Here is a 286,519-nt window from a genome sequence, read left to right on the forward strand (position 1 = left end):
CAGCTGATACTGCATCAGTGATGACTGGAATTCATATAGGAATTGCGTTCTATATTTTGAAAAAATGACTCCATCATTGTTTATATCAAGTTGTGTCTGTCATATGATGTACCATGCTGAAGGAAAGGCTGCTGATAAATTAGGAGAACTCCTGAAGTATCAAGTTGGCACTCTACCTGACAATGTACTTCATGCGGACAGAGTTGATTTGTTTACATCTTATTTCCCAGCTAAAAGACCCAATAACTGGAAGATATAAAATACCTCTTGTTTGTCAGTTTATGAAAGGAATATTGGTTCTTTACCATTATAATGCTGACAGAGAGATTGTTCAGTATTGTTAACAAAAGTAAAACTGAATTCAGATCCAGGCTCTGTAACCCAGCACTTTGTGCTTTACTGGTGTGCAAAACATTCATAGTCTCAGCTGTTACAAAATGTTTTGAAATGCAATATGAGAGTCTTGCATTTTAAAGCTCAGAGTGTTATATATGAAAGCTTGAAGCAATAATAGAAGTTAAAAGTCCAGAGGGATAAATAAATCATTTTGTACCTATGTGTTATTGAATTTTTATCATGTTATATGTGGATTACTCTTTTTCTGCTCGGATTACTATTTTTGTCCACTTGGAATACACTTTTTCCTCACCAGGGTTTGGCATATATGCTAATTAGTGATACAGTTGATAATGTTACTAATTAGTGATACAGTTGATAATGTTACTAATTAGTGATTGAGTTCTCGAAAAGGATGATCAATAAGTGTGTGTATATATATAAGATGTGGGTTGCTTTGTAACAAAAATGCTTTGTCAGTGCAAGGATCATTGACCATTAAACCTATCAAACCTCCACCACCCCATAGATTAGGAGCTGCTACTGCCAACGTGTAGTGCAGATGCAGAAACTGGTTGTTTTAACAGTGGAATCAAATCAGATTGAATGTCAATGAAATACATAATGAATGCAGATCAAATGCAGAATGAATGTGAATGAAAGCAAATAATGAATGAATGCAAATAAAATGCAGAATGATTGCAAACAAAAAGTAGAAGAAATATAGATGAATACATAATGAATGCAAATGAAATAAAGAGTAATTGCAAATGAAATGCAGAATGAATACAGAATGAATGCAACTGGAATGAAGATGACATACAGAATGCAGATGAAATGCAGAATGCAGATGTAATACAGAACACAGCTGAAATGGATAATGCAAATGCAGATTGTAGAACAATGAACATATTAATCATAAACAAGAAACAAAACTAAAGAAACAAAAGTATTTAATGCATTTACATGTATTTAAAAATGTAATTATCTGTATTTTAGACTGACACCAAATTTTCAGCTGGAAGTTTTTTTCCATGATCAGATTCTTTACATGGACAACTTGTCAATATTTGCAAGTCATGAAATTTTTCCTAGAATTACCATTTGTGCAATAACATCATCACTGTATTGGTTTCATTTAAGAAAATGAAAAAACCCTTGCGGACAAATATTCTACAGCTTTATTGTGTCATTTACTGCAGTTGTGATTATATTTTTGTATATCAGAAATGTATTGTTTTGGATCTTGAATATTATTCTTTGATTACTATATTTTAGGTTTCTTTTAGCAAGACAAGATACAAAAACATTAGTTCTTCCAATGTATTACTATTGAAAGCATAAATGTAGACTTATGAAAATGTACAGAAATAAAAGGTAACAATAAATTGAAGTGATATAAGATAAGATAAGAGCAGAGAAGCAAATTTGAACTGAATGTAAATGAAATTCAGACCGAATATGAAGTGCAAGAGAAAATATAGACTTGGTAAAATGACTTATTTAAGGGTCAGTATACCATGGAGAAAGTTTACTTTCAATCCACCAATTAAGCTGACCTGTCTTATTAATAGCAAGATAAATTATGTATGGCAGTTGTGGCAACTTAAAGACCACTTATTTTGACAAACTGCTGTTCAAGTTGTAAGCATTACCTAGTTTAGTAGCGAAAGCATTTACAAAAAGATTTTTTAAAACCAACTAATATACAGACTGCAAAGATTTTGATTGAAAAGTGCTAATTGGCCATCAGAAAAGATATATTTTAATTGGCCGATCAAAGAAAGATTTGAATTGGCCAATCAAAGAAACAAAAAAGCAACCACTCTGGCCCTAACTCAAGCTGTAAATTTTCAGACAGTTTTCGGTGTAACTATTTTTGTTGTCCTTCAGTTATGGGACTCCAAAAAATATAATCACATTTGGCACCCGAAGACCTTGAGGGAAGACAGTAAACATAATTCTGTTTATGAACAGTACAAATGATCACCATGAATACAACTAAGGTGCCAAATCTTAATTATAAAATATTATGATAAAATAGAATAATTAATTATTTCTGGAATTTTTTATAATGAGTAAGTTACAGTCGCATCCATCATCGTTTTTATGCTCTGAGCTATCTTTTCATAAATTTTGTTAAAATATAGTAAACGTTGTATGGACAGTACTTTCATTCATCTCCATTGCCAGATAGTTATATATCTAAGTTTCTATCTGTATCAGTGATTATTCTTTCCTCTCAATGTCAAACAATATAATCTGTAATTGCCACCCTGCCTACTTTGCTCTTTATTAGTATTGTGTTAAATCTGATTTGAAATCGTGATTTCTGGTGTAAATTATTAAATTTCTGGATATCATATTTTGATAATTAACCCAAAGTTGCACAGCTTTAGATGAAACTTAGTTTTGTGAAAATAGTGTATACTCCACGCCCATCCCACAATACTGGTGTAAGAAGAAAAGTTTTTAATGGTATGTCTATATATAGTCTTTCTACTGATACCACTGTTCATGATTAATTCAAATGGGTTGAAAAGGTGAGTCCAGATTTTTGTATAGGAGTGCCCTGACACCACCTCTACCACCCCACCTCATGTCATTCAAATCACATCAGAATGCAGATTCGATCCTAAAATGCCATGTGATGATAAATGTTCATTTGGTCCTCTAGCGTAACTGTATCATGATCCTAGCTTTCCTCATTGACAGTGCTTTATGATTTATGGAGTTTTGTGCTTAAGTATCACTCAATTGCCAGATTACTAGTTTGAGCTAAGAATTCTACTGTGGGTCTGCAGGATGGATTCTTATATTGTCTTAATTATTGAGCTCAAGGTAATAGCTTTGTAGTTCATAAGATGTTCCTGGCTCTTCATCGTCTTCAGAAGAATTCTTGTTTGTGGCATGCATTATATCTTTTGCATTAAAAGATGTTATCCAGAATCCTTTGAAGGTATTTCTATGAGTTGCCTACCTGGTTCAAGATTATCTACTGTCAAACACAGGTGTACCCCAGCTATGTTGTTCCCAAATTTGGCAATAGTTCTGTTTGGAGCTGTTCGTGTCTGACTAGAATGGGATAAGTGGCAGGGTGGGATAGCGGAATCTTTGAGAGTTAATTAATTGTTAAAATCTGGCTTTGGTAGGAAAGTATCTTTGCAATGTGCCTATGATATTACAAAGAATCTTCACATTTAGAATTATACTCAACTTAAGATTCTTTCATCTCAATTGATGCTGAAATGATTACCCCATCAGACATCAGAATACTATGTTTAGGGTGAATTTGAGTATGACTTGATTAAAATTGTGTTACTGCATGCTTCAGATCTTTTCAAGTAGCTTCTTTATCTCATTAGTATGTCTTCAGTAAATACTACCAGTAATTTGTTATTTAAGCAGAACATCTTTGCATTTGCTAGATCCTCTGCCTATTGACCAAATTATATGGTTGCTATCATACTATCCATTTTCACTGATTTCTTACCTTCCATGTGTGAAAGTTAAATTTGATGATTTGGTCCAAGATAATTGATTTTTGGACTTTAAAAAGCAATTGTCAGATTCACTTCATTTTTTTCACACATGTTTTGATTGTTTTCAGGAAACTGGTATCTGTGGTGTTAGAAATGTGATGTTGCAAGAATGTCATCAATCCATAACATCTCAACGAATATTGAAGATATATTCTTTCAGGGTTGGAATCCAATCATAGAAGATGTAATCTCATTTGCACAAATTGGCTAGTTGTCCCTTTACAACTTCATATCCTTGCTTTAATCAAGATCCTCGTAAATGCTTAATATTCAACTAAAAGGAAAATATCAAATAATATAGTTTACATTTGCTGTTTGATAATTTTGAATTTTGTTATGGTGTTGAACTTTATTGTGCAGGTTATTTAGCCTTGCTCGGCTACCGTACTCATGAGTTCCCAAAGTCTACTCTTATGACTGTATCGTCTTAAACTGTGTCACAGGAAAGAGTCTACGCTTATGACTGTATCGTCTTAAACTGTGTAACAGAAAAGAGTGAAAATCAACAAGTTTTGAAAAATTCAACAAATAATTTATTTCTCAAGAATACAAAGTGCAAATTTTAAAACAAATTTACAGTATTGTGAATTAAATCCTAAATAATCCTGAAAGTTATATCATAAACCCAAATATATGAATTTCCAATATAATTCCAGTAATGTTCTAAATAAATTACAATATTGAATGTGTTGTGTCTGTAGCCTCAGATTTACTTTTGTTCCAATGGCATGGAATGGGGCACTGTATTGGCAATCTTTTGATGTATCACAATGATATAATCCAATATGTCCTTGACTGAATTCACTAAAATGCCAAAAAAAATGATATAATCCAAGAAATATTAATGATCGCTTTGTAATTCCAGTAAATAATTTAAATAAATCCGCCCAGATTAAAAACGCTACACAACAATAAGAATGGTTATATTTCAGATGTTAAGGCAGGAATGAGTTATTTTTAAAGTCAAACAACATTGAAATAAAAAGCTAAGATGTGATAACCCGTCTCTAAATCATGCAATATCGTCAGAATTTTAGAAATTTGCAAACGAAAAACTCAGACAGAAGCAAGCATGTTTTCCCCCATTAATAAAGATCTGAATTTAGAATTTATAATTAGAGAGAAATATTAGCTTTTTTATGTTGTTTGCAACATAAATGTCACCAGTCATTTACACCATTAACTTGATTTTGAACAAATTTCAGGTGCAGCATACAGATGTACAAAAAATATAATCGTTGAGAAAGGTCAGCAAGCAATACAAATTAAATATACGTAACATTACTTAACAATGCTTCGATTTATATTGTCACACATGGATACCGATACAATTTTTTTGTGAGAGACCAAATATAATCTGCATGGATAATTTTTTTGGTATTGTCGATAGAGGTTAGTGTCTAACAATTGCCAGCTGCAGCCTTTCATACACGCCACAGTTAGAGGTCGCAGCGCATATGACCCAAGACAACTTTCAATTCCAAACAAGTATATTATCACATTATATGCAATGGTATTTGGTCACGCCGCATCCTGGTCAAGTCGAACACTAATATTGTTATGTTGCACCGAACGATAATGTCATGTACCATCCGATGCTAAAGTTATGTTAATTCAGTAAGCAAGACGTACATAAACCATTTTTAACTAAAAATATAAATGGAAAGAAACCAGTCACTGTGACCTACGTTTGCTCATAGCTAGTGGAGCCATCAATAATAAATCTATCCATCAATGTATGAGACATGTACTTGGTAAGTTGATCGGATTCAGTAATTATAATGCTGCGTTGACGGCAATAAGGTCAAATTTTCATAAAATTAAGACGAATATTATCATAAAGTCTGGACTTTGTAATTTTGATGATATGTGATATTGCTGTGATGAGATCAATACATTCGCGTTAGGACATAACATTTATGATGTTGACTTTAGCAGGGTGGATTTTTCTTCTGAAACAGTAGTTTAAATAATCCACTCTGAAGCAATGTCGCCTTCATATAAACCAGCCGCAGTATTAAGATTATGGCATGAACATCTAAAAATAAAATGAGCCAAGCAGAAAGGAAACAGACAATCCTCTGCATAGATATCATTCAACATTATGTAATGGCATGTATATAATAAAAATATTTCGTTCACTGATTTACCTTTTTGATGCCAATTTTGACAAGTACAATCATTTGTAATGTGGGGAGAAGTTGATGTACCAAAAGATTTAATCGAGCTTATTTTTTTCACCACATGAAACTATGTAATGTTCCGAATCCCTACACCATTGGCTGTATTAATTACGTGTCTTAAGATTTGTTGTGACTATTCGACATACACCAGTGTTGGAAATAATCGTTTTTGAGATTTCCACCAATAATTTATTTAGATTTCGATTTCACCTTCCAGTACTATACTTAAAATTAATGTACAATGAAATGAACGAAGAAACAGGTAGGTCCATATCAGTAAATAAGTAAAAGAGTCGGTGTAAGAAGTTTTTTACGAAGGAATGAAGAATTTTACCAAATGCTACATAAAATAGATCAAGATGAGAATTGCGAAATAAAAGACGCAAATTAAGACAACGAGTGGAGGTTACTATTTAATGGGTATTTTATTTAATGTTTTCCGGATGACACTATTAATGGACTTGTTTACCTTTATAAGGTTTATCAAGGCCGATCTTCTCACATTGCCTCCAAATCACTCGAGTCAATTTAAAGACAACCTTTTATCTGAACTTCTGGGAAAAATTGACAACACTCCCTTGCATATTGCAGCTTCAAAGTTTGCTATCACTATTTGCATCTTTCGTTCAAAGGGAATCGTATTTTAATATCTTTTAGCACTTTCTGTCAGTCCCCCCCCCCCCCGACATCAATGCAAAATCCAGGAAAATAATTGGGTAAATGGTGGTTTAACCATGTGGGAAGTGGCATCTACAGACATTGTTTTGCCATTTGTAAGATTTCCAGCATCTGGTTTTAATAAAACGTAAATCGTGTCGACCTGTGCACTTAATGTCTTTTACAAAAGATAGTTACGGTGCGTGCACAAGCTGTCGATCAAATTCTGGATCGGTATGCCCAAGAGGACGTATTTTTTGACACAATGTAATGGCTGCTCTAGCTAAATAATCATTCTTAGGAACGACTTCGTTAAAGGTAGTAATTCTATAGCATATTCGTCTACAGCACGTTTGTTTTACTCCAGAATTTATTTTATGCAATGATGTCAAAAACGTTTTATAGGATGACAAGGTCTTTATGTTCATGGCGCAAAATTACCAATACTGCTCTCTACAACTGTTGCTTTACATTGTATAAAAAGCCTTTACTTTCGACTAACTTTATCTTTCATACTTTCTGACGATTAAGCTATAATTTTATAACTTACTACATCATCGCCAGCAGCATCCAGATAGAAGGTTCCAATGGACATTCTTGTATCTAAATATCAGGTTTCATCCTCCTCTAGGTCCATTAGTTGGTCATATTTAACCTCAACAACTAGACCAATGGTGTCTTGAAGTGGATCATTATATGTAGCATCATGTCAGTTTCCAAATCATCACCGTTTTCTGTTTTGTTTTCAAATTTGCTACTTCCTAATAAGTGCTCAACAATTTCAGATGCGCTCAAATCTACAGAATTATAATTATTGCATGTCCAGTGTAAATGGAGTTGTCCTCTTACAGCAAATCTGTAGTCTTATAACGAGATCCCAGAAGGACGAGTTCTTTCTTGCCATTTATTGCATCCCTCACATTGGATGCGTGATGTCGATATGACTTCTTTTACACAATGTAAGCAGATATTATTACAAGCCATTTTGGAAAGCAATGATTGAGTTGAGTAAAAATGTATCAGTTCTATACCTAGTTACCCAATATAATCGTGGTATAATATCCACTAATCAGACACGAAACTGGTCAGTCGAATCTAAATGTCATTAAATGTCGACGGCAAGCCTAGGTCCAACTCGATGAATTACGTTTTTTGGAATAGTTTATGTCGACAAATTACCACTTCAGTACCCTGTTTTGTTCTTTAATGCCTTTGATGTTGCTGTCGCATTAAACACGTGCCGATCTGAATTCGTTTTGGCTTGGTTTGCGCCCTACTACGACCATTGGGAAGCTAACATGCTTCAATGATGCGTACACCATTCATCAAACTGGAATGAAAGCTTTTAGCAATGCACCTATCATTTAATACATTTTGCAGCCTATGTTAAATTAGCTTTTAAAGCCTGAGAGCCGCAACTTCTTAAGCCTTGTGCAAACACAAATCTTCTTGCTCAGTCGCTGTAAAAAACAACTTACCAATGATAAGCTACAGGACATTGTTAATATAATAAAGAAGACACACACATCTGATTAAACCATTTTTAAGTTAAAAATAGAAAAAGAGAACTAAAATAGCCACCATGACTTACATTTGCTCATAACTAGTGGATCCATCAATAATAAATGCATCCAATCACGTTTCATGACCACATACACAAGTGTCAGATAAACTTAGCTCAATGCAAAATCTCGGTGTAATCAGTGGAATGTAAAATGTATGACACTATGGTCTATTTTGGCCCTATTAGATGATTACCAAAATGTAACTTGTAAATTGATAAGTCCAATGCATTAGAAAACATAAAGTAGCCACAATCATTTTCATATATGATATATTACAGTTGGGTGAGACTTCACTATTTATTTGGGTGCGGCATAACTTGACCAGTGAGCGACTTAGCGTGTACGAGATGACTAATTCATATACAATAGAAGGAAAACCTGCATTTTATCACGCAATTTGTCCATAAGGCAAATAAGACATAGACATACACACATAATTGATGGGAAAGACAAAAGATGTGAAAATCATGTCAATTCCTCTACTTTATTATGCATTAAAATTGTTTTGTATGAGTGCCGGTAATATCTACTTCAAAGATATATTTCCAGTTGTCCCTTTTGACGGTCACGCTGTTTAAATCAGCATTTCTACGTCGGTTTAGTTTTGCGTATATATTGATCTCCCAGCTCTGTTGAACATACCAAAGATCATATTTCAAAAACATTGTCAGACTGCGATTTCTACCATCAATACTCTCGCTGATTGTTTATTTTAAACCATTATACGCTTTTAAGACAACCATCAAATGTATTGGACGAAACAATCTTTGCTTTCAATTACTCAGATTTAAAAGAACAATGGAAGAAACGTATTCATCGAGTATCAGATTAAAAAGAATTTTATTGTAAAACCATTGTTGTGCCTGATGTCAAGATTATGTTCCTGTAACAACAAACTCGACCTTAGTAGTCTTTTTTCTCTTCATCTTACCGATGAAATTAAGGGGTTGTGGTCATTAAACACGATAATCGAAGAAGGAGCTGAATTAAGGTAAACTTCGAAATGTTGAATACTTTCTTTGGTGCTTATTTAATTTTTTAGAAATATAACAGCCTGGTAGATCAATACCAATTTCGTTTTTCTTGAATCAAAGCTGCTCCAACGCCAGTACTTAGAGTACTTCGATCAGAGCACACCTCCCCGCTGCTCTGTACCCTACATTGGCTACCCATTCGATCAAGAATTAAACACAAAATTTGTTCTCTGTGCTACGTTTCAATGTCGGACTCTAGTCCAACATATCTATCCGACCTCATCCATGTGTACACACCAGCCAGATACTTACGCTCCTCTTCTAACAATCGTATACTCATTATTTCTACTATGAAAATAAAGTCATATGGACAGCGTTCTTTTGCATACCAGGGCCCAGCAACGTGGAATGAATTGCCCACTGAACTTAGACACAAAGACACAGTGATCACATTCAAGAGGGCTCTCAAAACTCACTTATTTCGAATGCAAGAACAAACGTAAAGACCTAATAATGTTTTCTACCTTAAGTATTCTCAGCATATTTTTTTTAAATAATGTTTTCTAATTTCATGTTGTTTGTTTTTGTAATCATATAATTATGTTTCGTATCTTATAGGTGTTGTATAATGTTGTAAAGCTCTTCGAGCTTCTAAAGATTAGGCGCTATACAGAGTCCTCATTTTTATTATATTATTATCAGCACTTGCATCAACAGACAGTTTAAATTATTGGCTGAAATTTGGAGTTGTAATACCTGGCGCGATTTTAAGTATGACATTTAACTTGTCAAAAGTTTCCTGACATTTTTCAGTGCAAAGGAACGTGATTTGCTTACTCAGTACATTTATCAGGGGTTCAGCAATTATAATAAACTGGAACAATTTATGTTGATAGTATCCATACATGCACCAAAAATAGCATCAGTTGCTTTTTATTAACAGGCACGGGAAATTCAGAGATATCCCTGACTTTAGCATCTATAGGTTTTAACCTGTCCGTGTCCACGAGATGTCCTAGAAAAGTTACACTAGCACGCTAGAACTCATTTTCAGATAACCTATTTGTCAAACATGCATCTGCGAGGTCTGTCACAGAATTTCTGAATTGTTTCTAAATGTTCTTTCCAGGAGTCATTGTAGATGATGACATAATTGATGTAGGCACCACAACTGTCCAGACCAGAGATAACATATTCATGAGACGTTGAAATGTACTTGGCGACCCTTTCATCCCGAACGGCATTACTTTATACAGGTAAAGTCTATCTGGAGTCACGAATGCCGAAAATTCCTTTGCTCTTTCCATTGGTGGAATTTGCCAAAATCCTTTCAGAATGTCAAAGTCGGTGACATACTTGGCATTCCAGATCTTATCAATACAGTCATTGATTCTTGGTAATGAGAATTAATCTGTTTTTGTCACATTATTCACCTTCCTATTATCAGTATACATACGGAAAGTTTTATGTGGTTTTAGAACAAGTATGCAAGGTGAACTCCAGTCACTATAAAATCATTATTCCAACAAATATTTCCTTTTTTCAGGCATTCCTGTTTGAGAGGGTTCATCCTGTACAGATTGTGTTTCACGTGTATGGAATTTAGAATTTCAACGTCATGAAAAATTGTATTCGTTCTTGTATGAACATTATGAAATAATTGCTCATATTCAAAAAAATGACCGTTTAAATTCATTTCTTTCTTGCCCTTGTAAATGTGAAAGTTAATGGTCCAGATCTTTCATAATTTCTGAATTCCGAAGATTTGTCAATCCAAAATAAATATATTTCGATGATATTCCTTCACTTTAATGAGTGGGACAGGTACAACTAAAGTAATTGCATGTTTAACCTGGCTATGTCTTTCAAATGCTCTTTTAGCATGTTTATGTGACAGAAATGTTTTTGTTTACGCTTCCCAGGAGTATTTATGATGTAATTTAAATCATTTTTTTTCTGTCAACTATGTAGGGACCATAATACCTGGCCTCAAGAGGACTTTGTGGTATGGACACAGAGAGCTAGGAATTTATCACCAGACATAAAGCTCCTTTCCCTCGAGTTTTTATCATAGCTTAACTTCATTTTGGATTGAGTAGAGTACAGATTTGCTATTGAGATCTCCCAAGCCTTTGACAATTTATACTTAAATTCGGAAACATAATCAAGAAGATTAACTTCAGAATCTTCATTAGAAAGAAGTTTCTCATTCAATAACTTGAATGGTCCACGCACAGTGTGTCAGAAAACGAGTTCAAAGGAACTGAAACATAAAGATTCTCGAACAGATTCTCTAACAGCAAACAATATTAAATGAATTCCTTCATTCCAATCTGTACGCGTATCAAATATGATCGAATCATAGTTTTCAAAGTCAGATGGAATCTTTATAATACCCCTTGGCTCTCAGAATGGTAGGTAGAATATTTAAATTGGTGGATTTGTACATAAATTGCTGGACAATTTCAGACATGAAATTTGAGCCTTGATCATACTGGACAGACGTGGGAAGGCCACACTGAGTAAAACTTTCTTTTTTTATCAAAGCTTTTACTATTGTTTAAGATTTAATATTCATCAAAGTAATTGCCTCTGGAAACTTTATTGACGCACACATAATGGTCAACAGTTATTGGTTACTTGACTTGGTTTTAGGTAAAGGACCGTGTTGATAATGGTGATGAAACATTTAGTAGAACTATGGAAGAATGTGTTATTCTACCATAGTTCTACTAAATGTTTCGTCAAAGGAAGGAATAGGTTGTAGATGAGCCTTAGGGATTTTCTGATTGGGTTTACATATCATTTGACATGTACGACAAGATCAACATTATTTACTAACATCAACTTTGATTTTTGGCCAATGGAAGTGAGTCAAGATCTTGTGACAAGTTTTATTAATCCCTAAATGACTAGCCAATGGCGTGTCATGGACCAGACTAAATATTTCCTGCTTGTAAGATTTTGGAACTACAACTTGTTAGTTCACTGACCACTCATCACCAGCAACTACCTCCGGAGGTCCCCATTTTCTCATAAGAATTCCATTTTTAATGAAATAACAAACAGGAACTTCAGTAGCTTCAATTTCATTAATGGCGCTCTGAAACAAACATGAAATTTCAGGATCTTTTTCATAAGTAATTGCCGTTTATCACCCTGATTAGAAAAAAGAAAATGAGTCGTTAAAAGAGGATCACTGTGATCAATACTTTCTGACTGATCCAAATAAGGAGTGAAAGTGACCTCATCAAAAGCCTGACCAATACATCTATAAGCTAAATAAATAATTTCCTTATCAACATCATTTTCTGGAGCTTTCGTTACCATCGCAATGGTAACTGCAAAAGCTGGAAATAAATCAGGGAATTCGTTTTCAATCGGATCAACTTTCTGATCCAAGTAGACTACTCTGTTACAAGTGAATTAACAACAAACTTGTCTCCAGCTAGGTCGTTGCCTAGTAATAAATGAATGCCCTCAATGGGTAAAACAGAGACTGTGCCGAATGTCACGGGTCCTGAGACTAAGTCTGATGAGAAATGTACACAGTGACGAGATACATTAAAATAGTCACAGTTTACTCCATGAATAAGAACACTCTCATTAGAAGAAGACTTCTCAGAAAAGGGCAACGTACCTGACAATAAAACATTCCGAGAAGCGCATGTGTCCCTTAAAATATTAATAGGGATAGGATTGGCCGAATCACCCAAGAGTGATATAGAACCTTTCGATATTAATGGTTCATAATTCTCCATGATAAAATCAGACGAGGGTTTATTAGACACAACACATGTATTGCTTTCAATACATGACCATCACCTTGACCTCTTAGAAATGAACATTTGGAATAGGTCTGTCTTGATGTTGATGCCTATTTTTCAATTTGTAGCAATGAGAAATAACTTGCCCTTTTCTCCTTGCAATAGGTACACGTAGGAAAAGACAAGGATCTTGCATCAAGCTTATCAGAAGCTTGATTTGTAGAAGTTGTGCCAGTTTGAGTTTTAGAAAGGCTTGTATTAGGCTGAAATACTTTTCTGTCAGAAGACCTTTGAGCAGAAGTCTTATTTATAATATGAACTTTATGAGGTAAAGAATATTCATCAGAAGCTCGAGCAGCATTTTTCAAGGTTTCAATCTGATGCTCGTCAAGATAAGACTTAATGTCACTATGGACACAGTGTTTGAGCACTTCAAACAATATAAGTTGCTTGAGACTTTCATAGTCTTGTTCAACTTTCCTGGCTAAGCACCATCTCTCCAATAACTGATCTTTTGGATACAGTAACCTATTATATGCAATTTTTTCTTTCTCATTTGTACATACAACTACAACCCATTTTTCAAAAGTGTAACTGACATAGGTTCCAAGGGAAGGAAGGCACAGGAAGGATTTGTTGTTGTTGTTGTTGTTGTAAGGTTTAAAGCCATTTTTCAGCACACGATATGCTATACACGGCCGTCAGTATTAATGGTGGAGGAAGAACCCGGAAAACCCCGGGAAGAACCACCGACTCACGAGAAGCTGCTGACAAGCTTTCTCACATACCCACATTAGCCGAATCCGAGACTCAAACCCACGCAGACAGATGTGAGATGGCAGAATCCGTGACGGAGAGCGCTTTAGACCACTCAGTCACTCGGGAACCCTAGGTACAGGAAGGAGAGTAAAGCAAATACACAAATGAACGTATAAGAGAGTGAACAGACCACTTGCTGGAACGTCCATTTTTGAAAAGTAAAGTTTTCTACGAAAACGAAAAAATAAATAATTAAGGCCAATAACGTCAAACCGAACCCTCTAACTTACCTAGAGTTTATTTAATTGGGTTAGTTTATTTTGCTATTTTATTTTTGTCGTTCGTGTTTTTCAAAATTTTATTTACCCACCGTGACTCTTATTTGTGGTTGCACCCTCTTTGCTGCATAAATTTGTGAGTAATTAAGTCATTATTATGTCAATCTCTCAAACCAAATATTTTATTAACACCTATACGATATAGCGATCGAGGACCACGTACATTTATCGTTATAAATCTTTGTGAAAAGAAGCTTTTGAACTTAATCATGTCCATATCTCCACTACACCAAGTCTGATGAACAGTTCGCAGAGTATGTATATCGACTCCATTAAACACAACTAAAATATTGGATTAATCTCTGATGACTTTAGGTATTTGTTTTATATTAAACAATCGCATTATATCGTGTTGATTGAGGAATATATCTATCTATCTATCTATCTACCTACCTATCTGTTTATCTATCTATCTATCTATCTATCTATCTATCTATCTATCTATCTACATACCTACCTACCTATATATATATATATATATATATATATATATATATATATATATATTATTTCCACAATTAAAAATGATGTTATAAACATTCAGCTTGATTCAGAAAAAAATAATTGTGCATTTGAATTATTACAGGCACATACATTTGAAGATAGATATACACTACCAGCAGAATATAGATCTATAAAGAAGATCCAACAGTGGATATTCCAATCTTTGGCTACTGTGAAAAATACAGAAGTTAAAACTCGGTATCTCTCTCAAGAGGGATTGAAAAAAATTAAATCAGAATACGTTTAGATGAACAAAACGAAAAAAATGATTAACACGCGCATGAGACAGTTGAAAACGTTCATGTCAGATAACAGTGATAAAGTTATTAGTGAAAGTGAAATTGATAAATATGACGTTGAAAGTGAAAGTAATGAAAATGTTACTGAGGAAAGTGAAAATTATGGCAACTGTGGTCGTGGTTAATTATCCTTAGACTTTATTCTGCCTGTGAAATACACAAATAATTTGTCTTGTGGAATTAGTTTTCGATAATTTGAATATACCCATGAAATCGTTAAGATTTTAGTAGGGATTAATATTCAGATTTGTTACAAATCAATTAAAAGTCCGGTCAGATCAGTAAGTTTGAAATTTGTTCTTATTAATAATGAATTATGACGACGTAGCTAAACAGGATGAATAGGCTGTAGTACGATCAGATATCCTTGAGGTACTTGAGGTGTAATTGTATATAAACTATATCTTTTCTGAGCCTGACTAGAATTTTCAAGATTTATTAGTTGCCATCAACTGCATCACATCCAAGATTGACTGCGAATGTTGATGTTATATTAACAATTCCTGGTGAAATATGTCTGCTGCCACCGTACTGATCATTGTTATGTTTGAGAATATTTTATGGCGGGGTTATTTTTCTCCATGACTCAACGATTTGTGGAAAATGTTCATTGATAATATTGTTAACCCGTATAGGTAATTCGTGCGTTTCAAATCCTGGTAATCTAAAACTTAGTAAAATTGCTTCAGCGATTTTATAATGATTGGCAGATAGTTGCTTAATATATATTCTCTCCTCCCCGTCGTCGCTAACAGAACACTACCAACATTTACATGCCCAATAATAATTCAATTAGCATAATCAAGGTCTGATACAATTTGATTTAAATATTGTATTGTTTCAATGATTTTCCTTTCTAGATCGTTATTAGGATACTAAAAATATAATTTTTAAATAATTGTACTAATTTCGTGAACATACTTATATGTTCATGTTTAATTGTATTGGTCAGTGATCTAAATTCATGATTCCATGGCCACATATTTCGATATTCTGGAAGATTTAAAATTCTTTCCGTTAATAGAGAAATCACCTCGTTGAGGTTCTGGCGGTCCTATATACTCTGGTGCTAATTAAGGCCATCCTACCACTGATTTGATTGATGATTGATAAATATCCACAACATAATCTTGGGAGTTTATTTCTATCACATCTGATAAAGTTGTTTCGTGAACCGTAATAGCGATTTATGATTTTCATCGAATTTTCGATTTAATTCTGCGCTATAATTCGTTATTGATTTGTTCAGTCTGATAAATACCTGTGGGAATTCGGATAACTTGCCACTCGGGAGTTCCATCATCGTTACTTTTATTTACAAATACAAGTGAACTATTTGCTGGTATTCCACCACATGATTTTGATTTGATATTTGTCCAGCTGTCATATACTCGCAATTATGCTAGCGCTTTTTCTTTCGCTGGAATTGCAGTTGGAAAGTTCATACTAAATTCCACATTAGTTCAGAGCACTGATATCAGCGTAGGTTTTGACGGTGTTTGATTAACGACAATCTACAGAAGTAGCTTTGTAAATTTTAATCATCTCATTGAACTCAAAAGCTGATATTTTCCACCCCTAAGGCTTGATAATAATAACGATGATAATTTAGAGTATGCTAGCATCGCTGTTTGTTATTTTATTATATAATCATGTAATTTTGTATTTGTGCATGTACATATTTTTGCGATGCTATTAAGAAGACCAGCAATTGTTGTTGTACCTGAAACACAAATTGTTACAACTGCTGGTGACGTCATTGTTATTGTTGATGATAATATGTCGGTTGGAGCAATAACAGCAGACGCCAAATATACAATTATGTCAATGACAAATACAGCGACATTTCTTTTACTTTTACTGTATATTCGTCGAAGATAATTTTTAGTTTTGTTTGTTAATCACTTGCTTGATTGTGTCTAAAACTTTGAACGTTGATTGGGGAGATTATTATATTTTAAGTAGGTGGTAATTTAGCAACTAATTCAGGACAACAATAATACAACACGGGGTTACCTTTATCTTCTTGTTCCACCATGAATATTCCTTCATCGTTTTGATCGAAAATCAATAGCATATATAAAGAGGATCTAGCTAGTGGAAAATGCCGTGAAACTATAGTGGATATTGTATATGTTGTAGTGTCGAGTATTGAAAATCTATATATAGTACTAGCCTCAGTACAATGTTTAATGGATTTATTGAGTAGTGACAATAATGCTGATCCAGATGTTACCGTAATACTACACCATCGGTGATCGTTTCGGTGGCATGGTGGTTAGAGCGTCCTCCTCCTATGCGTGCGGTTGTGGGTGCGATTCCCGGCTGAGTCATATCAAAGACTTGCAAAAATGGTACTATCAGTTCCCTCGCTTGGCGCTCAGCATTAAGAGGTTAGTGTTAGGACTGGTGGGCCTGATGTCAGGATAATATGACTGGGTGTGACATTATGCTACATGTTTGCAGCATGATGCCCAAGTGCTTGACATCACTATAAACTGTAACACTTCAGACATCGTAGCGATATGACTGAACAATTGTTAAAGCTACGTTAAAAATCCAAATTCACACAAACACACATATGATCGGTAACTGTTTGTATATCAAAGAGCTTAATGTCTGTGTCTGGTGAATTTCCAAGAAATTCATTAACGGCTCTATTTATGTTTCTACGAAAATTTATAAACGTTTGTACATGCTTGGAATATTCAGATCTAAATGTGGTTATTCAATCGTCGATTGTCATTACGAGTTCATCATCGGAAAGTTGCTATCATCGACATGATGTTTTTCGTTTCTGCGTCATCGCTTGATTCTGGTTCTCCAAGACCAGTACTCTTATTATTAGTCATATTGAGAGAGACAGTCTTTGTATCGCCTGAGGTTAATAAACAATCATTGATCTCAGTTCTGATCATGTTGTTGTTGCTGTCTGCATATCTGTTTGTTACCTCATCATCATCCTATTTTGGTGTTCTCACATTAATAATTGTGTTTTTACTCATATTGAGATCGCCGTGCATACTAACTCCAATTGCTCCGATACGTACAACAATTTCTCTCATGATTAATATAATTGTTATTTTCTGTTGCATATGGAACCCGCAGAATAATATATGTCTTCGGGATATTTCTCGTCTTTAATCAACCTTGTTTATCCTGAAAGCAACTATTTCATTTTGGTCCATATTTGCAAGACTCAAAAGATTAGCGAGTTCATCCTTGACCTCATCAAGCGATGCATATTCAGATACGTCGCCTTGCTGATTCTTACTCGGACGAGAAGATCTTCCGTAAATATGTACCACTATACTTTAAAATCTGTTTAGAACAACGCGTCTGTTTGTATACACGAGCACGACTTTATCAGGTGGAAATGTTGATAATGACACGGCGTCAAGTACAGCAATTACTTCACGGCCATATATTGGTTGATCTGTTTTTGTTTGTGATGGTAATGTTGAATCGCAAACTGGAGTTTTTGTTGTCTTTACGTAATTTATAAATTCCTTTGGTTGAGATAACCTATGCAAATCAAAATAAATAATTCCATGTGGATCAATTGCGCAAGCCACCCAGTGAGTACAAGGACCATAACTATTATCGAGATTAATGATACCTGTTTCAATATTGTTTGGTTCTTTTGTCAATTGATCAGACATAAAAACACCTCTGAAAGTTTGCATGGTTTTTTTTTAGCAACATCAAGTAAACCAAAATTTGACAATGAAATATTGACGAAGTGTTCCTGGAAGTATCAGACCGTTTATGTATATATAAAGAGTTCCTAGTAATCTTAGACCCCTCTCTCATATGTCAAATCATTGTCTTGTTGCGTTATTTAATACCATCCCAGAAGCAGTTCCAACAGCACCAAGTGCAGATATTTTTGCAACAGCTGGGGCTCTAGCGGCTATTAACGCTAGTACAGCTGCAGTAAGTGGAAATATACATCTTGTTTTGTTTGAGTCTTTTACTGCACCAGCAGAAAGATTGATTTTAACGCCTTTTTTTTGTTGCTTGCACTACTGAAATGTCTGAGTTGACGTTCTGACAATGATAATTTATTTTCACCACCTGTGATCTGATCTATTTTTAGATACTTTTATTCAACAGTTTTTCGCTGAATTTGGTTAAAGCTTTTAATCTGACCAGGAGTTAGACTGAAACTAACATGATAATATGACATTATAAATATCGTGAGCGATTTAATTACATGTTTTCTACTGGAGCATCAATACCTTTCATTCGTCCACCAACACATTCAAGAAGCATTGTTATGTCTGAGAGAATGACAGTGACTTCTCTGTAACCACCAACAGGCAGTCGAGCCACATGGGCTGGAAAATGTATATCGACGCCAGATTGCCTGAATAAATCTAAATGTTTCAATGAAAAGTAATATATTGGATATAATATTGTGAAAGCCCGCTGAGACATCTGCAAACCAGTGTCAAAGCTTTGATCACGTCCCATAAATGTCATCAACCGATGATGATAAGCACGTGCATCATGATTTTGATCAAAATTTAGCAAAACATCTTCAGAAGGTTCTTGATGTCTATTTATCCTCATAGCACCTTCAGAAACTCCAACTGTGTCAAATGCCATTAGACTTCGTTCCTGTTAATATATTCAAGAATTTTCCTGAAAAGCAATAAATACATGTCTTGGGGCAGAAACTCTGTGTTGCCATGTAAATAAACCAGCTGCATTACTTTGAACGCTATCTGTATTCAGTGTCAACCATGACAATAATGATTTACCAACTGCATTCACAAACGTAAGTACTTTCACTTCTTCAGCAAGCAATGGAGTCATTACCGGCATCCGCAGTGACAGTTTTGTTAATATTACTTTACCAGCATCGACTGCGTTGGGTCGCCAGACTACATCATTGTGAGTGGCTTTTCTTTTTACAAGCACCACAGTGTGTTTAGTTCTAAATATAACTGTTCTAAAATGTGTACAAAATCCAAATATATGTGATAATAAAATCACACATGAAAAATATTCTTCTCCATTTCACATTGATGTACGTACAGTAAATCCTAAGTTAAAATTTTCGTTCATCGATGTAACCGTGTCCCCAGCTGCATTTATCTCACGTTGCTACTCTCGGGGTGATCAGTGCTATCCTTTCAGACATCATTGACGGACCAGCTGACCTCGAATAATCATCGCTGTATCTTGCGAGACCCAATATCGTAGTAGCAATATCAACATTTTCGATACACGCGTATATCACTGTTAAACAATGCCATGACACCATTATTGACAAAACAAGGTCGATCTAAAAGTCGGTACACTGTATTATTTGTTTTTAAATGTCTCCCTTCTACTTCTATTAATACTTCAGCAGGTAAAAGAATATATGCTTGCATCTTGAACGTGTAATTCGATTCGACCACGCTGATCTGGTACGCTTGGTACTACTGATAATCGTGTATAGACATTTCTAAGAACTGGATCGTCCATATCAAACCATAGATCGGATATACCCTTAAATATTTTATTATAATTATTATCGTCTAACACGAAAAACACTTCTGCTATTAAACTTGATCTTTCTTCTTTTTCTGACTGGGGTATATTAGCCAACTCTTTAGTTTTTTTATTTGCAGCTTGATTTATTATTTTACTGATATTTGCAGGCATAATAGCAGTACTGGGTAATTTTACTGGTTGTGATTTTCTTCGTACTACTCGAGCTAATCTTTCTTTGATGTCTGCAAATGCCTTACTGACAACATTAACAACAGCCTAGTGGTTAGAGCGTCCGCCTCGGATGCGGGAGGTCGTGGGGTCGATCCCCGGCCGAGTCATACCAAAGACTTACAAAAAAGGTACTAACAGCTGAACCGGGAACATTTCGCGCGCTGATTCATGAATTTGTTAAAGACACCTGTGTTTCATACAATGAACACACCGTTGATAAGTTCTGATGCACTTTAAAAAAAGAGACATGAATGTTGCAGTCCGGGGTGTCGCTGCAAACACAATCCTTAGCATCACCTCAATGATTAAAGTCTCGTCAACGATACAAAAATTATTTGTTACTAAACCAATTACTGCAAATATATCCCACACATTTGAAAGTGCAATAGTGACGTTGCGCGTGCATTATAGTTGGCTCAATAGTCGATCATTACCGTTTGGTATTCTTCCCGCCAAAATTTCACTGTTGTTTTCTTCAAACCATGTAGCCACCTGGAATAATACTGAACTTTTCGCGGGTGTTTTCAATACAGAATCAGTCAATGAAGAGATTCAACGGAGAATTTTGTTTGACACTGACGAAGATTCAAACATGTTTATGCGTAAATATGAGTACACAGTTAACTATGACATTTCAATAGAATGTTCATCGTACCTGCTTGGTATGATACGGGCGTCACAAAGAGCAATTCTTGGTTGGCCTGAATAATTTCGTGTCAGATATTGTCAGGACTTTTTAAAGAATTAAAATAAATTTAACCGGTTACACAATCATCTTCACTTACGAACTTTTAGTTTCTACAACGCTAGTATCGCAGGTTTACATACTGTTTATATTTTCACTCAGTGTGTGACCAGGTAAATATTAATTACTCCTGCGTCATGTATGTATCTCCCATGCCACAATATCCGCTTGCAAAAACTTCATTTTACTCTTATGGACAATGATAGGCACATAATAGATCTTCGTAGGAAAACTTTGACAATATAAATGTACATTAACGATCGTCATAATTTTTATAAAATAACAACCGTACTTAGTCGTTTAATATCGATGTACGTTTTTAGCACCCCAAACCCTGTTTACGAGGCATGTTGCAAAAATGGTCTTGGCGATTTACAGGGATAAGATACAGGTGCACCAAAGATAGTTGTGTCCTTGTCTTCGCAAGCTGCACCAATCACTAAAATGTTGCAATATGAGTCGCTGATAGTATCAAAAATATTGTTACGGATCCGACGTAAAATGTGGCATTACGAGAGGTTCATTTGATTCCAGATCGACTATTCCGATTATTGATTCGACAGTTACACTACCAACTACAACAATGGCTGCGACGGTCAGAAAAATTATTAATTAAACTGTGGAACATCATTTCGTTACTTCAATGATTGAAAATCTGGAAATGGGAAGTGGATTATAGTTTCCTCGCCAACGATATTAGACAAAATAGAAAAAACAATGGTTCAGTTTAAAGATATATATCATCCTGCCTTGGCATGGACTCACCCGTGTTGTAGGATCGAAGCAAGCGAAATTAACAATACTAATCGTACGAGGCTAAAAGGTTCCAGATAAGCAAAGATCACAACAATGTCAGGTTCTTGATGCATCTTGGTATTTTCTTCCTTTCAAAGCATTCTTGGAAGTCCAATTAAACGATAGAGATCTTGGAACTCAATGGGTTGCATAAGCTATGACTCACAATCATCTATTGTATTTAGATTCATATGGGTTTGCAAGACGACTTGAAAATGATTTTTTATCCACAGGAAGACAACAAATACCGTTTTGTTCTACTTTTCTGTCATAAACTCGAATGGATGAATCAATATGTAAATATCTTGTTCTTCAGGCATCATGTATATGCGAATATCCTTTTACTAAGATTTATGAACGTTACTCAGCCCGACGCGACGCTAATGTGGATTTGATCAAGTATGCCACCAAAGAGTATTTGGATCAGTTTACAAATAGATTTGTTACTGGCATTGGCCCCGATGATCTGTTAATTTTCCAAGATCAATCTGCTTAAAACGTGTAGCGGAATCAGGCTGCAATCAATGAAATCTAGAGAGTTGACGATTCTCGTCCATCAGTTATCTTTTCAAAGACTACGTCGACGTGAACACCCCTCCAACTAAATGTTAAAGAGTCTAGCGATAAAATGAGCGGAAACTTTATTATGAATGAACTCAACTGGTTCAAAAGCCCCTTTTTAATGGTGTTGCTATGAAAAAGTACAATGGCTGGCTTGTTTTAGAAACCCATGAATCTAATGTTGATACCCTAAACGTCACATCATAAATGTACGCGAATCTGGACAATACGTATGTTTCATAACTGGACATAATACAGGGTGATGACAAATAGTGATGTTCATAAATGATCAGCTGTATCATTGGTTGACGCCAGTAATGTCACGTATCGACAAAACCGATGATAGTATTCACTACGAACTTGTCATATTTACATTGTCATGACCATTAATCGCCAGAGACGAAGTTTGGTTCAAAAGAATTAACGTCATTCCGGGTGGGTTCGTAGTTATCTTTGACGATTGCGTTTAAGATTAGATTTATCATTACGTATAAGTGATTTATTCTGACTGTGGGGATGAAGTTGCTGAATTTGCCGACGCAGTTTAGATGGAGCAGACACCGGGACGCTAACATTAATAGCAATCTTGTCCTAATTGTCCATTCATATCTGCTTCAAAATGATGTAAACAAACCATCGTATTCTACTAAAAATGATCTGGTTTAAGATCAAATAGAAATCGATAGTTTATAGCATTGTTATATACCAGAGTACAGCTTGTCGTTATAGCATTAGCAACCAGAAGTGAAATCACCCAGGGAATGTTTCAACAATGCAGAAGTGTCATTCTCCGACAGATTTACTTGGCTGCATTACCCTTCGATTATACTGCACTAACTGATCCAAGATAATACCAGTTTCGACTATCATTCATCAACGACACACTTGTTCGGGTAACATTGTGTGAATGAAGACAAGAAGAATCGTTTTAGACACCATTAAATCCTGGTATGGATTGTTTTCTATATGAAAGTGAATTCGGCCCCCAGAATGCACATTCGTTAGTGATTTGAATATTTCACAGAGTTTTGTATGCTTACAAAACAGCAAAAATATTAATTGGTTTTAATCGTAAGTCGTATTGTCTATGCAAGTGATGAGTCTGGACAGTCATCACATTACCAATACAGGAACTGTGATAGGCCCTCATTATTACCAACGCAAGAAAAAGGAGTATCAAAGGCGAGATCAAAATCACCAAAAAAAAACCGCACCACTCATTAAATACAAACGCCTGTTTGTGGTCACATAAGCTATTTGTGGAGTTGCGGTAGTTGTCATCGTAGGTTTAGGTGTAGCGGGAATCTCAACTAAATTAGCTATGATAGGCACACAAATCGGTACCTTTGTTGGAGCCATATCAGTAGTAACCGATGTGACTGGTAATGCTCATTAACTAGTCTCATCACGTTTGCATTCATGAGTACGTGTCTATTCAGAACTGTATGCGGCGGATCAAAACAGTCACAGCACAATTAATACACTCTACTCGATAGTAGTAGTGAATAATATTATTAGCATGGCTGACTTCAAAACTAATGGGAGTAAACAGAAAACCAGCGGCGATTCATAGCACAGATATGGACCTGATTTACAAGTCACTGAAAATAGAGTAAATGTTTGCCAGTGTACTTTGATAGTACGATAATGGCGGTTTTGTTATTTACTCATCTAGGTTACAGCCTTCTACCCCCATGACTTTCCTTTTGATTATGTTATAACAGTACAGTCAGCATCATATTAAGAATATGTATGCACGCACTAAATTTATACTATTAGCAGGCGCCACCATTTCAAAGGGCGGCAACCAGATTATCATGCATACATACACAAAATGTTCTCCGAGATGTTTTTACGATCACATAAACTTCGATGAAAATCCTTGGAAGGAGGATTCTGTAATCATCTGCTACCTAAGCTTTTGAAACTTAGCTTGCATTGGTAAACAAGGACAACAGACAATTTATGAGACTAGGATTGATATCATATGTACCAGAAAGAAAAAAAATACCGCTTTTCAAATCCTTTCATTGTGATAGGCATGTGGTTTCAAATAGTTATTATATCCAGTAAATATAATATAATAATGAAGATTGATAACATACGCCACTGATACATAAAAAGTAAAAAGTATTATCTACCCTTTACATTTTACCAAGGAAAATCTCTTGATGTCCTTAGCAGTCAATGGCTCAGCTTTGCACTTTTACTGTACAGTTTGGTTCTATAAATTTAATAAGGTAAAGATTTTTAAAGGTTTGGCTACACCTTACGGCGTCATTTTTGGTTGGACAATTTTACATTCTGAATTATTTAATCCAGTCTGTTCAAAGAGGAAGGAAATAACACAGACAGAATAGCCCTAACGGTTTCGTACCTACCTAAATTAAACAATATTTGAAATAAAATATGGGTATTTTCGTCAATCTTCGTTTTCGTCCCTCTTCTTTCATTTCATCATGTGTTCCTCTGAGTAACAAACTGTAGGTAGATTTAAGTACAACATTGATGTCGAACAAAAGTGATGTGAACATGTTGTCTTTTCATCTGCAATTTGGTTTAGGCAACCTCCAATTAGAGACATATCCATGTTGATGTCTAGGTAGCCTCCACTTAGAAACCTATCCCTGTCGATGTCTAGGTAACCTTCAATTAGAGACCTATCTCTGTTGATGTCTAGGTAACCTCCGCTTAGAGACATATCCCTTTTGATGTCTATGTTACTTCCACGTATATATATATATCTTTTGATGTCTAGGTAACTTCCACCTGGATATTTATCCCTGTTGATGTCTAGGTAACCTCCACCTACAGATCCATCCCAGTTGATGTCTAAGTAACTTTCACTTAGAGACTTATCTCTGTTTATGTCTAGGTAAATTCCACTTAGAAACTTATCCCTGTTGATGTCTAGGTATCCTCCACTTAGAGACCTACCCCTATTGTTTCTAGGTAACCCCCCACTTAGAGATTTATCACCATTTTTTCATTTTGGTGGTCGTGCTGTCTAAATCAGCATTTTGCAGACATTTGATATCTTCATGGAAACTGGTTCCCAATTCTGTCGCACATATCAAAAGATCATATTCTAAAATAAACTGCGGACTGCGATTTTAGCCATCAACAATCCGGTTTAATTTCTCTGCTACTAAATGGGCTTTAGACACACCATTACATGTATGTGATAACAATCTTTGCGTTCAATCATGAAATTTAAAAGAACGATGAAAGGAAAATATTCATCGATTACTACATTCAAAGGAATTTGATTATTGATATAAAAGGCATGATTCTCTCTCCATCTTTCTCTCTCTCTTTAAATATATATATATATATATATATATATATATATATATATATATATATATATATATATATATATATATATATATATATATATATATATATATATATATATATATATATATATGTGTGTGTGTGTGTGTGTGTGTGTGTGTGTGTGTAGGTAGTCGATGATTGCTCCGACGTGTGTGTTGTTAAATATTTTATTTTACAATCAAACTTTGCGATAGTTTATGCAAATATATATATTTTTAGTCATGCAATTAACAGTGTAATAATCTATGCATCCGTATTTGTATTTTTACATCATATATATGTATAATCGCCACAGCCCGTCTCATTAAGTCTGTTTATATATATATATATATATATATATATATATATATATATATATATATATATATATATATATATATATATATATATATATATAAATATATTCCTTCTTTCGTCCATTGATCCCCTCTATCAATTGCAAGACTCACCGGGTTATGTATGTCTCATTATGGGTCATTAACTAGAAATTATACTCTTGCATGACTAGACTATTATTATACGGTTGGTGTGTATCAATGCCCACTTGTGTTGGAGATATTATTAAATGGATTTTTCAATTTCATAGTTAGATCAAGGTCTAAATTCTTTTAAAACTAGGAAGTGGTGCCAGTTTGAGCAATCATCGGCTACCTGTTATCTGTTGAGTGTTCGGGCCTTTCTTTGAAGGGTTACGTTTCGACGTTTCATGCCTGAGTAATGCATAACCGTCAGCAAATAACTTCTCACATAACATTTTCCAGTGCGGCGCTCCTCAAACTTTAGATAAGATACCAACATATATGTATGCACAACTGTACCTGATTGTACTGTGGAATATAGCAATGAATCATTTGGGGTTCTCAAAAGGCACAGAAGAGACATGTGTCGAGTAGAAAAAAAAAAGATATGCCTTCTTGCCCTGATATGTCCCATTCAATTAGAATGATTGAAATAACGATCCACGCAAAGTTGACTTTTAAATGCGTCTATTTACAGATACCGGTGTATAGACTCATACTGCGTATACCTCAAAATGCGTTTCATATATATATATATATATATATATATATATATATATATATATATATATATATATATACTTTTACGCATTTACCTGCCAAATAGTTGGCAGTTGCTTTATTCCTCAGATATGATTGATATCAAACCAAAAGAGTGACAAAAGTGATCATGTCTCTCAATGTAATGGGTACAATATTAAGTGGATATATCAAAGACAATGTTGGAAAATGCAAATGTAATTCAAGCGTGCGAGGTTAGCTACAGTAACCGAATATATGCAAGGTTGTCTTACTAGTTTTACATGCGACTACAATGTAATTTTCGTAAGTGTAGCTGACATCGTGTCCAAGACTGGAGGGTACAACGAACAGGCAAATGAACACACACACATATGAACAATGTAGACAATTTTACGCTGTTTATTGTTATGAATTCAGTCATTTTGAGAACTTAGAAATAAATGGATTGCACACATCGAATAAACAAAGAATGAAATGTTCCTAAAGGTAATGAAACAACCTACATGGAATATTTTTCGAAGAAATATATTGTATTATTGGCATCTATTTGTCTGTCCACTTTCTCTCATTTCATCATTTATTCGTCTACTTATCAATATTAAATATAAAACATACGTACGTAAGAGATGGCGAACATATGCGATTTGAAAACTTGGTCATTTCGTCTGCTTTATTGGGAATCGATCCCCTACTGTCGGCGTAGTTGTAGATTTCACTTAGTGATTATTCTTTTTGACAGCCATTTCTCAGACTTTTAATATCATCATGGATACTGACACACAACTCTGTTGCAAATGTCAAAACATATATTCCAAAAGAAATTGTCAGACTACGATTTCCCCATCAGTAATCTAGATGGCGTTCTCTATAACGTTACGGGTTTAAGAGAAACCATTAAATATATTGGAAATTGTATTTGCTTTTAGTTCGTAAATTTAAAAGAACGATGAAAGATAAATATTTATAGGTTACTATAGTTAAGAAACTTTCGTTACTAAACAACTGTCAACTAATATAAGGTACCAACCTTCTTTCTCCCTCCCCTTTCTACATTTAACCAAAAATGTTTGCACATTTTCTCGTTGTTGGAATTTGCAATTCAGTGAAAACGTTCTTGGTTTGGTTCTTTTTTCTCCTTCGGATCAATCGTCAACTACGACAAAACTTACTTAAACAAAAGCATGGACCAATTTTCAACTAATGGAATCCGGACATGTCTAGGATGTCAATGTTCTACTAATGGAATTCGGACATGTCTAGGATTTCAGTGTTCTACTAATGAAATCCGGATATATCTAGGATTTCAACGTTCTTTAACATCAACCTTTTTGTATTTTAGTACTCTCGAGCATTAGAACTTTGCCTACTCTCCGGACTACATCGCTGTCAAGTTTGTTTGTCTGTTTGTTGATATATTTATGTACCAATCTACTCATCTGCCTAGATACCTACTGTCATCGATCTCTATCTAGCTAATGCGAGATTATGAATTCCGTTTCTCATTACAGTTATTAACTAGAAACTGACAGTTTTCATGTCCAGAATATCCTATGGCTAGTGTGTACTGAGGCTTACTTGAGTTGGTAACGTTAGGTTTAGATTATGGTCAACAGGTTTTTAAACGTGGAAAGTGTCACTTGCTTGAGTCATTAATAGTCAACGGCCTGAAATTTGTTGATCCTTGATTTTCACTGAAAGGGGACCCCATGGCTTTACATGGATGAATAATGATCATCGTCAACTTATAGTTTCACTGTCATTTAATATCTGCAACACTCCTCAGACCATCAGCAACATGCAACAAACTATGTATTCAGACCGCTACCAAATATTACTCTAGAAGATAGCATTTCAGCGATAATAATAGTGATACTTTACAAATTAGTATTATTTTCCGGATTAACACCCTACTTGAAAAAATAATGAACAGTGACGTTTCAATAATTAATTAAATACCCGTGCGTTCAATTTTGAAGGTATTTCATAAAAATTGCTTAGAATTAAATCATTTCAGAGCCTAAGACTTGTGGCCACATCGCTGGTAGTGGTCGCACGTCATTGTGATTTTATTGAAGTCATTATGATTAAATAACAACCATTGGCTTGAGTACATTGAAAATGACTTTTATTTATGTCTAGGAATTTTTCAAACCATTTTCATGCGTTCAGATTAGATTAATGTTACGTTATCGTCGATGTACTGGCTGTGGGTATTTTTATAGTGAAGTTCGTACAGAAAATAGGGTCAATATGTCTGTGTCTATATATGTATTTAGTACAGCACAATCTTATTGCGAATTACTTTTCTAATCACAGCATTGACTGGCAAGTAAAATCCTAGTTTCCACAATATTGTATCATTAGTATGACGCAAGTCTTTCACTAATGTAAAATAATATTGGACCTTTACATTACGGTCACTATGTGTCTTTTACTGTTTTTTGATGTTGGGGGATGTGTTTAAAACTAGAAAATATGATGTTTTTCTGAGACAGCATATTTAAATTAAACACGTACATTAATTTCATGGACCAATACGTACAAATTAACTATTCAAATTATTATTAACCTAATGATTTAATTTTCATTGAAGGGATCCACGATTACCTAGCCTACACAGGTAGCATACCACAATAGTTACCCTAAGAACTGATTTCTTTAATTCACGCTACTATTTATATATTTGTTACTGAACTCGCCTGCTATGAATTTTGTTTATCGCCTAATCGTTGACAAAACGCTAAGGCATTACAAGTTCCAAATATTTTGTCATTAGAGTGCTGCAAGGCAATCATGAGTATAAAATGCTATCAAGAAACGAAGAAGCATTGGAATTTAAAGGATGGTCAACATTCTTCTCAGCCAGAATTTGTGACGTTTATTTGCGTTATCAATCGTGTACAGGCTTGTATAGAGCAAACAATAATCATCATGAAACAGTAAAAACTATATCTATGCAAAGTGCAGTTAAGCTACCGATTTATTTTTACACAGGGGTTCCGGACTTCCTTGCGTGCATGAGTATTTCATTACCATTGACAAATAGTTTCCTTGATAAATTTCCTAGGTGCGGCACTCTTCTAACCTTCAGAGAAATACAATAGAATATGCATTTATACTTCTGCTCATACTGACCGAATCCCATAGATGTTCGTCTTGCTCAGTTGGTGAAGTATTTTGAAGCAAACACTTTAAAACAACGCTAATCTTTGATGAGTCGGAACAACAATATATATTCACCGAATTAGTGCATAAGATTTTGTTTCATATGCAGTTTCGAATCAGTAGAAATGTATATCAGGATGTGGAACAGAGACGGTATTTAAATTGTATACAATAGTTGCAGACGAACTTGTAATTACAACTTGTCAGAGGAGCAAATTTGTAATTTTTATAGAAAAAAACACGTTCACAGACTTCAATAGATGTTGGTTAGATCTTTGGTCTAAAGATTGGATTATAAGATTTTTTTATTATATTATTTTAGTACCATTTTAGGACCATGTTGTTATTGTCTTCGTGCCATTACGCTCTTGCAATTAAATATCAGTTCCATTTAATACGCACTAAATGTTTAATTTATTACAAGAAGAGATAAAAGAATAGAGGATTTACTTGTCGACCAGAATTGTGTTCAATCAACTAAAACATACACTGAACTTTACTATGCCATCATAAATTATAATTCGTATATAAATCTTCAAACATGATTTATCAATTTCATTACAAGATGCAAATTCCACGCATTATTTGCTACTAAATAGTATATTCCACGAAGGACATTCTTATTTATCAAAGAGACAGAGGCAGTTATATAAACAAACAAAAATCTAGAATGTTTCAAGATTATTTTTAAAATACCACAAAAAACTTAGCAAAATATGGATGATTTCTACTAAGATCTATGAGACATATTGCTCAAGGATAAAACCCTAAATCCCAATGTCGCGCAGACTGAAGAAAACAAATTTTGTTAACAATATACATTAACAGCGTGTATGCACCTATATGCCCTCTAACAAACAATGCAAAGCATTTGAGAAAGCGGTAAAAAAAACAAAACAAAAAAAAAACGGTGAAACTAGTTAGATAATATTGAACATAGTCCTGGTAAATAGTCTTTATCCATTCTTTCTGTTCTTTTCATTCAGATCGATCAGTTAGAAAACTATATCATTTATCTTAAGCTGACTTTTCAATGACTCTGCATTTTCTTCAGACCATGACACTTTTCCCCATGGGAGTAAATCTCACACTTAGATTTAAAACTTCCTTCTACGTCAGAATTCACGTGATATCATCGATGGTGATAAGCAGTCACATGGTATACCCTACGAACGTTCGCATGTTTAAACTTTGATCCCTATGGAAACGAGTTAAGAAAAACCGTTTAACTAGGCAATAAAGGTTTAGAATTTAGTTCATCGGCGTAGCTGAAGTGCAAATGAAGGTCCCAGGTGTAAGCATTATCATAAATTTTGTGTGCCTTGGAATTTTTCACTTAAGGGTGGCAAATTCAAACCAATATTTAGTAAAATGCAATAGAGAGAAGACGAAATGCTTAAGCGACATATCAAGTAAAGGATTTATTGCAAAAGAGGTAAGCATTCAGAATCCTGCTTTGTAAAACGGCTTTAAATATCGCAGCCGTTTGATTCTCTTTTCACATCTTATTGATTTCACCTCTTGATTATATTTACCAATATTTCTCTTCTTTTCGATTTCCTTCTACTTCATGTTTTAACAGGTTTCGAAAAATTAATTTGTACACTGCATTTATACTATGGTGATATGTGAAAGACAAGTTCCATAAATGTCATATACTATTACTCAGCTAAAGCATATAATTGAAGCCACCTTTTGCATCAACCATGCGATATATTCACTTTATATGTGCTATGTTTCCGAATGAATACGTCGAACATTTACGCATTACATGATACATAGTTCAACAATGAGGAAGGCATGCATAGATGCATGTTTTTGTTTTGTGTTGAAATATATGGAATACAACGTTATACAATCATATAAAACAAACTAAACAAAATAGAGGAAACAGGTAATCCTTATTTTACTACATTACTAAAGTAACGAAGATTAAAAACGATTACACGATTCATTAAAAGGAGCCACTTATGCACAATATGTAATCGATTTTCAAGCCAATTGACTTCAGGAATCTTTTAAAACCTAAAATTAGTTTCTTGTCTTTAGAAGTAGCTATAAAATCAATAACACATCTCGAGAAATGAATAATAAAGCTTTAATCGGAATATTGTTTATAAATATCAAGGTACAAACGACGACTGTAGTTCATTTTTGGTGTCATTAACTAATAACTTCAAGTGTTCTGTGTTACATGATGTGATATTAGCCAATCGAAATGCTGGCTGATAGTGATTTAATCAATATAAATGCTAGTTGCAAATGCTTGGTAAAATGTTGTAATTATTCCCTATAAATATTTCTTGTTGAAATTCCAACTGTAGCTTTTTTAAGCACACGTGACTTCTATGGTTACTTAATAGACAAGCAAGAACTGGTGAACTTTTATTTGACTGTTAAAATTTTATTCCGTGTATTTTCGTACTCTGATCCTTCTTTCAGTCTTGAAATTTTTGTCGTAATTAATAAACATATTCGGTTAAGAAAGAAAGGATTACTAAAATGAGATAAATTATTTTACTGAAGACTTTCGGATGTAAATCATAAATTACTACAAAATATTTTCACCGAAAGAAAATATCGAGAATATATTGTCTACTTCTGATTATTATAAAGGTAATATTGTTAAGGTGATGCTTGGTTTTTCTTTACTACAAAAGTTCGAGGTATAATGACCTTTGTTAATTAAAAAAATTTACTACTGCGTTTCAAATCGTTGGGTAAATAGTATCGTAGACTGAAGACTTTCACATAGTGATGCAAGATGTATCTTTCGTTACAGACCAATGTGCCAGGTTTCTACAGTGCAGAGGATCCAAAATCACCACTGAATACAACGGATGAAAAGCTGGTAGGTAATGACAATACGTTTCATCAATATGTAGGTTTTGTCAACAACCAGTTATATATATATATATGTGTGTGTGTGTGTGTGTGTGTGTGTCTGTGTCTGTGTCTGTGTGTAGCAGCGTAGCATTTACGCTGTATCAATGATTTACCACGCCACGTATAGATTTTTAATTAAAAGGAAACGAGGTTTGCCGAGTTTCCTTTTAATGAAAAATTTATACGCGTGGTACATTACTGATATAACGTACATACTTTACATATATATTATTTATATCAAATATAAATATACATATTTACCCTTTGAACGGTGTTGATATACACTACGGACAACTGTGTATTAACCAAGTGAATGAACTCCTCACATCCCTGCGAATGTGTTCGCTACAACATGTAGTACCATATCTTTCTTGTTGTTCACAATCACATTTGCAAATTGATATGTTGATTGTTTTCCCTTTAAGTTTCTATTTTAATTCACATTTGTTAAATCAATTTAAGACACACTTATTATTTAAACATGAAATATTATGTTTATGAAGAAAGTAGAGCACTACGAACACGTTAGCTTCTTCTACAAACTGAACGCTTAGGCATACAGTAATTCAAGTACTTTCGAATGGAAATTAGCGTGGAATAAAAACTAAGCGAAATGATGAACCAATTGAAGGTGTTGAAACTATTTTGATATATTTACAGTTGATATAAGTTATTATTCTGTTTTAATTAACATTACGACTGACCACAAACATACGTTTGTCTCTCTCTGTCAACTTTTCCTTTGGACGGTTTGACTTTACTATCATTCATACGTTCCCCAACTTTTGGTCGGTTTTACTTAACTTTTACCATAATTCATAAGTCCATAGACATGGTTGGATGACACAATCGTAACATCCTCTACGATAGCCTTTTCATAGATTTTACCCCGTATCTTGCTACAAACAATGGTCCAGAGAGAGAGAGAGAGAGAGAGAGAGAGAGAGCAGCTTTTGGACATTTTCATATTTAATTCTTAATAATCGATTATTAGAACATAACAGTGTGTTTCAGAAACAATACCAAAACATTACATACATCACATTATGTGTAGTATGTAACCGATACATTTGCAGAATAATGTAGACATTGTTTACAACTTTGTATCATTGATAAACACTATAGATAAATCCCACGAAAAGTGCAAACATGTCGTTACGACGAACCATATTATTATAGGTTAACTGGTGTAATTTCTATTTGAAGGTCTTAATCCAGCCCAAAATCCTTTTTTCTCTCAACTCTACATTTTTGCTTAGCTTGTTCGTTATGCACGAGAGGGGAGAGGGAACAGAAAGCAGAAAGGATTGTGGTGATTGTGTACCATTTTAAATTCATTTAGAAAACGGGGATTATTAATACTTTTTATCGTTATTTTGATACGTCGCAAATGATTATTATGTGGAAATTGATCATTGATCTAAAATCAACTGCAGACCGTCGCGAGAATGTTTATATATGTGTATTATTGCGCCATGGGCTGATCGGTATTTGCTATACCAGTAGTATTGGTATATTAAATTTCTTTAAACCAACACTGTAAATGCCATGCTATTTTAGTGTAAGTATTTGTCTTTTGAACGGAGTTAAGATACACTTCGGGCAACTGCGAGTGTGTTCGCTACAAAATGTAGTTCCATGCCCTTTCTTGATGTTCAGAATCACATTATCAAATTGATAAGTTGATTGTTTTCTATTTAAGTTTATATTTTGATTCACACTGGTTAAATCAATATAAGACACACTTATGAGTATATATCCTTGTAACTCCAATGAATAATTTAACTACATTAATCCTCTCAAATAAAATTGAACGCAACTAAAATTGATTTCCCTAAAGACTGATGCTAGGGTAGAAAGGATTAATTCTATATATCAATACCCTTAAATAAAAAGGCTAAAACTCAATAACAAAACAAGGATTAGAGTCATTTTCCCCATCAAAATATTTGTTTATGATCTCTTTTAAAATCATCCAAGGTTAGAAAGGCCGGGTAAAAATGTCTGCTTACAAGTGACAATTATCACAGCAGACAATCACATAGAAATGTTAGCGGTGTAATATGTTGTTTACACAAAAGTAATTAATCAATTATGGGCAAATGGCAATTACACAAAATAAATTAAATATACACAGAATATAATCATGGACAAAAGCGAATACATGATACAAATTAAATGTACATAACACAGGCATGGGTTAGTAGAAGCGTTGTTGTAAGACGAACCTTATTTTAGCCACCACGTTTTCTGCTCGTTCGAATAAAATATTTAGGGAACGTTGACTTCATTGGACTCATGGTTTTATATCTGCATCTATGTTGCTGAATTCATCATAAGCCTCCCATAATCTCTTCTGTTGTTGTGTCTCACATTTCTATTATTATTATTATTATTAATTTTTATTACTATTGTTATTATTATTATTATCATTAGTAGTAGTAGTATTAGTAGTAGTAGTAGTATCATTAGTAGCAGTAGTACTAGTAGCAGTTTTGACGGTCTAAAATGTACTATCTTTGATTTTTAATTTTCTTATTTACTGCAGTGTTATATCGTCATCGTGTCTCTTAACTTCCCATTGTACTTTCTTGTGAAAACAAATCCTCCAGCCAATAGATCTCACTATTTAGTAAATGAACAAGAAGTGAAGAACGATTTAGTGATTGTTATACTAGCAGGCTATATGTTTCGTACCCGAATCATTTCAAATCATAAAGCTTTAGCCGTAATGAATAAATATGCTCGAGAAAATGCAAGTACTACCAATAGGTGAATATTATTTTATTCAGGTTTTCATTTTACAAAGCGAATCTTTATGAATAACAAACAAATCACGCTGAAAGCTTCTCAGTAGATTCTCGTGGTTCGGTGGTTCTTTCCGGGGTTTTCCAGGTTTCTTTCTCTATCATTTATGCTGCCCACCATGCATATTATATCTTGTGCTGAAAAATGGCGTTAAACCCCACAACAACAACATATATATTATTATGCTAACGATTTCCCTTGGTGATGCCATTTGCCTCTTTCTTTTCAGACCAGTCAGACAGGCATTTCCAATGTAGAAGACCCATATTCGCCATTCAACATAACAGACAACGCTCTGGTTGGTAGCGATAAAACTAGTAGATAAGAACAGTGTCTATTTAGATTTTTGTTTTATCACAAACAGACATCACGAAAATATCTCATTTAACGACCTTGGATGTTATCATTCAGCACATTTGCACATACGAAGCTCTGATTCTCTAACTGTCCGTATATGGACACTTCTTTTCTCATGGATTCCTGAGATGTACCGCGCTCCACTAATTTCCCAACGTTAATAATAAGAAAAACCGGTTGCACGTTGCCTCTAAATTATGGCAATTGAACGTACCCATGGTAAATAAACGTAAGCGTCCTTTTTATAAAGGTGAGATTTTCAATTTTTAGTCCAGTCTAAGTTAGTCCTAAAATGTGAATTGTCTTTTTTATCGCTACAACAGTATACAAAATTGCTAATCAGAATTGTTTCCAAGACATATCTTTGTGTATATGCCATCTGGTCTGTAATTAGCTCCTGGTCCAAATAATGGTCGCATATATCGATTAAACGTTTAATGCCCTGACATACTTTCTTGGCAATAGTGAAGTCATCGATAGTGATCAAGTTGCGACTTAGTGGCAAAATACAGAGAGTTGGGAAACAGTTTAGCACAGATGTGAATAATACCATTTTGACCTTTTTCATTCCGAGCAACTACATGAATAAATGCTCAGAAGGTGAGATTTTCATTAGTTTATATACTAATTGGGATCTAAATCAAATGAGTAGTGACAGTCTCCAGGACAAATGCTGGCCACACCTATCAATTCATTATGAAATCAGAGTATTTGCAGTTTTCATTGACCTTTACCGACATGCATACGCTTGAATGAAACAATAAGGTGCTAATTTTTATTGCACTTTACATATATTATAATTGCATACCAAAATGTGAACAGTTCTATCTTTCCAATTTCCTCCAAATATGCTCCTGTATGTTAAGTTCCTCAGATGATGATTATAATGTTATTTAAAATGTCAGTAATAATTAATCATATAATTTCTTCCCCAACACGTTTGTATCTGAAATTAGTCATACAAATGAGACGATTCTCAGCATATCATTTAAAAGGTTAATGAAAAGGATGGAAGAGCCAGACTGTATACCCTGTTAAACTAACCAGACGACCTTTTAAACTGATTCCAAACTGAAGAAGTAGAGTAGTATAATGGAATACCCTAGGGACAAAGGGACTTTAATGTTAAACTAAGGGATTTGTACCCTGCAGAATTTAACATATGGAATTTTAGCTTGGGTAGAACTATAAGGAGACAAAAGAGTATTGCGACTGTCTATAGACAATAGGAATGGAACAGGTGAGGTGACATCACGGAACTCACTATTGAAACAATGTATCAAGGGGCTCACCTCAATCGGTCCAAAGAGCGGGAACAAAATCTAAATGCTTGGAGGGACATATGCATTTATAACACATTCACCATGCATAATACAAACACAAACAACTATACAACCTACTACAACAACAAAAATTAGACAAGAAAGCAAATCTTTTCTAGGTATATGAGGCCCTGAATAGTGCCTTTTTTGCTAATGTAATTCCGTTAACATAGAGGGCAACGCATAGGTCTTCTTATCTTCATCAAAGGTCTTCTGACTTCTGGACCGTTTCATGAGAACACTTCCAGTAGCCTTGTCTCGCGACATCGATTCTTCTTTTCCAAACACTCGTATCGGTGATCCTGATAATTGTCCATGATGATCTGACCTACATGGATGAGTCAGTACAGAGCAGCATCGATGATGCGAGGGCAGATGATTCTACGTTTGTCTACATCTTGTGACGAGAACAGGTAAAGGGAATAAACTGAACGGTGTTATATATAGTAGAAGAGCGGATTGAAACGGATTGAGCTTATTCACCAATCCAAAGACACGTTACAAAATAAAGTCACAACACGGAGTCTGTCTTCCAATCCGAAGAGAGCGGTCCGGTACATCACATTCCTATATAGATGCGCTAGCTTCTGTGCGCAGTGAATCCATTTTACAGAATTTTCAAACATGACGGAACCTAATACGATGCTTGGGGTGCACAGGTCGTAGAGACGGGAAGAGATGGAATAGCAGTGGCTACCAAAGTCAACACAGTCTTACTTCCAGAAGAAGTCGATTTTAATTGGAATTTAGTCGATTCTCTTTCTTCTTCGCAAGAAATTGTTCCGGTATCAGTACCTTCGCCATCTTCACCTTCTCTACCACACATCGATGATTTTAAACAGAGACAGCAAGAAGAATTGGATAAATGTTTACATCGGCAGAAAGGAGCAGATCAAGATGTTCTCCTTCAACAGCAACAGCGAGAACAAGAAGAGGCAAAAATGAAACGACGCGAAGAAGCAGCAGAGAAGAAAAAGGTCTAGGAGAGAAGGAGAATAGTGAAAGTCAAACGGTGACGGTACTCTTAAACATTTTAGCAGAGTTAAGGAGTCTCAAGCAAATATATCAGACGTCTTTATTATGACCCAAGAGAAAAAGACCTTCTCAAGCAAAACAGTCCAACCATGCTACTACGCCTGAGATACCACTCCTAGTGATGTCTACCAAATCATCATTATCGATAGGATACAGTCAAGACGTAGACCTTGGCCGTGGCAAATGTTTAAGGCAGTTAAAGCTGCTGATGTCCCGATCTTCAGTTATTGAAACAAATACCCAACTGTACCTTTCTGGGCCACCCACGTCTCTCGAAATGAGATATCATTTCAATTGCCAAAATCAATTAAAACTCAAAATCACTGTTTTGCACACGATGTACGCGTGTGAATGCGTGACTGTAGGTCCTAATTCTAAAGCATCAAAACCAAGAGACACTTACGTTTTTTATCTTGTCTATTCTGTTACAAATTTTGCAATCCAATTCGCAACACAACAAAACACCTTAAAAAGTTCATAGACGTCATCTGTGCCTTTGTCCACTGTCGTTTCTTTTTCTTCTTCAGTTTCACAGATTTTACTTATCTTCTTCCTCTTTCTCCTCGTCTTCTTTTTTTTTTTTTCTTTTTTTCTCTTTCTGTACGTGTCTGAGTTCTTCCATTGGGGAGGATACCTCTTCTTCCTGTTTGTAACCCCTCTCTTCCAATTGATCCTGTTGTTTCTTAGGGAATGCTGAAGACCGATGTCTTTTTTTTTCTTGATATTCTCTTGACAATGATAACAGGTATCTTGACTTTTGTCTCTTCTGATACTTGTCTTGCTTTTGTTTAACGTTCTGGACACTTTGTAGTCCAATGACCTTTCTTCTTACAGATATCGCAAGTGTCTTGGCTTTGATCCCGAAAGGATGGAGAGTAGTCCGTCGGCTTATCTGAAGAAAACGTTAATATGACATCTCGCAAAGCTCTGATCAAAAGTTCGATCTGTGTGGGTTCTTCCATCGTTTTGGTTCCGGTTAAACTTTGTGACTAACTTATGGCAATTAAACGTACATATGGTTATAAACCTAAGCATCCTCGGTTTGATAGTGAAATGAATACTAGGAGTGAAGACACATACCCTTATATAGCAAAGGTCTAGGTCTGATATGGTTATAGTGATGAAACAATCGCACAATGTCGTGGAGAAAATAGAAGAAAGTAAGAAGCAGAAACGTGATTTATCGCCTCGGACAATAGCTGAAGTCTTGGCCCAAATTCATGCCAGTGATTTTGAAGATGACTCAGACCCAGACAGTCTACACCCAACCAAAGTTCACCACCATTAACCCCTGAAAAGTACTACCACATTCGAGAGATGGAAAAGCGGTCCTCTATAAACTTTAGAACCATTTCTTGCATTTAACGGTGAAGTTTAAAGATTTCATGTCCAACGTACTGCTGGAGAAAGCAGAATAGTTCATCACCGAGGTGTGGAATTATTTGTTAATCAAACTGAAACAATAATGTGAAGCCAAAGAAGACGATCCCTTGAGACCTTCCATTCACTTTAAAGTGCCCCGTTTGGATCGAGATTAGCAGTCTGGCAGAATCAACACCATCCAAAGTCGTCGACAAGATTCAACACGTGCACTAATACAACGACAAGTTTCACATTACCGATGGAAAAGCGACATTGTTTATGACCCAAGTGTCTCTTCCCCAAGGGATCGGATGCAAAAAGATCTTCTTGGAGGACGACCTTTGTAGCACCAAAAGGATCCTCTTCCGAATTAACAACAATCAATACCAGATGTATTTAGCCCGCGATGTCGTGGTGGGATGAAGGTATGCTTGCAAGAACGACACGGCAGAATGGAAAAAGAGCCTAGGAGGACTTTCGAAAATTGAACGGAGCCAAATAACAAAGAGAAGCAGATCTCATGTTACAGCAAGCAGGGCTATCAAAAGACACACCCTGTGTGTGGCATTCTTGCAATGCAAAAATTGCATGTTGTCTTAGCTCCACGTTAGACCGTGAAAGTACACCCTCAACAACTGCGCGGATCTCTATTGTTTTGAGGCAAAGCTTTCAAAGACGGAAAATACATTCACGTCTATTATCACGATGAACATTTCGATGCTATCACCAGTATCACGGGATTACTAGGATACAGTTATTACTGTGAGAAATGTGACTATGGCTATAACAATTGAGAGCAACACAAGCATTGTGGCTCAAAATGCTCAGGATGTTTGACCTCTCAACCCTGTCTAGACGAAGGACAAGAACAAGTGAATTGCACTTCATGTCATCGAACTTTTGTCAGCCCTGCCTGCTACCAACAACATCTGAAGATGCAAGGTTCACAGACGAAAACTGCCTGTCAACTCCTTGTGCCCTACTTGTGGACAAGGTATACGTCCCAATAATACCAAGGCACACGTATGTCCAGGAACGAAACGATGTCACATTTGTCACCAAATCGTGGATGGACACTAATGCTACATTAACAAATAACAGCCACAACAAGATGAAGATGACCAAAGAAAGGCAATTTCATCTTTTCGGATTTCTAATTCATACAAGAGACTGGCATTCACATTCCTAATTTCTGCGTGGCTCATCGTGCGTGCAAGTAGTGCACACAAAAGCCTATCTTTAGTCATATCCCTCACTGCATGAAGATTCCTGGAGGACGTGAAAAATATTTCGAGGACCGAACACGCTAGCCCATTTCGCCCAATGGATCTTAAACATCGATGAGACGTGAAGTCAAGAGGACATCTAACGTTACGGAGATTGTCATCCCAATGCCATGGCGATGACTTGCAATTTCTCGGGATGAGATGGACAGTTTTTTATAGCTACAATACGGTCACCGAACGTGCTATAGTGACTTCGAACGGATCCAAAATCATTTCCATGCAAGTGGGTCAAGTGCAGTATAAATATTCGATGAGTTACTTGGCCATGTCTTTGAGTCGTCTGCCTAAAACGTTTAGAATGATGGAAATGGCCAAAGGTTATTTTCCGCACTTTTTCTATACCGAAGCCAATCATCATGCCGTTCTACCCCATTTGCATGAGGCTCACGACTACGACCCTGACAATATGCATACCGAAGAATAAAAAACTTTATAAGCTTGGTCCCAGACTCATGCCTCGGACTCCTTCGACTTTCAGTAACAAATTTTAAAGTATTGCCATTCTGACGTGAACATTTTATGGCGTTGCTGTGGAAAATTTCGGGAACTGTTCATGGAACACGGAATGGTCAATCCTTTGAAAGACACCTGCACCATTTCTTCAATGCGCGTTTATTAGTGTACCCTCAACGATTCATGTCCGAAAACACTCTGGATGTCATCAGCCTTCAATAGACTAACTTTGTCAAACATCAGTACTCGGTCTAAGCCCTCCGCTGGCTACATTACTTGTGCGACAAGAAAGACAAATGGATTCAACATGATCGTAACGGATGAGGCGAAAAGACCATCGGAATGTATTGGGTGGATGACTTTGACTTAGAAACCCCAAGATCGTGTACGAGTTTAGCGGTTGCTTATGTCACGGTTGTCCCATCTGCTATCCTGACCGTGACACACAAACTCAGTTTTTACAAGATACTATGGATGACTTGTTCCATGCCACACGTCGCCGGCACTTGAAGTTAAAACAGCATGGATGCCAAGTGGTGGAAATGTGGGAACACGAGTACGATCACCGTTTGAAAACCGATCTCGAGTTTAAGCGCTTTCGTGTAAAGTTATAAGCTGTTGGACCAACTGAACCCGAGGAGTTTGTTTTTATGGAGGATGGACAAATGCCACTTGTCTGCTGTACCAAACCGACGAGGAGAAAGGAGAAGAAATCAAATACTTGGTCGTGTGTTCCCTCTATCCTTACGTGTGCAGATAGTGTCGCTTTCCTGCATTGCACGCGTAATTGCTGATGGAACACATCGACCTGGACAACATTCGACAATACAAAGGATTGATCAAGTGCAATGTCTTGGCTCCCACGGACTGGTATCATCCCGTTTTACCTCACCATTGCCATGTCAGCACACCCATGAAGAACGCGCCTAGACGGGAACGTGGGTCAGCGTGGGATTGTTCAAAGCTTTGTACATGGAATACCAACTGTTAGAAGTATACTAAATTTACCACTTTCCCAAGATAGAATAGTAACAAAAGGACGATGAGACTCAGAAAGGCATTTCTGCAGACTAAGTGGATGTCGTTTTGAAACTTAAAACATAAACCAGCGGTGCTACACTCCCGTAGACGAAATTAAATTCAAATAGAAATACTGGGAGAAGGAAGGCATCACTTTAGACCACGTAGAGAAAAACGAAGGAAGGCGATCGTTTGCCAAAGTGCTTCTGGGACAAATTGGCGAAATGACACAAGGACCGTGTTTACCTAAGACAAATTATATGACAGAACCTTCCCAGTACTTCCAGATGATTCAAGACAAAACTAAATACACGAAACACGTGGCCGTCGTTCGAGAGGCTATCATCTTAGTCAATTATGAAGAAGAACTGGACTTTGTCGAAGCCGACGAATATGAAAATGTCATCATTGCGACTTACCCATCCTAGGTTAAAATTGTGCGAAGCTTTGGAACTGTTAGGAGATCGCGTCCTATACTTTGACACGGACAGTTGCATATACATCCATTGCCTGGGTCAACGTCGTTTTAGGTTTTATCCCACTCTTTGGTCCGATTGAGGTCAGTTCCTTGCAACATTGTTACCCATCTCCAGTACCGTGACATCACCTCACGTGTTCCTTTCCTATTGTCCCTAGACAGTACCAATACTTTTTCGTCCTTCTTTAGTTACACTCATGTTAAAATTCCCCATGATAAATTCCCATTGTCCCAATGGTACAACCACCCTAGTTTAACATTAAAGTCACATTGTCCCTAGGGTATCCCACTATGCTACTAAGGAGGGCCTTTACGTCATGTTTAGTACGTTTGAACTAAAACCTATCGGGTATCTGTGTCGAACGCAAACTTTCAAAATAGTAAGATTGATTTATTGTCAATCTTTAAAGATCTAGTGACTAATGTTATTTCTGTAAATCTAATATGCACTATGTGTGTTCTGCTCAGTACTGCCTTTGGTAAGGTATAATACCTCTTTCTTTACAGAACAATGTGTCAGGTCATTCCATTGCAGATGACCCAAGTGCACCATTGAACGTAACAGATGATATCTTGGTTGGTAGTATCAGCACTATTTATTGACATGTCTGTTATTTCAAATACAAGGGGTATTTGAAAGGTTCTGAATATTTTTTTATGACGTTTCTGTTTCTTGAGTAGGTCAATAAGTTTAATGTCAGTCGATATATAAAACAATGTTCTAATCAATGAACTGCAGCTATACATACAAAATGCCGGAAATATGCAATTATATACGCGTGACGTAATATAGCTAACTGACAGTAATGTAAAAATGAAAGACAAGGAGAATCAATTCTGAAAGATATAGAAACATGCTGAGAATACAGACGCTCTTAGCTTACTTTGTGACTGATATCAATTGCGAGTTTTATAAAGTTTATAGGTGTAATTCCTTCCGATATTTTATATTTTGGAAGCTGTTTCTTCGTTGTTAAGATCACTAAGAATCCATGGAAGATGGCCCACTGATTGGAAGACCGCTGTCATCGGTTGGAGAGAAGGTAGTGGCTGCTATCAAGGGGGCAATTGACTAAGCTGGTCGATAAAGGTGGAATATATAATTCGTCAGTAGTTGTTAAAGTGATGAAACATTATTTCAGACTCAGAAAGGTTTGTGAAATATCATCCTGCATGATGAAAACCCGACTAGGATCGAAATCGCCAAACGAATACTCGCTAACATATGAAAAGAGTGACCATATACGTTTTGTCAGATTGTCTCAGTTGATGAAACAGTATTTCGACATTCTTAAACATACTCAGGAGAAAATAATCTAGTTTGAATCAGATAAAACGTACAGCAACCGACAATAGGTAGGATGTAGTCGGACTGTTAAGAATGTTTTATGCTTATTATTATCCAGTAAAAAAGACCCTATCACCCGGTACCTGTCCCTGTGACTAGTGTTACAGCTTCAATTATTGCATGACAAGTGTTTAAAAAAGTTCAGTCCTATATACGTGTATATGTATTATAGTCTGAATGTGCGTTCTAACAATATCACGCTTCTTTGAAACTGCTTGGATACAAATTCGTTTCGAAGTGCATCCCTTCATTAATGTCAAACATCACAACTTGCAATTTATTTCGGTGGAACTATTTCACATATTACTGCACTTCATGTGTACGATTCAGCTTCGGTTCCTATACAACAGCTATTGTGCCACAAACAGATCGTTTTCAAAAAGTTGAACCATAATAACAATTTCAAATACCATTGCGCCATCTAGTGAGAGACAAAATGGATAAATAGCTGCATTATATTTTTTTCTTGCAAATAGTCCTAAGCCAATGTTTGCTTGCTTTAAAAATGTAGGTAATAGATGATAAAAAATACCATCTAATCGTAATAGAAAGATGAATAATAAAAGTATTCCGATTTCTGTGGAAATATTGTTATCTATTTTCAAATTAAAAGAGCTGAAAATCTAATTTGACAACATTGTAATATACTTTACATTAATATTGCAGGAAAATAGAATACCAGTATATGAGACAAAAGACTACGTGTATCCCAAAAGGAACAAGTTCTCAAAAATCGCATCGAAGAGCGAAGCAAAGCTGAAGGCCATTGAAGGGGTCTGCGAACAAATCATGCATTTATTATCACTGCATTTTAATAATATTCATTATTTTCAGAGATGTCAGGGTATTTGCAACTTGAACATTAACAAATTCCTACTATTGAATAGACAAAATAAATTGTTCATTTTCTTGACATGATTCATGCAATATATTATACGTTTACAAAATTACAGGCCAAAATTTACTGTTTTAGTTCCATAATGTCTTGAAAGTATCATACTGAGAGCTGGGCCATTGACAAGTTGGCTTATGACCTAGAGCATTAAAATTTGTTCCGAACTTCGATTACTAATTTAATTTCTTCCCCAAAACGATTGTATCTTGTATTAGCCAGACTTAGGAATGCTTACCATTTCTTACAAACTGTAAAATAAATCATACTGACACATTTTCTTTCTTAAGATAGCTTGCCTTATATTGGTTTAGGTCCCTTGTGAGTAAAACCTTGAAGACCCACTATGTGGTAATAGCAACTCTTCGTGGAAGATACATGTTGGAATCTTATATCCAAATGTATCCAAATATAACGCTTTTATTCGTAACCTATCTTGGTTGATATAATAATTTGTATTATCCCATCTAGTTCAAGATTTATTTAATGAGGTATTGTCATGTGAAACTTTTTCTCCTCAGCACATTGTTTGCATTTCAGAAAGATTAATTACTGATCATCAACAGAGACTTTAATTGTCTGGGATTTTGATAGTCTTTCTCCTTCCCTGGAGTAAAGCATTCTTGTTTAATTAATTAGAAACCCGTTTACAGTCTCTGTTTCTTATGAGTTTCACACGATTATTATTATCATTATTATTATTATTAGTATTTGCCTATTTCTCTCTCATCTTCCCGTGGTTACGGATTTTTAGTCTTAAGCTAAGTTTCAGCAAATAGCGAAATCCAAGAGGATTTATAAAATTCAACAAAATAATTTTCCCTTGAATGCCAAATGAAAATTTCGAAAGAAATTACATTATTGTAAGTCAAATCCCTAATAGTCCTAAATGTTTTACCAAGGGGTACATGTCCAACTGAATTTCAAGAGATTATAAATTAAGTTGATTGTAATCAAGAATGTGCTAACGTGCTAGTTGTCTTGGCTGTTGCGATATGCCATAAGTCTTTTGATGTATAGCAATAATATAATCCAAAATGTTCTTTCTGAATTCACAATAATTCAAAATTAATGTTCCAGTCCAAGAATATTTATGCGTATTTTGTACTTCCAACGAATACTAATTTGAATAAATAAATACACCTAAGCAAAAACCTTAACATAACAATAACACTGATTCTGATGCAAGATGTTACGGCAAGAATGCGTAATTTTTAGATAAGCAACATTCTGTTGCCATAAACTTGGTCTATGTCGCAATTATCATTTTCTGAAAATGCTGTCACTTAATGGAAACTTCCATTCATGAGGTTTCTAGGGTCAGAATCAAGACTATATTCTTTAACTCCAGTTCAGATCAACTTGTTTACATTAATAATGATCTGAATATTTAACCCACAATCACAGAGAAAAATAGCTATGTATTATGTTGTTTATAAAAATAAATTCTCCTGGTTAGGTACACAATGACCATGTTTTTGGACAAGGTCAAGTACAAATTAAAAATGTTTCTATAATATAATCATTAAGAAAACCAAGCGCACGATACAAACCAAACAGAAATAACTCCTTGGAGTAAAACGTTCACTTCATCCAACACTGATTTAAATTCTGCTAGTACTGATGTGGCTACGATATACGTTCCTTCCTCCTTGTTCACAAACAAAAAATATCTAGCCGTTTGTGATCTTGAAATGGCTCGGAACAAATGTTTAAGTCCAATAAAACTTGTGTTCTGTTGCGTATATCTAATAGCCGAATAAACCGCTGACGTTTATAGCTGTGACTGATTAGGTACGTTAAATTCCAGTACAAATATTTTCTTAATTTTGTTAGTAATATTGGCGCCTGAATTTGTCTTTTGAGGTACACTGAGGCTGATTTTAATATTGCCGTTATATTTATGCGCCACTGTGTTGTTTCGTTTTCAACAGATCGTTGCTCATGCCAATAAAACGTAGTACAGTTTCTACCGGAAATGAGATAATCTATGCATACAGGTTCCAATACTGTGTATGTTAGCTTTGCACAGCCCGACTTTAATATTGCTATTTTCCTTATTGTCTGTTGGTGTTTTTGACATCTTCATTGACAATTGACATTGTTTCTTGACTCCATTGGTTCCTTAGACCAAACGTACAGCTCTTTTCGAATGTGTCATTGTTACATGTTCTAATCTTACTGTCTTACTAGGGGCCACGGGTGGCCTTTAACGATCACTGCAATCTCACCTCTGTCCACGTGGTTTCAAGTATCGGTCTCGGCCAATGTGGATATGTGAGAAAGCTTGTCAGTAGCTTCCGGTGAGTCACTGGTGATTAACAGAATGATCCCTGGTTTTCTCTCCAACAGTTTTACTGGCCGCTAGTATAGTCCATCGTTTCTGAAAATGGCGTTAAACCTACTACATCATAAATTGTCTTACTGCTTCCTACACCAATTCAAATTTGAGTTGTATGTCTGTTTACGGCATGCGAGAACCCCCCTTTCTGTCTGAGATACATGCATATTTCACTGCTAGCCTCTCCATTCAAACCTACTTTTAATTTAGGTACTTTTGCGCATGCACATTCCACTCGACCCCATGATCTTTTCTATCCACCAAATTACCACCACCTATTATTATTATTATTATTATTATTATTATTATTATTATTAAGGTTGAAATGGTTGAAGAGCAGATATACGAAAAACGAGTGACGAAAACTAGGGATACTAATTGGAATGACATGTGGGCTGTGGTATGTACCGAACGTGAAACACGTCAGCACATCTGTCTGTACTTCTCACAATTCTGAGTGTTATCAATTGTCTTTCATCGCTAAATTAGTTACTGTTGAGAAAATTTAAACTTTACGGGGACAATACTATTAGTGATGTTCGCATGCGACAGAGATGGTAAAAAAATATGGTATGATATCAAGGGCGATCCGAACTATTTTGCATTCGGCAAATGGCGCTATACGCATGTCTGCACTCGAATGAGACCTGATTATAAATATTTTGAATGTAACCTAGCGCTTATCTTTGTTAAATGGAAACTAACGCGGAACGTCATCGGTTGCATTTCATATTTCTATCACCGTTTATGGATAATGTATTTTGTCATTATTCTATGAACGTTGCTTATTTTACTTTAGCTGAACAAATTCTACCAATTTGCACTAACGCTCTTTAGATGGCTCAAATGTTATTTTGTTTTAATCTTTTATCGTGGATATATCAGTTAATCAAATGAATTAATTCGTTTTTCCTTCAATCGCATGTACGCATGTGTTTATCAATATAGGTATATTACCATGTCATTGCTTTTATCTCTGATCCATGCTTTGATTTAATGAAGAATAAGTTAATCATAGTACTATATTTATCTCATTCATAGAACGGATACGTGGTTCCTTCAATGAAAGTGATGGAGGCATGGAATCTTGGATATTCCGGTCGTGGGATTTATGTTGCAGTTGTAGACGATGGAGCTGACATCTCACATATAGATCTCTTTGCGAACACGGTAAATTGCAAGCGACATTGTATCATGAGGAAAGCAATGACGATAACGCATTACCAGTACGAACAATTGAATGAATATTAGAGCGAGATTAAAATTCAATAAAAACAAACATCATATCGAAGGAAGAAACCATAATTATGTATTACAAAATGGTCATGTGTTGCCATCAATGAAAGTAAAACATAATTCATGATCTCTAGTAAATGTGAGGTGCTTATCACATATTGTCATACGTCTCTCCGATGCTGATTGGACATAAAGCAAGTGAGCCTCACTTACAACACTTTCAAATTGTAATATCGTGTTCGAGACATCGAGAATATTATAAAATATATAATTATTTTTATATTGTCTGAAACATTTTAGTCATTTACTTGTACTTTATTCCTAAGCCTACTAATTATGTTGTGCAACCTTTTTTCACATGCGCCGCAAGTCGAAGTTCTGGGGACTGCGTCGAATGCAAACTGGGGAGGGGGCATTTGCACGTGGGGGAGGCTCCACGGGTACGGTGATAGGGGTAGGCGGGGGCACCCAATACAGATTTCACACAGAGCGCCATTTATCTTTAGGGCAGGGAGAGAGATGGGTGATGAGAATGATAATATGTATATATGTATGTATGTATGTATGTATGTATGTATGTATGTATGTATGTATGTATGTATGTATGCATGCATGCATGCATGTATGCATGTATGTATGAATGTATGTATGTATGTATGTATGTATGTATGTATGTATGTATGTATGTATGTATGTATGTATGAGCAGCAGAGAGGGAGAACATCCTCTAATTGACTTATCCGCGAATCGCAAAAATAAGCCATCCTCTGAAAATCGCCAAAACTCTAATTGACCCACCATCGAATTGCAAAAATAGCCTTCCTGGAAATCGCAAAAAGATCGCGGCGGTGACTGTGGTACCAAGACAGCGCCCTCGTTGCTTGCAATTATCCGAAATTTTTATCAAGACCTATACGATAACGCGATCGTGGGTCATGTAATTTTATTGTTAAAAATCCATGCTGGGTTGATTGATCCTGACTTAATAAATTTGTTGACGCTCATGTCATCTCGTGTGTGTGGTTTCCAAATCATTTGAAATACCCAGAACACTCTCCGTAACCAAGAAAACTTCCGGGATAATACGAGACAATATCAACCGAGATAACGTCACTGCGGTCATATTCAGTATTCCACAATCCACAGTGACCGTATTCACAGCAACTTAATTTCACGTCTTCGAGAAATTCAATTCGTGTTGGCTTCCATGAATTTTTCTCTCTTGCAAAGTGAGAAGCAACTGACGAACCGGTGCAACAATTATTTAGTAAATGTTCAGTATTCTCTTTTGAAAATATCTGCGCAAGAGTTTTCATTTCTTAATGAAGAGATTCTTTACGATATATTTCGCCGTTACGTCGTACAAACGGATAATATTTGTCATCATCTGAACTCTTAAATAGCCATACTGATACATGATCATTTTTACTTTTTTCGTGAATAAAATCAAACATATTTCCCAAGGAGCCTGAGTAAAATCTTACGGTTCGATCTCGTGGAAATATTATTACTGCGCTAGTCCACGCGTGTTATTATCATCAATAATTTCAACTGGAGCTCCCTTCGGCTCGTTCTTTGATTCGTATAAAATCTCTCTGGTTATCGTTTTTATTTTTTGGAAAATTTTTATTTACTTCCTAACTCGGTGACATCATTTATTGTAGCTCCGGTATCCTTAACTAATTCAGCTAATTTGTTTTTGTTTCCCCACGTCGTTGATTAGTTAACTGATTGCCACGCATCGCGTTTGTAAAATCTTCGATTACTCGTTCGGCTACACAATTTAGTCTTGACAAAGTCAACGATGACAATCTCATTGGCGCAAGATCTTTAATGTTGGGGATATCATTTAGCTGTATATTCCATAAATATCCGCGGTCATAGGATACGCTTGAGCCTAATATGGTCTCTTAATACCATTCAACATTCTTGGTTTGTAATTTTTACTTAGCACAGCGGTTTCCCATTAGCAAGGACAGGGTCACGTTTCTCACGGATAATCCACTCAGCGGAATCTGTTTCTGCTAGCACAATACATTTTATTCTGAAAAAATATCTTTGATCGTTGAGATAATTAATAATCTTTTCCGCCCGCTCATCGTTCATTATAGCATCGTCACCTTTGTCGATGACTTTATCATTGCGTATAATTTTGAATGTTGACCATACGTAATATGCCCCATTGTCGCGAAATTCTCTTTTAGCATCTCGAATACTATAAACAGATTATTCGTCGAACCAGCCAGAGCTCGCCTCAGCAAGTCAGGGTTTCTTCTGTCAAGATCGAATCTGGATTCAGGAAACGAAATTGTCCAGGGCTCGATTGTAGCTAATCACTCAAATTATTCCATATTATATTTTAGACAAATATTTAAATAAACAATATTGTATATACAATAACTCAAACAAAGAACCAATGCAATTAGCTGATGATAAGGTCTTCAACTCCTTGTAACAAATCTTGAGATAATTAATTATTCGGACAACATTTGCAAAGTGTAAGAAGAGGGAGTCTTAATCCAAAACCGTGTTAACGGTGTGGTGATGGACTAAGATGGAAAACGCAGTTGTGTGTGGAATGTGGTGCTAACAAATATAGAGAACTAAAACGATATTATGATATAAAAATAACAACATGACGTTGTAAAGGACGTTGATAAAAAATCAGGGGGATAAAAATCTACACGATAAGGTTATTAAAAAAACCTGAAGATTATATATCTAGAGTTGTAAAGAAAAATTATAATTTAGACAAATAATATTATAAAATGGAACAAAATGAATTTGTCAGACATCATATCATCAAGAATTATGAAGCATCTCGTGATGGTGTAGTCAGACACTGTCAGCTGAAAAAAGTTGGTGTTGTTAATAATACTGGTTATCTAATGTCCGCCGCTGGGGTGAAGAGGAATTACTGTCATAGGTTTGTATATGAGACTTTTCACGGGGTGATCAAAGACGGTCTTGTGATCGATCATATTACGCATAAAAGCTCAATAACTCTTTAGATAACCTTCGAAATATTAAACAGAGCGAGATGTGGTAATACTGGAAGGTATAAAACAGTTGCAAGGAGGGCAGTTAAATCCATAAATACTGCGACCGGTGAAGAAATAATATTTCAATCAATAAACGCGGCTGGAAAGTATTTCGGTATTAACCCGCGTGCGGTGCAAAATGTTGCATATAAAATATAAAAAAATCTACGTTTTCGCAGAAGATTGACCAATGGATTTCATTTTGCTATGTTCCAATAGTGTCAGATACAGACAACGTCCTTGACAACTGTCAAAAGAGATAGATTTCACAATAATATTGGCTTCTAAATAAATATTTTTTGTGTGGTTAATTCTCCCTCCGAAGTGTCTCTCCGAGTCTCTGGGGTATATTCCTAAAAATCACAGTTAACGGTTGGAAGAAACGAAAGATTCGGTGAAACACCTATTACTGTAATATTAATTCGACAAGCCAAAATTGAGCGAGGAAGTAAATAACTACGATTCAATAAGCCGAAATTGAGCTGGGAAGTAAATAACTATGGTCTTAAGAGAGCGGCTTAATCAGCCTATGTTACAACAACGGAATTATATTTAAATGAAGTACAAATAATATTATTTATTTCAAGCGCAGACATTGTTTTATAACATTATTTCCCCCTTGATTTTATCTCGTTTGTTACTGAGTAATTATTTTTAATGTCATAGTAGCCGCCGCATTATTACAATGTAAATGTCTAGGTGATAATTAACAGAAAATATTTCACCTACCTCTGCTGCCTTGCGTTTCAGTCTGACTGAGACAGAAAAATTATCCGTCTTTATATTTATAAACAAGTGTTTCAAGTGAATCATATGAATTCCCAAAATGACTCATCATGTACGTTCCCAAAATATATCATCGCCTGAGTTCCCCCAAAAATAACTTATCGTGTACGTTCCCAAAATAACTTATCGCGTGAATTTCCAAAATAATTCATTATGTAAGTGCTTAAAATAACTCATCGTGTAAATCACTGGAAACATCTGTATATAATAGACGGACATTTTTTTCTATCGGTCTGGACTGAAGTGAAAGCAGCAGAGGTAAGTGAAATATTTTCTTCAGTAATCTAGAGGTTGTGTCTTACACAATTGTATTATATCACATGGTTGAGAAATATAATTTAAAGATATATTATATACTGTATAATGAACTATGACAATATCAAAGATATTATTTCTTCTATTAAGAAATTAGAACATGATGGCATAAACATATCTGATAAACTAAATCCTGAAAAAATTATTTCTCATTTTGAAACATTACAAGACCGTAAATACGAAGGTGGGTAGACACTACTATCAGAATACAAGTTTGTGAAGCGAATTCAGATGGCTATGTTTCAATCGTTGGCCACAGTAAAATAAATTGAAGTGGGGGAATTCGTCTCTCTCTCTCGCGCGCGCAAAAGAAAAAAATTAGATCAGAACTGTCTCGTCAATACGAAGCAAAAAAGACAATTAACACTCATATAAGACAATTAAGAAAAATTATGTCAGGAACTGTCAGTGATTGTACTAATGAAAATAAAAGTTAGAGTCATTTCATGAAAATGATAGTGAAAGTGTGTCAGATCAGTTAAAAAAAGATCGTCAGTGAATACTAACCGTCTTTTTTCCGTTGAATTGACAGATCCACTTGAAAATCAAGGAGGGGGATTATTTTTTTCACTCCTGTTTTCAATGCATCTATCACGCGTCAGTGGTATTTTTCAAGTGTCGTATGATTGGAAATCCTTAGGATTTTACATATAGATTCAGAATTAAAACCTATCCACGAAGGTCAAGCAAATTATTGCTCTGGTCAGTTAGTTTAAAATCTATTCTTGATAATAGCGGATTATAACATCGTAGATAGACCGGATTGATCGGCTCTTGTACAATCAGATATTCGGGTGCCACTTGTGTTGTAAAAGTATACAGAATATATCCTTGCTGCGCCTGATTTGATATATCAGTATTTGTCTGATAACTTCCATCAATTACATCACATATAAGATTGACCGCGATCACTGAGGATATATTTACAATTCCCGGAGAAAGATGACGGCCTTGTCAGTGCGGGTCATCATTGTGCCTGAGAATGTTATCCTGCTGTGGATTTAATTTTTTCCATTTTTCAATTATTTTAGGAAACAATTCATCAATGATATCAACTGATTTTTTTAAAACTTGGCTTGGTTATATTATAAAAAATTAAATGTCGGAAGATCTGCCTCTGTTATCGAATGTTGATTAAGAAAAAATCTTATATGTTCACCTGATCCTTCAATAACCAAATTAATAAGTCTATTATGAAAAAAATTCGATATCATCAATAATCTGATTTAGTATTTCTATTTGTGTCATGATTTCAATTTTTGTAGATGTCACGTCGAAAAGATACTCGTTAAATCTCTGGCGTAATTATTTCTGTTGATTCTCGTGTTCATGTTCCATCAACCTAAGATGAGATACAATTCCCAACTCCGGAAATCAACGTGGTTGGTTATTGCTGTCATATAACAACCAAATGTCTTATCATTTTCAAGTACAAATATATCCCGCCCATTCCAATATCTGCTATGTAGTTTCAACAACAAATTGTCATTACATTCTCGACTAGTTCCATGGTACGAACGACCCGTCGACGTAAAATCAGACCGTGTTGGTTCAGGTGGTATTGGATGTACTGGTGGTGCAACTTCAGGCAGACTAAAATACTTCTGATCGATGACTTTTAAATGTCCACGGCGTAATCGGGTGAATTGATTTATTTCACGGCTGATAATTTCGGTTCGTGTGCGGTTATGGCATTCTTGGATTTTATCTGCGCTGAAATTCATCATTGATCTGTTCTATTTGATAACTCGCCGTGGATATTCCGACAACCTGCCAGTCAGGCGTTACATCTGGCTTATTTTTATTTGCAAATACCAACGAAGTATTTGACTGCAGTCCGCCGAATGATTTTGATCTAATATTGAGCCAACTGTAGTATATTCGCAACTACGCCAGAGCTATTTCTTTTACTGGAATCGCGGTTGGAAAATTAATATTGAACTAATGGAGTTTACTGATATCATCGTGGTTTTCAGCGAGGTTGTATTTGAGACTACGTGCTGAAGTAGTTCTGTCATTATTTAAATCATGGTTTTCGAAATCAATTACCTCATTGTAGATCTTACGTATTGTGTCAAATCAGAATCTAATACCGTTACGTCATTGAGGCTTGATGATATTAGCGACGACAATTTAGTATACGCGCGTGTTGCCGTGCATAATCATGCAATTTTTTACTCGTTCACGTGGATATATATTTTGGCGATAATATTAAAAACCACAGCGACGGTTGCCGATCAGGAAACACATATTGTCATTGATACTGCTGCGGTTACTGGTGTTAACGCTGATAATACTACGCCGATGAGAACTGCTCGTCTTCAATATTTTTTTTTATAACTTCCGTTGTATAATCATCCACGATGGATTTTAGCGCTTTGTGCTATTAACGTGCTTGATCATATCAGCATTTTTGAACACTTAACTGTGTTAAGGCCATTGTATTTTATGCAGTAACCAATTGAAGTGTTTCAGCAACAAATTCAAGACACCACCAGGAAGATGATGCAGTTAATTTCTTATCAGCTGCTTCCATTATAAATGTTTCTTTCGCCTCCGCTATTTAACCAATAGACACAACTCCGAAAAACTTATCAGTTGAATGCCGCCAGGGATATGTAGTATATATAATAAATTTTGCAGTGCTTAACACAGACAGTTTGTACACACCAGTGACTTCCGGGGTATGTTTGATAGCATAATTTTGCTGTGACCATGTTGAGAATCCTGATGACACTGTATATACTATATTGACAATCTGTTTGTGGGGGTTTAATCAGATTAATTTTGTTAAAGATATCAGGAATTCCACTTATGACCTCTTCTAGTGTTTGTTTTTTAAAATCATTTCAATGCTCGTCTTGATATCAAAGAGTTTCACGTCAGCAGTCAATGGAGTGCCCAAAAAATCGTCTGCGATTTTATTGAGTTTTTGAAAATTTCTATGGGTGTTCATAAACATATTTACGTGAACATCATACTCGCTCGCACCGTAGATAATTCATGTATGTATGTATGTATGTATGTATGTATGTATGTATGTATGCATGTATGCATGAAGGGGAAAAAGAAAGACAGAAAACAATAGCTTGGATGGGACTTCAATTATATTTTACATTTATTGTCATTGTTTGGGTTGTATATGAAGATTTGTTCACCCAAGAGAGGTCATATTCCAAGAGCTCAGAACTTCATATCTTCCAACAAACTAAGGGCTGGGAAACATGATCGCGTGCAGGAGACAATATTGTTTGACATTTTGTGCGTCAATCGTTGACATAGTTACTGTTAGTTAGAAAAATGTAGATTACAAGGGTGTAGTTGGACACCGCCACCAGCCTAATTTCTGCTTTAATAATAAGAGATCACGGAACGTGCATTGCTAGGTTTAGGGAATAACATAGTCAATGTAGACCGCTCCAGTGGTCAGAGCGTCCGCCTTGGATACAGGAGGTCGTGGGTTCGATCCCCGGCCGAGTCATACCAAAGACTTACAAAAATGGTACTAACAGTTGCCTCGCTTGGCGTTAAGAGGTTAGTGTTAGGACTAGTCGGGCCGATGTCAGGATAATATGACGGACGGGACATCATGCTACATTGCAACCATAAAAATATGCGTATTGATAGACACAGTGTTGATGTATCAATTTGCATTGTATCAACACCTCCAAATGTAAGTCGTGTAGTTTGAAAATATAAGAAAACAATATCGAGTCAGTCATCTATTCAAATCATTACTGAATTCGTGCTGGATAATGCCCTGGAGGACTTGAATGATAAAACTGTGGACTGAAATATGTTGTTGTCGCAAGGTCTACCCAGCTTGCTTTTGGAAGACAACTAAAACGGATCCAAGAATTATCCCCTAAACATATCTGCAAAGCCAAATACTAAATCTGATATTTCATTTAAACCCGTCAAAAGCTTATACTGTATTTGATCCAATGATAGTTGTCCTTGTTACTGCAACAAATGACAGATAACAGTACACCGTAAGTCATGGGCTCGGGTTGGTCATGTCTTCAAAGGTGCTTGCCTTTACAGATCAGTGATATCTAACCAGTCCGTGTGAGTTCGAATCTCGGCTCAGACATCGTGGCTATGTTAAAAAGAATTCTAGGTTTTTCCCATGGGTAGGTGGCAATTTACGGTAGTTTCCCTGTTGTTTCCTCCACCAAATATACTAGCCGCCATGTATAGTTTGTTATATGCTGAAAGATGGCTTTTAATCTACAAAAAGACAACCCAATCCAAACACAACATAAAGAGTTCGTTTTTTTACTCTTAGAATCGCGAAAATGCAAATCTATTTCAGCGGTCGGACTATCATTATGACTATGTCATAGATGTGCCGGATCCATCACCAGTGTCAGGGCATACGTGAGTAGAGTTTTCCACAAGCTTGTTCTCTCTCTCTCTCTCTCTCTCTCTCTCTCTCAATGCAAAGCTATTCTCATTCAATAATGGTGAGTCTGGTAACATTTTTACAATAAATAATCAACTGTGTCATTCTCAGTGTGCATTTCATCTATTGAGGGTGGCAGAGCGAAATTAAAGTAAATCAAAGTGAGAGAGACTTACTCGCAATATTGATTTTATGTTACATATTATATCGTTCCATTCTGGTTTACTCATGCAAATACATACAGTTAGAAGTACCTCATATTTTCTTACCTACTTTCTTGTCAATGCAGGATGAAAGACATTAAGGGACATTGCGCAATGGTTTGTTTTTCAAACATTTCTTTTTAAAGCTGGACTACGGATTTCTAAGCATGGTCATGATGTGATTAGAATAAAAATATACTTATCAGTAAGTAAATCTGACTGGAAAAGAACTAAAATGTAGTCTTATCGTTTTGACATTTTCTGATCCACAGTCACATTATTTGTAAATTGTCGAAAGTGGAAAATGTCATTTGAAAAAGGTGATTGCTAACAACAATGCTCCTTAACACGAAATACGACGCTTTATTTCATAGGTTACTCAAAATAAGTGGAAAGGAAATTACAATGAACTTATATCGATACTTGCCAAATCTCCGTTTATGTTATAGATCTTGATTCTAATTATATTGACATGGTTCAAAATTCGATGCGGACATGTCCTTAGAGGCCACACGGTTCTCACTTGCCTTGGTGTTTTGTCTATAGTACAAAACCATTAAAAGATGATTATGTTCCCAAGCTTGTCAAGTCACATATTTATTTATTTATTTATTTCACATTTCTTATGACGTTATCCGTCTATCAGCCTTCTATCTTACATACTAATGGCGGCTGACGGACTATATTTGTTTTCTTTTTATGGCATTTTTCGTTACGATCAGGCATGGGACAAACTGCGCTGGTCTGATTGGAGCTGAGAGGGACAATAACGAATGCATAGCAGGAATTGCATACAAAGCAAACATTGTGGGTAAATACGAACAAACATAATTCACAGCTTTTTTCCAGTCTCTAGCTGTTAACATTAAACAAATAATGTTTTTAATAAACTTATTAAATCTAAGTGCTATGTTCTGGCTGTGAGACTGCTTGTACCGCTTTTAACTCTTGTCTTTGATCGGCCAATTTAGCCATCTTGGATGCGTTCGTGTAAGGTTATTGATCCTACCTAAGTTCATACTCGGTTTGAAAGAAGCAAGATGGCGGAGAAATAGTATTACCAAATTTTGCCCTTCCTTACGTGCCCAAAGCAACATGGCAGAAAGGTAGTCGTCGTCTGTGTCCTTGTATAGGTGATTATAGATTGCTAATTCTCTGTCGGAATCGACACTTTTGGGCAGACCGCAACATTTTGGGAATATGTCTACTGGCTGCCTTAGGACGATGATGATGATGATGATGATGATGATAATGATGATGATGTTGATGACTATGTTTAATAGTAATAATATATATAATAGTATAGGTAATAGTAATAACAAGGGTAGTAATAGTATCGACAAATTAAAACTTTTACTTTAAATCTTTCTTAGGAATCCGTTTGCTCGGGTCAAGAACGACCGATTTGATGGAAGGAAACTCCCTGTCCCACGAGTTCTCCAAGATCGATATTTATTCAAACAGCTGGGGGCCAGACGATGGATATGGTTTTTCACCAATGAGGACATTAACGTCAGCTGCAATTGAAAATGGGATTAAATATGTTCGTATGATAAGTTGTGCTCTTACGGCTAATACAATATTATGTTTATTTGCTTATTTATCTCATTACATTTTCAGATTTCGTTATTGGCGAAAACATTATCAAAAAATGCACAAGTGTATTAGATCAAATAACAACTGTATCGCACAAGAAACATGCTGCCAAACGCAAATATGCGCTGGAAAATGTGACTAACATGGTAGTTACTTAAGGAACAAAAGTCAAATCGTAAGGTAATCAGTAAAGTGATATTCATTACACCCTGTAACAAATTGTGAAGTACTCGGTAAAGTGATATTCATTACACCCTGTAACAAATCGTACGGTACTCAGTAAAGCGATATTCATTACACCCTGTAGCAAATCGTAAGGTACTCAGTAAAGTGATATTCATTACACCCTGTAACAAATTGCAAGGTACACGGTAAAGTGATATTCATTACACCCTGTAACAAATCGTAAGGTACTCGGTAAAGTGATATTGACACCCTGTAACAAATTGCAAGGTACTCGGTAAAGTGACATTCATTACACCCTGTAACAAATCGTAAGGTACTCGGTAAAGTGATATTCATTACACCCTGTAACAAATTGCAAGGTACCCGGTAAAGTGATATTCATTACACCCTGTAACAAATTGTAAGGTTCTCAGTAAAGTGATAGTCGTGTGGTAACAATTAGGATCATCACCGGTCTTGTCTTGAATCAATACAAATCAAATGGTTTATCGCCACTATGTTCAAGACTTTGTTAGTAGTAAGGTGGGATACATTAGCGTCAATGGGAATTAGCATTACAGAGACCCCTGGGACAGATTAGCGTCAAGGGAAATTTAACATGGAGAAAAATCGTGGGTCAGATTAGCGACAAGGGAAATTAACATGGAGAAAAATCGTGGGACGGTTTAGCGTCAAAGGAATTTAAACAGGGTGGGACTTTATAGCGTCAAGGGGAATTGAATATGGGATTTTTTTTTTTAAATTTTTTTAAAAAGGGGTAGGCAATGGAAAGGCTATCTCTTTTCGAGAAATATGGCTGGCCCTGAAAAGGGCCTTTGGGTTTTCTTCTTCTTCTGCTTCTAATTTCTTCTTTTTCTCCACCAAGTTCTTATTTTATCTCCAACACTCTTTCTCTTCTTCTCTTTCTTTTTCTCCTGCTCTTCTTTCTTCTTCTCTTCCTCCTCTTCTTTCTTCCTCTTCTCATTTTCTTCTTCTTTTTCAATCTTTTTGTTCCATTTGCTTATTCTTATTCTTTCCTCTTCATCCTCCTTCTCCTCCTTTATCTCTTTCATGACACCACTAATCTTGTCCTTTACCTTTTTTAAGTTATTAATTTCCATCTTTACACGATGGGGACTATAGGAATAATGGTCTTCAACCAGTCTTATCAACATCTGCTCCATCATTCCTAAGTTGTCTAAAACGTCTTGTAATGTTTGTATTTTGTCCATTTGGTTAGAAGCCATCTTCTTTTTTTATTCTTTGCAGAATGGTTTGAACGACGAATACTGTGGGTTCTTATACTTAAAGCGCGTACGTGAAGGAAAACATCCCCCTAAAACGTAAAATTGATCTTACCTAGATCATGACCAAACAACGCGCGGACGTGAAGGAAAACATCCCCTACTTTTTCATTTCATATAATAAAACCCAAACTATACTTTCTCATTTCATATAATAAAAACCCAAACTATACTCTCCACATACGCTAAGAAACAATAAACAAAATCCATAATCTACTATCCTCACAATCGTACGTGAGCGCTTACAAAACCCAAACTATACTCTCCACATACGCTAAGAAACAATAAACAAATCCATAATCTACTATCCACACAATCGTACGTGAGCGGGTACAAACACAAACACACAAACACAAACACACAAACACATACGCTAAGAAACAATAAACAAAATCCATAATCTACTATCCTCACAATCGTACGTGAGCGCTTACAAAACCCAAACTATACTCTCCACATACGCTAAGAAACAATAAACAAATCCATAATCTACTATCCACACAATCGTACGTGAGCGGTTACAAAACCCAAACTATACTCTCCACATACGCTAAGAACAATAAACAAATCCATAATCTACTATCCACACAATCGTACGTGAGCGCTTACAAAACCCTAACTATACTCTCCACATACGCTAAGAAACAATAAACAAAATCCATAATCTACTATCCACACAATCGTACGTGAGCGCTTACAGAACCCTAACTATACTCTTCACCTACGCTAAGAAACAATAAAGAAACCCATAATCTACTATTCCCACAAACATACCTTAGCTCTTACAAGCACCAACACACAAACACATACCCTCACACTATCTTAAAAAAGAGTTAGTGTTTATATTCACACTACTCTACCTACACATTGGCAAATTGATGGTTATTTCTTTTCTAGAGTATTGGGTAGCCCTGAAAAGGGCTGGTTTTTTTGTTTGGAACTTCATGGACACCTGGTTAATGGTGGCACCTTCCAGGCCTGGCGCCGCATACACATCTTGTCCCCCAGTTACTTTTTACCTTTTTGGGGGAGAGAGCAGAGGCAGGATATGTCGCTTCAGAATCCCAATTTTCGCTCTCTGGGATTCTGAAATTTCTTCTTCTTCTCTCCTTTTCCTCCTCCTCCTCTTCTTTGTATCTTCTCTCCACCTCTTTGTATCTTCTTTCCTCTTCTTCTTTATATCTTCTCTCCTCCTCTTCTTTGTTTCTTCTTTCCTCCTCCTCTCTTATCCTTCCCTCCTCCACAATGGCTTCCGCGGCCAGTTCATTTAATATGCGCCTGGCATATTCCAGATGCACATGAAGTTCCAACAGTTTCTCCAGTCTCGTGTTCATTTTTGGTGTTGATCAATCAACAAGGGTAGCTGGACTGCCGAACGAGTTTCAATTTATAGTGAAAGCGCGGACGTGATGGAAAACATCCCCTAAAAACATAAAATTGATCTTACCTAGATCATAACCAAAAAAAAAAACAACAACGCGCGGACCTAAAAGAAACACTCACTCACTTTTTTATGCTACCCATCACTATTTTAAAATTTTTTATAAATCACTTCAGTAGACTATCCACATACCCTCACATTTTTTTTAAAAAAAGAGTTAGTGTTTATTTTCACACTACTCTACCTACACACATTGGCAAATCGATTGTTATTTCTTTTCTAGAGTATTGGGTAGCCCTGAAAAGGGCTGGTTTTTTTGTTTTGCTATGGCATTCCTTTTAGTTTCTAAGAATGCGATGTCCTCTGAGGATAGACTTTCTGGCGATAGGTCTGCTTCTTCGGAAAGAGAAGAAGAACTCTTTGGTGTCGATACGACAATCGACAAAGCCTCTGTCAGTTTCAGGTTGCTGCTGCTGCTCTTGTTGTTGTTGTTGTTGCTGCTGTCTCTGAAGTCTGTACTTCTCTGTCCATTCTTCTTTTTCCCTGTTCATTTCTTCTCTGAAGAGCTCTTCTATCAGGTCTTCAGTGATTTTTAACATTCTCACATTCTCTATTTCTTCTGGCTTCGGTATCAGACTGTGTCTGACCCTATGCAAATTCAAGTAGGCTTCGTTGAGTTTAGCTAGTTTGGAGCACATCTTCTTAGGAGGATGAGTCGACAATGGATGGTTAGACTGGAAACAACCCGGTTCTTAAAGTCAAAGCGCGGACGTGAAGGAAAACATCCCCCACACGGTTTTTGAGTCGCAAGTTTAGTGAGTGTCATGAGAGGGATAGTAAGAAATGAAAGAGCATCAATCCAACATTCTTATAGCTAAACAAAAGACAAAGGCATTTTTTTAAAACACAACAATTTTTATTCAAAAATCATTTAACACTAAACAACAACTCTAACATTTTTTAACAATAATCCAACAATATAACATCAAACAAATTTTTCAAAACACAACATTTTTTATTCAAAAATCACTTAACACTAAACAACAACTCTAACATTTTTAACAACAATGCAACACTAAAAGTTTCTCCACTAGGTAAAGAGGGATAACAGTCTTCCATGGTTTCTAGTAATCTAGGATGACTTCTCTCAAACTGTTGATTTCTATGGTATTATCGAATTCTGCATACAGGATGACGTTCACCGTTTCATCAGGGTCTCGGTCTTTAAACTGAATTTCCACACGAATCTGGCCGGATTTTATAGGGTGGAAATGTTCCTCGTCGCTGCCTTGGTCTGGAGTGAAATCGAAAGCCCACAAAGCGTAGCCTCCTGCATAATCCTCGTACGTAATACCGTGACTGGTATTGGTTCCTAACTGTCCGGTGGCTTCGTACATGGACAAGTACGATCTCAAGTAATTCTTCTTGGCAAAGTCAGGTTCGAAAGGTCGGGTACACAAGGTCTTGCCATCGCGACTGACTTCGATTTTGGACACGCCAAAGTGTTGAAAGTAGAAAGGATTTTTTTCGGCAGCTCCGTTGAAGGCTGTATTCTCGACGATACCAACGATCAAACGTTTGGGTAACTGTCCTTGGAACAGATGATCTTCGATCATGGATCGCTGTCCCTTGGGAATGGTGAAGGTTTTCACTTCCACGCGTCGTATGGGATACTTGGCAGTCGTTCTGCTCAACGTCTGACTGATGTCGTTTCCCACTTTAGGTAACACTTCCACACGGCGTACGTAGAGTCTGGCTTCTAGGATTTTGGTTTTGTAACTGTCACTATCAGCCATCAAATGGAAAGCGGCACTGCTACGATTCAGTCTCAGGCGGACATCCACCCCGTTCAGCAAATACTTTTCTTGCAACCACATGTCCAAATGCAAACGATCCATCAGTTCTAAACTTGTGTCGGCTCCCGTGATTCTCTTTCTTCGTTCTACAAATCCATCATTGTTGTCTTTCTTTTCATCAGTTTCCAATATTTCAAACTTGGTAGGTTCGTCAGCTTCCCATACCACACAGGCATTGAGATGAGTGTTCTTGGCATCTATTCCGTACGTCAAGAGATTTTCCAGGTAGGCACGATAGGGTAAGTATCCATGCTGCTACTGACCAGTTTGTTATTAAAGTACAAGTCCACTCCACTGAACAAGGAATGCATGAAATTGTTGACGGGAGCTACTGCTTCATCGTCTATAGCACCTCCAGTCTTATCTAGAATTTTGACTTTCAGGTAAAAGTAACTGCTATTCAGATCGATGTAATCTTCATGCTGTCCTTTGATTTCAAACTCGATGGGAGCGGAATCGGTCAGTGAGGAGACGGGGTGAAATTCCACCCACTGGGATTCTTGCATCGTCATCATCGTGGGGGGCATGGCAAACAGATCCAGTTCCGTCTTGGAACAAGCGCAAGATTCTCGGTGCATCATTTTTTTGTCTCTTTTTTCTCAATAATCGAAAACGTCTAAGTCTCGAACGGTTCTTCTTTTCTTGGCCTTTCTCGCTTGAAGTCTGGTGAAAGGGTGTTTTCTTCGTCGTCTCTTTCTGCCTTGTCCTTGCTGAATGCCTGACTCGGTAGCGTGCAGGGCATTTATAGGTGTTTCTCGTTGGCCTAAAATGTCTTTGCCCGTTTGCAGCAAGACATTTTTGCCTGCCCTCATGAAGGCTTCTTTAGGGTTTTGTTTGTCGATGATGACATTTTGGAGAAATTCTTTGCCTTGCGTCAGTGCCGCATCTTTCAAGGCGTGCAATCCGCGTGTCACCATCGGTTTCAACACCGGGGCCACCGAACGAAAGGCCGATTTTAACATGTCTCCTAAGCCGTGTCCTCGCTGTCGAGCAACCCCTCGGTACACTGGATACATGACTTAATTACGAGTCGTGAGAGAACCGTTTTCGAAAATGGAGTTTCACCGTGACTTTTCCTTTGGTGAATGGAATATTTTGTCCCAGATCTCCTTTTATAGCAATGTTGACCGTGTCCAAATACGACTTACTGACAGGCAAATAGTGGGGATGTACAAATTCGCGGTGGACGTGGTAAGTGTTTCCACCTTCCTCGTCAGTGTTCGTGGCAGAATCCACTTTGAAAGGAATGACACGCAGTAACGGTACGGAGGTGTGTCCCACCACGTTGTACTCCACCACATCGGAATACACGAACATCAAATTCAGTCCTTGGTTCAGTTCTACTGGGGCACGAAATAACTTGCTAAAAGACTCGTTGTCGTAAACGATGGGTAATTCGTTTTTCTTGAGCATGGCCTTTCTCATGTCCATGTCTCCGCCCAACATGTCAAACAATTCAGGACAAAATAAAATGGACACGATTTTACTTCGTTCAAATTTCATCAAGAAGCGACGAGCTGCTTTGTGGTACTCCATGGTAACACTTTTGTTGACATGCTCCAAAGCTTTCAGAAACACGACATTAAACCTGGAGGCTATGGTGCTGACCAAATGTTGACCACTAAAATAATAGCCTGGGGGAATGAACAAGTGATAGGTGGTGTACTTTTGTGTACGGGTTTTCTTGTCATATTTGACATTGCTATCCATCCACTGTTGCATTTGCTCGTCATGAACTTCCACATCAAAAAAATTTTGATTGGGAAGGACATTGAGGACTTGGGTCGGGTGAATCATTTCTACTAAAGCTACTTCCCAATGGGCTTCGTGATCTAACTGGATGGCCTGAGGTAATTTGGCCGTGTAACAGCACAACGTGTTCTTGGGAAACACCTCCATGGAACTGTCACTGGGTAAAGTTAAGTAAAATTGGTTTTGGTGACTCATAATTCCAGAGTTCTGTGGCTGTCCGAGGGGATATTACTGGACATCAGAGGCGTGTCTCCGTCTAAAATGGGGTTCTGATTGTGGTTGAAGTGGTGACTGGCACTGGCACTGGACACAAGGTTCCCGGGGTTCCCGTTCGAGGTGAATTTCAGGGAGGGATTAGGAAGCAGGTAACCGATGCAACTGCTCAATAAAATGGTCCACAATTGTTTGTCTCCTTGTTGCAAACTCAAATTGGCAATGTCTGCCCCGATGACACAATACACCACGAAGATTTGGCAGAAAAAGACGATTTGCGTTTTAGGCACACGTTCTCCACACCACACCCACAAGGGTTGTTTTTGTAAATCTTGCACAGAAGAACTAGGTGAAGGAGGAGTGGTCGACGTAGCTGCGTCTGCTGTGTGAAGGGGCATGATGGTCACTCCTTTTTATAGTCGATGACTTGCGAAGCGTCGATCCAAGAATCAAAACTGGGTGGATATCCTTTCCAACGTACTTTGACTTCTTTGACACGTCGTTTGCCCACTTTACGGGTTCTGCGTTCGAGAATGCTTTCGATGTCGTACACGTCGTCTTCTTTTTTGGTGACACGTTGTAACTCGGGTAAGTAAAACGTTCCTTTGAGCACTTCTCCGTTCATGTCTTCCAATTTATAGACGGCAGGATGACGGCCATGCACTCGTCCAGTGACGCGAAACAATTCGGTCGTCCAATTAGGTAAGTAACCTTTGTCGAAAGTGCGTTTGGTTTTGCCAATGCGCACCCAATCTCCTACGGCCAACATTCCACTTTTCTCGGGGACAGCCCTCGTCGGGACGTACCAAACAGACGCTCAAACACCAACACTTCGTTGTCGGGAGTCACGTCTTGCGGGGCACGTCCGATGCTTCGATGGTAAGATTGGTTGTACGCTTGCACCAGGTGCGGTAAGATGTCGATGTACTTCAGAGTGTGGTGATGCGTAAAATATTTCCACATGCGTTCTTTCAAAGTGCGTTGAAAACGTTCCACGATGCTGGCTTTGGTTTCAGGATTCTCGGTGGTAAAAAAATGAATGTCACGTTTCTTTAATTCTTTTTGGAAAGCTTGGTTCAGAAATTCGGTGCCTTTGTCTGTTTGCCATCGAAGAGGGTGACGACCGCTTTGTTTCAACACCCGTTGCAGGGCTCGCACTAACTCGCTGCTCGATTTGGAAGTCAAGGGCACGACCCAGGCAAATTTGGAAAAGACGTCGATGACACAAAACAAATACCTGTAGCCACGATTGTAGCTGGCCAAATGAGAGACATCGGCTAAATCGGCTTGCCATTGATGATCGATGCCTTCCACTCGGGTGCGACTTCTGGCAAACTTGCGTCGAATGGGTTTGTGTAAAGTGTAGGTAGCTTGTTCTTGTAACCATCGTTGCACTTGAGGTAAACGGAGACTTTTCAGTCGCGTTTTGGCAGCACGATACAATTTTTGAACTCCTGCGTAACCTGCAGGATGGGAGCGATCGTAGTAAATGCTGGCTAAGACTTTTTCCATTTTTTTTTGTGTTAATAAGACACCCACTCTTGGAGGATGCTACTCTTTTTCTCTTGGGGTATTTTCATGGATTGCAATGCTTTGCGTGTGCGGCCAGCAATAGGTGTCGAAGAGGAGAAGGATGTCTGAGCGGGGGATATCGGTTCTTGTTTCACTTCTGTCTTCACTTCTGTCTTCACTTTCTTTTTCTCTTGTGAGGAAGAAGGGGTGACCATCATCTTTTTAATCCATCCAATTCTGGAGGTAGGTGGTGTTGTTAACTTGCGTACTTTTTCTAGTGGAGTTTGAAACCCTTCCTCTTCTTCTCCATTTTCTGTTTTGGTCACGGGTACTGGTGGTACTGGTACTGGTACTGGTACTGGTGATGGTGCTGGACTTTTCATCAAGGTCTTAAAATCTTTCAGAGTGGGTAGAGCTGTTTCGTCTAAAGCTTTCTGGTGAAAGAGTTGCGGTCGTTGCAAGAGTTGACCGTACTTTTGCGATTTTTCTGTTTCGGACAAATCTTGGCGATCCATCAAGGACTGCAATTCGTGTTGTAACTGGGACATCTCGCTCAAATTGGGATTGGGAGGTAAATGCGGGGTGTATTGTTCTTGCCACCGATGGTATTCCATCCATCGTTTGTAAGGCACTAAAGCTAGTTTTCGTCCTTCCATGGGGTTGTCAGGGGTCAATTCTGAGATCTTGGAACTTCCGAGGCCTTTTTATCTTGCTCCCACCAGTCCTCCCAACATGGTTCCCAAGACTCCTTTCAGTATGGGGCCTAACAAGAGAGGTAAAATATCTCCACGTTGCACTAACATCTTCTTTTTTTGACGAATGGGAATTTTCTTTTGAACCATTTGGCGAAGAACGTGACGATGTTTGCCTAAGCATTGTTTCTGGTGTTTGGACAAAGGGATCGTGCCTTTCAAAACGTTCAAACAACATTCGCACACGGTATCGATGACCTCTTTGGAGGCTGTTTGAATGAGTTTTTTTCATAGGGGTGGAGAAGCTTTGGACAGGACAGATAACATGTCCCCATGTTTGGCTAAACGTGGTGGCAGTCCTTTCCTTTTCTTTCCTTGGGGTTTTCTGGAGGGTGACATCTTTGAGTCTTCAGGAGCACCAAAAAACACTGATACCCGACTTGGTCACAGGCCTTTTTTATACTGGAACGCGTCGCCACTGATTGTCTTTACGTCGTATTAGTTTGAGGACAGGCATCACACGTCGTGCAGGGGTACGTAACGGACTAAATCGAGCCAGTTCTTGCTTGGACAAATCCAGTAAACTTTGTAACATGCCCGATCTTTCTTGAACTTTGATTTTGGGAGAAGGTACTTTGTGAGCAGCAGCCACTGCCACTAAATTGGAAGGTCCTGCCACTGGGGAAGTTCTTTTGGGGGTCATCAACGGAGAAGTTCTTGGTGTGATCAACGTCTCCAAGTACTCTTCAGTTCTGGGTGTCATTAACGGAGAAGTGGACAAACGTGAAGCTGCCGGAGACGCAGTCACCGCCGTGGCAGGTCGTGGTTTGCGAGTGTAAGGTTGCGTCCTGGCCGCAGTGCCTCTCTTGCGACTAGTTTTCTGTGGACTTTTCTTTTTCTGAGGGTTTCTTTTCTTTTTCCGGGGTGGTGGTGGTGTCTGGTCAGAGGAGGGTCCTGCCACTGGAGAAGTTCTCCTTGGGGACCTGGTCTTTTTCTTCTTGGGGCTTTGTTGGACTTTTGTCTTGGGTATAACTTTGGGGGCATTAGGATCCCATCTTAAGAGTGAGCGAATGATGACCCCTCCTAGAGTACCGCTCCCTCCAGGTTTCAAAATGATTTGTTTTTTGGTTTGAGTGTCGATGCGGGGATCGGCCAGTTGGACCAAAGCGACTTTGTTTCGATCAAAAAAGCGTTTGGTTTGATGAGGAATCTGAATGATTCATTGGAGTAATTGACGTGCCGTCACCGTGAACCATCGTAAGACTTCTTTGAGACTAGCTTCTAAGACACGAGCTCGTGTTTGTGGAATTTTTTCTCGACTGATGCCATACAAGGCACGAATCAATTTGACGGGAAGATGCGACTGAAGGGACGTCATGTTCGCACTGTGTGAGACAGACGAAAAAGGGTCTGAGGTTTTTATAGATTTTTTATGGGGAGTGAAATGAAGTCGAGGACGGAGACGTGTACAGGACAGGCCCTCCGTCTTGGCACCAGTGGTGAAACAAGTGGGTACGAAATCGCAAATCCTCGGGAGTCGTAGGTTTCAAATCGACGAGTAAATAGGCGTGTGGCGTTTGAGTGGCATCGTCGTACGCCTGAGTCAGCCAAGGTGTTCCTAACTGTTTGGCTAAGACTTGCACTTGCGATTTATCTCGAGGGCTTTTAAACAAGACCACGTAATGCGCATTGAGACTGATGGTGCGATGGGCTTTACTTTGTTGAAACAAATTTTGGGTGATGTAAACGACACTGGCATTACGGTGATGCCCTTTGCGCGTGAACCACAGTTTAATTTCTTCTTCGTCTTCTCCTAACACGTCGTCGAAAATGACCAAATGGGTTTGACGGGAGTCAGAGACGATGCCGTCGTCTTCTTTAGGAATGCCTTCCACAAACACGATGGAATCGCCTTGACTTTCTCGCAAGAGGCTGTACGCTGATTGCCACTCTTTGTAACACCACACGATCCGTTGAGGGGGTCGATCGATCAAATGATGTTTATGTTCGATCAAACGTTTGACGAATTCGGTTTTGCCAGAACCGCTAGGTCCAGCAATGAGCATGTTAAAGGGATGGCGAAGATACAAAGCCTCCCAACTGGCACGATCTAAGTGTTCGTCGATGACTTTGACAGTAGAGGAAGAGGGAGCAGAGACAGTAGAGGTAGCCATGGTGTGAGGAATGGCACTTGTGACACGAAAAAACAAACAAGACAAGAGTTTATATACTTTTTCAGAACACGTTTATTGAATGTTTTTTTCAAACATGAATACGAAAGACAAAAATACATAAAAGCCAAAGGCTTAAGTACAAGAATAAAAGGCACATGAACGTGGAATAAAAAACAAGTGTCTGTACAACAACCACATGTTTTGGGTAAAGTTCTAACCAGTTCTATAGTAGGGGGTAAGGTCACACAAGTGTCCTCCCGAAAGGGTCTTTCAGGCCTGTCCACGACAGTCCTGTCCTGGGTGACGGGTTCTTCTGGCACCGTCACTAACACAGGTTGAAAAGTAACTTTTTCCTTGAATAACTCTCGTGCATACTGGGCCACCTCTTGTGTCCAAGCCTCAAAACCCTGGTCTCGGTGATGTCCAACATTTGACTCCTAACCAATCTGGTTTCTTCTTCGTCAACGACATGGTAAGTTACTTCAATGAACAATGAACTATTGGTCTTGGACGTTGTCCCTTTTTATATGCTGACCAATATCGATGTGACCGTACGGCAACGTAAAGTGATTGGGAAGTCTCACTCGCTTCTGGTACACGATTTAATAGATTTTTTCCAGGGGCCGACTGACGATGTGGTGAGTGGGTAAACGTACAATCTTGTTCGGTTGATAAGTGGTCACTTTAAAGTTTCCATCCTCTCCCGATTGCAAGGCTTCTTTCAATACCCCAAAGTTCACCACTCGACTGGTACGATGATTCAGAGTCAGTCCTTTCACTTTGCACGTCGTGTGCACTTCTCCTTGTTTGTCCCGGTATTCGTAGCCGTAATTTTTGGGACCACCACTGACGAAACTTAGAATCTTGTCGTCGGGATGCTCGTCTGTCCAGGCTCCTAAACGGTCTCCTTCGATGTCAGGGTGCTGTTGAATCGGGTGATGGATGTAAATGCAACTGTCCGTGTCAAAGTACAGGACGCGTTCTTCTAACAGTTCTAAAGCTTCGTACAATTTTAAGCCAGCATGAGCTGTCACGTAAGCCGCAATGATGACATTTCCAAAGGGGTCGTCTTGTACAAAGTCCAGATCTTCTTCGTAATTGACCAAGATCAAATCCTCTCGAACGACGTCCACGTGTTTCATGTATTTGGTTTTGTCGTGAATCATCTGGAAGTAGCGGGAAGGTTCTGTCAAATATTCCGTCTTGGGTAAACACGGTCGTTGTGCCATTTTACCTCACAAGCAATTTAACATCACTTTGGCAAACGATCGCCTGCCTTCGTTTTTTTCGATGTGGTCTAAAGAGATGCCTTCTTGTTCGTAGTATTTCTCTTTGAATTGTATTTGGTCTTCGAGAGTGTGACACCAGGAAGGATAGCCGCTGGCTTCTTGTTTCAGTTTCAAAAAGGCATCCACGTAGTCGGCGAAAATGCCTTTCTGAGTACTGTCACCCTTGTGGTACTGTTGTATCTTGGGAAAGTGGCAAATTTCGTACACTTCTAACAGTTGGTATCCCATGTCCAGAGCTTTGAACAATTCCACGCTGACCCAGGTTCCCGTCAAGGCACGTTCTTCCTGGCTGTGATGGCAAGGTTGGTCCTGGTTGCACGTTTCGGCACAAGTACGGCACAAGGGAAACATCAGTTTGCCTTGACAATGGTGAGGTAAGACGGGATGGTATAGGTTCGTGGGAGGTAAAACTTTGCACTTGATCAAGCCTTCGTATTGTCGAATGTTTTTCAGGTCGATGTGTTCCGTCAGCAATTGCGGGTGCCCTACAGGAAAGCGACAATATTTGCACACGTAGGGATACAGCGAACACACGTCCAAGTATTTGATTTCTTCTCCTTTCTCTTCGTCGGCTTGGTACAGCAAACAGGTGGCATTGGTCCTTCCTCCGTACAAACTATCCCTCGGGTTCAGCGGGTCCATGAACTGGTAACTTTCCACGAGGCGTTTAAACTCGGGATCGGTTTTCATACGGTGATCGTACTCGTGTTCCCACATTTCCACCACTTGGTATCCTTCCTGTTCTAACTTTAGGCGTCGCTGACAAGTGTCCTGGTACAGGTCTTCCATGGTCCGTTGTAAAAACTGATTTTTAGTGTCACGGTCAGGGTAGCAGACGGGACATCCGTGAAATAAGCAACCGTTAAACTCGTACACGATCTTGGGGTTTTCTAAGTCCCAGCCATCGACCGAATACGTTCCGATGGTCTTTTCGCCTCCTCCGTTGCGGGCATGCTGAATCCATTTGTCTTCCTTGTCGCACAAGTAATGTAACCAGCGTAGGGCTTTGACCGAGTACTGACGTTTGACAAAGTGGGTCGTTTGAGGACTGATGACAGCCACGGTGTTTTCAGGCATGAATCGTTGGCGGTACACTAAGGAACACGCTTTGGCAATGGTGCAAGCTTCTTTCAAAGGATCGACCCCTCCGTGTTCCATGAACAGTTCTCGAAATTTTCCACAGCAACGTCGTAAAATGTCCACGTCGGAACGACAATACTTTAACATTTCTTCCTGAAAGTCGAAGGGGTCCGAGGCGTGAGCCTGGTACCAAGCGTAGAAAGCTTCTCGTTGTTCGGTACGCATGTTGTCGGGGTCGTAATAGTGAGCCTCAGGCAAATGGGATAGAACGGCATGTTGATTGGCTTCCGTATTGAAAAAGTGTGGAAAGTACCCTTTAGCCATTTCTGTCATTCCAAACGTTTTAGGCATTCGGCTCAAAGGCATGGCCAAGTAACTCATCGAATCTTTAAACTGTACTTGTCCCACTTGCATGAAAATGATTTTGGCTCCGTTCAAAGTCACTTTAGGACGTTCGGTGCCTTGTTCCGTATAGTATCTGAGAAGAAACTGTCCATCGTATCCGGAGAAATTGTGAGCCATCACCGTGGCATGACGATGACAATCTCCGTAACGTTCGATGTCCTCTTGGCTCCACGTCTTGTCGATGGGGTCTAAGACCCATTGGGCAAAATCGGCTAATGTGTTTGGTCCCCGAAAGATTTTTTCACGTCCTCCAGGAATCTTGCTGCAGTGAGGGCAATGACTGAAGATAGGTTCTTGAATGCACTTCTCGCACGCTCGATGAGCCACGCAGAAATTAGGAATGTGAATGCCGGTCTCTTGCATGCATTCGAAATCGAAAAAGATGAAATTGCCTTTCTTCTTGTGACCGTCCTCTTTCTCTGGTGGGGGTTGGTATTTTTGCACGTAGCATTGGTGTTCCAAGTCCACGATGTGGTGACAAATGTGACATTTTTTCTTTCCTCGACATACGTGTGCCTTGGCATTATTGGTAAGTATGCCTTGTCCACAGGTAGGGCACAATCTCAGGAGTTGACAAGCACATTTCTTCTGTGAACCTTGTGTTTTCAAATGTTGTTGGTGACAGGTAGGACTGACAAACGTGCGCAAACAAGTCGAACAAAGGCACTGGTCCTTCGCTCAGACAGGGTGGAGAGGCCAAACATCCTGGGCATTTCATTCCACAATGCTTGTGTTGCTCTCGATTGTTATAACCATAGTCACATTTCTCACAATAATAACCGTATCCCAGGAATCCAGTGATACTGGTAATGGTATCGAAATGATCATCGTGATGATAGACATGAATGTATTTTCCGTCCTTAAAATCTTGGCCTCGAAACAACAGAGTTCCACGCATTTCTTGAGGGTGCACTTTCAAGGTGTAGCGTGGAGCTAGGGCATCTTGCAATTTTTGCATCTCAGGAATGCCACAGGGTGTGTCTTTGGACAGTTCGGCTTGTTGTAACAGGAGTTCTGCTTCATTTCGTTGTTTGGTTCGGTCGGATTGTTGAATAGTTTTCCAGGTTCTTTTCCATTCTCTCGTGTCGTTCTTGTTGGCATTGGTTCGTCCCACCACGATGGCACGGGCTAAACACATTTGGTCTTGAGGGTTGTTAATTCGGACGAGACCCTTTTTGGTGTTGCGAAGGTCGTCCACCAATAACATCTTTTTGCGTCCAGTCCCTTGAGGAGGAGAGACGTGGGCCATTTTCAGTGTGGCTTTACCATCGGTGATGTCAAACTGGTCATTAGATTGTTGCACCTGTTGTATCTTGTCCATGACTTTGGAAGGGGTCAGTTCTGCGGGTCTGCTAAACTCGATCCAAACAGGGGATTTCAAACCGTCGTGATCTATGGATAGTGTCAAGCGATCGTCTTCTTTGGCTTGACATTGTCGCTTGAGTGCGGTGAGCAAAGAATCCCACATCTCGGTGATAAACCCTTCTGCTTTCTCCAAGGGTACGTCGGCCTTGAAATCTTTAAACTTCACCGTGTAGGTGTAAGCCGTGGTTCTAAATTTTCTAGAGGAGCGCTTTTCCGTCTCTCGAATGGAATAGTACTTTTCAGGGTTGACTAAGGGTGGTGAACTTGGTTTAGAGGGTTCGGATTCTGGTTCACTCATGTCCTCTTCAAAATCACTGGCATGAATTTGTGCCAAGATTTCAGCCCTGGTACGAGGCGATAGATCACGTTTCTGCCTCTTACTTTCTTCTTCTTCTTCTTTCTTCTCGAATGAATGGGATCGTTTCATCTTGAGTGCAAAACGTCAAATGACTCAAGTTCAAACACCATAGACTAATTTATAGTCATGGCAAACCAGCGTATATAAAAAGGGTGTGTCTTGTCCTTTCACTATTCATTTCACTCTCAAACCGAGGAGAACGATGGAAGAGACTACCCAGATGGAACGTTTCGTCAGAGCTTTGCGAGGGGTCATTAGAAAATTCTCTTCAGACCAGCCGACGGACTACTCTCCTTCCTTTCGAGATAAGAGTCAGGATACTTGCTATATCTGTCAGAAGAAAGGGCATTGGTCTTCAGAGTGTCCAGACCGTCAAAAAAGAAAAAAAAACAGGGGCTAAAAAAGACAAAAGTCAAGATACCTGTTATTATTGTAAAGAAAAAGGACATTGGTCTCCAGATTGCCCAAAAAAGAAACAAGAGGAGTCAGAAGAAAAGAAGGATTCTTCAGAAGAAGAGAGGGATTCTTCGGAAGAAGAGAGGGATTCTTCGAAAGAAGAGAGGGATTCTTCAGAGGAAGAAGAGGAAGAAAGAAGACAATTCTATTTAAAAGAAGCAAAGAAACAGGAGAAGAAAAGAAGAAGGGAAGAAAATGAAGAAAAAACGGTGAAGAAATTCAAAAAACAGAGAGACTAAACAGGAGAAAGAAGAAGTCAATGAACTTTTAATTAAAGTGTTCTGTGGTGAATTGTGGATTGGATTGTAAAAAATGGATAAAAGAATACATGAATGATATAAGGTAAGTGTCTTTGAGTTTTGATTTTAAAATAAGAAGCTACACTCACGCACTCATACACAGACACGTACTATAAGGGTAAAATGGGTGGGGTTTATTTTTGAGTTATTGGCAAATTGAAATTGTATTTCTTTTCGAGAAATGTGGGTGGCCCTGAAAAGGGCCTTTTTATTTTGGTGTAGGGGTGAGTTTAACCAATCAACTTTAACTGCCTTAAGCCTTTGCCACGGCCAAGGCCTACTTCTGATGATTGGGTTGAAATCACTAAGGGTGGTACGACAGGCTTAGTCACAGGGTTGGCGTGTTTAGCTCGGGAAGGTCGTATTCTCTTCGGTCGTGATAAAGAAGTCTGATACATTTGTTTCAGACTTCTTAACTCCGCTAAAATGTCCGCTAGATTAGACAGGAATAGTTCACCTATGTACTCATAAGATTAAGACCCGTCGACCCATGAACTATTTCCGGTGATGCCCTTCAGGTCTGGTGATGTTTCGTTCGACAATGACATATTGCAGAAAAATGAAAATATTTTGACACTGAAGATACAAATAAATACTAATTATTTTTTTGACAGCATGCATGAGAGATTTTGACTGAGGCAGTGAGGTTAATTCCTTATACAACTGGTGGCTTTTATACTGAATCAACACTGCCACCAACCCATCTTTATAAATTGCTTTTTGACATCAAAAAGCTATTTGTAATATTTTCCTGTGACAAGGCGACTAAAAGAATCAGCATGTGCCTTTTGCAGGAATAAAGTTCACTAGTACTATAACAAATTAGCAGACTTTTCATTACCCCTCAACCATCTCGACTTTTAGATATTTATCTCTGTAGCAGACATACGTAAATACCTAAGCCAAATCAGCTGTTCATTTGCAGCCCAAGTTACGCATTTGATCTCCAATGCTAGTTTAACTGTGACAGGCAGTCACTAACGAAACCAACCCATTTACAGGCCTAACTGAGTAAACCTAAACCACATTACATATTTAGCTTCTGTGTGAATTTATCAATACTAGGCTTATGGTAATTAGGTTCATGCCTTCTAACTTAAAAATTAGAGAGGTGTCAAAATACGAAACTACCCAGTGAGACCTCATTTTAAATTGTGTTGGACAAAAACTTAAAGTTCAAACCAAGATCGAAACGTCCAAAAAAAATCGTCTATGGAACATCTACATTGGAAATATTACCTATCAGTTCTACAGAGTAAAGAAGTGAAAATCATAATAAAATGTTGGAGAACTTAGTCATATGCATAATTAATACAGGTTAACAGTACTATATTAAAACACGTGAATTACGCTAACTAATTATTCGCACAATTTAAGCAGAAGAAGAGTTTATACTAAGTTCAAACTTCAACAGAGAAACTAGGTAATGATTTGGTTAAGGTGAAATCTCACTGATCGATAATTACATCACATCGATCTTGGGCTACCTTCGTTCCATTGTTAGCTTATGTAACGAATCAATTATATGTTAAGGATATAATTGGTCCGCTTCGGTAACTAGGTGGTAGAGCGCTCTCCTAACATTAATGATATCCCAGGATTCGAGCCAGGTTTGGTCGTACATTTACTTCCTGCTATATTTGGCGCTGCGGGCAAGATTCTACACCTGTACTTCCTACCCATCTCAGGAGGATGTAGTTTAGTAGAATTTGAATGTTGAAAGCAGATACGCGTTTCTAACATATAAGGATACAGTGTTACAGGTAGGACTGGGTGCGTTGGCTGGGGTAACTAAAGTTGGTAAGCTAGAGTCCCGACTTCGTGCGCGAACCCGGCCCCACATTTTCATGGTTACATTTGGTGAAGCGAGCAGAATTTTACATCGATATCTCCATTCGGGCTAGTTAAGTGAAGCGGAACGTCAATACGCAATAAAACAGGGAGAAACTATTATGGACATGGTTCGGGTAGCTCACTTAGTACAGCTGCGAACTAAATTTAGATAGAGAAGTCTCGGATTTGAGTTCCAATCAGGCCATTATTTTCCCACCATGTTTTCATTGTCATGGTGAAAATCGTTGGGTGCTTTCAATATGCTGCACAAATATGATAACCTTATAAACTAATTCTTTATGCATATCAATAAAACGAATCCATCTCAATTGTTTAACATAAATGAACTTGTCTCCCCTTGTCTTTTAAGTTGAATATATTTATTGGCAACAACTGACAACCACTAGCCATGACTTGCCTCGGAATCACGTGCTTCTATTTTATTATAATGTTCAACTGCAGGGTCGCAATGGCAAAGGGACTATCTACGTCTGGGCTGCTGGAAACGGCGGACTGAATGATAACTGTAACGCAGATGGATACGTCAAGAGTATATATACTATATCTATATCGAGTATAAATTCCTACAAAGAAAGTGCGACTTATGCAGAAGTGTGTACACCCGTTTTGGCGATGACGTATGGGGGTGGAGGTGGATCTAATAGATACTTGGTGAGGTCACAACAGATTTCATTACTGTACGTACTCTCTCTCTCTCTCTCTGAGATTGTTTAACATCGTAGACTTATACTGCATCATCTCATATTGTATAAAAGCTTGTAGAAAATCAGTTGCAATGTTCTCAGTATTATTAAATAAGCTATATTAAACGACCGTGGAGTGTGTGCGTGTTTGTGTTTGTGTGTGATTCGGATTTTTAACGTAGCTTCAACAATTTCCAGTCATATTGCTACGATGTATGCAGTGTGTCAGACTCGGCCGGGGATCGAACCCACGACCTCCCGCATCAGAGGCGAATGCTCTAACCACTAGGCCACTGGAGCGGTGTAACGACTGATGAAGAAACACACTAATTCACGTCCAGACAGCATATTCTTCTTCAAAGATTAATCAGCAAAATCGAGAAATGGAAGTGGATACGCACTTGTTTGTGGAGTAGACTATTAGATGTATGATTGTTTTTACTTTTTAAACAAAATGATTATTGCTACGTTAATCAAAACTAGATATGCTTAATGATATCTGCTTCTCATAAATTGTTAGATAATAAATGATTAGTGAATAGATAAAACTTTATTTTAAGAGATAACTATTCTTTATGAATAAAATATTTAAAGCATAAATCTACAGGATCTTCGGGGCCCCGAGTGGCCGAGTGGTCTAAAGCGCTCTCCATTATGGAACACTGCCATCTCACTTCTGTCTCCGGAGGTTCTAGTATCGATTCGGCCCTCGTGGGTTTGTGAGAAAGCCTGCCAGTAGCTTCTCGAGGGTCGGTGGTTCTTTCCGGGGATTTCCCGGGTTTTGCCTCCACCATTATTACTGGCCGCCATGTATAATCTATCGTGTGCTGAAAAACGGCGTTATACCCTACACCAAAAAAACAGGGTCTTCTATTTATTCATATATATTGCTAATATATTAAACGTAAACGTTTCAATTGCAGTGTAAAGTACTATGCTGAAAAAGTATATTATGTCAGGTATGTTATACCCAGTCAGTAGGATGAGAACTATATCCTGTCCGTGTCAAATAATGTAAAAAGTTAGTTTGTAGTGACCAATTATAGGCTTAGTTCCTTACAAGTATTCGATTTCGTTTCAACACTATTATTGTCTGTATGTTTAGATGAGTAACAAAACTGACTTTTTGCCGCATGTCAAGGCCATGTCGTTACAGCTGTATGTCAGGCCGCCCAGTGAGAGGTGTCACTAAATAAGCACTGATAGAAACTACATACAAAAACAAAATAAAACATACAATAAATATTGAAACAACAAAACGGAGACAAAGAAGAAGAAGAGGAAGAAAAGGGCCGATAAATAAGAATGAAGGAACATTTATAAAAGAAATCAATGAAAACACCACCATCTGTCGGAATAAATTTATTAAGAAAATAATGAATCGCAGCTGCACGTGGTTATCACCTGAACATCTATTTATTTATAATAGAATCGTTAGCTGTTGTGAAAATAACACTTACTTGGAAATGAAATAAAGAGATATGTAGTTATTATTGAAACAATATGAAAACTAAACCGCAGTCTTCACAATGATTATGTACATACAAATCTGTATAAAGTGTACGATAATCATATTCATTAAAAGCTAAAATTATTTGCATTCAATTTTTTCATGCACATGTCGGTGTACATTTCATATACTTACCGGTATTTTGCGCGGCTGTGGAGCTACCGTCGGCTGAAGTGTTCTTTCAAGGACATGTACATTTTATTTCCAGAGCAAAATCCTACGTTTGGTTACTTTTAAATCCACGTGGAACAGCAAAACCATATGGACATAGAACACAATTAAATTTAGTTTTGCCTTGACTGATAATAAAAAGTACAGCACCGAATAACGTTATTTCAGTTAATTCTACCCCAGATTATACAAACACAGAAATACCAATGTTTTTACGAAAGATGCCAAAATAAACAATAAATGGTCAGTCATCAGTAGCAAGAAATAACTGATGTTATTTGTTCTCTAAGCACGCATAGACAATTAGAAATAACCATATAAATCACAATATAATGATATATCGTATTCATTATGTTTACTACTCAATGTACCCTTGGAACTAAAATGTGTTTGTATCATGGAAATATCCTGACCTATGTAATTATAGTTCCACATCGTTACCCAGTGTCCTGGGTAAAGTATTTGAAGCACTTATATTCAGATATATCTATTATCATTTACGTTTTAATAACATCATCTATAAATACGGTTTGGTGTTTTCCTGGGCAATTATAAAGTCCATCAACTAACAGAAAATTATCATGTACTTTTTACTCCTATTGATAATATAGAAATGACAGGGATAGTCTACTGTGATATTTCAACAACTGTTTTGACACGAGCTGGGCTTTAAGGTCATCTGAATAAGTCAAAAACATATCGTATACAAACGATTTTGCTTGATTGGTCTTCCAACTATCTACAATGACGACAGCAAAGAGTATTTGTACATGATACTTTTTCTGATTCTAATTTAATATTTGCTGGTGTTCCACAATTTGTCTGTGATAGGACCACTTTCTTTTCTGATTATATTAATGATAGTGTTGACACTTTAAAATTGCGTAAGTTGCTGCTAATACCTCACTTAGTTACAGTAATGATTATATTGCTGAAATTTAGAACAAAAATGACCTTGATTTGTGCTATCTTCCCGATCCGTGAAAAGCTCACACCATCTGCCTCTACCTTTGTTTGAAGCAGTTGACAACCAGTGACAACTCTGCCTTGATACAATGTATTGATAGTTATTTAGGAGCTATTTTAAATTCAAGCCATAAGTGGTAAGAGTACACTGGTAACTTGTTAAAATCAGCTACCACATGAATGACAATGTTTTGGATCTCTGTAGCTTTTTTATTCGGCGTACATAATAATACACATTTAGAGTTTGGAATAAACATACAACCTATAATCCTGACGAAATTGCCGAAGTACAACTTGATGCCGCGAGTAACAAAATGATCTGTGTATGCAAATTGAGATATGTTGTGTTTTGGGATATAATATAGATCTATTATATTCACTGAAAATCCGCAAATTATGTGTATTGTACTTAATTAAGCATAATTTGGTTCTCCACCAATTTACGGTATGTATTACACTCAACTGTCACGGGCAAAATATAATTAAAATTGTTTAAAGGAATCACGGCAGCAACACTGATATACAATGCACGATTTACTCTTCATCACTTTTCATTCTTTCCTTGTACAATACAACTATACAGTGCTCTCATTCTTCAAACTTGATTCACTTTAATCTTTATCGGGTAAATGTTTCAATCAACTGAGACTGATCTTGTTGAAACGACTTTGAAAAAGCAACATACTTTTCAATGAGTGTCCTAAGTGCAATCCAGCTAGAGAAAGAATAATTTTGTCAATAGGACCGTTACTCACTACTGATGCTGATACAATACTAAAAAGAAGATTAATCTGTCTCACAAGGACAATCAATATGTATTCACACAGTGGCAGAATCATTAACTCATTTATCCATGGAGCCACTTTTGTGAGACATACGGTAGCACCATACTTGCAAACACTTATGCGTCAAGGTCATTTAAGACAAACTAAAATGGGAGATATTTCAGAAACGTAGACAGAGGTAGCTCTACAAGGATACAAAATAATATGGACTTTCTACTCGCATTACAAAATACAGAGCGAAAAACTTGTTTTTTTTTAGACCCAAGTTTTTTTGTACACCAAAAATTACCCATCATCGGGATCGGATTTTGTGTCCAGGGTTTAGAATTTTTAGCCTCAGTTCTTAAACAGACCGATCTAAACTATACAGACAGGCGAACCATGCAAAATGTAGGATAAGTTGGGGATTTCAAGTCAAAATTGATCAAGACACGAAAATGATGGGTCCAATGAGTAAATAAAAAAATCCAACTTTTACCCTTCTGCACATGCGCTAGCAAAATAACCAATGAAGAAACGACCTTTCTAACACAACTAGCTATAAGGCCGAACGGAAATCACGTATACGCAGATTTTTTGGGATGTATTCAGAAACTGTCCCCAAAATATGTTTTCTACTCCTATTTCAGGCGAACATTAAAAAAATCTCCAGTGGTTAATGAGTTAAAGAATCAGGCAGATTTGCTAAATGACAGTTATAACAATACAAATTGTAACCTCTCTCTCTCGGGCCACGAGCATCCGAGGGGTCTAAAGCGCTTTCCGTTACGGATCACTGCTATTTCACCTCTGTCTACGTGGGTTCGAGTCTCGGATTCGGCCAATGTGGGTATGTGAGAAAGTTTGCCAGTAGCTTCTCGTGGGTCGGTGGTTCTTTCCGGGGTTTTCCCGGGATTTTCCTCCACCATTAATACCAGCCGCCATGTATAGCCTATCGTGTGCAGAAAAATGGCGTTAAACCCTACAACAACAGCAACCTCTTTCTTTCTTTCCCTCTCTCTCTCTCTCTCTCTCTCTCTCTCTCTCTCTCTCTCTCATATTTACACTCGTCTCCCGTAATTATCATTATTTTGTTAACCGAACCGCATGCATTACATTCTGTTTGTAGTATTGTAGTAAATTTAGCTTTCATATTTGTGTTGTGGCCTGCGTGATCAAATGGTCTAAGGCTATTGCCTTTACAGTCGATTGACATCTCATACTAGTACGCGTAGGCTTGGGTCTCGACCTCAGACAACGTAGATATGCGAGAAAGCTTGCCAGTTGCTTCCCTTATATCGCTGGTTATTCCCGCGGTTTTGCCGGGTTCTTACTCTACACCAAATATATTGGCCCCATGTATAGCCTATCAGGAGTTGAAAAATGACTTTGAAACCACAACTGCTGAACCTTTCTCTACTGAGAAAGAAGAGGACCCTGCATAAAGTAAATACAACGTATGGTCCAATAAAAATGTCATATTGTAAATGACGGTATAATATATTTTAACCTGACTCTGAGATATCCAACAAATATTTGAACGAAAGGTTTGGTAATGTTTATGAATCGATTGTATTGGTACATAATGCATTTTAGAGGAACCCTTGCATCTATGTTCCTTCATTTCATTCTGTATTTCTTTAGATATCTACTTTGTTCCGCTATTTTGACAAGAAACAAGGCGTATACAGTCTTTCTCTCTTTGTTATATCAGTATTCCACAAGTCCTGGGAATATGTGCACGGGGCATCATGAAGGAACCTCTTTCTCTGCTCCCCAAGCAGCGGCAATGATTGCATTGGTGTTGGAAGCAAAGTATGTATCTTGTTATTATTCTTATGTGTTGATGGCATTACTTAATCTGGTTCTCATTTGGATTTTTCTTTCCTACAACTCCATCAAAAACAAAAAAGCGCCCCATCACAAACTAACAACATAAAAACAGAAACAAAACAACACACATTCATGATCAACTCCTCGTATCTCTGCTTGTCTCATATGACTATATATATATATATCTAAGTGACTGAAATCCAGATCGGGATTTATTTATGATACGTGAGTGTGTGTGATTTGTCTTTTGAATGTACCTTTAACAATTTTGTAGTCATTTCGCTACTATGTCTGTAGTGTGATGTATAGCACTGGGGCATCATGCCGCAGACATATAGCATGATGTCCCACCCAGTCACATTATCCCAACACCAGGCCGACCAGTCCTAACATTAACTTCTTAATGCTGAGCGCCTAACGAGGCAGCTATTAGTAACAATTTTTAAGTCTTTGGTAAACCCGCGACCTCCCGCATCCGACGTTGTAACCATTAGGCCACCGGAACGATCGATTTATTTATGATAAGAACCATGCTTTTTTCATAGACCTAAATAACAACAAAAGACCATAATGATCTTACGAGCTATATGATTTATACGACTAAGTCACAGCAACAATATTTTAAGCATTCTTGAAGTGCATACTGTATATAGACCCCTACAAACTAGATGTTCACATACCAGGTATAGGTCGAATGCTAACAATGATCCGTACACTGATATAGTTTCCCTTCGTTAGTGTGAGATATATTAATCGAGTTATTGTTTTTTCTTTTGGTTCATACCACATATGTCCACCACGAAGAGTATTAAATATAAATCATGGGCAAAACAGAACGAAATGTGGCAACAATTTTTATGGCAGACGTTGTCAAGAACCTACTTCCATATCGGACGCAAAATTATTACATAGATGTGGATAACTTGAATATTCATATTGACTGCCTTATAACTATCAGTCTTATCCAGGAAAAATATTTCTCCACATTCCAATTTTTGATAGACACCTTTTGAGGTTGTTTACTTCCGATCTCACATCATGTATCGTACGGGCATAGCATTCCATACTATGATGTGTTTACTATCAGGTAATATAAAATAAAGTCTAATATGGACCATAATAAGACGGCAGACAATCAAGAAGACGATTTGGATATCAAATACACATTTTCTCATGCCAAGTAAGTCTGAGAATAAAGTTGGATCACCACCCCAATAGGCAATGGCATATTTGCTTCTGCTAATAATTGCACACTGTACGAAATAGCACACAACGTTGGTGTTTAAAAGGAACGAACAGGTGCGCTAGTATTAAAGTGCAAGAAAAATAATATTATCATAAAAACGAATTTTATTATATATGTCCGGCTGCTCGGTTTTGATGTACTTCTGAAAAAGGGGAAGGTACAGATAACAGTTGTTGCTTCTGCATATCTCAAATGTAGAGAACGATAACATATACACATATCAAGTGTTGGGGTTGACAGTTTTAATTTCTATTAAGAATGTTATGTTCGGTATGAGGGCGGCAACTTATGAAGATGACTGCTTCTGTGTAGTTAGAATCTATACCTAAAATGGCGCAAATCACGATAACTTTAGCGTTCTTAAAATACAGAAGTAAATTTGGACATTGTAGGCATACATATTGACTGCACTTGCACTTAATTTGTTTAAAACATATCAAGAAAACCAATATAAAAGTTTGACAGCTCGTTCTTTGGATTTACCTTTGATGTTCAGGATGTGAATAATGACCATGTAAAGCAACATTCTTTTTGAGAGATGCACATCAGAACTATTAATACAAATTGACCATTACTATTCAGTTATCAAAAACAAAAACATGGAAAAGGTGGGTTCTTTACCTACTTCTGAAACTATAAGTTCTTTTTATAATTAGGATTACCAGTAGGAAACATGTGGTGAAAAATATTCTTTCAGAAGATTTCACCCTGCACAAAAGTGATAACGGAATCTTAATATAGATAGGCCATGGTAGAACATAATGTAAACAATGGTATTACGCTACCATTCCTATTCTTTTTATCTCAGAAAAGGGAAAATGGTCGGTACTGACGAATTTAGAGACATTTACCAGAAAGTAATGAATCACCATACCAGCTATGATACTCGCTTACACACAAGAAACGATAGAAATTTCCTTTTGATACACTTCATTTCAGAATACAATCATTGGCATATATGTAAATACACATGGAAAAACATCCCATCCTGTGAATGGAGTTTTGGGGAGACAAATGATAAAAAGAACACGAAATATGCAACTTGGGTGTCTATCTGGTTTTGTTCATGAATATATATATATATATATATATATATATATATATATATATATATATATATATATATATATATATATATATATATATATATATATATATATTCCATAAATTCATGATTTTAAAGTGTCTATGAGAAACATAAGTAACTTACTATTTAATCTCTTACATTTTTTTATTATGGGTTTCAGTCATTTTAGTGCCAAAATAATTGCCGGTAAAGATTTGGTGACATTATTTTCTAAAGCACATTCACATCGTACACCGCCTTCCTATTTGCTTCGATTAGTACATTATCTCCCTAATTTAGTATATTAACTTATTCGGTACTCTATCTTACACCATTTCGTGCAGGACTCTAATTACAGCAATAGTTACACAATGAAACTATTTAAAGTTTTAAAAGAAAGTAATGAAAAGAATAGACGTGCAGATGAACGATTTAGTTGTTACCAGAGAGAGAGAGAGAGAGAGAGAGAGAGAGAGAGAGAGAGAGAGAGAGAGAGAAAACACGTTAGAGGGAGATTGAAATAATCAACCATAGTTTGCTAAATTATCCAGTATTTATTTATATCTCGCATATTTGGATATAAATAAAGATTAGCCTTTAACTTATGATGTATCCTTTAAGTTTGGATTTGTTGATGTGATTCAGTGATTATTGTGCGTTACAAAAACAGTCGAATATATCATCTGAACATTTTGATCATTACAAAACTTGCCAGATTTTATATAATGTTCAAATTGAATTTAGTCGGCAATTGACAAATATTTCTTATTCATGTTGATTTTTCTTGAAGAAATTATTATTCCAATTTTCGGTGAATTTTATACTTCGTTAGAAGTCTTTGAAAAGCGTACTACGAGTGACTCTGCTCCTACTCTCTTATGCAGCCTTGTACCATGTTTGAATGTGGAATCAGTTAAATAGCAAAATAATATTAAAAAACAACAAGATGACCACTTATGATTATATGAGTACAATTAGAAAGTTCTGAAGTGACTAATTAGTGACTAATTAGTCAAACCTCAGCAAGTTAGACTACATACATTCGCCTAGTGTTAATGGTGCTGATTATAATGTGAAGATAATAACACACACACACACACACACACACACACATATCAGGAGAGAGATTGTGTGTGACACAACAATATTTTGTTCTTTTCGTATAATTCAGTCCAGACCTAACATGGAGGGACGTTCAACACATTATTGTTCGTACGTCGCAAAGACACGATCTGCGAGATGGAACTTACAACTGGCAAATCAACGGTGCAAATAGATCGGGTAACATTAACTCATAAAGTTAAGATTGGCTGTATACGGTTTTTAAAATGCTTAATTAGAACGTCTGCATTTTGTGTAATGGCTATCAGAATTGTAATATTTTCAGTATATTGCAAGAGGACAAAACTCTGCCCATGACGTCAAAGCAATTTTAATTCATTATTTTTAATCATTAGGCCTCGAGTTGCAACTGTCATTGTTATATTATTGGCCATTAACATCCGTTGAGATTCGCTTGTTCCATTACGAATATGAACTAAGAAAAATCAGTAAATGTTTGTAACGTTCATTATTGATTCTTTTCGTTTATTACCTTTCAAGGGCTTATTTACTCTTAACAATCTCCACTCTGGAACAATGCTATACACATGCAGGAAAACGCGATCGAGACCAATGCTTTACCTATTTCAGATTAATTATAATCAGAAAACAAGTGTTTGACTAATAGAGTTGTCAAATATAAAATTACAGTCCACCCTGTTCTTGGCTTTGGGCTCATGGATGCGGAGGCGATGGTGAAAACAGCCTACTCATGGAGAAGTGTACCGGATCAGAGAAAATATACAACTCTAACACGTTATCCGTATAGGTATGAATAGTACTATCCGTTATCTCTGTAATATATACACTCTTCTAAATAAAGAGATATCAACACTGTGTTCAACGATTCAAGGATGTTAGTAGAAAGTTTAATGTCGCAAACTGAGTTTTACTCACTTCGCTGACTGGTCGCTAATGAAACGGATATTACAACGATAAACTAAATTACGTCTTTAAGGTCGCAAAACAAAAAGAAGTTATCCTGTTTATAACACATATTTGAACCTTTTTTCCAAGATAAGCAGTCTTAGTGACACAACCATACGATAACAGCCGTGATGTCACAATGTCATAAACTTTTCTGACAGTTTATCATAGACTGGATTCTTGCCATTCTTGTTACACTGTGCAAACTGTTACATTGACAGCAACAGTAGGGGCATGCTTATTTTGAGTGAGGAATTTACCGCCAAGTAATGGAGATTACACAGGTTTTTCATAGTGGACAATATGTATGTTTTATTGTGATGATGACAAACTACGACCGATGAGGTAAACATCCAGTCCTAGGTATTAATGTGACTGCATTTATTAAATCTGATTAAAAGGAAAAAAAATATTTTTAAATTCAAATAATGATATTCTTTTGCTGTTGTTTATAGTCTCCTTCATATGGGTTAGTTTTTAATTTTTTATTTCTCTGATGGGTTTTTGAACTTTTACTGTTGCTTTTTAAGTGCGACATTAGCTTAGAACTTCAGTCAGCTGAGTCTTTCATAGCAATCCTTTTACAAAAATTGAAGCTGACACAAATCTTAGGTTTTCAGAACAACGTTTCTTCGCCTCTCTTCATAAAATTCCATAAATTTAATTCGAATGGAATTTATCGCAAATTTACAAACATGAGATTTAAGGAATAGGACATTTGCAAAGACATAAACTCTCTCGATATAAAATATGTAGTGGTCAGAGTACGGGTATATGTGCTAATACATGCAAAGCATAATGAAAAGCCTTTATAAAAACCGAAAAAATTATTATATGAATTAGAAGGGGTTCCTTTTCAGTCAACCACAGTACCCTAATAACGACTCATTCAATGACCTCAGCAACGTCGGTCCCGAATCATTTTAAAATAAAACTTTAGGGTCATAACTCTGCCTTAGATTTACAAATACATTCAGATGATCTAGATATTGCATACAACAATCCGCTGAAGTGAGCTGAAAACATCTAAGTTAGTTTCCACGTTTGTTCTGTTTGTTGTAAATGAAACCATAAATCCATATTTCATTGAATTGATCCTTCATTTGTGTACGTATTTCTTTCAATCCCAGAAAATAATTTGACTGTTTGGTGAACAAATTAGTCGATGCTTCTTGATGATTTATTTATTATCACGGTTTGATGATTTATTTATTATCACGGTTTGATGAGTTATTTATTATCACCTTTTTGTAGTTTTAAAATAAACAACTCACAATCATGTATCTGTTTACATGATATATCATCAACTGTTTATACCGATCGTTGCCGATGTAAACAATACTTAATCACTTTATCTTCCAATGAAATGTAACACAGGTGTTCAGCCAAGTTTCAATAATATCCAAAAGACACTCAATCAAACGTTTCTTTTTATTTGTCTTTAGAGCATGGAATAAATATTATTTTATGTATATTTTCAAATTTTTCTTAAATTTGCTAACAATATTCTGATTTAAAATATTCATGTGCAAAGAGAGAAATAAAGAAATTATAATGCTTTGTGAAATGTACAGGGCTTACTAATTTTCATCTGTCCCTTTTGATGTTTCGTTTATCAGTCATTATGATTCTATCATACCAGTTTCTTTTTTGGTAATGCTCTGACATCCTTTGGAAAAAACAGACAAATATTACTTGCATCGAACTTTAGGTGTCCTTGGTTTAGGGCCCCTGATGGCCGGGTCGTCTAAAGTGCTCGCTTTGCTGATCACTGCAATCTCACCTATGTCAGCATGGTTTCGAGTCTCTGTCTCGGCCAATGTCGTTATGTGGGAAAACTGCCGGTAGCTTCTCACGGGTCAGTGGTGGTTACCAGGATTTTACCCGAGTCTTTCCTCCACCAAGTTATACTGGCCGTCATATGTAGCTACCCTGCTCTTAGTAATGGCGTTGAACACAAAAGCTACAAATGTGCATGTTTTCGCAAAACAACGACAAGGAACCGGTCGACAGTTGACTGTGGCTTTCGCTGCCGTAATATTTAACGTTGGGCAAATTAGAAATCTTGTTACATAATTTAGTGTGTTACAATGAATGTTAATTTGAAATAAAATTTATGAAATATGTCAAATTTAGGGATACGCGAACTTGCAGTTGGGATATGAGGACACACATGGTAGTTGTAATAGAAGAGTCATGACGCCACAATGGCATCAACATCTCTGACTGTTTATCGTCGAAGTATTTGGACCTTCGATGAATCGGAACACGCGTAATAACATACTAGCGTGTTGGAGCTAGAGTTCGTGTTATTAGATTGAGTTTAGATAGTTATTTGTTGATGGTTTATAGTCGTGTTACTTTAATAAACTGAGTTTTACCCCCGTGCCAGTCTAGCATGTAAAGGGAATTATTATAACAGGAAAATCACCATTGACCAATGACCTCATTCTAACATCCTATTGAAAATCTTCTTGAAAAATAACAAAATATGAAATGAACGTTGCAATTAAAGTCATGACGTCAGAGTGGTGTGTGTCATACTTTCTGGCAATTATTCGTCTCAATGTTTGACATTCTACTTATAAGAAACATGGAGAGATGATGGTGCGTACGAATATTGCTATTAAATTTGATTTTAGAATTTCGTAAATTCGTATCAAATGGGCACATATATTTTATCTTATTTATCACATCGCCAGTCTGACTGAATCTGCTCAAAATCGTGTAGTAAAACATTCTGATAACGCACACCTAATGACTTTGTTTATATGACGTTATGAGATAATTTGTGACATTACTGTGTTTTTGTAGGTGTGTATAATATATATAAAGTATGATATATATTTCCTTATCTAAATAACGCGTTACCCATGTGATAAATACAAAACAGGGATTGACGAACATAAAGCTGTACCTACACATATCGCATAACGTCACAGATAGAACAACACATGTTGCTATCATCCAGTACATATATCTGTTTTCATCTCGTTGTTTGTAAATCTGTAGGCATGGAATTACGCAACTTTTTATGCGGTGAATATTCAAAGTGCATTACAATTTAATTTCGATCAAATATATGACAATGAGAGAGAGAGAGAGAGAGAGAGAGAGAGAGAGAGATATGGGGGGGGGGGGCGTGAGGAAGAGAAAGACTCTTTGTAGATTATTGTATTCCTAAAAAGAATAACTTTAAAAAAAAAACAAGAAAATCAAAACCCAACAAAAATGTTATATTTGGTCTCATTTGTATTGGATTTGAGGTGTAGCTGTTTAATATTTGTTATCGAATGTACGTTAACTAGTGTTGTGCATGCCATGTTATAATAACCCATACATAAATTACAATAACCAAACTTGTTTCTAAGAAACACATTAACACAGTTACCGTGTAGTAAAATAACGATTTGGTTTCTTTTGAAGCTTAATATCTGCATGGAACATATACAATGGTGTCACAAGTCAGATCACAATCCAAAATTATGACACAAGCATTCGTTATTTGGAACATGTTATTGTTTCGGTAAGTATTGTGTACATTTACCTTTTAGCACTATATATTGAGGTCTTAACATAAAGATTTTTCATGTCCTCTTCTTTAAATTGGGTTTTAAAATTTGCTTGAAACTTGTACGTAAATATATAATTTATGCAACCAGTAGCTGATAATCAACGAAAGTGTTCCTGTTGTAACTTAACACATATCTGCCATAGCCAACGCTTTTAAAAATCTCGTTGTGAATACATTTAATTGAAATGGTTATGTACTGGCATGCGTTGCCACGAAATAATTCTCGTAAGACATAATGGGTCAGTCGACAGGAGGTCTGCGTCCCTTTTCCATCAACTGGCATACGTCATTATAGCTTACTCTTCCCTGTCCACTGTTGTGAAGTTTTATGCGATGACACTTGCCCTGCACATATAATTTTCGATCTGTTTTGTCCTACGCATGAATAAATCTGACTGGGGATATATTTGCCAAGTCGGTTACTCCAAAAACTATGTCGCTGCTTCTCCCTAACAAAAAGAATGATAACGAAATTGAAAGACATGATATTCCTGCATATTACGACCGCTGAATAATGAATGAGGTTGCCAGGGATTTAAGGTTGAAGAAAACGTTAAAGCTACTGGTCCTTGATGTTAATTGTACGACGATAATATTAAAATAAAATATGGTCGGTTATTGGCGACAACACTGCAAAACTGTCATGGTATATCAACTGACACCCTTTTCATCTGATATACCACTTAATTGATGTGACAGGTGTCATTCTGAGAATAAATATTTTATAGCAATATCAATCCTTTCATTTTAATGCTGATAATAGCTCCATTATTTTCGAACCTTTTTGGGCAAATTATTCCAACCTTAACTGAACATGACATTTCTGTATCTTTCATTTGAATCAGGTTTCAACCCTATGCTATCCAGGATTATGTACTTTTTTATGCTTCTGTTATCGCATTAAGATTCAAGAATATCAATATGCCATGAAAATCAGTCTAGTTTGTGGGATTTGAGATTCAGCGTAAATTTTACACAAAAACGTGTAGGGGAGACTAGCTAGTTCTGTCAGTCAAGCGACTACTTTTGATTATTAGCTGACCCAGTAGTCACGAAACTGAGAACAGTTCCAAAGTGACAATATTCAACAACTCGAAACGGAAAATTCAAAACGTAGGGACTCTCACTATGTTTGCAAAGATTTAGGCATGTATGTAGAGATATTACCAATTCTATAAAGTCCTATTTTTTGTATTCAAAATTTCCTTGGAAAATATAAACACCACATGTAAATGAACAATAACAACTTGATAAAACATCATTTAACTCGGAATAATCGCAGAAACAAATTCTGATACTCACCATTGTCATTGAACTTGACACAATCTTTTCTCATACCAAAAATTCTAAGACACACAGTAAACTTTTTATTTCTAAATTTGATGTTCATCCATAGGTTTATTTCAAAAGCAACAGCATCGGTGACACTGAACTCCACCTTACGTCTCCGGACGAAACGACGAGCTACCTTCTTACATCCAGACCTCTAGAAGCTGGTCATGCAGCATCGGTAGACTGGACGTATATGACAGTCCATCATTGGGGAGAGTCACCTGTTGGCACATGGACGCTTACAATGCTCGTCTCAAGTGCTTATTATAGTGGTAAATTTATAATAGACTCATTTATGCAATATAAGCCACGAGTTCAAGTTACGCACACACACGCACACACACAAGGTACAATCAAAATTTATATCTTGGCATGGAAAAACGATGCAATCGTTTATTATTCTTGGCGTGTTCCTCTTCGTGTGTGTGAGAGATTGTGTCTGTGTGTGTTCTTTAGTTGTCTCTGAATTAGACCTTTTATGAAATTTTGTTTTTATCCCGTCGTGGTTTTCTAAGTCCTGCGCCGTATAGGTGCACTTGGTTTGCATCCCTATTTTCCCTTTGGCGACATATTGGTGAATCTTGTCCCTAACAAAGCCTAGCGTATATATGTTGAGCTGATGGCAGCATAACATACATATATCGTTGACTCGTTTTAATAACCTTTAATTAATTTTGTCTTTATTCATCTGTGGAACATGTAAGAGTCATGAATTTCTCCCTGCTTTTGTGCTCATGACTTTCTGAGGGACGTAAACTGTATGTGGTTGGAAAGAGGATACTATTTTGTATATGCGCCATGATAACGTATAAATTTGCGCGTATATATATATATATATATATATATATATATATATATATATATATATATATATATATATAAAGAGAGAGATTTGTTCATTATAAGAGGAGATAACTAGACGAATATTAATGTATAGAGACCTGTCTATGTAAAATAACTATTTCCTTAGATATGATTTATGTTCTAGCAACGTATGTACTCTTACTATTTCTTCTTCTAATTTGAAGCAAAATGAAAAGAGGATTTTGCAGCATTACATTTCAACCACTGAAGACTCGAAGGGGAAATTAACAAAGTTTACCTGTAGAGATTCTATGCTGTTAAAGAGAAGAATAAAAATTATATTCTTGGTTGACTGAAACATAGGAATAAACGTTTAATATCGCAAAATCAACGGTTAGCAACTTTGTCACTTTGAAAGGAACACTATAAATGTAAGTCTCTATTAATTCATCATATTACGAACAAAAGAAACAATTTTTCTGTCTTAACAATTAATCAAAAGGCGAGAAGGGCAGTGATATGGTAGGATGAAAATCGCATATATGCATAATATATATCATTCGTACCTGCAACAAAAATAACTAATTAATGGGGCATGGAGAGTAGGGTATGTATTATTTAAAATACACATTTGCAACGTAATACTCAAACACTAACAAACTTATAAGGGCAAAGGGGATGGGGAAGGGGAAATATGATATTTTCCATGCAATCTTCGAAACTTAAACACATAAAAAGCATAATTAATGTATTGTATCACTTCTTAGTGGAACATGGATGGTCCCGAAAAGATCCGTTGGTTTGGAAAGTGCATGTTAAGGAAGACCACACGTATTGACTCTGTACTGACTTAAATGTTTTTTATGACTTTGGAGGTATGACAATGTCCAATGACATTATTATAACAGGAAAACCACCATTGACATATGACCTCATTCTAACATCCTATTGAAAATCTTCTTGAAAAATAACAAAATATAACCAGGAACAGGGATTAGGACTACCCGGCCTTTTCATGTGGATAAAACTCTAATGACAATCAGACTACGCTTAGCAATATGCAGTCTCTGTTCGTGTTTCTCCGAACCAAACGTTATTATTTTCTCTTTAGTAAGGTTCATAAAGTTAAAATTTGGTCCCTTCGACAAACGCATTGAAAGGCATAGGGTCACTCTTTACATATTTATATGTGTGGTATTCAGCCTTCAACAAATGCTGGGCCTCATCTTGTCCAACCCATTTCTGAGGTTCAAAGGATTATTCAATATATTAACAACAGCGTACAACGAATAAATAAATATCCAGTAATAATATAAATATATTTCACTATGTATGAAGCATCATCGTCAAACCCAACATTTTCAGCAGCCACTTCTTGATCGCAAGACAGCGTTCTTCCGGAACGTAGATTATCTTCCATGGATTCGCTACCACCTTTAAACCGTCAAAACCACCTCAAAATTAATGGATTTGACAGAGAATTACATTTGTTAACTATATCCATGTCGGCCTTGTTATCAATCAGACAGTGACTTAAATTGAGAACTGTAATATATTGGATCGAATAATATATTGCATTATCATTTAGATGACTGAATCTCGCATTTTGGAACAGTTTCCGAATCTCCTGGGGTATGGAATTTCGATAGGTGGCAACCTGATTATTCTTGGAGATTTCAACTTTCATTTTGACTGTCCCAGAAACCCAAACACATAAAAGCTCCTAGATTCCATCAATGTTTTCAACCTCAAACAGTCTGTTAACCAACCCACTCATAAACATGGTCACATTCTTCATAGACCTTGTGATACCATTCTACGGCCCTCCCTGGTATCCCATGAACTTGCATCAGATCACCTCTGCATTATATGCCATCTTGACGTATCAGTCCCTAGCCATCCACCTCTATCTGCTATTAAGAGAAACCTCCGTATGATAAATAGAACCAAACTAATGCATGACATCCAAACAGACCTAACAACTTGCTTGCCTCCTACAGCAGAACAAGTCGATAAATGCATGCGTTCATTGCTCGACAAACATGCCCCAGCTACCAAGCGCAGAGTATCAATTCAAAAGTGTTCTCCATGGTATAGCAGTGTTAGGGATCAGCTTCGCACTGCTAAAAGAGATCGCCGTAAAGCTGAGAGGCTTTGGCTTTCCACCAGACTCACTATTCATTAGCAAATCTATAAAGCCGCTTAGAAGAATGTCACAAATATAGTCCATGCAGCAAAATCAGCCCACTACACTACTAAGATCATGGAAAGTTCCAACTGCTAAGAGATCTTCGAGATTACTAACAAGCTAATGTCAAGGAACAAATCTACACCATTTCCAACTACCTTCTCTGCAGCTGACATTCCGGACATGTTTGCAAATTTCTTCCGTGACAAAGTACAAACCATTAGAGATACGATTGACACCACAATTTCAATTGACTCATCGTCACCATACAGTTGGGATACAGAATTTGAGCGGCAACCATTAGCAACATTTGAACCTGTCTCTATGGATTTCGTATGTACAAGCCCGATGAAGATTGCACCAAAGTCATGTGAACTTAATCCAATTCCAACATCATTGCTACTTGAGTGTTTAGATCCAGTATTGCCTTCACTAACTGATGTTATTAATACCTTTCTCTCATCAGGGGAATTCGAATCATGTTTCAAAACTGCCATTGTAAAGTCTCTGCTGAAGAAACCATGCTAGACCATAACGATGTAAAGAACTACCGTCCAGTTTCTAATCTCCCATTCATATAAAAAATCTTACAAAAGGTTGTTCTATCCCAGCTTGTATCTCATTTGAATTCAAACAGTCTTTTTACAATCTGCATATCGCCCTTGCCACAGTACTGAAACTACTCTTCTAAAAGTAGTTAATAACATTCTCTCTGCGTTGGATAGCGAAAAGATTACAGTCCTCACCCTCCTTGATTTGTATGCAGCACTTGACACAATAGACCATGCTATATTACTTCACCGTCTCCAGCATATATTTAGAATTCATGATACAGCCCTACTGTAGTTCAAGTCCTACTTGATCAACAGGACATAAATTGTGTCTGCAAATTAATACACTCCATCCCAGTTTATCTATGTTGTGGTGTTCCACGGGTGTGTGTTCTTGGACCTGTTCTCTTGATTATATACACTCAGTCGCTCTCAAGTGTCATAGATCACCATCCAGTGTCTCACCAATTGTACGCTGATGACAGCCAAACATACAAATCTAGCCACCTAACTGAAGCTGATCCAAGGTGTAGAGAAGTGCATTTTTGATGTGAAATCATGGATGATATGTAACAAGCTGCAGATGAATGCTGATAAACTGAGGCCATTCTGATCAGAACAGAAAGACTTTCTCATTCACATCCTTTACCTCAAACAGTAAATATCAGCAACGCCAACATTAAATTCACACAATCAGTACGAAACCTAGGTGTTACTCTGGACAGTACTCTCACATTGCGCCAACATGTCACTAAAACACTTGTGTGTTCATTAGTACTTTCAGGACTGGACTATTGTAACTCAATTCCGTCTGGTTCATCTCAATATTTACTCCAAAAACTTCAAAACGTTCAAAACCAAGCTGCTCGGATCATACTTAGAGTACAGCGATCAGAGCACACCTCCCTGCTGCTCTGTACCCTACACTGGCTATCCATTCCATCCAGAATCAAACACAAAATTTGTTCTCTGTGCTACGTTTCACTGACGGACTCTAGTACAATATGCCTATCTGACCTCACCAATGTGTGCACACCAGCAAGATACTTACGTTCCTCTTCTAACAATCGTATACTCATTATTCCCACTATGAAAACAAAGTCATATGGACAGCGTTCTTTTGCATACCAGGGCCCAGCAACGTGGAATGAATTGCCCACTGAACTTAGACACAAAGACACAGTGATCCCATTCAAGAGTGCTCTCAAAACTCACCTATCTTGACTGCAAGAACAAACTTAAAGACCTAATAATGTTTCCTACCTTAAATATTCTCAGCATGTTTTTTATTCTTCTAATTTTATGGTGTTTGTTTTTGTAATCATATCATTATATATGTTCTTTTATGTTATAAGTGTTGTCTAATGATGTAAGGCGCTTTGAGCTTCTAAAGATTAGGCACTATACAAAGTCCTCATTATTATTATTATTAGTAGTAGCATTATCATTTAAACAAAGTTATACATTGCAAATCCCAAGACGCTGACCGATTTTGTAAGCGATATATTGACTAGAATATTTTTTCTTCGTTGATGTTTGCAAATTAGTCATATAAAATATCTTTGTTTTTAACAGGTATGCTGTATTCTTGGCAAATAACCTTTTATGGTACATCACAGGACCCTGTTCATGGTAAGTATTTGTAGATGAATACGGATGTCAATCTCTGTTCTTTAACTGATCTGTATATAGCAAGACCTTAACTAATTCAACATATTCATTAGCACAGGAGAGTCAATATATAAACTTCTTTATCTTCTACTTCAAACGGAGCGAACGTATGCGTTCAATCCAAAAGAATCGTCTGCCATCGCGATATTAGTAGGCTTGAAGTCGAAATTGGGTTTGTTTTTTGCTTTTTAAAAGGCAAGGCTTCACAATACGAACCAAAGATCTGATTTAATTTTAAATGATTTAGAAGTTTATACATCTTTATCATGCTTCAAAAGGAACCTATCATGATTGCATCCAAAAGGGCCCTATCATGATTGCATCCAAAAGGGCCCTATCATGATTGCATCCAAAATGGACCTATAATGATTGCATCCAAAAAGGCCCAATCATGATTTCATCCAAAAGGGCCCTAGCATGATTGCATCCAAAAGGGACCTATCATGATTGCATCCAAAATGGACCTATAATGATTGCATCCAAAAAGGGCCCAATCATGATTGCATCCAAAAGGGATCTATCATGATTGCATCCAAAAGGGACCTATCATGATTGCATCCAATATGGACCTATAATGATTGCATCCAAAAGGGACTTATCATGATTGCATCCAAAAGGGACCTATCATGATTGCATCCAAAATGGACCTATAATGATTGCATCCAAAAGGGACCTATCATGATTGCATCCAAAAGGGACCTATCGTGATTGCATCCAAAAGGGACCTATCATGATCATAAAACTGCATCCAAATATAGACTGTAAGATCCTTAATGTTAGAACCAGTCATAATCACAAACCTTGTCAAATTGAAGAACTTGCTTAATGTAAAGGCTACAATATTTAAACCATGTATTATGACCATGATGTGAAATACGAATTTATATTTGTACTGATTACTATGGAATTATCACAGATGGCGTGTTCAACGACCTAGGACCGATCATAAATCCACTTTTCGGTATCTACTAAACACAACTCTTGTACAGAGGGAATTACAAAAGAGATATGATGCTATACATGTATGATTTTCTTTTTCTAAAACTACTCCATATTTCAACAGTACAAAGAACCTCACATTCTAACTTCTGTCTCTAAAGTTGTAAGCAAATGGTCATGTTTAGATTAGCAGAAACCGATGCGATTCAATGAAATCTGCTAAATTACATAAGCACAAATAGAGGATTTTCATTTTGGTTATGTGAGACACAGGGAGAAGCTAATCTCTTTCTCAGGCTTGCATGTTAGATTTACAATATGCATATATCTTTTTCATCATTGTCATCTTTCTGTTTGATTGATGTTGTATATGTCGACAAGAGGCAAGATGTATTCTTCAAACTACATTAGGATTTCTCTTACTTCAATAAATTGATTGATAGAGAAAATGGAATGAATTGCAGTTTAGCAATTCTTACTAAAGTCGTGAGTGAATAAACTCCTTTATAATGCATTCCTAGATAAATATATTACAGTTTGAGTTCTACTGTGTGTGCATTGTGTTTTTGAAAATCTGGTGGTATATTTGCTATTGCAACTGAGACACAAATCGATATTAAAGGGCAAAAGAATGTTTACGCCGAATTATATTGCTTATAGAAGATGAAAGCGCGAACAATACAATTTTATGAAACCTGGGTTTCGCTTATGGGACTAAATGTGACTAAATGTTTTTGACTTGCTATCGTGACAGATATAGTTCAAGCAAAACTACAAGTTTACTTTTGAATGTTTCATTGCAAGTGGTAAGTGGTCGCTGTAGTTCAGTTACTATTACTAACGTTCATATTTGAAACAAAATACCATTATCTATAACCTCAATTACAATTCAAAACAAAATGTATGTGTTAAAAATCGAATTGAAATGGAATAAATAAAATAAAAGTAAACTTGTTAGAATAAAAATAAAACAAACCCTTGTATTATTATACATTAATGAATAAATATTAAAATGATTAGTACTTTAAAAGAAATTTCCAAACGTCACAAAGGAAAGCCACTGATATAATCATGGGCCAAATTTTCTGGTCCAAGGAGTTTCTTCATTCATTAGTATCGGACTATAGTACTAATTACTGACCTGCCTAGTCAGTCGTATGATCCATGATTAGTTTCCTGATTAATTGGCAGCTTCTCACCGTACCTAACAATATTTCATAACAGACGAAGAAATGTTGAGCATCGTATTCACTGTCAATACAGAATTTGGACAGATACAGGTTTCATGAAAGTGCTACACAGTTTAAGGCATTTAATGTCATACCAAAACACTAATATGTATCCACATTTCTTGTGAACGTCAGCTCACCTACAAGATTACACCAGCGTCTTTGAGGAAATATAAAGTGGAGAAGAGTTATAACCTTTATATATATAGCGAACAAGGATAGAATAAACACTATTTTATAGAGAAAACAAAGAAAAAGAAATCAATGTACTTGTTAAGTTCATCAAACGTTTAAATCTAGTTTCCGTGGCATAAAATATATATATGATTAGAGGAGTTCGATAAATAAAACCACTCAAATCTATTTTCCGAGCGATTAGCGATATATGGCTCTATGTTACCTGTTCATTAAAATTTGCAATTTCGCTGCACTCAAACCTTTTCGTAAAAAGACTGCGTACACGTTAGACACATATCGGTAATTGGTAACATTTATATCTAGCGCAAGATTCAAAATGGCCACTGGACAGATTGTTGTCATATTCCACGCGGATTTACAAGTTACTAAACATAGGATTTACACCGGAAATATAATGTACATGTTACCAAAAGAACCCTTTAGCCGACGGTAGCTCCACTGCCGCAAGAAATACCGGTGTGTAAAATGTACACCGATGTGTGAAGCCAAAATAGGCTGCAGATATTTGCATGTTTTAATGAATAGGTGATATCAGTCCCTAAACCGCCAATCAATATCTTAATGGGTACGGGGTTGATTTATCGGCCTACGATTAAAGACAAGATCCAAGTTCTGCAATGATTGTGATTGTGCTGAATCGGAATAAACATTTATATTGCTTACTATCCTTTAGTGGATAATACGTTATGCAAGGTGGGATATAGACTGTCTATGTAAAATTAACAGGGTATTCATTTTCATTGCCTTGTTGCTTTGTGATTACTCAAGCCATGTTACAGAACATTTTGCAAGACTAGCTATACACTGATAAAGAGAGAGAGAGAGAGAGAGAGTGACAGAGACAGAGATGCACAGTTTATTCTTTTACATGTCACTCTGCATGGAACGAGAATCTGAACACTTCAACAGTGACACATGTTTATGGCAGCCGTTTGGCTCCAACGGAGAAAATGAGCATTGGTTCATACAGTTCAGTGTCCAAGAGTGAATGAGTCAGTGCGTGAACAAGTTAACATATGTATGTATATCCTGATATATGTAATGTTTACTCGCTTATTCATTTCAGACAATCGATCAGATACAAGTTATCGCACAAAATCCAATGGTGAAGTTCCTATTCGTTCCACTATGTCCTATGGCACAGCCGCTGTTCATTCCACAAAGCCATATGATACAGTTTCTATTCATTCCACAAGATACTATGATACAGTTACTGCCCATACCACAAAGTCCTATGATGGAGCTCCTTTACACTCCAACACCAATGATGACTCAACTCGAAATCTACTAGGAATAATCGCCAGCTCAGTTTGTGGTGGATTTGCTCTGATTACCATTGTTATCTTTTAAATTAAAGTGTTGTTCCATTACTTCTGTAGACTTCTAGTCAACTGATGAAAACTACCATCTTAGACTGGTCAACCTCATAATAATGGGGAGTTGATACAATTTAAAGGAGTCATTACTTTATGTCACCTAGAGAAAGAAGTAATTCAAATTGAACTTGTTCGCAAAAGAGCAGGCCATCCATAACATGGGTTTTCTTTTCGGAAAAAGTTGAGCTGGCTAATCCTTTCTGTTATATTTGCTACAGAAAAATGCCATCTTACGAATATTATATGAAATATGGAACAGTGGACAGAAATGCTAACATTTTATTATATCGATGTATTGATTTGTATAAATAAATAATAACCTTATACAAACTGGAAACTATTTATGTAACAGATATGGATCATAGAGCAATTGTTTTAGGGATGTTTAAAACTGCTCGCTGAACCATACTTCTTCGAATATTTTCTAAATCGTGTATTTCTTCTGGCGTTCCACTAAAATTAACCAATTATTGTCGAGTATATAACTTTCATCCTGTGAGAGAGAAGGTTTTTGTAACTCTAAAAGAAATCGGTTAAATTAAACGTTTTACCTTTGTTGTAAGAATTTTAATATTTATCTTTTAATTTATGTATCTGTTTAAAAACATAATAAATATCTACCTTGTACATATAGTATATAGTGAGAAAATATATATTTTACTGGGAACGTGGTTTTTATTCTAAATTTTAGCTAATATTTACCTTTACATTTTTACAACCATTGTTTAACTTAGCAAAATATCACCAGAATGGTGCTGATATGCCATTACATCCTGTACAAACAACGATATCTACCTACCCCCCACACATACATACATACATACATACATACATACATACATACATACACATTTTTATCAGACTTTTGGGTTGACACCTATACTAGCTCTAGGACAATATATGAAACGAATTATGAAACTAAAATAGATAGGCTCTGTGATCAATCTCACGAAACGAAATGATGACACGCCCAAATAAAACTAACGTAACAATGGCAGGTACTTCTAAAAACATAAAAATAAAAATACATAATTTATAAGCACACTTAAGCATATTTTAACGTGTTATGTTTTCAATAAAATATACAATTTATTATGCAACAATATTCCAAGTTATGTTTATTTTGATGGTTGTTACATCATTTGTTTGCGACCCCTCTCGTAGTTTGTGCTGTCATTTAAGATGCAACATTTGAGATAACTCTACGTCGATAGAAGACAAACTAGATGGAACCAGAGAAGAACATTTCCGGATGCATTCATTTCAACCATAAACGGGTATATATTTAAGCCATATTCTTACGCAGTTGAGTTCATAATCCCTATGATACCTATGCATTTATATTTCATTCACCAGCCTCCGTCCCCGTTGACATGTTAGGATTTAAGACCAGACCACCTCCAAACCAACATTATTTTCGGGATGTTATAACAGTGTTATTGTACTTTTCCGAGCCATCTTTTAATATTATTAGTGCTAACATATTAATATCCACAGAAGACTGAGACAAACAGTACTTTTCTACTTTCGTGAAATTGAACATTGAAAACAACCAATCGTCTTCTATTCGATAGAAATGTAAACGTGTTCACTACAGGAATGCAATGGTCAAATGCTAATCATTTATATTTCTGATACACAATTTATGTCAATACTTATTACATTCTTTAAACCTTCTTCAATCTTAAAATATCAGGTGAGACTCCATTTATTATGAAATTATTGGACATTGGCGATTTAACTAACTTCTTCTCAGATCATTGTGTAACTTTGACACTATCTTACGAAACGAAATGCATGTATTAAACTACGTCATCATTAAGGAAAATAAACGATGCATACAATCCTATTATAAGCACTGCAATTATCGTGTAAAAAGTCACAAAGATTTATTATTATTTAAGATGTATTTTTCTTCTAAAATTGAAATGTTATAAATGAAGTTAAGTTTTCAACTATCCATTGCCACATAGATAGAGCGACCTCTATTACTGTCATTAAGTTATTTAAAAGTGTGTTGGAAGCATAAATACAATTTGAAAGACATACATTAAAAATGTATTATTATTTGATATCTAACAAAACGAACATCGTTAAATTCACGCTTTGCACAGCATGCCAAATTCTGCAATGTTTATATCAATTCAGCAACGTTGCCGGATTTGTTCTTTTCCGCAACTGAAAAAGATCTATTGCATTTTATTAGTAATGTGGGCTGATATGGGCACTAACGAGTCAGTGTATATACAAGGCAAAATGTAATGTTTAGAAAGCCGATATATTTTAAGAAAGGAATGTGAAATGCTAACAACAACCATAGGTTTAACATAACGGGTCGCAATGAGTACAAGGGGAGATATAATGTGAAAATCATATACACCGTTAAGAGTGACCAATTGATATCCATCAAATAACAGCACAAAGTAGACGTTGAAAGAGTTTAAAATAGAATTTAGGGTACAAAATGGTATTTTAAATTCCTTATAAACAAATTCTTCGATAACGTATTAAAAAAAACTACTGTCCTCAGCAGTCCGTATAGTCATTATCATTCCAGCAACTAAGTGTAATGGGGATAACAAACAACGTAGGAATATACACACAAATAGCAGTATTATCACACACAAGGGTACGAATGTTCACCTATGTCAATGGAACATAGAACAAAGTGGGATTAACAATTAAGAATACGGTTTTCTCCTAGATTTAGTTCACTCACTAAACGTCTTAAAAAGGATGCTTATTAAATACTGGCAGAACGTTTTTGTGTGTGTGTGTGGCAGAAATACGCTGATTTGGTTATTAGTTTGTTATGAATTTACGGTTTTCTTTCTTCCACCATATATTTCATGCACTCACCTTAACGTTGCTTATCAAAATTCAGTTCACTGCGTTACAGCTATGTTTGTAGTCCTAGATTTAATATGATGAGTGAAATGTTACCAATGTGCTGTTAGAGGAGACACGGGAAAAATGCGTCAGAATTTTGGTGTGTAGTTAAGTAACTGCTTTGGTACTGTAAGGTGTTGACATTTTCGTCTTGTGTTTATGAATGACAAAATATTTAAGAACATTTATGTTGTGTATCGTACATGTAGAGTTTTTACTGTTTAAGAAAAAATGTTTTGCTTGTAGAAATGTTGAGTGACTGTAATCTTATGGAAATAAAATAAAATAATGCTTAAGATTTGTTTACTTTTCAACTTTGCAATACTGAAACGTAATAAATTAAACTATTTTTTCTTGGACGATCTTATCGAAGTAATTATTTAGCTCAGCCATTTGATTTGCAGCATGATTTCCATGAAATGTGACGTTCATTCCTAAATTTAGGATACGCTTTATTTTGTCAAACCTGTTAGCTATCTCTAACTGTCAGTATCGACAGTTGCTGCACCACTACTGTATCAGTTGTAGATCTTGGATATGGATAAAGTTTCGACATTTACAGATAATGTTAACAAGCCCATAGTTCAAAACCTAGTAAATGTCATTGAGAGGAGTGTGATCTGTTATGTTTGTTCTATCTTCACAGATTGTTGTTGTTGTTATTGTTGTGGGGTTTAACGCCATTTTTCAGCACACGATAGGCTATACATGGCGGCCAGTATTAATGGTGGAGGAAGAACCCTGGAAAACCCCGGAAAGAACCACCGACCCACGAGAAGCTACTGGCAAGCTTTCTCACATACCCCAATTGGCTGAATCTGAGACTCGAACCGGCGCAGATAGAGGTGAGATAGCAGTGATCCGTAACGGAGAGCGCTTTAGACCACTCGGCCACTCGCGGCCCCTTCACAGATTGTAACACATAACATGTAGAACGACGGCTTGCACTGAGACGATCAAATTTAAAGAGTACACGTCTTAAGTCCCGGCAGAGAATCATCTGTTTTCATTATGGACTTATTAGAGACTAAGTTAGAGCCAATATAACGATAGTGCCAATCGAAAGAGAAAGATCTTTGGCGACTATCCCAACCTCACGACCGTGTGAAATTTCTTGTTGAGATAAAGCTCAACGTACCTGATGAATATCCTTCGAAACCTTTTGACCAAATTCAACAAGTTCAATGACCGAATTATGAGAATTACATGACCAATGGAAAAGCCACTAATGTAACATACGTCTCGCCTCCTTCAGGCACCGTTGGAGGACATTAGACGTTATCAATGGATCAAGTTTTTCAGTACAAATGAAGTATCATCGAATATAATAACCATGCATTTCAGATGTGTTTAGTCTATCCCAGTTTTCGCTCAAACTGATCCAGATAACGATGCTTCAGGATGGAAACAATCATTAGAGAGAATTAGAATAATAGCCAGTAATTTTGAAAGGGACCGTGTGCAGGTCATGAAATGCAAATAACAACTTCATGTCGTGTTCGCTCCTCGTTAGATGCCAAAATGATACCCATCTCAAGTCCATCGTGAAGATCTCTTTGTCCGAGGATCAAATGTTCCAGATGACAATTATACTCATACCTATCAAAGTTAAAATCAGTTCGATGTTGGATCAGTTGATTTCTCGTATGTTGATACTATCGTCACAAATATGATCAAGGACTTAACAGTTGGGAGACCCATGTTCATTGTGGCGATATTTATCTTGATTGTTTATCTTCCAAGCCTTGTGTTCCTGAATGACAGGACATGATTCAATGCTTTTTCTTGCAGATGAACATTAGTCAGTCCAGCATGTTACTTGCAACACATGAAACAAATTTAAAAAACACAAGCGTGCTTGCTAAATATCGAGTTTGTTCTACTTGTGGACACCGTTTTCGAACCACAAATAAACATCTCACGTTTGTACAGGATTATTAACGTTATATTCAAACATAAGACAGCAAATCCGAGTAATTTCTGAATGACAGATAGATTAGGAAAAATGAAACTGGGCCATACTGTCGATTTGTTTTCGTTTTGACTTTCGATGTTCTCAAGAATCTTTGAATTACGTTATTAAAGTTTGAGCTGCTTATTGTGCTTTCAATTAAAATATTCAGGAACGTTCGTTTTGCACTGTTGAAATTGCAGTGTGATTCCAGGGGAACGCTATAAACATTTCGCGACTCTTACGCTTTCAGGTTTTACAGAGCTGATTTTAGACGGCACCGATGAAATGTCAGAATGCCAAGGACAACATCATTTAAAAATGTTATTCAGAACAATTAACATAGTTTTGAAAAGTCACTATGAACGGAGACAAAATAAATTCATATGTAAAAATACACTTGACATATTCCAATGAATATTTTGCATGTGCTGTTGAGCTTAATTCCTAAAACGATTGGAATGACAGAAATGGCTAAAGACTATTTTCCATAAATTTTCAATATCCAAGCAAATCAACATATCGTGCTCCCGCATTTACCTGAAGCCCATTACTAAGACCACAACTGTATGCAAACCGAACCACATGAGGCATTCTGCACTTGATTTATTTCTCTTTTGATTTTCAAATGGGGATGCTAAAAAGAGTGCTGATCTGCTATGTAAATCTTACAAAAATGTTTTGAAAAATGTTAACAGTTATTTTGGATCACGGAGTTATAAATCGCACGAGGGTAGCTTCTGCCTTTACTAAAGCGTATGTATTAATATATCGAAAGAGGTTCATGTCCCGGAACAAACTAACTATTAAAGCACCATAGTCGTACCAATCTGGCACCGGTTTATATTCAAGCTTATCGTTGCGCTAGTTACATTATCATATGCTCAGAAGAAGTGGATACAATATGATAGAAACGATGGGGTACTAACCTTTTTACTTACTCCGTGTATAGCCGTGGTTTAGAAATTCCACACATCGTGTACGAATGTCCGGGATTTTTATTTCTTGGATGCCACATCTACTTTCCCCACCGAGACCTAAAAATTCCTCTGTCGGTGTCGCCCATGCTGTCATGGTCAGCCATATTTTCGAATCCTGTTTTTCAACAGACTGTACCAATTTGAAGATATCCGTTTTATTAACGAATCATAAGTAGTGAAGTGGGACGGTCTAGGGACTAGGGGACTCTCATGTTAAAAAGGCAATATCCACTCTGGGGACTATGTAAATTTAACATGGGAAGCAATATCCACTCTAGGGACTATGTAAATTTAACATGGGAGAAAAATATCCATTCTAGGGACAAGGGGAATTTAACATGGGAGAAAGAAATATCCATTCTAGGGACAAGGGGAATTGAACATGGGAATAAATCGTGGGACTGTCTAGGGACTAGGGGAAATGGAACAGGGTCGGGACCCTATTTTAATAGGGTCCCGACCTGATGGGTCTATGGAAATGGAACAAGGGAGAGGGATAGAACACACACGCACACACACACACACACAAAAGGGGTAGGCAATGAAAGTCAAGGTCTTTGCGAGACCTATGAATGACCCTGAAAAGGGTCTTTGGTTTTATGCTAATATACCCTTAATATTATATCGTGGATAAACAGCCATGTATCTATTTATAGCTATAATCAGCTTAAATTCCTATGAAATCTCACTATCTATTTATAGCTACAACTTGTGGGTTATTCCTTTGGAAAACCCCACTATCTTTTCATAGCCTCAGCTTGAGTGACGTTCCTGTCTATGAACTCTAATACATATGTATAGCTACAACCTGTGGAAAACTCCAAGTCCATATTTATAGTCTCAAAATTTCCAACGTCAGTGACGTCACTGTACTGAACACTAGGGGATAAATGGCAACAGTGTTGCAAGTGGCTGACCTGAATACGCGCTACTGTAGGTAGGTAGGTAGGTAGAATGTATTTGATAAGGATAAAGTGAGTTTTATAGGAACAAACAGTGACCACTACATACACACACACACACGCACACACACACATACAAAGTACATGCGCAGACATACGCACACACAAACACACAGAGGGAAGAGGAAAAAAACAAACCCCCAAATATACTATCAAGACAGAGGGAAGCAGAAAAAGAAACCAAAATATAATATCCACATGGAAGGGAAGGAAAACAAACCCAAATATACTATCCATACAAACGTACGAGAACGCATACAAACCCCAAATATACTATCCATACAACGTACGCTAACACATACAAACCCCAAATATACTATCCACACAACGTCGCTAATGCGTACAAACCCCAAATATACTATCCACACAACGTACGCTAACGCATACAAACCCCAAATATACTATCCACACAACGTTGCTAACGCGTACAAACCCCAGATATACTATTCACACGGAAGGGAGGGAAAACAAACCCAAACATACTATCCATACAAACGTACGCGAACGCATACAAACCCCAAATATACTATCCACACAACGTCACTAATGCGTACAAAGCCCAAATATACTATCCACACAACGTCGCTAACGCATAAAAACCCCAAATATACTATCCACACAACGTCGCTAACGCGTACAAACCCCAAATATACTATCCACATAACGTACGCTAACGCATACAAACCCCAAATATACTATCCACACAACGTTGCTAACGCGTACAAACCCCAAATATACTATTCACACGGAAGGGAGGGAAAACAAACCCAAACATAATATCCATACAAACGTACGCGAACGCATACAAACCCCAAATATGCTATCCACACAACGTCGCTAACGCATAAAACCCCAAATATACTATCCACACAACGTCGCTAACGCGGACAAACCCCAAATATACTATCCACACTCGGGAGGAAGAAGAAAAAAAACACCAAATATACGATCTACACAACGTACGCGAATGCACACACACACACACACACACACACACACACACACAGACACACACACACACACATACACACACACACGGAAGAGGAGAAAAACAAACCCCAAATATACTATCCACACAGAAGGGAGATAATACAAACCTCAAATATACTATCTACACATGGAAGAGGAAGAATACAAATCCCATACCTACTATCCACACGGAGGTGAGATGTAAAAAAATAAACCACATATCTACAATCTACGCAGAGGGGAGAAGAAATAAATAACCCAATTTAGGAAACATCAAGACACAGAATGATGGATGAATAGACTGACTATTGTTTACCGACTTGCATGCCTAAAGAGCGTGCGTGAAGGAAAACATCCTTTCATTTCAATTCTAATTAAAACATGTTCCAGACGGATAGAGATAGGTGAAAGAGCACAATTTCATAAAGTGTGAGTAAAAACAAAACACGCCATCCTTATTATAGAATGTCTAGACTAAGAGACACTTGCGTTTTCTTTCTGGTCTATTCTCTTTTAGAAGGTAGTATGAAATTTCACATCAGGGCCAACGCATCGGCTCACATTGTCAATTTTTCCATTTCCATGTCTTCACTGGCACAAGTTCTTCATCATCTTAAATTTCTTCTTCTTCTGAATCCCTCTTCTCTGTTTCGTTTTGTTTTTGTTTCTTCTCTTTTCTCTTAGGGCACTCTGAATCCCAGTGTCCTTTCTCCCGACAGCGATATTAGGTATCTTAACTTTTGTCTCTCTTTCTTAGACGAAGCAGGTATTCTGGAGACAAATACCCATTTACCTTTGCGAATATAGCAAACTTCATCAGCACTTACACACTTTCGTATGACTCTCATCAAATCAACGACCAAAAGAGTAGGTTTTGTTGCCACTTTCGCCTGTGAATTATGCTTTCGTATGACTGTTAGCAATTATTTGACCAGCAGGTCAGTCTGTGCTGACTCTTCCATCTTCTTGATCGTTTGAGAGTGGAATGAATACTCTGACGCTAAGACATTCTCCCTATATACAGGGACCTGCTGCGTATGAAACCTAGTCAAACGTAATTTTGCAATAAGATGAAACGATTTCATTAAGAAAGTAAAAGGCAATGACGTGCCGTGTCGCCTCACACAAGAGCTGAAGTGTTAGCTCAAATCCGTGTCAGCGATTTCGAAGACGACATAACTGCGCTTTAATCAATGCTCTCCACTTATGCCACAAAACCACGAGTCCTGATTCACGCCAAAAGAAATTTCGTTCGGTCCGTAAAACATAGTGTCACATCTGAGAAACGCAAAAACGAACTTGCAGAAAACTGAGAACGACGGCTTACACCTACAACGTAAATTTATGAGTTCAAGTAGTGCGTAAAACTTAGTCAAATTAAATTTTTATAGTCAAGACGAAACGATCTATTTTTGAAGAAGAAAGCAGACACCAAGCGACAATGGCGATCCCTGTCACACCACACTTTTCAAAATGTATTATTTTAGGTTTGTTCTAGCGATCTGCACGGGTAAATTAAGTGTTGATGTATTTTGCAATAAGACGGACACAATTTCCGTGGGATCGCCCATGGTACGATTGTTCATGCATTAGTTTAATTTTTTAAAATATTTTTTTATATAAATCGCCTATAGGATAGACTCAGTAAAGCATGGCCATTCTCGTCACTGTTTGAATAGCTACTCAAGTCAATTCGAAGTGAACGCGTAAGAAAATAAGTATAGCCAATGAAATGGATTACAACGGGTGATGCATTGTTTTATTCTAAGACTGTGTGGCATAATAATCCCTACGCTCTTGCGTTGTTACCATTACAGTGCAGACAGACTGGAATGTGAACTTACAAGCTCTCTTTGTGTATTGTACCATTTCTTCTTACCACATCAAAATACTGAGCGTCACAGTATTGGTTCGCGTTTTCAAGCTGACCATTTTTTTTATATATCTCATTTAAACATTTTAACATAAACACTCACACTCACATCGGTAGAGTCAGAACAGACGTGTTACAGTATTGAGGGGCATGTTGTCTTCGTTTTCTTTTCTTCTTCAAACTAATAAATTTGGGGTTTGTATGAAGTAAAGAACCGAAAGTACAGTGAACCTCAAGGATGATGACCCAATCTGTCTGTCTATTGATGCGTGTATTTACTTAAGAAGAATTATGACCTCTAAAACACAAAGAGATACGCAAGCATGATTAGAATGAACACAACGATGTTTTCCTTCACGCCCGTGTAATTTAGAGTTTCAATCGTCTTTCAAGACAAACTTGGTCTCCTTTTGTAGGGCTTGAAATAAAAAAAACTGAAAAATCTTAAGCACTTTGCTATAGATAATTTCATCAACAGACTAAACAACATAAATACCGTCACAACAATAGAAAGCCTTAAATCTTCTATGAAAAGGAAATGCATCAAAAAAATTAAAGATTAACGATAACTAACCAATGAAACCGAATTTAACAAAGGCAATGACATGTGAAGAAATGCCTCTCACTTTGGAAAGGTAGGCGAATGTAATCTGTCATGCACCATCAACATGAAAAAAATTATAAACAGAGAGAAACCTGAATTCAAAATTCAGTTTTTTTTCTTCAAAATTGTTTCGTTTCATTTTTCTTTTTTGGAACAAATCTAAGCACTAATATAGAGTGGAAAAGGGAAATGCACATAAAAGCTTTGATATTTCTGAAAAAATGAGGGGATATTCCTAACGTTCATAACCACCTATATATGCTTGGACTTGTCTGTGACTTATCCACAAAACAAGATGTACATATTTCTGGTCAAGCTGCAAGTGTGTGCGTGGTTTGAAAATGGTAAAAATTGGATATACAATTTTCTCGTGACACTTATAAAGTGAAGAGTCTGTGCAAGTGTCAAAAGCCAAAGTCATATAAGTTTTGTATTTTGTACGGCTTGTAAAGATTTCCACTTTAGAAAATGTGAAGTATCACAAGTTATTATCACAAACAGAAGTGGAACATAGGGGCTTGCAAGAAAGAAAATAACCCAGACAGTTGGTGTCATCAAGAGTGCTAGAGACGGCACCAGAACTTGCTTGCTTGCTTACTTGAATTAAAGTGCTTTTCGTTCCAGTGGAGCATGTATCACTGGTTTAATCACGCACCGCGTGATTTTTAATTACTCCTGGGGAAGGAAAGAGAGCCTCATCCCCCAGGCTTTTATGTACTCACAGACTACTTTTAAATTTAGCCACTCAGGTGTAGGGCTAATTAGTCCTTAACAACCTGACTGAAAGGCTTTAAACATGAGTGGGAATAGTCTCTCCACAAACTCATTTTTCTGTCCGAGCGTGGTAAAGGAGGAAAAAGGTGCTCAGCAAGACAGCCATGGATGTTACGTACTCACCAAAACGCTAGCCCGTACTTATTTCAAATCAAGTCGTGTCACCAAAAAAGAAGACGTGGACGACATCAAAAGGCATTGTCAAACGCAGAACCCGTAAAGTGGGCAAACGACGTGTCAAAGAAGTCAAAGTACGTTGGAAAGGATATCCACCCAGCTTTGATTCTTGGATCGACGCTTCGCATGTCATCGACTATAAAAAGAAGTGACCATCATGCCCTTTCACACAGATTCAGCTACTGCGATCACTCCTTCACCCAGTTCTTCTCTGCAAGATTTACAAAAACAACCCTTGTGGGTGTGGTGTGGAGAACGTGTGCCTAAAACGCAAATAGTCTTTTTCTCCCAAACCTTCGTGGTGTATTGTGTCATCGGTACAGCCATTGCCAATTTGAGTTTGCAACAAGGAGACAAACAATCGTGGACCATTTTATTGAGCAGTTGCATCGGTTACCTGCTTCCCAATTCCTCCCTGAAATTCTCCTCGAACGGGAAGAACGGAAATCTTGCGTCCAGTGTTAGTCACCACTCCAACAACAACCCCATTTTGGGCGGAGACACTCATCTGACTTCCAGTAACACCTCGGACAGCTACAAAACTCTGGAATTATGAGCAATAACAACCAATTTTACTTAACCTTACCCAGTGACAGTTCCATGGAGGTGTTTCCCAAGAACACGTTTTGCTGTTACACGGTCAAATTACCTCAGGCCATACAGTTAGATCACGAAGCCCATCGGGAAATGGCTTTAGTGGACATCATTCACCCAACACAAATCAAAATCACCGAAAAGCAAAACACTTTCCAGGTGGAAATCCTGAATGCCCAATTGGAAGAAGAAATCAATAAAATCGGGTTTTTAGGGGACATAAGACCAGCCAGCAATCCAACCTTCATTATCTACACCTTGAAAATTCCTTCAGGTTATTATTTTAGTGGTGAACATTGGTGAACACTATAGCGGACAGGTTCAACTTAGCCTTTGGCAAAGCACCGAACAGAGCCAGAAAAAGTGTAAAGATTGAGTACCATAAAGTGGCTCATCGTCTCATGATCAAATTTCAAGATACGGACACATTGTCCCTCAGGATCAATGGTAGTTTGTTTGAAATTTTGTGTGGACATGCAGAAATGGTCGCAAACAATTTGAGCCCCAAGATCAACAGTAATAAGAATTTTTACAGAGCTTTTGGAAACCCGGTAGAACTGAACCAAGGACTTAATCTGATCTTTGTGTATTCTGATGTGGTGGAGTACAACGTGGTGGGACACACCTCTGTGCCGTTACTGCGTGTCATTCCTTTCAAAGTGAATAGTACCAAGAACAATGACCAGGAAGGTGCAAACACCTATCACGTACACCGTGAATTTGTACATCCTCACTATTTGCCCGTCAGTAAGTCGTATTTGGACACCGTCAACATTGCTATAAAAGGAGATCTGGGACAAAATATTCCATTCTCCAAAGGGAAAGTTACAGTGAAACTCCATTTGCGAAAACGGTTCTCTAACGAATTTTAAGTCAAGACAGCGACGAGGGACATTTTCACCCTATACAATCCGGCCAGATTCTTGTGGAACTTCAGTTTGCAGAAAATCTACGCGCAGATAATACGGTGAACGTCATCCTGTATGCTGAATTTGACAATACGATATAAACCAACAGTTTGAGAGAAGTCATTCTAGACTATTAGAAGTCATGGAAGACTTTTATCAATGTTTATATAGTACGGATTCTTTGGACATGGAATGTGAAGATCCTGAGGAAGGAGAACCCCAAGACAAAGACGAAGAAGTCATCATGATGAAGTCTAGATGGCCAGAACAAGAAGCACATTTAGTTTCCTATTATGCTATAGTCTTGGCAGAAAACAATTAAGGAATTGATCAAGAAAGGTTGCTATGGATGTCATAACGATCATCCCAGTCAAATTCAACACGATAAATGCCTGATGGTGAGTCAAGAAGAAAAATTGGACGAATATCTGGACCAAGCTTGGAGTCTCATCTCGGAATAAGACGTGTGCAACAGTGGTATAAAGGCTTGCGGGAACATTATTGTCCTCCATTAACAACTCAAGAGATCCATCGCATCGAAGCTCTGTTTGATCAGAGTTGGGAGACGAGGCGAAGAAACGGTTACTTGTCAGACATTTTCAAGCAAAAAGTCAGGATCGAATTGATCACTTCTCATTACCTGTGAAGAAAAAACCCACACAAAACAGGGATACCTGGGAACTGTATTACCTTTTGAACCACAGTTCGTACACTGCTTCTTGGAATCCTGTCGTATGTGCTAAAGATGAACTCCCTCATCGCAAACCGCAAGACCATCAAGCTTATGTGATCAACACGGACGACAGTCATCTCCCAGGAACCCACTGGGTAGCCGTCTACTTTCCCCAGGAAGGATGTGTGGAATATTTCGATTCGTATGGATTGCCCCCTTTGGAAGACGATATCATTGACTTTATGAGAAGAAATGCTCAGACCACACGATTCAATAATGTGAAATTATAAGGCACATATTCCTTGGTGTGTGGACAATATTGTGTGTATTTTCTGCATCATCGTAGGCTGGGCTATTCTTTAGAACATTTAGTGACTTATTTTGATTGTCATTCTTCTAGAAACGATGAGAAAGTAGATCGATGGTTTTTTTACTATTATGCTTATCTTTTGTCTCTAGCTAGGAAACGTAGTGTCCATCAATGGCCTAATGACTTCCAATAGTGGAAATCACAATTTCATTCACAACGTTGTCAGCCATGTCCAAAATAATGTTTTAGTTGAGAAAAAAAACGTTTGTGATTTAGAAAAATTTGATGTTATATTGTTTGGTTATTGTTAAAATGTTATAGTTACTTGTTAGTGTTACGTAATTTTGAACAAAAATGTTGTGTTTTGAAGAAAAAAATGCCTTTGTGGTTTGTTTAACTATAGATATCCTGATTCATGCTCTTTGACTTCTCTCTATCCCTCCCATAACACTATTTGAACGGTCCGACTCGAAAACCGTGTAGTAATGTTTTCCTTCACGTCCGCGCTTTGACCATAAAAACGGGTCAGCCTCCAGTCTGCCCATCCATTGTCGACTAATCTTCCTACGAAGATGTGCTCAAGATTAGCCAAGTTGAACGAAGCCTATGTGAATTTGCATAGGGTCATGACAAGTCTGATACCGAGACCTGAAGAGATACACAATATTATAATGTTGAAAGTCACTGAAGACCTGATAGAAGAACTCTTCAAGGAGGAAATCAAGAAGGAGAAAGAAGAATGGACGGAGAAATACAGACTTCATAAACAGCAGAGAGAGCAAATAGAGCAGCAATAGCAGCAGCAGCAACCCGAACCTGACAGAGGCTTTGTCGACTGTCGTATCGACACCAAAGTGTTCTTTTTCTCTTTCCGAAGAAGCAGACCTTATCCTGTGAGAAAGCCTGTCGTCAGAGGAGGCCGCCATCTTATAACCTAAGAGATCACCATAGCGTCAAGTTCACAAAATAAAAAAATAAATAAAAATAAAAATAAATAAAAATTTCAGGGCTACCCCATACTCTCGAAAATAAATAACATTTCATTGCCTATGATATGTTAGTCAGTTAGAAGAAAAAAAAACAGAAGTGAGTCTATAAGCACATGATTTCTTTATCTTGGTTAGAAAGTGTAACTCTAAGTCCTTCGTTTCCGTCGCTTATCATAATTTTTAAAATAGCGATGTTCTTTAAAAAGTGAGTGAGTGTTTCTTTTAGGTCTGTGCGGTTTTTTTGTTGGTGATAATATGGATAATGTAAGTTCGGGTACAACGAAATTAAAAGAATTAGGCCCAGAACTCGGTGTGGAGGGAAGAAATATACGCAACAGCAGCGGGAGCAAGAAATGCAGACTCAGCCAGTTAGCACTCCACCCACCTCGAGAACACAAATAACATCTAGTCAACAGCCGACTATACCTACCAAACAACCCGCCCCGGAAAGAGTGGTGGCAGAACAAAAGGCCAATTATGTTAGACAAACGGTATGGCAAACTCAAATGTAATTATCGGAGGCACTACGTTCTTTTCTCACTCCGATACTACAGGCAATCTCAGCTGAAAGAACAACCACAACAACAATAACAGCGAAAGATACCATAGCAGCGGATTTGTAACTATCTACCTCAACAGAAGAAATAGTATCAGAACCAGAAGAGGAAATAGAGGCGGTTGAGGAGGAGGAGGGGGACGCTGACCCTCGTTGAGAAGTATACCGAAATGGGGCTAGATCAAGCATTGTATGACGTCAACAAAGCAGGGCAATTTATAGAGCCATACAATACGTTGCCTACAGATCTCTAGACACCTTTAATCCGAGACCTTCTCAATGGGGATTTGGGGTCAGAGTTCTCCTCCAATTCTACAGACAAGCCTACACTGGATACCCCCTCAGTCAACTGGTAGAAGCCGCTGCTTACATTGCCGCCAATCATGGCTACGCATTTTCTGATATCAAGAATCACGAGACTAGGAGTGCGGGAAAGATCGTGAGGGCAAAAGAGAGACGTGTTACTTTCTAGCAGAAAAAACAGCATTTTTTAGGGCTCCAAAAGATTGCCTTTTGTTAAATAGGGAACCATATTTGGCTTGGTATCCCTCCTTGACTACAAATTTAACTTTTTAAACATAACAGTGACCAAACTGGTAAATGTCGCTTAGACATATTAATTTAAATAAGATCAATATGGCAATTTTTATGTACACTAAGTACTAATATTATATAGATGTGTTAGGAAGTAGGAAATTTAACAGACTCGTTAGATTTGAACTAATTGCACAGGTGGTTAACAAATTATTGGTACTTTTTATTGTCCATTAGCAAAAAAGGGACTTGATTTGAAATAAGTACGGGTTAGCGTTTTGGTGAGTACTTAACATCCATGGCTGTCTTGCTGAGCACCTTTTTCCTCCTTTACCACGCTCGGACAGAAAAATGAGTGTGTGGTGAGACTGTTCCCACTCATGTTTAAAGCCTTTCAGTCAGGTTGTTAAGGACTAGTTAGTCCTACACCTGAGTAGCTAAATTTAAAAGTAGTCTGTGAGTACATAAAAGCCTGGGGGATGAGGCTCTCTTTCCTTCCCCAGGAGTAATTAAAAATCACGCGGTGCGTGATTAAACCAGTGATACATGCTCCACTGGAATGAAAAGCACTTTAATTCAAGTAAGCAAGCAAGCAAGTTCTGGTGCCGTCTCTAGCACTCTTGATGAAACCAACTGTCTGGGTTATTTTCTTTCTTGCAAGCCCCTATGTTCCACTTCTGTTTGTGATAATAACTTGTGATACTTAACATTTTCTAAAGTGGAAATCTTTACAAGCCGTACAAAATACAAAACTTATATGACTTTGGCTTTTGACACTTGCACAGACTCTTCATTTTATAAGTGTCACGAGAAAATTGTATAACCAATTTTTATCATTTTCAAAACCACCCACACACTTGCAGCTTGACCAGAAATATGTACATCTTGTTTTGTGGATAAGTCACAGACAAGTCCAAGCATATATAGGTGGTTATGAACGTTAGGAATATCCCCTCATTTTTTCAGAAATATGAAAGCTTTTATGTGCATTTTCCCTTTTCCACTCTATATTAGTGCTTAGATATGTTCCAAAAAAGAAAAATGAAACGAAACAATTTTGAAGAAAAAAAACTGAATTTTGAATTCAGGTTTCTCTCTGTTTATAATTTTTTTTCATGTTGATGGTGCATGACAGATTACATTCGCCTACCTTTCCAAAGTGAGAGGCATTTCTTCACATGTCATTGCCTTTGTTAAATTCGGTTTCATTGGTTAGTTATCGTTAATCTTTAATTTTTTTGATGCATTTCTTTTTGATAGAAGATTTAAGGCTTTCTATTGTTGTAACGGTATTTATGTTGTTTAGTCTGTTGTGAAATTATCTATAGCAAAGTGCTTAAGATTTTTCAGTTTTTTTTATTTCAAGCCCTACAAAAGGAGACCAAGTTTGTCTTGAAAGACGATTGAAACTCTAAATTACACGGGCGTGAAGGAAAACATCGTTGTGTTCATTCTAATCATGCTTGCGTATCTCTTTGTGTTTTAGAGGTCATAATTCTTCTTAAGTAAATACACGCATCAATAGACAGACAGATTGGGTCATCATCCTTGAGGTTCACTGTACTTTCGGTTCTTTACTTCATACAAACCCCAAATTTATTAGTTTGAAGAAGAAAAGAAAACGAAGACAACATGCCCCTCAATACTGTAACACGTCTGTTCTGACTCTACCGATGTGAGTGTGAGTGTTTATGTTAAAATGTTTAAATGAGATATATAAAAAAAATGGTCAGCATGAAAGCGCGAACCAATACTGTGACGCTCAGTATTTTGATGTGGTAAGAAGAAATGGTACAATACACAAAGAGAGCTTGTAAGTTCACATTCCAGTCTGTCTGCACTGTAATGGTAACAACGCAAGAGCGTAGGGATTATTATGCCACACAGTCTTAGAACAAAACAATGCATCACCCGTTGTAATCCATTTCATTGGCTATACTTATTTTCTTACGCGTTCACTTCGAATTGACTTGAGTAGCTATTCAAACAGTGACGAGAATGGCCATGCTTTACTGAGTCTATCCTATAGGCGATTTATATAAAAAAATATTTTAAAAAATTAAACTAATGCATGAACAATCGTACCATGGGCGATCCCACGGAAATTGTGTCCGTCTTATTGCAAAATACATCAACATTTAATTTACCCGTGCAGATCGCTAGAACAAACCTAAAATAATACATTTTGAAAAGTGTGGTGTGACAGGGATCGCCATTGTCGCTTGGTGTCTGCTTTCTTCTTCAAAAATAGATCGTTTCGTCTTGACTATAAAAATTTAATTTGACTAAGTTTTACGCACTACTTGAACTCATAAATTTACGTTGTAGGTGTAAGCCGTCGTTCTCAGTTTTCTGCAAGTTCGTTTTTGCGTTTCTCAGATGTGACACTATGTTTTACGGACCGAACGAAATTTCTTTTGGCGTGAATCAGGACTCGTGGTTTTGTGGCATAAGTGGAGAGCATTGATTAAAGCGCAGTTATGTCGTCTTCGAAATCGCTGACACGGATTTGAGCTAACACTTCAGCTCTTGTGTGAGGCGACACGGCACGTCATTGCCTTTTACTTTCTTAATGAAATCGTTTCATCTTATTGCAAAATTACGTTTGACTAGGTTTCATACGCAGCAGGTCCCTGTATATAGGGAGAATGTCTTAGCGTCAGAGTATTCATTCCACTCTCAAACGATCAAGAAGATGGAAGAGTCAGCACAGATTGACCTGCTGGTCAAATAATTGCTAACAGTCATACGAAAGCATAATTCGCAGGCGAAAGTGGCAACAAAACCTACTCTTTTGGTCGTTGATTTGATGAGAGTCATACGAAAGTGTGTAAGTGCTGATGAAGTTTGCTATATTCGCAAAGGTAAATGGGTATTTGTCTCCAGAATACCTGCTTCGTCTAAGAAAGAGAGACAAAAGTTAAGATACCTAATATCGCTGTCGGGAGAAAGGACACTGGGATTCAGAGTGCCCTAAGAGAAAAGAGAAGAAACAAAAACAAAACGAAACAGAGAAGAGGGATTCAGAAGAAGAAGAAATTTAAGATGATGAAGAACTTGTGCCAGTGAAGACATGGAAATGGAAAAATTGACAATGTGAGCCGATGCGTTGGCCCTGATGTGAAATTTCATACTACCTTCTAAAAGAGAATAGACCAGAAAGAAAACGCAAGTGTCTCTTAGTCTAGACATTCTATAATAAGGATGGCGTGTTTTGTTTTTACTCACACTTTATGAAATTGTGCTCTTTCACCTATCTCTATCCGTCTGGAACATGTTTTAATTAGAATTGAAATGAAAGGATGTTTTCCTTCACGCACGCTCTTTAGGCATGCAAGTCGGTAAACAATAGTCAGTCTATTCATCCATCATTTTGTGTCTTGATGTTTCCTAAATCACACACTGATGCCATAAAATAACGGGTTAAATGGGTTGTGTAGTTTTGGGGTGGGGGTGGGGTGTAGGTGTTTGGCAGAGTTGGTCATTGCAGGTGAGGGCTTAGGTGCTTTCAAAATACTTTTTCTTCTTCACTCTGTGTTGATGGAATATAATGGGTTATTTTCTTTACTCTATGTTGATAGTATATATAAAGGGTTATTTCTTCACTCCGTGTGGATAGTGTATAATGGTTTTCTTCTTCCCTCTGTGTGGTTAATATATTATGGCTTTTTCCTCTTCCCTCGTTGAGGATAGTGTATATTGGGTTATTTATTTCTTCTCCCCTCTGCGTAGATTGTAGATATGTGGTTTATTTTTTTACATCTCACCTCCGTGTGGATAGTAGGTATGGGATTTGTATTCTTCCTCTTCCATGTGTAGATAGTATATTTGAGGTTTGTATTATCTCCCTTCTGTGTGGATAGTATATTTGGGGTTTGTTTTACTCCTCTTCCGTTTGTGTGTGTATGTGTGTGTGTGTGTGTCTGTGTGTGTGTGTGTGCATTCGCGTACGTTGTGTAGATCGTATATTTGGTGTTTTTTTCTTCTTCCTCCCGAGTGTGGATAGTATATTTGGGGTTTGTCCGCGTTAGCGACGTTGTGTGGATAGTATATTTGGGGTTTTATGCGTTAGCGACGTTGTGTGGATAGTATATTTGGGGTTTGTATGCGTTCGCGTACGTTTGTATGGATATTATGTTTGGGTTTGTTTTCCCTCCCTTCCGTGTGAATAGTATATTTGGGGTTTGTACGCGTTAGCAACGTTGTGTGGATAGTATATTTGGGGTTTGTATGCGTTAGCGTACGTTATGTGGATAGTATATTTGGGGTTTGTACGCGTTAGCGACGTTGTGTGGATAGTATATTTGGGGTTTTTATGCGTTAGCGACGTTGTGTGGATAGTATATTTGGGCTTTGTACGCATTAGTGACGTTGTGTGGATAGTATATTTGGGGTTTGTATGCGTTCGCGTACGTTTGTATGGATAGTATGTTTGGGTTTGTTTTCCCTCCCTTCCGTGTGAATAGTATATCTGGGGTTTGTACGCGTTAGCAACGTTGTGTGGATAGTATATTTGGGGTTTGTATGCGTTAGCGTACGTTGTGTGGATAGTATATTTGGGGTTTGTACGCGTTAGCGACGTTGTGTGGATAGTATATTTGGGGTTTGTATGCGTTCGCGTACGTTTGTATGGATAGTATATTTGGGTTTGTTTTCCTTCCCTTCCATGTGGATATTATATTTTGGTTTCTTTTTCTGCTTCCCTCTGTCTTGATAGTATATTTGGGGGTTTGTTTTTTTTCCTCTTCCCTCTGTGTGTTTGTGTGTGCGTATGTCTGCGCATGTACTTTGTATGTGTGTGTGTGCGTGTGTGTGTGTGTATGTAGTGGTCACTGTTTGTTCCTATAAAACTCACTTTATCCCTATCAAATACATTCTACCTACCTACCTATCTACAGTAGCGCGTATTCAGGTCAGCCACTTGCAACACTGTTGCCATTTATCCCCTAGTGTTCAGTACAGTGACGTCACTGACGTTGGAAATTTTGAGACTATAAATATGGACTTGGGTTTTTCCACAGGTTGTAGCTATACATATGTATTAGAGTTCATAGAATGGAACGTCACTCAAGCTGAGGCTATGAAAAGATAGTGGGGTTTTCCAAAGGAATAACCCACAAGTTGTAGCTATAAATAGATAGTGAGATTTCATAGGAATTTAAGCTGATTATAGCTATAAATAGATACATGGTTGTTTATCCACGATATAATATTAAGGGTATATTAGCATAAAACCAAAGACCCTTTTCAGGGCCATTCATAGGTCTCGAAAAGACCTTGACTTTCATTGCCTACCCCTTTTGTGTGTGTGTGTGTGTGTGCGTGTGTGTTCTATCCCTCTCCCTTGTTCCATTTCCATAGACCCATCAGGTCGGGACCCTATTAAAATAGGGTCCCGACCCTGTTCCATTTCCCCTAGTCCCTAGACAGTCCCACGATTTATTCCCATGTTCAATTCCCCTTGTCCCTAGAATGGATATTTTTTTCTCCCATGTTAAATTCCCCTTGTCCCTAGAATGGATGTTTTTTTCTCCCATGTTAAATTACATAGTCCCCAGAGTGGATACGTTTTTTCTCCCATGTTAAATTTACATAGTCCCTAGAGTGGATATTGCTTCCCATGTTAAATTTACATAGTCCCCAGAGTGGATATTGCCTTTTTAACATGAAAGTCCCCTATTCCCTAGACCGTCCCACTTCACTACTATCGTACAACAAAAGTGATTTTGCCTTGCACTTCCCTCCCCTCTTTGTCTCCAATTGCAGCTTTTTTAAACTTGTTGTTAAGAGTCTCAGCTGAGAGCTGATGTTAATATTTTAAACTGTCAATAATTCCACAAAACTATATCTCAGCTGATTCGAATTTACTCATTGCAGCTTCCATTTTCTTATGAAACTCAGAAATAATTTTACTGTGTCGTTCAACATTTTATATTGTGCTTTAAAAACTTTTGCAAACAATTAAACAGTTTAGACCCACTGCTTCAGACACGTGATTGAGGATGAACACTGTGTCCTGAAATCCTCCCAGCCTACTGAAGGATCCATTTAGAACCTCCCTATCCGACATACCCGTTGATCCATAACCTTTGCCCCTCACTCTGACCTAACTAGTATTGCTCCTCCAAACAACGTCACTACTGAGGATCGAATCTGAGATATAATAAAAGAGTTCGATGACTCGCTGTAACGGCTAATGATATAATAACTGTACACAGCAGGAGGTACAACATACATTAACATACTGCAAGCATACAATTGTAATAATTTAATAATCTGTTTATCATACGTCATTAAACATTCAATACCCATTAGTGTGTGCTGTCAACATATGCTTTTGCAGTAAGATTTACTCTTACACATATAGTGTATTCATATTCAGATTATTTACAACAGACAATATAATATTCATCTATGGATAAACTAACATAGCATGGTTGACTCTGAGTTTTACTGTCGAAGAGTTTGGTATATACAATCTTGATTAAAGTTACGTTTCATCAATTATTATTTTCCTTTTAGACATACCCTAATTGTGACCTCTGACCGCTACCCCTCCCCAATCTTTACAGTGCCTTATTACCAAAAAAGTAAGACAGCAGTACCGTTTGGTCAAGAAATTTCCTCCAGAGCGAATGTTATTTTTCAAAACCCATTTATCAATGTGTCATAATAATTCTGAATTTTGACCACCACGCTCCACCCTCCGCACATACACGCTTAACAGATCTCTGCCCTGCCATAAACGTGGAACGAAACGATGGCCAATACATAAATAGGAGTGCGGTCAAGGCCCTCAAACACAGCAAGCGAAAACAATATTGCACATATGTGTTTGGAACATTGAAGGTTTCTTTAAGTATAAATTTCAGTTTCGATATAATTTGTATCATTCTTTATCCCATGGGGTTCGTGAAGCTGTACAATGTATCAAGTCAGCACGGTGTATGTTGTTCAGTGTATGAAAGAAAACACAACCTTATTGATGGGTTAAAAAGATTGACGGCACTATCTCATGTCATCAATAGCACGATCTTATGCCATCAGATAGCTATTATTCGTAATGTTTGAGAAAGTACTCACAGTTTTAACAATATAACTGATACTTCAGATTATATTATTGAAACTCATATCTCTGAAGCTGGTGTTCTCAAAATTATCCGAACTCTAGAATAAGAAAAGTCTTGTCGATGGAATAATAGATGAAAATGATAGAAAGCACGACTCCAAACATATTTCCTTATTTAGTTACGTTATTAACGAAACATTTGCCACATAATAGCAGTATCTTTCCATTGCACAAGCAGGTTCTTTGGATGACCCTATCAATTGCACCCTAGACACGATGTACACAAATCCACGATCATGTGTGCAGATGAAAGCGCAACATATATAATTCGTCACGTTTTTATTGGTTCCAGACAAGGCACCCTATTAATCCCTCTTCTGTGCAACCTATTTATAAATTATGTAGTACAAGACCTCCGATGATATCTTTATTACACAATAAATACCTAACATTATTGCACTGTTGTGTGCTGATGACATTGAAAACTGTGCTGAGAAATTCGGTCTTCACAAAGGCAAATTAATACTTGTAGAGACATTTCCTAAAAACAGTTGAATGTGTCTTAATTTAGATAAAACTAAAATTATTGTATTCAGAAACGTTGGATTTCTGAGGAGTAACGAAAATTGGTATTATAAGCGTAAACAATTCAGAATCATATCTGGGAATAAATAAATGGGATTATATTTCACTCCTATACGTATAGACGAAAGCAAAGCGAGATCTCGCAATTCTGCACATAGTGAGTATTATTCAAGAAATAAGTTAGGCACGTTTTCCTTAACAGAAGCTTAAAAGGTTTTGATTACACCTGTATTATCCTATGTCACTGAAAGTTGTGAGTATGAATATTCACATACATTTGAAAAGGTACATGATAGGTTATAGATTTATAAACCTTTCGAGACATATATACTCCATTTTACCATGAAGAGATTGTGGACGATTATCTCTATTGTAATTATTTGTAAATGTATTAAGTATTAGATTATATTGGTTAGAATGGATCATAACCGATATCCAAGACAATTTTACATTATGCTGAGAAAATGGACGAGTTGGTGAAGTTACGTGGGTTTCGAAAGTTAAAGACATACAATTTAGATATGGATTTGGATACGCTTGTTTCGTACAGGATGTAGGAGATGAAAAAGTATTTGTATCCAATTTCAGGCAATGTCTTAAAGACAATTTCATTTAGGATTGGAATTCAGCCGTAAATAAATCATATATGGCATATCAATATATCACATTTTATTATATTTTTCCGTTGAGTCATATACAGCCATTAATTTACCTATCCATCTACGAAATGCGTTAAATGCATGGTTCGCTCTTAATTTAGCTATAGAAGAATCACGGGATAATTACATTCCCCTATGAAGTGAAAAAGGTTCAATAGAAGATGAATATATAATTTGCGCACAGTTCCTTTGTATGCATATCTTAGAAACATATTCATCTAATAAATTTTAAATTCAAAACACCCGTGTGAGGAAATAATTCATTCTCTGATGAAGTCTAAGAACCCTGTCATGATGTATCATCTTATACAATATTTGTTTTCGGCATTCACATAACATGACATTCTACCTGTACTATGTTATTTTCTTTTTCTGCCTATATAGAAACTCAAACCTCTGTAATTACATAATAATAATTCCCATTCATATTCCTACACAATTCTATTGTGTGATGTATTTGTCCTTTTTCTTTCCTTTTTTACCTTTACTATTATAATTTGGTATTAATCTGGCGCTATCCATCTTTGCAACATTGTTATGTAACTATATTTTTTATGGATTCAAGGCCTACATTACGAATAAACTATTGTCATGGTCACCAGTTTCCGAAACAATGTTCGGAAATAATTTTTACATTTATGGAAGCTCATCCCTGTCCTCTGCACTCATCAGGTTCCTGCATGTTAAAGACAACGATTTAGATATCCAAACCTCGCCATTTTCTGGCTCTTGTTTCTAGACAAATTCTTATCCACAAGAATACAATACCTTTCTATCGGAGTCTTCCTGTGAGGACAAATCTCCTAGGCACATCCATTGGCCACCCATTATTATATTGACGGACAAGCTTCGACCACGTGATAAATCATTTGAAGCTATTGATAACAGGAAAACAGAGGGACACTAACGGAATCCTCAGCCTTCACATACATTTTAGACTTTTGCAAACGTTTGCAACAGGAACAGGGAAGTCGGACGCGTGAAATGCGAGCTGTCCAGTTAGCCAACCATAACTTGTTTTTGCAAGATGTGATTGTTTCACAGCTCCGCGATGATGACGCAGACAGCTTAGGGAGATGATCGCGCGACAAGCATATATTAATCCTATTCCATTCCATATGTCAAGGTATCACATATGTCCTGCGCATGATTACACTCCTATTATATACTAATCACTGACTGAAGTGTGTAGTGCTAAGGACGACCTTGGATTAATATGAAGAAAATTTTCACAATATATACGATCAGTAGGAAGATCTGTATACATTAGACAAGCATGGTCAACAACAGATAAAAAATACACGGGCACACACATCTGATCACATTAGCAGGCTACAGCCAGTTAAAATGTGGGCGACCTAATTAACCTTGCACCAGTTGTACAAAGTGATATCTGAGATGATTCTAATGTATAATGACGAGCCTTGGGCGAAAATCCATGAATAGACATGCTGTCCCAATCGACTGCCTAAGTTGTCCTTTTCCTTAACATAATAAGCATTAGCTGACAAGGACCACATATAATTTGCATGACTCGGATTTAGTACCTGATGTATAAATAAATACGTCTTTTCAAATCTTTTTATTTAAACAGACACGAGCTCTCATGCAGTTACTTTAACAAATGCTTATAATAGGACTGGGAAGACTGATAACGGGCGTCCATGATAGAAAACGATAACAAAAACATTAGAATTTGTATCTACCCTGGACATTTACAAACATACATGTTCTGATATCCATAGCGGTCAGTCGGACACTTTTTCATTTTTATTGCATATTTGGTGTCTTTAAATTTTATATACTAATGATAGTTTGATGATACGATACAGTTGTTTAAATGCCATATGACGAATTGGGGAGCATATATAAAATTAATAGGTGCAGAGGCTACTGAAACCTAACATTTGTGAAGCAATCTAATATCTTCAATCTTTCTTCTGTCCATATTCTCCACTTTCATGATATATTTGTCTATGTAGCTAAATTGGAGTTAGCATTGCGTGCGTATTTAATGGCGAGGACATGTGATGTGAACTGATTTGCATCATTAGGAATCAAAATCCTTTGTCGGTGTAGGTAAACCCAACGTAAGTAATTTATCTCCAGTTGTCCTTTTGATGTCCAAAAGGCTAATTAAATCAGCATTTCTCAGCCAATCAAAGCTTCGTGGATATTGACTCCTAGCTATGTTGCACATATCAAAGATCAATGCTAAAACAACCTTTCTTTACTATTTTATGGGTTTTAGACAAGCCATCATGTGTGTATTTGTGATTTGGATTTATAACGTAGCTTTAATAAAATTTCAATCATATCTCTACGACGTCTGCAGTGTGGCAGTTTATAGTGATGTTTGGCACCGACGCATCATACTGAAGATATGAAGCATCATATCCCACCCTGTCACCTTATCCTGACACCAGGTCGACCCGTCCTAACACTAACCTCTTAATGCTGCTGTTAGTACCATTTTTATAAGTTTTTGGTATGACTCGACTGGGGTTCGAGCCTACGATTTCTCGCATCCAAGGAGAACGATCTAACCGCTAGACCACCGGAGGAGTGACAAACCATCAAATGTATCGGACCAAAAAATCATTCAATTATTAATTTTAAACGAACTATGAAACATAAATATTCATAGATTACATCTTTGAAGAAATTATATTTACTAAACCACTGTTAAAAAATGAACACTCTCTCTCTATCGATTGATCGATGGATAGATTGATCAATCATTGGATTTATCGGCTCTATATATAACCATACCTCTATACAGAAAAGCTTCAAATATATTTTTTCATAAAAACAATGGGAGCAGATACTTGTCTTTGTATGATTGTAACGTTGTGGTAATCTCCGTACCAATATTATCCATCCGTCTATTTTTACACCGTATGTACATATATGTACGCATGCATGTATACCTCCTTGTCGGCATCCCTCAATGTCAAGACTGTTTGTCTGACTGTTAATGCATCTAAATAGCCATTTACTTACCAAATAACCTGTCCATTTACCTACTTGCATCTATCTACTCGATTTATTACTGGACTCGCCTGGTTATGAATTTGTCGTGTTCGTTGTTAACCAGGAAGTAACTTATAATATGTCTAGACTTTTATATGGTCAATGTGCAACAATGCCCTCTTCATTGGAGAAGTTATCAAGTGCATTTGTTTTATTTTTGTCTTTAGATTATAGATAAAATTCTTTTGAAACTAGGAAGTGTTGCCTGTTTGAGTCAACAATCTTCGACTAAATGTAATCTGTTCATTTTTTTTTTCTTTAATCCCGTTTACACGAATCATATATCGCCGTCGAAAAATAGTCTCTCTGATAAATGTACTCAACAGAGCACGCGTAAAACCTTCAGATAAATTCAGCCAACTATTTATGCACACCGCTGCGCAATTATAAAGTGGAATATAGCATGCAGTCCTCCTACAGTATTAAAGAAGAGAGACAGTTCAAAGTAGAAACATAAGTCGTGAAGTCTTTCCCTAATACAAATTATTATTTTAGAAATAGAAATAAAGATGTACACAAAGGTAATTTTTTCAACGCATGTACACACGAACAAACACATGAACGAATGACAAAAGCCAGCGATACGGACAACTGAAACTTTTAAAACTCACCCAAGGCCTAAATAATATAATTTTCAATTACTGCAAAAGGGACAAGAGGAAAATCACTTCAAATGAAGTAACTAAATCACTATATCTATACTGAAAAGTACTGTAGATATGTTGATTAGTCTTCCCTCAAGGCATTCCTAACCTTTTAAAATGCACCAGTAATTGTTCGACGTCGACAAGTAGTTTTACTGATACGTATCTTGTGTATGTGTGTGGGTACTCGTCTAGCAGTCAGATCAATATAATAACATATGCATTCTCACCTCTATAAAACTGATTGGATCAGATATCTGTTCCTTTTACTGCTCATTTGGAGAAACATTTTGAAACATTCACCTTACCACAGAGTTAATGTAGGATAAACTATATTTATTCACCAATATAGTCCTATACGGTCTGACTGAAAATATTGACTTGAAACAATGGATACAAATCAAAATTAAAATCAGAAGCTCTATTTATATTAAGTCCGATAGTTAGTTTTCTTGCAAACGAAGGTACCGTTAGCGACTTATTACTGTGCAAGCTTGTTTCTTATATAACAAATGTTCGCTGCCTTCCTCCGGTGTCGTCAAGCCCTTCAGTCCTATATCAAGCATTACAACGACGTAGTTTTAAACGTTTTGAACGTAGATACGTTAGCAGAAATATTGGGACCGTTTTGTTATTTTCCTGCTTTCAGTATACTTTTTTTTAAATGATGTTTAAGTTATTGCAAGAAGCAAGAAAATGGGTCGACACATTTCATGACAATAAAAAGTCTGCTTTCAATTAACTAACAAAAAAGTAATGTTTACTATAAAAATATAAGTAATATTTTGTGAAAACAACGTACAAATACTCGTCGTAAACGTGCTTTCGCATTATGAATTATAGAAAATCATTACCATTGAATATTAACTTCCAAGGAAAACTAGTCCCAAAATTTGGGAAACACTGCCAGGAAAGAGACTTCATCTCATTTTGTATATTATTTGTACTTACTGTATTTGATTTAGAAGGATAAGTTAGAAAAATATATCATTTATCTTGCATTGACTTTTCATTGACTGAATATTTATCGTGTCGTGACACTTTTCCCACACAATATTAATGAGCAAACCCCACACATAGATCCAAAACATCATTTTACGTAACTATGTCCGTGGTATACTCTAGGTTCATAATCAGTTACGTGGTAAACCTTATCACTGTTTGAATAACACAATTTGATGCCAATGGAAACAAGATAAGATATGCTATTTAATTAGACTATCAAGTGCTATAATTTTTGTATTTGTGCAGTCGATGTTACAATGAAGGTGTTGTGTACAAGCGCATTCATAACTGTGTTGTGTCTTGGAATAGTTCACTTAAGAGTGGTAAAATCAAGCAAATATTTAGTAAAATGCAACAGAGAGAAAACTAAATGCTTAAACGATATATCAAGCAAAGGCTTCATTTCGAAGGAGGTAAGCTTTCATGATTCTGCTCTGGCATTGGCTTTAAATACTTAAGTCGTTTTATTCTCTATCGGAGGGCCCGAGTGGCCCAGTGGTCTAAAGCACTCGCCGTTACGGATCATTACCATCTCACCTCTGTCTGCGTGGGTTCGAGTCTCAAACTCGTCCACGGTGAATATGTGAGAAAGCTTGCCAGTAGCTTCTCGTGGGTCGGTGGTTCTTTCCTGGGTTTTCCCCTAGTTATTCCTCCACCATTTATACTGGCCGCCATATATAGCCGATCTTGTGCTGAACAAATGGCGTTAAACACTACAACAAGATCATTCTCTTTTGATGTCTTAGTGTTTCCACCTATTTGCTATATTTACCAAAATCTATTTTCTTTTCTAATTACTTGGGCTTGATGAAATATAATATGGTGATAGGTAAAAGATAAGTTCCAAACATGTAATAGCTTCCACACCTAAACAATACGTGGGAAAGATTCTCTTTGTTTATGCTATTTTGTTTGGATGAGAATATTACAGTTGTCAACATAACATGATACACATTTTAACAACGCATGTATTGTTATTTGATCTTCTTTACCAAAGCGATTGATAGATATTGAACGAAATAAAAATAATTAAAAAAAAAACATTATTTTCTGTTACATTCATGGTGTCTCCACATTTAGAAATTGGTTATATGCTGCACGAGTGGTTATACCAAATTGAAACCGTCTGTGCAAGATGCTTACGAATTGACGAACCATCCATGATGGTTCTAATTTCAATCAACTTATTGTTTGTCCTCTAAGCATCCTTTCATCTTTGATACCTTTACCGTAAGTCATATCAAGTAACGTGCTTCTTTCCTTACAGACCAATGTACCAGGCTTTTACAGCGCAGAGGAGACTAATTCACCACTGAATACAACAAATGATACGGTAGTGACAATAATGTTACTAACTAATAACAAATAATATTTACAAATATTGTATTATACAGAAACACAATACGAATAATTTAAAATGTATTAAATGATTTGACTGTGACCTTTCAGGAAATTACATGTATGAAGCTGATATAGTGATTTAAAAAACGTCACCATTATTCACTAAATATTCCTATTACATAAACACGTCTTTCTTTGCGGTATTCTCGTCAATTTGTAGTCTGTTCGTTTCCTGTGTGTGTTATAATCATGACGTTGAATGCTAAAGGGTGACATAACAAATGTGCAAACTCAGTTTAATGTAGTACTGTGTGATGATATTAATTAAAAACTGGGAAACCTGAATAAGAGGATTAATCTCTTATCAATGTGGCGATGAAATAAATTTCACATATCAATAACTTTCATTTTATGACCTGTAAAGCATCTTTAACCTGAACCAAGACCATTTCAGTTTTCTAATTTGTAGTGAAATGTTAGGTTTCGGAAGGGCTGGCTGTTCATAAAGCCAGCCGTATGCTTTCTTGCTTACATAATTGAGCGTTTGAGTGCATGATGGCATGCACAATTAGATTGTTAGAAGTTTGGTTGGAAATTGTACCGATGGTTGCAAATGTTAATCTGAAGCTAACGTGGTGGTAGTGGTGTTAGGAGTTGCTACAGACAAAGCGTGGTCATCAATAGACATATCTTTCAAAGCTGAATTGATTAGTTGCCTTAGCTCAGTGCTTGATCTGTGACTGTACGTTTTGAGAGACTCCCTACGTTTTGATCTGTCATAAAGGCAATCTTTTCTGTTATCAAACCCAGCATCGCTCATAATTTGAACTTTTTCAGTGCGGAGTTAGTGACCAGTGTAGGGTTGATATCTAGCGTTCGTGCAAATGTCAGGCATGAATGAAGAAGACTATTGGTTTTACAGATTCTCAAATATACCATTTGTCAACTAATTCTGGTCATCTTAGTGTTTGTTTGCTGCAGTTTCTTTGATATATTTCTCGTGTTCTAATTAGTTTAAACCACGCTACTTTATCCGTAAATAATCAATATTCTCGATAAAATAGTACTCTAGGAATGTAACAAATATATTTGTCTCAAGATGTAATCCTGAAAATCTAATTACTATTCCTCCCAAATGAAAATTCACTTTCAAAACGAATTTGTAAGATACATATTGCTATGTCAAACTCAGCATGATTTATGAGTTGTTGTATAAATGTGGTTTCTTATTTCCTTTAATATAATAGCTAGAAGCGTATTGAAGTTTTCTTATTTCATAAACTAAAACGGTCGAGGTTTTGTTTTGTTGAGTATATACAGATCGGATATTGTGATATAATGATGTTTTACAACGATATTGCAAGTTGCCTCTTTCTTTACAGACCAGTGAGCCAGGCTTTCCCAGTGCAGAAGACCCAACATCGCCACTGAATGTGACAGACGACACGCTGGTTGGTATTGTCAACATTGTTTATAAGCATGTCTATAATATTGCCTGTTGATAACAAATTGCGCTTTAACTAAATTTTTGCCATCATAACATAAGATAATAACATTGATAATATATTTATATTAACTTCAAGGGCGTGACCTGTATACATATGATGCCGATATCTTTAAATGAAAAATTATAATCGAATGCTTCTTTTTCTTAAAATTTGGTTCAATATCTAAATCTTCTTATCAAATTCTAGATGGTATTTCTTTGCTGCTAATACCTCGACACTTAAAAATATCTATATTTTTTACGGCTCATGTCTGGTTGCATTTTGTCATCAGAGTATGTCAATCATAAGCGTATGGTTATTCATGGAGAAACCATACTTTTAAAACGTTAGATGTTTTACCTTTTTTGTCAGGTGTTTTTGAACTTCAGCGTAATAGCCCAATAACCGTATACAATGCTCAAGGTTGCGGATCGTAATAGTTTCGAAGGCATATCTCTGTGTCTAAGCCATTTCGACTCAACTTATCTCCGTGTGCAGGTCTCATCTTGGATTAACTTTTCATGCCGTACTATTATTGTCATGCATGTAGAATGGGGATCTAAAATTGCCAAGCTATGACCAAATGGGTATATAAAGATGGTGTAAAATATCTTAGAAAATATGAGAATCACATATATTAATTCACATTTTTCATTCTGGGCAGCTGCTCGAATATATAATTATATGGTGGGAACATCTTTTTCAATATACGTATCAGGATCTAAATCAAGAGAGAAGGTAAAAGTGCTAGTCAAATCTAACGATTCACTGTAAACTCAGAGTATTTTGCCGTTTTCCTTGAACTTAAAACAATCTCATAACCTAGAATGGAGAAATAATGTGTTAAATGTCTTTCCAGTTCACATACATTATATCCTGTGTGTTTACATAATTTTGTGCCCAAAGTTATACTGTTCTATTTCCTAATTTATTCAAACTGTGCTAAACCTCAAGAATACATCGTATCTTTGTCATTCGCAGAGGTTTGAATGGGAAAATGCATGTATTGTATTCACAAAATGAACAAATTACTTATTGGTGAGTGGCATTTATTTGATGTCAGTAAAAAATTCGTTTTTAATGATTTGGTTATATAAGCGTCCTTCGCTTCATAAGCAGTACAAATAAAACATAACTAAGTTACATTGATGTAAAGTGCCAGATGAGAAAGATACAATCCTGCTACTGGAAACGAGCATATGTAAAATCCTGAGATGTTAGAGTACTTTCTGGCTGATATCAATGCCAACTTTGATAAAGTATATGATGTCATTATGTGTTATATCATACAATTTTTACTGGTATTGTTCGTTTTAAGGATGATCGCAATTTCATGGAAGATGGGCCTTGTCTGCATGTGGTGAGCAAGTCTTTTGTCTGCTACTGTTAAAACATTCTAGAATAATTTAAAGCTCAGAAAGTTTTGTTAAATATTGGTCTGTTAAGGGCTGATTAAAACCCGACTCTGGAGGAAATCGCAAAACATTAAACACCAAATAGGAAAAGAGTGACCAGATTTAATGAAACTGTCAGACTGAGTTACTTTCTTGAACTCAGCTTCAGAAAAAAGTGGTAAGTTTGAATTAAAGAAAACTATCAGAGATAGCAAATTGTAGGACATAGTTGGACTATCAGAAGATTTTGTCCGCATGATTATTCAATACAAATGTAGATGCATGCTTTTGACTCTAATGGTGTCCTTAGATTTCTTTATGCTTCCAACGTATTGCCACAGTCGTGGAATATTACTAAACCACCCGTCTGCCTACCAGTATTTACTGCTTGACACCGGAGTAAACCACTGTCTTGACAAACTCTTTTACGGACAACATAATCCACACTACGCCACTTTCTATCTAGTTTCCACGAGTGACTCAAAGGCTTAAAGGTGAAACATCTTCGGCAAAATGTGGATCATATCTAGTAATTAATTAGCCTTTTTCGTTACCACCAATCGCACAAATATTTGTTTACAGGGCAAGAAATTTAATAGTTTCATATCGATATCTGAGGTTCTAAGAACAAAGCCTTGGAGAAAACCATATCTGTATTGACTACAGTGGCGTATTGTATATAGGTACATAATTGTACAGAGTGACGTAGCACTCTCTCTCTCTAAGCACACACACACACACACACACACACACACACACACACACACACACACACACACATATATATATATATATATATATATATATATATATATATATATAATATAGGGATCACTATAGCTTACATGAGCTGAGAGAAAATTTAAAAGTGTTTGTAATGTCTGCATCTGTAGCATTTTGGACGGGCCCATTTTAAATATATTGTTTGAACAGAGCAGAAGTACTTCAGTGACTATATATTCGTATGTATTATGATGTGGATGAAGTTTATAGCTCTTTTCTGACTGCTAATTGACACTACGAGGAGGCAGATTCCTTTCTAACCACAACTCATTCATATATTACTGTACTAAATGTCGGATGAGTAATGATTAAGTTTTGGGCCCGTATAGAATTTGCACGTAAACAAAACGTTTTGAAACAGAGTACTTCAATATAAATCCCAAAGTACAATCGTGCCATCTAGCGCCATATAACATGGATGGTGCAGTGTGCTATGTCTATCTGTAGGTATGTAGATAGGCACGACGATGGACGCTGATATTCACTCCTTTAAGGTAAATGAAATATGAAAAGTAAAGTATCATGTATTGTGTAGAGATATTTGGTACCCTCACCGGAAGAGAATGGACTTTAAATTACATTTAAAATGCATTTAAATATACTTTTCGTTTATCTTTGTAGGAAAATAGAATCCTAGGGACAAGAGGCTACAGGTACCCAGTCAACAACAAGTTCTCAAAAATCGCAACAAATAGCAAAGCAAAACTGAAAGCCATCAAAGGGGTTAGTACACCAAACTTATTACTATAATTAATATTTTTTTTATTTTCATATATGTTGTCTCAGTATTTACGTTTCTGTTTTTTTTAATAGAAAAGATAAGGTGTTCATTTTCTTTGCAATGTCGTTGCATAATATTGTGTCTCTTAACATAGTTGAAGGCCTAAATTGATACTGTCTAATTCTTGTAATTGCATAAAAGTATCACTCTGAGAGTTTGGCCATTTACGAGATGGAGATGGATGAAAATCTTTCAATTGTTCCAAATTATATTTACGTTTGTAATTGCTCCTAAAAGACGTTGTACCCTATATTAGTCAGGGAAAGGAAATCTCATAAATTATTATTCTCATTATTATTATTATTATTATTATTGCTCAATACCTATGTAACTTTCTTATTCTCATTTTGTTAAATGTTCTCCTCATTTTCTACTCTACGATAGGTCCTCTCTTTGCTCATATATAAAATGTCTAGCCTTTTGTTTTCTGGTCTATATTACGTAAAATGTTGAAGTCCTAAAAGGCTTGTGTCCTTTTGTATATCCAGCGTTTATAGGTATAACTGCTTAGACAATGATCAGTTGCGAAACAAATCATTTCTCACTTCCACTGTATTTAAATGCGTTTATCTTTCTTATCTTTCTTAATAGTATAGACCGTCCGATTGTCTCTATTCTGTATTCCTTTTCAGCTCTAATTATTTCATTAATTACTGGGTTTCTGCAAGCTTGTTGAATTTTTTGTATTATTATTAAGTGCATTCTTTGCTTATTTCGATCGTCTTTCTATTTTTTTTTAACGCTTTAAGAAATCCGAACAGGGGAGTGTGCCTGTTTCGTTCTTCACCATAGGGTTGCAGTTAGTCTGGATAATTTATGATCTTCTATTTGTTTCTGAATGATATGCAGCTGAATTTGGATTTATAATATGAAAGAGAAATATCAGTGCCATTGTCAATAGCAACGCCCAGTCGTCCCTGGAGAATCTACTGTCATATCATACATCTTAGCAGACAGACATAATGTTGATTATGTTTCTCTGTATAGCCAAGCCAAAATACACGAATGAAGTATCATGTCATGAACACACACGATTTCACCTCCTACGATTCCAGAACACAATATTTTGAATCGGTAGCAGATCAAATGATATTTCTATCTCTCTTCAACAACACGTTGTTCGTTTAAGTTTGTGTAAATTTGTGTTGCCCCGTTCTCAACAGATTATTAATAAAATCAGTACAAAGTCATACAAATCCACCTGAAATAAGAAACCTCATGCTCACATGTTCCGATACTGTGAATGCTAGTCTTTACTAACCCACTTTAATATTATTTTGTATTTTCCTTATGATCTGGTGGAGTTTAGACTTCTAGGTTCGACACTGTCCATTCCACTCACCAGTTGGTGTAGGGATATGACTCTTTCGAAATGTGTCATATATACCTTTTCTTTCTTACTGCATCCTATAGACAGGGGCATGTTAGTGATTTGTCTGTTTTAGGGCAAATGGTAATCTCCCTTTCTGTCTGAAATATATGTATGTTTCTTTACCATCCTCTCAACTCAGGCCTACATTCAAAGTAACACTAATTTCCACATGCTATTTTCTTGCGCACGTGCTTTCTACTAGACCCCACTGGTTTTTTTTCTATTTCTACTAATATACTGTCTGAAATGTATGTATGCTTCTTCGACAGCCTCTCCACCCAGACCTACGTTCAAATTATACTAATAATCCACGTGCTATTTTATTGCGCATGCGCATTCTACTAGATTACACTCTCTTCTATATATACTGATAGCAACTGTGCAGTTACTACCACGTGATGCTTGATTCCCACGCAGTTATCACTTACTGATGACGATTATTATTATTATTATTATTATTCAGGTTGAGCTGGTTGAAGAGCAGACATACGAAAAACGAGTGAAGAAAACTATGGATGCTAACTGGAACGACATGTGGGCTGTGGTTTGTCTCGAACGTGATATATGCTAGTATATCTTCATGTACATGTGGTGCTGTGTTTGTCTCGAACGTCATATACGCTAGTATATCATAATCTACATGTGGGCTGTGGTTTGTCTCGAAAATCATATACGCTAGTATATTATCACATACACGTGGTTTTCTTTCTACTCTGACTAGTATCATTTTTCTCTCGTCGCTTAAATTAGTAACAGTTGAGAAAATAAACTTTAAGTGGTAGATATGTTTGTGACATTTGCTTATGGCCGATATAGTAAATAATTGTATACCATCCAGTACGATACGATAGGACCATGACAGCACTCGCTGGTTTGCATTAGACTGAGCCGTGGGTAAAAGATCATCGAATACAGCCTAGCACTTAACCTTTGTCTCTTATGTGAATAAAAAACGCTCACTGTTCTCGGTTTTATTCCGTTTTTGTTGCCCACTAATAACAATATAAAAATATAAAAACGTGTCTATAATGTGAACATTATTTATTTTACATCGATTTATTTCACTTATTGTAACACATTATTTTGGATTTTTAAAGTAGCTTTAACAATTTTTCAGTCATATCGTTACGATGTCTGCAGTGTGGCAGTTTATAGTTATGTCTAGCACTGGGGCATCATGCCGCATATATGTAGCATGATGTCCCACCCATACACATTATCCTTACACACACCATGCTAACCAAACACTAACTACTTAATGCATAGCGCCTAGGGAGGCAGCTGTTAGAACGATTTTTATGAGTCTTTGGTATGACTTGGCCAGGGTTCGAACCCGCGAACCCCCCCCCCTTCCGCATCCTAGGCGGACGATCTAACCACTAAACCACCGTATGTATGTATGTATGTATGTATGTATACAAGTTTAAACACTGATTTGATTTAATAAAGAATAAGACTTTATTTGTCTCATTTTTAGAACGGAGCAGTGGTTCCGTCAATGAAGGTGATCGAGGCATGGAATCTCGGATACTCTGGTCGTGGGATTTATATCGCAGTTGTGGACGATGGGGTTGACATCTCTCACAGTGATTTATTTGTCAATACGGTAAACTGCAAGAGAAATGGTATAAGGATGATAGCATTAACAAACAATTTTACCAGTATAAATTATTGCCCAAATATTTAGTCTCCACTCTTATTTCTTGGTTGGTTCTAGTAGATTACGCTTAACATAAAATGAATGCATGCTTACATTCTAAAATGGACTCGTCGGTTTTGTTTATAAACAGAATCATACAGGGTTAAAAATGTATCCACTGGGCAACGACTTAGTAAACCCATCACCCTTCCGGCGTGCAAGCAACTATTAGCTTCTCAACTAAGCTCAAGTTTCCCCAAAATGATGGAACGTAGTCATAATGTGAGCAAGTTTGCAAAACAGACACACTGATGAAATCTTCTCTTAACACACAGTCAATTTGGATACCAATGCTCAAAGTTCTTACCTAGGTTATCATTAGAAGTAATTATACCCAGTTACAAATATATGCCAAATAATGCAAAATGTGCCTTCTCTTGATCCTACATGATGATACACGATATGTAATAGTTTCCAGTCGAGTCACAAGCCCTTCAGGTGTTTGCAGACCCTGTGCGTGTACATGTAGTACAAGCACGCGCAGGGAGCGAAATTTTTCAGCACACATGCTGGATCTTTGAGCACTTTGAAATACATGCGGCGATGTCTGCGCCTGATTTACATAATGATAGTTTTGACTTACTTTGCATTGACATAACCACGCAGATATCAGCGAGTTTGTGGTTATAAGAGCTGTTTTATGTTGTTGTTGTTGTGGGGTTTAACGCCATTTTTCAGCATACGATAGGCTATACATGGCGACCAGTATTAATGGTGGAGGAAGAACCCCGGGAAAACCCCAGAAAGAACCACCGACACTCGAGAAGCTACTGACAAGCGTTCTCACAGCTGTTCTATGCAGTGTATGTGGATTGAACACCAATATGAAATTATTATTTGTTCTTGAAATTAATTCGTCTTCAAACATTGATACATTTGAACATTTTTTTTGGTAATAGTTTTAAAAATATTTTAAGTTTAGAAATCTTTTAATAAGTGCTTTACTTTCTACGGTGTATCAGCTATTTTGCTGTATATGTAAATAGTTCTGCCTCATCGCATAAACCATTGCTCTATGACCCCAAACATAGACCATATGGTCAGTGGACAAATTTCGTCAATATTTTATTGTTTGGCATGTTGGCATTATTCCGAGTCCCGCACATACAGCTTAAAGGAAGACAAAATCTAGGACAAGGTGATAAATTGCAACGGTAATCCAATTATAAAAGCAGTTAAACTGTTTTACTATTTAAATGTTACCTCCTAAACTCCTGACAATGATGGCGTAGTCTTGCGCGATAAAGTGCAATAGTCGTATATTCCAATAGAATGTGGCTGTTCTGTAGAAAATAGCCATTGATTTCCAGGTGGAAGGGATGCATATATTTAACATGGAGAAAAATATTATCATGCGTATTAGAGACTTACAATTCATCCAGAGATATTGGTTATCGAAATGGGGTACGTGACTTGCCTTGTGTGCATAGTTCAACCCTATAACCTTTCGACTAAGCGCACATTCCCAATAATGAGCGGAAAATAGTCGTGAGAGGAGGTGTATGTATTCATGTAAATGTGGATGCATGTATGTATGTATATATATATATATATATATATATATATATATATATATATATATATATATATATATATATGTGTGTGTGTGTGTGTGTGTGTGTGTGTGTGTGTGTGTGTGTTTGGATTTTTAACGTAGCTTTAACAATTATTCAGTCATATCGCTACGATATCTGCGGTGTGGCAGTTTATAGTGACACCTAGCAACAGGGCATCATGTCGCAGACAGGTAGCATGATGTCCCACCCAGTCACATTATCCTGACACCAAGCCGACGAGTCCTAACACTAACCTGTTACTGCTGAGCGCCAACCGAGGCAGCTGTTAGTACCATTTTTGTAAGTCTTTGGATTGACTCGGCCGGGGATCGAACCTACGACATGCGTCCGAGGCGGACTACCTAACCACTAGGCCACCGGAGCGGTGTATGTATGTATGTATGTATGTATGTATGTGGTTTACAAGACAACAGAGACGGAGAACAGTAAGCGGAAGGGATGTCAATAATACTATTCAATTATAGCTCCTGTTGGACGGGGTAATTTGTTTACGCTAGACGGGCCATGTTCCACCATGATACATCTTCATATCTCCACCAATACAAGGAGAATACAGTGGTTAGTATACCAAATTAAACATGACGACGGAACACGTTCGCCTGCCAGAAAGAAAACAGCGTGACATTTCTGTATGCAAATCATCGACACTGTAACTTATCTGATGACTTACAATGTGTGTTATGCACGTGATACATTATTCATTGACTTATAAAATGTGAATTAAAATTGTGTGTACGGATATGTTTCTTTTTAATTTAGCATTGTATTATCAACAGTGTTGGTATAACAAATTGCTTTATGACAGCATATCGAAAACCATGTTATTGTAACATAGGGTTTATGGATTGAACATTTAAGGAAATATTCCGATCCACTTATCAGTTCCAATTAACTATTATCGAATTTGTATTGGTTAGTAGCCAGAAGGAAAGAAGCTGATAAAGTCATAGATTCAAACGTCATATGATTGAAACAACCATAACAACAATCAGCATCCAGCCAAATAGTGACTCTGATATTTAATCTTTATAATACAAAAGCTTGCGATGTATTCGATCAAATGAAGATTCGCCTTGTGAAGGCAGTACACATGATTCGAGATTACACAAAAAGAAGATAGCTTGTTTTGGAACTTACACACGTATGACTTTACTCCTGCCATTTAAAAAATGGCAAAAAAATTTATTTCAGCGGTCGGCCTATCATTATGACTATGTTGCAGATGTCCGGGATCCATCGCCAGTGTCAGGGGACACGTAAGTACACTGATCTAGAGAATAAGCAATTATCTAACTAAATACTCTCTCTCTCTCTCTCTCTCTCTCTCTCTCTCTCTCTCTCTCTCTCTGAATACCAAGCTATTCTAATCCTAAATGCTTCGACCTCTATACAGCTTTCATCCGTCAAACGGGCCAAATTTAAAACATTTTGGGGGAGACTTTCTTTCAAACTATTTTATGTTACATATATTTAAGAGTACATCACATCTTCTTACCAACTTTCATATCAATTGGGGCTAAAAGACATTATGGGACTTTGTACAATGATTTTCTTTATGGGACTTTGTACAATGGTTTTCATTATGTGAATTTGTACAATGGTTTTCATTATGGGATTTTGTACAATGGTTTTCATTATGGGACTTTGTACAATGGTTTTCATTATGTGAATTTGTACAATGGTTTTCATTATGGGACTTTGTACAATGATTTCCATTATGGGACTTTGTACAATGGTTTTCATTATGGGACTTTGTACAATGGTTTTGTTATGGGGCTTTGTACAATGGTTTTCTTTATGGGAGTTTGTACAATGGTTTTCGTTATGGGACTTTGTACAATGGTTTTCTTTCTCTTTTAAGCTGGACATTATTATATTTCAATGCTCAATCTGATTAAAATAACATCATACTATTCAAAAACTGGTTCTGACAGGCATCGATATGCAAATATTGTCTTGCACTTTTAATTAACCAATCATATTGCTGCTTTCAAGATGCTTAAAGTGAAAACATCATTCGAGAAATGTCTTTGCTAACGATTATTATCTCTAAAAAGAATGTCACCATAACATGAATTGTTATCGATGCCGGTCAGATCTCTGTTCATGTCGGAGAACTTGATATTTGATGAGATTGACTATGGCCCAAAAGTTCATGCGGCATTTGGCGTTGGCGACCACACTGTTTTGATCAAAGTGTTTCACTATATTATAAAACAGTAAAAACAAGACGTTTTGTCCAGTCAAATGAATTATTATTTCCCTTTTTTTGTTTTATTGTTTTGTTATTGTTTATTAACTTATTGCCTGCACATATCTCCGGAAAACAAATGCCTTCAGAGACGAAATGCGGATGAGAGACTAATTTATTTTCTTTTCCTTACGAACAGACATGGAACAAACTGCGCCGGTCTGGTTGGTGCTGAGAAGGACAATAATAAATGCATTGCAGGGATTGCATACAAAGCAAACATTGTGGGTAAATACAAAACAAACATAACTCACTGCTGTTTCGAATCCCTCGAGCTGTTAATAATATACCAGGATTATCGTTTAATACGGTTTATACATTTCACGACTGTGTTCTGGCAGCGCTTGTACTTGGAACGCGTTTAATCCTGGTCTATGGTCGGCCCTTTTGAAAAACTTCATTGACTTTCTGTGATGTCATTTATCCTACAAAAATTAATTCGGTTTCAAGGAATAAAGATTGTAGGTAAATCGATTTGACAAAATTTACGCTTTATTATGTACTCTCAGGACTGACTATTTTTGCTATTTCTTTGCCGAACCAGACACCTGTAGATATGGCTTCCTTCCAATGTTACGGCTATATGCATATTTGTTGTCTCCTTACGACAAAGAATACGATGACGGCGATGATGATGATGTGTAATTGTAGTAGTAGAAGTAATAGTAGTAGTTCTTAATCGTATCGGCATATTAAGCTATTTTCTATAATTTATTCTTAGGAATCCGTTTGCTCGGATCTGGAACAACTGACTGGATGGAAGGAAACTCGCTATCCCATGAACTCTCCAAGATTGATATTTATTCAAACAGCTGGGGACCAGAAGATGGCCATGGTTTTTCCACAATGAGGACATTAACGTCAGCTGCAATTGAAAGAGGGATTAAAACGGTTCACTTCTTGAGCTGTGCTTTTACGGCTAACATAATACTGTTTATTTATATATTTATCATACTGGAGTTTCCGAGTTATTTATTCGCGATACATATTCAAGTTTCTCAAAAATAACATTATTGTAGCAAAGAGATCAGTCACGCTATTTTCATAAAAATAACATTATTGTAGCAAAGAGATCAGTCACGCTATTTTCATAAAAATAACATTATTGTAGCAAAGAGATCAGTCACGCTATTTTCATACGATCAGGTCACAACGGTATCGCAAAACATATATGATACTAAATGTATACATCTCTGGAAAATATTAATTACATAGCAAATATATGGCAATTACTTTAAAAAACTCCCATAATGATATAGTTATAAGTCAAGATAAAGTATAGTTAAAGTTGTCTTTGATAGAAGTTGCTGAAGATTCTTTTTCTAATTTTAAATGCTTGTTTGATGTATGAATATGTTCATCACACACACAAACACACACATGTATATATATATATATATATATATATATATATATATATATGAATATATGAGTCTGAAAGCAAAAAGTAAAACCTGACGTACATTTTTCTCAAATTCTCATGAGCATGCCATTTCATGAGAATAGAAGTCTTTGATCTGATTAGTGAGTGGCGCAATTTACACTTTTTTTTTTACTTTACTGTTGTTATCATGCCTACTAGTCTCTATCCCTGAATTACCTATGTCTATCTGTATGTCTATCTGTTTGTCTGTCTGTCTGTCTGTTTGTCTCTCTGTGTATATATATATATATATATATATATATATATATATATATATATATATATATATAATGTGCAATTGAAAAATTGATTTAATACATTAACAGAGTAATAAAAAGAGGAGTTTATGTCTAAATTGCAATCTCTTCCTAAATTTAAATCGTTGCCGAAAATGTGTTGCCCTGATATCACTACTTCTGGAACCATATCTTCTCAAAATAGCATTTATATAGACATTCCTTCGACAAATACATTAATTTCTGCTCAGTATAATCTCTTCTTCTTTGACACATGTCGCTGAATAAAATGCTTTTCATCTGCATCGTAATTGAAACATTATGATGTTCATGTATTAAAAATGTCTATAAACTGCAGATGACTGAAATCTACTTACACCTCCCATTAAATATGGTGTACTTTAAACTCTTTTTTATCCACACTTTCATATAGCTAAAGTATACACTTAACCACGAAAATGGTACTTCTTATACACTTACAGAGGGACTATAAAAATGTATACGTACATGATGTTCATTTCCTTTTTTGAACCTCTCTTTTCTGAAAACCATTACTTTTGTTTTACAAAAAATAACCATTTAATACAGTACGTATGTAGGCATACTAAGGTTTCTGAGAACACAACTAAGTTATATCAATATAACATTAAAACTTAACTCAGAATTCAGCTACGTCTCTGGGTCTTTAATAAATATTATCAATTTAATAGGAGACAGCACATTTCCTTGCTTTTATTGTCTGGTTAGGGAAATATCGATTGTATAATATAATACATACATACATATTAAAAGCTGAATCATTCGTCATCTATTCCACTCTTTAGCAAGTTATACCACATAACATTTTGAGTTCCACAAAAGCTCGCTTTAGAAAATATACGAAGTAAGATGTTTACAGGTATTTTATATAGGAAAAAAACACGTATCGCCAGTATCATGTTTTCTCAACACCTTTGTCAAAATGATGATTCTGATCATTACGATACCGTTCCTTCTGGTCAATATAATTTTAAAATGTGAAATATGTATGCGGGCTGACACATATGCTGGCTTTTTGCGAACGCAATACTAGTAGAAACGGAATGAAATTTATCTACTTTTGTTGTTTGTTCTGTCAAAACTATATTCTAACTCCGAGTTACAATGTGTTATTCTCTAACTGTTATCAACTGATCTTTTTAATTCGTATTTTCCATTCATCAGATCATTTTAGTAATATCTATAAGTTTCCTTTACATAAACATCTTCACTTCGAAACTGAACACTGCTTTTGTCTCAGAAGTTGAATGTGTTTGTCACCAATAATTATAAATTAAATTTGATCTATTTACTACTTGTAACTTCTGTCCACAGGGTCGCAATGGCAAAGGGACGATTTATGTATGGGCTGCTGGAAATGGCGGACTGGATGATAACTGTAATGCAGATGGATATGTCAATAGTATATATACTATATCTATATCGAGTATAAGCTCCTACCAAAAAAGTGCCACTTATGCAGAAGTATGTACATCAGTTTTGGCAACAACGTATGGGGGCGGGGGAGGATCTTATAAGTATTTGGTAAGGCCACACACTATTTCAGTACTTTACATATTTCCTCTCCCTCCCTCTCTCTCTCTCTCTCTCTCTCTCTCTCTCTCTCTCTCTCTCTCTCTCCTCTGATTCAAATTTGTTACATCAAAGGGTCATGATTGGTCCTCTCACCGTTTTAAAAGCTCGTTTTTAAATGATGTAACGTTTTGAGATTGATGCCATAAATTAACTTGAAAGATGAAGACAAAAATCATTTCCGAACAGGACACATCTTACTTGGGAACAACGGTAGTTCAGTGGTGCCGGTTCAAATCTTACCATCGGACCAGTCTGAGTCAGCTACCGTGATGTGGCCTTGGGCAAGTCACTATACTCTAATTGTCTCGACACAAATGACCTACTTGCGTTGCTGTTCCATAATGCACCAAATAAAGAAACAAACTTAATGTTTTTCAATGTATCTGAGCCTTAGCTCTTTTGGTTAGTTTCACTGTGTCAAGCAAAATATTACATAATTTCAAAATTAAATTGCACACGTTCAACACTCTCTTACGGCCAGGCAGTAAACACTTCTTCAGATATCAAGTCAGCAACATTTAGAAGCATAAACACTTATTTGCGATGCAGACAAATAGACTTATGATTGTCTCCATTCTTTAATTATATAATTGTTCATGCTTTAACCAAAAACAAGGAAGTGTATAATACGTGAACGTATGAGGACCTTATTTTAAGACACAAATATTGAAGAAGATATACAAAGCAAAACTTAACATAATTATTAATGTCCTAAACTCTACCCTGAATTTTCTACCCCGGCATCCATTACTAGTCTTGCAAAACAACATGCGTCACGTTTGTTATAACCATTTTGTAGGGATGTGAACTGATTACAGTCTCTCTCTAACAAAGGAATATTTTAGTTTGTAGTGATCAATTATGTTAATTATTTCGTTACGTTGACTCTGTTATCATTTCAATAATGTTACCGATTGGAAGTATGAAAAAATAGTGGGACTGAACAACAAGTTTTGACAGCTTATCAAGGGTCCACTTCCAAAAAACTAATATTCATAGACTTCTGTATTAAAAAGACAAGAATAAGTACGAAATGATGAGATATACAATGCACTGGACAATAAAACATATCACAATACTGAAATAATTGTTCAGAAACAAAATGGAGATGAATGAGATGAAGAAATGAAGAGGAAGGAAGAAAAGAAGAAATTAGGTGCAAAGTAATTTCTATTTTGAAGTGACTAACCCCGTCATAATTAACTGAATTTTACAACACAATGAAACGTAACAGTTGCGTGTAGTAAGTACTATCAAACTGGTCACTTAAAGTAATTGTACACTATACTATCGCTGTGCAGTTATCTGCTGTGAGCAATGTTGCCTGACTTTTAAGAGAAATTAGGAGTCCTTTCTAATGTTAGAGACGGCGGCAAATGTTCTTAGTGACACAAGATAAAAGGAAGATTCAGCACATACTTACGTCACTATAAAATGTTCTTTTAGTCAAATTCTTTAAGCAACGAGACAAGTATTAGGAGATTGACAGAACCATTTCAATACTTATATAGTTGTGCAGCCTAGCAGTTCTGGTGGAATCGATGCCACGAGATAGGGAAAAGGTGTGGATGTGAGTAAATTCAAATTATAAATTACATTTTCAGGTTAGCATAAAAGAGATAGCAAGCAGACTGGATATATATATATATATATATATATATATATATATATATATATATATATATATATATATATATATATATTGCATATCATATCCAGTAATAGAGATATAACGAGAAAGCCACCTAGGTCGATCAAAACGAATTTGTAGAATTAAACAGTAATACCAACGGAACGAGGGCTAGTTTAATTTTAAATGTTTTAGTGCTAAACCAAATTCCTCAAAAGTTAAATTACCTTCACCCGAGTATCTTTAAAAATCTGAGAGAGAGTTTTAATCGTGATTTACAAAGTGATTCATACTTATAAATTATTGTTGTTTTGGCTTTTATTTAATTTTTGGTTCAAATTGCTCTGTTGATTTAACATCTCAATTTGACCTATTATCCTTTCTTCGTGTTGAGTTTCCAGTACGCAGAACTTCTGCGTACTGTGGATATCAATAATTAATTTTAGTTTTATAGCTGAATGGTCTGTTTTAAAGCCTTGAACAATAAATGCATCAAATGCAATTTGAAAACATATCCTAAAAGATTAATAAATAGTACAGTCTACATTGTTTTACAGGATTTGTCTATAGTTACGTATATATTCTACTCTCACGATTGACGGCTCTCCATGGAACCACCAAGACAAGTTTTGTTTTGATGTACTGGACTATTATTCCGATCTTGGATTGTTTATCATGCAGTATAATATAAGAGTCAAGCTACATGTTTTGAACAACAAATAGCTGAGGAATTGTCAAAATTTATAATATCCTCTTTCGAATTGCTAAAACAAACAATATTATAATTATTATGACCCTATATATTCACTAGACTAAAACTCAGTCCGTTAACTGATAAATTTAGTAGAACGTATCTGCCCTGACCAAAGCATCGATTTCAGTTAATGCATAATTCAAAATTATTTCTTAAAAGGATAGACACAATTGCACTATTTGCAGTTTTAAGGGTGAATATAACACTTACACTCCCACTTCAGCCTGTCATTATTTTTCAATCTCAGTTGTACTGTGTGTCTTCTGTTGACATCTAATGGATGCATTCTTTTGTTGTACCCAGCAGAAAATAAGTCTTATTTCTAAATTGGAACCGTGTAGATACCTAACATTTATTGATAAAATTTTAATTTGGGTATCCATTACTAGTTCTGTTTTTGAGCTGAAGTTTCACAGAGCTTGTATAGTTATGCATTTCACAAGCAATATCATAAAAATAACTAGCATACACCTTGGGATACACTCTTACACACTCAAACCAGACATGATTAAGAATGTGGTCATTGTAGTACAATGTCATGCACTACTGGGTACATATACGATGTTGCCCAAAGTAAAGACATACGAGGTATAGTCTGCTCTAGCGTGTTGGTTTAAATATCAATACAGTGCATCTATATAAAAAACCACAAACCATCACTCTTGCTCATTCTTTCTTTCCTTTACCAGAAGATTAGAAGCGATTATATACGTGTGTTCTAGTTGTTGGAAATGTTTATGTGTATATAAAGGTTAGCGAAACATAAGAAAGGTATATTGTTATATATACACATATATACCCATATGTACATATATACACATCTATACACACAAACACATATGTTCATACACACGCGTAAACACTATCAAACGTAATTACGTGTTGTTTCTTAATCAGTTAACTGTACATCTAGGCCCATATCAATTTCTTATTAAGAAGGTGAAATTAATAAATTTGTTTATGTGATATAAATGTAAGACATACAAGTTCAGCAGTACATGTACACACCCGACGCCGGTTGAAGTACTCACTTTGCTTTCATGCTTTTACCGGATCAAAGTTGTCTTTGATTGAATCAGCGTGTTCTCTTGTCCCATTGCTTCACCAAATCAACGTCTGCTCTTGTCCAGTTGCTTCAGTGAATCAACGTATCCACTTGTCGCTTTGATTCATTGAGTCAGCGTGTCATTGTATCTCATTGTTTGATTGAATCAACGTATCCAATCATCTTATTGTGTCAGTGAATCATCTCGTTCGTCATTTTCAATAATCAATTATCACAGACAATCAGCGATCTCTATGCACTATCATATATGTCAAAAATAAATAATACCCATTAACATCTGTTGCCACCAACAATTAAAAAACATCATTTGGAGTCAGTTGAAAGTGCCACTATGCTGGGTAATATGGTAATAACAAATGATTCATACATTCATTTAGTATTAGTGCATACATCTACGAATCATTCACAAATAAACCATGTAGCACAATCACTTGTCTAGTCGACAAAAAGCATCAGCATTATTTCACAACTGATAACTGCATGACATATACAAAAGAAAGTTGATTAAAATGACTCATGCTTCGGTTAGTGAACTGGTTTATCACTGAATATTAATCATAAATGTTATCGAGCTGGCCTAGACTTACTGATATCAACAGTGGATATGTTGTTTACAAAGTGCCAAAAGCGTGACCATCATTTAAAAAAACATTCAGGTATTGATATGTATTACCGTATGGGTAAAACAGTAGGTTTACGATAAAGCATCTATCTTTTATTCTCATGCTTTCTCTTCTTTACCTCCTTCGCTCATTCCAACTTTTCTGCTAGGTTTCATGTTCGATTAAATATATTCCGATTTCTATAGAACAATGTCAGAAAAGAAAGATTAGGTATGTCTTTTAGGTCATATGATTCAATATTTAGGAGAAATATGGGCACGCAATATTCTAAAAAGACATCTAGCTCTATTCCAACCATCTTTTCTTCTTTCTGTTTTCATTTTAGATATGCATTTTTACATACTTTCGTTAAGGCTGTGAAATTCCCAGTTACTAAATCTGCGTTACCATACAGTTTACTTCACTGCCTTTATTCAATTTTGCAAATTATTTATATCGCTGATTGATATAGTTTCATGACGCACATGATTAGAGTCTTGTTTTTATTTCTTAGTTCCCGCTTTCCCAAATAGCTAAAGAACAAAATTATTCCCATTTGAAATACGTGTGGCTTGATTTATGTACTTTCCTCCTGTGTTATTATTTCAAAAATAACTAAATTTGGTATTAATAATCCAAACATTTCATTTATTGTTGAAATACTTGATTGCATTCAATCCTCTGTAAGGCAGTCCTTAGGATGGTAGCCCCAAGTCTTAGTTGCCCATGTACAGTGTATGGTAAATATTCAGAAGAAACAAATCTGGCTTGCAACTTAGAAAAACATTCAATATTATTCAACAGGGCCTAGACAAAAACTATTTGCCTTTTTCTTGGAGATAGTCTAGGGGAATACCAATTTTCCAGTAAATTCCTATATCCTTTCTCGTTGTTTTCGGCAAACTACTTGAAACAATTAAATTTAAACGTGTGTGTAATCATCTATATTCTATTAATCGCATCTATAACTACCTATAAAGAGTTGTGCCTGCCTAATATAAAGTACATCTAATACAATTATAGCATGTATTTTGTACCGCTTTAAACAACATTAACATAACAGGTATAGTCAATTGTGAAAGCTCTTCAGCTTTTGATAGGGGCTTTAATAGGCCATATGCATATATTAAAAGGGTACGATAGAGAAGCGATATTATCCGATTGTCTTAAAGTTATCTACATGGAAAACAGCAGAGAGTGACCGTGCATGATGCTCATTTTGAACACAATTTAATTTATATTTGATATTGGTCTATGCCGTCTACACGTTTGGTCCTGTGAATAAATTATATCCTTGAAAACACAAAAACATATGGTATGATTTTCCTTTGAAACAATTTACAAACGTCCACAACTGTACGCAAGCATTGTAAACATACTTTGCGTCAGTTGGCATAGTCATCCAGCAATTGTTTGGAAATGTAGGTGTGCTGGCTGTTTATATTAGTTTTCTCGAAGCAGCAAACAAATTATTGACAATCGTTAGGAAAGTCACGGTATACACTGGAAGTTCAATGTAAGCATAAACACGTGTAGTTTAGAACAAATTTTCAACTTATAAAGCTTAAGAACTTGCAACAGGGCAACTTGAAGTCGCAAGTATGTAACTCAATTGTTTAGATTAGCATGTCCAAGGGGTTTATATTTTGGGGCTGTTTTATTTAGTCTGGACTAATCACTGAAGGTCCGAAAGCAATGCTATTATACTTGATCAAGAATAACGAGTCTCCCAACCTATTTACAGGAAGTATTACTTTCGGTTGTCGGTGGAAAGTTACTACAATGCTTAAGGACTCACGACTACGTAAGTGAGATACAATCGTGATCCACTAATCGCTATTCCTTCTATGCATGTGCAACACGACGTCTGAATACTCTTCCTAGTCAAGTAAAATACGTACAAGGTTTTTATACCCACCGTTAACTGAGCAGAAGGTTAATGTTAACATTTGGTGGGTGATATAAACAATGATACCCCCTTTGCAAAATCAACTTTATGGAGTAAATTTATCAAGCAACTCAAAATATCATTTCGAAACGACTTTGAAAATGCACCACACTTTTAAACGAGTGTCCGAAATATATAGCTATCAAATGCAATACGTTATCCTAACTGGGACCGTTTCTTTATTGCATCTGCTAATATTTGATAGAACGGGAAGAATGACACAGCTGCATACTAACTAAAGAATCAGATAGATTTTCTACCTAGAAGTTCTTGTAATACCTTTATAATATATCTATCATATTTACACTCGCCTGTTGTAATTTTCATTATTTTCGTAACTGAGTTACATGCTTGCTGTAGTCAAAAGAATCATATAAAGGAGATGACTCTCCATAAAATTAAGAAAACTTACCGTCCAGTCTAAATACATTGTACTCTAAAAGACCCGATATACCAGATTGAAATCTGAATAAGAGATAACAAACTATTCCAATGCTTAAGATATTTATACAAATATTTATCACAAGTTTTGACACTACTGATCCAAGGGATCGGTACAATATGCATCTTGGAGGACCCTCATTGATTGTACTGCTTTGTATACACATATGTTAATTTTTCTTCATCTTTTTGATACCTAACTTACACGACTATCTAGAGTGAACTCAATGAATAAAAATTCTTTCTCTGTTTTCTTTTTTTTATATCAGTATTCCACAAATCCTGGGAATTCATGCACGGGTCAACATGAAGGAACCTCGTTCTCCGCTCCTCAAGCAGCGGCTATTATTGCATTGACTTTAGAAGCAAAGTGGGTATTATGTTCTCTCTTTATGATTTTGTATCGAAACATATTTGTTTCTTTAACTTAAACGATGCTGGACAGGGCATGAATTATGGCAAGAGTTAAAGAATCAGCTAGGTAAATCTATACAGAATTTAACGAAAAACGGTGGCGACAAAACGGTAATACGTTACAGAGGGAGTAAGAAAGGACAATGCGATGCGGTTAAATTGAGTCTCGTACAGAATGCTGACAACTGTGTATCAGAAAGGCTTATGTCATTTCCTATTTTATCTCATTTTTTTTCTATGGCTATTTGATTTTGACATCTGCTGATTAGTTTTTTGTCTGCAATTATCATGTGAATCATGACTCACAGTGATGAGTTTTAATTCTGCAATTTTATGCATGCATACCGTAAAATCAAATTATAAAGGATATATATTGTGTGTATGTGTGTTTGTGTGTTACAATACTATTATTTTTCTTTTTGTATAATTCAGTCCTGACTTAACATGGAGAGACGTTCAACACATTATCGTTCGCACGTCGAAAAGACACGATCTGAAAGATGGAACTTACAACTGGCAAATCAATGGTGCATATATATATGGTATGATTTAATGAACACATATTGTGAAAAGCAGCTAGGACCATTTAAACTGTTTCAGGCTCTTTTAATGAAATTAACACATTCTGCTAGAAAGGGCTGTATGTAGGTTTGAAAATGCGCAATTGCAGAACGGCCTTCTCATTTTGGTCATATTTCATCATCGTTGTTCGTATTGTTCTACTTTATTTCACATGGGCAGACATTTTAGCAATACGGACCACTGTGAATCCAATTCCTGCTTCGTGTGACTATGATATGTATACATCACCAGCAAATCTGTAAAGTTGGAACCTGACAGATGATCCCACGTGGTCACCATACCAGGAACAAGCCACACTCTAGCATATTCAGTTGTCATGTCAGGTTCCCTTCGGTTAACGAATATACCCATGGAGACACGACATGGTTTGAAAGAGATGCAACTATACTGAAGAGAGAACGACAGAAAGTCTGGAACCCGTGGTGGTCAGTCCTCCTGATCACCCGGTTTGTTAAAGAGGAATACATGTTACATGCAAATACAAACAATTCTGGGATATTACAAGAAGCAGAGTTGTGGGAGATCAGTGTAGAAGAACTCGTATTCATGTAAGCTGTCTAGACTTCACTTTGACCAGACATCGTCACATGTTCTGAGACTGCAAAGAGGATCAATTTTAGATGATACCAATCATTCAGTGCGAAGAACGAACGCAAGAGGCGTACGAAAGGAGACGGAAAAGTACCAGGAACTAGTTGAGAACTGTATAACAGAATTACGGAATATCTGGCTCTTACCTGTAGTAGTTTGATACAAGGATTTTCCTGCACAGTTGACCTGGTTGATGCTCATGCAGTAGAAATAAGAGGAAAATCAAAGAAAATATCAATAAACACACTGAACAAGGTAGCGGAAACGATATCGTCTTGGATATGGCTGAAACGTGCAGAAAATAACGAGAAACCAACTTATCGTTATCTGGAGGGTGTTGTTGGTGCTGTAGGGTTTAACGCCATTTTTCAGCACACGATATGCTATACATGGCGGCCAGTATTAATGGTGGAGGAAGAACCCAGGAAAACCCCGGAAAGAACCACCGACTCACTGGAAACTACTGGCAAGCTTTCTCACGTCCCAGCATTGGCTGAATCCGGGACTCGAACCCACATAGACAGAGATGGGATGGCAGTGATCCGTAACGGAGAGCGATTTATACCACTCTGGAGGGTTTACCGAGATAAGAGGCGAACATCCGTGGAAGGATGGGAAGTTGGCCGATGAAGTCTGTATAACCGCAGTCTAAAACAATCAAGACTTTGAGAAAGTTTGATATGAAAGAGGGCAGACGGCCTTTTAGACACAGATCGTGCAGGTTATTTAGTATCCCGTACTTCCATGTCGTGCTATAGGTCTTTTCTAAATCAAAGAAACCCGCTACTAAATGTTCCTTCTTGATAAATGAATCGCGAATAAATATTTCCAGTCTAACCAGATGATCATTGGTGCTCCGCCAATATGGAAAGCCACTTTTGAAAGGGGATATTAAATTGTTAGTTTCCAGGTACCATACAAACCGAGAATTGATCATTCGTTCCATTGTTTTGACCACTCAGCTTGTGAGTGCAATAGGTCGATAGTTGGCAGGATCTGCGCTATCTTTACCTGGTTTGGGAAATGGTATTACTATTGCTTCTTTCCAAATTTTAGGTACGTTACCAGTAATACATAAAGCATTGAAGATTTTCAATAGAGATGTTAATGATGATTCTGGAAGGCGGATGTATCATGGGCCTTGTCTAAAGCCTCCATAAGCTCATATTGTTAGAACAGTTGATCATAGGTTTCCCAGTTGTTGGATGTGAATTTTAAACGTGACTTTTCGTTTTGAGTTTTTAATCTTCGGAAGGATTCTGAATAATTAGATGATGAGGAATTTTTAGAGAAACTGTCAGCAAGATTATTTGCTATTTCTCGTTTTGAACTAAAAGTGTTATAATTAAGTTGCAGATGTCGGAGATAACTGTATTTTTTCTTTCCGTTTATTTTACGAATATTCTCCCAAACGTGCTTAATAGAGGAACAAGAATTTAAAGAAGAGTTATATTTCTTCCATGATGCTCGTTTACTTTCTTTCATTGTGCGGCGAGCTTTGGCCCTGAGAGTACGATATGAAATTAAGTTTTCGGGCGTCGGACGATTGTTAAGTTTATCTCGGTGTTGTCTAATGGCTTCCTTACATTCCTTAGTGACCCAAGGTTTTAGGGTTCTTTTACAGTTTGGTGAGGACTTAGGAATAGATTCCTCTCCAATCTCGGTTAAAATAGAAGCAAAATGCTGAATAGGGTCATTAGCATTTAAAACTGTATCCTCATTCAGACTAGTTTTACTGTTTCGTACCTTCTTTAAATTCCATTGTGGAATTGTGTCATCAATTGTGGAGTTAATGTTTTCAAGGGAGATTGGAACGTGATCACTGCTTTGAAGGTCATCAGCGACCTTCCATTCATAGTCCAAAAGCAGCGAAGAACATATTGTCAAATCGATGCACGTGTATTTACCCGTTCCTGGGTGTAAATATGTCGGTGTTTTGGTGTTATATATATATATATATATATATATATATATATATATATATATACAGATCGTGTCTAGAAATGAAGTCTTCAACTTTGTGACCTCTGTCACTTATATGATTTGATCCCCCATAAAATGTTATGGGGGTTAAAATCCCCGAGCAAAACAAATGGCGCGGAAAGTTGCTGAACAAGATTGTCTAATTCGTTTGGTACTAGGTTAGTGTTTGTTGGTAATTAAATAGAGCAAAATGTAATCACTCGATGTAGAGTAGCGCTTACAGCAATGGCTTGTAAATTTGTGGTTAAAGGTATGACGCTATGAGATGTCTGTTGTTCACAATAACAGAAACTCATCCTGAGGCCCTGTCAACATTTTGAGAGCAGGTGTTAAACAGGGAAGAGCTTTTTTGAGTGTGATGTGATCTGTATATTTCAAAAAAGTTTCTTGAAGTCATAGTACTGCATGATTTTGTTCGTTTAAAAGCAGAAACATATGGTAGTTGGCTTAAAGTCCTCTACATTACCGTTGTATGATGGTGTTGATTATGAATTTAAAATGAATATTGTGGAGGTACGTTAGACCTATCGCGGAGGAAATTTGTGTGGTTATTTCTCTGGAGGAAGTACGAGGGTGAATGTTTTGTTTGTGGGTCCAGAGCTACCTCGAGTGCATGGAGCAGAATGTTTGTATCCATGCTCCAATGTCTCCAAACCTGTTATTGAGTTTGATGGGGTCATCTGACCCCTTTTGTTGCCTGTTTCCACGGGATTTGTTTTCATTCTTTGGTGACTTCAGTGGTTGTGTATTATTGAAAGTAGTTTGAGTAGATGTCCTGTTTTTATGTGCTTGGTAATGGGGGGTGTTAGAGCTTGGTGATGAATCGGGTGTTTTTGTTTGTGTTTGAGCGTCCTTTGTTGTTTTTGGATTGTCCTTCTCTACAGTGGAGAAGGGTGGGTTAGGATGGGCTGTTTTGGTCTGAACGAGTTTTCTGGCTTCTGGATAGGGTATATTAGATGTATATTTTACGCTCTGTATTTCCTGCTCCTGTTTCCAGATATCACAATCCTTGGAATTGGCGTGGTGGCTCCTTACCACAGTTGTCACAATGCGGAGTTGCTGTACAATCAGATTTCTGATGAGAATGATCTCCGCATCGGCCACATATTTGGCTGTTTGAGCAACGGTCTTCGTGATGGCCGTATTTATGACACTTATAGCACCGGAGGGGGTTTGGAATTTATACCTCAACCTTCACTTGCAAGAAGCCAACTTTGACTACTCTGGGTACTGTTGGTTTGTTGAAGGTGAGTACAATGGTGTTGGTATCCTGCAGGTTGTTATTACGTTTATTACGTATTCTACGTACTGCAGTGACACCTTCATTTTTCATCCCTTCAATGATATCTGTGTCTCTGACTCCAGCCAAGTCACGACAACGAATCACGCCTTTGGATGTATTAGTGTGGTGTGAGCGAATGAGGTCACTGGAATATCGAAAAAACTTTTCATTTTCTTGATATGTATATCTGACCTCGTCGCTCACACTCAACAAGAAAGCAACCTGATTTCATTTGTTGATGCTTTGTGGTGTATCAATCGATCCTGTGATTGTCATTTCGATCACAAACTGATAGTGCTGCAAGCGGTTTTGTGGCATATTTAGATTGTATAACCATGAAGCGTGGAAATAAATCCACGCTACATGGTTCATCATCTGACTCAGATCCAGATTTGGTGCGTTTGTTTTGATTTTTTTGGGTTGATTTTCCATGTTGGATTGTATACAATTCAGCACCCGTGCTTCCCGCCCACCATGGAGCCCAATAAAGGGACACTTTGCAAGTGCCAGGGATACACAGATGCTATACTCAGTTGATAAAATTACCTATGATTGACCCGTGAAGCCACCGTCTTCTAGGATCGGTAAAATTACCTTCATATTGACCCGTTAAGCCACCGATACTGAGTTTTTCAGAGGTTTGTAATGCGGTCTGTTTGAGCTGAAAGGATATTCAGGTGGCGTTGTTTGGGTTTGGGTGTACTTCGTTACTTTTGGGTTGTTTTAACTACTGTTGAGAAGATAGGGCCGGGCAGGGAATCTCGAGCTTGTACAAGCTTTCTGGCATCTGGATAGGGGATGTTGGAGGTGTACTGAATCTTCTGTATTTCCTTCTCCTGTTTCCAGGTGTCACAATCCTGTGAATTAGCATCATTCTCCTTTGCACATCGGACGCAATGCGGAGTTGCTCTGCACTCAAATTCCTTATGAGTGGAGTCTCCGCATGGACCACATTCATGGCTTCTCGATCATAGGTCTTCTTGATGGCAGTATTTTTGACATTTGAATCATCGAAGTGGACTTGGTATCTATACCTCAAACGTGAATTGTAAGAATCCTACTTTGACAAATTTAGGTACAGTTGGTTTGTTGAAGCTGAATATAATGGTGTTGGTGTCTTGCAGATTGTTGTTTCGTTTGATATGAATCATACGGACTACAGAGACACCTTTATTTTTCATCCATTGGATGATTTTATTGGCGCTGACACTAGCCAAGTCACGGCAACGAATGATGCCTTTTGATGTATTAAACGATGTGTGCGAAATAAGTTATTGGCATGTCATAAAAAGTCTTAGTTTTTGTTGATGTTCTCAGTATGTGCTTTACGTTCGCACTCCATAAACAGACCACCTGATTTCATTTTTAAAACACATTTGGGTTTGCTGACTAATCCAAGTATAGTCTTTTCGACTATAAATGGCGATAGTGCGGCAAGCGTTTCAGATTCATCTTTGGACTGGTTGACCATTTTTGATTTTCCATTTTTTTGGTTGTTTCGTCACCCGTGCTCGCCCACCCGCCACGGTGTCCAGCAAGGGGACACTTTCAAAATGCCAGGGATACACAGGAGGTATACTCAGTAGGTAGGAATATTTCCCGATTGACCCGTTGAGCCACTGCCTTCTAAGAAGTCTTATGAGAGTAGGAGGAAAAAAAAACCCATAAAGGGGTAGAAAGTAGAGGCAACGGTGGTATCAAGAGTGATACATGGATAAAAATAGAGAAAGTGAGCAAGCTAATAAAGACGTCCTAAGGCTTGGCGAGACCAGCCAGTTAGTCGAGACCTGGCCCTTCTAGACCACCCGTCTAGAAGAAGTAGAGACTAAAGTAATGAATTGCATCGGAAAGCCTCTGCTCAACTAGCAGGATCCTTTCCTCCCCCGACACGGGACGCTACCCACGGCAAACAGGTTTCCTCTACTTAGTCGCCTTGTACAACACGAACTGTGGCATGCTGGGCCGATTCTATAACCCCGGACCCGCAGGGGGTATATCAATTCTATAATACAACAGGAGCTTTAAAAATACTCAGGACTCAGAAAGGAAAAGGAAAGTTGTACCAATACACCTACATAACTATATGTATCCATTCTTTTATATACGATGATTTATAAAAGTCATTCTTTATACCTGTAGATAGGTATTAACCTACGAATTTTATCGCATTACATATTGACCTATGCACCATAGAAACAAAAAACCTGAAGAGAAATAAGTAACACTTTGTATGGTCGGTTTAATTTCGTTCAAAGATTACTACCACGAATCATCCTCAACACATTGGATATGTAATCATTTTTATATTTTGGCATACATGCTCGTTCGAGAGCACGTATATGTACAATAAGGTAAACAAAAACTATATACGAACCTATTTTACAACTAATATATTGGATGTGCCCATTGTCTTTGTTATTTTCCTGCCGGTGTTTCATGCAGGCTTCATTACGAACAAGAACTGAGAGTAAATATTTGTATAGATCATCTTTTCTTTAATTTTCATTTGTCATTTGACTTATTCAATGTTAATTACATACACGATTGTTGCGCTTATCATTGATTCAACCACCATTTTAAACTAATATTTCTTCAAGTTCAAGAGTAATGTTCTGCGCATCTAAAAACATACGCACGAGACCAGTACGTCTCATGATGGTGTCCTGCAACGTCTGTAAGATTATACATGTCCTTTAAAGCCTCGACTGATACTAGGCTTTACCTATTTCAGATTTATTTTCGTCAGAAAAAAATTGCAAGACTAATGCAGATGACAAGTATAATTTTGTTTTAGTACACCCTATTCTTGGCTTTGGGTTGATGGATGCGGAGGCGATGGTGAAAACAGCCTACTCATGGAGAAGTGTACCTGATCAGAGCAAATATACAACTCTAACACGTTATCCGTATAGGTATGACTATTACTCGCCTCTGTGTCTACAAAAGAGACACTAGTAAATGAGGACATAACAACCTTACGTTTTAGGATTTGAGGACCTCAGTAGTGATGTTACTGTCGCAAATTAAGTTCATGATGATATTCCTAAAAGCAAGAACAAATACGGGCGATATTTAATCTTAGTTGCCAAGAATCTGAAGTATAACTGTGTAATGATTTGTATCGAAATGTGCGTATATTGCAACCATGTTTGCCATGCAAAGACATTATACATATGCTACATTAACGGAACTCGTTTTGTTTTAATAAAATGTATCCCAAATAAGTGTCTAATAGTTGAACGTCTTGTTTTCGTTTTAAGCAATATACCTAGATGGAATATATACACCGGTGTCACAGATCAGATCACAGTCAGGAGTTCTGAGACTAGCATTCGCTATTTGGAACATGTCGTTGTTTGGGTAAGTGATGTGTACGTTTGCCTTTTTCCTGTACAGGTTAAATTCTAGCATTTGTTAATTGGAACATGTTTTGGGGGCAAGTAATGTGTACATTTGAGTTTTTTGCTGTATGGGTTGAGTTCTAGCATTTGTTAACTGGGACACAGGCATGCTGTTTCTCAGTGAGTTATGTGTACATTGGCCTTTTTCCTGCATAGGCCGAGTTCTAGCATTTGTTAAGGTTATAGTTTTTGACACTCACATTTTTTCATCTCCCCTTCTTCAGAATGGTTTTCAAAATTTGCTATACGTTTTGCGTAAAATTATCTGTAACCGTTAGCTGGTCCTCGGTGAAACGGATGTTCTTTAACAGGCATATACTATATTCAAAAAATATATCTTATTTTCCGTTCGTCGTGACCACTCCGGTGGCCTAGTAATTAGGGCGTCCGCTTCAGAAGCTGGAGGTCGTGGGTTCGAACCCCGGCCGAGTCACACCAAAAACTTACAAAAATGGTATTAAACCTGTCTTGCTATTTGCTCAGCATTAAGACGTTGGTATTAGGACTGGTCGGCCTGGTGTCAGGATAATGTGTCTAAGTAAGACATTATGCTACATGTCTTGGGCATGAGGCCCCAGTGCTAGACATCACCATAAACTGCCACCCTGCAGACATCGTAGCGATATGACTGAAATGCTTTTAAAGCTACACACACACACACACACACACACACACACACACACACACACACACAAACACACACACACACACTGTTTGTCGTACAGGCTCAAGAAACACGGTTTCTTATTAGAATAGAAAACAAAATTATAATAAAATTTTAACCTTAATTAATGTTTTTCGTTTTGTTCATGAGGCCTGATCTCATCCAACTCAAAACCGACTTTTAAGGACCACACATAAATGAACAATCACATTATGAAATATTGAACCTTCATTTCAATCGGCACAATGGTGAGTACAACCTCTCATATTTAGCATCATTTGTTAATGGGATATATTTTCGCTAGCTAAATATATGTATATCTGATAAGATGAGGGGCCCTGAGTGGGCAAGTGGTCTAAAGCGCTCACCATTCCGGATCACTACCATCTCACCTCTGTCTGCCTGGATTCGAGTCTCAAGCTCGGCTAGCGTGGGTACGTGGGATAGCCTGCCAGTAGCTTCTCGTGGGTCGGTGATTCTTCCCTGGGTTTTCCAGGGTTCTTCCTCCATCAGTTATCCTGGCCGTCATGTATATCCTATATTGTGCTGAAAAATGGCGTTAAATCTAGAACAACAACAATAACCTGATAAGTTGAACATATGCATTTTTTAACTTGATATTTATTAATAGGTTTACATCAAAAGTGACAGCAGCGGCAACACTGAACTGCAACTCACGTCTCCTGACGGAACGACGAGCTACCTACTAACTTCCAGACCTCACGAAGTTGGTCACGCTGGATTTCTAAAGTGGTACTACATGACAGTCCAGCACTGGGGAGAGTCACCCGTTGGCACATGGACGCTTAGAATGCTCGTATCAAGTTCTCTTTACAGTGGTACAACCATATGTAATCGATTGATATAGTCAAAATAAGCATCATGCTGACATTATATATATATACATCTACAGTTTGTATATATATATATATATATATATATATATATATATATATATATATATATATACAAACTGTAGATAAACGGGTAAACGTGTCACGGGCTAAAAAGTACATATTTACAGAAGAATTTTATAAAATTATTTATTATTGATGTTAGCTCGCTCTGTGTTTTGGGTGTGTGTATTGTTTTGTGTTGCCGCATGTTCTTCATGCTTCTTTGATGAAAACTTTGCAAGCTCTTCATGTTTCTCTCAGGAAAATGTCGAGTTTTAAGGTCGAAACAGTGAGAATATTTTCTGCTAAAATGTCATTGTATAAAATTTGTTCTTTAAGTTTGCATTAAAATTTGTCTTTCGAATTACTTGTGAGGCCTAACAAAGCCACGGTCGAGTTCAATATAACTGGAGAGAGAACGAGAGAGCAAGAAAATATCGTGTGTACGAAATACCGTGAGTATAATTCAGCTTTTAATAATTTAATATCCACGTCATGCTATGTATTGACCAATCAAAAGTAGATATTTGTCAATTATACGATTAGATAGCTTGAATAATATTCATTAAAAATACCCATGTTAACAAAAGTGCAGAGTAATGATGTGTGTTCGTTTTAGGCACCTTTGTTACCTCACTGATTTAACGTATGCCCCATGTCAGGGTCACTCACGTATCCCAGAAAAGGGACACTGTTTATTCCTAGACATCTTATATGAGACAACTTGTGCTTCTGAATGCCTGTAAACTTGTTGAGACGACTTGTGCTTCTGAATGCCTGTAAACTTGTTGAGACGACTTGTGCTTCTGAATGCCTGTAAACTTGTTGAGACGACTTGTGCTTCTGAATGCCTGTAAACTTGTGTGTTTGCATGACAAAATACCAACTATATTTACCTTCGCTTTGTTACTCTAAAACTGTTTTTTTGCATGTATGAGTGTTCATTACGTGTAGTATTCATAAATGACAACTTCCATACCCCCTCATTAATTTCGGTACAGGTGTAAATGAATGATTGTTGTTATAAATGAATTTGTCATCAATAACGCACCAAAGTGCTGCATATGCGTATTCACCTTATTAAATTCTCAAAGATCCCATACCGACCAAAACGTAATGATAAATTCCCATTAAGTCTATTTGAATTCAAAATTCGACAAAGATCCCATACCGACCAAAACGTAATGATAAACTCCCATTAAGTCTATTAGAATTCAAAATTCCACAAAGATAAATAAGTTCATAATAAATAAATTAACAAAAATGATCACGAGCGCATTTTCACAAGTGTCCACATTTCAGAGAAATAGCACGAAGTAGGCAACATATTGGACAAGGAGTCTGGGAACAAAATAGATCAGGGCAAATTTCCAAACATCATTTTATTTATTTATTTATTTATTTATTTATTTATTTATTTTAGCATATCTAGGTTTAGCATGCTGTGCTATCTCTTTTTGTCACTTATACCACACTACCCTGAACGAAAACGAATAAATAGAGATTTACATACATTTATAAGCAACTTGTTTTTGTCTCTATGTGACGTTCTAATGTACAGTATTTTAACTCAAATATTTTGTCATCTGCTGCTCAAAGTATTCCACATGCATATCTATACACCATGTCTGTCTAACTGTCCAGTTATTAAACGAATTGTATATTCACCTTTGGGACGGTTATTCATATAGTGGAACGGGTTACGTCCAGTCGCATGGCGGTGGTCAACTCGTTAGCCCGTTGGTGAACCTTTGATAAATAAACTCAGCCAAATGTTTCATTTGGAGTTAAATCTGAGCTGTACGGAAAATGTGGAAATAGTTTGGATGCTCGGTTACTGATGGACGCCTGTCAAGATGGCGGACTCCTGTGCCTGTGCGTTGTCATGGAGCAGATGTACACCTCTGGTACCGGTACGCAGAAGGTAGTGTTCCACATATTTGGCGACACTCTAGAAGCAAAAAAATGTCAAGTAAACTTAGCGGTGTCATGAATAGTTACCTGGAGACACCAGGTCTTTTAAATATAAAAATTTATTACAAACACAGTCGCACTCTGCTAAGCGATTTGTGGTCTCTAGTAATTTTCTCCTTTATAACTGGTTACTCGTCCCTCTTCATCATAAAGCAAAAAGGTAAATATAAATTCCATTCAAAAGTCTTTGGTCACTCTTTTCATATTTGACGAGTTTCTGCTTGACAATTAGTCGTCGATTCATTCGAGACCTATCTTATACCAAACCTTTCTGAGCTTCAAAAAATGATTTTTCGATATTTTTAAATAGCTGACGACGTAATGTCGGTGTTTATACAAAAGATTTCACTTTGCATAGGGCATCTTCGCCACTTGCCTCCTCTATATCAGCCACTTTCTGCTCACCCATCGCAGACAACGGTCTTCTGGAAAGTGAATAACTTTCGATGGATTCGAGGCCACGTTTAAAATGATAAAACCACACCAAAATATCGTATCATATCACAGAGAATTACATTCGTAAACTGTATCCAATTCAGCCTTGATATCAGTCACAGATTACCCCAAAAGCTCCCATAATGTACAGAATGCTTTTTGCTTAGTAATATAATTGTTCTCCTTAGACTTTAGTACCTCAGAGTCATTTACCTACATTACGTCACAGTCATTATCTACATTACGTGTGCTGGTGACCGGCGTGCTGAATATGAAGCTGAATATATCATTTAGGACAGAGTTATACTGTTTTTAAAGTCGGTGTTAAAGTTCTTGACATGCTCCTAGAATCAGAATAGTTACAGCAGAATATTTAGATCTTTTCAGATAATCCCCGTTTTGATTTTTCAGTACGTTTAACAAAGGAGTAAAAATAAATTCATAGGTGTAAGATGTTGTATCTAATAATGTACTGAATTATAACTCAAAGAAAGTTTTACAATGTAAATCCAAAAACACTATCCGAATTAAGCAAGTAAATGAAACATTAAACGGAAATGTCATTTCTTCATGTTTGGTTTGCAGATGCATTCTGTATATTACCTCTATTACTAACAGGTACTTTGGTTTCCTGGCAAATGATCTTTTACGGTACATCCGGGGATCCCGTTTATGGTAAGTACATGTAGATGTAACTGTGTGTCGGTCTCTTTAGCGCATGAGTGTCAGTCAAAATTATAAGAACTTCCAACAGTCACCGGAAAAAGCTATAATAGAATGATAAAATGTGCGTTCAGTCCGGTACGTTGCTCTAACTCCTACATGTCATTTGGTTAATAGGTGTGGCGAGGTCAAATACCAGTTGCAATATCTGGTTTAATTTAAATTTCTTTAAAGTTTAGATACCTTTTATGTTTCAAATGTCAACATGGACTTATCATGATCATAAATTACATCCAAATGTAAATGTTAAATACTTAATGTTATAATCATTAATGCGCACAAATGTTGCGAAATTAAACCTATGATGCACACTATTTAAATTGTACAAAACTAGTCTAGATATTTATTACAATCGACATGTTCAACGATTTTTGACTAGTCGTACATCCACCTTATGCTACCCTTGAAGTAACCATCCTGTAAAGAAGTAATTACATAAGAGACATCATGTTTATACACATGTACGAGCTTTCTTCAAACATGATTCCATATTTCAATAATTCAATAGCAAATATAATCTCACATCTCCCCTTCAATAGCAACTTGAATTTTATAATAAACTCGATAGCTTGAATTAAGGCATTCTTTATAATGACATCCTTTCAGCATCTTACATAGTGACGTAATAAAAAGTTCGGTTCAGTGTAATAAGCGCAAGTAAAAGCTTATCTGCGATTGTAGTAGACATGTACAGATACACGTTTTCTCTTTCTCTGTCTTGTATTTTAGATGTGTGGTGTGTGTAATATATTTTGTTATTACTATGATCTTCTTTCAGCTTGATATATTGTGTAATTTGTTGCATGAAGCCAAATGTGTTCTTCACACTTTAATAGGAATTTCTCATAAATATTTGATAAAATAAAAGTTGGATTGACGAAAAAGTGCTTTAGCAATTTGTATTAAAGTCCTAGCTAAATACATTCCCAGCATCTATAGGTCATTGTTACCTAATTATATCAAATTTGTATTAAAGTCATAGCTAAATACATTCCCAGCATCTATATATAGGTCATTGTTACCTAATTATATCAAATTTGTATTAAAGTCATAACTAAATACATTCCCAGCATATATATAGGTCATTGTTACCTAATTATATCAAATTTGTATTAAAGTCATAGCTAAATACATTCCCAGCATATAAAGGTCATTGTTACCTAATTATATCAAATTCTGCACAAGAAGAGGATTATCTTTTACAATCTGTTGACATATTTGCTTTCACAGTTAAAGCACGAAACGGTTTTAAAGGGGCAACGTATGTTTGCACCCCAAAAATATAACTTTTTAGACGATGGAAATGTGGGAAATACAACTGTATTAAAATTTCGGGTGTAGTTTTGAGACTATTTATGACTTGTTATGGTACCAATTTGTGTTGCAAACATTTAACCACAGCATTAATCATTGCTAAATTGTAGAACACTAGTAGATATTAGAGTTTTTTCAATGCACATTTACACACATTTCGTCATATCCTTGTTTCATTTATTACTATGCTTTACAGATCAAAGCTCCATTATATCAACAGTTATTCTGAAATTACCAAAATATCACCACGCTGCTACAAACTATTTGGTAAAGAATGTTAACACTGATATAATTTTACATAACCTTGATAAACTAAAAGAGATAGTTACTATAAAAGGGGTTAGAAAGAGAAACACTATTAATAAAATGTATAATTTATTGATGACATTCTGTGTAACATTAAATACGAGGAGTGAAACTATTCTGCTGGTCCTCACAAATTGTCTTGATTCTTCAATGGGTAGAACTAGAGAAATCGCATATTACGCTATTGTCATCTTTGTTTCTGTTTTTCAAAACGGAAACAAAATAGGATTAATTATAATTACAAGTCAAGACGAACTATTATAATTTAATATTAAAAAATATTAATGTTATAAATGGAATTTGATTTAAACGAGGCTGGATTTGACTTATATAAAACTGAGGGTAAACTATTATGTAACGTCAATTTTTTTAAATTAAAATTCAAAAATTGCAACAATAATTTTCATTTAAAATTAAACAATTTTTGAATTTGAATTGGACACATACAAAAACTGGATACCTCAAAACTAGTTACAATTATAAGCTAACCTAAACAAGACAAAAATGTCTCTTCGGAAAGGACCGACACAGTTTAAGGCTTATATATATATATATATATATATATATATATATATATATATATATATATATATATATATATATATATATATATATATATTTCAGAGGTTCCCAAACCACGGCCCGCGGGCAACTTGTGGCCCGTCAACTCCCAGAAAGTGGCCCGCGAGGCCTCTATATTTACTATAATGTATTTTAATAATTTCAAAAATTTATTGACGTTGAAATAAATAAACAATAACGAGACGATAGTTGCAATAATGCGCGATCTACAGTATTCTAGAGTCTAGAATGTTATTTCTAAGTCTAAGAAGTCTGTCATTTTGGTCGAGCACTCGGAGCTCCGTCGGCGTTCGATAATTCACTCTGCGCGTGGTTGTCGTGCTCGGATATAATTATCGAATGCTCCCGTTGAGTTAGCGAACGAGCAACGTTCCAGACTCACTGACAGTAACCTAGCTGCGCTTATGACTTTGGGCACGACAGCTTTGTGCCCAGACATTGATAAACTGGCATCTGAACTTCATTAGCTGGTTGTGAAGAACAGTTACAATTGTAAATTAATTATATTAATATCGGTTTTCGAAACTGATTTAAAATTGTTAAATGAACATTTGATTTAAAACCGAAAATGACTGTAGTGTAGGACTGACACTGACTGCTTTTAAAGTTTTAGAATTTGGTTGCTGAAAGATAATAAATTTAAGAATGATATTACACGACTTTTATAATTTTATAAACATTGATAAACATTTATAATTTTATAACGTTGTGGCCCGCTTAATTACTGTGTAGCTATGGAGCTGTGTTATTATTGCGGAAAATGTTCCTGCTTCCTTGTCATTTAACACTAAATACTCATTAGCGTGTTTAATGCATTCTCGGATGCAACAACACATTTCTTAAACGTTTGTCTTTCATTTCACGAGCCAAATTCCTAATTAGTATGTTTCTGAAGTCTTTCTCAGAAAATACCTTTGTTACAGCATTTAATTTGTTATAGTGAAAATTAACACTGTTATAATGTTTTAATCCCTGGCGCGGTAAAGCCAGGTAAAGATTGGCAGTCGTTTAAATAATAAAGGCACTTGGTAACAAAAGCGTGATTATTGCACATCATTCATAATCATCAAATAACAAAGGCGTAAAAGAGACGCCATGGGACAAGTTGGTGATAATTATATCCCAATTACATTTGGTACTTTATACACGTGGGTTTCCGATTCAATGAAGTTAAAGCATGACTATAAATGCTTATGCTTCGTACTTGTTTCCGTCAGTAAGTTCGAAATATCATTTATCTGTTGTTCTATATTTGTAAGTGGACTAATTAAGTAGGACCTTAAGTAAATCTCTCATCCTTATTTTAAACTCCTATGCAATTAGATGAATATTCGCCGATAAGAAAAAGAAATAAAAATGTCTTAAGAAATGAATTTACTGTCCGCAGTCAATATAATCTATCATACATGGTGCGATGTCTTCACATATTCTGTTGCAAACTATTTTCTCCAGACAGTGTTTAGTGACCAAACACATCTCTTGCCAGTGATATTGATGATACTGATGTTCAGTGATATCGACGATGATGCTCTTCAGTGATATCGATGATGCTGATGTTATCCTCGCTATGGTGCGTGACATTCGCTTTGATGTGGAAACAAAAATGTCGATTTCTTCGATTATGTTAATGCTGATACTAAGAATGTTAAACCTGTGATACTAAGAAAAGAAATGCACATTTATCGTACGATGGGAATAATGTAAAACCTGTGATCGCAAGTAAGCAACATTATTGAATCTTATGTCACTTGTTTAGGCTCGAATAAACAGTAATACAAAAAAGAGTGAAAACAACAATCTTTGAAAAATACAATAATTTATTTCCCTGGAAAAATACTGTAAAAATAAAAAAATATGAACTTACGGTTTTATAGAATCAAATCCAAAAAGGATCCAAAAATAGTGCGAGAATAAAATTTTAGTAGTCCTAATATCAAAATGCTCTACTGATTTCACGTTCAAATCTCGACGAAGAATCCAAGATGGAAGACGATGACGTATACTATAATCTGTAGTGTTGAAGTCTACAGTTTCTTGTAGAAATACAAATAATGATAGTCCGGTGTTGGAAATCCGAATTAAATTTGTTAGCAATGTCTTTCCAAAATTTATGTGTGAGCACTCCTCAAAATATTTCCAGAGAAAAAAGACTTAATCCTTTGAAATCCAACTGATCTGAATAAAATTTTAACTTACAATCTGGATACAACAAAATAACTTAACATCAGTGAATACAATTCAAAACTGAGAAATCTCTCTCTACGCATCTCTATTAAAACTAAAAGATGCTCAGTAATGGGAAACCGGAAAAGTGAAACACAGAGCCACGTGACCTTGTTTGCATATTTAAAAAAATCAAGTACACATAATAGGGCCTTGCTTAGACGAATGCTTTTACTCCGAGAACAAAAACAAATTGTTTACATCAAAGATCATGACCTCGACAACAACCAATCATTTTAAATTAGAAATATAACTTATTTATGTGGTTGATACTAATATATATATATATATATATATATATATATATATATATATATATATATATATATATATATATATATACAAACGAGGAAATAAATATATAACAAATCGATATGCTTTTGCGTGACATTCATCAAATGTTTATAACGAGTTTCCCTTGGGTAAAATAGAGAGCATGAAACTTGTAGAGTTATATGCAAATAAAATTTTTGGAATTAATACGTACTACTTTTTCTTATCGGTTTTAAATATTTTTGTAAAGTGAGACGTATCTTGTATAAAAATAATGGCAGAGTATTCCTTTTCTTTTATGTGTTCCTTTGCAATGTACGAGTTAGGTTTCAGAAGGTTTTTCAAAACGAACTATACATTGGGTTGAATCTCGAGGTGCAAAATGCTATAACTTTTGTCATTAGATGAGCATGTTTCATCTAGAAGTTTCAACATTTTGTTGGAATGACTCTTCTCGCTATAAGTACATCGAGTTTCATTACAAATAAACATATATGCGATAAAATCGAGCTTGAGTAAATTGGTTCCTTATTTACAAAGAACGGATGGGGAGGGAGAACAGAGAGATTGTACTCTTATAAACCCTCCTACAAGAACCAGTCATATACAAAGTGAGATATGTTTGTGGCATACAGTTGATTCCAACAGAAACAAATAAGCATTTCCTCATACAATTCAGCATTCACTACAGAATGAGCGAGTGTGAGAGTCAGTGAGTATAGCAAGTTATATAAATGTATATACGTCTGTAATTATGTTCATTCACCCATCATTTTTGTATTTCAGGTCAGCGACCAGATACAAGTTCAAAAGTCTATGATCCCAATAACAATGATGATTCGCCTCCAAATCTTCTTGGAATAATCGCTGGCTCAGTTTGCGGTGGAATTGTTCTGATTGTTGTCTTTGTAGTCTGCATAAAAGCTCATGTTTGTTCCACATCTCGTGTTGGTCCCATATCTACGTAGTTATTTTGTTAACTGGTGGAACGATCTTCTAACCAGCATACTATTCTAGTCAATACCCTGATGATATAGAGATGATGTACTTTAAACAAACTCAATTTTATGTCATATGATGAAAAAATTAGCTCATATTGAACATGCTCGCTAAAGATCAGGCCAACCTTAGAAATGAATACTTTTCAGAAAAATGGGAGAAGGGTAATCTTGTTGCTGTATTTGCTACAAAAATGTAATTTTCAACTTTTTAATGTAATTGCAGTAGACCAAAAAAAATAAATCGTTTGTTCCATTTTTGTATTGATTTGTATAATTAAAAAGTTAATTATAATCGGGCATCACGGAGTTCTACATTTCAGCTGTGATTGCATAATGATTGATGGCTTCTGAATAGTTTTTTGAAACGACTAATATTACTTTGCGCAACAGTGAATATTCTGATGTGTCTCTGAGCCCCTGCATGATGCCGATACGGAACTAGCCGAGATCGAGACAGCAATGCCAACTGGAACTCTCGCAACTTAACAATTGACGTAGCCACCCGGTCACTCTAGTCCTGACCGACAAAGCTACGGAATGGCACAAGGGGCTTCGATGATCAATCCGACACGTTTGCATCTGTGGAATATTTTTTCGCGTCTCATTTTCCTTTTGAATTGTTTTTTACTGCGTCTCTACTTATATGATTTTATCAAGTCAATATTATTCTGCCTTAAGTATAAATAGTAAATGCTACTATCACCATGACAACAATGACCTGTTATAGCGGCCCTCACACGGGCACGAATATTTTGTCCGGCTCAAACTGATACAACAGTTCAGCGCTCAAAAAGGTCTAGCTAGATCTTTCAGCCTGCTCCTCCAGTAAGTTTCGGTCAAAGTACTTCTTTCAATATTTATATCAACCTCATCAGCGTTTCCGTTCATCCCGTGATTGTATTATAGGAAGTATCCAGGGGATATTGTCCTTCTCAGTCACCGCCTATCTCGCGTCAATCTAGCATGAAGGTAAAAGCAAATGTTTTCAAACACGTGTGACTGGTATAACAATGTTATATTCAAAGGATTTCGGTGCGTGGCGTCCTGTACTCAGCTCGGTCGAGTCTGATATCACCAAACTCAAATCGAAGTGTAAATACGCTTCACTTTTGATCGTATGGGGAAGAATAACGGTTGAATCTCCCAATATGGCTTTGAAATCATCGAAATGAGACCCCGTATATGTCAAATTCCGCCAATGATAACTTCGTTCTGTACCATTGCTGTACTTAAGTAAAGGCGCAGTAACGCCCACTTTGAATGATTGATCTGTCGTCACAAATGATGTCATTGTTTTTCCTGTTTAGTCACAGTTCACCATGCACGGCCTTGACAGCCTCATGCAGGACATCGTACTCTCAAGCAGAACGGTTATCTCGAACAGTTCGAGACTCATGGTTCGGTTCTCCTAATAACTTACACGTGATTTTATAGATTTTATTGAAGTTCTCATGCAACCGGGCTCCAACATTTCACGTGGTCGTCATATTCAGTCTTGAGTGCAGTGATTTGAGTACCAGTTTAGTCCACGTATGTTTTCGTCGCTATCTCGTCTTCATTTTCGTCTGGCACTCATACATTCACGTTCATTTTCTTGTTTGTGTTGAGCAGGCCCGTGAGTTTGTAACCGGACTTTGAAACCCTTCTTATACTCTCATTTCGTATCATCTTTAGGGACTCGTACGAGTCACGGAGTTTGCTCAGTTTGTTGATCTCAATATGGTTATTCTGCGTTGATCAATGCAATCGAGTGCCAATGTTGTTATACCTGATGTTGCTGACTTTCATTTGGCCAAATCGATCCTGATGCATAACAACCGCTTTGGTCCAACCACGGACAGGTTCATGAGTTCCAGAAGCTCGTCTTTGGTTGAGTACTTGGACAAATCTATATCCATGAATGTTCTTCCACGGCCGCGTTCGTGCACACGTCCAAGCCCATAAATATAAACGGCCAAGTTTACTATACACGTAAGCGGCCAATTGTGTATTCGTGAACGGATTTCGCGACCTTATTCTATAATTAATCGGGCCCGTAAAAGCAATGGATTCCAACCTGCATATTTGCGGATTCGTTGGCGTCTATGTTGGAAACGTCGATGCATATGTCGACATCAGTAGCCAATTTGAGTGTTGGCTCGTGGACGATAACTGTGATCTTGGATCTTTGTTCGTGATATTCTCGATCTACAGCTGAATTCCATCTTTGATAGTTTCGATTTCGTACGGTCACGTGTTAATGCCGATGACGGTCCAATCTAGTACATGTCATTGATGTTTAAGTCTGCCACTCAAACACTAGCAAACTGTTCGTCCGAAAACCCTCTAGCTGTTATGCACGAATATTTGCCACCTGTAATATATAAGCCTGTGGGCTAAAACGATTTCGAGTCAGCTGATTCGCCGACGCTTTGATCCCTTGAGGAAATGTCATTTCAAATTCTGGCCGTGTTGTGGTAGCCGTGACAACAGACTTGGATGGCGTCGCTGTATTTGCGACCAGGCGTTGCAATGCCGTGTTAATTTATGTGAGCAATCGTCTGTTGTCCGTTATTCACCATTGTAAACGTCATCGATTGATTCACGCATGAGCGCACGATACAAAGGCACATCCCTGGTCCGTCGTGTGTACCACCGTAGGAAGACTCCTGTAGCTTCGTTAATGTGACCGCCTTGCAAAGTTGATCATTCAATGAAAGCCAGCCTCGCTAAAATATTGCACTTCTACGTTTAATGCTTATTCATACCCGAGGAGGGTGTTTCTGCTGCTTCTTCGAATTATTTTTTCGAGAGCCGCACCGGAAACTCACACAGATTCTGCGATTCCTTGAGCGGCCCGTTCAGAATTTCTTGTATGGATTTATGCGAACTACTGCTCCTGGTCGCTCTGATTGATCCAAAGTCGCCAGACAGTTTCCCATGTGTTTACTTGGTCGCACCGCTAGCGATGGCGATTTCTTGAGTGGGCTTGATCAGAGACGCAAATGCTTGTTCAAATCCCTAAGTGAGATCTACGCACATGGATTGACATGTATGTAATTGGACCTTGAGTCTCGTGTTTGTTTAGATATATTTTATGGCGTCGAGTCATTATTGGGTCATTTACATGATCTTGCCGACGTATTTTGTTACCACGAGCGTGTATCCAAAACGGGCGTCTCGCATGATCGTGTCGCATGAGATTTGTAATAAATCTTGTGGAGACCGACATGGTATCGCGTGTGAAAATCCGCGAGATTGATAATGACGAAACAAAATGGAACCATCAACGCATGCGCAAAGACGTTCTTCATGGTGCAAATACGATCACTTCCTGGTTTTGAAACAGGTTGATGGCAGTTTTGGTCTTAATTTAATCTCCACCACCATCAACATAAACGAGTTATGATGCGCGATAGGGTCACTTACCGATAGTGCTGTTGACGTCGTCGCGAAATTATAATTACGACGATATTCTTCTGTCCCTCCATAATGTGCGGCGTCAGGGCGAGTATGCAATTGCCCTGGTTTGATTCTCCAGTATCATGCATCAGTCGGTGTGTCCTAGTATATATCGTTGAGATTCTCGCCAAGGGTGAATAATAAATAGAGAAAACAATACCATATGAACAACTCAAATATGAATTTGTTTTCCAGTTTTTGAAGGTATTTACGATCTATATAAAAATCGTCAGCGTCAACACTGACGACTATCCGTTAAACCTGCTATATAAAGCCATCAAACTGATGCTCTCGTACGGAAGCATGGAAGGCCTAATATTCGTGTACTGGGGCGATTCACCGTCGTTGTAACTGATAATGTACCCAAAGAGGGCTGGCTTGTCTGATAGATTTGCAAGTTTTCCGGACATAAATGCGTCTTCGCGGGTTGTATCCATAATTAGAAACTCCAGTTCGACAGGATCAATTACTAGTGGGTGACTAAAACGCGTGAAATATGCTGATACCTACACCGTAAATCTACCGATGATCTTTCTCTCAGTATCTTTCGCGTGTCAAATTACATCGTTCTTTGCATCATGAAATGGTTCAGAAAGCCAAGTCTGGTTTTGTGGTCTAAATGCGATAGATGTTTCCGCGACGTATAAAAGTGTTATTTTTTCCGACCGAGCATGATTCGCCGTGAGACAATCGGAACCCATGCACATGTATTGCATGGCAGATTAAAGTGACCTCCAAACCAAGTATGGAAACTGGGGCGGAAACTCAAAACTGTGGATCTAAGCAAATTCATTCAGATGAGTGTTGGTCATCGGGCGATTGATGGACACGCGTGGACACACGAGAGAGTTTGTGCTTGGGAAAGCGGAAATGTTCGAAGTACAGGTGACATTCAACTTCACCTAGAAAATGGGTGGGGCAACACGTGACCATGTCGATGCTGACGACCATCGCTGGCATAGTGATTGGTGTGTCAAAGACCATTTGTTGGTATTCCACATGAGATGGCTGAACATGCTCGAGAAAAGTTTGTGTGATACCACTGACGCGATCGTGAATGAATTATTGACGATATTGTTGACATCGTGAGCGTATTTTAACAGGATGGCGTTCAATTGCTACTGAAACTATTAGAAACGGAACTCTCGTCCCGACAGCAGTACAAACTAATCGATGTGATCCGACATGAGATCATTTATTTATTAGCCACACTGATGTGATTTCGCGCTTGACGCTGTCTGCGATGGCCGAAAATCATCACCGAGATAGAATATACCGAAACGTTCGTCTGGCGGAAAATTGCAAGTGCGGCATTATCTTCGATAGGTTTAATGAAAATACCGTACTAGTACTGACCAGAGCTGTGTAGGATGTCGCCGATTTTAATTTGACGACGCTCGGACACTTGATGGCACATTTTAGCTATAGTACGTATGTGAATGTTGCACCGTTGTCACAATGTCGTTTTTTCCTATTGTTGGATTTAAATGCGTTTATATTCGGTCAATCAATCAGCACGACTTGCGTTTGAAAAATCTTTGGTAGCACGTTGAGGTACGCAAATGAATGTCCCGGTACGCACTGGCACTAGTTTCTCAACCATGGGGTTCTTCAGAGCACAATAAAGCTACGGTAACCGGATAATTATTCTCGTAGTAGATTTTATCAATACCAATCAGTAGTCCAGATAACGAAGTTTTTGATAAAACAATAAAGCCCTCGTCTCGTCTCACCCGCGTGTCGCTGTCACGATTTTGTATAACAAATTAAATCCTGAGAAGATGGTTGCGGTCGTGCAGACGACTGATAATCTCAAAAGCACTGGCATCGTTTATACGTCTGTCATAGTCCATGTGGCCAACACGGAATCTGAGATATGACCTGATATTTTGGTAGGGTCGTTTTTGTGTATCGGGTTGCTCGGCCTGCCACGTATAAATATGGAAGACATTAAGAAATTATTCATGTTGCTCCTACAAATTCCGAGAAATATGTAACACAAGATCAAACATTTTGTGAAAGTTTGGTTCTGTGAATTTCTGTGGAAGTTGGAGAATAGCATGTTCTTCATCGTCTAAAATAAAATCTATATGTATTTGTATATGGTGTTTATGTGCGTCTCAATATTTGTAGCATGAAGCCGAAAAAAAAACTGAATCACGTTCATCCCCCTGAACTGTCCCTCCCAAAAAAGTGAAATCAGGAAGTTAGAAAATATTTTTAGCTATGATATTATGTAAACTTATCTAAAGTGCTGAAAGTAAACACAACATACACCTCTACACCTACACATATACCTACACCCCACATACACCACTACACCTAAACCTGACATACACATCTACACCTACACATACACCTACACCTAACATACAGCTCTACGCCTACACATACACCTACACCTCTACACCTATACCACTACACCTACACCTACATCTACACCTGACATACACATCTACACATACACCTACACCAAACATACACCTCTACACATACACATACGCCTAAACCTACACCTCACATACACCTCTAAGACCAAATATACAAAAGCAGACTATTGTCAAAAAAATTCTTAGGAAGTCATACAACATGATACGGTCAAAACAACGAAAATCATATAAGGGGTCAGAACGTTTTCTACAAGTGGTATGTTTTTTAAAAACATTAACGGAATGAATAAATAGCTGTTCTACCTCCCTCGACCAGGTCTTGTGAAAACTGTTCAATGTCAAGGAAATATGTGTCATAAAGATGTTTCATAGAAATAAAGAACGTAGTTTGTTTTCATTCTGAATATAGAACACTTTCGATTTACTAATGTGTTTGGTTGACAGGCTGAAGAAACTACTTTAGCATCATTAATAAAATTTTGAATGCAAAGTCGTTGAATCAGTTCCATATATTATTTATCTCCAATTCGTACGCCTGTCTACTCATAGTGCACTCTTAATTACTCGTACCTATATGATTTATCTCAGATTCATACTCCTGTACATAGTACTGATAATATCGATCATTATAATATTCCAGAACAATACGGATATAATCACTTTGTTAGGTCAGTACAGCACAACGTAATAGGTTTTGATGAATAATAACATCCCTGCTAAAATCTGAAGGCGGATCTATTCCTATACATAGTTTCTGAGAATTACCACGGATAAAGCGATCGCCGACAGTACGGACGAAGTGTTGATAATGTTAATGATATTGCATTTTATGTTCTTCACTGTGGTAATAGTGGTTTAACGGCAGTAACGATAATATTTGAGGATGTGGTGATAGCTATAAGGGCTGTGGATTGTACGGACATCATAGTAAGTTTTAAACAATGCAATATAATGAAACGTTTACATTTTAAATACTTAACTGTAAACAAAATTTACTTTCATGGTTTGGATTGGCACATTCCCACAAGTTGTATTGCATCCTCATCCCCACAATCCAGAACCGGAAACCAGACATCCTCCTCCGGTCGATCTACAAGGGTCACTACCCAAAATTTGTTATACACAGAGTCTACCCTCCACGTGCAAACGGAGATACAAAGTTTGGGGCAACAAGTTATTCGAACTTCTTACTACATCGAAATTATTATATGTTTTGCACGCAGAATAAAAGTTCATATATTGAACCAGCCAGAAGAAGAAAAAAAAAAACATTACACATACCTGCCCTCATTACATTTATGTGACACTAATAACGGTAGTTTAAAGCATCAAAAAAAATTAACAATTATTAATACAAACTTCAGTTGATGACAGAAGCAATGCGTCCTTCTGCCACGATTGATAATAATAGATAGCGCTCGTGTCGTCTCGGTCAACGAAAACAAATATTTTAATTTGCGAGTTTAAAAGAGCAGAATTCAGACACAGTGCTTACATTAAACTAAAAGATATTATCATTATATTATTCTTTTTAAATTTTCAGTCAGAATATTTTCCAAAAGATTTACATGAGGTAAATTCTGCAAGTGCACTTTTAACATAATAGTTTACATCATTCAGCGTTGGTTGTGATAGTAGGAAACTCCACGTACACTTTTTGCGCCATATACACCATTTGCATTACCCGGACGATAGCAATTATTACACTACCATACACCACCACCGAAGTTTGAAACATAATAATTTATATCTTTATCAATTGTTGCGAATCTCATGTTGTTATGGTAACTGGATAGTTCTGGAAGTGATTCTTCATAATCAAACGGGTCCAAGTTCATCTTGTAAGGTCATATATAGTGAACGCTTTGTAGTCAGCCCAATTTTTCCGTCATACATTTCAAGCGTGAAATGAATCTCACATCCATCCTGATTAAGCCTGTGAATTTTCTCTAGACCCAATCAGTTTTCTCCGTCTAGCTTACCGAATCCCCGGACGTAATCATCCCTACGCCTAGCAAAGTTGATGGAACTATCTTGACGTTTATGAATGAACGTCCAACCACCATTCTTAAAATCACAGAAAACGTCAAAAGGACATTTTCCGTCAGGAGAAATCTTATAGACGGCATCTTGCGTTTGTCCACCATCAAGTGATTCTTTGCATTCTGAATCAATAATAATAATAATAATAATAATAATAATAATAATGATGATGATAATAATAATAATAATAATAATAATAGAACAGTAAAACATTGCCATTTTATACACCCATTCCATAACCAAAATACCAGCCTTGAGGCCTCTTGATGAATAATAGATCCTATCCTTACAAAAAGGTCTCTTAAGACCCATATTTCGTGCTTCACTATGTTTAACTTTTGTGCTTGTACTGTTCAAGTTTGATTCATTAAAATAGATGATTCTGTACATCTCCGATTGTCCCATACCCATACAAGAAAAGAACCATGTAACCTATATTTATATTTTAGTGGTGTAAGTTAAGGTTTACACCTAGCTCATGAACAATTATATCTTTTGCAACATTGAACGAAACACTCGATTAGGCTATATTGATTTATCTTTTATATGCAATACCTGAGGTCCTAAGATACAGACATAATGCAAGATCAATCGTAAACCCGCGGTTAGGACGGATTATCCGTCAGACGTATGAAGAAAATAAATATTATGCACTGTAGCCTTCTTCATGTAACCTGTTGTGTAAATCACCTGCAAAGGGGGCTGGCTATTACTACTACTACAATTACTACCACTACTACTAATATCCACAACGACAACATAATGATTGTTTGTGGATTTTATGACCTACCAGCACTGTACGGCTATATAGCGAAAAAAGTATATGATTAAACAGCATGTTTCAAAAAGATTAATTACCGATGAGCTAAACAACTACAAAAAATATCGATTATATGGTGACACTCTTTGAAGTTTCCCGGGGATTGCACATAGTGTGTATAAAGAGTATTATTTGATAAACGATAAATTAGGATGAACAGCAGTGCAAATATTGGATAAAATACTCATAACGGTTGCAAACAAGCTATAGTTTAGAATAAATACTTACTTCCTTCAAGATTTATAAAATACAAGTTACATTTAAAGTATCAGTAAGTTCCTTGACGTACTGAACATTGTAGTAAGGATTGCATGTGGATCGGAGGTGGAAGCAATCTAGTTTAAAATGTGTTTCGTTTCGTTTCGAAAAATTTCAGGTCTATTGTCCTGACTTCGCCTGAAAATATCGATGCACCGTCTGGCAAGCAAACCTTCCTAGTGTGTCTTCCACTGATGAATGCTGAAGTTGCCTTTATGTCATTCTTTGAGCCATCACTTTAAATTCTTCTGTAGTGATTAAACTTGGAGCAACGTTCCTTATAAACGTTGTGATAATGGAAGGATTTGTTTCTGGGGTTTTAAATGTCCACTTTTGCATTTTCAAGGATGGAAGATATATAAACGTCAAAAATAGTGTGGAATAATGTGTTGTATTTGGGATGGTATACAGTCGCAAAAGCAGAGTTCGAAAGGTTGGATATCGATTGGATGGCCCATTGTATAGATAACATTTCTGTACAAAGCGAAGGAGGTGGCTCATTCGTCTCAACAGGAAGGTTTTCACATGGGGATAGCCTAAATGCTCCACAGAGCGAGTTGTATTGCTTGATGTTGAACTTGTCAAGTATATTTAAAAACACTTGTCTGGCAGATCCGTAAATGACACAACCCTAGTCAAGTTTGGATCGAATAATGTTCCATATTGGTTAAGAATGAAATTTCAGAACCACAGTCGAAGTGAGCTATTACCTTATGTAAATCAAGAGATTTCAAGTATTTAGCTTTCAAGATCTGTAAGTGTGTAATAAAGGCGAGTTTTCCCTCGAAGACCATACGTAAAATTTTTGGACAAAGTAATGAAATCTTGCTCTTATCGTTGCTTTAGCTCAGCTATCTTTATATCGATTTGCGATTTAATCCCGGGTGATTCTTTACCTATGATTAATTTAAGGTCATTATAGATTTCACTGGACAACAAATTTTTACAAAAGTCATGTTACTGAAATAAAATTAGTCAATTCTTATCAATTTTTATGTGCTGAACACGAATATGACAGTCAAATTGCAAAATTGGCTCTAGTTTTTTTGTAATCTGCAAGAAATTAATGTTTACATAACGAAATGCATTCCAATAGTAAAAGGTCAACTGTAATAGCCTACCTATAAAAAATCAAGTCATTGACTACATCTTAGATTTCTTCGCCTGTCTCTTGTACAGCTGTTCGGGAGCATCTCTGAGGAGTGTCCAGCAGTAGTCAGCCAGCATTGTAGTGGACCATTTGCCCTGGTATCTTTGTTCCATTGTTGCGATATCTTGATGAAAACGTTCGCCGTGTTCATCACTAACAATACCACAGTTGCTAGGAAAGAAATCCAAATGGGAATGAAGGAAGTGAATCTTTAGAGACATATTGCAGCCAAGTTTCTTATACTTCATCAACATGTCTTCTACTAGTTCCTTATAGTTTTCTGCCCTAACATTTCCGAGGAAGTTTGTAGAAACTAGGCGAAAAGCATTCCATGCTTGTTTCGCGTCACCTTCCAGCAAGTTGTTGAACCGGTCATCTTTGAAAAGCTCTCGAATCTGAGGACCCACAAAAACTCCCTCTTTAATCTTTGCTTCGCTGAGTCGAGGGAATTTTTCATGCAGGTATCGGAATGCTGGCAAAGTCCGGTCAATGGCTTTCACGAAGTTCTTCATCAAACCTAGTTTGATGTGAAGGGGTGGTAGCAAGATTTTCTGAGCCTCAACCAGAGCTGGGTGTTGGATATTCTTCTCTCCAATGGCTACATTCTGCCTGTGAGTCCATTCCTTCCTCATGTAGTGCATTTCCCTTGCTCGGCTATCCCACTCGCATAAGAAACACATGTATTTTGTATATCCTTGCTGCAGTCCCATTAAAAGGGCAACTACCTTCAAATCACCACAGAGGTGCCAGCTGTACTTGTTATACTCAATGGAATTCAGTAGCTGCCTTAAGTTATCGTATGTCTCTTTCATGTGGACAGCATACGCTACTGGAATAGATGGAAGAATGTTTCCATTGTGCAAAAGCACAGCCTTGAGACTCAGTTTCGAAGAGTCCACAAATAGTCTCCATTCTTGTGGGTCATGAGTGATTTTTAAAGCATTCATGAGGCCCTCAATATCGGAACAGAATATCAGATTACTTTCCTTTCTGAAGAAAGGCTCCAATTGCTGGTGGCGCTTTCGATATGCAGTAATTGTGACATCTTCTTCTAGAAGATTCCATTGTTGGAGTCTTGATCCTAGCAATTCTGCCTTGTTCTTTGATAAGTCCAAATCACGAATCAGGTCATTTAGTTCTTCCTGTGTTAGTCTGTGTGGGGTTGATGATGCACCACAGTGAAAATCTGGATCACTGCATGCTGATGGACCAGGAGAAGAACAGGTCGACTCACCTTTGTCTTCGTCAGATGAATCAAGAGAATATTCTGCTGGAGGTTCTGGAATAGGAAGTCCCTCACCATGTGGAACTGGTCTCAATGCAGACGGAATGTTTGGGTAGACTATTCTCGACTTCTTTCGCTTCGTTATTCCGCCGGAAAGAGGAGGAACCAAGCAGAAGTAACAGTCATTTAGGTGGTTGCTTGGCTCTCTCCACACCATTGGGACTGCAAACGGCATTGATGACCTTTTGCAATTCAACCACTGTGAAAGCTGTGTTGTACATGTAGCACAGCATATATGCGGAGCCCAAGGCTTGTCTTGGTCACCAACCTTGCATCCGAAGTAAAGATGATATGCCTTCTTCACTTGAGAATTGATACTTTTCTTCTGGTTGGCAAATGTCACTTCCCCACAAATATAGCAAAAATTGTCCGCGGTATTAACACACTTTCGAGGCATTACTGTTCTTTATTGTACGTAAATGGATAAAATAATAAGTTTTATGTAACAGTAGCTTGAACTGTCTCGCACAACGTCTAAAATATTTTAAATGCTGAACCTATCTGATTGGGCTTTATATAGTACACTGCTTACGTCAGCTTCAGCAGCCGCCTGGCATTAGTATAATAGGCCTACACATGTATAGTACACTGCTGACGTCAACTTACTTCAGCAGCCGCATGGCATTAGTATTGCATTGCATCAGAAAATGATGCAATCAACTGTGGATGATGTGAGCATGATGGTATTATGCAATGTTACATCATTATTCCGGATGTTGCTGCAGTCCTACTGGAGAAATTTACACAGTGAAACATAGAAAATGAGGTATATGAATATCTTCAAAACGAGAGCCAATACAAATTTTTCACGGTTATATTCGTGTTCGGCACACCAAAATACTACAGATTAGGGCCTTTTCAAGTCAGTAATGATTTCACTGTTGACCAGTGTTTTTTGAAGCCACAATATGACAAATTTAAGAAGGACCAACTGGCATAGCATATGTCTGCAAGAATATATAATGTCCAATGAAACACAATTTGACGCTGGTAGACAACCTGTTTTCCGTTAAATTTTGTGTTAAAATTTGCATGCTTTCTAACCATGGTACTTGTTTGTATATATCAGCAAATCAGACCGAGTAGGATTCAGGCTCAGTACGCAATATATAACAATGCCTAAAAACATAAAAGTGGATTAGTCTTCCACAGATGAGTTGCATGCAGGTATGATATTCATTTAAACCAAATGCAAACTCTGTCAAAGAATACATAGTCAACATTTATAAATATTAACGCCCAGATATTTAACAGCACAAAACCCATAGCTAGGCATGACTCGCAAACCTTAATGGAACTTGAAGAAATCAAACAGCCAACGTTTGTTGCGAAACTGAAAACAGCCGTATTACTTAACAAAACACAGAGTGTAATCGAATTGATGAAAATTGCTACAAAGTATTCAAGGACTGCATACGAATCAGCCGTTATCCAGAGAGACCGGGATACAGAAGGAACTGATAAACCAATACACACTGAAGAAAGTTATGAGCGGCCTCTGACTAATCCAATTGGTTTAGTCAAGCGTTTCTCCCACCAACAAAGCCTATGATTACGGGGTCATCTATCTTGACAGGATTCAACATGACAGGATTCTACACTGAATACATCTGCTAAATTCCTTGACTCCACTGAAATAAGAAAAGTGGAATCGACCTCAACAATACTTCAGTTTGTTGATAAGGAAACACATCCATTTGTTTATATGCAGACGTGAGATACTCGAGAAAAGGGTCGTACGAATGAATCTGAAACGTCCGTCGAAATGTTTGTTTTCACGCATACAACTCCAACCAATATAAAACCGAATTTTGTACTTTAAAAGAATTATCACATAATAAGTTTCCAAATGATATTTCTCCAGATTGCATTTCTAACTTAACTGAATAAATACAAAGCGTAAACTCCAATCAACACCATATACCGATTTCAAGATTCCATAGATTAAAACCAACCATTTCAAAGCCCCCATTATTGCCTCCGCACCTTTTTGGAATGTATGTCTCTGAGAATACATAATTCAAATTCCATAGCATCGTTCATGAACGAAATTCTTTCTTTACCGTATGTAATGATACATTTGAGCTTGAAACGTGTAGTATGTTATTACTAAATTCGGAGATACTATACGCCTCTTCTAATCAATTTATTCATATTTTACTTGCTACATGCTAAAATGTGCATACCTTTGTATAATACAATGTTCATATATTTACTACTATAGTTACTTAGAGTAATCCATCTATGAGTGAGCGTGTGAGCACACACGAGTAAGAGACTTTGTTTGCAACATAACCTGTAAAGTGATAGCAGACCTCGTGACTAATGTGTCTTAGGCTGAAATATGTCACCCTCGTTAAATAAACAAAATTATATTATATTATACATACATAACGATTTACGCTCGCGTAAGGACATTTATGGGAGGTGCAACAGCATCCATACTCTCCCGCGCCATTGTGGAAACCACGGGTTAACTTACAGGTAACGTCGTCCAAATCGTTTCTGCCTCTGGGGTGGGGTGGGGGGTGGGAGGCTTTCAAAATCACAATTTTTTATTCTCGCCGGTCACTCTATCCACTCTAATCCGTGATAAAGTTAAGGCAAACATATGGGCGACCTAACAACCAGTTGTTTCGTTTCCAACGATCCGTACAACCTCGAACCACTAACCCGCACAACAAGAAACCTGTCGGCAAATAGTGCTGATGATTGGCCTACAACGGCTGGAATTGGCCTACCCCGGTCGGAATTGACCGCTTGCAATATTGGCTCGACGATCTCGATCCTGCCACAAACGAATACTTGCTTTTAAGTTTTCAAAAGGATTTCGATGTGTGGTTTTAAGCTGACATTGCAAACACACGTATGTAATAATCTGAAATCAGCTCAAACTAATGCCCAGCTTACAGAAGGAAAGATACAGAAACAGTTGGCAGCTGGTCGATTTGCAGGGCCTTTTCGTACAAAACCATTTCCCTACTTGCATCATTGGTCTAGTCGAAAATAAAATTCCCAGGTCTTTCAGACTAATTCATCACCATTCCTTCCCACCGGGCGATTTGGTTAATGATGGAATTGCAACTCAAAAATTAGCAGTACATTACGAAGGCATTGATATTGCCATCACATGTATAAAAGAGCTGGGTAGGGGGCGTTTTATGGCAAGAAGAGATATATCAAATACTTTCCGCATTCTTCCTATTTGTCGCATGCAATAACATTGTTTTTGCTTTTTTTGTGGCGGAACATGTACTATTTTGACAAATGCATATCAATGAGTCGTAGTTCCACTTGCCATATATTTGAGACCTTTAGTTATTCTTTTCAATGGATAGCGAAAAAAAGTTATCTATAACACACATAATATTTGGGACGCTTTTATATACTAGATGCAACTCGTGTCCAACACCAGCATAAGCTCTGTCGCTTCCTGACTGTATTTGCCGACATCCGCGTTCCTATGGTTGTGGATAAAACATTTTCTACGTCAACATCCATCACGTACCTCGGATACGAATTGGATTCCCACGGACAAACTAGAAAAATGTAATATGCTCGTACGTTTATATCTGGTCCGAAATAAAATTACTCTCAAGGAGTTGCAATCCATCATAGGTACTCGTAACTTTGCTTGCGCAGCAGTTTTGCCGGGACGAGCTATTATTAGGCGACTCATCAACTTGACAATTAGCATCTCAAAACCGCATCACCATATTATACGAAAAAAGAGGCACAAGAATATTTAAGGGCCTGGCAAAACGTTTCAACCGGTTTTAACGGTAGAACTTTATTCTTACCTGATACATGTATTTGGTTGACTTCCGACACGTTGGACTTGTACACAGACGCTTCTGCCTCAGTCGGATATGTTGCGATCCTAGGCATACACTATTTATATGGCATTTGGGATCAGACATGGGCATATCAAAATATAATGCTTCTAGAATTCTACCCCATAGTTCTGGCAGTTGAGGTCTGTGGAGAACACTTAACCAATAAATGAATTTATTTCTACACTGACAATCAAGCCTTAGTTGAAATTATAAACAAGCAATCCTCTAAGGACACAAAAATCATGCATTTCAGTCGCACATTTGTAGTCTTAAATTAAAGACGATTGTAAGACGCTAGTGATAAAAAGTGACATGAGATAATAATATCAAATTATCATTCTGATGTGCAATTGTTCGCACTGTAATCTCTCCTACATAACAGAATCGCCGATGCCCTTTCTCGCCAACATGTTTCGAGTTTCCACGCCATAATTCCGTATGCGGACTCGCAGCCTCATCGCATTCCGCTTCTTCCAAACTTGCCCCGGTAGAGAGTATTCTTGACCATTTACTTAAAAACATCCTACACCCAGCTACACAAGCCACATATAAACGGGCTTGGACGCTATATAAAGAGTTCACACAGTTTGACCAAGTTCTCTCTCCCAACTTCAATAACAAATTTGGCCCTTTTCATAGCACACTTAATCAACAAGAAATATGCAACATCTTCGATACCTCCTTTTGTTTCTGCAGTTGGATATGTGCATAAACAAAACAGCTTCGCAGACACTTCTTCTTCTTTCCTTATTCAAAAACTCATTCAAACCAGTCCCAAAGGTAAATCTCACGATGTTCGTTTGCCAATCGACAACGTTGCGCTGGATAAACTTAAAATGTCTCTACCACCTTAGACCATTTCAGGCGTACCATGTATTCGGCAACGTTTGCATTGGATTTCCATGCCTTTCTCAGAATAGGAGAGATTACAGTGCAAACAATTGCACATCAGAATGATAATTTGATATTATTATCTCATGTCACTTTTTACCACAAGCGTCTTACAATCACTTTTCGACACTTCAAGCATGGCCTGGGACAATCATATATATTGCATGCTGCTGCCCAAAAAAATCCTGCGACATGTCCGATAACTCATTTAAAAGCATACCTAACCATCCGGAGTAATACTCCAGGACCGCTGTTAAAAACCAAAATGAGCAACCGGTTTCCAGAGTAGAATTTAATACAGAACATAGAAGAGCGCTTTGCTGTAGTGGCCTTAACTCTAACCATTTCAAGTCCCATAGTTTCAGAACTGGGGCCGCCACTGAGGCGGCCAGACAAGGTTTCAGTGACAACCAAATAAGAGAATTAGGCCTCTGGAGATCAGGTATATTTAAGAAATAAATAAGGTGAGGCAAAAGGGTATCAGCTTTGTAACACTTCAATCACTTTTTCTAAGATCGCCATTCTGCCGTGTGTGCTACTTTCTCGTTCAGGTCTCGTGGGTTGCACAGACCTTGACCTTGGGCATCGACCGTGCTTTGCTGGGATATCATTCACTCGACCAGTACTAATCTGTGTCTACCTGCCTTTTCAACCACCAGGAGCGTATGAGGGTACTCTCACAGCTCCGGAAGACCAACAGCGCATTCAGAAAGTATGCTCATCTGTTTTAATGTTTCTTACGAATGCTCCATACATGCTGGATATATCCTAATTACCGGCAAGTATGAGGGTGCTCTACTGCCCCGGCACTACAGAATTCATCGGTTTAATTTTGATCAATATTGATATTTTCTTTTCTTTGATGCTGGACATTTTTGTTCTTTGCCTCACCCTCCATTGTGTGGCTTCCAGAAATGCAGGAAGCTCTATTTACTGTATTGGTCCTTTTACACGAGGAAAACAAATTAAGACGTCTTTTTGAAAACAGTACAATTTAGACACCGATACCAAGTAAGTAATCTAGCGTCAACCATACCGGCTCGTTATTACCACTTGTAGTAATTGACAGAGATAGATATAAAACTATTTAAGTACTTTATTCTCTTGGAGCCGATGTAATACAATGCCAAGCAGAAGTTAACAATTTGTTGTTCTGACTATTTCACCCAAATCAAGGGACTCTGTGCATAGGATATAAAGTTGCTCGAATTCAGATTTTATACAAAATAGTTTCATTGCTTCTTTATGTTCTATTTATTTATTTATTATTCGCTTGATCTTCAACTTATCTGGTATATGTACTATTTATGCACCTCCCTCTTTTGTGATTCATAGTTTCTTGCACCGCCATTTTTGTTAACTGTAAAATATTTATGGTCACTTAAACAAATGTAGACAGCATGCATATGCATGTATGGATGGATGGATGGATGGATGGAGAGAGATAAATACAAAGCTAAAAATGTAAACTGTAAATATATGCTAGGTATGTGAATTAAGAATGCAATTTATTTTCTCAAAGAACAGTGCATCAAAAAGCAAAAATACTGAAGATAGATAGATAGACAGATATATATATATATATATATATATATATATATATATATATATATATATATATATATATATATATATATATATATATATATATATATATAGATAGATAGATAGATAGATAGATAGATAGGTAGATAGATAGATAGATAGATAGATAGATAGATAGGTAGATAGATAGATAGTTAGATAATGAAATTTACAAAATGCTAGCTGATGGTTGATACTGGAGCTGTTTGATAGTAGAGTACCATAATTAAGTTAATATACTCAGCTTTATTGGTTGATGGTTAATGCATTTCCAATAGATTTTAGATATTTGTGGTTTGTGTGTGGTGTGGTATAATCAGGGTCTATATATGTTTTTCACAGTCACCTAAGCATCAGGTGTATAGAAAAATAAATATCCAGGCGGATATTAATGGAACGGTATATATGTACAAATGGATATACATGGTTTAACGACATACCAGTATATCCAAGACATGAGTGCAAATTAAAAGTAAGGTTGCAAAATATGTAACAAATAGTTATAATCTTCAGGAAGAAATATCCTTGCAAATAAACGGCAGCAGGCGCTTCTGCAAGATTAAAGATGAAACACAGATACAGCAATTCTGGAAAAATGTGTATACAGTTTAAAATGTAAAATCCGTACAATATATGGACAACATTAGTTTTATATGGCGCGTTCTTTTATCATATCTAATATATTGTCTGGTGGAATATCAAAAAGCATTTTTGTCAAGTTGAAAACAATGACAGATTAGAAGGACAAACGGTGCTTAAGCAGGTATAAGGTGCAGAATGGTTGAGGGCGAGATACATACATTTGTATGTTAAATGAGCGGTGACTATCCTTGGCCAGGCCATCAGACATTTTGTATGATTTCAACAACCGTAAACTATGCTTGATTTGATACATAGTCAGGATCTTAGACTTTGGATAGACTTGTTTATCCTTCATAATGTCTCTGTATAGCGGCATATGAACCATCATTTTATCTCAGACGAAAGTGTCAATCTTCAGAATGTTACCAAGCTGTTTTATAGTCCATCTAACCCATAATGATGTAGTGTTTGGGCACGAACACGAACCTTATAGTTCATCTAGTCCTGCATATGATGAGATAGTTGTGACAAATACGAAATTTATAATCCATCTAACCATGCATATGATGTAGTGTTTGGGCACGAATACGAAACGTATAATTCATCTAGTCCTGTATATGATGAGGTAGTTGTAACAAATACGAAACTTATGATACATCTAACCATGTATATGATGTAGTGTTTGGGCAGCAATACGAAACTAGTTCATCCAGTCCTGCATATGATGAGGTATTTGTGACACTAATGAAATGTGTCAACTTTTAAGCTGAAACATTTTACAGAAACCAAGAATTTCTGAAGAGTCAATTAAATAATTCATTACTAAACGATAGAAAAGCATTTTTTGTGGGGGTCCGCCTCAATTGAAACTTGTAGGTCACCGACTGTTACAGGAACCTCACGTGACCATAAAAACGGATACATCATCTTCATCTAGTGGACGGGTTATGAGTCAAGTGATTGTAATTTAAATATCTACTATAAACAAATATGGCAGACTCTCGAGGGAGTCAAACATGTAAAGGTCGCCTGCGCTTGTCGCTTTCCGAGAAGAAACGCAGACCAGTTTGTTCAATGGATAGCATAGATGGAAGAGTTAGGCCTGACATCAGACCTTGAAATGGCGAAGTTGTTGTTGGACAGGAAGGTCAACGTCTACGTAGAAGTATTCTTCAATTGTCAGTATGAATATCTAGTTTCTATGTTTGAAATGACACTGTTGTGTTGTACTATTATTGCACAATGACTTGATTTGCTTTGTAAGATTCCCAAAATAAATATGATCGACTGATTGATATTTAACTCGGTAATTGCATTGTATGTATTATATATGTTGGGGTTGAATTTATTTATTTTTATAACAGCGTGCTTATAAAGGTCTTTTTGTATACATGTATATTACCTTCGTGAGACAGGTTCTTTTAATTCCGTTTGAGAACTTAGATACATATGCGAACGTTATCAATATGTATACCCTCTGTCTCTCCCTCACACACATCTTACAGTTGTCATTCTACTGAAAACAATAATGTAACAAATGCAATGCTAATAAAGGATATGTTTATAACTGTGCCAGCATGTTGAGTGCCCACTTCATACTTTTCTTAGCTTGAGTTAGACGAGAAGAAAAATACCTCGAATTACACTTTCTCAGAAGTGGGTGGGCGTACATAACTGTGCCACCTAATGCATGGAAAAGGCATAATTTGTACTGTAATGTTTTTGGTTAGGCAAAAAAGTTCCAGCACACTCTGCTAGCTAACCCAATACTCACATCAGTTTTCCCCCCACCAACCCTACTGGTAAATAATTACTTAGAAGACAAGTGATTGTATACTTTGAAATTGGGTTTACATACCCCATATGCTTCCTCTATGCAGTTTCCCATTTATAGCTATGTCCCACATGCAGTTCTTGCTAACACCCTCTTCCCTTTTATTCAGGTAGCTCATGATGAATGCACTTATCTAATTTAAAAACAAAATTTTGAGATAACAGAGTTGAAGTTTTTCTAACGCCATTGGAATTTATTTAGAACTTTATTCGCTAGGACAGGGTATATATCTTATTTGGGACTTAATTCACAATATTTTGAGTTCTTTTTAAGTTTTCATGTTGTATTCTCAGGAACTAAATGATTGTTGAATTTTACGAAACTTGTTGGTGCTCACTTTCTTGTTATAAAACTTTTGTAATTGGAAAACTTTCTATATTGATGATTGCTCTTCAAATAATATTAATTTTATTTTATTTACTTTATATTCGAGGTTGCCAAACAAAAGGAAAATGCAGCTTTATTACAATGGTCCAAAGACGTCACGAACCATTTTTTGTTTTCGTACCAGACTGCTTGCAGCTATGAATAACTTTTGGTGAGATTTCTGTCCTTGTATTTGGAACAGATATATGTAAACGTTTACTACTGTATGATATTTTTTCTATGAAATCAAAGTTACACTGCATAATCATTATCTTCTGATATCTTTATATATATATATATATATATATATATATATATATATATATATATATATATATATATATATATATATATATATATATATATATATATATATGCATATATATATATATATATATATATATATATATATATATATATATATATATATATATATACATACATACATACATATATACATACATACATACATACATACATACATATATACAAACATACATACATACATACATACATACATACATATATCAACATCATCACCAAATCTTGTAGCTATGTAGTCTATTAAAATAATTTACTTGAAATGTCATAGTAATGTGAAATATTGAAGGATTGATCCGAGCAAAACTACAATCCTACTATATTAACTATTAGCCAAATACACAATGTGGCTTTCCCTTGATGATATTAATCAAACTGTCTTGCAATCTGTCAATTTGGTGTAACCATGACAAAAGAGATCAGTTTTAGGTGCTTTAAATATTGATTGTGGCATTCATTCAGAGTATATGGAGTGACCTACATCACATCACCACATGGCCAAGGCATTAATAAATGCCTGCATGAACCTTTGTTGGAGAATGAAGGGTGGAAAAAACCTTGGCTTGATCCCAATAAGGATGACAAAGTGCTGAAAACCTTGGCACATGTGCTCTTGGAGCAAACGTTCCTAAACAAAGTGGAGTATTACTTAAATTTCAGGTCTGCCATTTCAAAATTGCAACAATTTTATGGTATTTATAAGAAAAATGTTTAGACTACTTAAAATAATTTTATTCTCACCGGATGAATAGTTTACTGTATATATTTGCCATTTGAAGATCTGAATAAGTTAGCATTCATAAGATGTGTTTACATGATTCATATACAATGACTCTCTTTCTCAAGTCTTTGGTAAGTTCAGGTATAATACATCCACATCCGTATAAACGATTCCATGACACTCTGTATCAATAAACACTTCAGTAAAGATTATATGTAGGCAAAATTTATCAACAGTAATTATTTTTTAATATTCGTAAGTAGTAAAGGGGGGCACCCTACGGACAATGGGAATTAGCATTAAAAACACCCCTGGGGCACTCTACGGACAATGGAAATTTAACATGGCGAAAAATCGTGGGTCACTCTACGGACAAGGGGAATTTAACATGGCAATAAATCGTGGGTCACTCTACGGACAAGGGGAATTTAACATGGCAATAAATCGTGGGTAACTCTACGGACAAGGGGAATTTAACATGGCAATAAATCGTGGGTCACTCTACGGACAAGGGGAATTTAACATGGGATTTTTTTTAAATTTAAAAAAAATTTTTTAAAAAAGGGGTAGGCAATGGAAAGGCTATCTCTTTTCGAGAAATATGGGGGCCCTGAAAAGGGCCTTTGGGTTTTCTTCTTCTTCTAATTTCTTCTTTTTCTCCACCAAGTTCTTATTTTATCTCCTACACTCTTCTTCCCTTTCTTTTTTTCTTCTCCTCCTCTTCTTTCTTCCTCTTCTCATTTTCTTCTTCTTTTTCAATTTTTTCGTTCCATTTTGTGACGATCGTGGATAAATACCTATGTATCTATAATCAGCTGAAATTCCTATGAAATCCCACTATCTATTTATAGCTCCAACTTGTGGGTTTTTCCTTTGGAAAATCCCACTATCTTTTTATAGCCTCAGCTTGAGTGACGTTCCTGTTTATGAATTCTAGTATATATGTATAGCTACAAAATGTGGAAATCCCCAAGTCGATATTTATAGTCTCGAAATTTCCAGTGTTAGTGACGTCACTGTACTGAACACTAGGGATAGTGCAAGTGGCTGACCTGAATACGCGCTACTGTAGGTAGGTAGGTAGAGTGTATCTGATAGGGATAAAGTGAGTTTTATACGGACAAACAGAGACCAATAGACACACACAACGTACGTGCGCAGACGCACACACACACACACACACACACACACACACGCACACACACACATACACACATACACATACAGAGGGAAGAGGAAAAAACAAACCCCAAATATACTATCAACACAGAAGGGAGATGATACAAACCCCAAATAAACTATCCACACAAACGTAAGCGAACGCATACAAACCCCAAATATACTATCAACACAGAAGGGAGATGATACAAACCCCAAATAAACTATCCACACAAACGTACGCGAACGCATACAAACTCCAAATATACTATCAACACAGAGTGAAGAAGTAAAAGTTTTTTGAAAGCACCTAAGCCCTCACCTGCAATGACCAACTCTGCCAAACACCTACACCCCACCCACCCCCACTCCCAACACTACAAACCCATTTAACCCGTTATTTTATGGCATCAGTGTGTGATTTAGGAAACATCAAGACACAAAATAATGGAGGAATAGACTGACTATTGTTTACCGACTTGCATGCCTAAAGAGCGTGCGTGAAGGAAAACATCCTTCCATTTCAATTCTAACTAAAACATGATCCAGAGGGATAGAGATAGGTGAAAGGGCACAATTTCATAAAGTGTGAGTAGAAAACAAAACACGCCATCCTTATTATACAATGTCAAGACCAAGAGACACTTACGTGTTCTTTCTGGTCTATTCTCTTTTAGAAGGTAGTATGAAATTTCACATCAGGGCCAACGCATCGGCTCACATTGTCAATTTTTCCATTTCCATGTCTTTACTGGCACAAGTTCTTCATCATCTTCAATTTCTTCTTCTTCTGAATCCCTCTTCTCTGTTTCGTCTTGTTTTTGTTTATTCTCTTTTCTCGTAGGGCACTCTGAATTCCAGTGTCCTTTCTCCTGACAACGATATTAGGTATCTTGACTTTTGTCTCTCTTTCTTAGACGAAGCAGGTATTCTGGAGACAAATACCCATTTACCTTTGCAGATATAGCAAACTTCATTAGCACTTACACACTTTCGTATGACTTATCAAATCAACGACCAAAAGAGTAAGTTTTGTTGCCACTTTCGCATGTGAATTATGCTTTCGTATGACTTTTAGCAAATATTTGACCAGCAGGTCGATCTGTGCTGACTCTTCCATCTTTGATCGTTTGAGAGCGAAATGAATACTCTGACGCTAAGACACTCTCCTTATATACAGAGACCTGCTGCGTATGAAACCTAGTCAAATTTAATTTTGCAATAAGATGAAACGATTTCATTGAGGAAGTAAAAGGCAATGATGTACCGTATCGCCTCACACAAAACCTGAAGTGTTAGTTCAAATCCGTGTCAGCGATTTCGAAGACGACTGGGCTTTAATCAATGCTCTCCATTTCTGCCACAAAACCACGAGTCCTGATTCACGCCAAAAGAAATTTCGTTCGGTCCATAAAAAATAGTATCACATCCGAGAAACGCAAAAACGAACTTCCAGAAAACTGAGAACGACGGCTTACACCTACAACGTGAAATGTATGAGTTCAAGTAGTGCGTAAAACTTAGTCAAATTAAATTTTTATAGTCAAGACGAAACGATCTCTTTTCGAAGAAGAAAGCAGACACCAAGCGACAATATCGATCCGTGTCACACAACACTTTTCAAAATGTATATGATCAGAGGTTTGTTCTAGCGATCTGCACGGTTAAATTAAATGTTGATGTATTTTGCAATAAGACGGACAATGGTCGCCCATGGAACCATTGTTCGTGCATTAGTTTAATTTTTTAAAATATTTTTTTTATATAAATCGCCTATAGGATAGACCCAGTAAAGCATGGCCATTCTCGTCACTGTGTGAATAGCTGCTCAAGTCAATTCGAAGTGAACGCGGTAAGAAAATAAGTATAGCCAATGAAATGGCTTACAACGGGTGATGCATTGTTTTGTTCTAGGACTGTGTGGCATAATAATCCCTATGTTCTTGCGTTGTTACCATTACAGTGCAGACAGACTGAAATGTGAACTTACAAGCCCTCTTTGCGTGTGTGTGTTGTACCATTTCTTCTTACCACATCAAAAGACTGAGCGTCACAGTATTGGTTCGCGTTTTCAAGCTGACCATTTTTTTAAATCTCACTTAAACATTTTAACATAAACACTCACACTCACATCGGTAGAGTCAGAACAGACGTGTTACAGTACTGAGGGGCATGTTATCTTTTTTTTTCAAACTAATAAATTTGGGGTTTGTATGAAGTAAAGAACCGAAAGTACAGTGAAACTCAAGGATGATGACCCAATCTGTCTGTCTATTGATGCGTGTATTTACTTAAGAAGAAATATGACCTCTAAAACACAAAGAGATACGGCAAGCATGATTAGAATGAACATAACGATGTTTTCCTTCACGTCCGTGTAATTTAGAGTTTCAATCCTCTTTGAAAACAAACTTGGTCTCCTTTTGTAGGACTTGAAATAATAAAAAACCTGAAAAAATCTTAAGCACTTTGCTATAGACAATTTCATCAACAGACTAAACAACATAAATGCCGTTACAACACTAGAAAGCCTTAAATCTTCCATCAAAAAGAAATATCAAAAAATTAAAGATTAACGATAACTAACCAATGAAACCGAATTTAACAAAGGCAGTGACATGTGAAGAAATGTCTCTCACTTTGGAAAGGTAGGCGAATGTACTCTGTCATGCACCATCAACTTGAAAAAAATTATAAACAGAGAGAAACCTGAATTCAAAATTCAGTTGTTTTTTTTCTTCAAAATTGTTTCGTTTCTTTTTTCTTTTTTTGGAACAAATCTAAGCACTAATATAGAGTGGAAAAGGGAAAATACACATACAAGCTTTGATATTTCTGAAAAAATGAGGGGATATTCCTAACGTTCATAACCACCTATGGATTTGGACTTGTCTGTGACTTATCCACAAAACAAGATGTACATATTTCTGGTCAAGCTGCAAGTGTGTGCGTGTTTTTGAAAATGATAAAAATGGGATATACAATTTTCTCGTGATACTTATAAAGTGAAGAGTCTGTGCAAGTGTCAAAAGCCAAAGTCATATAAGTTTTGTATTTTGTACGGCTTGTAAAGATTTCCACTTTAGAAAATGTGAAGTATCACAAGTTATTATCACAAACAGAAGTGGAACATAGGGGCTTGCAAGAAAGAAAATAACCCAGACAGTTGGTGTCATCAAGAGTGCTAGAGACGGTACCCGAACTTGCTTGCTTGCTTACTTGAATTAAAGTGATTTTCGCCCTAATGGAGCATATATCACTGGTTTAATAACGCACCGCGTGATTTTTAATTACTCCTAGGGAAGGAAAGAGAGCCTCATCTCCCAGGCTTTTATGTACTCACAGACTACTTTTAAATTTAGCCACTCAGGTGTAGGACTAACTGGTCTTTAACAACCTGACTGAAAGGCTTTAAACATGAGTGGGAATAGTCTCACCACACACTCATATTTCTGTCCGAGCGTGGTAAAGGAGGAAAAAGGTGCTCAAAAAGACAGCCATGGGTGTTAAGTACTCAACAAAACGCTAGCCCGTACTTATTTCAAATCAAGTCGTGTCAACAAAAAAGACGACGTGTACGACATCAAAGGCATTGTCAAACGCAGAAATCGTAAAGTGGGCAAACGACGTGTCAAAGAAGTCAAAGTACGTTGGAAAGGATATCCACCCAGTTTTCATTCTTGCATCGACGCTTCGCACTATAAAAAGAAGTGACCATCATGCCCTTTCACACAGATTCAGCTACTGCAATCACTCCTTCACCCAATTCTTCTCTGCAAGATTTACAAACACAACCCTTGTGGGTGTGGTATGGAAAACGTGTGCCTAAAACGCAAATCGTCTTTTTCTGCCAAACCTTCGTGGTGTATTGTGTCATCGGTGCAGCCATTGCCAATTTGAGTTTGCAACAAGGAGACAAACACTTGTGGACCATTGTATTGAGCAGTTACATCGGTTACCTGCTTCCTAATCCCTCCCTGAAATTCTCCTCGAACGGGAACCACGGGAACCTTGTGTCCAGTGTCAGTGCCAGTCACCACTCCAACAACAACCCCATTTTGGGCGGAGACACTCCTCTAACTTCCAGTATCGCCTCGGAGAGCCACAAAACTCTGGAATTATGAGCAATAAGAACCAATTTTACTTAACCTTACCCAGTGACAGTTCCATGGAGGTGTTTCCCAAGAACACGTTATGCTGTTACACGGTCAAATTACCTCAGACCATCCAGTTAGATCACGAAGCCCATTGGGAAGTGGCTTTAGTGGAAATCATTCACCCAACACAAATCAAAAACATCACCGAAAAGCAAGACACTTTCGAGGTGGAAATCCTGAATGCCCAATTGGAGGAAGAAATCAACAAAATAGGGTTTTTAGGGGACACAAGACCAGCCAGCAATCCAGCCTTCATTATCTACACCTTGAAAATTCCTTCAGGTTATTATTTTAGTGGTGAACATTTGGTGGACACTATTGCGGACAGGTTCAACTTAGCCTTTGGCAAAGCACTGAACAGAGCCAAAAAAAGTGTGAAGATTGAGTACAATAAAGTGGCTCATCGTCTCGTGATCAAATTTCAAGATACGGACACATTGTCCCTCAGGTTCAATGGTAGTTTGTTTGAAATTTTGGGCGGACATGCAGAAATGGTCGCAAACAATATGAGCCCCAAGATCAAAAGTAATATGGATTTTTACAGAGCTTTTGGAAACCCGGTAGAACTGAACCAAGGACTTAATTTGATCTTTGTGTATTCCGATGTGGTGGAGTACAACGTGGTGGGACACACCTCTGTTCCGTTACTGCGTGTCATTCCTTTCAAAGTGGATAGTACCACAAACAATGACCAGGAAGGTGCAAACACCTATCACGTACACCGTGAATTTGTACATCCTCACTATTTGCCCGTCAGTAAGTCGTATTTAGACACTGTCAACATTGCTATAAAAGGAGATCTGGGACAAAATATTCCATTCTCCAAAGGGAAAGTTACAGTGAAACTCCATTTTCGAAAACGGTTCTCTAACGAATTGTAAGTCAAGACAGCGAGGAGGGACATTTCCACCCTATAAAATCCGGCCAGATGCGTGTGGAATTTCAGTTTGCAGAAAATCTACGCGCAGATAATACGGTGAACGTCATCCTGTATGCTGAATTGGACAATACGATATAAACCAACAGTTTGAGAGAAGTCATTCTAGACTATTAGAAGTCATGGAGGATTTTTATCAATGTTTGTATAGTAGGGATTCTTTGGACATGGAATGTGAAGATCCCTGAGGAAGGAGAATCCCAAGACAAAGACGAAGAAGTCATCATGATGAAGTCTAGATGGCCAGAACAAGAACCACATTTAGTTTCCTGTTATGCTATAGTCTTGACAGAAAAAAATTAAGGAATTGATCAAGAAAAATTGTTATGGATGTCAAAACGATCATCCCAGTCAAATTCAACACGATAAATGCCTGATGTTAAGTCAAGAAGAAAAATTGGACGAGTATCTGGACGAAGCTTGGAGTCTCATCTCGAACAAAGACGTGTTGCACCAGTGGTATAAAGACTTGCGTGAACATTCTTGTCCACCATTAACTCTCCTGAATCAGAGTGAGGAAACAGAACGAATAACCGTTTATTCGTCAGACATTTTCAAGCAAAAAGTCAGGATCGAATTGACCACTTATCATTACCTGTGAAGAAGAAAAAAAAACAAAAAATGGATACCTGAGAACTTTATTACCTTTTGAACCACAGTTTGTACGCTGCTTCTTGGAATCCTGTCGTCTGTGCTAAAGATGAACTCCCTCATTGCACACCTCAAAACCATCAAGCTTATGTGATCAACACGGACGACAGTCATCTCCCAGGAACCCACTGGGTAGCCGTCTACTTTCCTCAAGAAGGATGTGTGGAATACTTTGATTCCTATGGACTGCCCCCTTTGGAAGACGATATCATTGACTTTATGAGAAGAAATGCATAGACCACACGATTCAATAATGTGAAATAACAAGGCACATATTCCTTGGTGTGTGGACAGTACTGTGTGTGTTTTTTCTGCATGATTGCAGCCTGGGCTATTTTTTAGAACATTTAGTGACTCATTTTGATGCTCGTCATTCTTCTAGAAACGATGTGAAAGTACATCGATGGTTTTGTGACCAGTATGCTTATCTTTTGTCTCTAACTAGAAAACGTAGTGTCCATCAATGGCCTAATGACTTCCGACAGTGGAAATCACAATTTCATTCACAACGTTGTCAGCCCTGTTCTAAGTAGATAGTTAATTGAGAAAAAAATGTTTGGTATTTGAAAAAAATGTTTGATGTTATAGTGTTGGATTATTGTTTAAAAAAATGTTAGAGTTGTTTGTTAGTATGAATAAAAAATGTTGTGTTTTGAAGAAAAAAATGCCTTTGTGGTTTATTTGGCTATAGGAATCTTGATTCATGCTCTTTGACTTCTCTCTATCCCTCCCATAACACTATTTGAACGTTCCGGCTAGAAAACCGTGTAGTAATGTTTTCCTTCACGTCCGCGCTTTGACTTTAAGAACCGGGGAAGTTTCCAGTCTGCCCATCCATTGTTAACTCATCCTCCTACGAAGATGTGCTCCAAACTAGCTAAGCTAAACGAAGCCTACGTGAATTTACATAGGGTCAGACACAGTCTGATACCGAAGCCAGAAGAGATAGAAAATGTGAGAATGCTAAAAGTCACTGAAGACCTGAAAGAAGAGCTCTTCAAGGAGGAATTCAAGAAGGAGAAAGAAGAATGGATGGAGAAGTACAGACTTCATAAACAGCAGAGAGAGCAGCAACAGCAGCAGCATGAACCTAACAGAGGCTTTGTCAACAGTTGTATCGACACCAAAGAGTTCTTCTTCTCTTTTCCGAAGAAGCAGACCTTATCCTATGAGAAAGCCTCTCATCAGAGGAGTCCGCCATCTTATAACCTAAGCGATCGCCATAGCTTCAAGTTCCAAAAAAAAAATTTCAGGGCTACCCCATACTCTCGAAAAGAAATAACATTCCATTGCCTATGATATGTTAGTCAGTTAGAAGAAAAAATACAGAAGTGAGTCTATCAGCACATGATTTCTTTATCTTGGTTAGAAAGTGCGACTCTAAGTCCTTCGTTTCCGTCGCTTATCAAAATTTTAAAAATAGTAATGTTCTGTAAAAAAGTGAGTGAGTGTTTCTTTTAGGTTTGTGCGTTTTTGTTTTTTTTGTTGGTGATAATATGGATAATGTAAGTTAGGGTACAACGAAATTAAAAGAATTAGGCCCAGAACTCGATGTGGAGGGAAGAAATATACGCAACAGTAGCGGGAGCAAGAAATGCAGACCTAGCCAGTTAGCACTCCACCCACCTCGAGAACACAAATAACATCTAGTCAACAGCCGACTATACCTAACAAACAACCTGACCCGGAAAGAGTGGTGGCAAAACAAAGGGCCAATTATGTTAGACAAACGGTATGGCAAACTCAAATGTAATTATCGGAGGCACTACGTTCTTTTCTGGGGCCCAGAGTGGCCGAGTGGTCTAAAGCGCTCTCCGTTACGGATCACTGTCATCTCACCTTTGTCTGCGTGGGTTCGAGTCTCCGATTCGGCTAATGTGGGTATGTGAGAAAACTTGCCAGTAGCTTCTCGTGGGTCGGTGGTTCTTTCCGGGTTTTTCCCGGGTTCTTCCTCCACCATTAATGCTGGCCGCCATGTATAGCCTATCGCGTGCTGAAAAATGGCGTTAAACCCTACAACAACAACAACGTTCTTTTCTCACTCCGATACTACAGGCAATCTCAGCTGAAAGAACAACCACAACAACAATAACAGAGACAGACGCCATAGCAGCGGATTTAAAACTATCTACCTCAACTAAAGAATTAGTATCAGAACCAGAAGATGAAATTGAGGCGGTTGAGGAGGAAGAGGGGAACGCTGACCCTCGTTGAGAAGTACACCGAAATGGGACTAGATCAAGCATTGTATGACGTCAACAAATCAGGGCAGTTTATTAGAGCCATACAATACGTTGCCTACAAATCTCTAGACACCTTTAAACCAAGACCTTCTCAATGGGGATTAGGGTCAGAGTTCTTCCCCAATTCTACAGACAAAACTACACTGGATACCCCCTCAGTCAACTGGTAGAAGCCGCTGCTTACATTGCCGCCCATCATGGCTACGCATTTCCTGATATCAAGAATCATGAGACTAGGAGTGCAGGAAAGAACGTGAAAGCAAAAGAGAGACGTGTTACCTTCTAATAGAAAAAACAAACTTTTTTAGGGCTCCAAAAGATTGCTTTTTATTAAATAGGGAACCATATTTGGCTTGGTATCCCTCCTTGACTAAACTATTCTCAAAACAAACTTGACCCATTGGAACACCGCAACAAATTTAACTTTTTAAACCTAACAGTGACCAAACTGGTATATGTCTCTTAGACATAATAATTTAAATAAGATCAGTATGGCTATTTTTATGTACACTAAGTACTAATATTAGATAGATATGTTAGGAAGTAGGAAATTTAACAGACTCGTTAGATTTGAACTAATTGCACAAGTGGTTAACACATTATTGGTACTTTTTACTGTCCATTAGCAAAAACGGGACTTGATTTGAAATAAGTACGGGCTAGCGTTTTGTTGAGTACTTAACACCCATGGCTGTCTTTTTGAGCACCTTTTTCCTCCTTTACCACGCTCGGACAGAAATATGAGTGTGTGGTGAGACTATTCCCACTCATGTTTAAAGCCTTTCAGTCAGGTTGTTAAGGACTAGTTAGTCCTACACCTGAGTGGCTAAATTTAAAAGTAGTCTGTGAGTACATAAAAGCCTGGGAGATGAGGCTCTCTTTCCTTCCCTAGGAGTAATTAAAAATCACGCGGTGCGTTATTAAACCAGTGATATATGCTCCATTAGGGCGAAAATCACTTTAATTCAAGTAAGCAAGCAAGCAAGTTCGGGTACCGTCTCTAGTACTCTTGATGACACCAACTGTCTGGGTTATTTTCTTTCTTGCAAGCCCCTATGTTCCACTTCTGTTTGTGATAATAACTTGTGATACTTCACATTTTCTAAAGTGGAAATCTTTACAAGCCGTACAAAATACAAAACTTATATGACTTTGGCTTTTGACACTTGCACAGACTCTTCACTTTATAAGTATCACGACAAGTCCAAGTCCATAGGTGGTTATGAACGTTAGGAATATCCCCTCATTTTTTCAGAAATATCAAAGCTTGTATGTGCATTTTCCCTTTTCCACTCTATATTAGTGCTTAGATTTGTTCCAAAAAAAGAAAAAAGAAACGAAACAATTTTGAAGAAAAAAAACAACTGAATTTTGAATTCAGGTTTCTCTCTGTTTATAATTTTTTTCAAGTTGATGGTGCATGACAGAGTACATTCGCCTACCTTTCCAAAGTGAGAGACATTTCTTCACATGTCACTGCCTTTGTTAAATTCGGTTTCATTGGTTAGTTATCGTTAATCTTTAATTTTTTGATATTTCTTTTTGATAGAAGATTTAAGGCTTTCTAGTGTTGTAACGGCATTTATGTTGTTTAGTCTGTTGATGAAATTGTCTATAGCAAAGTGCTTAAGATTTTTTCAGGTTTTTTATTATTTCAAGTCCTACAAAAGGAGACCAAGTTTGTTTTCAAAGAGGATTGAAACTCTAAATTACACGGACGTGAAGGAAAACATCGTTATGTTCATTCTAATCATGCTTGCCGTATCTCTTTGTGTTTTAGAGGTCATATTTCTTCTTAAGTAAATACACGCATCAATAGACAGACAGATTGGGTCATCATCCTTGAGTTTCACTGTACTTTCGGTTCTTTACTTCATACAAACCCCAAATTTATTAGTTTGAAAAAAAAAGATAACATGCCCCTCAGTACTGTAACACGTCTGTTCTGACTCTACCGATGTGAGTGTGAGTGTTTATGTTAAAATGTTTAAGTGAGATTTAAAAAAATGGTCAGCTTGAAAACGCGAACCAATACTGTGACGCTCAGTCTTTTGATGTGGTAAGAAGAAATGGTACAACACACACACGCAAAGAGGGCTTGTAAGTTCACATTTCAGTCTGTCTGCACTGTAATGGTAACAACGCAAGAACATAGGGATTATTATGCCACACAGTCCTAGAACAAAACAATGCATCACCCGTTGTAAGCCATTTCATTGGCTATACTTATTTTCTTACCGCGTTCACTTCGAATTGACTTGAGCAGCTATTCACACAGTGACGAGAATGGCCATGCTTTACTGGGTCTATCCTATAGGCGATTTATATAAAAAAAATATTTTAAAAAATTAAACTAATGCACGAACAATGGTTCCATGGGCGACCATTGTCCGTCTTATTGCAAAATACATCAACATTTAATTTAACCGTGCAGATCGCTAGAACAAACCTCTGATCATATACATTTTGAAAAGTGTTGTGTGACACGGATCGATATTGTCGCTTGGTGTCTGCTTTCTTCTTCGAAAAGAGATCGTTTCGTCTTGACTATAAAAATTTAATTTGACTAAGTTTTACGCACTACTTGAACTCATACATTTCACGTTGTAGGTGTAAGCCGTCGTTCTCAGTTTTCTGGAAGTTCGTTTTTGCGTTTCTCGGATGTGATACTATTTTTTATGGACCGAACGAAATTTCTTTTGGCGTGAATCAGGACTCGTGGTTTTGTGGCAGAAATGGAGAGCATTGATTAAAGCCCAGTCGTCTTCGAAATCGCTGACACGGATTTGAACTAACACTTCAGGTTTTGTGTGAGGCGATACGGTACATCATTGCCTTTTACTTCCTCAGTGAAATCGTTTCATCTTATTGCAAAATTAAATTTGACTAGGTTTCATACGCAGCAGGTCTCTGTATATAAGGAGAGTGTCTTAGCGTCAGAGTATTCATTTCGCTCTCAAACGATCAAAGATGGAAGAGTCAGCACAGATCGACCTGCTGGTCAAATATTTGCTAAAAGTCATACGAAAGCATAATTCACATGCGAAAGTGGCAACAAAACTTACTCTTTTGGTCGTTGATTTGATAAGTCATACGAAAGTGTGTAAGTGCTAATGAAGTTTGCTATATCTGCAAAGGTAAATGGGTATTTGTCTCCAGAATACCTGCTTCGTCTAAGAAAGAGAGACAAAAGTCAAGATACCTAATATCGTTGTCAGGAGAAAGGACACTGGAATTCAGAGTGCCCTACGAGAAAAGAGAATAAACAAAAACAAGACGAAACAGAGAAGAGGGATTCAGAAGAAGAAGAAATTGAAGATGATGAAGAACTTGTGCCAGTAAAGACATGGAAATGGAAAAATTGACAATGTGAGCCGATGCGTTGGCCCTGATGTGAAATTTCATACTACCTTCTAAAAGAGAATAGACCAGAAAGAACACGTAAGTGTCTCTTGGTCTTGACATTGTATAATAAGGATGGCGTGTTTTGTTTTCTACTCACACTTTATGAAATTGTGCCCTTTCACCTATCTCTATCCCTCTGGATCATGTTTTAGTTAGAATTGAAATGGAAGGATGTTTTCCTTCACGCACGCTCTTTAGGCATGCAAGTCGGTAAACAATAGTCAGTCTATTCCTCCATTATTTTGTGTCTTGATGTTTCCTAAATCACACACTGATGCCATAAAATAACGGGTTAAATGGGTTTGTAGTGTTGGGAGTGGGGGTGGGTGGGGTGTAGGTGTTTGGCAGAGTTGGTCATTGCAGGTGAGGGCTTAGGTGCTTTCAAAAAACTTTTACTTCTTCACTCTGTGATGATAGTATATTTGGAGTTTGTATGCGTTCGCGTACGTTTGTGTGGATAGTTTATTTGGGGTTTGTATCATCTCCCTTCTGTGTTGATAGTATATTTGGGGTTTGTATGCGTTCGCTTACGTTTGTGTGGATAGTTTATTGGGGTTTGTATCATCTCCCTTCTGTGTTGATAGTATATTTGGGGTTTGTTTTTTCCTCTTCCCTCTGTATGTGTATGTGTGTATGTGTGTGTGTGTGCGTGTGTGTGTGTGTGTGTGTGCGTCTGCGCGCGTACGTTGTGTGTGTCTATTGGTCTCTGTTTGTCCGTATAAAACTCACTTTATCCTTATCAGATACACTCTACCTACCTACCTACAGTAGCGCGTATTCAGGTCAGCCACTTGCAACACTGTTGATATTTATCCCTAGTGTTCAGTACAGTGACGTCACTGACGCTGGAAATTTCGAGACTATAAATATCGACTTGGGGATTTCCACATTTTGTAGCTATACATATATACTAGAATTCATAAACAGGAACGTCACTCAAGCTGAGGCTATAAAAAGATAGTGGGATTTTCCAAAGAAAAAACCCACAAGTTGGAGCTATAAATAGATAGTGGGATTTCATAGGAATTTCAGCTGATTATAGATACATAGGTATTTATCCACGATCGTCACAGAAGTTGATATTGTAAGTAGTTACTAATTTTATCTATTTTATAGTGTGTGTGTTTATGTGTGTGTGTGAGTATGTCTGCGCGCGTACGTTGTGTGTTTCTCTGTGTGTGTGTGTGTGTGTGTGTGTGTGAGTATGTGTGTGTGTGTGTGTGTGAGTATGTCGGCGCGCGTACGTTGTGTGTGTGTTTGTGTGTTTGTGTGTGTGTGTGTGTGTGTGTGTGTCTGCGCGCGTACGTTGTGTGGGTGTGTGTATTGGTCTCTGTTTGTCCGTATAAAACTCACTTTATCCCTATCAGATACACTCTACCTACCTACCTGCAGTAGCGTGCATTCAGGTCAGCCACTTGCAACACTGTTGATATTTATCCCTAGTGTTCAGTACAGTGACGTCACTGACGCTAGAAATTTCGAGACTATAAATATCGACTTGAGGATTTCCACATTTTGTAGCTATACATATATACTAGAATTCATAAACAGGAACGTCACTCAAGCTGAGGCTATAAAAAGATAGTGGGATTTTCCAAAGAAAAAACCCACAAGTTGGAGCTATAAATAGATAGTGGGATTTCATAGGAATTTCAGCTGATTATAGATACATAGGTATTTATCCACGATCGTCACAGAAGTTGATATTGTAAGTAGTTACTAATTTTATCTATTTTATAGTGTGTGTGTTTATGTGTGTGTGTGAGTATGTCTGCGCGCGTACGTTGTGTGTTTCTGTGTGTGTGTGTGTGTGTGTGTGTGTGTGAGTATGTCGGCGCGCGTACGTTGTGTGTGTGTGTGTGTTTGTGTGTGTGTGTGTGTGTCTGCGCGCGTACGTTGTGTGTGTCTATTGGTCTCTGTTTGTCCGTATAAAACTCACTTTATCACTATCAGATACACTCTACCTACCTACCTACAGTAGCGCGTATTCAGGTCAGCCACTTGCAACACTGTTGACATTTATCCCTAGTGTTCAGTACAGTGACGTCACTAACACTGGAAATTTCGAGACTATAAATATCGACTTGGGGATTTCCACATTTTGTAGCTATACATATATACTAGAATTCATAAACAGGAACGTCACTCAAGCTGAGGCTATAAAAAGATAGTGGGATTTTCCAAAGGAAAAACCCACAAGTTGGAGCTATAAATAGATAGTGGGATTTCATAGGAATTTCAGCTGATTATAGATACATAGGTATTTATCCACGATCGTCACAAAATGGAACGAAAAAATTGAAAAAGAAGAAGAAAATGAGAAGAGGAAGAAAGAAGAGGAGGAGAAGAAAAAAAGAAAGGGAAGAAGAGTGTAGGAGATAAAATAAGAACTTGGTGGAGAAAAAGAAGAAATTAGAAGAAGAAGAAAACCCAAAGGCCCTTTTCAGGGCCCCCATATTTCTCGAAAAGAGATAGCCTTTCCATTGCCTACCCCTTTTTTAAAAATTTTTTTTTAAATTTAAAAAAAATCCCATGTTAAATTCCCCTTGTCCGTAGAGTGACCCACGATTTATTGCCATGTTAAATTCCCCTTGTCCGTAGAGTGACCCACGATTTATTGCCATGTTAAATTCCCCTTGTCCGTAGAGTGACCCACGATTTATTGCCATGTTAAATTCCCCTTGTCCGTAGAGTGACCCACGATTTTTCGCCATGTTAAATTTCCATTGTCCGTAGAGTGCCCCAGGGGTGTTTTTAATGCTAATTCCCATTGTCCGTAGGGTGCCCCCCTTTACTACTTTCGTATTAATCTGTTAGCAGATTACAAATAACACGTGTTACAAGATACATGTTTTTGATAATTGCAGATGCACTGCTGAGCTTGAAGTTTTTCATCAGCTAATTCAGATGTACTGTGCCAAGAGATTTTGATACACCTCTCATGTGTACAGGATTCGGAATGAGCTAGCTGCTTTGGATCACACTATCCATAGGGCAGAGGTGTTATGAGAAACACAGAAGGGGAGATAGTGTAAGTTTGTTTCACTAGAGATGATCAGAAATAGTTTTATATATTGATTGTAGATTATGATCCCTGCTTAGAAATTAAGACAATGGAATAATATTCACATGTACAAGTCATGAAAAATTGTATTAGATACAGGTGAAGTCATTTTGCAATAATCGGCACGCACATTTTATATTTGTGGTAAGGAATCATATTATTTTCATGCATACAGATTTTGTAATTAGTATTGTTATCATTCTAATGGATATTTCTTTTGATATGAGCAACACATGTCTAATAATTAGATCCAATGATATGCATAGCACTTTCCCAGGCGACTGACACACTTTATTATGGATATATGGTGTTCATGGAATTTCCTCAGGCGGATTGGAGAAGATGTTGTCATGATGATGTTTACTAGCTAATACCTGTTGATGAAAATATGTTGCCTTCTAAAGGAATGGGCAAACATGCATCCTGACTAAAGTAGTACTTTGGAGATAGAACAAATAAGAACAAAAATAACCCCTCGACAACTCCACCTTGGGAACTGGTCATGAAGCTCTAATACTGGGGGAAAGGTCAATATGGATTAGTATGGGAATGCTTGTCAAACAAGTTAAGAAAATAAAATTTTCTTTAAGACAGATATCTACGATGTTACAACACAAAAGCGGCAGATGGTCCATCTATCCTTGCAAGGACAAGAAAACAGGTCCCAGAAAAGGAGCTTATACATAAAACCCTCATCTGTCGACTTGAGAACAAGCAGGGTATGAGATAGAGAATTGACCTCAAGGAAGACAATCACACGAGAATTCGTAGAAACCTGGCGTAACAAAGTGTTATTTGTATAATCTTTTAAAACTTATAAAAGGTCCTATATCGACCAGCGATATATAATACAAATGGTTGAAATTAAAAACGGTAGGATGGTAACGGTGCAAAATTTTAGTTATGTAAAATATAAAACAGTGACTGATATATGGATGTGTCTGCTAAGGCAGGTTACACTTTACATAATATTCTGTAAATATCAGTAGTCGAAAATATATAATGTTGTATCTGCAATTCCTGAAAACGTTTTATACTGGTTATTTTTTAACTTCTTGCCCAGATTGTTTATAGGCAGGATTAGACTGGTGTGAAAAATATCTGAATGAAAGCATTATTGTTTGCTGCAATATTATGCTGAGTTACAAGAAAACAAAGAATGAAGTCAATCGTATTCATTTAAATATAGATTCGTACACGCAAGAAAGTGTTTTAAGTTCATGCAAGCCTCGAGGGGATGAAGTGTATTGTCCAAAAACATCCAGATATTTATTACGTATCTGCCAGCAAGAGGGAATGACAAGTCTCAGTCCAGACTTCATCCTTCCGTGTTGCCGTAGTATGAACTTTTTATAGGCAGCATGTCTGTTGGCACTCATCAAGTCAACTTCATCGTTGAGGACAAGAACATCCCGTCTGTACATCCTGTCCAAGGAAAATTCAGCCTCATCAAGGATTATAACTTGGAAATCCTAAAAAAAATTATTCTAATTTGTAATTGGCTATTTCTAAAATGTAATAATATATTTTTTTTTAAATCATAGAAACAAATTTTAATCATCTTCCATCAGCAAATTCCACTGTAAAATACACATCCATCAAAACTGCACACGGTTTTTATTTTGACATGAGCACTGAGTTTCATCACAACTAGAACTGATATTAAGTGTAGTTTGTTATCGTGGACAGCTCAAAGTTTATTGGGAGCATTTAGAAAAGTAAGAGACCCCTGCATTGGAATTACATAGGAATGGCTGACTGCAGATGAATATAATATTTACACAAGAATGTTATCCTTGTATCATCATCAGCTTGGAATTGTTTGCTCTGTGAGGTAACTACATTGAAACTAGGTAATTAAAAGAATCTACTCGATGAGGATCAATTGTAAAAAATGTCCTTATCATTTGTATATATATGCATGTCTGTTTATGGACGGCTTACAATTTTAAAATTCATTCCAGTGGTTGGAAAGAAATAATCTAAGCATATGTCTCATTTGGTAAGCAGTTTCGCTAAAAGTCTTGAAACTTCTTATGTTAAAAACACTGTTAATCATAGTAAGAAGAATGTATTAAGCGACAGTACGGCTTCTTAACAAAAGTTGATATATTGATTACTGGGAAAAGTGATAAGCAAAGATGACTCTCACAATACACATTTTCCAGGTCTGTGGGCATCTCCCTACATTGTCCACACGCACACCATTCTGGCAATCATGTGTGGCGGGGTGAGTGATAACCACCATACTGTCTTGAACCTGGCTCCACTACATTAATTACAAGGCTGGGGTGGAACTGCAATATCTGTATGAACAGTTCTCTCAGTCAATCAGGCTCCACATTTCTTATGATCTCCTTAATTATGTTTAAATGAATAAGCATAATGAATCCCTATATGTGGTACAAAACTTGAAAGCTAAAGCCATAACACCAAGGAAATATTAGCATTTACAACAATCATGTATTTACTTCAGGTATCAATCTTTGCAAGTCCACCTTGGAAATAGAAGTGATTACAAATGTTGTACTGGAAGAGTAACTACCAAAGTGTTAATTCTGTTTGTAAATGGATATAGTATTTTGATTTTATCGGTAATAAGTGCAAGTTACGCATTCATATGTATCCTGCATACAGTAAGAGGTTTTCTGTAAAGTAGCCTACATACCTATCAAGTTATTCATACCTTTTGTGATACGTATTTTGTACATAAAAAACTGTAAGCTTTGGCAATAACATGCTCAAGGAATACATAAAAGTTATTATAAAGAATTAAAGAAGTTTCAAAATTGCCATTGCATAAAGTAAAATTTTATTACAGAAATCATTTGCAGTAATCACCAGTTCAGAGGTGGAACAATTGAATGCTACTCAGACTGGGCAATTAAAATTCTTACCCAAAATGTTATACCAAATATGAAAAAAATGATGTTTCTTACAAGCCTTCATGGCAGTATCTATTGTGGACGTATAAAACATTTTATGATTCTTAAGTCTATGTTTATCATGATAGTGCATATATAATATTATCTTAACATATTTTGGGGTTTTATAAATACACCTTGCCATTTTGTATTCTTTTAAAATAACAATTATAAGTTAATTACTTAAATTGGAAAAAAGGCAAGTCGACCCCAAAAATATTAAATATTTGTTTCTATGCAACTATTGTAGATCACTTTTACCTATATATCAAATGATTTTACCTAATTTATATTTTGATTGCCACAGTAATATAAAACTGTACGACAAGCATTTATTTACATCACTATATATTTTGATATGTATGGTTGCTTGAACTCCTAAACCTATTGCTCAATATAATTAAGGACAGTGACTAACGAATACAAAAGAGATAATAATCAAACTACTACTACTACTACTAATAATAATAATAATAATAATAATGCTATTAATAATAATGACTTTTTAAAGTGTGTACCATAATTAAATGAAGAACTAATCTACCTTGAGGCCCTCATACAAAGGAATTTATTTATTTGAACTGCATCTCTGAAGCCACTGGACACACTTGGTTTGGAAGAAGGAAACATAGTTAGCTTTTCTAATGTCAACTGGAATACTATTCCAGAGCAAAGTTCCACAGTATTGTAAACTTATTTTTGAATAACTCCATAGTTGGTCTGGGAATTTTATACTGTTTGGTAGATAAGGATCGCAGGTGTGTAGTATTAAAAGGTAGCCTATACTGGAATAGTGATTGTAAATATTCAGGAGCCCTATTATTGGATATTCTATACAATAGTTTGGCTTTTCTCAACCGGATTCAGTCTTTAATAAGTAATAGTTTTAACGTACCAGATAAATTTGTTTTTTTCTGGATTGATATTAGTCTGAATGCTCTTGTTTGAAGATGTGCTAACTTTTGCTATGTTTTTATCATCTGAACTACACTATACTGTATTACAGTATTCTAAATAGGGTTGTATGTAAATGTTATAAAATAGTTTTATGTGCCTTTCAGGGAGAAAATATCGTATCCTACTGAGGAACCATAAACTTGAATTAACTTTTATACTGATGTTTTATATGTTCAGTCCATGATAGGTTATTATCTACCAAAACGCCAAGTTGTCTCTCATGTCAGACTATTTTCAAATTTGTATACTTCCATATCAGACATCATCTTTTTTGCTGTGTTGAAGTAACTAATATCAATGTTGTGTCATCTGCATAGAGATCTGAATATGAAAGTGGGTCCCTTAGTAAAAGTGGTAGCTCATTAATAAATAATATAAATAGTAATGGACCTGGAATGGAACCTTCTGGTACTCCATATCAAATTGTTCCAGGTTCAGAGAGAACATTATTTATATAAAAATGTTGTGTTCTCTTACTTCAGTATGAAGCAAACAATGAAGTAATCCAGCTAACTGTGCTTTCGTCACATTGGTAAATGTTCAGTTTTTTTAAAATGATTTTATGACTTACCATGTCAAAAGCTTTCCTGAAATCTACAAATACAGATCCTATTATTCGACCTTGATCAAGTGCTTGAAGCCATTTATCAGAGATATTAAGGCAGTCTTACATGAATGTTTCTGTCTAAAGCCTGATTGAACGAGCCATCGACATTCTTTTCAATACATTTTGACAAGTTTTCAGTATTGAAATCGTCCGTTGGTTATCAGCATCATTCTTAGAACAAAATTTGTTAATAGGCATTACTTTTGCAATTTTCCATATTTTGGGGACAGATGAGGTTGCAATACTTAAACTGATTATAAATGTTTTGCTATCTGAAATAGGTGAGACAGAAGTTTTAATGCCTCGTGCACCTATCTGATCATGTCGCTTTCATGGTATCAAGTTTACTGAGACATTTTTTAACAAAGTTTTTTTTTATACTGGTGGGATAGAGAAACATACCTCCTTAGAGGATTTTGTTGCTGAAGAGCTTTTTCAGTTCATTAAAGTTGTATTCTATCACTGGTTCTTTTAACTTAGTGGTAATTGTTTGTGAAAATTTCATTGAAAACTTTTGCAGTATCAGTTTCATCAGTGACTTTGGTGTCATTCACCAAGAGTGAGTGAATTTTGTTTGTCTGATCTTTGTGTGTCCCCCCACCAACGAATTCATTGAGGACTTTCTAAATGGAGTTTGTGTTGCTTTTATGTTTTCAAGCATTGATTGATAATACGTTTCTATTAGCATTTTTAATCATACTTGTTATTTTATTTCTCCATACCTTATACTGTGCATGGTTTCCCATAGCCATGAACTGGTCTCGTGTCTTCATAGCATCTAGAATTTAAGTAGTAAGCCAATAAGGTTGGAGTTCATACTTTATTCGATGTATTTTCAGTGGTGCATCCTTAGAGACTACATCTATAAATAAGTCAGTGCACACACTCAGAGCTTCATCTATGTCATCAAAATTTTTGATTATATTCCATGGAACTTTATATAGGTCATTTAGAAATTGTTCTTCATTACATGTTTGGAGCAATCTGTAAGTAATATATTTGTGTGTATGTTTTATATTTCTCTTGCATTTAATCTTTTTTTTGTTAAAAAGTAGGATATCGGTCACTAAGACCAACATTCGGTACATTAACACAAGCCACATTGTCTGGTATGTTGTTATTTATGTGGTCAATAAGAGTGCCTGATATTTCTGTTTTCTACATTTATATTTTCCCTTTTGTATACAGCAAGTCCTCCTCCTGCGGTCTCTTTGTCCCTATGTAACGGTTTGTTTTAGCCATGGCAGTTAATTAGATTATCATGGTGAGCAGCATTTAATTTGGTTTTCGGGAGTCCTAAAACTTGTATATTATTTTCCTTTGATGACAAATTGAACTTAATCTGGTCTATTTTCCCCACTATACCTTGTACATTTAAGTGACCTATGTTAGAACCTTCTGTATTTAGAGCCATATCAATTAAATGTTACTCATCATTCAATGGGATACTCACTGAGATTGTCTCCATAATACTTTTATCAGTTTTGTATTATAAAGGCCACCATATAAATAAGGCGGTCTCTGTATTTTCTGCGTATGGTCTTTCTTTATTAAATTATATTGGGGCGATGAGTAGCAACACAAAGTAAAACAATTTAGACATAAATTGTTTGATAAAATAAATAATCCTTCAATAGAAGTATGCATTTTCTAAGTGAAAACACTACTGACTTGTAAATATTAGAGTCTTTGCCAAGTACCAACTTTTGTTCAATATGTGTCAATACTTGTTTTGAAAGATATAAATAAATAATTACCCTCATTCTTGCCTGCCTTGTTTGAACTATGTGTAGAGCTTGCCCAGCTCTGTTTTTAGGATGCACATCCTCATCTTCCCCCTCTGGTTCTTGTTCGACGCCTCGTCCTCTCTCTCTGCCTCTGAAAGGTCATTCTGGACTTGAGCTTAATGTGAGCTGATTTCAGTCTGGGTAATAACAAAGTTTCTACATTTCAGTTTATCATTCAGTGTGTATTTTCTCTATTACACATTACAATTGCTACTTTGATCCAGTTGTCTCTCTAATGGATTTTAATATGTAAAGGTATTTCATAATTTGACAACTAAGGTATTCATGATTACTTATCCAACTTATAGGACTATAGTGCTAATTGAGAATCAGAAATTAATACACGCAAGGTTGTGATTTTATGGAATTTTTCTGAGCTAGATCAGGTCGAGTGTTGGGGTGCGTCCAACATTTAAAAAGGGCCCCTACTTTCCTCGAATGGGCACCAATGCAAAGTCTATGTGTCTTTTTTCTCAGTGTGCATACTACCTGTCACAGAATTAGGCAAAGAAATAACTTGGTTTTGTCTTAAAACAATTCGACTATTTCTCGTTGTACATGCATACACCGTTATCTAGGGTGAATGTGTTTTTCCAGGTAAGCGACTGTATTAACATGTACCTAGCCACAGAGATTACTTGTGACGAGGTAACATGACTAACATGATATGCACCGGTATTCTACCCTGACTTGTATTCAGTCTCCTATGGATTTAAGTAAGACCAATTTCTAAAACCACACTGGTCGTTTTTGGATCATGTCAAGGAGTATACACCCTCCATTGTTCTCCAGCCATAGGGCTGACTGTGTTTGTAGCTGACTGTGATTGAAGCTGATTCTGATTTGTGTTTGTAGCTGACTGTTTTTGAAGCTGATTCTGACTGTGTTTGTAGCTGACTGTTATTGTAGCTGATTTTGTCTGTCGCTGTGAAGTGTGATTGTCAATGTGACTGTGAATATGACTAGAGCGGTCTGAAGCTGTCCGAAGCCGTCTAAAGTTGCTTAGAGCTATCTGGAGTTTCCAGAACATTTAATGCTACGTGTTGTCAGTATGTACGTATGTATGTACGTATGTCTGTGCCACGGACGTAGACGTAGCAAATTGAAAAAGTGCTGTATGCTGTCTGTACGTGTAATGTATGACTGTACTCGTGGTGGATTCATAAAGGGTGCGAGCGGTCGATAAGAGTGTGGACCAACCCAATTAATCGTGCGACTGTACAAGGGGTCTAGAAGCATACGTTTGGATCAATTGTTGTTCCATTGCATTTTTTATATCCATAAGATTATTTTGAATCTTCGTTATGTTCATAATATTATTTTGAATCTTAGTTGTGTTCTTAAGATTATTTTGAATCTTAATATAATTCATATTCGAGATTATGTGAATATCTTATTGTGTAAAATACTGTTTGAAGCGTATGTGCAGGCCATGAGGTTTCTAGGATCTGTACTTCGTATTAATTTAATATTTATTGTTTATTTTCGATGTGTGAATGTTGTGTAGAGTGATTTGAGTAAATCGTATGTTGAGAGCGTTAGAGAATCATTGTATTTTTACATCATATTTTTATCATTATTAATTCATTCATAAATTTCCATCTTTCTCACATTGTGTTTGTCTTATTCATTTAGTCCAAAGACCCACTCGGTTTTTATTCTGCGACACTACCCAGAAATCATGCGCGTGAATAAAACGATGTTCTAATTTCAAGTGACAAGTGATTGTACTTTTGTTCGTGTGCACGTTTTCATGATCTGGCCCTGAGTTTTGGACCCGGATTCCATAATCCAGTCGCAGATTTATAAAAAAAGCTCTTATTTAAAACCTTGTGTATGTAAAGGTATTAACCTGAGAAGCAGTGAAAGATTTATTTCTGGCATTCTTTGAAACGCCAAGAAGATGAGCGTTAAGGGTCCACTGGTGACAATCAGGTTAGAATTTATAAATTGATTAATGAAATTACTAAGTTTTGAGCATTTTTAAATATCCTAGATGCTTTTCGTTTATGAAACTGAGTGGGGTACGTGAGGGAGTGCGAATACTATTATGTGATAAAAGAAACTTTGTACAAAGCAAAAGAATTGGGGGGGAATAGGAATACTAAGTCCCATAATTTTAAAAATTACCAATATTTTAAATAGATTTAAACGACTGAGTGACGAACCTAAATTACCATGGGAGGGGATATATATATATATTGGTTTGGTTTCCTTTTGCGGAACAGGGAGGGGATATATAAAAATAATAAAGTAATGAAACTATTAGAAACACCTAGGAAGTATAAAAGTATAAAAAAATTATTAATGAAATATAGGGATTAAAAAGAATTTTGGGACCAGGACGAAAAACTCTCATATAAATGAATTCGGAATGACATAACCAAAAATATACAATGTAAAGTCGAACGTGAAAATTTATACGTTAACTGGAAAAAGGCATGGGGGTACTGGTCACAATTAGGATCTTTAAAAATAAAAAGCCTCGCCTTCAAATACATGCATGATGCGTGGTTGACAGGAAAGGTTGCAGCGAGACGGCAGATGGTCAGAGCACCGCCAAAATGTCCGCTGTGTAAAATAGGCATTTTTAATAAAAAACACGTAATGTTAAATTGTAGGGAAACACAAAACGATAGAAAAATTATAATTGATGAAATTAACATAAACAGTAATTTTAAACCACAATGTCTACTATATCTTGATGGTGATTTTAGCAAAGCAACTTTATATAAAATTTCAAGCTTCATTGTTAATAATATTAAAAAGTGTGGCCCAATTAAATTTTAACTTAGGAAATACCTCAAGAGGGAAAGTACAGATAATGATGCCATGGGGCTATGTCACATGGCGCTACGCAAAGTGAACAGGCCCAGGGCAGAATCTGGAAAGGAACCCCTCTTGAAAATAATTTTAAACTGAATATCTATCCTTTCTACCACTAACTTCAACAAATATTCGTGTGAATTGAAATTGTTTTAAATTTAAATTTATTTTAAACTTTAAAAAAAATGTATGCAATCAGAATTTCGGATTGCAACTCAAATCAAATTAAATTTTTTTTTCTTTTTTTCTTCTTACTATTGGACCAATTTAGAAATATTTATAATTAAAAGATAGACCAGCTCCATGGGGGAGAAGCATAATAACTAAAAAAGATGCGAACCCTTCCTGGAGTTCAGTCTAATCTTATTAAGAAAGGTGATTTAACACATTCATAAGAATCAATAAGATTCAAAAATTAAGGGGACATCACCGTTCTTCCAAATTCATAAAAGTATAAAAAAAAGAACTTCCGTTGTATATGAACACGGAATATAATAGGAAAACTGATACACTACAAGAATTTGATCCAACAAGCTATCCCAACAAAAACACAATATAGCATACATAACCCATAACACAAACATATAACAAACATGGGATGTAGGAGACCCTAGCAAGTCACAGGAAAAACAAACTAGGGGAAGTTAAACCGAGAGGATAAGTGAGATCACTCTCGGTGACACTCCCCTATAAATACACTAGGGATGGAAAAATACCCGAACTCCTAATTCACGTTATAAAAACGATGAAATAATACATTACAACAAATCTGGGAGAACACAAAAACATATAAATAATTAATATAATTAGGATGGGGGGGGGGGATCTGTCTGGTGCCCCCCAAAAAAATAAAAATAAAAAAGTTCTAATAAAGCAAATAATTAAAGAATTAAACAGTTTTGAACATTCAAAGCCAGACAAAAGAATATGTTTTGGAAACTAATACAAATACTATAAAATTGATAAATAAAGAAATGTGGAATGCGCGATAGTTACTAGAATCTATCAGCGCACCTATTAGCATTTACAGCTATAAATAGGAACAGTTGGAAAACAGTACTACTTACATTGCATATCTGTGGGTGTGCGGGGGGCGCTTTAAGGGTAATACCTAGGCGCCCCTCTCACACCCGACTACAATTTTATTAAACATTAGGAACGTTTGGCAAACAAATAACTTTAATTATATAAGTATTTATTTAAAACTTCAAAAATTAAGAGACAACTAATGAATATGTCCAAATTTCAAAAATATGAAATAGAAAAACTCATAATGTAGAACTCAGATCTCCTGGAAACTGCGTCGGACAGCTGATAGGAAACGGGTCAGCAGCCACCGATTTCCGGGAACTGTTAGATGTACTCCATCAGGAGCCATGAAGATACTTCTAAAATCTTCAAGACGGCAATAAATGATCCGGCTATTACTAGCCAGGACTCGAAACAACTCTAAATTTACTAGTTGCGACCATAATGAGAGCGTGATAAGCCCCGGGGAAAAAACCGGGGCAGCAACGATCCAATCACAACAAACTGGACACCCTGGTCCAGAAATTGTCTATATAATTGCAATAGTTGATTGACGAGCACATTTGGCTCCATAGTTCCAATATCATTTTCACTCAACTTTATGATCACTATATCAGGCATGGGATCCAAAACACTTGGGTGAGTCAAAAAAGTCTCAATCCTCGCTCATGGGCGACCGTTCCAAGTAACAAAATAGTCGGGTGGCAATCCATACGTAGAAAGATGTGGTAATCTACTCAAACGAGCCACAAAACTGTGACCAACAAAATAAATATACATAGCGAGAATATACTTTAGTATACACACTTCTTCAAACAAGAGCTCCCACGGAAGGTCAAATAAAGTTGACTCCCTTTGGGATCCGTAATGGGAGCAAACTCGTGAAACGCATGCCAAGGCATACAAAACTTAGACTTAGAGGAGAATACAAACAACCATGACATACTATCTTGTGCTACGGCACAGTCAAACAAAAACTTAAAGAAAGCCCCAACACCCAATACACAACACAATCTAGATGTATGCTACGGTAAACTCTATACAGATGCAGAACACACACTCAAGAAACAAGAATATATATATATACACACACAATTATTATTTTTGGGAAGTTAGATAGTACAGAACTAAACTAATTTGACCTACTTATGCTGTCCTGAAACACTAACACTAACATGTACAACATCAAAACAACAACAACCACCATATACTATTACATAAGAAGGACAAATGACTTTGGCAAAGTCACTCTATCATAACAATCAACTGGGAAAAGGGGAGGAAATTAGCCCTGGGTTTTAATAGCCCTAGGGAGAAGAGTACGACCCTTAATCCGAAGCTACCGGTAGAAATCTACGTACTGTCGGCCCGGACAATAAGTGGAAAGTATACCACCTGCTTCTTTGGGATAATTTTAACTCGAGAGATTTGATGGATAAAACAAAAATCAACAATGCAAAATTTAACCGCATTATTGTTTTTATAACACTAACACCTACAGACCTTTTGGGAAAGACAAAGTACATATACACTACACACAATTTAGATATGAAAGGGTGTCACTCTAAAGTCGCAACCAGCTATATGTGCTGGGACGGGACTTAAGGGTGTCAACAAACCAGTCTCGAGTACGTGTTCATTCAATCTCTGAATAAATTTATGATACCAAGGTCTTTTGATGAAAATATAATACGACAGACCTAAGTGGGACACAGTTATAAAATAATTTATAATTTTTTGGAGACACAGGGTGGGGGTACAGCTGTAATGATTACCATGCGTAGCTGGGAGTGCGAGGTGCCTACACATGGAGTACATACATGTTCATATACGAGGTATATAAATGTAGAAGTAATGGTTTTGTCTTTATGACTGATAATACTTCTGCCATAGCTGATTTTGATTCTTTTAAAGACTGATTTTCCATTTTAACTTTTTATTTCTTATATTTATATTTATCATCAATTTTAAGTTGAGTACTGACGTTTTCCTGAAGTTAGCCCTATAGACCATTCGCAGAATGTATTCATGTGACCCTGGGTCAACAAATTCAAAACGGGGCTCAGCTAGGCACCAGCTTCATTTTACCTCGCAACCATCGATGCTACAACAAATAAGACATGTCAAAGCCCTTGGAATAATGCTAGGAAAAGATGGTAAAATATAAAATTTCTTACAAATTAAGAAAAAATTAGGCCATAAAGATAGTAAAATATAAAATGTCTTACAAATTAAAATTTTTTTAGACCATATCTTCATCTGGTCTGACAGAAACACGATTTTCGCACAAAAAATACAAATTACTAAAACTTGTTTGTATAAGTCGTTATGGTACGAATTTAATTTAATTGACTTGGAAAATTATACCTCAACAAGATAGATTCATTTGTCATGAAATTCGTATGGAAAAAGGCACACAAACTTGTCAAACATATCCTACAAAAAAAAAACGGAGGACAGGGCCTTCTCGATTTAACACAAACAATATATTAACATTATACAGTGGTACCGCGGGTTACGAACTTAATTCGTTCCAGAACTCGGTTCGTAACCCGAAACGTTCGTAACCCGAAACATTGAAATCAATGAAATAGAGACAATCCGTTTCAAGATGAAAGAATCGTTCTTTTTTATTAGCATCCGGTCGTTTACCTGACAAAACGCAAAGAATACGTGTACTTCACGTATTAAATAAAGAGAAAGAAAACAACCAAATAAATTAAATGTAAAATAAAAAAAGATTTAGTCCATCTTTCTTACCAAGAAAACGATCATGGGAAATTTGTCACTTTGTTTGCTATTCTGAATCATTAGTTTCAGGTGTTTCTTGGCAGCCAACTGGGAATCTTTCTGCACCAAGAAAATATCAAGGGAAATTTGTCGCTTCCTTTGCTGAAGAATCTTTCTGAAGTGGGCCATCGCGTTATCATTCATCAGGTTTACTGCCCTGTTAGCAACAAGTTTGTTTGGATGATGGTTCACAATGAAGTCTTCGACGTCTGCCCACTTGCTGCAAATTTCTTTAATCCTGGCAGTTGAAACGGTCACTGGCTCCTCATCATCGGACGACTGCTCCTCCTTTAATGTACATAGAATAAACAGCCTTACTGCAAACCGTATCTACTACTGGCAAGGTATATACATCTGTTGGTTCGGGGAATTACTAATAAAACTGAAATAAATAAAAAAAAATTTTTCAAGAGATTACCAAAACCTCCCAAATGTGGATACAAAATCACACAAATTATGGCCAAATATCGGGCAAATGGAGAAATATGGCAAACAGTGAATAACGAAGAAATATAAAAACTAATTATTACCTCATCTAACCCCAACCCGAACAATATCGAAACCAAAATAAAGAATATACATTGGGACAATATCTGGAAAAAATGTAAGGGAATAAAAGATCCAAGCAAACGGACCAAACTTTGCTTACAGTTGCATAACGTCTGGTGGACGGGGAAGTAACTTGTCAGAGAAATATTATCCAACACTTAACCAAAATGCTTACTATGTCAAACTGGAAATGACAGCAAATCCCACATGTAATTTTTTCATAACTCAAAGACAAATAGTAATAAACAAGATAATTAGGAAATATGGAAATTTTAACCCAAATAATTTTCTCTTCCCGGATAAATTAATGATAAACCGCTATACACAGACACAGTTAACTTCGTATGTACAGCTATAGAAGAATGAAGAATGAAACAAAGGTGTTCAGAGTTCTATAATTATCCTTATTTCATTTTCTGGAAAAGATATATTATTAACCTTATTTTAATCTCTGGAAAGCATTTTAAAGGCTAGTTCAAAAACACCAGAGCTGTCTGGATAGCCAAATGGCTAGTCTAAAAACACCAGACCCATATGTGACTGAACTAAAGATCACCATATAATATGGGATGTTTTCCATCACGTGCGCGTGATTGGAAATTTCAATTCTACTTTACCTTCCCCCTGCTGGTCCGGGGTTGTAGAATTGGCCCCACGTGCCTCGCTACGTGTCGTAAAAGGCGACTAAGTAGGGGCAACCTGTTTGCCGTGGGTTGCGTCCCGTGTTGGGGGAGGAAAGGATCCTGGGTGGTCGGGATGGGTCCGGTTCCGACAAATCGGCTGGTCACGCCGAGCCCTAGGAAGTCTTTATTTACTCTCTCATCTTCTTTATCTTTCTCCTTGTATCTCTCTTCATACCACCATTGCCTCTATATTCTATTCCTTTATCTTTCCCTTTCCCAAGTCTTGGAAGACTTAATAGAAGGCGGTGACTTAACGGGTCAATCGGGTGATCATTTTACCGACCCTAGAAACTGGCGATCAACTGAGTATGGCATCTGTGTATCCCTGGCACTTGAAAAGTGTCCCCTTGTTGGGCTCCATGGTGGGCGGGGAGCTGAAGTTTAATTAAGCCAAGATGGATATTTCCCAAAAAAATCAAAATAAGCGTACGAAACCTTTATCTGACTCTGATGACGAACCATGTAGTGTGGAGTCATTTCCACGCTTCAGGGTCATACAATCAAAAGATGCCACAAAATAGCTTACCTCACTCTCTCCGATTGTAATCGAGAAAACTATAATCGGATTGATTGGTACACCAAAGAGCGTAAAAAAGATGAAATCGGGTTGCCTTCTTGTTGAGTGTGACCGACGAGGCAAGACGGACAATATCAAGAAAATGAAAACTTTCTTTGATATTCCAGTGACCTCATTCGCTCACCCCACGCTCAATACGTTCAAAGGCGTGATTCGCTGCCGTGACTTGGCTGAAGTCACCGACGCAGATATCATTGAAGGAATGAAAAGTGAAGGTGAAGGTGTCATTGCAGTCCGTCGAATACGTATCAAACGTAATAATAATCTGCATGACACCAACACAGTTGTACTCACCTTCAACAAGCCAACTGTACTCAAAGTGGTCAAAGTTGGCTTCTTGCAAGTGAAGGTTGAGATATACATTCCAAACCCCCTTCGATGCTATAAGTGTCAAAAATACGGCCATCACGAAGTCCTCTGCTCAAAAAGCCAAATATGTGGCCCATGCGGAGACCATTCTCATCAGGAATCTGATTGTAGAGCAACTCCGCATTATGTCAACTGTGGAAAGGAGCACCACGCCATTTCCAAGGATTGCGATACCTGGAAACAGGAGAAGGAAGTTCAGAGGGTAAAATACACAACTAATATTCCCTATCCAGAAGCCAGAAAACTTGTACAGGCGAAAACAGCCCATCCTGCTCCATCCTTCTCCACTGTAGTGAAGAGCAATCCTAAAACAACGAAGGACGCTCAAACACAGACGGATCTACCCCCCATTACCAAGCACAGAAAAACACGGCATCTACACAAACTACTTTCAACAATACCCAACCACCGAAATCACCAAAAAACAAAAACAAATCTCATGGAAACAGGCAACAAAAGGGGTCAGATGACCCCATCAAACTCTATAACAGGTTTGGAGACATTGAGAGCATGGATGCAGAAGAAACTGCTCCATGCGCCCAAGGGAGCTCCAGACCTACAAACAAAAAATTCAGCTCCGTACTTCCTCCAGAGAAATAACCAAATTCCCTCTGCGAAAGGTCTAACCTAGCTCTACAATCTTTAATTTAAATTTATAATGAAAAACACTATCATACAATGGAATTGTTGAGGACTTAAAGCAAATTACAATGATATTCTCCTACTTTTAAACGAACATGATCCTGCGGTACTATGTCTTCAAGAAACATTCTTGAAAGATACGGACATCACATTTAAAAACTACTCCCTGTTTAACACCTGCTTTCCAAATGTTGATAGGGCATCAGGAGGAGTTTCTGTTATTGTGAACAACAGAGCCCCTCATAGCGTCATCCATCTATACACAAAATTACAAGCCATTGCTGTAAGCGTCACTCTTCATCGAGTGATTTCATTTTGCTCTATTTACTTATCACCAAACGCTAACCTAGTACCAAACGAATTAGACAACCTTGTTCAACAGCTTCCCGCGCCATTTGTTTTACTCAGGGACTTTAATGCCCATAACATTTTATGTCTAGACACGATCTGTGTCTAACACCAAAACACCGACATATTTACACCCAGGAACGGGTACATACACGTGCATTGATTTGACAATTTGTTCTCCTTCGATGCTTTTGGACTACGAATGGAAGGTCGCTGATGACCTTCACAGCAATGATCACTTTCCAATATTCCTTGAAAACATTAACTCTACAATTGATGACGTAATTCCACAATGGAATATAAAGAAGGCCGACTGGACTAAATTTGAAACACTGTAAAACTAGGCTGAATGCAGATACAGTTTTCAATGTTAATGACCCTATTCAACATTTTACATCTATTTTATTAGAGATTGCAGAAGAATCCATTCCCAAGTCCTCGCCGAAATGTAAAAGAACCCCCAAAACTTGGGTCACTAAGGAATGTAAGGAAGCCATTAGACAACGCCGAGAAGCATTGAAAAAATTTAATAATCACCCGACGCCCGAAAACTTAAATATATATCGTATTCTCTGGGCCAAAGCTCGCCGCACAATCAAAGAAAGTAAAAGAGCATCATGGAAGAAATGTTTCGTCTTTAAACTCTCGTTCCTCTGTTAAAAAAGTTTGGGACACTATACGCAAAATAAACGGAAAGAGAAAACAAAACCCTTTCCGACATCTGACACTGAACAATAACAACTTTAGTTGAAAACGTGACATTGCAAATGCTCTTACTGACAGTTATTCATCATCATCAAATTATTAAGAAGCCTTCCGTAAACATAAAACTCTATAAGAAAAGTCTCGTTTAAAATTCACATCCAACAACTCGGAAAATTATAATCAACTGTTCTCACTATCGGAGCTTAGGGAGCCTTTAGAAAAGGCCCATGATACATCCGCTGGGCCTGACGAAATACATTACCAGTTTTTGAAACACCTTCCAGAATCATCTTTAACAACTCTGTTGAAACTCCTCAATGATTTATGGATTACTGGTAATGTATCAAAAATCTGGAAAGAAGCAACTGTAATACCAGTTCCCAAACCCGGTAAAGATAGCGAAGATCCCAATAGCTACCGACCTATTGCACTCACCAGCTGTGTGAGCAAAACAATGGAACGAATGATCAATTCTCGGCTTGTCTGGTACATGGAAACTAATAATTTAATATCTCCTTTCCAAAGTGCTTTCGATATGGCCGTAGCACCAATGATCATCTGGTTAGACTGGAAACATTTATTCGCGATGCATTTATTAAGAAAGAACATTTAGTAGCGGTTTTCTTTGATTTAGAAAAGGCCTATGACACCACATGGAAGTACGGGATTCTAAATGACCTGCACGATCTAGGTCTAAAAGGCCGTCTGCCCTATTTCATATCCAACTTTCTCTCTGACAGAGAATTCAAAGTACGAGTGGGCTCTACCCTCTCAGATCTGCACGAGCAAGAGATGGGTGTGCCCCAGGGCAGTATTTTATCTGTGACGCTCTTTAGCATCAAAATTAATAGCATCAGCAAGTGTATGGCTCCTGTTGTGGATTGCTCGTTTAACGTTGATGATTTCCTGATATGTTATCGGTCAAAGCACATGCATACAATTGAAAGACAACTGCAGCAAAATATAAACAAAATTCAAAATTGGCCAATGCAAACGGTTTCAAATTCTCTAAATCAAAAACCGTATGCATGCATTTCTGTCAGTTACGAAAACGTCACGATGAACCTCACCTCACGCTGGACGGAACACCTATTCCAGTTGTTGAGGAGACAAAATTTTTAGGTATAATCTTTGACAGAAAATTGACCTTTATTCCACATCTAAAGAACTTGAAAGCTAAATGCTTAAAAGCACTTAACCTACTTAAAGTAGTAGCGCACACTGACTCGGGTGCTGATAGAAAAGTCATCCTGAATATATACAGAACGTTTATTCGCTCCAAACTGGACTATGGTTGCGTTGTATATGGTTCAGCCAGAAAATGATATTTTAAATGCCCCCCTGCGGGTCCGGGGTTGTAGAATTGGCCCGACGTGCCTCGCTACGTGTCGTAAAAGGCGACTAAGTAGAGGCAACCTGTTTGCCGTGGGTTGCGTCCCGTGTCGGGGGAGGAAAGGATCCTGGTAGTTGAGCAGAGGCTTTCCCTGCAATACACTACTTTGGCCTCTACTTCTCTTAGACGGGTGGTCGGGATGGACCCGGTTCCGACAAATCGGCTGGTCACGCCGAGCCCTAGGAGGTCTTTATTAATTTTCTCACCTTCTTTCTCTTTCTCCTTGTATCTCTCTTGATACCACCGTTGCCCCTATATTCTATTCCTTTATATTTCCCTTTTCCAAGTCTTAGAAGACTTTCTAGAAAGCGGTGGCTTAACGGGTCAGTCGGGGGGTAATTTTACCGACCTTAGAAATTGGCGATTTCAGGGTCAATCAAAGGTAATTTTATCAACTGAGTATGGCATCTGTGTATCCCTGACACTTCAAAAGTGTCCCCTTGTTGGGCTCCTTGGTGGGTGGGGAGCACGGGTGCTGAATTTTTAATCTAGCCAAAATGGATATTTCCAAAAAAAATCAAAATAAACGTACGAAAACTTTATCTGACTAGGCCGACGAACCATGTAGTGTGGACACATTTCCACGCTTCATTGTAATATAATCTAAAGATGCCGCAAAATCCCTTGCTTCACTCTCTCCGTTTGTGATCGAGAAAACAATTACAGGTTTGATTGGTACGCCAAAGAGCGTCAAAAAAATGAAATCGGGTTGCCTTCTCGTGGAATGTGAGCGACGAGGTCAGTCAGACAATATCAAGAAAATAGAAGCTTTCTTCGATATTCCAGTGACCTCATTCGCTCACACCACACTCAATACGTTCAAAGGCGTGATTCGCTGTCGTGGCTTGGCTGGAGTCATTGACGCAGATATCATTGAAGGAATGAAAAGTGAAGGTGTCACTGCAGTCCGTCGAATACGTATCAAACGTAATAATAACCTGCAGGACACCAACACCATTGTACTCAACTTCAACAAGCCAACTGTACCCAAAGTGGTCAAAGTTGGCTTCTTGCAAGGGAAGGTTGACATCTACATTCCAAACCCCCTTCGATGTTATAAGTGTCAAAAATACGGCCATCACGAAGACCGCTGCTCTAAAACCCAAATATGTGGCCGATGCGGAGAAAATTCTCATCAGAAAGCCGACTGTAGAGCAACTCCGCATTGTGTCAACTGTGGAAAAGAGCACCACGCAAATTCCAAGGACTGCGATACCTGGAAACAGGAGAAGGAAATTCAGAGGGTAAAATACACAAATAATATTCCCTATCCAGAAGCCAGAAAACTTGTACAGGCGAAAACAGCCCATCCTGGCCCATCCTTCTCCACTGTAGTGAAGAGCAATCCTAAAACAACTAAGGACGCTCAAACACAAACAGAAGCACCCGATTCAACACCAAGCTCAAACACCCCTCATTACCAATCACAGAGAAACACGGCATCTACACAAACTACATTCAGCAATACCCAACAACCTAAATCACCAAAAAACAAAAATAAATCTCATGGAAACAGGCAACAAAAGGGGTCAGATGACCCCATCAAACTTTATAACAGGTTTGGAGACATCGAGAGCATGGATGCAGAAGAATCTGCTCCATGCGCCCAAGGGAACTCCAGACCTACAAACAAAAATTTCACCCCCGTACTTCCTCCAGAGAAATAACAAAACAAATTCCCTCTGCGAAAGGTCTAACCTAGCTCCACAATCTTTAATTTAAATTTATAATGAAAAACACTATCATACAATGTAATTGTTGAGGACTTAAAGCAAATTACAATGATATTCTCCTGCTTTTAAACGAACATGATCCTGCGGTACTATGCCTTCAATAAACGTTCTTGAAAGATACGGACAATATCACATTTAAAAACTACTCCCTGTTTAACACCTGCTCTCCAAATGTTGATAGGGCATCAGGAGGAGTTTCTGTTATTGTGAACAACAGAGCTACTCATAGCTTCATTCATTTAAACACCAATTTACAAGCCATTGCTGTAAGCGTCACTCTTCAGCGAGTGATTACATTTTGCTCTATTTACTTATCACCAAACACTAACCTAGTACCAAACGAATTAGACGACCTTGTTCAACAGCTTCCCGCGCCATTTGTATTACTCGGGGATTTTTATGCCCATAACATTTTATGGGGATCGAATCATATAAGTGACAGAGGTCACAAAGTTGAAGACCTTATTTCTAGACACGATCTGTGTCTATATAATACCAAAACACCTACATATTAACACCCAGGCACGGGTACATACACATGCATCGATTTGACAATTTGTTCTCCTTCGCTGCTTTTGGACTATGAATGGAAGGTCGCTGATGACCTTCACAGCAGCGATCACTTCCCAATCTCCCTTGTAAATCATAACTCTACAATTGATGAAGTAATTCCACAATGGAATTTAAAGAAGGCCGACTGGCCCAAGCTCGAAACACTCTGTAAAACTAGGCTGAATGAGGATACAGTTTTCAATGTTAACGATCCCATTCAGCATTTCACATCTATTTTAACCGACATTGCAGAAGAATCTATCCCCAAGTCCTCAACAAACTGTAAAAGAACCCTAAAACCTTGGCTCACTAAGGAATGTAAGGAAGCCATTAGACAACGCCGAGAAGCATTAAAAAATTCAATAATCACCCGACGCCCGAAAACTTAAATATATATCGCATTGTCCGGGCCAAAGCTCGCCGCACAATCAAAGAAAGTAAAAGAGCATCATGGAAGAAATATGTTTCTTCTTTAAACTCTCGTTTCTCTGTTAAGAAAGTTTGAGACACTATACGCAAAATAAACGGAAAGAGAAAACAAAACCCTCTCCGACATCTGACACTGAACAATAACAACTTTAGTTCAAAACGTGACACTGCAAATATTCTTGCTGACAGTTTCTCGAAAAATTCCTCATCATCTAATTATTCAGAAGCCTTCCGAAAACTTAAAACTCAAAAAGAAAAGTCACGTTTAAAATTCACATCCAACAACTCGGAAAGTTATAATCAATTGTTCTCACTATCGGAGCTTAGGGAGGCTCTAGATAAGGGTCATGATACATCCGCTGGGCCTGACGAAATACATTACCAGGTTTTGAAACACCTTCCAGAATCATCTTTAACATCTCTTTTGAAACTCTTCAATGATTTATGGATTACTGATAATGTACCAAAAATCTGGAAAGAAGCAACTGTAATACCAGTTCCCAAACCCGGTAAAGATAGCGAAGATCCTAATAGCTACAGACCTATTGCACTCACCAGCTGTGTGAGCAAAACAATGGAACGAATGATCAATTCTCGGCTTGTCTGGTACATGGAAACTAATAATTTAATATCTCCTTTCCAAAGTGCTTTCGATATGGCCGTAGCACCAATGATCATCTGGTTAGACTGGAAATATTTATTCGCGATGCATTTATTAAGAAAGAACATTTAGTAGCGGTTTTCTTTGATTTAGAAAAGGCCTATGACACGACATGGAAGTACGGGATACTAAATGACCTGCACGATCTAGGTCTAAAAGGCCGTCTGCCCTATTTCATATCCAACTTTCTCTCCGACAGAGAATTCAAAGTACGAGTGGGCTCTACCCTCTCAGATCTGCAAGAGCAAGAGATGGGTGTGCCCCAGGGCAGTATTTTATCTGTGACGCTCTTTAGCATCAAAATTAATAGCATCAGCAAGTGTATGGCTCCTGTTGTGGATTGCTCGTTATACGTTGATGATTTTATGATATGTTATCGGTCAAAGCACATGCATACAATTGAAAGACAACTGCAGCAAAATATAAACAAAATTCAAAATTGGGCCAATGCAAACGGTTTCAAATTCTCTAAATCAAAAACTGTATGCATGCATTTCTGTCAGCAACGAAAACATCGCGATGAACCGAATCTCACGCTGGATGAAGCACCTATTCCAGTTGTTAAGGAAACAAAATTTTTAGGTATAATTTTTGACAGAAAACTGACCTTTATTCCACACCTAAAGAACTTAAAAGCTAAATGCTTAAAAGCACTTAACCTACTTAAAGTACTAGCGCACACTGACTGGGGTGCTGATAGAAAAGTCATTCTAAATTTATACAGAACGTTTATTTGCTCCAAACTAGACTATGGTTGCGTTGTGTATGGTTCAGCCCGAAAGTCATATCTTAAAATGCTTGATCCAATTCATCATCAGGGAATAAGACTGGCTCTGGGAGCATTTAAAACATCCCCGTGTGAAAGCCTTCTAGCTGAGGCGAATGAACCACCGTTATCGCATCGCAGAGAAATGCTTTGTGCACAGTATGCTCTCAAATTAAAATCAAACCCTCTGAATCCTACATTTTCGCCTGTTTTTCAACCCAAATACAAAACTTTATACGAAAATAAACCAAACGCCATACCTTCCTTTGGCATTAGAATATCACCCAGCCTTGACACTACAAATATAAATCTTTCTAAAATTCAGAAAACGTCCATCTCCGAAACACCACCTTGGTTAATTAAACAACCAAAAGTACGTTTTATGCTACACGATGGGAAAAAATCAGAAATAAACCCTTCTGTCTTACACAACTCTTACCATGAACTACTCACGAATTTAAAAACTACACCAGAATTTACACTGATGGATCAAAGGATGAGGAAAAGGATGCTGCAGCCTTTATTTGTGGAAATAACACAACGCAAGTTCGCTTACCAAATGGAGCATCAATTTTTACAGCCGAAATGATAGCAATAGACCTTGCTCTGCAACATATAGAAAGCAAACATATTTGAAACAGTATCATCTTCTCCGACTCGCTATCAGTACTCCAGTCACTACACAATAGAAAACTGGAGAACCCATTATTAAAAAACATACTCTTCAAAAATACCGAGCTGAGTGTCTCCCACAATATAATATACTGTTGGTTACCTAGCCACATTGGCATTAAAGGTAACGAAAAAGCAGATCGCGCTGCTAAAATGACCCTTACTCAAGAACCATCTGATTTTAAAATACCATATACTGATTTTAAACCTTGTATCAGAAAGTTCTTTCGTCAGAAGTGGCAGGCATCATGGAATGATGCCGTGAATAACAAACTTCATGCAATCAAGCCAACTCTAGCAGAATGGAATCCTTCCTACAGAACCATTCGTAGGGAGGAGATAGTCATTGCAAGAATCCGAATTGGTCATACTTATATCACCCACACCCACATACTAAAAGGTGAAGACGTACCAGAGTGCGTTTCTTGCAATGAACCATTCACTGTCAAGCACTTTATGATAGAGTGCTTCGACCTACAACCTACGCGCGATCGTTATTACATTGTGCATGACATGAAGAACCTTTTGATACTGTAAACATCACTCGTATTATAGAGTTCCTGAAAGCCGTAAATATTTACTCTAAACTCTGACTTTTATGCTATCACCTTGTGCAGTTTTATGCAATATATATACCGTCCCATTTTAATACCTATTCATCTTTTTTACATCTCCCGTTGATCGGGAAGCTTTATTTTGCACCGTTACCATCTTACCGTTTTTAATTTGAACCATTTGTTCTTTTATATCGCTGGTCGATATAGGACCATTTATAAGTTTTAAAAGATTATACAAATAACACTTTGTTTGGCGCTCAATAGCCTAACAGTGCTGATGCGCCGTTAAAAATCAACCAATCAATCAATCGATATTTTAAATGCTTGATCCAATCCATCATCAAGGAATAAGACTGGCTCTGGGAGCATTTAAAACATCCCCGTGTGAAAGCCTGCTAGTTGAAGCGAACGAACCACCGTTATCGCATCGTAGAGAAATGCTTTCCGCACAGTATGTTCTCAAATTAAAATCAAACCCTATGAAACCTGCTTTTTCGGCTGTTTTTCAACCCAAATACAAAACCTTATACGAAAATAAACCAAACGCCATACCTTCCTTTGTCATTAGCATATCATTCAGCCTTGACAGTACAACAATTGGTCTTTCTACAATTCAGAAAAAGTCCATCTCCGAAACACCACCCTCGCTACTTAAACAACCAAAAGTACCTTCTACGCTACACGATGGAAAAAATCTAAGACAAACCCTTCAGTCTTCCACAACTGTTAGCAAGAACTCCTCAGCGAATATAATTACACAAGAATTTATACCGACGGCTCAAAGGATGAGGAAAAGGCTGCTGCAGCCTTTGCTTGTGGAAATCACACAACGCAAGTTCGCTTATCAAATAGAACATCATTTTTTTCAGCCGAAATCAGAGCAATAGACCTTGCTCTGCAACATATAGAAAGCAAACATATTTTAAACAGCGTCATCTTCTCTGACTCACAATCAGTACTTCAGTCACTACACAATAGAAAACTGGAGAATCCATTATTGAAAAATATACTCGTCAAAAATACCGAGATGATTGTCTCCCACAGTATAATATACTGTTGGTTACCTAGCGATATTGGCATGAAAGGTAACGAAAAAGCGGATCGCGCTGCTAAAATGGCCCTTACTCAAGAACCATCTGATTTTAAAATCCCGTTTACTGATTTTAAACCTAGTGTCAGAAGGTCCTTACGTCAGAAGTGGCAGGCATCATGATGCAATCAAGCCAGTTCTAGGAGAATGGACTCCTTCCTACAGAACCATGCGTAGGGAGGAGGTAGTCATTGCAAGAATCCGAATTGGTCATACTTATATCACCCACTCCCACATACTAAAAGGTGAAGACCCACCAGAGTGCGTTTCTTGCAATGAACCATTCACTGTCAAACACTTTATGATCGAGTGTTTTGACCTGCAACCTAAGCGCAATCAGTATTACAATGTGCATGACATGAAGGAACTTTTTGATACTATAAACATCACTCGTATTATAGAGTTCCTGAAAGCAGTGAATATTTACACTAAGCTCTAACTTTTATGATATCACCTTGTGCATTTGTATGCAATATATATACCGTCCCTTTTTAATACCTTTTCATTATTTTTCATTAACATACAACATTTACATCCCCCGTTGATCGGGAAGCTTTATTTTGCACCGTTACCATCTTGCCGTTTTAATTTCAACTATTTGTTTTTTATATCGCTGGTCGATATGAGACTTTTTATAATTCTAAAAGATTATACACATAACATTTTGTTTGGCGCTAAATAGCCTTACAGTGCTGATGCGCCGTTAAAACTAATCAAACAATCAATCTACTTTATATATCAAGCTTATAGACTAGATAACCAGCTGGATACTAAATGGCCTTAGCATCCAGACTACTGGTTACGTTTCAAACAATAACACTGCGACTCTTAAACATCACGAGAAGGGCTGCAACTGCGAATCTATGACCGCCGCTGTAGTTTTCTCAACATTACATGGAATCTTTTACATGTATTACCAAAATTCTATTTACACCTAACAAGTCGCTGCAGAAAAGTGATTTATAAAATACATACTTCATAGTGGCGGGGCTCTGGGGTGGACATGTCATACTGACACCCGAAAGGGACTCCACTAGGGGCCTCTCCACTATTCAAGACTATTCAAAAACGGAAACAAATAATCTGGTCATAGGAATTTACCAACATTTAATTCCAAGTATACAAATAATGGCGGTCCCCAGAGTGGCGAGGTCAAGCTCGACACCTAAAAAGAACAGCACTTAACGGGTCCTCCATTATCCCATACATTGTCTAAATATAATTAAGTCTAAACAGAACAATTTAATATAAAGATTGTTAATTACTCAAATAATGCGGGTTCCTTACATGTCTTACCGTGACACCTTAAAAGGACTCTCGATGGAAACTCCATTATATAATTACAGGACTTTGAACTCAAATAAATAAAAAAAAAAACATTAGTTATCTCGTACATTAAGTCTAAATTGAAATAAGATTGTTAAGTATTTAAATAATGGCGGGTTCCAGACAGAGATGTCAAACTTTGACGCCTAAAAGGACTCTCAAAGGAAACTCTACATTATATAATTACAAGTTTTTAATCTCAAACAATATACTTGAAATTCCTTCGACAAAACATTTCGGATACAAAGACTTAACAGTACTTAATACCAAATAATTGTAAGAGCTTCATTCCTAGGGAAGGCTCTGTGTTCGACGAAGTACGAATGATAGGATCTTTGTGTATAGCCACCGGTTGCCCCGTGCATTGAGATGCACCTCGTCGGCTTCCATTTACCCTCACCCGAATCCCTCTATAGCACAAAACATCACCTGGGAACTTTTCTCAAACATTCTGGACAGTTCTAAATTCACCTGCCATGCACGTCGGCTATACTGTGAACGTGATAATCCACGTGGAGAATAACAGGGTAACATATATCCCACTAAAATCAAAGAAACTCTTTGCTCCCAATATTGACGACACAATTATATAACCTGACCCACTATGATATTTGGCTCCAAAACCTCTATATTGTTATCACCAATCTTTAGGAACATCATCACATCTTGCAGTGGATCTAATCGAATAAGATGGAAAATACAATTCTCAATCCGTTTTCCAGAACGCCCTTCCATTGTAACAATCAAATCACTTGGCTGTTGACACACTCGAGGTAACCATGACAGTCTCATTAATCATACAACAAAGCTATGGCCTACGATCAGAAGATACATGTTGTCTCGACCAAAGCAAACCACAGAATGAAGCTACAGACCATTATCACCATATAAGATAACTTCCCTCATATCCAGACCGGATAACCCACCAAAAACCAGTCTACTGTATAAACTCAAATATAGGATACTTCAAATAAATGCATATTCTGACGCCACGGCGCCATAAATTAAAACTAAATCCACTAAACAAAACTGATCAGAAAATATGTGCTAAGGCACAATAAGTGAAAACTCAAACAAGCTTAGATGTTTTCCATCACGTCCGCGTGATGGAAGATTTCAATCCCACCAGAGCTGAAAAGAGTATTCTCTACCACACAGACTACTCCAATATGCCACGGCATATTTATAAATGATACAAAACTAACGCACGACTTACACGCATGTAGACACCTAATTTTCTTACAATATTAAAGGGACATTTTAATTTACAACACTAGGAATAAATTAGGAATAACAACTCGTGGAATTTGAACTAGTCAAGCTGTCCTAACATAAACATGTACGATAACAACACTGAAACGTACACATTTCACACATGGACAACGGACTCGGACAGAATCGCACAACTTGACAATAACAAAATCTGATAGGGGAAGGGAAGGAATTTATTCTATGGGATAAAAGTACAACCCTAAATCCTAAGTAATGTTGATGGAAATCAGCCCAGACAAAGGGAAGAAAGTACGTCAACTAAGCTTAAAGCGGGAAACCTAAGTACCTAGCTGCGCATATCTGTCACAGCTAGTGTACATTTAGAGCAAATTCTCTATAACTAAATCACATTACGCCGAGTCTTGTCAGGAAGCTTACCCCTTTACGGAAGCAAATCTCCAGCTGTAGAGGTAATGAAATTCTTTATTACTATTCGTTTATGACAGAATTGCTTTTATACTTTAGAACCTTAATTAATGTTTCAAAGAGACGTATCTGCAAACATATTCATTGAATGCAGTAGTTAACGAGCAGGAAACGTATATTTATTCTAAATTCTACAAGGAGCAGGAAACGTATATTTATTCTAAATTCTACAGAGTCAATACCTAGGTTATACAACGCCATATTAGAAATTGGTTCGAGTTAGCTATTTGTTGTAACTGAACAGACAAACTGATATTTAATTATACGCTGCTTGCATTAAACGATTAATGTAATGGGTAACGAATTCATGTACTCGCATGCGCTACATGCAGTGGTACCTCGGGTTACGAACTTAATTCGTTCCAGAACTCGGTTCGTAACCCGAAACGTTCGTAACCCGAAACATTGAAATCAATGAAATAGAGACAATCCGTTTCAAGATGAAAGAATCGTTCTTTTTTATTAACATCCGGTCGTTTACCTGACAAAACGCAAAGAATACGTGTACTTCACGTGTTAAATAAAGAGAAAGAAAACAACCAAATAAATTAAATGTAAAATAAAAAAGATTTAGTCCATCTTTCTTACCAAGAAAACGATTATGGGAAATTTGTCACATTGTTTGCTATTCTGAATCATTAGTTTCAGGAGTTTCTTGTCGCTGTTTCTTGGCAGCCAACTGGGAATCTTTCTGCACCAAGAAACTATCAAGGGAAATATGTCGCTTCCTTTGCTGGAGAATCTTTCTGAAGTGGGCCATCGCGTTATCATTCATCAGGTTTACTGCCCTGTTAGCAACAAGTTTGTTTGGATGATGGTTCACAATGAAGTCTTCGACGTCTGCCCACTTGCTGCAAATTTCTTTAATCCTGGCAGTTGAAACGGTCACTGGCTCCTCATCATCGGACGACTGCTCCTCCTTCAATGTCTTTAGCTGTTCATTCTGAAGATCCACAAGCTCATCTGTAGTGAGCTCTCCACTGTGGTCCTCAATCAGCTCCTCCAAGTCGTTGCCATCGACTTCCAGGCCCATTTTTTTGCCCAAAGACACAATCTTATCCACTACAGCTGTTGCGTCTGCCTCTAATCCTTCAAACTCTTCTCTCTCTGGTACACGCGATGGCCAAACTTTCTTCCAGGCAGACTTCAAGGTACGGGTGGAGACATCATTCCAGGCCTTGTCAATGAGGTTGATGCAGTGGAGGATGTTGAAGTGGTCTTTCCAGTAATCTCTCAGAGTCAATTCGGTGTCATTAGTGACCTGAAAACACCTTGAGAAGAGCTCCTTTGTTTACATTTTCTTGAAGTTGGAGATCACTTGCTGGTCCATGGGTTGAAGCAGAGGAGTGGTGTTGGGAGTTAGTACTGCGTGGCCTTCGTTTGTACTGTATGCGATCGTTTGTCTCCAACGTTAAACCTTGCTCTCTCTCTCTCGCCTTCGTTCGTAACCCGAGGCACTGTTCGTTACCCGAGACAAAAAATTTTCGAAGTTGTTGTTCGTAACCCGAATTGTTCGTGACCTGAGGCGTTCGTAACCCGAGGTACCACTGTATATCAATGCAGAAGTACTTAACCGTGTCATATGTACGACACGGTTTAGTTGTTATCGTTTTAGCTGCCGAAATGCCATGCCTTGTATATGGTTTGATGTGGAGTCACCAACTGTAGAGCTGCTTTATACATGCCTGCCATGCCTTGTACATCGTTTGATGTGGAGTCACAGAACTCTGTGGGGTTTCGTCTGACGTATACGCTGTGTTTTGGTGACGTTGGATCGGAAGAGTGAACTGGTTTTCTCGATGCGAGGGACCAGGGCTTCGCGATCAACGGGTCTGTGATGTAAGGGATCCTTCAACAGACTGAGAGGAGCGGACCATGCGTGGGTGCTTCTCTGGCCATTTACTAGAGTGCGTGGAACCGGAGTTAACATCTTGGTCGTCAAATGGGCGCCACGATAGTTATAGTGTTATTTCCACAATTGCATTTCATAATTTCATTTATTCCTAATTGCTATATCGTTATATGAACGATCGATAGGTTCATAATTTCATTCATTCCTATTGCTATGTCGTTATATGAACGATCGATAGGTTCATCATTTCATTCATTCCTATTCCTATTTCAATATCGGTTTACGATCGATAGGTTCATAATTACACGTATTGCTATATCATTATGTGAACGATCGATAGGTTCGTAATTTCATTCATTCCTATTGTTATATGAACTATCGATAGGTTCGTAATTTCATTCATTCCTATCGCTATATCGTTATGTGAACGATCGATAGGTTCGTAATTTCATTCATTCCTATCGTTATATGAACGATCGATAGGTTCGTAATTTACACTGCTTTTCAATGTCGTTTTATGAACGATACGTTAAAATTTACCTGCTTTTCTAAATCGTTATTTGAACGATACACTGATAATTATATTCTTTTCTAAAATCGTTATTTGAACGATACATTCAAGACTCTTTATAATGGGGTGTAGGTCACTTTTATTTTGTTGATCGGTGATAGGATTTCACGTTTGTTTTGAAATTCCATTCGTTAAATTAATGGTTGAGTTTTTCTCTCGTTATTTGTTGATAGTTCCATGTGAGGAACTTTATAATTTTCCATATCTTTTTGTTTATAATGGTGTCAGATTTGTTAATATTTAAATTGCGTTTATAAATAAACATCTTGTAAACGCAGTTGCTTTTGGTGTCTTCCCTAATCCAGTCCCAACCCGGCTTCATCCTGTGACAGGTATAAAATAACAGATTTGACGGATGAAAAAACAAAGCAACCCAGCAAAATACATTAACTTTGCATTATTGTTTTTATCTTACAAACACTTTACATATGCACGGGAGGACAGGGAAAACCTACACCAATACATACGTTTTGGAAAACAGGGTGTCAATTGTAAGTTCTAACCAGCCATATATGCTGGGATGGAGCTACGGTGTGTCAACAAAATAATTGATTCTGGCAAGGGAAAACAGCGTGACGAATATTCTTGTGTTCCGTTGTGCAATGATATAATTCGCATAGATTTAAGCTTCCACCAGATTCCGTGAGTGAAAAAGATGGAGCCTCATATAAAATGTTTTCTTTCAGTACGTCTTGATCAGGGGTCAAATATGAGGGTAAGAAACTGGATGAGTGTTGGTGTGCTTGTATTTCTTGCAACTGAATGCTGTACTAAAAAGAAATCAAAACGCAAAATAGGTTATGTCGATGAAGCAAACGAGTGTATGTGAGTTTTATAATGGTATGTTTCTAAAAACGCTACCCCTAGTCCCATTCCTTAAAACGGGAGTAGTATAGTGGGACGATCTAGCCTCAAGGGGACTTTAATGTTAAAATAGGGAGTGTGTAACCTGGCCTCAAGGGGAATTTAACATGGGAAGCACAGAGTTTGTAACCTGGCGACAAGGGGAAGTTAACATGGGAATAGATCGTGGGACTGTCTAGCGTCAAGGGAAATTGAACATGGTGGGACTGTATAAGAGTCAAGGGAAATTGAACATGGTGGGACTGTCTAGCGTCAAGGGAAAAATTAACAGGGGGGATGGATACAAGACACACACACACACAATATACATTTGTTTAAAAAAAAGGTAGGCATGAAAGTGAATCTCTTTTCGAGGCATGGGAGTGGCCCTGAAAAGGGCCTTTGGGTTTATGTTAACATACCCTACTGTTAACATAGAGGGCATCTTTGAGATGTTCTTCTTTTCCTTAAACTACGTCTGACTTCAGGACCATACACTAACACCCTCTTTAGGCATCCTTGCCTCTCCACGTAAATCCTTCTCATCCACAGGCTTGTTTCTGTCCTATGGAGAATAGTACACTTGGATCGGATATATATCGGTATGGACGTCCGGAACATCATAGATGAGGTTAAAGTAGACGATTCAACTGTGGTCCACGTGTTGGGGTGCTGAGAACATATGTTGCTGTGACACATATAGGATCATTGATTGTACACTTCCTTGTAAGTAGAACATGCATTTCTATTCTTTAAAGGAAGATTATGCACGGGCCACTGTGGCTTATATATTCCAAGACTTTATTTGAAATAAAATCATGCTAAATAGCATGCGAGAAAATATATAAAAAATTGACAGTGCATATTTGGATTTTGACAATTATGGATGTTCAAATTTAATCATATATATACATGTAGTTAAACAAAATCAAAATGGTTACCATGGTGTTATTTGCACTATCAAAGTGTGACCTCTTGCTCTCATAGCCAGCACATTGATGCATCGTTAATCATTTGAATAAATCATCATGCTCATTATCATTACTATTCCCCCTGCGGGTCCGGGGTTGTAGAATTGGCCCGACGTGCCTCGCTACGTGTCGTAAAAGGCGACTAAGTAGAGGCAACCTGTTTGCCGTGGGTTGCGTCCCGTGTCGGGGGAGGAAAGGATCCTGGTAGTTGAGCAGAGGCTTTCCCTGCAATACACTACTTTGGCCTCTACTTCTCTTAGACGGGTGGTCGGGATGGACCCGGTTCCGACAAATCGGCTGGTCACGCCGAGCCCTAGGAGGTCTTTATTAACTTTCTCACCTTCTTTCTCTTTCTCCTTGTATCTCTCTTGATACCACCGTTGCCCCTATATTCTATTCCTTTATATTTCCCTTTTCCAAGTCTTAGAAGGCTTTCTAAGGCGGTGGCTTAACGGGTCAATCGGGGGGTAATTTTACCGACCTTAGAAACTGGCGACTTCAAGGTCAATCAAAGGTAATTTTATCAACTGAGTATGGCATTTGTGTATCCCTGGCACTTGAAAAGTGTCCCCTTGTTGGGCTCCTTGGTGGGTGGGGAGAACGGGTGCTGAATTTTTAATCTAGCCATCATGGATAATTCCCAAAAAAATCAAAATAAAAGATCGAAACCCTTATCAGAGTCTGACGATGAACCATGTAGTGTGGAGTCATTTCCACGCTTCATGGTCATACAGTCAAAAGATGCCACGAAACCGCTTGCCGCACTATCTCCATTTGTCATCGAAAAGACTATCACAGGATCGATTGGCACACCCAAAAGTGTTAAAAAGTTGAAATCGGGTTGTCTTCTTATTGAGTGTGAGCGACGAGGTCAATCAGACAATATCAGGAAAATGAAAACGTTCTTTGATATCCCAGTAACCTCATTCGCTCACACCACACTGAATACGTCCCAAGGCGTGATTCGCTGCCGTGACTTGGCTGGAGTCACCGACGCTGACATCATCGAAGGTTGATTGATTGATTGATTGTTTTTTTTTAACGGCGCATCAGCACTCTTAGGCTATTTAGCGCCAAACAAAGTGTTACTTGTATAATCTTTTAAAACTTATAAAAGGTTCTACATCGACCAGCGATATAAAAGAACAAATGGTTGAAATTAAAAACGGTAAGATGGTAACGGTGCAAAATAAAGCTTCCCGATCAACGGGAGATGTAAAAAAGATGAATAGGTATTAAAATGGGACGGAATGTATATTGCATAAAACTGCACAAGGTGATAGCATAAAAGTCAGAGTTTAGAGTAAATATTTACGGCTTTCAAGAACTCGATAATACGAGTGATGTTTATATTATCAAAACGTTCTTTCATATCATGCACAACGTAATAACGATCGCGCGTAGGTTGTAGGTCAAAACACTCTATCATAAAGTGCTTGACAGTGAATGGTTCATTGCAAGAAACGCACTCTGGTGGGTCTTCACCTTTTAGTATGTGGGTGTGGGTGATATAAGTATGACCAATTCGGATTCTTGCAATGACTACCTCCTCCCTACGAATGGTTCTGTAGGAAGGAGTCCATTCTCCTAGAGTTGGTTTGATTGCATGAAGTTTGTTATTTACAGCATCATTCCATGATGCCTGCCACTTCTGACGTAAGAACTTTCTGATACAAGGTTTAAAATCTGTATATGGTATTTTAAAATCAGATGGTTCTTGAGAAAGGGCCATTTTAGCAGCGCGATCTGCTTTTTCGTTACCTTTAATACCAATGTGGCTAGGTAACCAACAGTATATTATATTGTGGGAGACACTCAGCTCGGTATTTTTTACGAGTATGTTTTTCAATAATGGGTTCTCCAGTTTTCTATTGTGTAGTGACTGAAGTACTGATAGCGAGTCGGAGAAGATGATACAGTTTGAAATACGATTCTTTTCTATATGTTGCAGAGCAAGGTCTATTGCTCTGATTTCGGCTGTAAAAATTGATGCTCCATTTGGTAAGCGAACTTGCGTTGTGTGATTTCCACAAACAAAGGCTGCAGCAGCCTTTTCCTCATCCTTTGATCCATCAGTGTAAATTCTCGTGTAGTTTTTAAATTCGGTGAGGATTTCATGGTAAGAGTTGTGGAAGATAGAAGGGTTTGTTTCGGATTTTTTTCCATCGTGTAGCGTAAAACGTACTTTTGGTTGTTTAATTAGCCAGGGTGGTGTTTCGGAGATGGATGTTTTCTGAATTTTTGAAAGATCTATATTTGTAGTCTCAAGGCTGGATGATATTCTAATGCCAAAGGAAGGTATGGCGTTTGGTTTATTTTCGTATAAAGTTTTGTATTTGGGTTGAAAAACAGCCGAAAAAGCAGGATTCAGAGGGTTTGATTTTAATTTGAGAGCATACTGTGCTGAAAGCATTTCTCTACGATGCGATAACGGTGGTTCATTCGCCTCAGCTAGAAGGCTTTCACACGGGGATGTTTTAAATGCTCCCAGAGCCAGTCTTATTCCCTGATGATGAATTGGATCAAGCATTTTAAGATACGATTTTCTGGCAGAACCATACACAACGCAACCATAGTCTAGTTTGGAGCGAATAAACGTTCTATATAAATTCAGGATGACTTTTCTATCAGCACCCCAGTCAGTGTGTGCTACTACTTTAAGTAGGTCAAGTGCTTTTAAGCATTTGGCTTTCAAGTTTTTTAGGTGTGGAATAAAGGTCAGTTTTCTGTCAAAGATAATACCCAAAAATTTTGTTTCCTCAACAACTGGAATAGGTGTTCCGTCCAGCGTGAGTTTAGGTTCATCGTGGTGTCGTCGTGATTGACAGAAATGCATACATACAGTTTTTGATTTCGAGAATTTGAAACCGTTCGTACTAGACCAATTTTGAATCTTGTTGATATTTTGCTGTAGTTGTCTTTCAATTGTATGCATGTGCTTTGACCGATAACATATGAGAAAATCATCAACATATAGTGAGCAATCCACACCAGGAGTCAAACACTTGGTGATGTTATTAATTTTGATATTGAAAAGTGTCACAGATAAAATACTGCCCTGGGGCACACCCATCTCTTGCTCGTGCAAATCTGAGAGAGTACAGCCCACTCGTACCTTGAATTCTCTGTCGGAGAGGAAGTTGGATATGAAAGAGGGCAGACGGCCTTTTAGACCTAGATCGTGCAGGTCTTTTAGTATCCCGTACTTCCATGTTGTGTCATAGGCCTTTTCTAAATCAAAGAAAACCGCTACTAAATGTTCTTTCTTGATAAATGCATCACGAATGAATGTTTCTAGTCTAACCAGATGATCGTTGGTGCTCCGTCCATAACGAAAGCCACTTTGGAAAGGAGATATTAAATTGTTAGTTTCCAGGTACCATACAAGCCGAGAATTGTTCATTCGTTCCATTGTTTTGCACATGCAGCTTGTGAGTGCAATAGGTCGATAGTTGGTAGGATCTTCACTATCTTTACCGGGTTTGGGAACTGGTATTACTGTTGCTTCTTTCCATATTTTAGGTAGGTTACCAGTAATCCATAAATCATTGAAGAGTTTTAAAAGAGATGTTAAAGATGATTCTGGAAGATGTTTTAAAAACTGGTAATGTATTTTGTCAGGCCCAGCGGAAGTATCATGGGCCTTGTCTAAAGCCTCCATAAGTTCTGATAGTGAAAACAGCTGGTTGTAGCTTTCCGAGTTGTTGGATGTGAATTTTAAACGTGACTTTTCTTTTTGAGTTTTCAATTTTTGGAAGGCTTCGGAATAATTAGATGATGACGAATTTTTAGAGAATGTATCAGCAAGAACATTTGCTATGTCACGTTTTGAGCTAAGATTGTTATTGTTCACTTTTAGATGTCGGAAAGAATTGTGTTTTCTCTTTCCGTTTATTTTTCGGATCGTGTCCCAAACTTTCTTAATTGAGGAACGAGAGTTTAAAGAGGAAACATATTTCATCCATGATGCTCGTTTACTTTCTTTGATTGTGCGGCGAGCTTTGGCCCGGAGAATACGATATTTACTTAAATTCTCGGGCGTCGGATGATTGTTAAATTTTTTCAAGGCTTCTCGGCGTTGCCGTATGGCTTCCTTACATTCCTTAGTGAGCCAAGGTTTTAGGGTTCTTTTACAGTTTGCTGAGGACTTGGGGATAGATTCTTCTGCAATGTCGGTTAAAATAGATGTAAAATGCTGAATGGGGTCATTAACATTGAAAACTGTATCCTCATTCAGCCTGGTTTTACAGAGTGTTTCGAATTTGCCCCAGTCGGCCTTCTTTAAATTCCATTGTGGAATTACTTCTTCAATTGTAGAGTTATGATTTACAAGGGAGATTGGGAAGTGATCGCTGCTGTGAAGGTCATCAGCGACCTTCCATTCATAGTCCAAAAGCAGCGAAGGAGAACAAATTGTCAAATCGATGCATGTGTATGTACCCGTGCCTGGGTGTCAATATGTAGGTGTTTTGGTATTATATAGACACAGATCGTGTCTAGAAATAAAGTTTTCAACTTTGTGACCTCTGTCACTTACATGATTCGATCCCCATAAAATGTTATGGGCATTAAAATCCCCGAGTAAAACAAAGGGTGCGGGAAGCTGTTGAACAAGATTATCGAGTTCGTTTGGTACTAGGTTAGTGTTTGGTGGTAAATAAATAGAGCAAAATGTAATCACTCGATGTAGAGTGACGCTTACAGCAATGGCTTGTAAATTGGTGTTTAAAGGAATGAAACTATGAGGAGCTCTGTTGTTCACAATAACAGAAACTCCTCCTGATGCCCTGTCAACATTTGGAGAGCAGGTGTTAAACAGGGAGTAGTTTTTAAATGTGATATTGTCTGTATCTTTCAAGAAGGTTTCTTGAAGGCATAGTACCGCAGGATCATGTTCGTTTAAAAGCAGGAGAATATCATTGTAATTTGCTTTAAGTCCTCGACAATTCCATTGTATGATAGTGTTTTTCATTATAAATTTAAATTAAAGATTGTGGAGCTAGGCTAGACCTTTCGCAGACGGAATTTGTTTTGTTATTTCTCTGGAGGAAGTACGGGGGTGAATTTTTTGTTTGTAGGTCTGGAGTTCCCTTGGGCGCATGGAGCAGATTCTTCTGCATCCATGCTCTCGATGTCTCCAAACCTGTTATAAAGTTTGATGGGGTCATCTGACCCCTTTTGTTGCCTGTTTCCGTGAGATTTTTTATTCTTTGGTGATTTAGGTTGTTGGGTATTATTAAATGTAGTCTGAGTAGATGCCGTGTTTTTCTGTGCTTGGTAATGGGGGGTGTTTAAATTTGGTGTTGAATCGGGTGCTTCTGTTTGTGTTTGAGCGTCCTTCGTTGTTTTAGGATTGCTCTTCACTACAGTGGAGAAGGATGGGCCAGGATGGGCTGTTTTTGCCTGTACAATTTTTCTGGCTTCTGGATAGGGAATATTATTTGTGTATTTTACCCTCTGAATTTCCTTCTCCTGTTTCCAGGTATCGCAATCCTTGGAATTTGCGTGGTGCTCTTTTCCGCAGTTGACACAATGCGGAGTTGCTCTACAATCAGATTCTTGATGAGCATTGTCTCCGCATCGGCCACATATTTGGCTCTTGGAGCAGCGGTCTTCGTGATGGCCGTATTTTTGACACTTATAACACCGAAGGGGGTTGGGAATGTAAATCTCTACCTTTACTTGCAAAAAGCCAACTTTCACCACTTTGGGTACAGTTGGCCTGTTGAAGGTGAGTACAATGGTGTTGGTGTCCTGCAGATTGTTATTACGTTTAATACGTATTCGTCGGACTGCAGTGACACCTTCATCTTTCATTCCTTCGATGATGTCAGCGTCGGTGACTCCAGCCAAGTCACGGCAGCGAATCACGCCTTTGGACGTATTCAGTGTGGTGTGAGCGAATGAGGTTACTGGGATATCAAAGAACGTTTTCATTTTCCTGATATTGTCTGATTGACCTCGTCGCTCACACTCAATAAGAAGACAACCCGATTTCAACTTTTTAACACTTTTAGGTGTGCCAATCGATCCTGTGATAGTCTTTTCGATGACAAATGGAGATAGTGCGGCAAGCGGTTTCGTGGCATCTTTTGACTGTATGACCATGAAGCGTGGAAATGACTCCACACTACATGGTTCATCGTCAGACTCTGATAAGGGTTTCGATCTTTTATTTTGATTTTTTTTGGAATTATCCATGATGGCTAGATTAAAAATTCAGCACCCGTGCTCCCCACCCACCAAGGAGCCCAACAAGGGGACACTTTTCAAGTGTCAGGGATACACAGATGCCATACTCAGTTGATAAAATTACCTTTGAATGACCCTGAAGTCGCCAATTTCTAAGGTCGGTAAAATTACCCCCCGATTGACCCGTTAAGCCACCGCCTTCTAGGAAGCCTTCTAAGACTTGGAAAAGTGAAATATAAAGGAAAAGAATATAGGGGCAACGGTGGTATCAAGAGAGATACAAGGAGAGAGAGAAAGAAGGTGAGAAAGTTAATAAAGACCTCCTAGGGCTCGGCGTTACCAGCCGATTTGTCGGAACCGGGCCCATCCCGACCACCCGTCTAAGAGAAGTAGAGGCCAAAGTAGTGTGTTGCAGGGAACTGCTCAACTACCAGGATCCTTTCCTCCCCCGACACGGGACGCAACCCACGGCAAACAGGTTGCCTCTACTTAGTCGCCTTTTACGACACGTAGCGAGGCACGTCGGGCCAATTCTACAACCCCGGACCCGCAGGGGGACATCATCGAAGGAATGAAAGGTGAAGGTGTCACTGCAGTCCGGCGAATACGTATTAAACGTAATAACAATCTGCAGGACACCAACACCATTGTACTCACCTTCAACAGGCCAACTGTACCCAAAGTGGTAAAAGTTGGCTTTTTGCAAGTAAAGGTAGAGATTTACATTCCCAACCCCCTTTTGTGTTATAAATGTCAAAAATACGGCCATCACGAAGACCGCTGCTCCAAGAGCCAAATATGTGGCCGATGCGGAGACAATGCTCATCTGTAATCTGATTGTAGAGCAACTCCGCATTGTGTCAACTGCGGAAAAGAGCACCACGCAAATTCCAAGGATTGCGATACCTGGAAACAGGAGAAGGAAATTCAGAGGGTAAAATACATTCCCTATCCAGAAGCCAGAAAAATTGTACAGGCAAAAACAGCCCATCCTGGCCCATCCTTCTCCACTGTAGTGAAGAGCAATCCTAAAACAACGAAGGACGCTCAAACACAAACAGAAGCACCCGATTCAACACCAAATTCAAACATCCCCCATTACCAAGCACAGAAAAACACGGCATCTACTCAGACTACATTTAATAATACCCAACAACCTAAATCACCAAAGAGTAAAAAATCTCACGGAAACAGACAACAAAAGGGGTCAGATGACCCCATCAAACTTTATAACAGGTTTGGAGACATCGAGAGCATGGATACAGAAGAATCTAGAAGAATTTAGTAGCGGTTTTCTTTGATTTAGAAAAGGCCTATGACACGACATGGAAGTATGGGATACTAAATGACCTGAACGATCTAGGTCTAAAAGGCCGTCTGCCCTATTTCATATCCAACTTTCTCTCCGACAGAGAATTCAAAGTACGAGTGGGCTCTACCCTCTCAGATCTGCACGAGCAAGAGATGGGTGTGCCCCAGGGCAGTATTTTATCTGTGACGCTCTTTAACATCAAAATTAATAGCATCACCAAGTGTTTGACTCCTGGTGTGGATTGTTCGTTATACGTTGATGATTTTCTAATATGTTATCGGTCAAAGCACATGCATACAATTGAAAGACAACTGCAGTAAAATATAAACAAAATTCAAAATTGGGCCAATGCAAACGGTTTCAAATTCTCGAAATCAAAAACGGTATGCATGCATTTCTGTCAGTTACGAAAACATCACGACGAACCGAACCTCACATTGGATGGAACACCTATTCCAGTTGTTGAGGAAACCAAATTTTTAGGTATAATCTTTGACAGAAAACTGACCTTTATTCCACACCTAAAGAACTTAAAAGCTAAATGCTTAAAAGCACTTAACCTACTTAAAGTAGTAGCGCACACTGACTGGGTGCTGATAGAAAAGTCATCCTAAATTTATACAGAACGTTTATTCGCTCCAAACTAGACTATGGATGCGTTGTGTATGGTTCTGCCAGAAAATCGTATCTTAAAATGCTTGATCCAATTCATTATCAGGGAATAAGACTGGCTCTGGGAGCATTTAAAACATCCCCGTGTGAAAGCCTTCTAGCTGAGGCGAATGAACCACCGTTATCGCATCGTAGAGAAATGCTTTCCGCACAGTATGCTCTCAAATTAAAATCAAACCCTCTGAATCCTGCTTTTTCGGCTGTTTTTCAACCCAAATACAAAACTTTATACGAAAATAAACCAAACGCCATACCTTCCTTTGGCATCATCCAGCCTTGACACTACAAATATAGATCTTTCAAAAATTCAGAAAACATCCATCTCCGAAACACCACCCTGGCTAATTAAACAACCAAAAGTACGTTTTACGCTACACGATGGGAAAAAGTCCGAAACAAACCCTTCTATCTTCCACAACTCTTACCATGAACTCCTCACCGAATTTAAAAACTACACGAGAATTTACACTGATGGATCAAAGGATGAGGAAAAGGCTGCTGCAGCCTTTGTTTGTGGAAATCACACAACGCAAGTTCGCTTACCAAATGGAGCATCAATTTTTACAGCCGAAATCAGAGCAATAGACCTTGCTCTGCAACATATAGAAAAGAACCGTATTTTAAACAGTATCATCTTCTCCGACTCGCTATCAGTACTCCAGTCGCTACACAATAGAAAACTGGAGAACCCATTATTGAAAAACATACTCGTAAAAAATACCGAGCTGAGTGTCTCCCACAATATAATATACTGTTGGTTACCTAGCCACATTGGCATTAAAGGTAACGAAAAAGCAGATCGCGCTGCTAAAATGGCCCTTTCTCAAGAACCATCTGATTTTAAAATACCATATACTGATTTTAAACCTTCTATCAGAAAGTTCTTTCGTCAGACGTGGCAGGCATCATGGAATGATGCTGTAAATAACAAACTTCATGCAATCAAGCCAACTCTAGGAGAATGGACTCCTTCCTACAGAACCATTCGTAGGGAGGAGGTAATCACTGCAAGAATCCGAATTGGTCATACTTATATCACCCACACCCACATACTAAAAGGTGAAGACCCACCAGAGTGCGTTTCTTGCAATGAACCATTCACTGTCAAGCACTTTATGATAGAGTGCTTCGACCTATTCATCTTTTTTACATCTCCCGTTGATCGGGAAGCTTTATTTTGCACCGTTACCATCTTACCGTTTTTAATTTCAACCATTTGTTCTTTTATATCGCTGGTCGATATAGGACCTTTTATAAGTTTTAAAAGATTATACAAATAACACTTTGTTTGGCGCTAAATAGCCTAAAAGTGCTGATGCGCCGTTAAAAAATAAACAATCAATCAATCAATCAAAACATTATTTTTCCATAATAATTTGCAACTTACACGTTGTTTACATTGGATAGAGTTTTCCATGTTTTTCTCGGGGGAGGTCTTGCAGGTGTGTGTCGTGTGAGTACTGCATCAGCTGATATTGGGTCAGGGTATCTATATGTGGGAAGTGCTAAAAAGATGTACGAGTTGCTTTATTTGCGCAAATCAGTAAACATATTTATCTTAAAGGAAATTTACTTAAAGAGTATCTACAGAGTTGCTTAAGAGTCTAAAAGATCGAGACAATGATGCATTATTTATGGGACAAACCAACATTAAAATGTTAATGTTGAAACTTTACAATGATGCACGATATAGGGCTTGCTCCACACAAGATCGATTTTATTTTTAAGGTTTTATTTTCTTTATATTAAATTAACGAAAGGACATGTTGTTTACATACCGTTGTGCAAACGAACATATTGTAATTGCCATAAAATGTGTTCACGTTCATCTGTTATCCATCGTTTGCACTTCTCTAAGTTACGTCTTGGTTTCGGGAAGGGAATAAACTTGACGATCTGGATAACGACTATCATAATTGCAAAATCCCAACTGACACCTCTTCACCATTATGAATCGAAAAATTGCCGAACCGTTGCGAAATTTGTAAATGTATACAATAGCCGAGTCGATATCGACAGAAGGTACTTGTCGGAGAAAATGGAGGACGTAAACAGTACATGGAGGTGTGTATAACAGCGCTCGCTGATTGGTTCATCGAGCAGAATGAGTGACAAGTGGCGATAGGTCAATTAGACAAGGAACAACTGAAAGTGGTAATGAATTTTCTGAGGTAAAAACAAGGATCATTGCTTCTGCATTTGTGGTTCTGTCAGAGGTGTTATCGGTACTGGTGCTGGTTCCTCAATCTTACCAGCCAATTTAAACACTGGATGGCTGCCATACAGTAATTGGTCCAAATCCCATGGTCCAGTACTGTACGTTCTGAAAGCCGCTGAAGGAAAAAGAAATGCATTCAACAGCCTGATTTTTGTTCTTATTTCAAATCCAGTAGTAATGACAATAATAGACTTGATTTAGTCTCAATTAACTGGCGAGTCGAGGGCATATGCTACAAAAATGCTACCACAGACAATAAATTATAGTAAGTTCATTTTGGGATAAAAAAAGGCATTTGTGGATTAAGAGCTTAAAGGGATGTACTTAACATATTTTTGGATATTAGAACAAACTATATAAGTTACAAAATATTGTGTATGGAGCGAGCATATATTACTTCATTACTGGTCATATAATTTAAATTTTGTGCATTATGGTATTTAGAATAGAATTAGATAAAGTGTCTGAACCTAACACAATCAGACCAGGAGATTAGTTCTAGAAAAGGTCTTCTTGAAAGGCTCTTTCTGAAATTCGCTAAGATTGTTTATAAGCCAGGTCAAAAATAGTGTAGGAGAGTCAGCATGAAGAACTAGAGGTATTAACGAGTGCCATTAAGGGTAGAAAAGAAAAAAACTCTCGCTTGTGACTAACTACTCGTTGCGCAGTCAGATTAAATTAGGAGCTACTACAGTTTAGTGAAGAATTCAAAATCGAAAGTGTTAAATTTTATCATAAATTTGTATTGTATTTAGGGGAATTCTATTATATTCTATCTGGACGAGAAACTGAAAGCAAAAAAAAAAAAAAAACCCAAAGCAATACCTGGCCCTCAACAAATATATTTGAAAGTGAGTAAGTCATAAGCTGAATATTACTGAAGCTGGTCATCACAGACTATACATTTTTTATTTCAGTGGCCAATTATTTTTCTATCTAAACGTTTGGAAGGAATTAGCCGTTATCAGTCATATTAAATAATTTGTATGTTTTTGTGTGTGTTTGAGAGAGAGATATTCATATTTCACCACAATGAAATTTAACTTCAAATGTATTTTCCAAATATGTTTTATCGTATATAGCAGTGGTTCCCAAAGTGGGCAGTATGGGGTGGGAGTGGGATTACTGAGGAGGTGCTAATTCTGAATAATGCTTTTTACGTGGTAAGGTGGGGGGGGACACTGAGGATAACCAAAATGCTGGTGGCCCGAAAACAGTTTGTGAACCACTGGCGTATAGTAACTAAATGTTTGGTCTGACTTAAGCTAATTATTGGGACCCACATGTCTAAGTCACATATACTACGCAACATGTTTCACGTGACTTGAGGTAATTATTGTGACTCTCATGCCTATGTACCAAACTAGCTTAAAGTGGAATAAAATATCTGGCACCTTGTGGTGGCAAAATAAAATGTTTAGCCTCTACAAGTGGCTAAATCTAACCCTGTGATTAATTACTTCAGGAAATGCGAACTTACCCAGATAAGAATCACCAGAACAGGCATAACTGTAGAAAAGAAACAACTGACGCTTTTATTGACCCCCTCAAGTAAGTCTGACATGTAGTAAATTATTTCATAAATAGTCTTGTATGTTCTTAAGCTCTTAGAAGACATTCTCTAATGCAAATATGGAGAATAGTCTTAGTTGGAAGGTGTCTTACACATGTTAAAACCTTGTATAAAGGCAGATTATCCAATCAATGGATTTTACTAAGATAGTTTTAAGATTATTACGTAGTTTTAACATTTCCAATATTTGTAATTTTACAGCTTGACGATAGATGTGACACGAGTAACAGATGCAGATGGTGATGACAGTGATCTAGAGTATGAACACAGTTTTAATATAACAGCGGTCCTGTAAGTAACTATACTAGAAGTTATACAATTATTATCTTTAGTAAAAGCTGTAGAGTTAACTCAGAGTAATTGAAGTTATTGTAATTTAGCCATCCAATTCAAATTTCTTGAATAGTTGTATCATAAACCACTTTGTTTTAACACTATCTCCAACCTTCTTACTTTCAGACCTGGAACAAACCCCATTTCAAATTTGATACTGGTAATGATTAGAAAGTAAAAATAACTGCTGGATTTGCACCATAAAAGTATTTTTTTTCAACGTTTCTGAACGTGACCATAATTTTGTTTGTGTAAAAATTACAGTTCAATGAAAAAGAGACGTGATGCATCATTACTTTTGGTAAAACCCTTTTTCATGGCCGTCCTGTTAGTGAGTACAAAAAAAGAAGAAAAACAGATGTGTTGTTTTCCTGTCTTGTTAACTGGTTTATAAAGTTCCATACATATTACATCACATTCAGGCATCCAAGGACTTCTGGTTAATATAAAATATGATCGTGGAATGTTAAGTCCATGTTTTACCAAAGATAATTACATTTGTCAATCGGCATATTCCAGACCAGATGAGGTTAATGATGCAGTTGAGGAGATAGCTTACGAAGAAGTAGAATTTGGTATGGAGCTAGAGACAGGGGAGATGGAAGAATCCGAGTCAGAGTCAGAAAATGAAGATATTGGACCTGCTGTTGATAAAATTATGAATGAGCAGGACTGTCAGCGATTGTCAGAAACAACTGTGTGTTTAACATTTTTGACACAGATGAAAAACCTGGCTCTGACACATATTGAAAAATGCAGAACAACATAATGTCTCCAGAAAGTTTCCATTGAGGAAGAGTTTGTTGGATGAGCTTTGCATTTAAAATGGGTATGTGCAGTATAGACTACATTTTGACGGTTTCATTAAAATAAAAAATATAACTTTCTTCACGGCACTGGTTACTGTCCTTAGTGCCGAGTTGTTAATGGCATTTTAACAGGAAATAACAAAATCATTTATCCAAAGAGCTAGAGTCTAGATTATTCTAAATAACGAAAACTGACATTCATTGATGAAAACAAAAGGTTCTCTAAGCACTGACTCAAGAACAAGTAAGCCATACAGTTAATCAAATTTGTTAAAAACACATTTTATATCTTTTCCATGTAAGGATGTATGCATGCATGCTTTATACTGCACAACATGCCCTATCAAATAAGGGTCTAGACCCACACATATACCAACCATCATCTTTTCACATATTTAATGAAAGTGGAGAAGAATATATTTTAATTAAAAGTGTATCCAAATGTTACATAGCTTATGTTCTGGTACATGAGAAATCTCAGTACTCGGTCCTAGACACTCTTAAACAAGTTGACACTATTGTGCTCGATATTCCATTGTATTGAAAAATTAAGTTTGCATTATGTACTTTTCGTTCCTTATGTGTAAGTTTATAACTTTAGATATGTGCCAGTGGACACGTCACGCACAGATGGTGCTCACAGCCAGTTATGAATAAGAGACTGCACAGTGGGGATTTTCTATCAGCCACCACAGTCTTGACATCGGGAAATAAGCAAGGGAAATTAGCCCTATGGGCTCAAATGATGAACATGAAGTTCATCTCTGCCTCAACATTTCATGATATCCAGGGCACCTATTTGCAACCGATTATAGACACTTTCTGGGAGGAGCATAAGCGACAAGTTTTGGCGTCCTTTCGGGACCAAGAATTAGTAGTATTAGGTAAAATAAAACAGATTATGATGTTAAAATGTACATATAAAACTTAGCATTAAGTCCAGAGGAGATATAAAGTATACCTCTTTATTGTAATATTGCATTATAATGAATATACATATCAGATTACACGAGGGATGTTCCATGTAAACAAACATGGTACCCAAGGAAGGCAGTTTAAAAAAAATATGCCAGGGTACTTTGATTTGACAGAGTTCATTTTAAAATGAAAAGGAATTTTTCTAATTTGCATCTATGGGCGAGTACTCCACTTTAAAAGTGCCTTTACTGGGTCCCATGTATGTTTTAATGGAACAGCCCTGACATAATTTCGATGTATAAATCTCACAAAGTGGCACTTCATAAACTGCATTGCTAAATTATATATATACTCTTTGGACAGAAGCCCAATGTTGACTCCAGTCATCTGTAACAATCATCAGCTATGCAGAATAAAAGCCAATTGGGCAAATCAGAATCAAAATAGCCAACTGTAAGTGGATGTTGGCATTGCTGTTAATGAACATCATCAGGCTACCAGACATTTTAAGTTAGTTATCACAGAATGGTTCATAACTGGATCAGTCAACTCAGTGACCCACTGAACCCCAATTGTTGAAGATTTGTTCGCAATCCACATAAGTACAAATTAATTCATATTTGGTCTTTTAAATAACATTAAAAGATGACTTTTAATTTTTCTCTCTTTTCTTCAACTATTCTCTGCCATTTATTTTCTTAAGGTGATGGGCGCAATGACTCTCCAGGCCATTCAGCCCAGTATTATTACTACACAATAATTGAAGATAACAGCAAAAAAAGAAAAAAAAAAAATATAACAAAAGTAGTGACTATTCACAAGCTGGACAATAGGATGGTTCAGAGAAAATCACCAGCCCTAGAAAAGGCAGGTTTTCAGAAAGCCATGACAGAACTGAATGAGAGAGGAATAAAAATCAAGAAGGTGGTGACAGACGCTCATGAATGAATTGGATCAGTTGTGAGTGAGTTATTCTGTTTTGTTTGCAAATATCACCATACTTTTCAGTCCACATTATAGCACAAGTTATACATTCATACACTTACATAAACTTCTCATTTTTACTTGTGATTTCTTTTTATTATATTATGTGTATTCGTAAACAATTGCAAAATTTGTTTTCGTGGATTATATTACTGGATTTTAGTTTTTTCCTCCTTAGGCACTGCATTTTCTTACTGTGTTCATTTTATTACTCTCAGAAACGTCATATCCCACCATCAAACACTCCCATGATATATGGCATGTTGCAAAAAAAACCTTGGAAAGAAAATATTCAAGGTAAGAATCCTGTCTAGTCCACCTATTAGTCAGCAGTCTAGGACATTGGTATTCCCCCATGTACCTGATGTTTCACTGACGTTCTTTATTTTAGTAACCGATTTTATTTTATTGACAACTTAGATTGTTCTAGAAATGAATTTGTGCCCCTCACCCTTGCTCTATTTCTGTGCCCTATTTATTTGATCTTATTTACTTGAGAATTTACCCATTCTTGCATATGTCAGTCTTTCGTGCTCAGTATTTGATATGGGTTGATTTATCTATTAAAATTATTATTCACTGGATATATGAAAGTATTCATCTATAATATTGTTGCACTTGAACATTAACGTTGGAATTATAGTGAATTCAGATAAGGACACCCTGGATGTTATTATTCGAATTATAGAACAGTGAGATAAAATCTTAGATTATATTATTGTAATTCATCAAATGACTGTTGGCACGTCTCCATATCACAGGCGACTAAAAACACATCAATACATTCAGAGGTGAATTTGTTTTTAACACCACTGGAATTTAATTAGAATTTTATTCATTAGGACTAGTGATGGTACTTATTGGTCCTTTTGTGATTTAATTTACAATACTGTAAGTTCTTTTTAAATGTTCATTTTGTATTATAGAGAATTAAATGATTTGTTGAAATGTACAAAACTAGTTGGTTTTCACTTTCTTGTTATACAACTTTTCGAATTGGAAAACTGTTTCTGTTTTGATGATTGCTCTGTATGCACTTTAACTTTGTTTTCTACCTTCTTTTCAAGGTTGTAAAACAAAAGGAAAATGAGGCTTTATTACAATGGTCCAAAGACATCATGAAAGAGTTCTAAATTTCGTGCAAGACTGCTAGCAGCTATGAACAATTTTTGGTGAGATTTCTGTCCTTGTGTTTTGAACAGATATTTGTAAACGTTTGCAACTGTATATTCTTTTATGAAATCAATGATACAGTGCATAATCCTTATCTTCTGATTTCTTTTAATATATATTTTATCCATGTATATAAATAAACAAATCTTGTAGGAATGTAGCCTATTGAAAGTAATTTACTTAAAATGTCAGAGTAATTATAGGTTACTTCATTTGTATGGGAAAATCCATCTGACAAAACGAGTTCATATTTTCCGATATAAATGCAGTAACCTTTTATTATATGCTCATTTTCGTATTCTACCTTAGGCTTAATTATATAAACACAAATACACTACAAGAAACAAAGTAACTGAATGTATGCCGTATTCCAAACTAAATACACAACAGCAGATTCATCATTACACAATATTAATGCGCACATAACATCACCCAGATAAATTTGAACTTAGTCGCACGCTAGATATAACTTTCTAAAGACAGTTTATGCCTTAACACTTGCATGCTATTTGTAGGAACCCAACAATTTTATGAAATCTGGCGTCTAAATCTGAAACATTGTATCAAAAGTTAACGCGGAATGTGGCAAAGCAGCTGATATGTGGCAGTCCACGAGACATCTGCTTTAATTCATTCAGAAACACATCCTATTGGCGTTCATCAAGTCAACTTCATCGTCAAGTACAAGAACATCCCGTCGGTACATCTTGGCCAAGGCAGGAACAGCCTCATCAAGGATTAGAACTTGAAAATCCTGAAAAATTATTCCAATTGGTAATATTTCGAAAATGTGAAAAATATATTTTAAAACAATAATAGGAACATGCACTTATTCAAAGTTTATTCATCTTTTATCAGAAAATATAAAATCCAATGTAAAATAAATATGGGTAAAAAACTGCAGAGTTTTTATTTTGACATGAGTGATGAGTGTTCTAACACAACCAGAATTGATATTAAGTGTAGTTTATATTAAGTGTTTGGGGAGCATTTCTAGAAGTCAGAGACACCTGCACTGGGATCAAATAGGAATGGCTGATTGCAGATGAAAATACACAAAAATCTTATCTTTCTATCATCATCAGCTTAGATTTGTTTAGCATAGTGAGTTATCCACACTGAAACCAGGCAATGAATAAAATCTACTTGATGAGTATCAATTGTAAATAATAAAAGTCCTTATCATTTGCATATGTATGCATCTGTTTTTGTATTTGGATGGCCTACAGTTTTAAAATTCATTCACAGTGATTGCAAAGAAATAACACAAGCATGTCCAATTTTGTAAGAAGTCTCGCTAAAATTCATGAAACATTCTACGTTAAATAAACTCTTAAGCATATCAAGAATAAAGCATTAAGCAACAATGCGCATACTAAACCAAAGCTGTTACGGGCAAAAATGATGTACAGTGCTCTCACAACACATCTTTTCCAGGTCTGTGGGCATCTCCTTATATTTTCCACGTACACACCAATCTGGCAATCCTGTGTCGGGGGATGAGTGATAACCACCACGCTGCCTTGATCCTGGCTCCAAAACATTAAAGACCAGGCTTGGGTAGAACTGCAACATCTGTATGAAAAGTTCCCTCAGCCGGTCTGGTTCCACATTTCTTATGATCTCCCGGAATCGGTTTCAAAGATTAAGCATACTGAATCCCCATATGTATGTGGTACAAAAAGCTTGAAAGCTAAAATCACGATACCATGAAAATTTCAACATTTACAACAATCATGTATTTACATAAGGTATCAATCTTTGCAAGTCCACCTTGGAAATAGAAGTGACTGCAAATGTTGTATTGTAAGAGTAACTACCAAAGTTTTAATTATGTGTATACATGGATGCAGTATTTGATTTTATCAGTACAAAGTGCAAGTTACATATTCGTAGTCAGTTGTTACACATATCATGTATAGTGAAATAGTTTTTCTGTAATGTAGCCCACATACCTGTCAAGTTATTCACACCTTTTGTGATATATCTTTTGTACATACAATAACATGCTCAAGGAATACGTAAAAGTTATTGAAAGAATTTAAGCAGTTTCAGAATTGTCATTACATCAAGAAAATGTGTTATTATAGAAATCATTTACAGTATTCACCAAAATCTGAATGCCAATCAGTCAGGGCAATTATAATTCGTACCCAAAAGGTTATATCAAATATGAAACAAAAATTATGTTTCTTGCAAGCCTTCATGTCATTCTAAATTCTGGGCAAATAAAACATCCTTGCATTCTTATGTTTTTATATTTATAATGATAGTGCATATATAATATTATCTTTACATATTTTGCCATGCATCATATGTAAAACAGAAGAATTAAAGCGTAGTCAGTATTTTATAAGGCTTGAATAGATAAACGATTTTTTAGAGATTTAATTTTTTTTTAGAAAACTGCAACATCCTCAGGTCCAATCGCTGAACTCGGGAGTTAATATCTCGTAACATTTTTGTCATTATTTTGAATTTTTTGAAAACAAAAATTATAAATTTATTAATTAAATTGGAAAAGGGGCAGGTCGACCTTGATATTATTAAATATGTGGTATGTATGCCACTAGTATAGATCACTTCTGCCTATATATGAAATGATTTTAGCTAGTTTATATTTCGATTATAACAGGAATTTAAAATTGTACCACAAGCATGCATTTATTTCACTATGTATTTTGCTATGTATGGTTACTTGAACTCCTAAACAAATAGCCCTATATCTGTAAGTATGGTGGCTACCATAGACAAAATAGATGACATGTATGATACAAGGCGGCCATATAAATGAGGTGGCCTCTGTATTTTCAATGGTATCTGTGCATAGTCTTCCTATATCAAATGATATTGGTGTGGGGTGGTGAGTAGCAACAAAAAATAACGGGGCCCCGAGTGGCCGAGTGGTCTAAAGCGCTCACCGTTCCGGATCACTGCCATCTCACCTCTGTCTGCGTGGGTTCGAGACCAAGGCTCGGCTAGCGTGGGTACGTGGGAAAGCCTGCCAGTAGCTTCTCGTGGGTCGGTGGTTCTTCCCTGGGTTTTCCAGGGTTCTTCCTCCACCAGTTATACTGGCCGCCATGTATAGCCTATATTGTGCTGAAAAATGGCGTTAAACCCTAGATCAACAACAACAACAACAACAACAAAATAAAGCACTTTAAACATACATTGTTTGGTAAAATAATCCTTCAGTAGAAGTATGCATTTTCTAAGTTGTGCAAAACATTAACCACTTGTACATATTAGTCTTTGCCAAGTACCAAACATTTTGCATTGTGTATCAATACTTGTTTTGCAAGGTATAAATAAACAGTTACCCTCATTCTTGTCTGAACTATGTGTAGAGCTTGGTCAGCTCTGTTTTCAGGCTGCACTGCACGTCTTCTTCCTCTTCTCCCTCTGGTTCTTGCTCCACGCCTCATCCTTCCTCTCCCTCTCCCTCTTAAAGGTCGCTCCGGACTTGAGCTTGAATGTGAGCTGATTTCAGTCTAGGTGACAACAAAATTTCTACATTTGAGTTTATCATTTGGTGTATATCTCATCTATTACATATTATAATTACTACCGTAGTCCAGTTGTCTCTGTAATGAATTATAATATGTAAAATTGTTTCATAATTATACAACTAATATATTCATACATACTTATCAAACTTATAGGAATATATTGCTATTTGATAATCAGAAATTAATACATGAGAGTTTGTGATTTGATGATGTTTTCTGGGCTGGATCAGGTCATGGGGGTTCCAAAATTCCTCGATGGTTACCAAAGCTAAATCTCTGTATCTTTGCTCAGGGTGCATAATGCCCCACAAACATGTGCAAGATAAAACCAGTTTATCCCTTAGGATACAAGACTGAGAGTCAAAAATCTCCTTGGTGTCAAAACTGGGTAAAAAACAAACTTTTGTATCAAAACGGGGCATCAAATTAAAAATGTAAGGGTCTCTGAAGCGCTAATGAAGGTAAAGGGAACAGTGAAAACGGTGATCAAACTTCAAGTGACAAAGTGACTGTCCGTTTGTGCGTGTGTAATTTGTTATGATCTGGCCAGGATTCCATACTCCAGTCGCAAATTTTAATAAAACTTATTTAAAACCTTATGTATGTAAGGTACTAACTTGGAGAAGCATACTACAAATTCGTTTCCGCTTTCTTCGAAACGCCAGAAAGATGAGAGTGTCAGGGGTCCACTGGCGAGAATCTGGTTAGAATTTATAAATTGAATAATGAAATTATTAAGTTTTTAGCATTTCTGAATATCCTAGATTCTTTTCGTTTATAAAAGGGGGGGGGGGGCGGACGTGAGGGAGTGCGAAATCGAGTACTTCTGCAATACTGTACAAAGCACGTCGATTTAAATCATTCTCGTACCACACAAAAAAAACAATTAAATATAACCATAAGAGTAGTTCTAAATAAATTCAACGTTTCCTCTCAAAACTAAAATTAGGAAATGAATAGGAGAAAAGAACGAGATCTGAAGATCGTGCTCACTGTTGTTGACATTTTGCGGCGTATGGGAGCGTGGTTGTGTTTTACGTCATCAACTTCAGTGTACATAATTTTGCCGATCACTACCGAGCGCGATTTCAATATGGAGACGATAGATTCGTTACGCTACGTACGAAAATTTCAGACCGCTCGTATTTCATAAAGAGAACCTCTACGTACTCGATATTATCCTAGAATTGCCCTTTAAATAGTATTTAATCAGTTGATATACATAAATATCCTAATATTTTTGTAAGAAAAATTCACCCTCAGCTGCACTGTTGTGCCTTTAATGGTAGCGTTTTGTAAAAGAACGATTTAGGCAAAATTAATTATTTTATTGAAAATGGTTAGAACTTCATGCAAATATAGCGGCAATTAAACAAATGAAACCTTAAGTGATATATACTGATGCAACAGTTTTGTAATTATCAATAACTTTTGCGAAATATACTAATTTGATTCAGGAAGACTTCCGATTGTGACATCAGAACATAAACACGTTCGATAGTCGCTCCGTGAATGTTACATTTCATTTTTCTTTAATAGACCGTTTATCTGTTTACGTTTGTTACCGGTACGTTTATACGAGTTACAATTTGTGTGTGGAAGATTTCACCCCACAAGGAACTATTATCTGTGACAATTCTGGGCCCGCTCATGCTGCACGTGCAGCACTGGGAGCTGAACCAAATTCCAAGAACACCAGTGGATTAGCTAACAACAAGAACAGCATGTCGAGTCACATAGATAGAAGAGCAGGAGCCTCTCGTAGCTTTAGAAACGAATGTGCCATGGTAATTGATGTAAAAGATGTGAATACAATAAAGGCAAGTGATATTATTAGAAGTGTAGAAGAATCAACTGGAAATATGTCGGTCTATGCAGTTGTACTTAAAGGTGCAACTTTGAATGGGGTCACTACCAAATAAGGAAGTAGTATATAATATCTTGTGTGGAATTGCTAGTTGGCAGTGATCACTTTGGTTGTACTCTCTTATATTCAGACACTATTGTCTATATTTCATGTACCAGCATACATCACCGATATTAAGTATGAAGCTAAAAGATTACCGAGTAGAACTCCTATATCCCATTCTACGTAGATATTATCTTTGGGCTAGTGTGGCTGACTGGACCCGTTATGTAAAATGTAAATTTCCACAGCAGGTAAAATTCTTGCCTTACAGTCTGACATTTCAGACTGTCAGTGGTCAGCAATACTTTAGAGTATTACACGATGTTCTAGATGTCAAGATCCGGGCCATGTTATGACAGATTACCCTGATTTTGTATGCTACAAGTGTGGGTAGCAGCGCCATGCAGCTAAGAATTGCACAAGGCTTTCCTCCGTGTTCATGTAGGATATGCGACAAATGCCATAGAGGCACAAACATATACGTGTTACATAAAGGACATTGCACACATTCATTCGCAGGTTGATCATGCTACGAGGGAAGAAATATCTGAGTTGCTTAGTGACTCAGATAATAAATAAGTTGAGAATGCAATACAATATAAAGAGCGGGGAGAAAGAGGGCAAGCAAATGAAAGAAGCAGAGTTGAAGAAACAACATCTGAGGAACAAGTAAACAACAATCAGTGATGAATCGATGACAGATTCAGGTGAAGACAGGATGGTGGTTGAAGATGTTGAAAGATCAAACGATGCTAAGAGATGTCAAGAAAAGGGTACTAATATGGACAATTTCAAAGTGGTACAGATGAAGAGGAGAAGGTTTACTCCAGTACCTAACCTGAAAATGAATAGCATGCTATAGAAAAATGATAAAACATTCATCAATATTTAGTTCTTTCAATAGACTCATCACTATCATTGCGTTTAACATTTTATTTCTCTAATGTAAATGGCTTGCGTGATTTGAATCAACTAAAGTATGTTTTAGAAATATTTAAAGAGAAAAGAAGCCATAGTGTATTATCGCAAGAAACCTTTCGGGATGATGAGTTTGCTGAAAGTATTAGAGAAAATGAGATCTGAAATGGTGACATTTTATAGTATTGCCGACATCAGGAGGGTGGGTATTACTGTGTTAGTAGTAAGGGAATTGAAAAATCAGGTGACACAATGATTGAAAAGGGTAGCATTTTACATTTTAAAATAGTTATTGATGATAGAGTGATTGATTTAATTAATATGTATGCACCAAATGTTGTGAGGGAAAGGTACAACTTTTTGATAAAACAAAAAACATATTTACATAATAATACTAGTGAAGGCACTATCTTGGCTGGTGATTTTAATAAAGCTATATCAGGAATTATTCGACATAACAAAACCCTACATATTGATGATGTAGCTGTTCGTGAGCTTTATAAAATTACTTATGACAGGAATATTTCCGATTTATGGAGATCACGAAATCCTGGTACTCATTTTCTCCAGAAAACAAGTTGTACTAGGCGAAATGAGGCAGAGTAGGGTAGATTATATTTTGATTTCCTCAAAATTGCATTCCAGTGTGCAAAACATTTTTAATATGCAGATACATCCTTTAGTGATAATTGTTTCCTACACCTTAAACTCAATACATGCAAAGTGGAAACGGCCTGGATTATGGACACTAAATAACAATGCTCTTTGTGAGGAAAATATGTACAGAGAGTGAAATAAATTCTTACCGTGGGAAAAACTGAAGAAATGTATTTCAGTGAACCACTCATTTGGTGGGATGTCAAATACAAAATTTAAAAAAAATCCTAAGTATACTGCACAAGAAGAAATAAGGAAAGATTACAAGAATATTTTAGATTGCACAATCAATCAAAATCATTTTTCCGAAAAAGTTGCCAATAAAGAACCATATAACATTAACAAATATGAAGAACTAAAACATCAGATACGTGACAATGTCACTGATATGTGTCGAGGTGCTATACTGAGATCTAAGGTCCCTTGCGGGTCCGGGGTTGTATAACTGGCCCGACGTGCCTCGCTACGTGTCGTAAAAGGCGACTAAGTAGAGGCAACCTGTTTGCCGTGGGTTGCGTCCCGTGTCGGGGGAGGAAAGGATCCTGGTAGTTGAGCAGAGGCTTTCCATGCAATACACTATTTTGGCCTCTACTTCTCTTAGACGGGTGGTCGGGATGGGCCCGGTCCCGACAAATCGGCTGGTCACGCCGAGCCCTAGGAAGTCTTTATTTACTCTCTCACCTTCTTTATCTTTCTCCTTGTATCTCTCTTGATACCACCATTGCCCCTATAGTCTATTCCTTTATCTTTCCCTTTCCCAAGTCTTAGACGACTTCCTAGAAGGCGGTGGCTTAACGGGTCAATCGGGAGGTAATTTTACCGACCCTAGAAACTGGCGACTTCACGGGTCAATCAAAGGTAATTTATCAACCGAGTATGGCATCTGTGTGTCCCTGGCACTTGAAAAATGTCCCTTTGTTGGGCTCTATGGTGGGCGGGGAGCACGGGTGTTTAATTTTAATCAAGCCATCATGCATAATTCCAATAAAAATCAAAATAAACGTACCAAAACTGGATCAGAGTCGGATGATGAACCATGTAGTGTGGAATCCTTTTCTCGCTTCATGGTCATCCAATTAAAAGACGAATCGAAACCACTTGCTGCTTCATCGCCATTTACAGTCGAAAAGACTATACTTGGATTAGTCGGCAAGCCAAAAAGTGTCAAAAAACTAAAATCAGGCGGCCTACTTGTAGAGTGTGAGCGCAAAGCACATACTGAAATATCAAAAAAATTAAAACCTTTCACGATATTCCAGTAACCTGTTTAGCCCACTCTACACTTAATACATCAAAAGGCTTCATTCGTTGCCGTGACCTAGCTGCAGTCAGCGACAAAGAAATCGTAGAGGGGATAAAAAATGAAGGTGTCACTGCAGTCCGCAGAATCCATATCAAACGAAACAAAAATTTGCAGGACACCCAACACTATTATACTCGCCTTCAACAAGCCAACAGCACCTAAAGTGGTCAAAGTTGGATTCCTACAATTTAAGGTCGAGATATACATACCAAATCTCCTCCGATGCTACAAATGTCAAAAATACGGCCATCATGAATACCGATGCTCTAGAAGCGAAATATGCGGCCGATGCGTTGACCCCTCTCATCGGGAATCCGAGTGCAAAGTCAACCGCAGAAAGGAACGCCATGCCAATTCAAAGGAATGCGACACATGGAAACAGGAGAAGGAAATCCAGAGGGTTAAAAACACGTCCAACATACCCTATCCAGAGGCCAGGAGGCTTGTAGAAGCTAGAACATCACTCCCCTGCCCATCATTCTCAACTGCAGTGAAGAGCAACCAAAAAGCAATGAAACACGCCCAAACCCAAACAAACCCACCAGAATCCCATTCCGACTCGAACATTCCACATTACAAACGCCAGAAAAACTCAATATCTACTCATTCAAGAATACTCCACCACCAAGATCACCAAACAGTAAAAAAAAAGTCACAAACAAATAGGCAGCAAAAGGGGTCTGATGACCCCATAAAGCTGCACAATAGGTTTGGAGACTTTAAGGATATGGATGCAGAAGAAACTGCTCCATGTCCTCAAGGTGGCTCCAGACCCAACAACAAAAAATACACCCTGTACTTCCTCCAGAAAACAACTAAACATATTGCCTCCGCGAAAGCTCTAACCTAGCTCAAGAATCCTCACTATAAACTTGTAATGAAGAACACCATCATACAATAGATCTGTAGAGGACTTAAAGCCAACTACCATGATATTCTTCTGCTTTTCAACGAACATGATCATGCAGTACTATGTCTTCAGGAAATATTTTTGAAAGATACGGATAACATCACACTTAAAAACTACTCCATGTTTAACACCTACTCTCAAAATGTTGACAGGGCCTCAGGAGGAGTCTCTGTTATTGTGAACAACAGAGCCCCTCATAGCGTCATCCCTTTAAACACAAATCTACAAGTCATTGCTGTAAGCGTCACACTAAATCGAGTGATTACCTTTTGTTCTATTTACTTACCACCAAACACCAACGTAGTACCAACCGATTTAGACAATCTTGTTCAACAACTCCCCGCACCCTTTGTTTTACTCGGGGATTTTAATGCCCATAACATTTTATGGGTATCAAATCACATAAGTGACAGAGGCCACAAAATAGAAGACTTAATTTCCAGACACGATTTGTGCCTATATAACACCAAATCACCGACACATTTACACCCAGGAACGGGTATATACACATGTATCGATTTGACAATTTGTTCTCCTTCGCTGCTTTCGGACTATGAATGGAAGGTCGCTGATGACCTTCACAGCAGTGATCACTTTCCAATCTCTTTTAACAACACCGACGTTACAATTGACGAAGCAATTCCATTGTTATTTAAAGAAGGCCAACTGGGCCAAATTGGAAACACTTTGTACAACTAGACTCAACAGGGATACTGTTTTAAACGACAATAACCCTTTTGAATATTTTACTTCTGTTGTAATCGACATTGCAGAAGAATCCATTCCCAAGTCCTCACCAAACAGTAAAAGAACCTCAAAACCGTGGTTCACAAAAGAATGTAAAGAGGCCATTAAACAACGCCGAGAAGCACTGACAAATTTTAATAATCGTCCAACGCCCGAAAATTTCACTAAGTACCGTATTGTTAGGGCGATTAAAGAAAGTAAAAGAGCTTCAGGGAAAAAATATGTTTCAACTCTAAATTCTCGTTCCTCTATAAAGAAAGTTTGAGACACGATCCGCAAAATAATTGGAAAGGGAAAATACAATTCCTTCCGACATCTCAAACTAAACAACAAGAATATCAATTCCAAACATGACATAGTTAATATACTTGCTGATAGCTTCTCAAAAATTCCTCATCCTCTAATTATTCAGAAGCCTTCAGAAGATTGAAAACTCACAAAGAAAAGACATGGTTGACATTCACATCGAATAACTCAGAAAGCTATAATCAACCGATTACACTGTTTGAGCTGATGGAATCTCTGAATAAGCCCACGATCCATCCACTGGGCCTGAAGAAATACATTACCAGTTTTTGAAACACCTCCCAAAAAGTTCATTAACAGCCCTTCTGGAAATTTCAATGATTTTTGGATTACACCAAAAATTTCGAAAGAGGCAACAGTAATACCAGTTCCAAAACCCGGTAAGGATATCGCAGATCCTGATAGCTATCGACCAGTTGCACTCACAAGCTCTTGTGCAAAACAATGGAACGAATGATCAATTCTCGGCTTGTATGGTATTTGGAAACTAACAATTTAATATCTCCTTTCCAGAGTGGCTTTCGATATGGCCGGAGCACCAACGATCATCTGGTTAGACTAGAAACATTCATTCTTGATGCATTTATCAAGAAAGAACACTTAGTAACGGTTTACTTTGATTTAGAAAAGGCCTATAACACGACATGGAAGTACGGGATACTAAATGACCTGCACGATCTAGGTCTAAAAGGCCGTCTGCCCTCTTTCATATCAAACTTTCTCTCTCAGACAGAGAATTAAAGGTACGAGTGGGCTCTACTCTCTCAGATCTGCACGAGCAAGAGATGGGTGTGCCCCAGGGCAGTATTTTATCAGTGACACTTTTCAATATCAAAATTAAAAGTAACACCAAGCGTTTGACTCCTGGTGTGGATTGCTCGCTATATGTTGATGATTTTGTCATATGTTATCGATCAAAGCACATGCATACAATTGAAAGACAACTACAGCAAAATATAAACAAGATACAAAATTGGGCAAGTATGAACGGCTTCAAATTCTCGAAATCAAAAACGGTATGCATGCATTTCTGTCAGTTACGACGACACCACGATGAACCTAAACTCACGCTGGACGGAACACCTATTCCAGTTGTTGAGGAAACAAAATTTTTAGGTATAATCTTTGACAGAAAACTGACTTTTATTCCACACCTAAAGAACTTGAAAGCTAAATGCTTAAAAGCACTTAACCTACTTAAAGTAGTAGCGCACACTGACTGGGGTGCTGATAGAAAAGTCATCCAGAATTTATATAGAACGTTTATTCGCTTCAAACTGGACTATGGTTGCGTTGTGTATGGTTCAGCCAGAAAATCATATCTTAAAATACTTGATCCAATTAATCATCAGGGAATAAGACGGGCTCTGGGAGCATTTACAACATCCCCGTTTGAAAGCCTACTAGCTGAAGCGAACGAACCACCGTTATCGCATCGTAGAGCAGTGTTTTTCAACCGGGTTCCGTGTGCGCTAGCCAGGGGTTCCGCTGGTGGCCAGTAAAAATATAAAAATAACGGCCAAAATCGCCAGGCACCAAGTCTGGCAGTACCGGAACTGTGCGGTAATTAGTCGTTGTTTATCCACTTAATTACTGTTTCCGTTGTTGTCCTAATGAGCGTTTAGCCTTTGAATTAATTTTCATAACACTGTTGTTTTTGCCCGACCATGGACCGATGTATTAAGAAGAGACAATTAGACGATGCCACAGCTGACGAACAAACTAAAACTCAGGAGCAGTCGACTGAAGCTACAGCTAGTACCGCGTCATGTGAGCCGAACGTGCCAAAAAGTGACGTCGATCGGAATCTTACAGTTCGTCAGTACAGTGACAATTACTTAGCTATGGGATTCACTTGGGCAGGAGGCCCAGACTGCCCCTTACCGCTCTGTGTTGTCTGCGGAGAAAAAAAGCTTGCCAATAGTGCCATGGCACCAGCTAAATTGAAGCGACACTTAACAACTAAACATCCGGTTGTAGCGCACAAGAATGATGCGTACTTCGAGAGGGCACTAAGCTTGAATAAAAAACAAACCGCTACATTCGAGAAAAAGTTCAAGATAAGTGACAAAGCTCAAGAAGCAAGTTATGCTGTCGCGGAGATCGTTGCAAAGAAAACGAAATCGCATACCCTTGCCGAAACCGTAATGTTACCTGCATGCCGAGAAATTGTGAGAATTATGTTTGGCGAGAGTGCCGTGTCTGACATCAATAACATTCCACTGTCAGACAATACGATAAGCAGACGTATTTCAGACATGTCCAGCGACATTGAAAGTCACGTTTTAGCGAAGATAAAGACACGTGGATTCTTTGCACTGCAAGTGGATGAAAGTACCGATGTCAGCGGTAAATCACAGCTTATGGGGTTTGTACGTTTTATTGACAATGGAGCTATTGTTGAAGATTTTTTCTGCTGTAAGGAGTTACCAGAAACAACAAAAGGACAAGACATATTTGACGTTGTCAATTCATATTTGCAGTCATGTGACTTGAACTGGAAAAACTGCGTTGGCATTTGTACGAATGGCGCCCATGCCATGACGGGAAATGTCAAAGGTTTTTTCTCGCTGGTGCGACAGATGAATCCAGCTATCATGGTCACGCACTGTTTCATCCACAGAGAAGCACTAGTTGCTAAAACAGTTAGAGCCGAGTTAAAGTCTTTGCTGGACATTGTGGTGAAAATCGTTAACTATATGAAGATGAGACCTCTGAAATGTCGCCAGTTCGCCAAACTTTGTGAAAGCATGGAAGGGGACCATGTCACACTCATCCAACACACGGACGTACGATAGCTGTCTCGCGGAAAATTTTTATCTCGTTTCTACGAGCTGAGGGAGGAGATGCTGATGTTCTGTTCTCGTGAAAACTTAAGAATTTTGAAGAAGTACTGAGCAGCGAGTCTTGGTGTTCCAAACTAGCTTATCTGGCCGATATATTTCATGAATTGAATATTTTGAACAGTGGAATGCAAGGCAGACATGAAAACGTCTTGAATTCAACTGACAGAATAAACGCATTTCTGAAGAAATTGGTAATTTGGAAGAAGCATGCATCTGCTGCAAATTTGGAAATGTTTCCCAGTGTTGTTCAAAAAAATTACCAATAAATTCTTCCATTGATTGTGACCCATTTGGATGCTCTGTTGAATAGTCTCAGCAAGTATTTTCCGTCGATATCTGTTGTCCAGTACGAATGGGTTAGAAACCCGTTTGTGGAATTTGAACCGTGCCAAGGACAGTTTACTTTGAAGGAAGAGGAGGAGCTCGTTAGCGTTGCGAGTGACAGAACGCTGAAGCTAAAACATGCAGAGTTGAACTTGGATGCGTTTTGGTTACTAGTTGAAAACGAGTACCCGGCTATCGCTGAGAAAGCTTTGCGCCTTTTGTTGCAGTTTTCAACTTCTTACATCTGCGAGTTCTGTTTTTCTGCTATGACCACCATCAAACACAAGAAACGAGAACGACTTTTGTCTGTCGAAGATGAACTTCGGTTGTCTCTCTCGAACATTCGGCCACGAATTCAACTGCTTTGTAGTAATCACCAAGCACAAGTTTCGCACTGAAATGTTCGCTAATGCAAACTGATGCTAACGGGTAACAGTAAAGTAACTTAGTAACTAGTAATATCGGCTATTCTGGCCACACGAGTTTATTTTTGATTTGGGCTACAATTACAGTGTTACATACACCTGTATCAATCGGTGTTTTCTTGTGTCACTGCAGGTGGTTCCGCGAGCAATCTAAACGCTCCGAAGGGTTCCGTTCCAATAAAAAAGTTGAAAAGCACTGTCGCAGAGAAATGCTTTCCGCACAGTATGCTCTCAAATTAAAATCAAACCCTCTGAATCCTGCTTTTTCGGCTGTTTTTCAACCCAAATATAAAACCTTGTACGAAAATAAACCAAACGCCATACCTTCCTTTGGCATTAGAATATCATCCAGCCTTCACAGTACAAAAATTGATCTTTCTAAAATTCACTAAACGTCCATCTCCGAAACACCACCCTCGCTACTTAAACAACCAAAAGTACTTTTTACGCTACACGATGGAAAAAAACCGGAGACAAACCCTTCCGTCTTCCACAAATGTTATCAAGAACTCCTGACCGAATTTAAAAACTACACAAGAATTTATACCGACGGCTCAAAGGATGAGGAAAAGGCTGCTGCAGCCTTCGTTTGTGGAAATCACACAACGCAAGTTCGCTTACCAAATGGAACATCAGTTTTTTCAGCCGAAATCAGAGCAATAGACCTTGCTCTGCAACATATAGAAAACAAACGTATTTTAAACAGCATCATCTTCTCCGACTCACTATCAGTACTTCAATCACTACACAATAGAAAACTGGAGAATCCATTATTGAAAAACATACTCGTCAAAAATATCGAGATGAGTGTCTCCCACAATATAATATACTGTTGGTTACCTAGCCATATTGGTAGGAAAGAAAACTAAAAACCGGATCCCGGATCGCGCTGCTAAAATGGCCCTTATTCAAGAACCATCTGATTTTAAAATACCGTATACTGATTTTAAACCAAGTGTCAGAAAGTCCTTACGTCAGAAGTGGCAGGCATCATGGAATGATGCATTGAATAACAAACTTCATGCAATCAAGCCAACTCTAGGAGAATGGACTCCTTCCTACAGAACCAAGCGTAGAGAGAAGGTAGTCATTGCAAGAATCCGAATTGGTCATATTTATATCATCCACTCCCACATACTAAAAGGTGAAGACCCACCAGATTGCGTTTCTTGCAATGAACCATTCACTGTCAAACACTTTATAATAGACCGTTTTGACCTGCAACCTACGCGCGATCAGTATTACAATGTACATGACATGAAGGAACTTTTTGATACTATAAACATCCCTCGTATTATTGAGTTCCTGAAAGCAGTGAATATTTACTCTAAGCTCTAACTTTTATGCGATCACCTTGTGCAGTTTTATGCAGCATATATACCGTCCCTTTTTAATACATTTTCATCATTTTTCATTAACATACAACATTTACATCCCCCGTTGATCGGGAAGCTTTATTCTGCACCGTTACCATCTTATCGCTTTAATTTCAACTATTTGTTTTTTATATCGCTGGCCGATATGAGACTTTTTATAATTTTTAAAAGATTATACATATGACATTTTGTTTGGCGCTAAATAGCCTAACAGTGCTGATGCGCCGTTAAAATAAAATCAATCAATGAATCAATGAGATCTAAGGCGAAATGGACTATCGAAAGCGACAGAAATACTAAATCCTTTCTAAATCTTGAAAACTATCGACACAAGAAAAATGTAATCAATTAATTGATTGATGAAGATGTAATTAATTCAAATACAACTTAAATCTTGATGAAATATTATAGTCATTTATATTCTTCGTTAACTATTGGTGATAATTGTACAGATTAACTTTTAAAATTTGTAAACGGTTCTGTACCCGATGAGGATAAAGATAAGCGTGATGCCATAATAACAGTTTATGAAATACAGCTATAAAAGTTATGGCTAAAAATAAAAGCCCCGGTCCGGACGGATTGACAGTAGAGTTGTATTTTTTATGACTGTATAGATGATATTCTGTAGCACATTTTTCAGAGTGTTAAGAATGACAATATTATGTCGAGATCAATGAGATTTCGGGTTATATCGCTTATTTACAAACACTAGGGAGATAACAGGAGGTTGAAAAATTGGCGCCCTCTAAGTTTACTTATTGTAGATGATACAGTTTTGGCAAGGATTTTGTCTACACGTTAAAACTGACATTACCCAAAATTATATCTATAACTCAGACGTACTGTATAGCTGGGATAGATATTGCTGATGCTATAGTCACTGTAAGAGATATTATAGATATGGTTGAGAGAGGCAATCTTCAGGGATATATCTTAAAAATTGATCAAGAAAAAGCGTTTGTACGAGTTAGTTACTCATATCTGATGTCTGCATTACGAAGGTTCGGGTTTGGGGACAATTTTATTCAGTGCATACAAAATATTTTATAGTGAAATTAAAAGCAGTGTTAAAAGCAATGGGCATCTAACGAGACCCTTTTTAATTTGCAATTCAGTCAAAGTTATACTATATCAGCAATATATATGTATTAGCAGCAGAAAAGTTAGGGCTCGCTATCAAATCAAATACTTATATCAAAGGTATTTCACTCCTACTCTCTAGTAATACAAGTAAAATCTTTCAAGATGCAGATGATACAACCTAGACATTAGCGGACACTCGATCCATTAATCAATCTTTTAATATACTTGTTTTGTAAAGGTTTTGGTGCAAAAGTGAACAAGGAAAAAGCGAAATATGTATTGGATCTGGTAAACTCAATGACATTATTGCAAACATTTGCAAATTCAAATTTGTGATAAAGTCTTCTTAACTTTAGGAGCTTGTGTTGGAAAATGTGCAAAGTTATGTGAACATCTAAACTAGAATGATAGTCTAAAATGAAAAACTTATTGCAACTGTGGACAGATAAATCTGACAATACAATTAAAAATTAACGGTAGTAAATACCCTTTTAGTTTCTGAAGTATGGTACAATGTGTCGGTTCAGCCTGTTCCTAATACGATTGTTGATGAATCGAAGCAAATATTTCTCAGATTTATCTGGTCAGGAAAGTACCACTTGGTCAACTATTATACACTAATACGTGATAAGCGAAACGGCGGACTACAGTTAACTGATATATAGATGAAAATGTATGCATTCAGTGTATACAATGTTAAAAAGATACTTTGATGTGAATTGCCCTGCTGTGTGGAAAACTACCTTTGATTACTTTTTATCTACTGTTTTGAATATGAAGTTGACTTGTTTATCATGTTCTTAAATAAGCATCAATTGAATAACCTCCCTAAATTTTCAGAGAAATGTTTCATGCATGGGAAATACATAAAACTAATATTGACACACATATTAATGTGAGGAATGTATCTGAACAACTCTCTTTTTCAATCCAAATATTTGAACAACCTCTCTTTTTAAATCCCAATGTGCAGGTAAAACGTTTTTCGAAGAATGTATAGAAGCAGGAATTGTTCATGTTCAGAACATTACATACGAAACTGTACCTGAATTATTACCTTATAGAGCTATTCAAGAAATGATATACGAATTTAATCCCTAGATAAAAACCGAAAATATACAAAAAGACTACAATTGCATAATAGTATACAATTAGGCTGGAGCAATAGTGTTACAACAGAGTCAAAACCCAATGTAACCAATGGATGAAATATTGTGCATTTCAAAGTTGATACCAAATGTTATGACCTCTGTTCATGTACAACACAAATATTGTACACGCCTGTTATGTACTTTCATTTGTAATGAATCAGCTTCTGTTTCCTTTTGGATTAAAATATTTAGTTCGGAAAAGCTTAACCACTGGAAAATAATACACTTGCATTTCAAGGTCACAAATTTTGTAGATTTTGCATTACAGAATAACGCACACTCTAACATTTACAAAAGAAATACTATGGCAAAATTGAAAATGACTCATGTGCAGTGTGCATGTTGGAAACAGACGATTTATTTCACATGGTTTTGAAATGTCCTGAATTAAGCTCTTTTAAGAACTATGTTGAATATATAGTTGAGATTCTTTTTAAAAAAATGTTGAGTTGGTGTTCTTAAAAGCACTTCCTTTGAACAAATGCTCATGATTAGATATAACAAAGACGCAACATCAATCAATAGTTTTTAAAAAAAAATACATTCTGAACATTGCTCGATTGTGTATTTACAAAAGACGAAACAGCATTTTATTAGGGAAAAATGGCCATCGAAACATTGTTTCTATATTTCACTAGGAAATACATACTGTATGCGTATTAACATTACAAAGACAAAATCAGTCTTTGATTACAAAATATTTTGTACAAGATAATCCGTTAATGAGAATAGAAGAGGAGAAATTATTTATCACTTTGTAGACTTATTCTTTTGCAATATAGCACCACAAAATAATACGTACACGCTGACTGTATTTTAAAGTTGCATTCAGACCATAATGACCTTAAATATTTAAATGTTTACATCTACGATAACATTTCATTTATTTCTCAATGTTTGTATTTGTGTTTACTTCCGTATTCTTCAGTATTTACATTCCTTTTCTAAACGTCCCGTTTGATAAAACGTTAACTGATTGGTATCGGAGAGATACATAGCCGATAAAATATAACAAAATGGATGAAATGCGTGACTACTGGGAGCTTCTTCCTCAAAGATATTTCAAGAAAGGCGGTGCATTTTGGATATAGCTGAAGCAGACAATGAAATATTGTCAACCAACTCTTCCTGCACCATACCCGTAGTTAGGTCAGGGCCGGGCAGAGGCCGAGATACCCGAGCAATTTGCCCTGGGCCCCGCTCCCAAGGGGGGCCCCATACGCGGTCAAAAACGATAAACTCTGCCAGCCGAATGCTTGCGTTTTTTTAATGTTTTTTTAAAAAAGAGAATCAGTTATAATATGCACTACAGCACGAAGTAACTAATGTAAGACAGAAAAAAAGGAAGTGGGATGGCGGGTTGAATCATCCTGCTGTATAGTTGATACCGGTAATGCGACTCACTTGACTGACGAGAGTTTTATATGACTTCGTAAGTTCGTCACTTTCTCTTGGTCTGAAACGTCAGTCATCAGGCATAAATTTTGCATGAGAAGGATCTGTGAGCGGTGATATGCCGATGTCTTCCAAATTGAAAATAATGAACGTGTACCGTATTTAAAAACGGAAATATGGAAATACTGCTGAGAAATGAGTGCTTTGGTTGAAGATTCAACAGTACTACAGTAGTACTCAGCAAGTACTGCATTTCAGTACGTTACTTTTCTAGTTGGAAGATTTACCCCTGAAGTCGTCAAGGCATTGCATAGTACGTGGAAAGAATAGAAATGAAACGCACATATCCGTTCAAGCTAAAAATCAGCAAGGTAATAAAAGCAGCTCTGCAAAAAGGGAGGCAAACCTTATTTGATGTTGGAATTACGACCACTCCCAAGACTCACATGCCCCTTCTAGTAGTTCATCAACTCAGAAAGAAGATGACCCTAACGTCCAATCTTTTGTTCCAGCAGCTATAGAGAGTTTAGGAGCTGATACCACTGGACATGACTTAGGAAGTTCAGCAAAATGCCAAAGTGCAGGTGCATCTGTTACTGGTAACACTGCTGACAGTGACAGTACAAGTACACCAACCATTTTTGAGGACAGTCAATCACTGAAATTTGTGAGTGATAATACTTCTGCAAGGCCAACTGGAGCAGTTGTGTTGCAGCCATCTGAGATTGAGGAATTTGAAACCGAAACATTCTTACCCACTCAGCCGGAAAATTTTGTCAAGGCTGGTCACATTTCCTTTCCACTGGAGCTGCCAAAAGATATTGGAAATCTCACATATTTCCAATGTCTGTATTGAAAGGTAAAATGCCAAATGGGGGACCATTTTCGCGAGCTTGGCTTGTATTTAGCCGAGCAAAGATGACACTATTTTGTTTGCCATATCGATTAATTTCACCTGAAAGTCAGGTTCAACGCTTGACTTCATCACTTGCAATGACGGAAGGATGGGGGCCTGGAAAGAAATGGAAGAATCTTATCAATCGTATTCCTGAGCATGAGCATTCAAAAGCCCATAAACAGTGCTACATTCAGTGGCGTGAATTAGAAATTTGAGTGAAGAATGATCGGTCAATTTAATATTTTCTGGATCGCCAAATCCACACCGAAGCAGCTATATGGATACAAATTCTAGAACGAATCTTTGATGTGGTTCTGTTTCTTGGTGTACGTGGATTGTCTTTCGCGTTAAGTCCGACATTATTGGAGATCCTCATATTGGAAATTTCTTAGGATTGCTAGAACTGATTTCGCATTATGATCCAATTCTCATGGAAGATGTCATTAAGTTAAACGGTCACAAGCTTCAAGCGCATTATCTCTCAAATCGTTCTCAAAATGAACTAATTGGCCTTTGTGCTGCTTAAGTCGGAGACGAATCGTAGAAGAGTGTGAATCTGCAAAGTATTTTTCAATTATGGTTGATGCCACCCCCGATGTGAGTCATACTGAACAAACTACTTTTGTCATACGATACGTACATGAAGAACTTGGAAAATTTTCCATCGAAGAGCGGTTTTTGATCTTTGCAGATTGTGCAAAAAGACTGGATCTGATATTGCAAGATTAGTCCTGGAGACTTTGGAAACTCTGAACATTCGTTCTGAGGACTGTCATAACCAAGGCTATGACAATGGGGCCAACATGTCAGGAAAGTACAAAGATGTTCAAGCAGTTTTCCTAAAGAAGAACCCACTTTCTATATTCTCACCATGTGGCTATCATTCACTGAATGTGTGTGTATTGAATGCTGCCTCAAGCTGCACAGATGCTGAGACCGTCTTTGGAACTGTTCAAACTGTGTATACCATCTTCTCTGCAAGTCCACAACGCTGGGAAATATTACAGCATAAGCTGCATGGTGCGTCTCTGCATGGGCAATCTGGGACGCGATGGACTGAGAGACTTGATAGCATTCGCCCCTTCTCTAATCACTTGTGTGGAATCATTGCCTCTTTGCAAGAAGTTCAGATCTTGAATCTGACTGCAAAAACACTAACTGATGTGAAAGGTGCCATAAAATATATTAACTCCTTAAATGTGTTCTCATGACAGGCATTTGGATGAAAGTCCTCACATTAATTGATCGCTGCAACCAGGTAATTCAGGCAAGAAAGGCAACTATTGATGTCGAGGTGAAAAATATTGAGGCATTGATCAGTCACCTCAGACGTGTTCGGGATGACTGGCCAACAATTTTGAAAAAAGCCAAAAACAGTGGCAGTGTCTGCAAAAATCAGTTCCGAATAATCCATCGGAAAGTGAAGTGTAAACATTTTGCTGGAGAAACTGTTTTTAGTTCGTTTCACAGCCATTCAAAAACTCTTGGCTACATTCTTCTTGTGGGAGTATCAAAAACTGTCTTAAGATGAAATTAAGAGTGCCTGTTCTGATTTTTCGAAGAAATATTTATATGACGTAACCGAAGCTGAACTGTCTGAAGAACTGCTTCACATAAAACAAATTCATGCATTCGTGTGTGATAGATTCGTTTACTATAGGATTAAATGATCATGGTTGGGCATTTATCGATGTGTAAATTTTATCTAATCACTCACAAGTAAATAAACGTCCGAAGTAATTAAGTCCGAAGGACTTTATGTAAACTTTGTGAGTCATTAGGTAAAATATACATATCGATAAATATCCAACCATAATCATTTAATCCTAATGATTCCAATTTATTTCCTTTCTAACTTCAGATCAGCAGATTTCAGCAACAAAACATTAACTTTTATGTACATCGATGGTTTCTTTCATTAGCCTCTTAACTGCGATAGAATACATAGCCATATCTTCGCTAGCTAAGATTCATCTGTTCTTTATACAGTGATACAGGGTAGAATGTCATTCCGTGTCATGCCAGTGATGTGATGTTATCATCATTATTTTAATACATGAAAGTTGTTGCGGAACTAGGAATATTACTTTTTTGTGGAAAATTACCCTTGCGTATGGCATGTGTTGCTATAGCAAAAACGTGGGTCTTTTTTCTACGCATTTCGAGCTTTCAATAGCAAAATCGTGTCCATTTTTAGTGACAACCCTTGGTTGACATATGACCCTTGCCTTTAATAATCGTTGCTGTAACATGTTGTCGAGGTGAAATGCAATAATGTCCGAAGATTGGCTTCTAAAGCCTGCCATATGCCTTCTTCGGCAAAAGGGACGAGTGCTGGAGTGCAGGAAGGTCTGTGCAATGACATTGTTTTAACTTCTAATGGTCGATTTTAAGATGTGGCTTGTCATTTAAGATCGGAAATCACAGAAGTGGGTGGGTAGGAGCTTATTATTAGGGTGTAAGGCGTTGATATAGATTAACCTTCACATCAAATGATCTGGTAACAGGGAACCAAAAGTAGTCTGCAGAATTAACGATGTGTAAAAATGTCCGGATCAGTATTACGTGACCGTTTACATCCAATCAAAGCGTAGAAAACGCAGTCAATTTATAAAAATTGTAATTATTTATATATTTCATGTGTATATGTTGTATGTCTTCTTTTGATGTTTCCTTTAGTCACAATCAAGTCTAATTATAATTTTTAGCATAAATCAGTAGCAAAAAAACTAGCTATCAATTTATTTATCTCTACAAAATGCCATTTAAATGAATTAAAGAACTAAAATTAGTCATTTTCCATTTTGCTTTTTTCTGTGTGTATGCCTGTAAAGGAGCATACATAATGGTATGTCCAATTTACTATGTCATGTACAATGAGGGTATAGCCATACGATGACAACGGTTTAATTTATTTATATTAAATTGCCGTTTAAATGATTCATAATTGTATTGGCAGATTAGTTTTAATATCGGTGGCATAGCTAGATATTTGCATCTTCGGCACCCAAGGTTCCAAATATATTACCCTATCAACACCTTGGCGGATCGAACAAATATTTATGTGCTTCGAGTCTTGTGAATTTCGGTGGAATGGGCTCATAAATAATCAATTTTCCACTGCAGGACCGTGTTAGTACAAATACATTTTATTCAAATACATCTAAAATGACTCTAGTACGTATTCATACTATCGATGTTAAAACTTCCAAAGTATCCTTTAAAAGTAAATTGCATCCACCATTTTTGGCCGATGTATAATGCACCGCTGCTAATTGCTAATGGTTATTTGGCATTACTAACGGATGCAACTCGTGAAATCCAAAGCGCAAAAATATTTTTGATCTGCAAAGGTACATATAGGGTTAACATATCATACCTTGGCTAGCGAAGATGGGCTATTGTGTCCCCTATGTATAGTTTACCGATCGGTCCTTGCCTAATCTGTAGTGTAAAAACAATAATTTGAAGGCCCTGTACTTTTTATAATCTTGCTATACGGTAGCTATCCCCCTATAGCAATGAATCACGTTGTGGTCTGTCTGAATTTTATATTTTTTAAATTGCAGAAAGGAGTGTACTAATAGCATGCCTTTAACTTGTGCAAAATAAGTTTGGAACGAAAATTTTTAAATTGTTACGTAGAACCCGAGTCATGTTTTAACTGCACAGGCCAAACAAGTCGAAACCTGTACCACAAATTCAATTTTTTGGCAAGAGAATATGTTATGATACAGTACTAGTTTATATCATATATTTAATGGCCTAATATATGTCAGTTACATCATTCAATTTCCTAATTAAAATGACTGTTCTTTTCCAAACTGAAATAAAAACTTGCTACCATATCCACTTTTTAGTTAAACAAATCAGCTCAGATTTCTCCTGAAAGTTTTGTAATATGCAAGACTTGACAGAGATAGTGACATATTTTCTAACATGTTACTTGTTACCTGTTTAAGTCAAATATGGTTTAGTAAAGCAAATTTTGGTATTTTGATATTCTGGATGAAGTTTAAAGCATGATGAACTTATGAAGATTATTGATGCCCATAGAGAATATAGTCATTTAACTTCAACCAATGACCATCATTAACAGAATGGTGACGATTTTGGAGTTTATGGCTAAATCGAGCTACAGCAGCAGAACGAAGATGCTGTAGCTTGTGGACAAATCGATCTAATGCTGCGGAATGGTGATACAATGAGAATGTTGACGCACCAAAAAGACGACAGATCCGTGTCCAATCTAAAGTTATAACAAGCAATTAAATGTCTATGACCCAGTACTTTATACCGTTGTTGCGATCCTCCCCAAAACTGAAAATCATCCAGGACATAAAATTTCACAACACTTATTAATTTCATTGATGAATTAACATTTCCAACTGGATTATCACACTTGTCTTTAGCACCGTCACCTTGTTCACTTTCCATTTCTGGTTTCTGGAGAAGTACATTTTCGGTGAAGGAAGGTGGTCAACTACGTATACATAGAATGTACATTGTCATTTACATGCAATATATGAATAATCATGTTTTGACAATTCTTCCGAAAATAAAAAAATTAAAGGGATAAACAAAATTAGACCCCTGATATTGTACTCTTCTGCAAATGATATCCCGAGACTTACTATAGTCTGACTCTACATCCCTGTTTGTTTGTACCCCCCTACCGTTTTCAAAAACGAGAACGTTTAATGTGATAAAAAGTGTACAGAACTAAGTCAATTGAATCACTGATTTATAATTTCTAACCCGACTGACCAGAACGGCACTAATGCTGGCATCCCCTGCGCCATTTCATGCTTAATGGACTTTTCATACTAACACGGCGCCATATTGCGTACACTATAGGCTAGTTTATTTCCATCAGACAACGTAATGACGTAATTCATCCTGTTCAGCAAATGCTGAATAACTGCGTAAATTACATAACGTTGAGAGTTTGGAATTATATCCATCTGCATACATGAACATATAAATTAAACCGCTTGTTAAATCTACATGAAAAGTGTAGTTGTCATTTTCCTTTGCTTGATTCGACATTGTAAATACCGGAGGCAGACGACTTATAATTGTACATCTGTAGTCGTGATACACCCCTTTGCTGAAAATGGACTTGTCCAGAAACTGGAAATGGATCCGAGCATGTCCGTCTATTGCACTTTAAACTTCCGTTAAGCATGAAACGCGCATAAGATGAGGGTGTTAGGGCCACTCTAATCAGAGTCAGGTTAGAAACTATAAATCAATGAATGAACTAAGTTCCTTGCACTTTTTATCACATTAAAGGTTTCCATTATTTAAATCGGTAGGGGGGTACAAACAAACGGGTTTGTATTATCAGACTATAATTCTTATTATAGTCTAACTATACATACCACTTTGTTTATACCCCCTTACCGATTTCAATAACGAAAACCTTTAATATGATAAAAAGTGCACAGAACTAAGTCAATTTAATCATTGATTTATAATTTCAAACCCATGACCAAAAGTCACTAACACTGGCATCCCCTGCACCATTCATGCTTAACGGACTTTCCATGCTAACACGGCGCCATATTGCGTACATTATGGGCTAGCTTATTTCCATCAGACAACATAATGACGTAGTTGATCTTATTTGGTAACTGCCAGATAATTCCGTAAATTACCATTACGTTGAGAGTTTGGAATTATATCCCTTTCCACACATGAATATAGAAAGTAAACCGCTTGTTAATCCACGTGAAAGGCAAACTGTTGTTGTCATTCGTTTCCTTTGCTTGATTTGATATTGTAAATATCGGAAGGAGACGACATAATGCATGTACATCTGTAATCGTGTGCACACACCTTTGTTGGAAATGGACTCAGCATGTCCATTATATTGAAAACTTCCGTTAAGCGTAAAACGCGCAGAAGATGACGGTGTTAGGGACAATCTACTCGGGTTAGAAATTGTAAATCAATGAATGAATTGACTAAATTCCTTGCACTTTTGATCACATTAAAGGTTTCCATTACTGAAGTCGGTAGGGTGTACAAACAAACGGGGATCTATACAGCTGTTGTTTCCTAGTAGAAAAGGTACAGAAGAAACGGCTGATAGGGCACCATCATAATACACAACGTGTTATATACCTCACCCCCATTACTCACGTAAAATGTATGCTTAGTAATATCAGCTTATGTAATCATATCCTCTGGCTCATTTTAATTCCTAAGGATGTAAAACAAGGAATCGACTATCCAATTCATATTTACATAAATGTTCTCGCTTATTTATGTGCTGAATTCGCAGTCTTGTTAACGACTGTATTTCGTATTTAGTATTTAAGAGTCACTTTTCTCAGTTAGCCGCTATGATTTCCTTTGTCCATCCTCGATATATTTATGACTGATTGTACTTTTCGAAATGCTGAGAGAAAATAAAGATATCAATCTTAGTTATTTTTTCATAGAACAATACCAGCTGGAAAAAGGTTCATCTACAAGTTTCGGTGTTTCTGCAATGTATTATTACAATTTGCGACCTTTAGTTTGCACCATACAACTACTTACGCCTGCGTAAATACATTTATGGGTGGTGTGAGGAGGTTGGGTCTACCTTTTACCTTACTCTGTTATGACAGTGAACATAGCCCAGAAGGGCCAATTGAATGGATCACAGTGATCACATGGATTTCACTGGCCAATCAGTAGTCAGGGCTTGCAATCCTAGATTCTGAAAATATTTGGTGTGGAATTTTAAGTTTAACTCCCACCGCCGCCCCGACACAACCTCCCATATATGTGTATTTATTCAAGTGTAGGCATTCAATTTTTATGATGTTGCATATATAGGTGTTTTGTAGATATCTATGTAGATATATGCGTGTATATATATTATACGTATGTGTAGAAGTATGTACATGGAGAGATGCGGGTAATTTTATGGATCACACTTCATGAACAATAACGAATTTTGTTACTGTCCATTAATATCTTCTGGCTCAATAGTCAATCGTTCTTTGACATTGTGTATTTCATTATTGTATATTTCATTATTATTTCATTATTGATAATTTATGTGGTTTTGATTTATACTGTGTGGCGGTCTGAGCCCCAAATTTCAAGCACTTCAGCTTCATTATGTACGTAAACCATCATAGCAGTAACTTTCATGTTTATTTCTATAGATAATCTATACTCGTCACTAAAAGTGGCCTGCAACAACAATCATGGTGTATGTTATTATTTCTTCCCTGAGGCCGAACTCAAAACAAGCTCGTCTTGCAGTATCATTCCTGATTCCGTTATCCGCGTCCACAGTCTGGATTTCCCTCGGGCTGTCAACAAACACCTCACCATACATAAACACTATTGTGCTGAGGTTACCATATATACAGACATACGATACATATCGTCATGTTTAAGAACAGTGTGTGTTTATCAATAAGACAGTAAATAGCGGCAATTCTGGAGTTTAACTCACTAAATTCATATCATGTTTGCACTGACCTACTTACACGATACGTGGCACCCAAAGTCACAGCAAATAAACAATGTGCCTAATATTTTATCCCGGATATAATATTAGCATTGAATCTTTGCCCCATTATGAATAATGTACACCAGCAGAACAGCATTTCAATTAAGATGCGTCTAAAACGGTCAACATCTCACACGTCACATGTAAACGTAAAGACCAAGTAATGAATAGGCAGAACATGTAGTATTTTAAAAGGAAGTGTCGATTTGCACGGCCGCCGTTTAGTAACGTTTTTAAAGACTACTTCAGGGCCGCCGTTTTATTACGATAGAAACGACTATCCAACACGGCGACGGATAAAAGCATTAGGAACGAATAAAAATACTGCCAATAATGTAACCTCAGCCAAATATCACAATCCCATCAATAACTTTTCATCTTAAGCGGCCGATTTATTGGTCTAAACACAAAATAAACGGGAAATTGTTACATATTTCATACTGCGACGCCCTCAAACTTTCGCACGTCTGCCGTTCGCTAACAATAATCGCATTGCGATCGGTGTCTTTCTCAGTTTGGATTAGGAGAGTTATGATATGGGTTGCAAACAAGTAATGGCCGGCAGGTGAATAAGTTGTTTTCTCCATGATAATGAAACTAAATTAGACGATTAAAATTTAATTTAACAGTAAAAAAAAAATTGGTTTTCAGTAGATAGCTATTGTAAAAATAACGATATGCTATTATCCAACGTAATCTATATGGTCTAGAGAAAACTTAACGACCTATCACGCACGACTCGTGATCGAATCCCACTATCAGCATTTTTATTTTTATTTTTGGTGTATGCTTTATCTTGAATATACTTTTCAGTGTTTGCTTTGTTACCTTTATTTCAAAAGAAATTTTGTTTCTCAAAATTTAATGTGCGAATATGTACGCAAAGGCAACGCAGAACATAAACGGCAACAGCTGACATAGCCAAGATATCTGCCGTTTTCAAACTCTTAATACACTTCAGATAGCCAATTCGTATGGGCTTGAAATAAAGAAAAAATGTGTTCTGAGTGAATAACGAACAAGTTCGTCGATTGGGGGACAATACTGGAAGTTTTCGCTCACAAGATTAACTCAAAATTTATTTTGAAATGTCTATTTCTACCGCAGGTGAAGGAGTATAGCAATGTAAAAGTTTCATCTACGTTGCAAAAATGGGCACATTTCGCATATCATGTATTTGGCAGCTGTAGAAACAGCATTACGTAAATTACACCTGCCTGAAATCAATGCTTCAGAAATATTCCCCTCCGTATTACAGCTCGTCATCATCAATCTTTATTTCCCCTTTCAGAGATAAGGATGCAAACAAGGGAAAAAAGAATAAAACTAATGCATTACCTGTATCCAATTCACAGGAATATACAAGTGAATTCTCTTAAATGCACGTGTATCCATTGAGAATTCTCAAATGAGAGCCTTATTTTCATTCTAAGGTAGGATGCACTCCTGTGCAACACTCCATTACGTAATTATTGTACACGTTAATTTTACATAACAGATAATATTGCTTATCCTATGTCATAAATGATCTGCAAAAATACACGACTATCATGATTCCACAAATCGAATGTATTCCAAAAAATAATTTGGAAATCAATCAAATAACGAAGGAAATAATATCTTACATATGCAGAGAAAACTGAAGCAAACATTATAAAAAGTTCTTAGTATTTCGGACTCATCTAAGTCGGTACCTTTGCGATGTAAGGGGTGCTCATGGAGGAGTAGTACCTCTGGTGGGGGTAGCAGTCGTACTCCCTTGGTGGTAGCTAGTCCACCTTTGGTCTCCACTTGGCACTCAACCCTCACCTGTGGCTCCAAGAAGTTGTAGCTTGCGCAGCTGCCACACCACGGGCAACAACTTCGACTGACCGGCCAAACCAGGTTGAGGGTAACCAATGGGTTTCAGACTCCCGGTGAGGCAGGGATTGTCACCCTTGCATGTGAAGACTGGAACCGGCGGACTGTGCAGAGGAACCACCAGCTGGTCAACGGGAAGAAAGGCGGACCCAGCAAAGCTATGTGGAGCGCTAAGAGCACGGCAAGACACGTAGGACGCCTTAGTCATCCACTGCATCCAGTCTCCATTGCAGCCGTCTTGACTACGTCTTGCAACTGGACAAAGTGGAGTCTGGACGAGAGAGTGAGGCTGACGCAGCGCAACTCTTCCTCACTTAAACCCAACTCACGCGCAAGTCATTTATGTCATCACCCGTGCCCAAGTCTTGCGGCGATGGGCGAGCTGCGACGCGGCAGGTGTGGATGCACTCGAAGCCGTAGTGGCGGACCTGCATGCAGGCGGCTCAGGTCATATGGTCATCTTCCATTGATCTGAAGCAGAAATGAATGTCGGCAGCCGTCTGTGCGACTAAACAGACCTCTTCAGGATAGCGCTGCTTACCTCCATAGCCTGAGGAAGGGGCTAGAAAAGGTGCCCTAAAGAAAGCCTGCTTCATCTACCCCGACCAGCTTACAGCGGCTGGAGGGAAT

General features: G+C 37.2%; 3 protein-coding genes and 1 pseudogene across 6 annotated transcripts; all 4 read left to right on the forward strand.

Moving 5' to 3' along the window:
* Positions 1 to 31,462: 31,462 nt before the first annotated feature.
* On the forward strand, positions 31,463 to 102,227 carry LOC149779190 (neuroendocrine convertase 2-like). Its single transcript, XM_089938583.1, has 18 exons — positions 31,463 to 31,722; positions 33,070 to 33,138; positions 36,211 to 36,279; positions 43,802 to 43,870; positions 45,309 to 45,416; positions 48,195 to 48,275; positions 48,917 to 49,045; positions 57,569 to 57,633; positions 58,584 to 58,672; positions 59,235 to 59,404; positions 78,054 to 78,263; positions 83,421 to 83,521; positions 87,023 to 87,132; positions 87,604 to 87,721; positions 91,306 to 91,405; positions 92,850 to 93,057; positions 97,904 to 97,960; positions 101,432 to 102,227. The coding sequence occupies exons 1-18, from the start codon at positions 31,567 to 31,569 to the stop codon at positions 101,713 to 101,715; spliced, it is 2,193 nt and encodes a 730-aa protein (XP_089794709.1). The 5' UTR covers positions 31,463 to 31,566; the 3' UTR covers positions 101,716 to 102,227.
* Positions 102,228 to 130,729: 28,502 nt separating this feature from the next.
* Positions 130,730 to 171,707, forward strand: LOC149779191 (furin-like protease kpc-1). Of its 4 annotated transcripts, XM_089939765.1 has the most exons (19): positions 130,730 to 130,892; positions 131,747 to 131,812; positions 133,203 to 133,271; positions 134,626 to 134,667; positions 136,106 to 136,207; positions 138,101 to 138,181; positions 139,115 to 139,243; positions 142,105 to 142,169; positions 143,304 to 143,392; positions 143,886 to 144,055; positions 146,177 to 146,386; positions 153,148 to 153,248; positions 153,725 to 153,834; positions 160,525 to 160,642; positions 160,991 to 161,090; positions 162,427 to 162,634; positions 165,719 to 165,775; positions 169,482 to 169,595; positions 171,308 to 171,437. In XM_089939765.1, the coding sequence occupies exons 1-18, from the start codon at positions 130,737 to 130,739 to the stop codon at positions 169,562 to 169,564; spliced, it is 1,956 nt and encodes a 651-aa protein (XP_089795891.1). In that variant the 5' UTR covers positions 130,730 to 130,736; the 3' UTR covers positions 169,565 to 169,595; positions 171,308 to 171,437. The 4 variants fall into 4 exon arrangements, with proteins under 4 accessions (XP_089795891.1, XP_089795888.1, XP_089795892.1 ...); XM_089939762.1 differs by lacking the exon at positions 169,482 to 169,595 and having other exon boundaries at positions 171,308 to 171,707; XM_089939766.1 differs by lacking the exon at positions 171,308 to 171,437 and having other exon boundaries at positions 169,478 to 169,584.
* Positions 171,708 to 252,428: 80,721 nt separating this feature from the next.
* LOC149779192 (uncharacterized) lies at positions 252,429 to 256,710 on the forward strand (annotated as a pseudogene).
* An 11,966-nt stretch (positions 256,711 to 268,676) lies between these two features.
* Positions 268,677 to 269,807, forward strand: LOC149779193 (zinc finger BED domain-containing protein 5-like). The gene has a single exon (XM_089938406.1). It carries the CDS (start codon positions 268,677 to 268,679, stop codon positions 269,805 to 269,807), a length of 1,131 nt encoding a protein of 376 aa, XP_089794532.1.
* The last annotated feature ends 16,712 nt before the right edge of the window (positions 269,808 to 286,519 follow it).

The sequence above is a fragment of the Sinohyriopsis cumingii genome, chromosome 17, assembly GCF_028554795.1.
Source record: "Sinohyriopsis cumingii isolate HCF-2022 chromosome 17, ASM2855479v2, whole genome shotgun sequence".
NCBI lineage: Eukaryota > Metazoa > Mollusca > Bivalvia > Unionida > Unionidae > Sinohyriopsis > Sinohyriopsis cumingii.

Bases quoted from the DNA above. Each gene is read 5' to 3' on its own strand.
- LOC149779190 (XM_089938583.1), top strand. From the start codon at position 31,567: ATGAAGGTCCCAGGTGTAAGCATTATCATAAATTTTGTGTGCCTTGGA. The intron at 31,723-33,069 runs GTAAGCATTCAG...CTTTCGTTACAG, and splicing joins AAGGATTTATTGCAAAAGAG to ACCAATGTGCCAGGTTTCTA. The intron at 87,133-87,603 runs GTAACATTAACT...ATAAAATTACAG, and splicing joins CAACGGTGCAAATAGATCGG to TCCACCCTGTTCTTGGCTTT.
- LOC149779191 (XM_089939762.1), top strand. From the start codon at position 130,737: ATGAAGGTGTTGTGTACAAGCGCATTCATAACTGTGTTGTGTCTTGGA. The intron at 134,668-136,105 runs GTGAGCAAGTCT...TTATCTTTGTAG, and splicing joins ATGGGCCTTGTCTGCATGTG to GAAAATAGAATCCTAGGGAC. The intron at 144,056-146,176 runs GTTCACTTCTTG...TTCTGTCCACAG, and splicing joins TTGAAAGAGGGATTAAAACG to GGTCGCAATGGCAAAGGGAC.
- LOC149779193 (XM_089938406.1), top strand. From the start codon at position 268,677: ATGGACCGATGTATTAAGAAGAGACAATTAGACGATGCCACAGCTGAC.